The 287,196-nt window shown below is 48.5% G+C and overlaps 2 protein-coding genes across 4 annotated transcripts; both read left to right on the top strand.

Annotated features, from left to right (window-relative positions):
- The first annotated feature begins 49,415 nt into the window (after positions 1-49,415).
- NCK2 (NCK adaptor protein 2) lies at positions 49,416-187,671 on the top strand. Of its 3 annotated transcripts, none has more exons than XM_059942876.1 (5): positions 49,416-49,461; positions 115,113-115,295; positions 145,777-146,018; positions 165,070-165,779; positions 186,374-187,671. In XM_059942876.1, exons 3-5 carry the CDS (start codon positions 145,793-145,795, stop codon positions 186,566-186,568), a joined length of 1,131 nt encoding a protein of 376 aa, XP_059798859.1. In that variant the 5' UTR covers positions 49,416-49,461; positions 115,113-115,295; positions 145,777-145,792; the 3' UTR covers positions 186,569-187,671. The 3 variants fall into 3 exon arrangements, with proteins under 3 accessions (XP_059798859.1, XP_059798858.1, XP_059798860.1); XM_059942875.1 differs by lacking the exon at positions 49,416-49,461 and adding an exon at positions 49,621-49,794; XM_059942877.1 differs by lacking the exon at positions 49,416-49,461 and adding an exon at positions 50,680-50,760.
- Positions 187,672-273,555: 85,884 nt separating this feature from the next.
- On the top strand, positions 273,556-281,183 carry ECRG4 (ECRG4 augurin precursor). The gene is made up of 4 exons (XM_059942841.1): positions 273,556-274,071; positions 275,961-276,008; positions 278,068-278,225; positions 280,816-281,183. Exons 1-4 carry the CDS (start codon positions 273,630-273,632, stop codon positions 280,972-280,974), a joined length of 807 nt encoding a protein of 268 aa, XP_059798824.1. The 5' UTR covers positions 273,556-273,629; the 3' UTR covers positions 280,975-281,183.
- Positions 281,184-287,196: the final 6,013 nt, after the last annotated feature.

Below are 287,196 nucleotides of genomic sequence, written 5' to 3'. Positions count from 1 at the left end.
TAGTGGCTGTATCAATTTACATTCCCACCAACAGTGCAAGAGGGTTCCCTTTTCTCCACACCCTCTCCAGCGTTTGTTGTTTGTAGATTTTCTGATGATGCCCATTCTACCTGGTGTGAGGTGATACCTCATTGTAGTTTTGATTTGCATTTCTCTAATAATTAGTGACGTTGAGCAGCTTTTCATGTGCTTCTTGGCCATCTGTATGTCTTCTTTGGAGAAATGTCTATTTAGGTCTTCTACCCATTTTTTGATTGGGTTGTTTGTTTTTTTAACATTGAGCTGCACGAGCTGTTTATATATTTTGGAGATTAATCCTTTGTCCATTCATTCATTTGCAAATATTTTCTCCCATTCTGAGGGTTGTCTTTTCATCTCGTTTGTAGTTTCTGTTGCTTTGCAAAAGCTTTTAAGTTTCATTAGGTCCCATTTGTTTATTTTTGTTTTTATTTCCATTACTCTAGGAGGTGGATCAAAAAAGATCTTGCTGTGATTTATGTCCAAGAGTGTTCTTCCTATGTTTTCCTCCAAGAGTTTTATAGTGTCCGGTCTTACATTTAGGTCTCTAATCCATTTGGAGTTTATTTTTGTGTATGGTGTTAGGGAGTGTTCTAATTTCATTCTTTTACATGTAGCTGTCAGTTTTTCCAGCACTACTTCTTGAAGAGACTGTCTTTTCTCCATTGTATATCCTTGCCTCCTTTGACATAGATTAGTTGACCATAGGTGCATGGGTTTATCTCTGGGTTTTCTATCCTGTTCCATTGATCTATATTTCTGTTTTTGTGCCAGTACCATATTGTCCTGATTACTGTAGCTTTGTAGTATAGTCTGAAGTCAGGGAGTCTGATTCCTCCAGCTCCGTTTTTTTCCCTCAAGACTGTTTTGGCTATTTGGGGTCTTCTATGTCTCCGTACAAATTTTAAGATTTTTTGTTCTAGTTCTGTAAAAAATGCCATTGGTAATTTGATAGGGATTGCATTGAATCTGTAGATTGCTTTGGGAAGTATAGTCATTTTCACAATATTCATTCTTCCAATCCAAGAACATGGTATATCTCTCTATCTGTTTGTATCATCTTTAATTTCTTTCATCAGTGTCTTATAGTTTTCTGCATACAGGTCTTTTGTCTCTCTAGGTAGGTTTATTCCTAGGTATTTTATTCTTTTTGTTGCAATGGTAAATGGGAGTGTTTCCTTAATTTCTCTTTCTGATTTTTCATTGTTGGTGTATAGGAATGCCAGAGATTTCTGTGCCTTAATTTTCTATCCTGCAACCTTACCAAATACATTGATTACTTCTAGTAGTTTTCTGGTGGCATCTTTAGGATTTTCTATGTATAGTATCATGTCATTGGCAAACGGTGACAGTTTTACTTCTTCTTTTCCAATTTGTATTCCTTTTATTTCTTTTTCTTCTCTGATTGCTGTAGCTAGGGCTTCCAAAACTATGTTGAATAAGAGTGATGAGAGTGGACATCCTTGTCTTGTTCCTGATCTTAGTGGAAATGCTTTCAGTTTTTCACCATTGAGTATGATGCTTGCTGTGCGTTTGTCATATGTGGCCTTTATTATGTTGAGGTAGGTTCCCTCTATGCCCATTTTCTGGAGAGTTTTTATCATAAGTGGGTGTTGAATTTTGTCAAAAGCTTTTTCTGCATCTATTGAGATGATCATATGGTTTTTATTCTTCAATTTGTTAATATGGTTTATCACATTGATTGATTTGCATATATTGAAGAATCCTTGCATCCTTGGGGTAAACCCCACTTGATCATGGTGTATGATCCTTTTAATGTGTTGTTGGATTCTGTTTGCCAGCATTTTGTTGAGGATTTTTGCATCTATATTCATCAGTGATATTGGTCTGTCATTTTCTTTTTTTGTAGTATCTTTGTCTGGTTTTGGTATCAGGGTGATGGTGGCCTCATAGAATGAGTTTGGGGGTGTTCCTTCCTCTGCAATTTTTTGGAAGAGTTTGAGAAGGATGGGTGTTAGCTCTTCTCTAAATGTTTGATAGAATTCACCTGTGAAGCCATCTGGTCCTGGACTTTTGTTTGTTGGAAGATTTTTAATCACAGTTTCAATTTCATCACTTGTGATTGGTCTGTTCATATTTTCTATTTCTTTTTGGTTCAGTCTTGGAAGGTTATGCCTTTGTAAGAATTTGTCCATTTCTCCCAGGTTGTCCATGTTATTGGCATAGAGTTGCTTGGAGTAGTCTCTTAGGATGCTTTGTATTTCTGTGGTGTCTGTTGTAACTTCTCCTTTTTTATTTCTAATTTTATTGATTTGAGTCCTCTCCCTCTTTTTCTTGATGAGTTGGCTGATGGTTTATCAATTTTGTTTATCTTCTTAAAGAACCAGCTTTTAGTTTTATTGATCTTTGCTCTTGTTTTCTTTGTTTCTATATCACTTATTTCTGCTCTGATCTTTATGATTTCTTTCTTTCTACTAACTTTGGGTTTTGTTTGTTCTTCTTTCTCTAGTTCCTTTAGGTGTAAGGTTAGATTGTTTATTTGAGATTTTTCTTGTTTCTCAAGGTCGGCTTTTATTGCTATAAACTTCCCTCTTAGAACTGCTTAGAACTGCTGTATCCCACAGGTTTGGGATCTTCCTATTTTCATTGCCATTTGTCTCTAGGTATTTTTTTGATTTCCTCTTTGATTTCTTCAGTGATCTCTTGGTTATTTAGTAACATATTGTTTAACCTCCATGTGTTTGTGTTTTTTTACCTTTTTTTCCCTGTAATTGATTTCTAATCTCATAGCGTTGCAGTCAGAAAAGGTGCTTGATATGATTTCAATTTTCTTAAATTTACTGAGGCTTGATTTGTGACCCAAGATGTGATCTATCCTGGAGAATGTTCCATGCGCACTTGAGAAGAAAGTGTAATCTGCTGTTTTTGGATGGAAGGTCCTATAAATATCAATTAAATCTATCTGGTCTATTGTGTCATTTAAAGCTTGTGTTTCCTTATTAATTTTCTGTTTGGATGATCTGTCCATTGGTGTAAGTGAGGTGTTAAAGTCCCCCACTATTATTGTGCTACTGTCGATTTCCTCTTTTATAGCGACCCAACACTGGAGCCTACCCGGGCTCTTTGGTGGGGCTAATGACAGACTCTGGGAGGGCTCACACCAAGGAGTACTTCCCAGAACTTCTGCTGCCAGTGTCCTTGTCCCCACGGTGAGCCACAGCCACCCCCCGCCTCTGCAGGAGACCCTCCAACACTAGCAGGTAGGTCTGGTTCAGTGTCCTATGGCGTCACTGCTCCTTCCCCCTGGGTCCCGATGTGCACACTACTTTGTTTGTGCCCTCCAAGAGTGGAGTCTCCCCCAGTCTCATCGAAGTCCTGCAATCAAATCCCGCTAGCCTTCAAAGTCTGATTCTCTAGGAATTCCTCCTCCCATTGCTGGACCCCCAGGTTGGGAAGCCTGACGTGGGGCTCAGAACCTTCTCTCCCATGGGTGGACTTCTGTGGTATAAGTGTTCTCCAGTTTGTGAGTCACCCACCCAGCAGTTATGGGATTTGATTTTATTGTGATTGTGCCCCTCCTACCGTCTCACTGTGGCCTCTCCTTTGTCTTTGGATGTGGGGTATCTTTTTTGGTGAGTTCCGGTGTCTTCCTGTCAATGATTGTTCAGCAGTTAGTTGTGATTCCGGTTCTCTCGCAAGAGGGAGTGAGAGCACGTCCTTCTACTCCACCATCTTGAACCAATCTCCTGCTTTGTCTTTTTTAATTCACATTTTTCTACTGAGATTCTCCATCGTTCACTCATTAAGACCATCTCCTCCTTTGAGTTCCTGGAACATCTTTAGATGAACAGTTTTAAAGTTCCACTCCAGTGTCTGAGCCGTCTCAGTTTCTCTTTCTGTTGACTACTTTTGTTCTTGATTATGGTTCACATCTTTCTATTTCTTCATATGTTGAGTAATTAAAAATTTTTTTGCACTAAACATTTGTGGAGGATACATTGTAGGGATTCTGTATGCTCTTGCTCCAAGGAGTGTTGGTTTTGTTCTAACAGGCAATAAATTAATGGCTGACCACCTTGAATTGTTAAGACTTGGTTTTGTGTTCTATTGGGGGAAATCTATTCTGGTTTCTCCTTCGTACTAGGGTGAATCCTCCAGCTCTAGGACACAGAACTTACTGCTGAGGCATGGCCTTCCTGGGGCTTCAATGGAAAGCTTAGGGTGCTCATCGAACCAGCATGTGTCAGTCCTGTGGTTTGCGGTTGTGCTCAGGATGTTGTAGGAAGACACACAGAGGACATTCAGTCTGGAAGGATGAGCAGAGGGGCCCCGGGGGCAGGTGAGGAAGACCTCCTGATTCTGGACAGATAGAGCAGTGAGTTCACAGGCAGGGAGGCCTAAGAAACTTTTTTCTTCAACAGCTGCAAATTGTTCATCATGATCAGGATGAAAAATTAATGTAGGGAGGTGGCAGGAAATCATTTCAGAAAGCCAGGAGTCAGTCCAGCTGGCTCTTTCCAGGCGAAAAATATTTTGCCCTTGAGCCACGGTGGTGGACGTGAGGAGAGAGGGACTCAGGGGACCCAGAAGGACCGGTGTGCGTGGGGTAGGGGTGGGGGCAGCGGGGGTGACTGCATCTGAACATATTTCCAGGTTTCTAACACAGGTGACTGAGAGAATGGAAACGTCTCTAAGTAACCGGAGGGGAGGTAGCTGTCATGTTGGAGAGAAGGTAAGGAAATCCATTTTCACACTTGGGTTTGGTTGCCCTGAGGAGCCAGGCGCCCTTGAGGGTGTGAGGGACCCTGGGCCCAGTTTGCATGTGTGTGTAGCATCGATCTCTTCACGTCCTTCACTGTCACGCGGCCACTGCTGCCTAGTTTCACGTCTCCCTGAGGCCACGCCCTCCAGGGCCTGTTGGATGGAAACTCGCGCAGCCTCTCGCCACCCCCAGCTCCCTCACACCGTTTATGTAAGGCTGGTTCCTGGTGACCAAGAGGCTGCACGCCCACCTGCTGACCGCCCAGGGCGCTGGCTCCTCCCGGGACCTCCCACAGGTTTCACTGCCCTTCACTGACAGTGCCGCAGGGGTTTGCAGGAAAGCGTGAGCCATCCTGCCTTTTCTGGTCACTCGGTATTTTATGGCACAAATGTGGAGCGGCACAGCCCTGCCAGGTCTCCTCTGGAACTTTCCAGGCCGCTGTAGCTGCGCCCCTGGAGCAGGGTCCCCTCGGGGTGGACGGTGTGGACGGCACCCCTGCCTGCCACGTGGCAGGCTCCGGTGCAGGGGGTGAGATGCTGCCCTAGACCTCCGGGCACGGCTTCCCCCGCAGAAGCATTTAGAGCCATCGCAGGGAACTTTATTCAATATCTTGTAATAACCTATAATGGAAAATAATCTGGAAAAGAATATATATATATATATATGTATAAAACTGAATCACTTTGCTGTACACCTGAAACTAACACAACATTGTAAATCAACTATATTTCCATCAAAAAGTTTTTTTAAAAAAAGAAGCATTTGGAGTCAAATGGTTCTCATTCCTGCCAGAGAAGAGAGATGTTTTTAAACTGTTTATTCTAGAATAGGAATAAACAGTAATAGTCTGTTCAGTCCTAGGATTTTTCCCTCACTCCGCCGAGGCATTTTCAAAAACACATTTCCATTTAACTTTAGCTGCCTCTTGAATATTCAACTAATCATGTTCTAAATGCCAGGAAGAGGAGTATAAATCAGTCTTGCTTCTCATCACCGACATCAATAAATTTAGAACCCAGTTAACCGTTTCTATCCTGCCCACTTTTCCTTTCAGAGGCTGTAAGGAGACAATCAACTCCAGGTGCTGCCCAAGGGGGCTCCTGGGAGCATCCTGGGGACGTTACAACCCTCCGATGATCTGCCTTTGTTTTATAGGCTAGCGTCCAGCGTGCTGACCTGGGCCTTCAGCGTGAGGCGCTGACCCCACAGTGGAGCCCCAGCACCACTGCAGTGAATCAGTGCTTTGTGGGCACAGATGCCAATGTTCCCCCTTCTTTTTATGAAGAACGCTGTCTTTCAGGGATTGTACTTACGTGCTGTAGTCAGGGGAATCTTCCACCCGTCTCCAATCATTGAAGGATAAATATGCAGCAGTGTTTCAGCACTGTTGCTTCTTTTGTTTGTTATAAACCAAAATACAGCGGGCTAGTTTTCCAGCCGGTGGAAAAATGCCTGTGTCTTGATGGAAGTAGGCTGCGGTTTCATACGAAGGAAATTTGAGCGAGGACAGGGCGTCTGTTCTGTAGATGCTCTTTCCACGGTGCTGTGATCACTCTATCAGGCATGGTCCCGGGGGCTCTGAACACAGGCTCCTGCAGTTTCTTGAATCAGAAATTGGGAAAACCGACGGGGGCTTCTGTACGCTGACACCAGAAGCGGTTCCTGAGCCCGGCATGCCCTCTGGGCGGTTTGTGGGCGCACGTGGCTGCCATTGATGGGCAGGCCCTCAGCACCCCAGGGGCCAGCCTGGCCTCACGGCTTCGCCACCCTGCACCCTCAGGTGCACAACCGGTCCAGATGTGCAGACTTCACCTTGAACAGAAAATTCAAACAACTCTTGAGCACTTTCCTTTGTAAACGTTCTCCAGTAACTACCCTGCAAACTTGATTCGTAGGCAATTGGCCATACGCCATTCATTTCTGTGAATCTTGCTTTATCACTATTGACGAGGAAAGCATCTAACTAAAACATGGCCTTTCACATTTGAACATTAGAGTCCTTGATCTCGGAGAACGGAACCCTAGACGTCATTCATGCCACACTGTCTTCTTGGGGTTTTTCCGGAGTAGATTCGGAGAAGAAGTCTAGGACAAGTAGTTTACCCGCAAGACGGTCCCAGGGCAATGAAGGCAAGGCAGGCAGCAGAGGGCAGAGCTTTGGGCTGAACCTGTGTCCCCCAAGGTCATCTGTGGAAGCCCTGACCCCCTGTGTGATGGTGTGAGAAGGTGTGACCTGTGGGGGGTGGTCGGGGCACCAGGGTGGAGCCCTCAGGCACGGGACTAGCGCCCTAGAAGAAGCATCGCGAGATGACCTCTCTCCAACATGCAGCAAGAAGGCATCCACCTGGGAGCCTCGAAGAAGGTTCTCCCCAGGACGAGCCACGCTGGCTGGTGCCTTTATCTTGGACGTCCAGCCTCCAGAACTGTGAGACAAATGCCTGTCCTTTAAGCCCCAAGTCTTTTTTGTCACAAGAGCCGGAGCTGATGGAGACAGGAGGTTGTTCTTAAGCAAGTTACCGACGAGGGCAGCTGGTGTTCCATCCATCTGGGGACCCTGAACAGCACCCTGGAGCTCCAGCCTCCCCTGGGCGAGAGGGAGCTGGGGTATTTGTCCACCGATTCGCTCAGTGGGTGAAAGCACGGGGTGCTGGGTGCTCCTTCTCTGGCTCTTCCAGCTGCTGGGGCTCTGAGCTCGGAGAGGGTCCTCAGGCTCAGAGACGCGGGTGGTGAGGTTGGCATTCAAGGCCCCCCACTGCGCGGCCTGAGGGGAGGGCGGTGTAAGCCGGCGGCTCAGGGACAACGAGGCCATCAGTGCAGGTGGGGGCTGGTGACAAGGCTGAGAGCCCTGGGAAGTGAGGTCGAGCGGGGTCAGGCAGGGCGCAGAGGGGACGCAGGCTCTGACCTCTGAGCGAGGAGAAGGCCGGCGGCGCTCTGAGCACGGCAGGGACGCGCTCGGACACACGGTGTAAAGGCACCACCTGCACTGAAGCTTCGGGCGGGAGCGTAGAAGCGAGGAGACCGCTTAGACAGCTGTGGAAATAAGTCCCCTGCAAACGAGGACAGGGCTTGCACCCGAGCGTGGCTGGAAAGGCCATTAAGAGTGACCTATTGTGGTTATATTTTGAATACATCAGGAAAGGCATCACAGGACACACAATATCCTCCCCAGGCAAACAAGCGTTGTTCTCGCCGGTGGGGAGGGTCAGGGTGGGCCTGGAGTGTATTACACCTGAACTTTAGGAGACGTAGTGTCCAGCCCAGGTCAGCTCTTACCAAAGCTTCGCGGTTACAAGACTCGGGTCAAATCAATGCCTTACCTTGAACTTCAGTTTTCTCATCTACAGGACCGAGCGGTCACTTCTGCTTCAGAACCCATGCTGTTCTGTCTCATTAGCAGGTTCACCCGTAAGGTGAAACACAGCTTCTGAGTCTGTCACTGCCACTGGGGTCCCCTCCGGGGGCCGAGCACCACGTCCCCCAGCCCTTCCTCATGTTTCCTGGTTCTTCCGCGGGCATCCCAGCCTTATTGTGACACAGGTCCAGTTAAAATTAAATTGATACGGCTAGGTTGACAGTAAAACATCAGCTAGTCATACGAAGCCCATGTTTAGCCTTTAAAGACCCCCTCCCCACTTTGGGGAAGTTAAAGAACCGGAGAAGAGATGCAGGGTCACCGATTCCAGAGCTGACATGATAGACAGGAGGCAGTGTCTGTGGTGGATGCGATGAGAAACACACCAGCAGAGGAAAGGAAACAGGGAGGGAGCCCTCCTAGGGAGGGGAGGGGGCCACATGCATCACCGACAGTGAAGGCTCAAGGTGTCGGGGGGAAGTGAATAAAGAAATCCAAGCCACGATGTGGAGGTGCCTTGGTGCCCACGTGAATAACAGAAAGCAGACTAGTTACAGCGGGGAGCGGGGCTGAGGGGAGAAGGGCTGGGTTCAGGCTCAGGGCTCTTAGGAGGCATACAGGACGCTCTGAGACCTGGGAAGAACGAGAAGAGAGGTCATCACGTGTGCTGCCCACGAGCTCTCACCGTGCACCAGGCTGGTGCTAATCACCCGCCATCCAGCTCACCTCCTGCCAGCCCTGCAGGGAGGGCTGCAGGCCCACGACCCCTCCCCGGAAACGCTCTGGGGAGACGGTTCAGAATTCAGAGTTTTTCTGATTGCAGAACAGAAACAGGGTGCCCATATCATATATCACCCAAGCCACCCCCCCGCAGAATCAAACACGCAGCGTGTACAGTCACTGGCATGAATGCAGAAAGTACAGAGCCTCACGCTGACGCAGGCCAGATTTTGCATGAAAACTCTCAGTTTTCGAACTCTCTGGATTTCAAAATCATAGATGAGGGATTAAAGGAGCCCCATTTTACAAATTATATAATAGAGGGACAGGAAGGGGATATAAAGAGCCTGGGTCACAGTCTCAGGAAGAATAGGAGGGGGAGGAAATCAGGCTCTCAGACCCCAGGCTATGCTTTCACACAAAACAAACAAAACTCAAAAAGAAAGCAGCTAAATTAACCTTTACAGACGACTCACTAAATGTCTACAAAACATATCATATATCAACTTGGCTAATTATTAAACTCAATATACAGGGACATTTTAATGCACTTGAAAACAGTTTGTAGATTTTTCATTTTGCAAAAATCCTCCAGCAGTTTCCATGGTTGCTGAGTCACTTGAAGATAAGTAATTTCAAAAGTAGAATGATAAAAATTCTTTTAATTTCTAGAGCCAAAAATTACATTTAATAAGGCAGTGGATGCATTTTAATATTTAAAAAATTTTTATTAGGGTATAATTGACATTTAACAATATATCAGTTTCAAGTGTACAACGTAATGAGGCGATATTTGTGTATTTGCAGAATGATCACCACAAGAAATCTAGTTACCACACACAGTTACATGTTTTTTCCTTGTGATGAGAGCCTTTAAGATCTATTCTCTTAGCAACTTTCAAATATACAATACAGAATTGCTAATTATAGTCACCATGCTGTACATTACATCCTCAGGAATTGTTTTATTCATATTTTTATGTATGTTAGGAATTCCAAAAACAGTTGTACCTAAAATCTATACTATAAAGGTCTTAAAACTTCTTTTGGAAGAAATGGGGTAGAAAAACTTTTATTTTAAGCTCATTATTCTATTTTATTTTGAAAGCATGTACTATATTGAGGGGTTTTTTTTAATGAAAAAACTCTAACCTTCATATATTCCATGATGATTCAAAGATACAACTGTGTAGTTGGTATAAATATTTTATGATATATTTTGATAAAATATGCCTTAACTGCCTTATTGAATAATTCACTCTGAATCTGAATGAAGTCACATGGCAGTTGATCTGTTTTTTGTCTGCAGAGAAAGGATTTCTGGATTTTTTCTCTAGAGACATCCTGGGATTCGCAGTCACTTTACATCACTGGCTGCTCAGGTCGGAGCCCACAGGGCCACATTCTGGACCACGTCCTGCCCTGAGGAGAGGGCAGCAATCTGCCGCCTGAGGCCCTGACTCTGTCTGTGGCCGCGCAGCTTCGAGGACCAGCTCACCTGGGCCAAGATGCCAGGTGCACTTGAAACCAGACTCATCCCTGGAGGCTTGGAGTTTCAGGATTGCCCTCAGCATCTTCTTTCCTTGCTGCCCAAAGCAGAACAAGCAAACGCTGCCGAAGTGTGAGTAGGAGTAAGAGAAAGAGAAACTAATACCTACCCACTCATCAGGTCAACTTCTAAATAAGCGCACGACCTCCTGGCATTTTTCTTGTCCTTCCAGATCCTGGTAGAGCACGTCTGTGGATGCTGTTTCCATCACTACTTGTGTTCCTACAAGCCGTCTCCCTAAAAGTGCTGCAGGCCCTGCCCCAGGTGAGAAAGAGTTACCTGCAATTATTTCATGTTATTATTATACAATCAACCATCCTTCAAAAGACCACTTAACCATGACATCTTTTAATGACTCGACGTAGCCTTGGTCTTAGCTGTTCACTTGAAATAACGAAAAGAGGCCGCTTTGCTGGACTTGAAAAGCCTTCACGCTCCCTTCACGCCATTAACCCACGTCACCTGGCTGGGTGAGTCCTGGGTTGTGGTGTGTGCGGGTTCGTGGTGTTTTTTTCCCTTCCAGGCTGATGAGACATCACTCCTGCTGGAGGGGTGTTTGTCTTCACATGACCAGGACAAGAGACGGGGCCAGAGAAGATCTAAATTCCATGGAATTTTTTTCTAACTAGATACTGCAGATCTGGGGGGGGGGGGGGGCAATTTTTATTCTTATTTCAAATTCTCTGAGCCATGGATTTCTCACAATTTAAGAATCTGCTTAGGGACTTCCCTGGAGGTCCAGTGGTTAAGACTTCACCTTCCAATGCAGGGGGTGCGGGTTCGATCCCTGGTCGGGGAGCTAAGATCCCACATGCCTCAGGGCCAAAAAAACAAAACATCAGGCAGAAGCAATATTGTAACAAATTCAATAAACACTTTAAAAATGGTCCACATCAAAAAAAAAAAATCAAAAAAGAAAAAAACCAATCTACTTAGTATTTTAACAGCCGTTTTAGGAGAAACTTCTGAATTTTCTGGCCTCTAGTTTAGATACGGGCTTCTGATCCTGGAAAACAGAAAACGTAAGTTTGCGGGTCAGCATATCAGCTCCTGGGATGACACGGTTTCCCAGGAAAGATTCCTGGGAGAAAGAAGATGAAATAGCCTTTATCTTTTTGACAATCCCACCTGGTATGTGGGTTTTTTTTTTTTAACCTTTAAAGAGAACATCCAGACTTGAGGATTCTGAGTTTTGACCTTCACAGTTTTAGATCAGATCTGCCCGGCACAGAATTGGGACTTTTCCATTGTCCGTGGAACTGCCAAAGCGTGGAAGGTAATCTTTCTCACTTATCTCGGCTAAAATACCACCAATTAAAAAGTTGCTTCTAATACAAAAAGCAACTCAAAACTACACAATAGGTTTCGTTAGAAAAAATTTTAAAAATTTTTTTAAGTTTTAGAGTTTGTTTATGAAAACCAGCCATCTGTCTCCATTTTTTATTTTACGAAATAAAAGTAAGGGAAAGATTTCTGAGTATGTGAAGAACTCTATTAATTTTTTCTGGGCAATTAGTGCAGAGAGAAGAATTGGTGTTTGATGGATGAACAGATATAAAATCATAGAGCATTAGGGACAGAAGGAATGACAGAATCGTTTAGACCAAGTCCTTCTCTTGGGTAGAGGGACGGAAGCCCAGTGAGGCGCAGCGAGCCCCGCCCCCGCCGTCCTACGGCCCCTCATCTGTGGACCCAGCCATGCATTCACGCTCGGATCCATCTGGGAATCCAGCCCACGAGGATCCCACTTGTGAAGGCCTCTCTCTGCTGCCTCTGGCTCAATTTGCTAAACTAAGCTTTCCGCAGATCAAAGACCCCGCCCTCCCTGTGGCCCCGCCCCTCCAAACCACGTGGATTCTGCTGCAGCGATTGTGCCTTTAGCATTGTACTCAGGGCTGGTGGCGCCCAGTGGGACTTGCACCCAGCTCTCCTGAGGCCCAGTCAATGCTCTTTCCGAACCACCTTCTGCTGGGAAAAAAGTAGTGACCAGACACAACAGCCTGGGATGAGTGGCACTTCTTACTGAAGAGCCGCCCTGGGGTCCCCAGCCCGGAAACTGCGCGGAGGACTCAGTGTCTGCTGCTGCGGCCCTTCGGGTGCACCTCCTTCCACCCCGTGGTCTGGTGCTTTGCAAACCGGAAACATTTATTTTTTCTAGAAGCCAGAAATATCCTTTTGAACCAAACAGTTCCAAATACTCCACGATTCTTGACATGGCCCTGAAATGACTGGCCCTCTGCCTTTCCAGTTAGTTTTCGCTTCTGTTCTGGGGGTCTTCGTTGAGTGCAGGTGTTTCTGACGCCCTGCTGACAGCCCACTGCCCTGGGAGGGAGACCGCGGTCCCCCCCAGACGTCTAGAGTGCGGTGCTGCCCCTGTCTCTTCCCAAGGGGGCCCGGTTTGTCCTGATGTTCACGTTTTATGCAGAGCCGTCTTTATAACAAGTATTTGCTACCAGCCTCTTGCAGCTCTGAGAAGAGCCGGCTTTCTCTCTCAGGGCAACTTTATGAGGACGTCGGCAGAGCCCACTTCCCCGCCCTCTCACCCACTTCCTCCTCCCATCTCAGCCCTAAGAAGTGGTGATTTGGCAAATATCCAACTGATTTGATTAATATAGACAGGCTACCTGAATAATTTAGACTGCAAAGTGGATTTTTTTAGTCACTAAGCCACTCCACCTTGCCAGTGGTGTGCATCTATCAAATTAGATGGAAAAATGCCAAGACTCCATTTGCTGTCGTCCTGCGAAGTTACAGCCTGGGCAACGGACGAGGTCCTGGGTTGTCTGAGGTCTGTGGCAAGGGTTGGACAAAGAACTTCGATTCTCCATCCATCCTTTAAATTCAGGCATTGTTTTCTTTTCCCCAGAGGTTTTCAAACTGTGTCTCAGTTGTGAAATCCTTTATACGCGTAAAATTTTAGGGAGAAGCCCAAGAGGTAAATGGAGAAGACCTGGTTGGCCACACACAGACACTGTCCCCCCAGCGTGAAGTGCATGTGGAAATACACGGATTTACAGAAAAGTTATCCTCGACCAAATTCAGCTATGCAATTTGTGTGGGTGAGGGGAAAGAAGAAAGAAAATAGATGACACACTCAGATTAGGATAATCCGAGGAGATTTGCTTAAAAAAGTGTGGCCCAGTGCAGGGAACCGAAGTGCAGGAACTCAGGCCAGGAGCAGAGGATCTGCGGCCGTCCTGAGATCCAGAGGGAGACGGGCAGGGAGAGGGCGTCAGAGCCTGGAGGCAGAGGGGGGGCCGTACAGGGGAGGCTCCACGTCCAGCTCTTCATTCTGCTGGCAGGGCCTCACAAAGATCTACAGCCTCTCAGAACTGAATGATTCCAAAGTCTCCCTAACAGGCTTTCCCACTGTGGAGCTAACTGTCCTGAAACCTGGTGGGAGGTCAAGGCTGGGAAGCTCCCACAATGTTCTAGTCTAGCTCACTTGTGGTTCTTGAGCCCTGCTGGACCATCCGTGCCTGGGATTATAAAGCCAATGCTTTTATCCCCTTTCCTCCCCCTGGAAACCCATCTCAGCTCCATGGAACTTTGGGAGTTTGCTAGGTCTTCTAATGATGCACTAAAGTCTACTTCTCAGAAACTTCCACTGTTTGCTCTTAGTTGTAGGAGTGCAGAGAAAGCCAATTCTCTCTTTCGTACAACAGCCATTTGTTCCTACATTCTAACACCCAGGTACCCAGTGCCCACCTAGCTGGATGCCTTCCACCTGCCCAACTGCTGGCGAGCCCTGCTTGCCTCCTGCCAACCGGGCCAGCTGATTGCTTGGTACACAGAGAGCCCTCAACAGATATTCATTAATGAGTGAATACCTCCTCCGTGTGATTTCTCCTCTGTGATACTCTCCCGTTTCAATTATTTAAGGGAAGTAATGTGTGACTGCAGCTTGAGGCTCCTGCTGGTTTACTAACCGCCAAGGCTTGTTATCCTGAGGTTATTCTAACTCCAGTGAATGTTTTTTTTAAATTTTCAAATCAAATAGTAGAATCTTATAAAGATTAAGGATGTGTTAGTCTTCCAGGGCTGCCATAACCCACTACCACAGACTGAGTGGCTTAAACAACAGAAATGTATTCTTTCACAGTCCTGGAGGCTGGAAGGCCAAGATCAAGGTTCAGCAGGGTTGGTTTCTCCTGAGGCCTCTCTCCTTGGCTTGTAGATGACCACCTTCTCCCTGTGTCCTCATGGGTCCTTTTTCCTCTATGCATGGGTGTCTGTGTCCAAAGCTCCTCTTCTTATAAGGACTCCATTCATTTTGCCTTAGGACCCACCCTAAAGGCCTCATTTTAACTTGATCACCTCTTTAAAGACCTTCTCTCCCAATACAGTCACATCCTGAGGTACTGGGGGTTAGGACTTCAACATGTGAATTTTGGGAGCACACAATTCTGCCCATGACAGAAGGTCACCCAATTCAACCTTCATTCTGGTCCCTTTGCAGAAATGTCTTCCAAAACATCAGTCGTACACGTCCCCGCCAGGCACCTGCTGGGGTCCCTGTGAGGATGGACAGCTCACGTTTCACAAGTCAGAATATTCCTTTTTTTTTTTTTTTCTTTTAATGTTTATTGGAGTAGAGTTGATTTACAATGTTGCGTTAGTTTCAGGCGTACAGCAACGTGAGTCTGTTATACATACACATATACCCACTCCTTTTTAGCTTCTTTTCCCATAGAGGTCATTACAGAGTATTGAGCAGCGTTCCCCGTGCTGGGCAGTAGCTCCTTGTTAGTTACCTGTTTTATACATAGTAATGCGTGTGCGTCAAGTTTGAGCGCTCGAGTTTCTGCACACATTGGACCCCGGTGATCATCCTTGAACATTCTCCTCTGCCCTCTTGCTTTAGAAACGGCAAGGGGGAGGGGACCTTTCCTTCTGCCAAGGGGGAGCTGCACTTACAGACAGACTCCGCTTCACCGCTGACCCACAGCAAAGGAGGTACCTCGACTGGGCCCCGGCTGAGAGCGCTCGGGTCAGAACCACTGGCGAGTGACAGCCTCCGAGGTCCTTTTCCCACGCGAAAGTGGAGCCAGCTCCCCGGGCCAGGATTTTCCCAGAGCGGCTGCAGCCAGAAAGCCCTCCCTCCCTCTCACACCTCTTCACGGAAGTATCCGTCCCCGAGTCCCACGCAGGGGCTCAGAATCTACATGCTCCTATGCGTCGCCAGCATTTGCATAGTTCCTTAGTGTTGACACGGGATGAAGCCATCCCGTAAATGTGGTTTAGTAACAGACAGGCCTTTGTTCTTCAGAAGGGAGCCTCGCAGCAAGAGAAAGCCGCGCAGGCAGGCCAAGGTCAGGGCGGCTGCCGTGGATCACCCACTGCTCTTGGCGACGTCTCCGGCCCCAGGAGGCCCTCTGACCCCGCAGGGCAGCGTGCAGGCCGGAAATCGCCTGCTTCCTTCTGGCCTTGATCAAACTACATGTCCATATTTCCCACTCACATTAATGTTTAATAGCATGGAGCCAAAACCTTTAAAGGCATGCTTCTAATCACGACTCCAAGTTCAGGCAAATCTTCCACGGGTGCCTTTCACGCTGCGCGATTATACTCCATCTGCCGCCTCCCTCCCCACACCCCCCCAGCCCTGTCGGGCTCTGCCTTTGGGAGGCCAGCCCAGGGGCTGCTGGTTGGGTTTGGTCAAGAAGCTGCAGGAAACTGCAGGACGGGAAGAGAGGGGTTGCGTTCCCCCCGCCCGCCCCCACCCTGCTCAGGGCCACGCCAGGACGACGGCCTCCTCCTCCAGGAAGCCTCCTCCTTCCCCAGGTCTAGGGTTGATGGGCTGCTGTCCGTGCCACCATCTGGATGCCCTCGTGTCTCTCCTTGAGGCCCCTACCCCTGCCCACAGCCTCTTGACCCGGCTGACTTGGATTCCGTTTCCTGCCAGGACCGTCACGATACAAACCCTCTGGAGAAGTTCCCGAAGGAAAGAGAAAAATCTAGTTCTCATTCCCTCTGACTGTCCCAACTCGTACCCTGAACGTCAGTGAAACTCTTCTACCTGGGGTACCAAAAATCAGAGGACTTCAACCCAGCTGCACATCAGAATTACTCAAAAAAAAAATTTTTTTTTTTGAAGCATCAGTATCTGGGCTTCACCCTCAGAGAGTCTGGCTCCTTTGACCTGGGGGGCAGGGGGGGTCCACCCAGCCCGATGCAGGCGGGTCAGACCGTAAACATCGGGCTGGGTGGGGCGGCACCGGGCCCAGGCATCGCCTATTTAAAGCTTTCCAGGTGATGTTGACACGCGGGCAGGCCGAGAGCCGCCGTCCTGAACACGGCTCTTCCTGCCACTATGCTTAGCAGGTGCTTTCCCTTCTCTATGGAACAGGCCCACCTGCCCCCTTCTCATCACAGAGTCATCATGGAACCCCCCTTGGGAGCCCATCTCCTGTGGGCTTTTCCACGAAGCCATTTCTCTCCTCCATCCCAAGCAGGGCTTGGTCATTCGAACACTCATGGCATTTATCCCCCCTTGTGTCACTCCTCTTCTCAGGCCTCATGTGACAGCAGCTGGCAGGTGGCCTGGTCGCACGATGACCGTGTGTGTTTGGAAAGGACCTCGCGGATATCTCCCCCAACTTCCTGTTCAGTGAGGGAGCGAGGCTCAGGCAGTACTGGGTCTGGGGTCTCTGGGGTCACGGCTTGGTGTCCTGTTAGTACTTTTCCAAATTAAAAAGGCTGGAATTGATTCCAGTTCAAATTCTAAGGCTCCTCCCCTTACACCTCCCTAGCCGTGTAACTCCACATCGCTTTAAAATGTTTTGTAGAAAATCAATTCTATAATCACGTTTTAGAACAGAAGTGTTTTGTTTAGATGTTACATCTGAGTATTAATTAATTGTTACAAATCACAACCCATAGTTACAAACACTGTGTTCAAAACAATCCAATACTTTCAATAAAAACCCTGATTCACTTGGATTTCAGTCTCTAATGCTACTACATGAAATGCACTTAAAAACAAATAAACTGCTTATTTGCTTCTGGGAGGTGAAGTCGTGTGGCGGTTTCCCAGGCTGGGCTCAGGCTGTGGTCTTAGTTGAACAGTGAATGAGCAGCTCCATCATCCTTTTTCACCTTCCTGTCCTCCCCAAATGCTTCAGTCCCCTTTAGCCTTGCTCTGAAGTCTCGTGTGCCGGCCCCTGATACTGTAATTACACTTAACCGATAACTGTGGGTGTGAGTGATGGCCACCTGCTCCTTTAAAATGTTCCCCACTCCTTGCTCGTCTGTACGTCAGTATTTCTGCTTCCACGAATTTAGGGTGCCAGTGGTTGGAAGATGCACGATTATCTTCCGTACCACTAAGGACAAAAAATCTGAGACAAATAAACAGGCAAGCTGTCCATTGTAAGATGCCATTGACCTGCCACATGCGCCACAACAAAGAGTAGCCCCCGCTCGCTGCAGCTAGAGAAAGCCGGCACGCAGCAACAAAGACCCAGTGCAGCCAAAAATAAATAAATAAATAAATTTATTTTAAAAAAAATAATAATACTGAGGACGTAGGAATGTGTTTTCTGTGATTTGACATGAAGGGCTGTCCCTTGTGAGGACAGAACCAGATGTCTGTTCTCAGCAACGTCAGGCATTCGATGCTGGAGGAGGCCACAGCACTGAGACCATCACGTGGCAGACAATTTAGATTCCCCTTTCCTAACTGAGGTCATGTTCTCTTTTGATGTTTAAAATAAACTGTTTCATTTGGTCTCTATGATCCTAATTTCTGGTAGAGGAAACGTTTGGGAACTTGAAAATCAAGTCCTTTTTTTTCCCCTTTTAGAATGAACCAGAGACAGTGCATACAGGGGTGAGAGGCAGAGAGGCCTGGCCTCCAATCTGGGCCCTTCAGTTTCTAGCTGGGTGCCTCAGAGCAGGTTGCCACCAGCGCCTCAATCATAATAACAATCTCAGAGGGTTGCTGTGCCCATCAAAAGAGCTGGGTAATTAGGAACAGCCATCACTGTTTTATTTTATGTTTATTTTATTTTATTTTGCTATCAACATTTTAAATGCACCTACTGGGCTTCCCTGGTGGCGCAGTGGTTAGGAATCCACCTGCCAATGCAGGGGACACGGGTTCGAGCCCTGGTCTGGGAAGATCCCACATGCCGCGGAGCAACAAAGCCCGTGCGCCACAACTACTGAGCCTGCACTCTAGAGCTCGCGAGCCACAACTACTGAGCCCGTTGTGCCACAACTACTGAAGCCCATGCACCTAGAGCCTGCGCTCCACAACGAAGAGTAGCCCCCGCTTGCCGCAACTAGAGAAAGCCCACGTGCAGCGACAAAGACCCAATGCAGCCAAAAATAAATAAATAAATAAATTTATAATAAGTAAGTAAATAAATAAATGCACGTACTCTTCAACCCAGTAATTCCATTTGCGTTTATATTATAGGAATTTACATTACAGATATACTGACACAATTGCACCAATGTGTATATGTATACACACCTACTAATATGGAAATATTCATGTACTTGTGTATGTAAAAAAAAAAAAACACCAGAAAGAAAAGTAAAAGGCCAACTATAATGTGCTGAAAAGAACGAATATTCTTAATACATGAGAGGCCCTCAAACTTAATCAAGAAAAGAACACCACATTATAAAAATGGGCAAAGAATGTAGTATTCAATTAATGAAAGAAGAAATTTAAGTAACTGCTAAACATGTGAGTATATGTCAACATTCACCAGAAATAAAACACACAATATAAAATAAAATAAGTATATCCTATGTGTCCATTATAAAATTGGCAAACTTTTTAGAGATAGTAATAGTTATCAGACATCTGAAAATGAATTTCCCATGCCCTGTTGACGGAGGTGTAAGCTGTACACACTTTCTGGAGCATATTTTAACAATATGTATCAAACATCCGAACCTTTGTATCCCCTCTGACAAAAGAGTTCCTCTTCTAGAAATTTATCCTGAGGAAATAAATATACTTGTACTCAGAGATTCACCTATCTTGGAACAGTGTTGATAGTAGGAGGGGGAAAAGACATGATTTAAATTTGCAACAATAAGAAATTGGTTCAATAAATTATAGAGAAATACTATTCAGTCACTTAAAATCATGCGACAGAAAGTATTCATTGACCAGAAATTCTTTCCTTGCCCTTCTCTCCATCCTAACTCTGATTCTTCTCTGAGATCTGGGTTCAACACCCAAACGTCCAGAAAAAAATCCAGAAAATCTGGGAAAGCCTCTCCTCCCCACAATGTAACACACTTGCTGCATTCCATAAGTCTTCTTTGAAACATGTTTCATAATTCTCATTAAATAATTATTTCATTAATTGGCTTTTGGTCTGTGGGTTCCACTGGAACGTAAGTTCCAGAAGGACAGGCACAGAAGCTGGGTCTGGTTCATGCCCCTCAGGCAGCCCGGTGCTAGAACCGTGTAGGCAGGAGAAGACAAACTTTAACATGATTCATTCGGGGGAGAAAAAAATATCTTGCTATGTGTGTAGGAAGATAATACTTTGGAATATTAATATTTGGGTTTTTCTTTCTTAAAGTTCTTTATATGCACATTTCTCCAAGTGTCATTTAGAGGTATTCAAATTGCCAAGAGGAAAGTTAGAATTTAAGATGGTTGTAGCAGAAATGGAAAGAGAAACAGCCAATGTGATTTTTTGATCTCTAAAATAGGTTCTGGAAGCTGCCATCAGAAGCAATGGTTTTGAAAGCCAGAGCTTTTGATTTGCAAGTATTGGCTTTTGTTTGAGAAAAGATTCTTGAGACTCCAAAGGGAAGGCCCAGGAAGATTAAGGCCTTGAGTTTGCCTCAATAAACTGGATGGAAAAAAGGAGGGCCCAGATAAGGGTCACCCGCAGAGGCATGGGGGCTGGGTGAAGCCGGCCTGTGTGGCCACGTGGAGGAAAGGCCAAGCCACAGTAGGAGGTGGCCGGAGCTTCTGGTCACCTGCACTGGGGACCCTGTGGGTGATGAGCCCACACACCACCCACCTCAGGACACCTATGTCAAGGGGCCCTGAGAACTGAAATTTCTTTGAGGTCTGCTAGGTGTGACTTTGTTAAGTCTTAGTTTTCTAATATATAAAATGTGGTAAAAATGCCTAACTTCTGGGGCCATTGTGAAGAGTCAATCTGTGATAGTATTTGACAAAATAGATGGTTGATACAATGAATGTTATGATAGCCTGTATCCCTTTGACATTTAGTTTTTATTAGTTTTGTATTTTACATGTAGCGTTCTGATTCAGTGGATTTCCTATGCAATGATGTTTGAGCACAAGCTCCCTGAGGGCTAGAATCTTTTTCCTCTCAACAATCACTAGGTCTTAAGTGCCTTTAAACTGAATAAACCAAGGCAATTGACCTTTAGACATTTCTCTTGTAGGAAAACACTAAAAGATCTCAAGTATGGTAGTTTCTTGTTATTTTTCTTATTGCACTGACTGGGACTTAGAAAAAGTGTTAGTAAACATTCTTGATTCTTCCTGATTTTAAAGGAATATTTATATCAGAGATTATAAACGGAAACAGAAAATCAGTGGTTTGTTTGTTTTTTCATTAGTGGGAATAAAAATGCAAATGATCTGACTGCAAATTTTACTTTGTCTACTTACTAGCTGTGGGATCTGATTTAGATTTTTAAAACTTTTCTGAGCCTTCATTTACTCAGCTGTAAAATAAGGGTAACACCAATACGGGATGTTGTGAGGAACACAAGAGAAAAACCCGGGAACAGCCCCGGGCACCTACATACTCATAATGGTTCCCCCTCCTGTGGCTTGTCCCACCTCTGCAATTCTCTAAGGGCTTAAGGCCATCCTTGAATGAGCTATGGAGTTGGGCGTCTCCATGTGCTTTCATTTGTGCCTAGATTTGTATAAGTTAGTAATAGCACTTGTGAGGGAAGGAGAGCCTCGCCGACAGGGCTGTGCTGAAGGGGAAGTGTGGCTGAAAGATATGGGAGGGGTTCTGAGGTTCCCCCGTCCCTCTGCCCTAAAGCTCCTTCTGCCTTTCAAAGGCGCACAGGGTAAAGCTGGGGGTGGACCCTTCTTCCATTGCTTTTGCAAAATGAATTTGTCAGTAAAAGTCATTTTCTAGAATGTCCAGAGGCTCCCCCAGAGATTCAATTACAGGGAATAGAATCGGCTGGCGGATGTGAGAAAAGTGTAGCCGGGGGAAATAAATGATTTAATCCCCACCGCCTGGCAATGGTTTTCTTCTGTTTCAGTGAACTGCAGGAAATGCTGGGCTCTTACTTGACATCCCTTTGTTATAAGCCTATTGGTTTCATCAGAACCTTACTGTTTCCTCGTGTAAGTTCTTTCCTCCTGCTATTTGCTGGTGGGATGGATTTAAAGGGGGTCTAGGGAGCCTCCAGACACCGCGATGGATTAACCCTCATGTTGGAGAAGTAATGTAGAAGCCAGAGGACCCAGACTTTATTCATTCTCCAAATTTATCTAGTGACAGCCCTGGCCCTGAGCTGAACTCATGGAGTTTTGTTGCTGTTGTTGAATTTCTTTTTGTTATTGTGGTAAAATATGCATAACGTGAAATTTACCATTTTAACCATTTTTGAGGGTACGGTTTAGTGTCAATAAGCACATTCACTTTTTTTTTTTTTTTTTTTTTTTTTGCCGCACCGCATGGCACGTGGGATCTTAGTTCCCTGACCAGGGATCGAACCTGCGCCCCCTGAATTGGGAGTACGGAGTCTTAACCACTGGACCGCCAGGGAAGTCCCAGCACCTTCACGTTGCCACTGCACAGCCATCCCCACCTTCCGTCTCCAGAACTTTCTCATTTTCCCAACCTGAAACTCTGTCCATTAAACACTAACTCCCCGCCTCCTCCCCAGCCCCTGGCCCCCACCATCTACTTTCTGTCTCTATGAGTTGGACTTCTCTAAGTACCTAGTATAAGGGGAATCATATGGTATTTGTCTTTTTGTGACTGGCTTCTCTCACTGAGCACAGGTTCATCCGTGTTGTAGCGTGTGACAGAATGTCCTTCCTTTTTAAGGCAAATAACATTTTGTTTATCCATTCACCTGTTGTGGGACAGTGGCTTTTGTGAATAATGTTGCTATGAATGTGTCGCCTGAGTTTTCAGTGAAGATAGGTAAGAATTTGAATAATATTTTTAAAAAATCTCATTTGAGTGATTAGTGTTTAACCAAATGGGACACGGAGTGACTGAGGTCACAGGACCCGGGAGGGGCTTAGTCACCTTCCTGAACCTCTGTTCTTGGTCACTGTAGTGGAATCATCACTGGCCTGGCCCCCATTCTCTCTTGGGAATGATCATAGGAGGGAATTGTCTGGGGGAGACTTCATCTAAGGTCTGCTCACCAAGCTCGCATGTAGCTTTGTGCAACACCAGCAAATACCAGAGTCAACTGGACACACTGTAGAGATGTGGTTACACTTGCCAGCCATGAGCTACTAAGAACTGCGGGCCAAACTTTTAACAGGTGACATTTTTTTTTTTTTTTAAACATCTTTATTGAAGTATAATTGCCTCACAATGGTGTGTTAGCTTCCGCTCTACAACAAAGTGAATCAGCTACACACATACAATATGTTCCCATTTCTCTTCCCTCTCGCATCTCCCTCCCTCCCACCCTCCCCATCCCACCCCTCTAGGTGGTCACAAAGCACCGAGCTGACCTCCCCGTGCTATGCGGCTGCCTCCCATTAGCTATCTATTTTACATTTGGTAGTGTATATATGTCCATGACACTCTCTTACCCTGTCACATCTCACCCCACCCCCTCCCCATATCCTCAAGTCCATTCTCTAGTAGGTCTGTGTCTTTATTCCCTTCTTGCCACTAGGTTCTTCATGGCCTTTTTTTTTTTTTTTTTCCTTAGATTCCGTATATATGTGTTAGCATACTGTATTTGTTTTTCTCTTTCTGACTTACTTCACTCTGTATGACAGACTCTAACTCCATCCACCTCATTACAAATACCTCCATTTCATTTCTTTTTATGGCTGAGTAATATTCCATTGTATATATGTGCCACATCTTCTTTACCCATTCATCTGTCGATGGACATTTAGGTTGCTTCCATGTCCTGGCTATTGTAAATAGAGCTGCAATGAACATTTTGGTACATGACTCTTTTTGAATTATGGTTTTCTCAGGGTATATGCCCAGTAGTGGGATTGCTGGGTTGTATGGTAGTTCTGTTTGTAGTTTTTTAAGGAACCTCCATACTGTTCTCCATAGTGGCTGTATCAATTTACATTCCCACCAACAGTGCAAGAGTGTTCCCTTTTCTCCACACCCTCTCCAGCATTTATTGTTTCTAGATTTTTTGATGATGGCCATTCTGACCGGTGTGAGATGATATCTCATTGTAGTTTTGATTTGCATTTCTCTAATGATTAATGATGTTGAGCATTCTTTCATGTGTCTGTAGGCCGTCTGTATATCTTCTTTGGAGAAATGTCTATTTAGGTCTTCTGCCCATTTTTGGATTGGGTTGTTCGTTTTTTTGTTATTGAGCTGCATGAGCTGCTTGTAAATCTTGGAGATTAATCCTTTGTCAGTTGCTTCATTTGCAAATATTTTCTCCCATTCTGAGGGTTGTCTTTTGGTCTTGTTTATGGTTTCCTTTGCTGTGCAAAAGCTTTTAAGTTTCATTAGGTCCCATTTGTTTATTTGTGTTCTTATTTCCATTTCTCTGGGAGCTGGGTCAAAAAGAATCTTGCTGTGATGTATGTCATAGAGTGTTCTGCCTATGTTTTCCTCTAAGAGTTTGATAGTGTCTGCCCTTACACTTAGGTCTTTAATCCATTTTGAGTTTATTTTTGAAACAGGTGACATTCTGATGCAAAATTCTCCATGTGTCTATGCTGTGATCCCGGGACACGTACCAGTCAGTTTGGATAGATAGTCTCTCTCTCTCTCTCAGGACAAAATCAGTACAGAGCTGTAGCTGCCCATGTGGTCAGGTGAAATAGGAACCAAAGCAAAAAGGCAATATTAATATAAATAAGAGGCCAAAATGTCCCAGAAAGAGATGCCTGTTTGTTGGGTCAGGGTTAAGGCTTAGGAGTGAGCATTTTGGAAGACTCTGTTACCCGCAGTCAAGGCTTACGTGGAGACGAAGGTCCGGGGTGGAGAGAGCCTTTGAGCTGATGTCTGCGGGCCCCTGCAGCCTGTGTGTCCTCACAGCCACTCTGCAGGGAGCTTTATTGTTCACGTCCTGCAGGTAAGGGTGCTGGACCTCCTGGAGGTTAAGGGATTTCTCCAGGTTCACGCAGCTGGTAATTGGCAGTGCTGGGACTCTGTTTAATCCCAGACCAATTCCTTTCCCATCCTTAACCCAGCTCCACTGGACGTATAGAAATTAGGAAGGATTCCTAGTCCCTGTTACGTACACCAGTGGTTCTCAAAGTGTGGTCCGTGGACCAGCACAGTCACATCAGCATCACCTGGAAATGTCAGAGATGTTGATCCCCAGGCCCACCCTCGAGTTTTGACTCCAGGGCTCTGAGGGTGGGCTGGACAGTCTGTGCTTTAGGAAGCATCCCACCCCGCCCGGGATTCCCCTGTCCCTCACGTGGGGGAGCGCTGAGTGATGAGGTCCCGTCGGAGGCGCTATGGAAGGTCGGTCCTTCCACGCCATCCAGGTAAGAGAGGCGGCGGGCCGGGAAACGGCCAGGAATGGGGATGGGTGGTGAAATTCAAATGCAGCCCAGACAGTACTGTGATCCCAAAGAGCGTTAGCTGACTTAACATCACACTGTGAGGTTCACACATGGGACTGTTAACTCTGACCTAAATTTTAATTTAGCCAATTACCCTCCTCCTCCTTCCACAGCCCAGCTGTCACTTCCTGCAGCGACTGACCTCAGGTGTCCGGCATGTATCGAGTAGACAGTGCCTCCTGTCTCTGAGGAATGTCGATTTCATCATCAACAAACACCTCCCCCCACCCCCAACCCCTGCCCGCCACCTTTTCCTGCGCTCACACACAGTGGAATTTTTGGACAAAGATTTTGGTTCTCTCTAGGCATGGAGCTTGAGGCGGATTCCTAGCAAAGGAGAGGACAGATGCTCAGGAATTTACCATCCAGTCATCGGATTTGCGCAGTTTCCTGAGGGTCTCTTGGGGACCGGGAACAATGAGATGCAGGTTTCAGATGTTTGAACAAGAGTCAAAGGCAGTTTTCAGTCAGTCAGTTGTCAACAGAAGTAAAATAGATGAATACGGGGACTTGACATTGCAAAGCCCTAAAGATCTGACGGTGGTCCTTACAGGATGGCACAGAGATGGAACAACCTCCCACGTGAAGTGACCCACTGTGACATCCTGATATCCCCCCGTCCCGAGGAAGGACTCAGTGAGTGAGTGGCAGGGGCGGGACGTGTACTGGCGAGATGGTTGGCAGAGAGTGTCAGGGTGGAAATTTGTAGGAGGGTGTTTTCTGGCTTCCCTCCCTTGGGCGGGGGGCTTCCTGGGGTGAGAGGAGAGGAAGCTGGCAGACAGTGACAGCCCTGTTGCAAATCCAGCTTCCAGGAATGCTTTGTTTCATTCCACATCACATGTTTGCCAATGTCATTGTAGCCTCGTAACCACACAGGAAAGGTGAAAATAGCCGTGCTGGAGTCACAGTGAATTAGGGTGTCTGAACCTGATCAACAAGACTGACTCAGCAGGAGCTGCCTGCGCATTTAGGATGCAGGAGCCCTTGACAGGGATGTTCACACCCTGCACGGACCAGTTAAACCTGCAGAGCCGGGGAGGCTGGGGTGGGGGCTTGGGGGGGTGGTTAGAACCTGGTGGCTGTCAGAACCTCCCTCTCCTGTTAACTGACCAGACCTGGGGGGCGGGGGCGTGGCTTCCCGCTCCTGAGGCTTGTATCTCCCCGAAAGGCTGATTTGTAAAATACAGGTCAAGTGCCTGCAGCCCTGGCTGGTGCTTTAAAACTGTCAGCCTCAGCTATTGTTGTATAAGTATGCAGCCTGATTATTTGAGAACCAGGGTAAGTGTTAAGGCATCTCAGATATCCGCAAAATCTTTAGGAGCCATCTCAGCGTATGGATTTATTAGATCAATAACACTTCGAATGTTATAATATCCCAGCAAAAAGAAGGGAAATTAACATCTACTGAGCGCACAGCCCTGCAGGCACGTGTGTGTCCCAAACTTTCACAGTCCTTACACACACACTGAACCTTACGACACAGTTTTATTGTCCTTGGTTATAAATAAAGAAACAGAGTTGTTGAGGGGTATGTCTGGGTTCCCAGAGGCAAGAATTTGAGCCGGGATGCCTGCCCTCCCTGCCTCACGCCGGACGCCTCGAAGTTCTGTCCATTTCCTTCTCACGCTCACCTTGCCCCAGACCCTGCCCTGCCAGCCACCTGAACTCAGAGCTGCTCTTTTCACCACGTGCCCAGAACCCAGTGCGGCCGTGCCCTCCGGAGCTTGGCTGGGAACCTAGTTTCCTGTCTCGGACGGAGTTCTTGCCTGGCAGAAAAGGCACGGCTGTCATTTTGGATTAATTTGTGAACTGGCTCATTTCAAAAGTCGTAAGAAATTAAATCACAAGCATGTAAGTAAAGGTAGGAAGACAATCACAGCTGGACTTTTATGACAAAGCATCACTAGAAGTTGCGTGTAAACGGAAAAGCCGACATCCATGTGATACTTTTAGAGTCAATGTTTCCACAGTTCATTTTGAAAAAAAAATAATGGACTTTCAAAATTTTTGAGTTTTTCCAACAGTATAACTACAGAATTCTCAAAAATGCAGAGAAAATGATCAGAAGCTCCTATCATTTGGGGATATTTGTCTTCTTAGGACTTAAGTAATTCAATCAACTAACATGTCATGAGAAGAGGGAGGAGGGACTGACTCTGCATTAGGCGCAGCGTGATCAAAGGTACAAGGTGTGGGGACTTCCCTGGTGGCGCAGTGGTTACGAATCCGCCTGCCAACGCAGGGGACACGGGTTCGAGCCCTGGTCCGGGAAGATCCCACATGCCGCGGAACAGCTAAGCCCGTGCGCCACAACTACTGAGCCTGTGCTCTAGAGCCCGCGAGCCACAACTACTGGGCCCACGCGACGCAACTACTGAAGCCCGCGCGCCTAGAGCCCGTGCTCCACAACAAGAGAAGCCACCGCAATGAGAAGCCCGCTCAGCACAACGAAGAGTAGCCCCCGCTCGCCGCAGCTAGAGAAAGCCAGCGCACGGCAACAAAGACCCAATGCAGCCAAAAATAAAAATAAATAAATTTTAAAAAAAAGAAGAAAATAAACTTTTAAAAAAAGGTATAAGGTGTGAGGCTGTGTAGAGGGGACACAGGGAGATGAGTGTGGATGAGCTGCAGAGGATCTGATGGCAGAAACTGGGCCGGGAAGTTAGCTCGGGGCTCATGGCCAAGGGGCACTGTCCACTCTGCCAGCCCATTTAATGCATCAGGGCCACAGACCCAGTGCCCAAGGCCTGCAGACTTTACAGGGCCTTTGGGGACTGAGAGAAAATGATGAGCCCTACACTAGACTCTGCAGTGGAAGTGGGTGACATAACACCCTGCTAACCAGGCAATGGGAACTCCACCCAAGCCCTCAGCAGGTAAATGTCCGAATTACTGTACCTGAAACGCAGTCTGATGTATCTTCATGCTGCAGACCCCTCCATCCCCGGCTACTCAACACCAGCACCTGGAGGCCTGGCAGCCCTCACAAACCCCCGTATCCACCGCGCTAGGCGGCAATGACATCCCCCCGGTTCCTGCAGCCAAAAGGCTCGGAATCATCCCTGGTTTTCTCTTCCACTCGCATGTCTCACCAGGAAATTCTGTAGCTCTAGCTCCAAAAGATATTTGGAATCTGATCAACTCTCACCCTCTCATCTTTCCCCCATGCCTGGGAGTGTCCCTGTCGCCCCCTCATTCCATCCTCAGCCCAGGGGAGGAACTCCTCTTCCACAGCCATCAGAGCTGCCCCTCCCTGCCCAGCCCTGCAGTGCGGGGCCATCCCCCTGGGGTCGGAGCTACACTCCTCACGGGGGCTCCGTCTCTCACCACGCTCCCCTCACCCCCTGACCCGCTCCCCTCACCCCCTGCCGCTGAGAGCCTCCCACCTCGGAGCTCTGGCTGCACCTGCTGCCTCTGCCTGACGAGCCGCTGCCCTGCATAACCCCCCCCCCCCGGCTAACTCCCCTCCCTTCCCGCGTATCCCTTCTGACCGGTTCCTATGCTGAGTGCTCCGCTGAATTCTGCATCCCCCTCCCACCTCACAACCACCCGGCACTCAGCGCTCCAGCCTCTCCTCAGCACTCACCACCTTCTAACACACGGAGTAGTTTGCTGACCTGCGCTTACCGTGTGTCTCCCCGGCCAGAACGCAGGCTCTGGGCGATCAGAGCCCTTCGCTGCGTTGACTGGAGCATCCTTACTTCTGCGGTTCTTCCTGGCCAGAGACTAGCCCTCAACAAATACTTGTTGAATAAACAGTGGATGAATTAATTTGGCAGAAGTGCGGAAGATTTGTTGGAGAAGGACAAGGCGTATGCAGGTAGAAATATCCATCTGAAATTCAGGATTCTGCTGAAAAGACGGATCTGGCCTGAAGATACAGAGTCTGACGATGTAGGCCTAGAAAGTGAAACAGCAAAATTAATGTATATAAGTTCCGAATCTTCCTTTTCCCGTTTAAAAAAGCATATCAATCTTCGTGTCATTGGCTGCAGCTTTCGTAAGTGGTATATTAAAGGATTGTACTATTCCAGTGGGTGGTTACACAATAGCCATCTCATATTATTTGGGCATCTTGATTCTAATTTTTGGCTGTTACTAATGACTGCTATGAATATCTTTATGTTTATAGCCTTTGCTGTATTTTGAATCATTTCATTAGAATAGATTGTCAAAGGCTAACAAAAAACCAATTTTATGGTTCTCCATAAGGGTTGCACCAATTTCACCATCTCAACATTGTTGGAATGTACACAATTCACCCTGTTATTGGCGACACTGCCAATTAATATACGGAAATGTTGGCTTGTTTTCAATATGTATTTCGTTTTCTGGATGATTTTTATTTGCATCCTTTCCTTGATTATTTACTTGAAGCACACTTTTTGTTTTATCAATTTGTATTAATCATTTGCCAATCTGAGAGGTTAAAAGTGCTATTTTAATTGGCTTTTTCGTATTAGGAGTAAAGTGGACATTCTTTCTCATGTTCAGGAGCTATCATATTTCCTCTCCCATGAACTTCTTCTATCTTTTGTCTTTGGCCTCCAGTTTTAATATTTAGTTAGTCATTCAATTTTTCATTCAGTAATTATTTAGGAAGCTATATGGTGGCCAAGGTTGTTGAGGGCTCAGAGCAGATGAGGATAGGAGGCTCTGCTCCACAGGGCCACCCAGGGACCCAGGCTCCTTCCATGTGTTCACCCTCTAGGCTGTTGTCCTCTCCACATGGCCACTCTGTTTGCCACCAGCAAGGCTGAGTTCTGGTCTGCGGGCAGGAGAGAGAATAAAGAGCCTGCAGTTCTCTTTGTAAAGGCAGTGCCTGGAAGGTGCATGATTCACCCACCTGCCAGGGAGACGGGAGCACAGCTGGGCATCAACCGAACTGTTCTGCTACAGCTCAGAGGTTTTATTGAAGAGGCAGGGGAGAATGGACCTAGAGGAAAATTACAGCCTTTGCTACAAGATCTAAGTAGATTTTCCCCAGAACTGCCAAACACTTGTCCAGACACCATTTGTTAAATAAGACACACCTTTCCCTTTGTTCACTGTGATCCTCTCCTGACATAATGCTTGTTCCAATAAAAGTGTTGTTTCCTTGGCTACTGCCCTCATCCCACTGCTGTGATTATTTAATATGCAGAAACATGTCACTATTAAGCACCTAAAATAAATTATTAGGTTTTCAAGGAGAGAGCATTTACTTCTTTTGACAGATGCATTGACAAAATGAACATTATTTTAATCTCCGTCGTTGACAATACAGTCAAAAGACATTTGAAGATTCCAAATCTGTCTTGCCAAGAAAAGAATAACATTAATAAAGTAAATGTAGGAGCACATTTAGGGTCGGTACTAGATACCCTACTCAAGTCTTGATGGAAAGCTTCATATATTAGAATCTAAGCAAACACAGACCTGATGACACGATACAAACAAGCTGGATGAACCCTCAAAACCTGAAGAACACAGGTATCACTTCTTCTGCACTGAAAATGGCGCTGAGTGTGAAGGGTTGGGAAGATTAGACATTTCTGTAGCAAAGGTGGAAAGGATGGTGAAAAAAAAAAAAATTGAAAGAGAATGAAGTTGTGTTTCTCCTGAGCTGCCATGTCGTTTCCTTTTTTTAAAATTTTCATTATTTTTTCCAGCTCAATTATTCCTGCTTGCTAATGTCATTTATTTATTTATTTATGGCTCTGTTGGGTCTTTGCTGCTGCACGTGGACTTCCTCTTGTTGTGGAGCACGGGTTCTAGGCACGCGGGCTTCAGTAGTTGTGGCTCGTGGGCTTAGTAGTTGTGGCTCGCGGGCTCTAGAGCGCAGGCTCAGTAGTTGTGGCTCACGGGCCTAGTTGCTCCGCAGCATGTGGGATCTTCCCAGACCAGGGCTCGAACCCGTGTCCCCTGCATTGGCAGGCGGATTCTTAACCACTGCGCCACCAGGGAAGCCTGATATGTTCTTTTTTTTTTTTAATGGTGGTGATGGTTTCTTGGGTGTATCAAATCATACAGTTGAAACAGGGGCAATTTAGAAAATGTCAATTCTACCTCACTAAAGCTGTTAAAAAATGAAGTACTATTTCATAGCACATGGTAAACATTCCCTGAGAAAATATGAACATGTCCCTTTGGAATTCATTTTGTATTATTTTAGAAAGTCGGGGACCTTGTAAATACAGCCATGTGTAGGAGTCCACTGGAACAACGGGTTAAAACCTGCATCCAGAAACCCCAGGTGGTCTTCATTCGTCTATAACTGAACTGAATTCTCTTTGGAGGGTACAGTCCACACAGGTGATATAAACTTAACTTTTATGACTGCAGTGTCCCCTCAGACACACACACACACACACACGCTGTTCATAAGGTTGGTCTGCATATTTAGTGTCAGGGCACTGGGGCCTCCCTGAGTGGTGACACCCATCCTGCTGGCCCTCAGGGATGTCCCTCTTCCCATGGAGTCCTGCTCGAGCCCCTTGGGCCTCCTGGGTCTGGCCATCTGTTTGTGGCACCTGCTCCACCCTCTGTTGCGGGAGCTAATCTGTGGGTCCTTCCCAGTTCTGGGTTCCAGGGAGAATCTAGAAGCATCTGAAGCTCCATTCGATGGGCCCCGGATGGAGGAGGGTCTTGGCGCCTCCTGGGGCTCTTCCCAAGAAAAGGGGCTCACGACCTCTTTAATCTCTGAATCCTCTAACTTCTGCAGGGTCTTTTCCTCCCCCCCGGGCCAAGCTCAGGACCACAGGAGTCTCCGTCTCACTCTTTTCTTTCCCCACTCCTTGGCTGGGAACCAAAGCCGCCAGATAGACGTCCAAATCTATTGGGTTTGTCCAAAGTGGCCTCAGATTTTGACACTTTGCCCTGAGTTCTGTCCTCTGATCTGCCCCAGAGGCCATGGATGGGGGGGCACCCTACATCACAGAGTGGGGAGCACAAGAAAATAGGGGGAATGCAGGGGAACCCCTGGCTGGCGCTTCACAACAGTGACGTGTGATAAACGGTTGTGTGCATGTGTTTATCCGTGCCTCCTTTTACACCAGGGAACAGATAATTGAACCTCGGTCGCTTGTACAGCAAGTGTCCATTAACTGTCAATTATTCATCCATTGATCTCCGTCGAAAAGCCAGAGCTATGTTTCCATGGAAAGAAAAATCTTCAGAAAGAGAGTGGAAGACATTTGATGGGGAGGAGTACAACACATGTAGGCACGTAATAGACGACACCCTAAAAATTATTCAAGTCGGCAACGTCAGTTTAAAAAAAATTAATTCCTTATTTTGTCAATCCTGAAAATCTGAAGTTTGGCACCTCACATTCACTGTAAGAGGAGTATAGTTGTATTAAATGAAAAAATTCTGTGCTTTTACTATTTATTTATTACTAATATTTCGCAATATGAAGATGGGAAATGGAGATACCCAGGAATCTGTTGGGGCATAAAGGAAGCAACCCAGATGCCATTAGCCTGTCCACACTCTACGTCTACCTCCAGGACCATCTGGCTCCTTCTGTCCCAGCTTTGTCTTCTCTAATGTGATCTAGTTGCATTTTTTAGTCACTCTCTAAATCAGACCTGCTGACTTTTCTGATTATTCAGTTTATAAGTCCGTGTTTCTCTTCCCTCAAGCTGCTTTTGCTCTAGTTCTCTGATCATCTATACTTCCGCTGAGGGGTGGATGGAATAATTTATGAATAACAACAACAACAACAAAGGAAAGCAGGTCATTTGGGGGTAGTTTGTTAACTCTAATAAAAAGCTTTTAGTAGAGTAAAGAGTTAGAATTATTAACTGGGACAATAGTTTAGTCTTTCATGCTGCCCTATGAAATATGTGTAGGATGAAAGATTCTGGGGAAACCTCATATCACACAACTGAAACGCTCTGGATCTCTGATCAGGGTGTTGTGTCCCAGGCTATGTATTAGCTATCTCTTATTGTGTAACAAATTACCCCAAAATGTAACACTTAGAGCCATATGCACATAAGATCTCACAGTTTCTGTGGGTCAGAACCTGGCGCAGTTTCCTGGGCGCGTCTGAGTCAAGGTCTCCCGTGAGGTTACTGTCATGCTGTTGTCCAGGGCTGTGGTCGCATCTGAAGGCTCTTCTGGGGATGAGGCTCTGCCTCCGAGTTTCCAGGTTGACCCACGAGGTTGTTGGCGGGATTCAGTCACAGAGGCTGTTGGGTTGAGAGCCCAAGTTCCTCACTGGCTATTGGCTGGAAGCCTCCTTCGATTCCTTCCCACATGGACCTCTCCTCGTTCAGCTCACAACACGGCAGCTGACTCCCCTGAGCATGAACAGGAGAAGGACCTCACACGAGCTGGTGCCCAAGACAGAGGCTGCAGGCTTTTTGTAACCTAATCTTGAACTTGACATCCAATCGTTTTTTCCGATTTTAATTCTCTCCTTAGTTTACCTTTAAGCTTCTTCCTTGAGCTTGTGTCAGCCAGGCTTCATTCAAAGCGGAAGATACATCCCCTGATCTTACAGCATGGGAGTAGCAGCGTTGGGTGTGTCCAAAGAACTGGCAAAGTTTACAAGTCAAAACTAATGCATGTTTGAAGAGCTGCTTGGAGAAGAATTCGAATACCTCTGATGCTTCCCCTTGAGAATCTGATGAGGATTTGCTGGGGAGAGAAGGAACCGCCAACTGGCTCTCATCGTCCCTCTTGGGTTTCAGGTAATAAACATTTATAAATTTGGGCTAAAAATACATCCGCCTCTTTAGTTAATGTACAAGCCTTAAAATAGCTGCTGGCCTAGCGCCTGCCCCCCTCACCCCCACCCTGCACTCTGCACTGGGAGGTGGAGCAGCTGAAGCCTCAGGGAATCCAGTTGCTCCGGCCACTGCGATCACCAGCGCTCCTGCAGCATCCCAACACCCCAGCAGTCGGGTTCAGACAGGCTGCTAAAGACTGCAGTTTTTTGTTTTTTTTTTTTATTGGCCGTGCCTCGTAGCACGAGGGATCTTAGTTCCCTGACCAGGGATCGAACCCGTGCTCCCTGCAGTGGAAGCGTGGAGTCTTCACCACTGGACCGCCAGGGAAGTCCCCAAGACTGCAATGCTAACATAACTTTGAGCAAAAACCGATCTGCACTTGGACTGTCTGGAACCATATATGCTTTGAGGTTTACTGCGAACTGATGAAAGCCAGAGCTTTCCTTGCCCATTTTGATGTCACCCTCCGTGGGTGTTCCAGGGAGGGATACTCTACTTCATCCCCAAACTGACACTATCACCTCCTCTTGTCTACTCTGCATTTCAGGATATGAATGAACTCATCATGCAGGTTTTTCCGTGTAGATCCACGTTTTCCACACATATGTCCAGCGCTTTATTTAATCGCGTCATGCAGATGCTATTTTTATTAGCAGTGGCAGCTGACAGGTAACCAAGCTTCACCCAGGTGGCTCTCAGTGCAGCTACTGCTGATGGGTGAGCAGGGGCTGGGCCACGCAGAGATCTTGGCACGTCAGCTGCTGCTTTCCGTAGCTGCTGAAGCAAGCACAGTCCTGAAACCTGGGCACACACCAATTAGCAAGCCCCGGAAACTGCCAGTCGGAGCAGCGAAGGCTTGGCTGCAGCAGACCTGCTGTATGTCAACCCCGATTAGGGGCAAGAATTACTTTAACCTTAAAAAGTCACTTTGTATGCAGTGAGGCATGGTAACAGTCTGACAGGTAGGGACAAGGTGTGATTACAGAGCAGGAGAGGCCCTCTGGTGTGGTGTGCCCTGCCGTTTCCAAGGGGCAGAGTTGGGCTTGCCATCTCCAGCTCTGGGGGGGTGGGGGTCCCCGCTGAAAGGCTCTCAGTGTCTGTGATGAGGGGAGAGGCTGTCCACCACCATCCCTCCGTTCTGACTCGGATGGTTACAAAACGCTGGCATGATGAGGACAGGGAAGCCTTTGTTTCCTTTGCATTCCTGAAGAGAGTGGTGCCAGCCAAACAGACGACCTACGGTGTGACGTGGGCTCACTCAGGCTGCCATCCGCACTTAGGAGCTGGGCTTGCTGGGAGAGTGGGCACTGCGGAGTCTGCATCACACCCTGTGGTGGGCACGTCTCTGATGGACTTCTGTGATCTGCACTTCCTGGTGTTAAAGCCCTTGTGTAATTCCCTCCCCTTGAGCGGGCACCGGACCTAGTCTCTTGCTCCTAGTAAAGAGATTATGGAAAAACCGATTGGATGTCAAGTTCAAGATTAGGTTACAAAAAGCCTGCAGCCTCTGTCTTGGGCACCGGCTCGTGTGAGGTCCTTCTCCTGTTCATGCTCAGGGGAGTCAGCTGCCGTGTTGTGAGCTGAACGAGGAGAGGTCCATGTGGGAAGGAATCGAAGGAGGCTTCCAGCCAATAGCCAGTGAGGAACTTGGGCTCTCAACCCAACAGCCTCTGTGACTGAATCCCGCCAACAACCTCGTGGGTCAACCTGGAAACTCGGAGGCAGAGCCTCATCCCCAGAAGAGCCTTCAGATGCGACCACAGCCCTGGACAACAGCATGACAGTAACCTCACGGGAGACCTTGACTCAGACGCGCCCAGGAAACTGCGCCAGGTTCTGACCCACAGAAACTGTGAGATCACATGTGCATATGGCTCTAAGTGTTACATTTTGGGGTAATTTGTTACACAATAAGAGATAGCTAATACATAGCCTGGGACACAACACCCTGATCAGAGATCCAGAGCGTTTCAGTTGTGTGATATGAGGTTTCCCCAGAATCTTTCATCCTACACATATTTCATAGGGCAGCATGAAAGACTAAACTATTGTCCCAGTTAATAATTCTAACTCTTTACTCCACTAAAAGCTTTGTATTAGAGTTAACAAACTACCCCCAAATGACCTGCTTTCCTTTGTTGTTGTTATTCATAAATTATTCCATCCACCCCTCAGCAGAAGTATAGATGATCAGAGAACTAGAGCAAAAGCAGCTTGAGGGAAGAGAAACACGGACTTACAAACTGAATAATCAGAAAAGCCAGCAGGTCTGATTTAGAGAGTGACTAAAAAAATGCAACTAGATCACATTAGAGAAAGCAAAGCTGGGACAGAAAGACAAGAATGTGCATGTGTGTGTGTATCTTTTGGATATATGTCCATTTGGGTAATATTTCAGTCTTCTGGTTCAATAATTTTGGAAAATTGAGAAGTTAAAGTTCAAATTAGAGGAACAGAGTCTTTAGAAATGAAAAAAAAAAACACCTTAAAAATCAATTTGTCTAGGGATTTTCAAAATATCTTCCCCCAAGAAGCTTCTTATAAAAGTAAAATCTTAGGTAGAACTCTAACATGTAAAACAAAAAATATGGTATTTTGTTAGCATATATTTATTTACACATTCAAATCTATAACATTGACTCATAAAATAAATCACTGAGAACTATAGTACGAATACAAAGTTTAAGAATCAGGACTTATGGGTCTCAGATGCAGTCTTATGCACCCTTCAGTGTAGCTGAACAGAATTAAAACAATTATAATTCACAAAGACAGGTAGTTCCAAATTGTAAAAGTTTTAAAAACAGCTTTTTAGCAACCTAGGATACACATCAATTAAGGTAATTCAGAAGCTCGATAGAGAAAGAGTAAGGCAATTTTTATCTAACAATATCAAAGAAGCGCTGTTAGATCTTAATTAATAGTTGTTAAATTTGGTGATGGTTGATCAAATACCTCAGCCCATTTTAATTATCACTGGGAAGGAAATACTTTTTAAATGTAATCTTGAACAATATATAACTATATTAATTTTAAAAAAATCAGATACAGTAGTGCAGAATTCTTTGTCAGATAGTACTTTGAAGTTTCTAAATGTCTAATCTACTTTGTTTTTCTCCCTGAGTCCAAACTTTAGTTCTCAGTTTCAATCCTGACACCGTAACTGTAATTTAAGACATGCTAACATAGGGGCCCGATGTTGCCAGGCGGAAAACCTAAATAGACATTTCACCAAGGAAGACATACAGATGGCCAAGAGGCACATGAAAAGATGCTAAACATCACTAATTATTAGAGAGGTGCAAATCAAAACTACAATGAGGTATCACCTCATGCTGGTCAGAATGTCCGTTATCAAAAAATCTACAAACAATAAATGCTGGAGAGGGTGTGGAGAAAAGGGAACCCTCTTGCACTGTTGGTAGGAATGTAAATTGATACAGCCACTATGGAAAACAGTACGGAGCTTCCTTAAAAAACTGAAAATAGAACTACCATATGACCCAGCAATCCCACTACTGGGCATATACCCTGAGAAAACCATAATTCAAAAAGAGACATGCACCACAATGTTCATTGCAGCTCTATTTACAATAGCCAGGACGTGGAAGCAACCTAAGTGTCCATCGACAGATGAATGGATAAAGAAGATGTGGCACATATATACAATGGGATATTATTCAACCATAAAAAGAAACGAAATTGAGTTATATGTAGTTAGGTGGATGGGCCTGGAGTCTGTCATACAGAGTGAAGTAAGTCAGAAAGAGAAAAACAAATACCATATGCTAACACATATATATGGAATCTAAAAAAAAAAAAAAATGGTACTGATGAATGTAGTTGCAGGGCAGGAATAAAGAGGTAGACGTAGAGAATGGACTTGAGGACACAGGGAGGGGAGGGCAAAGCTGGGGTGAAGTGAGAGTAGAATCGACATATATACACTACCGAATGTAAAATAGATAGCTAGTGGGAAGCAGCCGCATAGCACAGGGAGATCAGCTCAGTGCTTTGTGACCAGCTAGAGGGGTGGGATAGGGAGGGTGGGAGGGAGACACAAGAGGGAGGGGATATGGGGATATATGTATGCATATGGCTGATTCACTTTGGTGTACAACAGAAACTAACACAGTATTGTGAAGCAATTATACTCCAATAAAGATCTATTAAAAAAAATATATCAGCAAGATGTGCAAACAGCACAGCCCTGCTGTGATTGAGGGTTTTAGGTAAAGATGCTTCTGTTATGCGATAGTAATGGTCTCAGTGTAAGAAGTGAACTTCAGTATGAAAAGTAAATTTTGGAATTTACCACATTCATCACTGTAAATATCTGAAAAGCTTACAATGGGAAGACAATCCTTTAATAAAAGTTGTTAATTTGTATGACATTATCCAACACCTAAAAAACAATGTTGCTTCTTTGTAACAGCCAGGGCTTGTTATGCAAACACACTTGCACACATATTGGCAGTCATGTTTATGTGAGTAGTTTTTCTACTCATTACACAGACACTGTCACTCATTACACAGACACTGCTACATATTTATAAGGTTATGTGTGGTGTGTTCGTTGTGTTCTAAGCAGTTAAATTTTCCCTTTCCTAAAATGTCTGTGGTGAGAGTTTTATAAAGTGATAAATAACCCTCTTGTCTGCCTGCAGGAACACATGTAAAACCATCAAAACGGGGAAATCACCAACACCCATATACCTGCCTATTTGCAATATGAAGGTTTTGCTCATCTCGGTCTTCAAGCCAGTTGTTTCAGAACTTGGGTCTGTGCTCTTAGGTTCTATTTTAGACCATGTCATTGGACACTGGCAATCGTCGTATGATACGAACCTTCACCAGCCCGCATCTCACTGGCAGCACCAATAGCACAGGATTCAGGAGCATTCTCCAAAAGCTAAGTACTGTGAAGGGTCTGAGACTTTACCTAAATAAAAAGTTAGCTTGTTTATTTTTGTTTTTATTTCCATTACTCTAGGAGGTGGGTCAAAAAAGATCTTTCTGTGGTTTATGTCAAAGAGTGTTTTTCTTGTGTTTTCCTCTAAGAGTTTTATATCAGCCATAAAAAGGAATGAAACTGAATTATTTGTAATGAGGTAGATGGACCTAGAATCTGTCATACAGAGTGAAGTACGTCGGAAAGAGAAAAATACCGTATTCTAATGCATATATATGGAACCCAAAAAAAAAAAGTACTGATGAACCTAGCTGCAGGGCAGGAATAACTATGCAGACGTAGAGAATGGACTTGAGGACATGGGGAGGGGGAAGGGTAAGTTGTGACAAAGTGAGAGAGTGGCATGGACATATATACACTACCGAATGTAAAATAGATAGCTAGTGGGAAGCAGCTGCATAGCACAGGGAGATCAGCTCGGTGCTTTGCGATGACCTAGAAGGGTGGGATAGGAAGGGTGGGAGGGAGGCTCAAGAGGGAGGGTATATGGGGACGTATGTATGCATATGGCTGATTCACTTTGGTGTACAACAGAAACTAACACAGTATTGTGAAGCAATTATACTCCAATAAAGACTTATTAAAAAAAAGAAAAGTTAGCTTGCATAGCCTCATGAACGCCACCAGAAGACACGAGATGCTTGGGTCAGAGACAAAGGGCTTAGTGTTCCCAGACAGCAAGTGGCATGAGCTTCGTGTCTGCCTTGGTTCCCCCAGCCTCCAGTCTCAAGGGGGTGACACAGAGTGGCCCAGTAGACGCTGTGCATGTGGTGGGTTTACATCAGTGCTGAAAAACCTAGAGCTCAGGGAACCTGAGCTTCTTATAATGGGCAGTAAGCAATCAAATTTGCTCAACCACTGCACTGGGGGGAATCATGATCTTTATTATACTGGACAGTAAATAAGCCCGCCCTGGCCCATTGGAAGATACTACCTATATTTCCCAAGGCTCTTTGCTGTGCAACATCTTTGAAAAGATGGTCTGGAATGAAGATTGTTAGTGCCTCTGTTTGCAGGATGAGCACAAACATGAAAGACCTATAATCATCTCCTGATACCCAATAGCACGTTCTTCCCCTTGCCCTGAAATGTTGCAATTTAATTCGAATAACTCTATGGGATCCTTTCATTTTCAGATTTTACTGTTGTCTGGAGCTCTGGAGAATCTTTAAAATCCTTCAGGGGAATTCCACACTTTGAAAATCACTTCTCCAGTGCAGACCCTTATTCTACCATATGGAAACCGAGGCATGAAGAAGTTAAGTGTCTTACCTGGGTCACAACTATTTAAGTGCCCATCCAGGTAATGGAATTATAAATCCAAGCAGTACTAGACCACCGCCAAATACCCTTTTCTTTCACCTAGAAATAGGTCGTTCAAAAGGTATCAGGCCAAAGAACTTCCCAGGGCATCTTAATTTGGAGTTCCCCATAAGCAATCTCTAGGACTAGAGCACAAGGTTATTTGGGAGGGGAGCCCAGGAAACATCATCGGGGGGAGCAGGAGAAGGACGGAGGGTGACGTAAGGTTTTTTACGAAGCAAGTTACTCCTGCAGACACCTGGACGATCATCGCACGGGGAACTCTGCAAGCCAGTGGGGCACACACCCCAGCGATGCCACCCGAGGGAGGAGGGAGCTGGCATGTTTGCCAAGCAGTTCCCAGCAGTCAGTGGCTGGGAGGACTCTGGGAGGTGCTCCTGCCCTCACACCTCTGCCCCGCGCTTGAGGGGAACAGACACTGAGCCAGAGAGAGCCTGGGGCACTGTATCCCTGGCGGCGGAAGCTGGGCCCACGGGCGGGGAAAGGGTGGGTTCCAGGGGCGCGGCTGGACGCCAGCTGTGTCTGCTACACCGGGCGCAGCCGACCTTCGAGGATGGATGTATACCCGAGTTCACCTTCTCTAGTCTAATTCTCTGTCTCTGCATTTGCGCAAGTTCTTCAAACCTGATGGGGATACTGGCGGATGGTGACTCAAAGAAGGAATTGAAGAACACAGAGAGCGCTGATCAAGGTGCGGAGGGAACGCCTACCTGAAGAGAATTAAAAATACAGGTAGCGGAAGAGAGCAAGAGACAGGAAGCAGAGGATGAGGGTGGCTAGAGCAAAGAAGTGCGGGCCTGGCAATCCAGAGGAAACTATTCAGGGGCCGAGGGGCTGTGGATAGGAAGCCGATTACAGACTCTCTCCTTAGACCCTGTCCACGGAGCTTCGGCTGAGTCAGAAACGTCTCTCTGTTACAGATTAGAACAGTGACTCCAAAATTTTGAGCAGGATGATCCCTTTTTACACAAACACATGTTTTTTTCAAATATCTTCTCGTGTTAGTGATAGTAGTTTAAATATCCTTTGGTTAGACAGTCACAGGACTAAAAGCTACAGTGAATTCAGTAATATCACAACACGAATTCGTGTTTTAGTCCTCACCATGGCATCTGCATGGACTTGAAAAATAGCAGTTAACGCACGTGAGTGCACGAGGTGAGGTTTGCTCAGACCGCAGGTGGGGAGAGCGCACTGGTCAGGGACCCACCGCAGTGACTCTCGGCTGAAGGTGGGCCTCGGTCTCAAAGGGGGTCATGTCAGGAGGACCCTGAAAGGTCTACCACGGAACTGCTTTAGACATGTGTTCCTGTGCCCAGAAAACACATCACATGACACCTTCCTGACATGGAAGTCCCCTGGGAAATCTGTCTCCTGAATCTCCTCCCATCCATCAGGGTAGCTGTGCGTCCAACCTGCCTTTGTGCGGAACAATGGTAAACGGAAAGTAACTGGTGCAGAAAAAGCAAAATCCTATGAACCCATAGGCTCATCTTTTTAAGGAGAACCACCCACCCCAACTTTTATTCTTGGATTACGCAATCCAAGCCTGCCAGGAAACTGCTTGTGATGGTCAGTGCATTCTCTGATGTCAAGAACCCACGCTTTGTCGAACCAGGTGTGCGTGTGTGTGTCTGTCCTTTATAACAGCTTTTTTCAAGGTCTGAGGCAAGTTGGTATATGGCTGTTTTAATTTGGGGTCACATCCTGAGATAATGATTTGAGTGCAAGTGATTTATTTGGTAGGTGTTATAGACTAAATTGCATCCCCCCCCTCAATTTATATGTTGACGTCCTATGCCCCAATGTGCCTGTATTTGGAGATAGGGTCTTTAAAGTAATAATTAAGGTTAAATGAGGTTGTAAGAGTGGAGTCCTAATCCTACATGACTGGTGTCCTTAACAGAAGAGGCAGAGACACCAGGGATGCACACACAGAGAAAAGGCCAGGTGAGGATACAGCGAGAAGGTGGTTATCTGCAAGCCAAGGACAGAAGACTTGGATGTAAGACCTGAAACCATAAAACTCCTAGAAGAAAACATAGGCCATAAGCTCCTTGACATAGGTCTTGAAGACTTTTTGATTTTGACACCAAAAGCAAAGGCAACAAAAGCAAAAGTAAACAAGTGGGGCTACATCAAACTAAAAAGCTTCTGCACATCAAAGGAAACCATCAACAAAATGAAAAGGCAACGTACAAAGTGGGAGAAAATATTTGCAAATCGTATATCTGATAAGAGATTAATATCCAAAATATATAAAGAACTCATACAACTCAATAGCAAAAAACCAATCTAATTTAAAAATGGTCAGAAGAACCGAATAGACATTTTTCCAAAGAAAACATACAGATGGCCAACAAGCACATGAGAAAGTGCTCAACATCGCTAATCATCAGGGAAATGCAAATCAAAATGAGATATCACCTCACACCTGTCAGAATGGCTATATCAAAAAGGCAAGAAATAACCAGTGTTGGCAAGGATGTGGATAAAAGGGAACCTTTGTGCACTGCTGGTGGGAATGCAAATTGTTACAGCTACTATGGAGAACAGAATGGAGGGTCCTCAAAAATTAAAAAAATAGAACTACCATGTGATCTGGCAATCCCACCTCTGGGTACATACCTGAAGGAGATGAAATCACTATCTCAAAGAGATATCTGCACCCCCATGTTCATTACAGCATTATTCATAGAAGCCAAGACATGGAAACGACCTGAGCGTCCATGGATGGATGAATGGATAAAGAATTGGATAAAGAAAACACACACACAATGGAATATTATAGTTAATAGTCAGGGGAAAGAAGTAAATATTGTCATTTGCAACAACATGGATGGACCCTGAGACACTATTTTTAGTGAAATAAATTAGACAGGGAAAGACAAATACTATATGATCTCATTTATATGTGGAATCTAAAAACAAAACAAAACAAAAAAAACCCTGAAAAACCACCCCTGCCCCCTGCAAGCTCATAGATGCAGAGAACAGATTGGTGGTTGCCAGAAGTAAGGGTGAGGGTGGACAAAACAGGTGAAGAGGGTCACAAAACATAAAAGTATAAATATAAAATAAATAAGTCATGGAGAAAAAAAGAATATAGCATGAAAGTGATATAATGGGTAATTAAAATAAGTGCTCTTTATTTATCTTAGTTGTATTTCTCAGGCACCTTGTGAACCAATATTTGTATGAGAGACCATGAAAAAAAAACTCACAACCACCTGTTAGCTTTGTGAACTTAGACAAGGTTTTGAAGCTTTTTAAGCCTCATCTCTAAAATGGGGACCACTGGGCTTCCCTCGGTGTGCTGTGAGGAGCAGACAAAGCACTTGGCAAGTGGTAAGAACACAGTGAATGAGTAACTATAGCATTAATAATAACTTACAATATAAATAGCCGCACATATATTGCATTTAAAAAACACTATTTCCAAAGAGTTTAATTTAATCCCACAGCATCCCTTCAAAAAACCTTTATTAACTCCCAACTTTGTATGAGGTACTCTGGAGAATTCAAAGAAATCATTCCTGCTCTGAGTCAGCTTGTGGTCTTTCAGTATCACTTAGACGTAAATGACTAAATCGAGGCATTTGGGGCTAAGTACCCCAGCAGGAGTGTGGGGAGTGAGAGGGATTCCAAGGAGAGAGAGGGTTTACTGACTAATGAGTGGAAGACACTGTTTGGAAGGGAGGGTGTCCCAGACCACCAGGTGTAAACCGCTCAGGATTATTCCTCACCCACAGCCAGTTTCCAGTTTAAAATTTCCCACCAAATTCACTGAATAGAGAGAGCTGTTCCGAGCAGCACACCACAAACAGCGAAGTGAAAAAGGTATCAGATCACGGTGTTTCTAGAACATACTGTTGCATTAACTTCTTTGTGCTTTAGCGAAGAGTGTGATTAATGAAAGCAACATTCTATCCACCAGTCCTCTACTTGAGAATTGCTTTATATTCTAGAAATCTTCCCTTTTAAAATATGCCTGTAAGACATTGAATTAACTAGACTTTACATAACGGGAACCTTCACTAACTGTACGTCTCCCTGCTCAGTACTCCACTTTTAGGGAAAAAACAAGTAGTAAATTCAGAAAAACAGATATGCTTTATTAACTTTTTATTATTTTATTTATTTATTAAAAACATTTTTTTTGGCTGCGTTGGGTCTTCGTTGCTGCGTGTGGGCTTTCTCTAGTTGCAGCGAGCAGGGGCCACTCTTCGTTGTGGTGCGCCGGCTTCTCATTGCGGTGGCTTCTCTTGTTGCTGAGCACAGGCTCTAGGCATGCGAGCTTCAGTAGTTGTGGCACGTGGGCTCAGTAGTTGTGGCATGTGGGTTCAGTAGTTGTGGCACGTGGGCTCAGTAGTTGTGGCTGTGGGCTCTAAAGCACAGGCTCGGTAGTTGTGGCACACGGGCTTTGTTGCTCTGTGGCGTGTGGGATCTTCCCGGACCAGGGCTCGAACCCGTGTCTGGCAGGTGGATTCTCAACCACTGTGCCACCAGGGAAGTATTATTAACTGTTTAAAAAGCAATTTTAGCGCATGGCCTTGACTTAGTGCACACTCCACCCAATCTTATACACACTTAGCACCATAAAATGAGGATTTGTGTTCAGAATGGTGACTCTGAGGCATTATGGGTACCCCAACATCAAAAAGGTTCATTTCACTTACTATATTGCATTTTTTAAGGTAAGATAGCAATTTGCAATATATATTTTTAAGATTTTAACTTATGTTCCAGCTAAAGGGGCTTTCTAGTTAATCCTTACCCAAAATGAAAATTTAATTTAGCAGAATAGCCCATTCCTGAGGCAGCCTGATTAACTGAGGGTTTATTGTATCTCGCAGAAATGTTTCATTGGTGATGTTCACCTAAAGGCAGATTTCAAAATGGAAATGTGAGTAAAATCCTCTTAGCTTTTCTAAAGTTTTGGAGCTCCTCTTAAGATTTTTCCTATCTGAAATTAATTCACCCTGCTGCTAATAATCAAAAACAATTTAAAGTTTGATCATTTTTCTATTTCAGAGCAAGCAGGCTTCAAGTTTTAAAGTTCTGACGTGTGTATCTATAACCACAGGAAGTATTCCTTGACAAAACACATACTAAAGATTGCATAGCACGCTAACTTTCCTCCAATTTTCCTTTTACGCTAAATTGCACTTGACTTTATGGTGTTACCTCATCTGTTTTTCTTTAAACAATTAGGTAACACATAGCTGTTTCCTGAAATCCAGATCATTATTCAGAGCTAGAAGCAGGAGAATTGTATTGATCAGATGTGGACAGTATCTTACTTTTTTTATTTTGTATGAACTTTTACTCTTTGTATGGGTGGCTTTAAAAAAAAAAAAAAATCCTGTCAGTCCCTGAGAGATGGATGAAGAGGTAATGGGGAGGTACTTTGGAGTTTTGGTAAGAAATTATCATGCCATCTTTCTGTCCCTTCTCCTTGTAGGCAGAATGTGGATAAAATGAAACGCTGAAATCTGCAAGTCCACCAGCATTTGCTTTGAAATTCTTACAGTGAGTTCATAAAGGCCTCTTTCAAGGCCTCCTTGCTAACACAGTCCTCTGTTCTCTTTGGCGAACTCATAAAGGTTTGGCGTTTCCGTCCATCATCTGGGGACAGAGGAAAAGGCACTGGAGTCACAGAGGAAAATCAGACGTGGTCCTGCCCTCAGGCTGTTTACATCCGAGCTGAGACATGACACAAAGAGCAATAAAGCTCATTATGCCAGTGGAATACGTACAGCACTAATAGCTAGTTTTCTAGCAAAAAGTCACTTGAGGGCAGGAACCGTGACTTGCTCATTTCTGGCTTCCTGTAGAGCACTCTCTGTGTAGTTCGTCAGCAATAAAGATTCATTCAATGTAACTGAACATACAAAAACAGAACTGTTGGGGGCTTCCCTGGTGGCGCAGTGGTTGAGAATCTGCCTGCCAATGCAGGGGACACGGGTTCAAGCCCTGGTCTGGGAAGATCCCACATGCCGCGGAGCAGCTGGGCCCGTGAGCCACAACTACTGAGCCTGTGCGTCTGGAGCCTGTGCTCCGCAACAAGAGAGGCCACGACAGTGAGAGGCCCGCGCACCGTGATGAAGAGTGGCTCCCGCTTGCCGCAGCTAGGGAAAGCCCTCACACAGAAACGAAGACCCAACACAGCCAAAAATAAAATAAAAATAAATAAAGATACCAATCGTAGCAAAAATGGCAGTAAATAGAGAATTAGTTAAAAAAAAAAAAACAAAAAACAGAACTGTTTATCTCTCACAAACCAATTTACCCAACTTTTCTATTTCTGATATGGGCACCATCCTCTTTGAAGCTACCCATATCCAAACCTGTAGGTGACACTGGATTCCCGTTCTCCTCCGCCGCCATATCCAGGAATGCCCATTCCTTTTGGGCTTTTCCTCTCAACTTGTCCTAGACTGGTTCACTCCACCCCAGTTTGAGTTATTACCTTTCTAAGTGTCGCAAACTTTTTAAAAAAAATTTTTATTTTATATTGGAGTATAGTTGATTTACAGCGTTGTGTTAGTTTCAGGTGTACAGCAAAGTGATACAGTCATACAAATACCTATATCCATTCCTTTTCAGATTCTATTCCCATATAGGTCATCACAGTATACTGAGTAGAGTGCCCTGTGCTCTGCAGGAGGTCCCTGTCAGTTATCTATTTTATATATAGTGATGTGTATATGTTAATCCCAATCTCCCAGTTTATCCCTCCTCCAACCAGTCACTCCACCCAAGTTTGAGTTATTACCTTTCTAAGTGTTGCAGACTTTTTTAAAATTTATTTTTACATTTTTATCTTTTATTTTTTTAAGTGTTGCAAACGTCTGACCGCTCTTTCTTCCTTACCCCTCGGCGTTCTTTGGTACGGGCACCAAATGAGTCATCCCGCCACCATGATGACGTCCACACTTAATTCCTGTATCTCCTGGTCTTACCTCCTCAGGATCCTCTGCAGGCATCCTTTGCTCCCTTCTAAATGTAGTATCTTCTGTCCTCCTGGAGTCCTCCCACTTTCCCCCTCTCTGTCCTCAGGATTCTAAGCTCCCTCCCCATCTGTTTCCAAAATCCTAGCGTTTGCATCATTCGGGGGTTTCGGTTGCAAGAAGGGAGAGTACCTCTGGCTATCTTAAGCAGAACAGGGACTTACTGAAGGAAATCAGGTAGTTCGCAGAGGGCGGGGCTGGAGGAGCTGGGAGAAGGGGGGACACCAGGAGGGTTAATGGCCTCTGTAGGGAAGTTCTGGGATCCTTTGGGCAAAAGCAAACTCCATCTCTTCCTCCCTGGCCTTTGGTACCCTCTCCAGTTCCAGAGTCCTGAGTGGGAGGGGCCTATTGGCCCATCCCAGGCCATTTGTTCTCATGGGGCGTCTGGGAGTGGAAAGGCTGAGGAGGCCACTCTGCCTCCTGCCAAGGCCAAGCCTGGAGAGAAGGAAGGAAGAAGTCGAATTGCAATGACTTTCTCCCAGGAGCTGAGATGCCTGGTGGCCTCTTGGCCAAGCCTGAGGTCATTGGAGGAAGAGCTCCCTTGGGAAGGAGATAAGTTTCCTTCTGAACCTGGTGATGTTGAAGAGCTGAGAAGCCGCCCAGAGGGGCTGCAGATGAGCAGGAAGCTCTCTAAGGCTGCAGATCTGGGAGTTCATCACTGAACGTCAGACTGGAAACGTACAAAACATGATCAACTCTCTTTTAAAAAAAGGCACTTATCAGAAGAAAAACAAAGGGCCAAAGTGTGCTTTGGGAATATGACTTTTAGAGTTTGGGAGGACAGCATGCCCGACGAGGACAGACGTGGGCAGGTCAGAAAGGTAGCTGTGTTACATAATCGAACAGACAACCGCATTTCAGGAAATAGCACAAATGCCATGTGCTTCGGAAAACTGCATGGGATAAAGACCGGGAAAGAGACATTGGGTTTTAGATAACGTCCCTGGTGACTTTACAAAGAATCAGAGAAGGATGAGGAGTTCAACTCCTGATTCAGCGAAGGTTACAAAACAGACAAGCAGTAAGAAATTGGGTCAATGTTGTTATACCCATTTTGAGTAAACTAATTTAAAATTGGGCCAGACCATTTACTATAATTCTGCTTTCCTTATTAGGAAGACAACGTTTTCACGAAACAATGGACTGAGGGAGCTTCTTTCTCAACACCGTAGAGCAGGTGGCTGTCCAGCTCCCTGACTTTGGACCCATCCTGGCTCAGTGCACTGTATCCCCTCCAGCCACTGACCACTGAGTGCTTCCTACTGCCAGGGACTTAACAGGGGAGCGAGGTAAATATTATCTCCCCATGTGATAGATTTTAGATAGGTTCAGAAACACTTGTTCTGGAGTTGAAGAAGCAGAGACTCAACCACTCAACTGCGACTTCAAAGTTATACTGGCTCCAAGGACCCTCCTTGGGTACTTCTGCTGGGGAACAAGGCAGGGGATGAGCCATTCATTCAGTGACAACGCCTTGTCACCTTGGGTAAACTATTATTGCTTTAATATAATAAGAAGCCTGGAGCCTAAGAAAGAATTTCATTAACATGGATCCGGGCTATTCCACCAGGAAATCAGAATCATTTGAGTACTAGGATTTCCTTTTGGGAAGCCATATGGGGAGGGGATTGATGACAGACATCTGGATACATGTGCCTGTTTAAGGAAACTTGCGTCTTTCCCCCTTCTCTGGGGTTACAGGTAAGCATGTGGCCAGGTGACCGGAGGGTTCCACTACCAGTGACAACTCCCTCTGGGGCCCACATTCCTACAACTCCTTCCAGGATTCTGCCCGGTGGGCGGGCTCGAGCTGGACACGAGGGAACTCAGGCACACACTTTGGGTTTCCTCCCCTGCTTTTAAGAAGTGCTTCCGACGATAACAGAGTCAAAAAGTGTCTGGCTGGGAAAGTAAATAGATACAAGGCAAATAAATAAAAATGCCCAGAAGCAATTACAGAGAGGAAGTGACATTTTTCTAAGTCACTTTTCTGATGGACCGCAGGCCTGCCTCGCCGAGGGTGCCAGGCGAAGGCTTCCGGGAGGGGGGCGGTGGCCGAGCCCCAGGGCGTCCTGATAAGAAAATCAAACAAAAAGAGGATGGAAAGACCACCCGCCGGTCCTTCGATGCCGAAGTTGCTGCCTTGCTCGCCTCTCCCGTCCTCCTATTCGCTCCCCCAGCGCGCAGGGTCGGAGCGGGGCCTCCCCTCCCCTCTCCTCGGCGCCCGGCCCGGCCCCGCGCAGGGTCCCCCGGGCCGGGCTGCGCACCCGGCCGAGCCGCGAGCCCCGCGCCCCGCGCCGGTTCCGGCGCCGCCCGAGCCCGGCCGCCGTGCGCGCCCAGGTGGGTCCCGGGCGGTGGGCGCGCGGGCCTGGGCGGCCCCGGCGGCGTCACGGGGCGGAGCGGAGGAGGCGGAGGAGGAAGGGCGCGCGGCGGGCGCTGCCGGGAGGGGCGGGGGCGCCGCGGCGGGAGCGGAGGCCGGAGCAGAGCGGGCCGGCGGGCGCGGGGCTCGGCGGCTGGGGTCGGCCGGGCCCGCGGGGTCCGCCCGGGCCTGAGCGTCCGCCGAGCGGCGGGAGGAGCGAGGGGCGCAGACAAAGAGCGGCGCCTGGGCGGGCGCTGGGCGGCCGCCGCCCGGGACCCGCGCCGCTTCCCCGGCCTCGGCGGGCGGCGCGCGAGGTAAGCGGGGCCGGGGAGGGGACCGGGGGCCGGAGACCGGGGACCGGGGACCGGGACCGGGGCGGGGGCCGCCAACTTGGGCCGCTCTCGGAGTTGCGGCGCCGCGGGGCTGGCGGGGCGGGGCGCGCCGGGGCCGGGAGCCGGGTCCCCTCGCGGCCTGGCCCCGCGGCCGCCGGCACCTCCGGCTCGTCCCCTCCCCAGGCCGGGCGGGCTAGGCGGGCCTGCGCGGCGGTCCTGGGACTGGGCCCGCGCGGGGGCGCGGAGCGGGGGCCGGGCGCGCCCCCGGGGAGGACCGCGCGGATCGCAGGCTCCGCTCAGGACGCGGGAGGCGAGCGCGGCCCGTGGAACTTCTGTGGGTCGCGACTGTTTGCGAACCCGCGTGGAGCTGCTGTCACTTGGCGTCAGGGAGGCTCTCCGGGCCCGGCGCTTTGTGCCGGGGCCGGGCTCCGCATCCTGCCCGAGATCACCGGCCCCGGAAACAAAGTTTCTCACGATCGCGCTGCCCAGGGCTTATTCTGGGCGATCGAACCACCCATTGGTTCTGGAAGAATTCGGTGTGTGACTTGAGGGCGTAGACGGTAACTCCCTGGTGAGCGCAGTCGGCGTGCAGTGTGCGGGGGGTGTGATCGCAAAACGCTTTCGTTTGTGGACCGTGGAGATCGCCCTGGAAGGGCTGCGCGGGTGCCCGGGGGTTCCGGACTCACTGGCGTCTCTACAGCGCGGGGGACAAAGCAGGAGCGGGCGCGGGTCGGCCTCTGGCACCCAGGACAGGTCAGGTCGGCAGTGTCCCCTGTATCTGGCTTTGTTTATTTTGCCAACAGGTTTAGGGCTGAACCTGGCAAGTTTGCGTCTGCACAACGGGATGAGCAGGCCGCAGCGCTGGGCCCGCGCAGGCCCACCCCTTCCTTTGACCCCAAAGAAACTGCACCCTGCGAGGCCGCCCGGTGTGGCTTGCGGGACCCACAGGTAGGGGAGTCCTTGCCTGGCCCCGGCCCAGTGCGGCTTTCTCCTGGGCTTCGCCAAAGGGATTTTGGTAGGAATGAGAGTTATTCAGGGTGTGTTTCATCCACTGCATTTGATATCGTAAGCAGCAGGGCTTTGCAAGGCTTAAAACGGCTGAAAATGAAATTAATCTGGGTTGCTTTAACTTATCAAAGCAGATCAAAACTTTGCTTCTGAACACTCCCTTAATTCACTTACCCAGTGGCCCTAGATAAACGGGTAAATTAATGACAGGATTCAGGCATGGGTGGTGGGGTTGTATAAAGAGGGTGGCAGCCAGTGAACATGAGCAGATCGAGTGGGCCTAACCAGGAGACTGAGCTGTCAATGTAGGTTTTTAGGTGTTTGGAACAGGGGTTTCCCCAGACGTGGGTGTTAACCATGTTTCTGAATTAGTGACCACGAGGGAAAATCCTACTTTGATGTTTCTCTCCTCCAGGTTGGTTAGATGTAGTTTTTTTTTTTTTAATTTATTATTATTATTTTTTAATTTATTTATTTTTGGCTGCGTTGGATCTTCGTTGCTGTGCGTGGGCTTCCTCTAGTTGCGGTGAGTGGGGGCTTCTCTTGTTGCGGAGCACAGGCTCGGTAGTTGTGGCTCACGAGCTCTAGAGCGCAGGCTCAGTAGTTGTGGCACACGGGCTCAGTAGTTGTGGCACACGGGCTTAGTTGCTCCGTGGCATGTGGGATCCTCCCGGGCCAGGGCTCGAACCCGTGTCCCCTGCGTTGGCAGGTGGCTTCTTAACCACTGCGCCACCAGGGAAGCCCTAGAAGTAGTTTTGAAGAAAGTGGCCGGATCTTAGTGGTCCTCTGGCTGCAGCTAGTTGAGGCTGAAATTGGGAACTTAAAGCAGCTGTAAGCTGGTAGTAACCTAGAGGCCTCACCTGGGCCCCGGGCTTCTCAGCTGCTACCTAAATATTCAGCAGGATTGATCCCGGGCCACGGGATGAAATTGGGTGGTAAATTGCCATCCGGAGGATAGGCTGACCCATCGCCTTCGCTCCCCATTTAAGATGGGGCCTGATTAAGGTGATTGCAAGTAGCTGTGCTCATTTGTCAGGCTTTGAGGTTTTCTTTACTACATGCCCTATACTTCAGTTCTCTTCATCCCTCATCTCTTTGAAGCTGCCATTTTTCCCAGCCTCTGTTAAAATATTTGCATTGGGGGATTATTGAGGTTTTCCAACAAACAGATCATATGTACACAGAATTTGAGAAATGCGTTATCGTCCACTGTAAACACACCCGAAATCTTTCTTGTGTGTATACAAACTGGATAACCTTTTAAAATACCCTGAAGTCTTCTCCATTGCCCAGAATGACCTGGAGCTTTTTCCTTGGTCACTTCATTAGCATTGGCTGGATGAGGCCGTGTTACCATGTTTCTCCGGGATACTCATGCTTGTAACTGCCCAGAATGGCCTGCAGTGAACCAGGGGAGAGGGCCGGGGACATGCTTCTCCTATATGAAGAATCAAGGGGAAGATTGTTCGCTAGAACTGCAGGGTAGGGTGGTGGACCATGTTTGGAAATCTAGTAAGCTAACTTTTTTCACAGATGAACTGGAAACTCCCCACAACTCAAACCTGAGGCTTATGAGATGAGTTTTCCCATCCAGATGAGTTGCAAATGTCCCTTCCAAAATGTTTCTCTTTCCTAAAATGAGTGATGGAAACCCTTTGTGGCGTGTTTTCAAAGGCTAAAAATGACATCGTGATGATACTGTTAAATGCTTGAGTTAAGGCAGTTTAGAAGGAGGTCAAGAGAGCCATTTAACGGTTTCAAAAGTATGGAGCTAAAGTAAAGATAGTTTCTTGTTTCTTTAGGCCATTTTAGTAACACGGTTTTAAAAATTAGACTGTTTTTCTCTTTTCCTGCATTTCACTTTGAATGGTTCCCAAAGTGTGTCAATTTCTGAAGGTATAATCAACATTAACCAGTTATAACTCCCTCCCCCAACACACACACACACACATTTGTCACAGTTGGCCCCGTGGTTTGTGTTCATCCCTTGTACACACGGATGCCCAGAAAATACTGATCGAACACGTGAATATTGAGTTCTGAGCCTGTCAGTCATTAAGGCTCTAGGTTCATAAGGTTTTGTTTCCAGCATGTCCAGGTCCAGACAATGGGAGGATTTGGTCTGGTGGCCTCTCTATTTGGTAAATTCTCTGTCAAAGGAATCATTTATAGTCCTGAAGCTAAAATTAATTAAAAAAAAAAAAAAACGAGACGAAAAGCAAACCCAGCTATATAAACCCCTGGTGGGTTGCCTAAATATTTTACTTTTCAATAGGTTGTCTGTCCAGGTTAACCTGAACTGGAAACTCTGGGCAGAGCATTTGTTATCCTGGCCTGGTAAGCTAGCCATTTAGTTTCCTCTTACCTCTTTTTATACCATTTTTTAATGTTTTTAAGAAAAGAAGCTTCAAGTGCGCTCAGAATCGAAATACTGCAATTTCCCCTTTTGAGAGTTTTGGAAAGTGGGATTGTTTTGCTGGTTGGTAGTTAAATGAAGATCTGAAACGCTCAAGTCAGATAAAAACAACAGGTACTAGTGTTCAAATGGAAAATTATGGTTTACCAATTAGCTTTCCCATCCGCCACCATACTTAGTATCGAAATAACTTGGTGACGTGGGCTCTGGCCCTGAGGTCTGTGTGAGGACCCCGGAGCCCAGAGACAGTGGCGGGGTGACAGAGCCCCCTGCCTGCTCAGCAGGAGGAGACGACCCCCAGAGGTGCTGGGCGTGGTAGTCCGTGGGAGGCTGCGGGTCTGCCGCAGGTCCTGATGGGCGGAGTGTGTGGACCCAGTGGGCCTCTGCCCGGCTGCAGGTGGGAGCGGGGCGGGCAGGTGAGTTCACTCTGGAGGTGACCTCCTGTCCTGATTTCGGTGTCTGAGCCCGTCGGCCTGGACAGTCTCTGCGAGTTGAAGGGCGCTTGTCCCCATTCAGTGTGTGCACGCCTGCTGAGGCTGCCCTCACAGATCCCACAGGCTGAGCGTGAAAAGGTAGCTTATTTCTCGCCCTTCTGGAGGCTGTAAAGTGAGGATCCAGGTGCTGGCAGACTCGGTTCTCGGTTCTCGGTGAGCCTCTCTTCCTGCTGTGCCCTCACACGCCCTGCATGTGGGGAGTTCTGGTGTCTGTTCCTCTTCCTAGGAGGACACCAGTCCTGTTGGGTTAGGGCCCCACCCTTCTGACCTCATTGAACTTTAGTTGCTGCCAAGGCTCCTTCTACAGACGCAGGCACGTCGGGGGTGAGGGCTTCAACATGTGAATTTTGGGGGCAGTTCAGTTCATAACAGTGCGTCACTCTGTTCAAAACCAGGCTGCTGATTTTAGGGCTTCCTGTGGCTTCTGTCACCCCGATCTGGAATCTGGTGCTTGAGGACATCTGCGGTGGGGAGGGGAGGGGATGGCAGCTCAGTGTTCGTCACGCAGCCTCCACACGCGGGGAAGGCGGCCGCCGGGATCCAGATGCTTCAGGCTTTGAGGAGAACCATTAGGAGAGAGAACTATCCCTGACCAGCTCCATTTGTGGGCGCTTGCCCTCAGCCGGTGTTGGCTCAGCTGCAGCACGGTTTTTGGATCAGGATCATGATCAACTACGAGATGTACGGAAAGTGCTGGATTTGGTATGGAAACGAGAGCGTTTCCTGGCCGTGGATGGAGCCTGGGGCCAGGAGCATTGCTGGGGCTGCTGCTGAGACCGTGGATCTGCTGGGAGCCAGCGTCCCCTTGGCGGGTGCGGGCGGGTTTGGTGACGTCCACCCCGATCGCTGCCTGCGTTGCTGGCCTGGGCCAGCGTGAGCTGTTCCAGGTGATCACCTGTGTGACCGCAGCTCTCCAGTTGCAAACCTGTTCGTTCATGACTCAGTCGGGCATTCAAGTGAATCACCCGACTTCTCTCCGGTCATTTCCACTGAAAACTCTGAACGTCACAGCTGTCGGCACCACCTCCTGACCTGCCTGCCTTCTCGTTAATGTCCCCAGCATTGACTCACTGCGTCATCCTGGACTCTCCCTTGCCTCCCAAATCCCAATCTTACTAATTCTACCTCCAAAAGATCTCTTACATCTGAGCCCTGCGGTACTTACTTCCCCTCTCGCACTGGCGGAACACCTGTCTCACCACGCCTACCACCCTGCTCACTGCGCCCGGGTACTCGAGCCTGGCCGTGGTCCCATCGCTGGCTCTCCACTGCCCTCGGGTCAGTGTCCCCAGTCCTCAGCGTGGCCACTGTGGGCCTGCACCATGGGCTCCTCGCTGCCTTCCCAGCCTCTAAATATGCTTCCCCACCCCCCAGTACACACTGGATGGCTGCCTGCTAGTTGTGATAACGTTTATTGTCAGTTTATTTTTAAAGACTTCTGTACTTTGGGGCCGATTCAGTGTTACCCTTGTAATAACAGCATCACGGCGCAACTGCAGTTTCGTGCCCCGCAACTGTACCTGACCCTTAAGGAAGGAGGAGAGGCTGGTGCCGAAAACGCTGCCTGTGTCTGTTTTAATGCGGGGTGTTTCCTGCAAACGCCCCTTGAAGAGATTGTCAGGAGCCGTGCTGTCCCATTGAAATATAATGCGAGCCACAGATGGGGTTTTAACTGTCTAGTAGCCACATTAAAGATGTAAAAAGAAACAAGTGAAACTAATTTTCACAATCTATTCTTCTACCTGGTAGAGCCAAAGTATTTTTATTCCCACGTGTTCAACATAAAACATTATTAATGTGATGATTCACATTCTTCTATTTTTGTGAAGTCTTTGAAAGCCAGCACGTGTTCTCCGTTCATGGCATACCTCTTCCCTCGCAACATTTGGGTGTTCAGTGGCCCCTTGAGGCTGGTGGTTGCATGCTGGAGAGCACAGGTCTGTACACTTTGATGATGCAAGCTTCACTTAGTCTGTGTTTTCCTAAGTTGAGATAGCTGAAAAGACACAGAGGAAGCAACCTGGGATCATAATAATGGTAATTATTATTCTTTAGTGGGAAAGGTGTAATCTGTAGTTCTAAGGAATACTGTGATATTTCAGGTACTCAAGCAATTTTAGAGTACTCAAACCAGATGTGGTTACCTAGAATCAGGATACTTGTATATTTTACAAACGTTTTAAAATGTGTGTAGAATTCTAGAGGTTAAGTTACCAATGCAAAATAACTTTTGGGGGATTGTAGTGTTGAGTGTATTTCCGATATATTTAAGTACTTAATTTCTAAGTATAGAACCTAAAAATCATATTTCTTTAGTGATCACTGGCTTCCTCCCTAACGCACACACACCACACGTTGTAGTGACTGTGCTGACCACGTTACACAAAATACTAGCTCACTGAATGCCTTCAAAAATTGAGTGTGGGGCTTTCCTGGTGGCGCAGTGGTTAAGAATCCGCCTGCCAATGCAGGGGACACGGGTTCGAGCCCTGGTCCGGGAAGATCCCACACGCCGCGGAGCAACTAAGCCCGTGCGCCACAACTACTGAGCCTGCGCTCTAGAGCCCGCGAGCCACAACTACTGAGCCTGCGTGCCACAACTACGGAAGCCCGCGCACCTAGAGCCCGTGCTCCGCAACAAGAGAAGCCACTGCAATGAGAAGCCCGCGCACCGCAACAGAGAGTAGCCCCCGCTCGCCGCAACTAGAGAAAAGCCCGTGCACAGCAGTGAAGACCCAATGCAGCCAAAAATAATAAGTAAAAATAAATAAATTTATAAAAAAAAAAAACCTGAGTGTGATTTCTTGCGTTTCTCTTTATAGTCGAGGATATGGAGACATAGCAGGTCAGGCTGCCGAAGGTTCCAGAGCTGGTCAGTGGCAGGTCTGGAATTCACACTCAGGCTGTCTGACTTCTGAGGCTCTGCTCTCATCCACTAAGCTAGGCCACCATCTCTTCATTAAGGTGTATCTGAAAATGCATAAACAGAGCTGTAAACTTTTATGATGGTGTAAGATTGGAGAAGCATAATGGCAAACCATTGATAGGGAGTAGAGCTTGGAGGTCGTTCATTCTGGGAACCTCTTACCAGCCAAGTTATGCTGGCGTCGCTGGACTCTGGAAGGGCACCACGAATAATCACCAGCTGCTCCAGTGGTGCTGGCGCGTGTGCCGCAGAGGGTCACAGAGGCGCAGCGGCGAGCACCGCCGCCCTTGCTGCTCCTGCCTGCCGGCCCTCCTTTCTGAGTGCCACGGGCCACGGGGCCCCCAAACAGACACACTGTCCAGCTCAGAGCAGGCCCTCAGCATCCCCTGGAGGGTTCCTTCAAGCTCCCATGGCTGGACGCACACCAGAGCGTCTGCAGGGGGGCCTGAGAGTTTGCTTTCCTGATGAGTTCTCAGGTGATTTGGAATTTTGGAAGACTGCTGTTCTAACTTTGTGGGAACTTTGACATCGGCTGGCGTCCTAGGCGAGGCTTCTAGTGCCGGACCATCCTAAACTCGCCCTTCCGTTGTTGGAGGGCCCTGGAAGCACTGGGTAGCCTCCCCTCGGGGCAGATGGAACTGACATACAGTCGAGAGCGTGGTGCTGTTGGGGGGACTTCTGTGTGTTTCCAGGTCGGGAAGGCGGTGGTCTCCGATGGGCTATCACGCGGGCAGGCTCTCTGAATTCACAGGCTTAGATTTGCCGTCCAGCTGCTTCTCTCCGTGCAGCCTGTCCCAGGAGGAGGAGCAGCAAAGATTTATTTACTTAAACAAGCTTAATAATTCTCCCAGCGGTGGTGAGGGCGGCCAGCTCGGGAGGAATCTTAGAAGAGGGAGAGGTGGGCGTGAGATGCTTAGAGAAGGTGCCAGTGGCTGTCTCATTGGACGAAGCCCATCAGTGTCTGCATCGATCTTCCTTAAAGGATGTGCCTCAGTTTCGTATCCTATGAGTTTTGGCTGAGCATTTAAGGATGTCTGCGAGTCAACAGATATTTTAATTATGTCACTTGCAAGCCTGGCTACAGAAGAGCAGTTCTGTCTCTTTCCCCCTTTCCAGCTGTGTTCGTTTTAAGGACAGTCCCTTTAAAAGCTTGTGTCCCTGTTTTCAAGTCCATGTGTGTTGTGGGCAGGGGTGGTGGGGAGATGTCGGGATTGGGGATAAACAGCTCTCTTGTTGCTCTGAGTGATGGGAACCAGCTTGGGGACATGGACGTAAAAACTGCAAGCTGCTGGAGTATTTTTAAGAGACCATGAAATAACGAGGGATTCAGGGAGTTACTTTAGAATCAGTTTCAGGACATTTGATATAGGTGAATAGTGAATTTTCACCAAACTGCTTTCTTTTTTAAGGAACAGATTTAGGAGCAGAATCTGGCAAGACGGATATAAAAGCAGATTTTTCCTTTCTTTTGGTTCTTCCCTCTGTATTTCACATTTGTGTGTGATTCCCCGACCCTGACCATGCAGCTGAAGTCATCTGCTTGCTTACCTGCACTCGGATGGTTTTCCTTTACGTGTTCAGTTACTGCCTTCTTCGGACTGGCCTGGCTCGTATGTACAAGCTCCCCTCCCTTTATTAAGACGTCTGTGCTGCTTCATTTCCCTTCTTAGCGTCTCCGTCGTAGGTCTCTTTCATGTGGTTCAGGAGATAAGACCCAGCGGTGACTATAAAGAAACTGTCCTCTTAAAAATGGGGGGAGGACAACAGACCCTCTGCTGTTGTCATTTTCATTTTCAAGGGTGCCTGGGTGGAACTGAGGCTCCGTTGAGGGTCGTAGATGAGGGCTCCGGTGTGTAATTGTTGCTGCTTGAACTTGACTGTGCCTTACACCAGGCGAGCTCAGCCCCGGGAGGGAAGGCTGCGCTGCCTTCTGGAAGAAGGAGATCCTCTTTTCCTTAATGTCTCAGGTCGGAGAGGGTTGTTACAGTCAAAGGCAGAAAATGTTTTCAACATACTGCATACCTGAAAATTCCCATTCGTTTTTGAATTTTCCTAGCTGGTAGATTTGGGTTAAGAAATAAAAGCAATTCACTTTTGCAAATACAAGAGGATACCTTTTCAGGGGTTAATATTAAAAAAAGAAACTTGATGGGACTTCCCTGGCGGTCCAGTGGTTAAGACTGCGCTCCCAATGCAGGGGGCATGGGTTCGATCCCTGGTTGGGGAACTAAGATCCTGCATGCTGCAGAGCGCGGCCAAAATAAATAAGTAAACAAATAATTAAGAAAAAAAAAAAAAGGAACTTGAGACTTGATCCTCTACTCTTGTATGTAAATTAGTGGTTCTCAGCCAGGGGTGGCTCTGCCCTTCTGGACAACTGGTGGTGTCTGAGGACATTTTCCAGTTGTCAAGACTGGAGAGTGGTCCTGGTGTCCAGTGGGCAAAGACCAGGGATGCTAGCCTGCATCCCACAATGCACCAGACTGTCCCCACATCAGAGAGTCAACTGGCCTGAAAAGTCAGTGTTTCAGCAGCCTTGTTACGAGCGACTGCTCTTATACTTTGCTTAAACCTTTCAATTAATGGCCCACGTATTCTTTCACACAGTTGCCCTCTTGGAGATCATTTTTTCCCTGCAGTTTTGTAAACATGAAAAATAGTACCTATTTAGAAAGCTAAACAGTATTTATACACCTCTACAGTTAAGTATATAAAGGAGAAACTTTAATATAACTGAGTTAACCATGGTTTATCTGTAATATTGTTGGTGGTAAAGTATGGCATGCATTGTTTTTTAAATTTTCTACTTCTGCCTCTTTGGACCATATAAATACGAAATGCTGATTTTGTAGGAAGCATTATGAAATCTGGCTGAACCGGGGTGACAACACATTCCCTTTAGAATGTCCACAAACAGGGAAGTAATGGGGTCCCTTATCAATGGCTTTTAATAGGTAGTTGATTTTCAGAGTTTGGTTTAATCAAAGACCTCTGTTTACTTAGCTCAGAACCCTTACAATTGGTGATTGTTTATAGAAAAAAAAAAAGTTTTTGTTGTTACTGAAGTTTATAAGATCCTAGGTTCAGCCTGCTAATCTTTGAGCTGGTCACATCTGTTAGCTTTTGAATGTTTTATTTCCTTTTTTTTTTTTAATGATGATGAAAGCTTGATGGTATTCACATTGCTTAATTTGTGTCATGCTTTATTTATTTATTTATTTATTTATGGCTGTGTTGGGTCTTTGTTTCTGTGCGAGGGCTTTCTCTAGTTGTGGCGAGCGGGGGCCACTCTTCATGGCGGTGCGCGGGCCTCTCACTATCGCGGCCTCTCTTGTTGAGGAGCACAGGCTCCAGACGTGCAGGCTCAGTAGTTGTGGCTCACGGGCTTAGTTACTCCGCGGCATGTGGGATCTTCCCAGACCAGGGCTCGAACCCATGTCCCCTGCATTGGCAGGCAGATTCTCAACCACTGCGCCACCAGGGAAGCCCTCCTTTTTTTATATAGTTCTAAAATAAACTCTTCAGGGGAGAGAGAACCAAAATATCACAAATTAGACCTTATCCAGGGAAGAGGAAAGGGAAGATGATAATTGGGTTGTTAGTCTCTTTCAGCGTCTGGCTCAGTGGCAGAGCTGCCTGTTAGCTGGCCTTGATTGTCATGTTCTTTCTGCACTTCTTTTTCTTTATAAGCAGGCTCTGACTTGATAAAGTCAGAGAAGCCTAGAAATTGAGAGGGCTGCCGGTTAGAAGTTTCCTTGGCTTAATCTAGATCTGTTTTCTGTAAATCATTTCCTGTTGTATTGCTCTTCCCTTTTACTTGGTCACTTCTTGTATCTCCTCTCTTCCTGTTCTGTTGCTAGGATAAACACAGAATCAGCGCTCTGGACATTTTTGAACTTTTCTCGGTGGAGATGGTTAAAAGTACAGTCAGTCTTTTTCTTTCCTTAACCTCCCATCCTCGTGGGCACTGAGAAAGACCTAGGAAAGATGAATAGTAACTCCCTGGACAGACTTGGAGATCCTGCAGTTGTGTGCTGCATAACATTGTGTGTGTCTAATTGTTCTGCGTGTGTCATTGTATCATTTGATCCTGACACATCGGTGGAGGAGCAAGTACTGTGACCTGGCCACTGCGGAGAGAAGGAAAGTGAGGGTCACAGGGGCAGGGACTGGCCGCAGGGGTCCTGCTGTCAGGTCATGCCCCGGATCTGGAGCTGCGGGACGCAGGGCTTCCTCAGGGCTTTGTGTTTACGGTATTGAAACCCCCTCTTCCCTCAAAATAAAACGTTTGCCGGCATGCAGTAACTTCCTGCCTTTTCATTATGATAGGGGCTGGCTTCAAGCAGCCTCATCCTGAACTTCAGTAATAGCTGGTCTAAATGTGAACTCGAGACGTCTGGTTTCCTGTGAGCAGCGAGGGTACGCGTGCTCCTTTCCCCCTGCTGCTAGTTTGGCCCAAGCTGCCCGGCTCGCTTCTAACGCCTCTCCACCTCCGTCTCATCTTCTGAGAAGCAGGGGCTTAACGCTGATGTTTTCAAAGACCTTTTGTGGCTCTGCCTTCCCTGTTTAGAAATTGCAGCTGTGCAGTTCCTTATTCGAGCAGGGTCTTCAAAGCAGAGTGGGCTGAACCGGCCTGCGTATGGTAAACTGAGGCTGCTTGGTCCCTTTTTGTGAATCTGGCTGGAGGACCGAAGGGCACGTGTGCGGGGACAAAGCACAAGCTGCCTTCTCCATCCCGATCTGACCCACAGATCAGACTGCTGGACTAGTTTGCTGTCCCTGAATTGTCACCCAGTGAATACTTTAGAGTGTCGGCTACAGCAGAAGCACCGTGCTAGGAGCCATGGACATACGAAGGTGGACCACACAAAGCCCTGCCCTCAGGGAGCTTGTGAACCAGCCCAGAGTGATTTTGCAGGCTCACAATCGACTCTCATCTCAGTGTACAAAATGAGTGCCCATGCATCTCTGTGGGGTCCTGTGGGTGGTGCAGGGAGGACCCATGGAAAGTCCTCAAGGCCAGGGAGAATTCATTTCAGATATTCTCGGGAGAGTCAGGCAGCCCTGAGACCGTGGAGTGTCCGCTGAGCAGGGATGGTCCCAGTTGCCGCTGGTAAAGCTCTGTGGCCACTGCAGCTGGGGCCGGCACCCTGTCCTCCCCCGACACCATCCTCCCTTCCCGGGACGGCGCTGTCTTCCAGGGCCTGCGTGAGGCCACGCTGTCAGTTTGCTTAGGATGAACATGTGGTTTTGGGGTCAACTACTCCGTAATTTTCAGATTATATAAACTCTGCTTACATGTGATTTATTTGCCTACGACTTTTAGCTCTTAAAAAGAAAAAGAACAAAACTACTTACTGCTGCTTTTAATGGAATGCCGGTGTCAGGAAGCCCACTGATACTTCTAATTCCTTTTTTTTTTCTAATTGATGACGGTATAAGTGCATTATGCCGTTACATTTTAATCTAGAAAAGGTTTATTTAGTCAGATTACTGCTTCGCCTGGATTGGTGATGAATATTGTAAATCTGTCCTGTTCAGGCATTTTGCAGGTTTGTTTTTTATCCTGATTGTCGAGTTCGAAGTGTTTCCTTTGAAATGTGAACTATTTGTTCGCTCCATTATAGATGTTATTTTTTGTATTTTTTCAAATGCAGTGTTTCAGGTCGTTGACCTCGGCTTCATCTAGTTCCCAAATCATTGTGTCCTTTTAACAGCAAGTCGGTGGACCAGATTCTGTGTTTCTGTTTAGCATCCGGAAATAATTTAATCCTGGCATTCAAAACAATTCAAATCATAATTAGTGATTTGTCCTCTGTTTCACACTGAACTAGTTTACAGTTCCTCCTTTAACTTTTGATGACATGGGTTAGTGTAAAATAGTTTTTGTGATACATTGTAATTGATTTGTGATACACTGTAATTAATGCTTAGTGTTTAAGTGAAACTTAATTTGAGAATAATGAGAATTTAATTTGAAGTATGAGTTTTGTGTTGGCCGTTTTAAAGATTGATTGGAATACATTGATTCCTGGCTCTCAGGGACCTTAATAGGAGAGAATTTAACTCATGCTAAATAAGTCTTTTTTGGGTCTCATTCAAGGAAGCAAGATTTTTGTTGTCGTTTACAGACTCGTGTAGAGTATTATTTTATGTATGTAAGTACAGGTCATGTGTTCTCTGAAGAACAGCAAAAATTGTTCTGTTTCAACCAAGTAAATAACCTTATACTGTTGTGTTGAGCTAATCAATAAATGTGTTTATCTCCTTTTGTTGAGTACAGTTTTTACTAATTTTTCCAGAGTACACTGTGTAATTGTTGAAAGGCGTTCATGTTATGCTTTGCATATATGGATTTATGTGTAGTGTGTACAGTACATATATATTTTAAAATGAACCTTTAATTTTAGAAAAGTCTTAGATTTATAGAAAAATTCCAAAGAGAGTACAGAGAGTTGCCATACCCAGCATCTGGTTTCCACTGTTGTTAACATCTTCCGTTACTCTGGTACACTGGTCACAGCTCATGAACCAAGACTGGTACTTTATTGTTAACTGAGGTCCGTACTTTTTTGGATTTTCTTACTTTTTCCCTAATGGTCTTTTCTGCCCCAGGATCCCATCCTGGAGACCGCATTCCATTTACTCACGGTGTCTCTTGAGGCTCCTCTTGGTTGTGACAGTTTCTAGACTCTCCTCCTCCTGACGATATTTTCAGCGTTGAGGAGGACCAGTCAGGTGTTTTGTGGAATGTTCCCCTGTTGGGATCTGTCTGGTGTTTCTCTCGTGATTAGGCTGGATCACAGGTTTGGGGGAGAAGACCACAGAGGGAGAGCGTCATTTTCATCGCATCCTGTCAAGGGTGCATGATATCAACGTGGCTTGTCCCCGCTAACCTTGACTTCCTGGCCGAGGTCGGCTCTGCCAGGCTGTCCGCTGCGGGCCCACTGGGGAGTGACCCAGGGCTCCTCTGTTTGCGCTGCAGTCTTGGAAGGAAGCCCAACGCCCTCAGAGGTCCGGTGGAGGGAAATGGAGTCACAGCCGTGAACCCTGCCCTGCAAAGGTCAGTCTGGGCCAGAGGAGGACGGTCCTCAGTGCCAGGCTTGTCTGAAATGGTTCTGTCATGTGTGTGTGTGAGTGAGAGCAGGTGAGTGTGTGCACGTGTGACGATGGGAGTGTCCGTGGACTTCGTCCAATTTGGGCAAATAAAAACCAGAAGCAGATCTTCCTGGTTTCGGCACAGGCCCGACGCTTCACGCTCTGAGATGGCCATCCTGTGCTCAGGCAGACCCGGTGAAGGGCGGGTGGAGGTCCTGCTGCAGTCCCAGCCCAGGGAAGGTGCGCTGCATCTGTGGACACAGCCGCTCTGGCGGCCCTTACCAGCTGCCCAGGTGCCCTGACGTGGCTCCAGGTGTGCGTGCTAGCAGATTTGGGCTGCGGGGAGTGGGCTCAGGAGCTGGCCTGGGGAGGGGATGGCATGGGGCTTTCCTCCAGTGGCTGATCAGGCCGAAGAGTGGTTGGCCTTTCTCTGGGGTGCAGAGAGGGTCGGGGTTAATAGGGCCGGTAGCCTATTTCGCTTTCCTGTTTGTACCTCCCTGCGCCCTGCCACTGACGGTATGCTTTGAGGGTGGAGGTGGAAGGCCCCCTGTTGGGATACTACTTACCGTTCCGCCCTCCCCAGAGCTACGTACATTAGAGAGAATCAGTTACGTTCATTCGCGTTCATATAGCTTGTATTAGTGCATTTTGTTTATTAAAATTGACTGCATATAAACATCTGCAGTGACTTTTTTGAACATTATTTTCTTTAAATCCATGCCTCCGTGTTAAAGTATAATTTATGACTTCTATTTTGACCTGTAGTTTCTGATAATTGTTAAAAAAATCTTTCACTGAATTTTTTGTTTTGACTGGGGTTGCTTATGTGAGTTTTGGCGTCTATGTGTAGAAGAATCATGACATGAAAATGAGAACTCCCACTTTGCTGGGAAACGTTTAAGGACAGCATTTTTGGAATTGGCTGGGCTTGGGTTTTCTTTATAGCAAGTCAGCGTTCCATATGTAGAAGCAGGGCTGAACAAGGTGGTCTCTTCAGCTTCCTTCCAGCTTCAAGTTGGAAGAGGGCTTGCTGGAGGCAACGGTAGTGAGTAGGTGGCAGAGCGTCGAACCAGGGGTGTGGGAAGGAGTGAGGGACTGGTCCAGCCCTGGGCTCCCGGGTCGGGCTGTCTCCGCACATCCGCACGCGTTCCTGTTACAACAGCACAGGAGCCTCTGCTCTGACGGGTCCTCCCTGGGGCCCCGCCCGAGTCTGGAATCTAGGGATTTGTTGAATCTGCCCTGGTCCATGACATCATGGGAAGTTCTGAGTGGTTCCCCAAAGGCGGTTCTTATTCCGGGGGCCCTGTGGGGAGAGGATGGACTTCAGGGGGTCCGTGGCCTTGGGGTGAAAAACTTACATTTTTATCTTCACTAGCTATTAACTAGTGTTTCCTTACGTTGTGAAAGTAGGGAGCACAACGCGTGACGTTCACGGCCATCAGAGAAATGAGCCGGGCTTTTGTATCAGACCATCGTGGTGGTTGCAGATGGTTGGGATTTGGGCTACTCTCATCTTCCTTTGAAATTACGGGGGTTATTAGACCTGCCATACCCTCTTGGTTAGCGTATTCCTAAAGAAGCACATGTCCATCTCAAATTCTTTTTTATTTTTTTTCCAGTTTTAAATTTTTATTTATTTATTTATTTATTTATTTTTGGCTGTGTTGGGTCTTCGTTTCTGTGCGAGGGCTTTCTCCAGTTGCGGCGAGCGGGGGCCACTCTTCTTCGCGGTGCGCGGGCCTCTCACTGTCGCGGCCTCTCTTGTTGCGGAGCACAGGCTCCAGACGCGCAGGCTCAGTAGTTGTGGCTCACGGGCCTAGTTGCTCCGCGGTATGTGGGATCTTCCCAGACCAGGGCTCGAACCCGTGTTCCCTGCATTGGCAGGCAGATTCTCAACCACTGCGCCACCAGGGAATCCCTCAAATTCTTTTTTTAAATCATACTTTAGTAACTGTCTTCTCATGCAACTGCATAAAATGAAAACCATTTAAAAGCATCCTGAGCGGGAGGCCCTGGGCCTCCCCTTCTGACATGGGGAGGGCCTGCACGGCACAGGGCGTGGGCCTGGCAGGTCCGGGTGCTGTCTTATCTGATGACGGAGCTGCTGGGCACCCAAGCCTCGGGCCAGAGATGGTCCACATGGGTGTCGCGGAAAGTAATATAATTTTGTTGCCTCACAGAAGTCTCTCCAGTCGTGCGGTGATGATAAAACATCCCCCAAGCGCATAACATAAAATCCTTTGTATGTAAGAAAAACCTAAGAATAATTAATTGTACTTAAATCAGATAGAAGACCTAGTCAGTTTTTGTAAATTTAATTATTTAAATTGTCATAGTGGGAAATTACATATCTGTTTATTATCTGAAAAAAAAGAATGTAAATAGTGTTTTGGGATTTGTGATGATTTAATAGTCTAGTGATTGGGTTGGGTTGTGGATTCGGGACTTAGGGGTTTAGAGTAACTTCCAGCGTCAGGAAACTGTCAGGGACTTTTAAAAATCTCTCGCATTAAAGAGTCTGACTTTCTGGTTCTCGGGTGTTAACGGCAGAAGGGTCCCTGGAGTTTTTGACCCCGTATTTCACAGAAATACGTTATAAAATAAGAAGTAGCTTGGAAGAAGAGTTGGTGCACGGAGCTGTGATATCAGCTGCGGGGCTGTGTGGAGGACCCTTCCTCAAGAATAAGCTCGGCGGTAACGACCGCCGACATTTACCTAACGTTTCGTCTGCCCTCCTCTGATAACGCTCTTCACTGTGTCCCTGCAGGCTGCCTCCTCCCCGTGTAAATAGGGAATTTATCTGAGTGCGGTCCTGGCGGCCTTTCTGGAGCGTTTTCACGTGGGTGTGTTGTATTTGCACACGTGTGCGGTGACCCTTGGTGGCGGCTGGCTGGGCGTCTTCACCAGGCAGGTGGGGGGGGTGCAGCAGACGCCCGCATCCCTAGTGCACCGCATCCCTAGTGCACCCGCATCCCTAGTGCACCGCATCCCTAGTGCACCCGCATCCCTAGTGCACCCGCATCCCTCGTGCACCCGCCTCCCTAATGCACCCGCATGCCTCGTGCACCCGCATCCCTCGTGCACCCGCATCCCTCGTGCACCTGCATCCCTCGTGCACCCGCATCCCTAATGCACCCGCATCCGTAGTGCACCCGCATCCCTAATGCACCCGCATGCCTTGTGCACCCGCATCCCTGGTGCACCCGCATCCCTGGTGCACCCGCATCCCTAGTGCACCCGCATCCCTAAGGCACCCGCATCCCTAGTACACCCGCATCCCTAATGCACCCGCATCCCTAGTGCACCCGCATCCCTCGTGCACCCGCATCCCTCGTGCACCCGCATCCCTCGTGCACCCGCATCCCTAATGCACCGCATCCCTAAGGCACCCGCATCCCTAGTGCACCCGCATTCCTCGTGCACCCGCATCCCTCGTGCACCCGCATCCCTAATGCACCGCATCCCTCGTGCACCCGCATCCCTCGTGCACCCGCATCCCTAGTGCACCCGCATCCCTCGTGCACCCGCATCCCTCGTGCACCCGCATCCCTAATGCACCGCATCCCTAGTGCACGTGCATCCCTAATGCACCGCATCCCTCGTGCACCCGCATCCCTAGTGCACGTGCATCCCTAATGCACCGCATCCCTAGTGCACCCGCATCCCTAGTGCACCCGCATCCCTAGTGCACGTGCATCCCTAATGCACCGCATCCCTAGTGCACGTGCATCCCTAATGCACCGCATCCCTCGTGCACCCGCATCCCTAGTGCACGTGCATCCCTAATGCACCGCATCCCTAGTGCACCCGCATCCCTCGTGCACGTGCATCCCTAATGCACCGCATCCCTCGTGCACCCGCATCCCTCGTGCACCCGCATCCCTCGTGCACCCGCATCCCTCGTGCACCCGCCTGGGCTTGGCGAGCTGTGTGCTCTCGGCTGCATCCCCGCGGGAGCTGCCCCGCTGTGCCTGCTGACTCTCCAGGCTGCCCCTTCCCTGGCAGCAGCATGATCCCGGTCACTTGCTCTGGTCTCCGCAGGTAGGTTTGCAGCACTGCCAGCTACGAATGTGAACGTGCAGGCTGAACACACACCTTCCCATATGAGACCTGGCTTTCCGAGACATCTTTTCTGGCACTGCTCTTTTTGTCTTTTTTTGGTGGAGTTTCTTTTAACGATAAAAGCAACCTACTAACTAACTCTTAAAGACCGTATTTAGAAAGGAAAATGCTTCCTGTCACCTTAACATCCTAAAAGAGAAACTTTTCACGTTTGTCATTAGTCCTTGGAAGTGTATGTGTGACCATTTGTACAGTTTCATATTCTTCTTAATATGAGCATTTCCCCACCTTATTAGTAATCTTGGTGATGTTTTCTTGTTGTTGCCCGATATCCCATAGAGGGACAGCGCCCTCAGTAGTGTAAGCTGCTCCCCGCTGACTTGGTCATTTAAATTCCTGCTCCAGTAGACGAGGTGCCTGTGTGCTCCTTTATATTTCTTTTCTTCCACTGAGCTGTTCCTTGACATAAGTTCCTCGGCGAGGGGGCTGCAGAGTTAAGTGGTATGGATGTCTTTATGGTTCTTGATACGTGTTTCCAAAACCCCCCCTTCTAAAGCGGCCGCACCGATTCTCGGTCATGTGCAAGCATCAGTTTCCCCCAGGGTGGGAGGGCCCCTCTGGACAGGCACCTGGAGTCGACGGGTTCCAGAAGGCCTCACCTCAGAGTGACCATGAAACAGGGCCAGTGCCCTCTGCCATCAGAGCTCCCTCCCGGCCATCCCAAGGCCAAGCTTGGAGCTTACCTCCTAGCTGGTGGCTGTTCTTGAAAGGACTCTGTGACAGCATCTGGAGTGTCCCCAGCATGTCTTGTCCCTCTGAGGGTGAATTTAGTTTTTGTTAGTAACAGATCATTGTTTGGAGCCTTGTTTGGGGTGTAAAGGGGGTGATGGCGTAGGATTAGCTTGGGTTTGGTCACTGACCAGGTGAGGCAGAGGTAACGGGACCACTCTTGTTTAAACAGTGATCTGATCTCGAAGGACCATGTCAGAGAGAGCGTTGCAAGACGTTTCCAGTACGTTTGCCACGCCTGGAAGGGGTACGTGGGAAGAGTCTCTAGCCGGGTGTGTGCTGTCTGTTGTCCGGTAACAAGCGAAGCGCCCAGGAGAGCCGTGCAAGCTCCAGAGGTGACACAGCCGCACGGTTTGGAGCCGCCGTGTGTGGCAGGCGGTGTGTGTTTCGCAGCGGAGGGTGACTGATGGCATCCAGGCCTGACGGTCCTCCCTGCCTCTCAGCCGGCTGTGCTCCCTGCCAGGCAGGACTCCCTGAAACGACAGCCCTGCTTCTGTGTCGGGTTTCTGTGACCAACCCTAGTCGGCTCAAGGCAGAGTAGAGATCACTTTATCGTGTACCCTTTAAAAAGATTTTCAAAGAAAGTGAAGGAATGAAAGGGGGGTAGTTGGGGGGGGGAAGGGGAGCACGATACAGGCAGGGATGGGCAGGGGGCCCGTTCCAGCTGCGGGGTGCGGGGGGCCACAGCGAGGGGGCAGACTCCCCGGGTTTCTGTCTCCCTCACCTTCTGGTTTCGATGCTCTTTAGCACTTGCGCTGCGTCCCCTGGGGGTTTATCCACTAGGCCCCCTTCAGGGTGGTCCGTGCAGAGAAGCCAGGAGTGAGGGTCCCCAGGTGCACAGCCTGGCCGCCTCGCTGGGTCCCCACACCTCCTTTCCTTGGCCTTCCCTCTGCCTGGAGGGCGTGTGGGTTTTTCCCCCAAGCCATTTCCATCTGTAGTGAGTTTTAGATTCATGAGCCAGTATTTTTAAAAGTGTTCAAGTTAGTTTGATAACTGACTGGAGGCTTCCTGCTGCGTTTTCCTGCTGTGCCGAGAGTGTCGGTCAGAGTTGCGAGTGGAGAGAAGGCTGGCGTGGGTACCTCATCCAAGAGGACCTGGCACCTCGAGCACAGCGGCGCTCGCCCGCCCAGGTGCGTGGCATCTGTGCAGGAAGCCCCCCAGGTCAGGACACACGTGGGCCCTGGTGTTCCCCTCTCTCTGCAGAGGCAGGACCTACGCTGACCAGGAGGCCTCTTTATCCCTCCATCTGTTCCCTTGGGTGAACATTTTAATTTCATTTTTGTCACATGCGTCATCCACGTTGAACTTACTACCTCTAGGGATGATGCCTAAATGGCCTGCTGTGATGTCCAGTAAAAGTAACAGTAAGTTACCTTGCAGGCTTTCACTTCCCTGGGTCAGCCTTGTTTCAACAGTACCCTATTTTGTGAAAGGTATCCTTTATAAATGTTGTATTTTGGTGTACCGATGTTAGATAGAATCACGTATTTAGGATGTCTATTTCTGTTCATGGTGTTGTTAAAAAATAAAATTCGGGGCTTCCCTGGTGGCGCAGTGGTTGAGAATCTGCCTGCCAATGCAGGGGACACGGATTTGAGCCCTGGTCTGGGAAGATCCCACATGCCGTGGAGCAACTAGGCCCATGAGCCACAACTACTGAGCCTGCGCATCTGGAGCCTGTGCTCCGCAACAAGAGAGGCCACGATAGTGAGAGGCCTGCGCACCGCGATGAAGAGTGACCCCCGCTTGCCGCAACTAGAGAAAGCCCTCGCACAGAAATGGAAGACCCAACACAGTCATAAATCAATTAATCAATAAATAAAATAAATAAATAGTCAGTGGTGGAAGATGGGCTCGCCTATGTGCCCTGCTGCCGCTATTAAAAAAAATAAATAAATAAAATTCAACTGAGTAAGTGTAGAGATCTTACTGGCTTTATTCAGCGTTCATGAAAAGGGCAGCGTCCCATCTGCAGGTAGAGAGGCGCCTCGAGGAGCTGGACAGATGCAGGACTTTCATCGTCAGAAGGGAGCAGGGACAAGGAAGTGACGCTGGCCAGAGTGGGTTGGTGATTGCAGGGTCACTTTCCCGTAGGGGGCGGGTGGCAGGTGTCTACCAGGCAGCTGACCGGTGCTGGTCAGGCGGTTCCTGACCCACTGGGTTAAGATTCCGCTTCTGGGAGAGCGGAAACTGTAATGAGGTCTCAGTTTGGTGACGTGGGGTTACGGCAGGTGACTCCACTTGGGGGCCGTGGTCTTGCTTGTAGCAGCGTGGAGCAGGGGTTGGCACACTCTGGCCTGGGGGCCAGACCCGCTCCCAGGCTGGTCTCGTGAGTAGTCGTATTAGAACGCGGCCTGTGTTTGTCTTCCCGGTACGGGGGCAGAGCTGAGTCATGGCAGCAGAAACTGGCTCGCAAAGCCTGAGATATTTATCTGGCCCTTTTCCGGGAGAAGTCCGCCCACCCTGGAGTGCAGGGACGCTCGGGGGTCCTCGCTCTGTCACTCTGCTGGCGGGAGCTCGGCGCCGTTTTCTGTGCTAAGAGGCTGGGATGCTCGCCACTAGGGGGCGTTAGGGCGAACCCACCCCGCAGACCCAGCGCAGCGTACACACTGCGTGCGCATCAGCGCCTTCTCCGCGTCGTCGTCACGCACACCCTCCCATCCTGGGAGCCGCTCTCTTTCTACCTGTAAAAACCTGAGATGCAAACAGGGTTTCAGTCCCTGAATTTTCAGAAGTGAAGGCATTTAAAACAGCGCTACTCACTACAACTGTAATATAAGCCACAAATGCGAGCTAAATAGGGAACTTTAAATTTCCTCGTAATCCCATTAAGAAAGCAGAAAGAGAGATGAAATTAATTTTAGTAATGTGTGTATACAGCCCAATATCATTCCAACTTACAAAAAATAACCAGTGGGATATGTGATTTTTGTTTTTTATTTTTAGTCCTTTTCTTATTTATTTATTTTATTTATTTATTTTTGGCTGCGTTGGGTCTTCGTTGCTGCGCGCGGGCTTTCTCTAGTTGCGGCGAGCGGGGGCTACTCTTCGTTGTGGTGCGCAGGCTTCTCATTGTGGTGGCTTCTCTTGTTGCGGAGCACGGGCTCTAGGCACGTGGGCTTCAGTAGTTGTGGCACGCGGGCTTCAGTAGTTGTGGCACGTGGGCTCAGTAGTTGTGGCTTGCGGGCCCTAGAGTGCAGGCTCAGTAGTTGTGGCTCGTGGGCTCTAGAGCGCAGGCTCGGTAGTTGTGGCTTATGGGCTTAGTTGCTCCGCGGCATGGGGGATCTTCCCGAACCAGGGCTTGAACCTGCGTCCCCTGCACCGGCAGGCGGATTCTCAACCACTGTGCCACCAGGGAAGTCTGGGATATGTGATTTTTAAACGTTTGTGCTTTTTTCTTGCATGCCCATCTCTAGACCCGGTGTGTCCTTAGAGCAGGACACAGCCAGACTGGCTGCATCTTGAGCGCTCAGTAGCCGTGGGACCAGAGGCTTGTGAATTGGACGGGTCTTGGATTCTCTGGCACCAACCGTGTGTCCTGTACTTCAGTTGCATTCTGACACCAGCTACTGAGAGTCGGTGCAGACCCCGTAGGTGAAGAGCTCAGTCCCACAAGACCGCCCCTTCGGATGCCAGGTGTAAGTCCTGAGCCTCCTGTGCCTCTGACCCACTGGCCATGAGCTGGGGGTTCCCATGACACCCCCCTGCCCCCTTCAGGTTTGATGATTTGCTGTAATGACTCAGAATCAGGAAAGCACTTTACTATCAATGGTTTATTACAGAGGATACAGCTCAGGGACAGCCCGAGGGAGGAGAGGCGTAGGGCCAGGTGTTCAGGGGGACGAGGGGCGCAGAGTCTGAGTGCCCTCTCCTCCCAGCACATCGGGGTGTTGAGCAGCCCGCGGACTCCCTGCATCTTGTTCCTCCAGCCCCCTCCTCGCCCTGGTGGGGCCGGCAGTTCTCACTCTCTGATCTCAAGGCCGGTCTTTCCTGGCCCCATCCCGAAGCCACGCGGGGAGGCCAGCGCTGGGCCACTTCATTAGCCTCAGCTTGCGCGTGGGGTAAGGGGCTGGTTATCAATAACCAGGGACGTTCCTATCGCTCCGGACATTCCCGGGCCTTAGGAGCTCTGTACCGGGAACTGGGGACCAGGACCACGCGTATTTGAGCCGCATGAGGTCGCCTGACTGCTTCCCCACCCTTCCTCCTCCCCAGCGGGCTGTGCCCCCTTGGAGAACATTCCTCCTCTGTGAAACAGCTGATGCGGTCTCGTTTCACATTCTTCTCTACCCTCTGGGCTAATCACGGCTCTCACTGTGCAGCTAACTCCCCCAGTTCCTGGTTCTCAGGAAAAATATAGTAACATTTCTAGGGAAGCTCAGAGATACAGACGGTGTAAGTGTGGCACAAAAATTGCGACTCTGCTTCTAATAACTTCAAGAAGAATAATGAAACTGTGGAAGATAGGCATCTGTGGCTGCAGGTTTTCTGAGAAATGGGCTGTGTGGAGAAGCCGTCCCGCCGCCTGCTGCGGGTGGAACCACAGGGTCAATTAGATCTGGGTCCTGGCAGCTCCCGCTGCCGGGAGCCGGCTGTCAGGCTCCTCCCCGGCGTGGACCGTGCGCACTGAGGATAACCAGTAAGGCTGGTTTAGGAGGAAAGCCAGGGAAGAACTGGGATTTTCATTCCTCACATAGGCTTTGGTCTCCCTTCCTTGCGTGATGTTTCTGTGTTCTTTTTTTAAAAATTTTTATTTATTTTCCTTATTTTTGGCTGCGTTGGGTCTTCGTTGCTGCGCGCGGGCTTTTCTCTAGTTGTGGCGAGCGGGGGCTACTCTTCGTTGTGGTGCGCGGGCTTCTCATTGCAGTGGCTTCTCTTGTTGCGGGGCACGGGCTCTAGGCGCACGGGCTTCAGTGGTTGTGGCATGCGGGCTCAGTAGTTGTGGCTCGTGGGCTCTAGAGCAAAGGCTCAGTAGTTGTGGCACACGGTCTCAGTAGTTGTGGCTCGCGGGCTCTAGAGCGCAGGCTCAGTAGTTGTGGCGCACGGGCTTAGTTGCTCCGCGGCATGTGGGATCTTCTCGGACCAGGGCTTGAACCCGTGTCCCCTGCATTGGCAGGTGGATTCCCAACCACTGCGCCACCAGGGAAGCCCATCTGCATTCTTAGTGTTGAGTTCTTAGCTTTTCCTTGTAGTTTGAAATCCAGGATTCTGGAAACAGTTTAGATCTTGGCCAACCAGGAGGACTCTGTGTCAGGCCTGTTGTCTCACCCCTGGAGGCCTCAGTGGCCTTCACTGGAAAATGGGTTGTCGTGAGGACGCAAATGAGGAGAAATGAGTGAAAGCAAAGTCCGGGAACTGTGTGAGTGGGGCATGGTTGCTAAAGAAATTTCTAAGAATCAGAATTTTAAAAAATGCAAAAATATCATCAGAATTTTGGACATGGCCTACGCGAAATTCTTCAAACCTTGAGGGCATGATTAAAGTTTCTGTTACTGTGACTTGAGTTAGAAGTAGACTTAGTGCTAAACTGTGTCTAATGTTGAAGATCTTTAAAGGGTGGTGTTTGTATCTGGCTTTTATCTTTCTAAGAGTTATAGCTACATCAGTGATAAAATACAGTGTTTTTCTACAGCTAAGAAGTGCTGAAACTTACTGTAAAATGCATGTGTGTGATCAAAATGATCCCGTTTAAAATAATTTTATTATTTTAAAATTATAAAATTAATAATAATTTTATTATTTTAAACCTATCGTTTCCGAAGGGTGTGCTCCAGAAACATGGGCCTCTGATCTGTAAAATGAGGGCGTCCCACTTTAGAGTCTGAATCACGTGTCACGTCACACAGGGCTGCCTGCCTGTATGGACGCGGATACTCAAGTGTTCTGAGTTAATTTTTGTTGTTTTACATTCAGACATCTTGATTGTAACAGGTCAAGAAAAGTATGCTTGAAAAAGTATTTTTAGCCTTTTTATTCTTTCAGATATTCAAGAAAGTCATTTTAGGGAAGTAAGCTATAGTGCATTAGACAGATTTTTAGATTGCTTACAATTTCAGTTTTCCATGTTGACAATCCTGCTGTTAATATCACTGTTTCTGTCCTCTTTCATAGCTTTCATTCTGACTGTATAGTGAGAAGCATGAAACTAAGTTATGGTTTGGACAGATATTTTAAGAATATTTTCTTTCTCATCACATGGCTTAGGTGATGTATTTTAAATGTTATTTTCTTGTGACTAAAGGATAATTTTTTAAAAGCTAATGTTTCTTAGGTAGAGGCTGTCTTAGCTCGAGCTGCTGTAACTAAATACCACAGACTGGGGGCCTTAAACGGCAGACCTTTATTTCTCACCGTTCTGGAGGCTGGAAGCCTGAGATCAAGGGAACAGCTGATTCAGTTTCTGCTGGGACCTACTTCCTGGCTTGCAGACGCTGCCTTCTTGCTGAGCCCTCACGGGGTGGAGGGAGGGGCTCTGGCCTTTTCTTCTAAGAACATTTATCCCGTCGGAGCCTCTCTCTCTTGACCTCATCTGGACCTGTAATCACCTCCAAATGCCATCACCCTGGGGATTAGGTCTTCAGTGTATGAATCTGGGGGAGACACAAACGTTCAGTCATAACAGAAGCTACTGAGACTCGCTGTGACTTCGTAAACCTTTCTAGGAAAAGCATGTGCCTTGGTTTAACACAGCTTGCCGCTGCCCCTACCTGACTTTCTTCCGTCTGAAGTGGAAAACCCTGCTGGTGTCCAGGGCTCCCTTCCGTGGACAAGCCCGCCCACCGCTCAGCTCTGTGCTTCTCCTGCAGCTGTTCCCAGGGCTTCTGGCTGACTCGCTCCCTCCCAGGGCAGTTGGAGGGCCTAATTTTCCATCCCCTCCCTGCCACCGTCTAGAAATTTGCTGCTGCGGAAGCGTCCAGGACTTCAGCTTGAAGCCTCGGGGAGCTAGAGCAGGCGCGCTGTCCCCTGTCTGCGGCCGTGCCCCGGAGCCCTGCTCACCTGCGACAGGTGTCTCGGCGGGGAGGGCGCCCCGTGAGGGATGCTGACGGTGTCGGAGAGCAGTTTCTTCTCGGCTGCTTCCCAGCCGCCTCTCAGAGCCTCTCGGGGATGCTTGACCTTTCTGGCCCCAAGCTGGAGAGCCACGAGTTAGACTGTTGATTTTAACTTTCTCAAGGCCCAGCTCATACACTCCGCTTGCTTTCTTAGTCCCCAGGAGAACCTTCCAGATAGAACCGTGTCCCACCCACCTGCCCATGGCTAGTGGGCGTGATGCCTGGAGAAAGGAAAGCGTGTCCTGGTCCCTCCTGTGAGTGTGGGCCGCGTCCTGCTCTCATTCGTATCCATCGTGCGGACGGCCCGGCCCGTCTCAGACTCTCCGGAAGGGGCTGATCCCCGGGCCTGGACCCCCTGCCCCCGTGCGGGGCAGCCTCGCGTTTGCACGTCTGGCCGCACCGAGCCTGGATGTGTGACTGCGGGTCAGCTCGGGACCCTCCCTGCAGGGGACACGGCAGGAGACGGCACACCTTTGGGGCCTCTGAGTTTTGTTTCCTGAGCGCTTTCTGGAATTGGCTTCTCGGCCAGGGAGGGCACCTCGGAGGGCAGCCACGTCTCCCGAGCTCTGCTTGTGACCCCCCGCGATGTGTGCGTGTGGCCTGCAGAGCAGGGGGCTCTAGTCTCAGTGGGAAGCCTCCTGTGTCGTCCGCGCCCCTCACACCTACCCCCCAGTCCTGTAAGAGCGCCCGCACTGTAGTGACTGGCCCGGTTCGTGCAGGCAGATATCGTGAAGTGCCCCAGACTGGGCACTTATAGACACGGACGTTTATTTCTGTCAGTCCTGGGGACCGCACGTGCGAGATCCAGGGCGGCGGTCAGTGAGGGCCTCGCCTGTGTCCTTACTTGGTGGCAGGGGCCGGCAGCTCTGTGAGGTCCCATTCAGGGGGTGTCGCCCTCACGACCTGATCCCCTCCCAAAGGCCCCACCTTCAGGCCCATCACTTCGGGGGTTAGGATTTCAGCGTGTGAACTTGGGGGGGATACAGACACTCAGACCGTAGCAGCGACCCCTGAGCACATGATAGTGCGTTACTTAGATGCTGTAGCTTCTTGGTCTGTGGTTATCTTTTCCTTGAAAGGTTTCAAGCTTCAGTCTCCTGTTTAACAAGTACTTGAGTGTCTGCTCTGTGCTGAACGCTGTGGGAGGCCCTGCTCCCCCAGCCTGCGGCCCCGGCGGCTTCTCGGAGAGCGCGCAGTGGTGTGGACTCCTTTGGGTAGTTGGAGGATGATTTGTTTACCTGATTTAGTTTGTTTAAAAAAAAAAACACGCCTATTTGTATCATAGGAAAATGCCAGAGCCCCCAAGTGAACCACACGTCTAGGAATCCTAACAGGTGTCTCCGTGAAGCAGGTTTTGGGTACAGGGTCCTCTGCCCAGCAGCTCTTCCTCTGCCCTGTGTGATGATGGTCTGGTCGACGCTCAGTGTTTTCTATACGAGCAAAAATAAAGCTGATGTATTGGTCGGAATCTGGTGGCCCGTCTGGGGAGGGTAGAGGGGTGCCTTTGGTGCCAAGTCCCTGGAGTGGTGTATCCGGGCCCCAGAGCCCCTTCCTTTGTCTGTTAGGGCAGCGGTCCACGGCCGGTCTGGTCAGCTGTGGCCAGAGGACTCACAGACCCCACCATGGGGGACACTGGCGGGGGTGGGTGGGTCTCAAGTCGTGTGGTGCCCCATCACAGAAATCTGTGTCCACGAGCAGATCCAGGTTTAACTCACGTTTATTTAGCAACTTGTATGCGGTATCTGTGGGACTGCGATTGAGTAATACCTAGTATCTCATCGATAAAGCAACTTTTTCTTTGAGTTATGTGTTCATCTAATGAAATACAGTTACCAACTTTTATATGACGTGTAATTGAAAAAAGACTTTCTAAAATGGGTACCAGATTGAATCGTTTAGAAATTGAGTAATGTCCCATCGTCTGAATACCCTGTGATCTGATTTTGACTTAACTGTATTTCGTGAAAAACAATAATCAGTGATGTTCACGGGCGAGGGTGGTGTTTATGTGCCCGTTCCGCGCTAAGTAATTTGCACTGTGTGTGGTGCACGGGTACCTAGTTGGTGAGAATTTGGTTGTTTTGATGTGGATTTTAAATTCTTAACAGTTTTGAAATATAGAGAGTGGTAACCCCAGCAAGCATGTCACCCAGCCCCAGCGGTCAGCAGCTGGGGGCCAGTCTTGTCCCATCTTCGCCCCTCCCTCCACCCCCTGCCGTGCTCCCACTACTTTATTGTAAAGCAAATTCCAGGTATATATCATTTCTTGGTATTATTTTTAACCAGAATGTAATTTTTAACTTTAACTTCAAATTGGTTTGTTTGAAATTGTGTTTCCTCCCATTTGTTTATTTTTCTCACATGTCATGATAGCCCCTTGGTATGTTCTTTATTGTCTCCTTTGGGTTTTAAACATTATGTATGAGTTTGCGGCTTAATTTAAATAGCTTCTGCTGTAGACAGAGGAGCTGTCTGTCTCAGGCTACCTTTCAAGTGAAGAATAATCAGCTAATTATACCCTGTTGAAAATTAGGTTTCTTCCCTTCTTGACCCCCGTGCCTGGGTGGCATAACTAGAGTACCCCCACTTCCCAGTGTGTAAGCTTCCCAAGAGCTGCGCTGACTCACTGGGATTCTTCTGATGTGAATTTTTTTTCTTTATGCACTAGTCATGCTCCTAATCTCCTCATCTGTGAACAAGCTGGTTGTTAAAGTTCCCTTTGGTTTTGCGGTTGCAAAAAAAAAAACAAAAAAAAAACCAGTATGAGGCATGATTGCTGACCCCCAGTTGCTTAGGGAGTTCATGACTCCCACCCAGGACATGGCTTGAAGAAAATGAAGGCCTGGCGTTTTGCTGTGGCACAGCACCGCGGATGTCCCTGGCTGCAGGCCACCTCCGGGGAGAGGTGGGTGTGGAGGAGGCCACGTGTGGCCCTCGGCCGTCCCCAGGGAGTCCCGGCGGTGTCTGCGCTGCTGTCCGGTGTCACCGGCAGCTCTCGCTTCCCTTTCCTGTCCTGGGTGGGGTGGGAGGCCCCCAACTTTTGTCCCACCTATGGTGGTCACATCCTGGATTTCCTGTAACACACTCGGTTCCTATCGTTCTCCCTTATTTCCATAAAGCATTCCAAATATCTTGAAATTTCAACGTCGTCTGGAAGTAGCCAAAGAAAGTTTGGGGGCGGGGTCAGGACCCACTGTCACCAGGCGTGTGACAGGTGGGCCATCTGTGTGGCCGGTGCAGGGCCACCCAGCTGTGGACGCCGGCTGCTTCCTGCGCCTCCCCTCCCCTCCCGTGGAGGGCTGCGTGTGAGTATCCTGGTTGTCCCCTGGCCCAGAGAAGGACCTTTGACGTTTGGAACATGACTAGGGAAAGGAACTTGAGAATTTCCTCATAGGTTTGGTTGCTGAGTGGCTGTTGAGGGCTGGCTGCCTCCCTCCCTCCCTCCCTCCTGTGGCCTCCTCCTGCGGCCTCCTCCTGCGGCCTCCCTCCTGCGGCCCCCCTCCTGTGGCCTCTCTCCTGCAGCCCCCCTCCTGCGGCCTCCTCCTGTGGCCTCCGTCCTGCGGCCCCCCCCTCCTGCGGCCTCCTCCTGTGGCCTCCCTCTTGTGGCCTCCTCCTGTGGCCTCCTCCTGTGGCCTCCCTCCTGCAGCCTCCTCCTGCGGCCTCCTCCTGTGGCCTCCCTCCTGTGGCCTCCCTCCTGTGGCCTCCTTCTGTGGCCTCCCTCCTGTGGCCTCCTCCTACGGCCCCCCTCCTGCAGCCTCCTCCTGTGGCCTCCCTCCTGTGGCCTCCCTCCTGCGACCTCCTCCTGTGGTCTCCTTCTGCAGCTCCCCTCCTGTGGCCTTCCATTGCAGCCTCCCTCCTGCGGCCTCCTCCTGTGGCCTCCCTCCTGCGGCCTCCCTCCTGCGGCCCCCCTCCTGTGGTCTCCTTCTGCAGCTCCCCTCCTGTGGCCTTCTATTGCAGCCTCCCTCCTGCGGCCTCCTCCTGTGGCCTCCCTCCTGCGGCCTCCCTCCTGCAGACTCCCTCCTGCAGCCTCCCTCCTGTGGCCTTCCTCCTGCGGCCCCCCTCCTGTGGCCTTCTATTGCAGCCTCCCTCCTGTGGCCTTCTCCTATGGCCTCCCTCCCGCAACCTCCTTCTGTGGCCTCCTCCTGCAGGCTGCCTGCCCAGCTGGTTCTAGTGCTACTGTCCTGCAGGGCGATGTGGTCTCTGCCCAGGCCCAGGGATCGTTAGCCATCAGACCCCAGGTGACAGGTGAGGAGTGACACAGCCCTCTGGTCTCTTTCTGTTTCGACTCGACTGGGAGTCACCACTGCCGACCTCCTTTTCCAGGTGACTTCTGCTTTACTTGGGCCGTGGGTTCTTCCTTGGGGCCTCTCTCTTAGGAAATGGGAACCTCTCAGGAATTTCGGCCAGGCCGGATCGGACAGGGGGTGCGTATGAAGTGTGAGAAGGGCTGCAGCAGCCACGGGAGAAGGTGAGTCACCCAAAGATGGGAACTAAGAAGCTGCCGCTGTCCTAGGTCTGGGGAGCAAATCCAGGACCCCTGCACTGCGCCCCCCGAGCAGGAAGCGGAGCTGTGGGCTCACGCGGGCCCCCAGCCCCGGGAAGCAGCTGGAGCCTCCCGGCGGGGACCGCAAGTCTCTGCCCTTCGGCCTGCCTTTTAATGTCGCACCAGGGCCACTCTCCGGCAGAACTAACAAGAATCCGGCTGGCACGGGCCTGGGAAACAGAGCTTTCCAGTTTTCCTCCCCGGCGGCACGAGAGCGGTACTGATGCCCATACCAGCAGCCACATGTGGCGCGGGGACACTCGAGGTGTGGGCAGAGCGCGTGACCCAGTGCGCTGGCTCGTGGTGGGCAACGGTGGTGTCTGCCGGGCGTCTTCCCTGAGGGGTCGGAGGTGGACCAGCCGCGGGGGAGGGTCCACTCGTCCCGCAGACCTGCTCACCCGCTGGTGTGGACGCGCGCACCGAGGCAGGCTTGGCACGGCCGGCCCAGGCTAACAGAGGTGACCGGCACTGCTGGACTTGGGTAACGGGTCCTGGGCGCCTGCGTGTCCGTTCCTCATCCGGCTGCTGAGTGTGAGGACCCGGGGGCCTGCGGTTCCCCTGGCAGGTCACGTGGTGGGTGGAGGGACAGGCCTCTCTTTGAAGCCCTGGTGCAGGCAGTTCACCAGCGACACGCAGGAAGCAGCCCCAGGCATCTAGAGGATGCTGTGTCCTCCTGGCTCTCACCGAAGAGAAGATTGCTGGGTGACGGCTCAGGAGGGTCGAGCCAGGGCAGAGGGCTTTCCTTGTCCACCCGCCTAGCTTCCCCGCTGACCTGGGAGGTTGTCTCGTCTCAGGCTAGACTTTGTGTGGCTCCCAGCTTCTGTCGCCCTATGTGCCTCTCTCTTCTCCAGTGGGCCTGGGGAGGCGACAGACGCCCTCTCCAGCTCCCTGAGCAAGAGAGGAAGTTGTCACTAGGGAGGATGTCTTGTCAGGGGATGTTGGCAGGGGACCCGGTGCTGGGTGGGGCGTGTAGGGGGCCTGGGAAGCCCCTCCCTCTGTCCCCCTTCCAGCGCGCATGGTGGGAAGTGGCCTCCGCCGACCGCGAGGGGAGGGGTGTGTGTCTGCCACTGGCTCTGCTCTGAAGCCCACCTCCCGGGTGGGGTGCTCAGCCAGTCGGGACCATCCCCCACGGGGTAGAGGGTGCTGTCCTGCAGGGCAGGCGCCCTCATAATAACCACACGCTGGGAGTAGGGAAAAGGGCCCCAGGGCAGGGGGCAGCGTGGGGTTTGCACGCCCAGCTGGCGTCCCCGTGCACTGCGCCTGGACGGGAGGAAAGAATGCCCTTGTCACCGTGCTGGTTGTGCACATAAATTGGAATAAAGATTATTTTAAAAAGAGCTTTGCGAATATGCTCCAAGAATATATAGTTTTCTAAATGCAGAAATCTGGTTTTAAAAGATTTAAATTGAGAAATTACTGAGAGAAATTTTATTAGCAATGATTAGTGTGTATCAGAATCACTCAAAAGTCCAGCATTCAGGGCTTTTAATCTCTTTGCATTAATTTAATTAGGCGGCTGCTTTAGGTCAATTGCCATCTAATCATTATAGTGTCTTTTGCGTATCAGAGTGTGGCCGTGTCCCCCTCTACCCCCTGCCAGGGGGAGGGTGCAGCATTGCAGCTCACCTTGGTTTCCTGGGACCGACTTTGGCCCCAGAGTCCAGACTCTGTGGAGGACCAGCTGGCGCGCTGTGTGCTGTGCCTCGGCTCGCGGTGCGGGAGGGAGGGGGGGACTTCCCCCCACTCTGGGGCTGGGGGAAGGGGTGCACAGGAGAAGGAAGGGGGGCAGAACTCTGATTTTATTCCACGAATCAGCTTTGGCGTTGGACTTCTTGGTGAGTCCGTGGTGTATAGCACACCCTTGTATACACACATACATCCCGGGCAGAATGTTTATTTCGGGGAGCTCCTAAATCTGTATGATGGGCTTAATTTTCTTCGCTGTAGAAAAGGAGGAACTGACGCGAGAAGAGCAGTTTGGGGGACCAGCGCCCACGGGAACCGGGTGTGATCAGACTTCCTTTCTCCTGCCTGCTCACGTAACATCGCATGCGCACCCTCACGCTTTACCGCTGAGAATTCTCTGGCGTTTACCTGTTTGCTGTCCCTCTATCGTTAAATTCAGTTCTACTCTGATTTTCATAAGCCACTCCTCCTTCTGTTTGTGTACTTTTGCCTTTTCCTTATGATATGACGTTATTTTAACCAAGCATATTTTGGATGCATGAGAAACTAGGCATATGTTTTTGAATTGAAAAACATTTTCTAATTGCGTGATTAATCAAGAGTAATGAGTTTTATTGTAGAACATTTGAAAGGACTTAAACGTGATATTTTCAGTATTAAAACCTTTGCTTCTCAGCATCTGGGATGAGTTGGGGGCTGATAGTCATAAACACGTAGATGTCCATCACCAAGTTTTCATACTTTGGCATTATATGTGTGAATTTATCTAAAGGACACACACCCACACACACACACACACACACACACACACGTGTTTTTATTTGGTCTCTGGGTTAAAATTCTTATGTCCACCTGCACATTTTGCTTCTCCCTCATGCCCTACAACCTGTCCAAATGGAATGGAGTAAGGTGATCGTATTTTTGTCTACACCAGGACCCCTTTGCGAGTGGAAAGTGGTGCTGAGCCTGCAGCCACAGGGCTAGGGTAGCGTGTGGTCCCCGGAGCCTTGAGAACCCGGCCCCTCCCTTCTCATTGCCCACGCGGGGCCTTCGTCTCTCGCCGGCTGTGGTCCTGTGTCTTTTGCTCCAGATTTTTCTCCCTCTCGTCAGCCTCTTTATTGCATTCGACTTTGTAATACATACACTGCACTGTTTCACTTCTCTCCTATGAGCCTCTGGGTCCCCACGTCCTGCTAAAGTCTGGGCTCCTTACGCATCTGACTTCTGCCTCGATGTCCAGCGTGTGGCACTTGTAAATTCCACACTGGCCATTGCCAGCCAGGACATGCACTTTCCACCCCTGACCTCTGCACGTGCCGTTCCCGGTGCCTGGCCCACCTCCCCCCACCCGCCTCCTTGCGGGCCTGAAATGGCATCTCCCCTTTGAAGGCTCTGCGTTACCCCCCCGGACCTTCTCCAGTTAATACGTGTCGCCTCCTCATCCCCCGAATTGTCTCCTGGGAGGCAGGGCGCCGTCGTGCTGAGGATCTGGTGATTCTGATACTTTCTGAGAGTCCAAGGATCCCGCCCGTTGAAATCATTTGGCCGGAGCTGTCCGTGGAGAAGCGGCAGCTGCGGGCGGTTCGGGGGAGCGGTGGCAGTTATGTTTCTTTCCAGCACTGGCAGCAATGAGCACGTGTCCCCAGAACTGACCTCAGGTCACATGGGCTGACGCAGCGTCGCTGACGTTCCCGATTGTGAGGCTGGCTGTTTTTGGTGGGTGAAGGGGCAGTGACTGCTGACTGCTGCAATGTGCCCGTGGGTGAGATGGGCGCTGCCCCTTTATTTCAGGTCATCACAAGCACCGCTTGCAGCTGATCTGTCGGCGAGGGCGGCTGTCCCGCCAGCATGCAGGCAGCGAGCTGCTCTGGGGCCAGGCCAGGTCGTGGGCACCTCGGATTGATGGACGGGAAGCTACCTTGCTGGAGCTTGTCGGCCAGTGAGGGTTAGGGGAAGGCAGAGCTCTGAGAGTTGGTTGTCACCCCTCCTGGGATCTGCTGTGCTTTCCCCTGACGCGGGCCAGGAAGGAGAGAGCCTGGCTCTTGGCTGCTGCTGGCCTTGCACCAACACGGCGGCAGCGAGCCTTCACGTCGGGCTCTCCTTGAGCTACGTAAGGATCTAGAAGGGGCAAGCAGTGGCGGTGAGAGTGTGCTGCTGACTGCTGTTTAGGAGTGTCCAGGGCCCTCTGTAAGCTGCCTGAGCCTGGCTGGCCCCCAGCCCCACTCCCCGGGGGGCCTGCACTCTGTCACTCACCGGAGGCAGCTTCCCTAACTCCCTTCTTGCGGGCGGGTTTGCTCGGAACGGCCGAGGCTGTGCCGAATCCAGGAGGATGGACGGCATCGCCCGTAGCATCTGCAGCTCCTGGTGAGCCCCTGCCCCGGGTACGCTGTGCTCAGAAATGCCGATGGTCGTGTCAGGGGTCAACCGCCCGGGCACGGTGATAGATCCTTTCGAAACTGAGAGCCTGGGTTTGTGCTTTACGTGAACATCTTATTGCAATTTGATGAGCAGGCATGTGCGGGTACTTTTCTATCTACCGAGGACGGGGGTGGAGGGCAGATGGTAAAATAAGATCCACATCGTCCTGGGACATCTACCTCCCCATGGGGGTCTCTTCCACCACAGGTGGGTGGAGATTGCTCGGGTGGGAAGGGGCAGAACGCAGAGTCCCGTGTGATGCTGTTGGCTGATGACAGATTAGGACCGATTGTGGGCACGGAGTTGGCCTCAACCCCTGATCACTTCTGAAGAGCGCTGGGCAATTTGTGAACTGTTCTGTGTGTTACGTGCCTTATGTCTGCCGTGTGTATTAGATGATGTAGGTGAGTAATTGTTGGTGCTGATAACGTTACTGATTTGTCAGTGTTGATATTTGATTTTTTTTTTTTTTTTAGAGAGTGTCTTTATAGCTACTTTATTTATTTATTTATTTATTTATTGGCTGTGTTGGGTCTTCGGTTCGTGCGAGGGCTTTCTCTAGTTACGGCAAGTGGGGGCCACTCTTCATCGCGGTGCGGGGACCACTCTTCATCGCGGTGCGGGGACCGCTCTTCATCGCGGTGCGCGGGCCTTTCACTATCGCGGCCCCTCCCGTTGCGGGGCACAGGCTCCAGACGCGCAGGCTCAGTAGTTGTGGCTCACGGGCCCAGCTGCTCCGTGGCATGTGGGATCTTCCCAGACCAGGGCTCGAACCCGTGTCCCCTGCATTAGCAGGCAGATTCTCAACCACTGCGCCACCAGGGAAGCCCGATATTTGATTTTTAATACGTATCCCCTGGAGGTGACTTTCTTGACTCTCCCCTATTAAAGCTTTTATTTTGTGTAAATGATTAAGTCACTTCTTTTGGTGTTTCTTCAGAGCATTATAAATTTCAAAGAGCATTGTTTTGTGGTCAGTGAGTTGAGTGATTATTGCAGTGTATTTCTTTCCCCAGAGATGTGAGAGCGCGTGTCTGATCCCAGGTGTTTTTAATTTCTTTGATCCAGCTCTAAAAGAGAATCCTTCGCGTTTTGTGTATGGCTCTACAGCCATTTTAAAAAGCCCCCCAGTTATTAAAGTCGAAGAGGAAATCATTTGGTTCTTTATCAGGTTTGGCTCCTTGGTGCCACTTAGTTGCCGCTGAACTGTAGGACGTCGGCCGTTGAGGCTGGAGCCTTTCGGAAGAACGGCCACGGTCTGGCCTTGGAGGCCTCCCCGAGTTCCCAGAAACTAACTCTATCGGTTTCCTAGGGCTGTGGCAACAAACTGGGTGTCTTAAGACAACAGAAATCTGTTGTCTCACGATTCTGAAGGCTGAAAGTCGGAGGTCAGGGCGCTGACACTCCCTCTGTAACCTGCAGGGGGAGTCGGTCCCTCCTGGCCCATTCCAGCTTCAGGTTCCCAGGTCGTGGGCACCCATCCTTGCCTCCCCAGTCCCTCACATGGCAGCCCCTGTGTGTCTGCATCTTCTTACCAGGACACCAGTCACATAGGGCCAGGCCCCCTTCACTGTGCTCCGGTTGTGATGGGTGCAGTTGGGAGGGGAAAAAAGAACATCCGTCCAACCTTCTACCATGGCCATCTCGGCCTGACCCCGGCTCAGCTGTTGGGTGCTGGCCTGTCCCTCGAATGGGCTCGTACAGCTGCTGTGTCACAGGTAAATTCAGAGACGTCACTGCTCTGAGCGTTGCAGGTGGAAGACCAGCCTTGTATCTGTTAGAAGAGGACACGCTTAGCAATTCGCAACCCTAGTGCCAAGTTGCTGTAGATAAATCCCTTTTCTGTAAATAAAAATACTGCAGCACGGAACAGCCGACATGGGTCCTGGAGCGGTGGGAAGCAGGCCCTGCCACTCCCTCCCTCGGCCGTGTGTGACCTCCCGCAGGTCCCCGTCGGCCGCTGTGACCCCCTGCAGGTCCCCCGTCGGGCACTGGGGGGCTGCGGAGGGACGCGTGCATGTTCGCAGGTGCTCCTGGCACAGAGGTCGGCCCACAGGGCAGGCTCCTGGCCTCTCGGGGCTCCTCTGAGGCTCAGGCCTGGCAGCAGGCAGTGTATGCGGGTTCCTGGGTTTGTCTGGGCTCAGCCAGTCCGGCCCCTGCCCATGCTCCCTGGGAGGCATCAGGGCACCCCTTTAGCTCTTGAGGCGGAGCCCAGAAATGCACGGGGTGTGGCTGCCATCTCAACTGGACCTTCCCATCGCGGCGGCAGGGACGGTGGATGCAGCCTTAACGGCCTCGCTGTGCTTTGTGTGTTTCCTTCTCGTCCCCCCTTTCCACTGACGGCCCCGCCGGCAGTGAGCGCTGAAATGTTGGCTGCTCTTCTTGTTCTTGGAGGGATGGGCTCAGCTGCTGTGAGATTTTTGTCGACAAGGTTGACACCAGGGATGAGGGAAGAGGGTAAATCACCCAAAGATATTTTGAAAGAAGAACCCAGTAAGCTAATGAGGAAGTAAATAGGTGGGCCGAGGGAGGAGGAAAAAAGTCTTAAAAGACCTTAGAGCCTAGCCCGGAAGATGGGAAGGATGGAGGCACGGTTAGCAGTCTCTGCATTAATTTGTTCCTGATTAGATGTTACTGAGATGTTAACCGGTCTACAGCTGGATAGGAGTTGCCTCCGATAGAATTTTCCGTCAGAGGCAGAGCTAGTGAGTGTTTCAGGGCGCCCATGTTCTGGGACTCTGCATGGAGCTCACATATACCATGCTTTCTCTTCAGGGTAAAATAGCTTCATGCAGACGTGACTCTGCCCTGGCCCTTCTTGCTGGCTGTCAGCTTTGCACCTGAATTGGCGTGTGCTGATCTGTGGTAGTTCCCACAGTGGGCGGGTTCCTAGGGAGGCAACCCTTACTTAGAAGAAGGGTGTAGTTTTTCCACTTTGCCTCCCTTGGGGATTGTAAATCAGGTTGGCATGAGGAAACCCAATGAACATTCCAAGTAATAGTCCTGTATAAATATGTCCAGGTTGCATTTTCCTCCGATAAGAGATTAAAAATGGAAAACTTCAGCTCTTGGAGAGTGGAAGAGAAAGGCAGCCGGGTCCCTGAGTGTGCGGTGGGGATTCATGCAGAGGCCCCGGGGACGGGCGACAAGGACTTTCCTTCCCCGAAGTAGGAGTCATTTCTGTTCTTTATGTTATTGCCTGGGACAGTCAGAAATCTGAATGAATTCGGGATTTGCAGGACAAAGTGAAATGCTCTTTCCCTGCGGATGCCTTTTAGGGTTACCGTGTAATTATCTGGACCCCCTTCCGCTAAGGGGCAGGTCCCTTCTGTAGGATGTTGCCTCCACACCACAGTCTAGTGTATGGCATTTGGCAGTGATGTAATCCATTTTTATTCAGGAAAGTGTTTACTACGTTATTTTTAACAGAAATTTGCCACCTTTCTTCCCACTCCAGTGGTGTACCCAGGGAGAAGCATTGCCACCTGCTGGTTGAGCTGGGGGGTAGGGGAAAGGGGGAGGAGGGGTTAGGGGTTAATTTGCTGTCGTAGCAAGGTGTTTAAAACAGCCTGTTCAGGCCCGTAAGTGTTGGTGCTGCTTTTACTGAGGCGAAGGGACATGTTAAATCCAAGAAACACTTGGTGTTTCTACTGTGAACCGACACGGTGCTGAGAGGGCAAAGGAATATATGTCGTTCTCCCCGCGTCCCAGTGGGGAAGGGTCCAGGGCTATGCAGTGTGAAGAGGTTTGTGGGTTTTTACAACATAGGTGAGCATAAATGCACTGACTCATTCCTATAATAAAAATAATCATCACTCACATTTAACTTGAGCACATCTGTGGTTCAGGCTGTAATAAACACTTCCTTTTTTTTATTTTTTATTGAAGTAGAGTTGATTTACAGTGCTGTGTTAATTTCTGCTGTACAGCAAAGTGATCCACTTATACACATGTATTCTTTTTTCATATTGTTTTCCATTATGATTTATCCCAGGATATTGAATAGAGTTCCCTGTGCTCTACAGTAGGACCTTGTTTATCCATCCTATATGTGATAGATAGCATCTACTAACCACAAACCCCCAGTCCGTCCCTCCACACCCCTCCTCCCCCTTGGCAGCCACAAGTCTGTTCTCTGTGTCTGTGAGTCTGTTTCTGTAACTTTCCATTGAAAGTTTCTCGCTTCACCTCGTGGAAACTGTAGCGCCATCACAATTGGGAACAAAGGGCATGAAAGGCTTGGCCTGGGGAGGGCACGCCTGCTCCCTGCTCCGGGCCTGAGGTCCAGCCACCGGTCCATGCCCCGAGGAGCCAGCGGGGGAGTGACCTCAGGCCACTAGCCTTGCTGACATTTCCCATTTCAGTGTTCCTACGATACACACAAGTCGTTCGTCCTGTGATGCTGGTTGCGTGGAGATGTGGGTGAAGTTAGGAAACCGTGGGTGCACTTGGGCAGCTGGAGCCCGAGGCGGCCGTAGTGTCTATAGACAGATGGGAGAAGAACTGGGACCATCCTTTCCCCCCGCCACCGAGGAGCCTGGTGGGAAGGTTCCTTTCCTTGAGATGCCCTAGGAGAGAGGAGTCGAGGTATGGCCGTGGGGGTGTAATTCCTATTATCCAAAAAGATAAAAGGGACTCAATCAAAAGACAGCCGGTGGAGAACTGTACTATGGTTATTCTCACACTCTGCATGGACCCAGTGGGTTTTTCTGCCCTGGGCATACGGGAAATGTCAGATCTACAACAGCTCCGGTGGCCTGGAAGCCGCCTGAGCTCCTCTGACACTCATTCCAGTGTCCCCAGCCTGCAACCCTCCCCTCCCCTCCCCTGCCCCGCGGTGCCGTTTGCCTTGGGACTTGGCGGGAGGTCGGGGTAGGGGGCTTACTTCCCAGGACCTGCTGTGTCTGTCTGTTCTCGCTGGTGTGCTCCGGCGAGCCAGTGCTCGTAGCTGCTGGTGGTGAGAGAGGTCCATTCCCGAAAGATGCCCCAGGGAGAGGCCAACGATTCAACCCAGACCGCCTTCCCCGGCACTGAGCATCTTTCACCTCTTTTTTCTTCGCGTCTTTTCATCTACGTACGTGTGGCCGTGGCATTTCTCCTTTACCTCCTGCCTCACCAGCCTTATTCTCACGTCCCTTCCACCGTCCGTTTCTCTACCAGTTAATTAATCCACTCATCCGGCCTTTTATTGATCCACTCTTCCGTGGAGGGCAGCGTGACCAGGGTGCTGGACGGACCAGTAAATTGCAGACCTCTCAGCACCCGCTGTGAGGGAGGAGGAGGCGTGTAGACAGATGCCTGTGACACCGAACACAGAGAACAGAGCGCTTATCCTGAGTCCGTAACAGCACAGTCATGGCTACCCGAGCGCGAGCCGGGCGCAGGGCCTGGCACCCGGCACCCCCTCATCCCAGCCGCCCCGGCGCAGGCAGTGGGCTGGCCCAGGAAGGCCTGTGACTGGGGACCTGGCCTCCCCACCTAGGGGTTGGCCTTCGCCTCCCCTCGGTGCTCTGCCTGCCCCTCTCTGGGCACGAGATGCCTGGGGGTTCCTTCCATTCAGGGCCGTGAAAGTTAACCCTGTGAAGGACCTGGCACCTGCCGGCCCCCAGCGGCCCCGTGAGTGCTGTCTGTCTACCCAGATTAACTTTTCTTCCTAACAGGGCTAGATGGTCTGAAACTACTGTTGCTTGTACCTCATCTCTTGTCCGATGTTGGGCTGGCCAAAAAGTTCGTTTAGTTAGCGAATACATTGTTCAATAAAATTCTTGGTGAAGATGAAAAATGTGTTTTTTAGGCACTTAAAACCGAACAAACTTTGTGGCCAACCCAATAATAGAAATAACTATATATTTAAACATTTGCATATGTATATGTAGCTGTACCATCTATCACAGTTTGTATAGGGCATGTAAGACTCCTCTGTTTACCATTGCAGAACTGACTAACCTTCCCCCAGTGTCCCTTCTCCTAGGGCTTTCTGATGTTTGTTTGTTTTCTGTCAGTGTTCTTTATCCATAAAATGCATATTTCCCCCCCCCTTGTTTTCTTCTTTCCTTTTCTTCATTCTAGGATAGCTTAAATCAGTTCTAAACCATTGCCATTCAGTTCCCTGTGCTTTAAGACAAAAGCCATCTGTATTAATTCTGTGTGTTTTTGACAGAGGACGACTAGAGAGGACCATGGAGCTCTTATTTACTGGTTTGAGTTCTTAAAAATGTATTGGAGTTGCATTTCATCTTTCCAGAATTCTAAATGGATATAGACAGATTCCTATTTAAAATGTATGATGACCGCGATCTGTTTAATGCACGTTCTCCGCCAGTCTCCCCTCCCCCCAGGCCTCCAGTCTCCCCTCCCCCAGGCCGCCAGTCTCCCCTCCCCCAGGCCGCCAATCTGCAGTGCTTGGGCCAGTCCAGGGCCCGAACTTGTTCTCCTTCCTCAGCTGATTGACCGGGACCCTCCCATGGGGTGATGACCAGGCTGAGGGTGAACTTGAACCCAGGTGTTTAATAACTTCTTTCAGTGAGAAAAAAATTAACTGACTTCTTTTGATCCAAATAAGAGAGTTCTTTCCCAATGAAGAAGTTTCTCTGAGTCTTTCTGATGAAGCTGATTCTCTTGCCAGGTACCATCCTAATAATATGGCCAATATAAAGGTCTGGAAAACACCCGGTAAAGCATTATTGCCCATCACGGTCTCTTGTGAGGATCCGGCCCTGTGGTTCCTGGTTCTCAAACTTGAACTTGTTCCAAATTAACCAGAGGGCTTTTTAAGACACAGAATGCTGCCCGCACCCCACCCATGCCCAGTTCCTGCCTCAGGAGTCTGGAGTGGGCCCCAATAATTTGCATTTCTAAGAAGCTCCCAGGTGGTGCTCCCGCTGGTCCGGGCGCAGGTGGAGCCACCGGATAAGGAAGAACAGCCTGGGCGTCGGTACCATTAGCTGACTTTGTACACGTGGATGTCGGCTCTGCCTTCTCCCTGCTTTGATGGGGGGTGTCTGCGTTGGAGTCTAGCATCCTGGTGTCCTCAGGCATCCGTTGAACGCAAAAGAACAGAACTGGCCCATCTTCAAATACCTCAGTGTTTATTGCTTTTGCCGTGTGAAATGTTATCCCCTGTTTGTACGACAGGAGGGATTCAGAGTTGATTTGTGAGCTAAATATGCGGTACCCCCGTTTCTCCTTCCTCGGAGCCCCCAGGAGGGCCTGCACGTGTTTTACATGTAAAAGTAGCCATTAGGAAACGGCGCTTTTGTCATCAGAATCGGTTGTTGCGATTATGATTGCAGACTCTCGTCTCCTCCCTTCCTGCAGCCTGTTTAATCACTTACCTCCTATTTTTAGTGGCTCCCGCACTGTTGACTGAAGGTGGTAACCAATGCCGGGCTCTGCCTCTCAGGCCCCTTGGCTGGCACGGGGTGAGGCTCTGGGCCTGGCGCGGGCGACGTGGCCTGCTGGAAAGTGGATCCCTGGGCAGGGGGCCCGGGAGCCCTCCTGAACCTCCACCGGCCCCTTCTTGCGAGCCGCCCCCCATCCCAGAGGAGGCCGGTGGAGCCTCCGGTTCCAGGCGAGGCTGCATGGACTGTCTCACCACTCGGGGGGCGGTCTCGCTGCCCCCAGCGTGTCCTCACTTTCAGGCGAACAGCTGGGCGCCAGGTGGGCTGCAGGTGCCCCTGTTCTCTGAGCCCCTGGGGGAGGGAGGCCCCGTCCAGGTGGGCCTGTCACCGCCAGCTGGTGTGCGCAGCCAGGACGTGGGTGGAGCGTTCGCCTCTTGAGCTTTGGCCTCTGAGTTGTGCCCCAGGAGGGGTCTGGCTGGCTAGTCCACGCCCGTGTGGCCAGCGAGGAGAGCTGTCACCCACAGGGGTTCATAAGGAATCAGCCGGAACCCGACGATCCCCCTTTCACATCAGCACACAGATCCAAACCCCGAGGACAGTTCTCTTGTCGTTGGAACTTGACAGGAGTTGGAGGACACTGCTGGGGTGCGGCCTCTCCAGCTCAGGACGCTTTGGGGTTCTGGAAATACCCTGGACCAGCGTAACCGAAGGCGCCTGATACTATGATCCACCCTGAAACCCTGTGGCCTGGGGCTCACCCGTCCTGCACCTGCCTTTTTTCCTTTGTTAAGTGAAGTGCTTAGAGCTGAAGAGCTTTAATCCTTCCCTTTAGGGTTTAATTTCTCGTAATTTGTAAGAGAATGTGGATTTCTTCTGGAGGAGCCTGGGTAGGGATGTCAATTACAGCCGCATTGTAAGGACTTGGCCATTTTTCCTCTGCCCCCCCCCGCCCCCCCCCCCCCCCCCCCCCCGTTAACCTCTCGTGCTCCCATCTCTGCCTCTTCACCCCAGAAGGCTAGTGAGCTGTGTGGATTTCAGGATGACTGTCCTTTGGGGCCGGCAGGGGCCGAGGGTGTATGGGGTGTGGGTTTTAGGGAATGCATGTTCTCCCTCTCACTGTCCTCACCAGCCAGCGCTTCCAGCGGTGGTCTCGTGATTCGATTCACCGTCCCTGGGATGTCCTTACTCTTGTATGTTTATGTGTGTAGTTTACTGTATGTTGATACAGCGCTCCGATGTGTTCCTTTGTTTTATATGGTCAACTTTTCTAGAGGAAGGAGTATTTCTAATTGGCTCACTTTATACTAGAACTGATCACCGTGACCTCTATAAGGAAGGGCTTGATGCAGTTTTTCATTTCTATAATTTTATAATTCAGACACATCAGGGCCTCACACTCTTCCTGTCGCCCGTGAGCCGGGAGGAGTGTGCAGAGTCTGATCGGTGTGAAAAAGACACAGCTGCTGTTATTCATTGTGTTTTCGTAGGACACTACGTTTTTTTTTTTTTTTTGGCCGCGTTGGGTCTTTGTTGCTGCACACAGGCTTTCTCTAGTTGCGGCGAGTGGGGGCTACTCTTGGTTGCCATGCGCGGGCTTCTCATTGCGGTGGCTTCTCTTATTGCGGAACACGGGCTCTAGGTGCGCGGGCTTCAGTAGTTGTGGCGCGCGGGCTTCAGTAGTTGTGGCACACGGGCTCAGTAGTTGTGGCACTCGGGCTTCGTTGCTCCGCGGCCTGTGGGATCTTCCTGGACCAGGGCTTGAACCCGTGTCCCCTGCATTGGCAGGCGGATTCTTAACCACTGCGCCACCAGGGAATCCCGACTCTAAATGTTTTAATATCTGTTGTATATGCAGCCTTTGCATAGGTAAGACTATCGAATGAACGGATTTCATTTTGGGCGGGTAGCGGGGGGGAGTTCAACCTACTAAAAACCTTTTTTGATTTTTTTTTTGGAAGTATGTTCAGAAGCAGCAGGAAGGGCCTTAGTGTCTTAGCAGTTGATTGTAAACCGCAGGCTCGTGCAGTGTGCATGAGGCTCTGTAGCGATTCCTCTGTGGCCTCCCCCATCTCCTCTACCCGGTCAGGCCTTGATAACTGGGGAGACAGGAGGTGCCCGTCGTGGCCTCGCGGGTAACAGCTCTCTGCCCTGGAGCTGCTTCGCTGGCCTTCGTGCGTAGAAAGCAGTCTGGAGCCTAGAGTTTTCTAAAGGCCCTTCAAGCTCTTATATCTTCTGATGCTGTCCTGTTGTAAGATGGGACTTCTTAGTTAACAGCGTAATCAATTCAGTGTCGTTTTCTTAAGGTAGAATCAAAGAATGAATCATGCATATGTCAGCTTCAGGACTTACCAGTTAATGGCCAGTCTTGTTTATCTAAACTGCCACCCTCTCCAACGATTTATTTTTAAAGCAAATCCCAGATATCCTTTCATCTGAAAATATCATAGGAAATATTCCAGTAACAAAAATTCCTTATTAATTTTTGTTAATTAATAAACTGAACCAAATAGGCAGCCAGTGTTCAAATTTCCCAGCTATCTCAAACATTTTATTGAAAAATTACTTGTTCAAAGCAAGATCCAAATAAGGTCCATACATTGCAGTGGAATCATATTTTCCTCCACTGTGGATTGACTGGTTGCAGGAACCGGGTCTTTTGTCCCCAGTTTGGGTTTCCCACTGCTGCGGTTTGCTAACTAGACCCCCGTTAAGCCTTCTTCTGTGTCCTCGTGTGTCCTGTAAACTGCCGGCCAGATGGAAAGCTGATTCTGGTCTGATTTTCTGGCTAGATGACTCCACGGTGCCATGCATGCTTCTGTCAGGGTGAAGCCGAATCCGGCCTCTGGACCCTGACACAGAATTAAATCTCGGAGACAGAGTTTTGGGTGAAGTAGAAAAGAAGAGCTTTATTGCTTTGCCAGGCAGAGGGGGCCATAGCGGGCTAATGCCCTCAAGACTGTGTGTCCCAACCCGGAGGGGGTCGTGAGGAGGTTCATAGTAATGGTTCAAAGAGGGCGTGGTCAGCTCGTGGACACTCTTCTGATTGGCTGGTGGTGAGGTAATCGGGAGTGGGCATCAACAACCCTCTGGTTCCAACTGGTCTGGGGTCTCCGTGCTTGTGAGCAGCAGACAGTTAACGTCTCCCACCTGGATTGGGTTTCAGTGTCTGCAAAACAGCTCAAAGATATTGTTGTGTGCATCCCTTGAGGGGAACCAGGACCCTGGCCCAAGGCTGCACTATTGTTTCCTGGCTGCTCCTCTATTGTCTCTGCGTCCCCTCCCTTCCCTGATTAGCAACTGTTCGAACCTGCTCCTTGGAACTCAGGGAAGGTCCTGGAGGCTGAATGAAGCCTATTTCCTGTAATCAAGAATTGGGGAACGCAGAAAGGTTTCTGTGCCCAGGAGTCCCACAGGGTCCTGCTTGGTATCAGGGGGACATGGGAGGCGTGGAGGTCGTGGCCATGGTCCGTGATTCATCATTCCAGAGGCATGCTGGCCCTCGGCCCTGGCTGCCCTTCCACACCTGCCAGCCCAGCGAGGAGAACACACAGCTGTGCCCAAGGCCCAGTTGTGCTGGGAGGTCAGTGCTTTATTTGGCAGTTTTCAGAGGAAGTAGTGCTGGTTCCCCCGCGTCCTCATAAGCCACCAGTGAGGTGTTTGTCTGGTTTTAGAGAAATCAGGAGCTCGTGATTTCAGGTGTTTCTCAGGTGTTTCCGTCGCTTGCAGCTGACATCCTTGCTGCTGTGGGGAGGCCCAGCTGCGGCCAGTGCCGGCTCCCTGGGGGTGCTTGGTGAGCACCTGTGGGGCTTCAGGCTCCTTAGGCCAGTGTCTGCCTCTGGCCCGGCTCCCTTCAGCAGGAGATGGAATTTGGGGACCACAGTTTGGGAGTCAGGGATGCTCAGTGCCCCCCGGTTGGCCATTGTGTTTGGGGCTTTTCAGTGCACAAAGGTGGTATTGTTTTGATCCATTTTTTTTTTAACATAATCTAGTGTAAATTTACACGATTATTAATTCAAAATTAGAATTACAAGGCATTTTACTTCTTTGATTTTATATTTGTATCTCTTTTCTCTTAGGCCGAAAATTTTTGTCCCTGAGAACATGAATGTAATCACTTATTCGCTTGATTATCCTACTTTATTTATACACAAACCATAGAAAGGTTTAGGATATCTCCACCAATATTTTTGGCAACACCATGAGTACTGAAAACAGCTGAAGATGTTCTGTCCTCACCATTTATCCCACTAGGAAAATGCAGTCAAATGACTGTGCTTCAAAGTCTTTCAGAGTATTTTCCCTCTGTGTTAATGCCACCACCTCAGTATATAATTTGGTTAATTTGTTTCCATTCTGCTTTTGATTTTTAGGACTTAAAAAATTAATATTGGTTTATAATTATGTAAACCGTTTACATGGGCCAGAGCCAAAAGAATGTCCTCAGAGAGGTTCACTTTGTGTTTCTGTCTTCTCTCCTTCCATCACTATTTTTAAACGGATTATTTTTGTTTTCCCCCTTGTATTTATTGCTTTCTAATGCAAGCACGTACATGTCTTCATAAGTTAGATATTTGTTTTTAATACTTGATGTTTTCTTAGATAAACAATAGCATAGTCTATACACTTAGCCCAAACTAGAGTTTGAAGGGTTGTCTTCTAATGATGGGGCAAGTTGTATCTTAGTTAATCAATGACATTGAGTTAAACCATGTGTGCCTACTTACTCGGTTATTTTGGAAGGGATAATTAAGGCGACTGCCGCCTAAATAGTCTAATCCTATTCCAAAATAGTTAGAAAATGCGTGACTATTTCTGCCTTATTTTTGCTGTTTTAAAAAAAACCCAAACCTGGCCTGTTTAATTTACATGTATTCTAGTTCAGTGGTTCTCTGCCCGGTGATTTCATCCCCAGGGGACGTGTGGCATCGCCTCAGATGTCTGGGGATGTTTTTGATCATCACAACTCGAGGGAGGGTTGGGCAGCCGCTCAGCGTCTGCAGCGCGTGGGACAGCTTTCCAGCCAAGAAGCATCAGGCCTCGTGTCCGTGTCCGTGTCCGTGTGTCTGGTCAGAAACCCTGCCTGATACCAAGGGGCCTTGAGAGCTTGGGTCACCTCCTTCCCTCTCTCCTTCCCTCCCTCCCTCTCTTCTTTTTCCTCCCTTTTCTCCCTTCTTTTCCAGTAAAACTAGATTTTTACCTCTAGGGCTTTAGGAAAACGTAAACCATTTACAATGAAAAGACAGGAGAACATCAGTGACTTGTGCTTTACCGGCTTGCGTGGAGGGAAAATCCAGCACCAGAAAGCACGATTTCCTTTTACTCTGGCATAAATCCTGAGTGCGCCCAAGTATTTTGGAGGAAGCAGATTCTGCTTTATGACGGGTCTCAGGAAGATGGGATTTCTTGTTCGGTGCAGGCACGTGCAACACCCACCAGCAGGACGGTTTAAAGTGCTTGAAGTTGAAATTGTGATTCTGGTGACACTGCGGCTTCACGGTGGATCCTGACGTGCTACCCGCTTATGAAAGAAGTTCATTCACAGGCACATGTGAGTGTAGGTGACCAGTGGGCAGTGGGCAGCTTTGCTGCTCTCAGGAAGTCCTCTTGTCATTGATGACATTCCCCCTTCCTCTGGGGGAACTTTTCCCATCTCTGTACTTCCCATGCCGCCCTTCAGTGTCTTATGAGATACTCAGTTTCAGCTAAGAAGAGGGGTGAGTGATTCCATCTCATTGTGGTTTAAGGTGACATGGTTGTGGAGCTCACTCCTTTTCTCATGTCGGGACACCTGAGGGGTATCGGCGAGGGCCCTGGTTGCCCTCGAGCATTAACAGAGGGGGGGCCTAGAGTGTGATCGCGGGGCGTCGGAAGCAGGTGTTGGAGGTGGTCGTGTCTGGAGCTGTGATGGGCTTGCTGGCCTTGGATCTCAGCATCCCTCCTGCCTGTGGTGATGCAGGAGACAGGTGATGTGGTGTCCTTCCCTAAGGTCCTGTGTCACCACTCTTCCCCACCCCGGTACTGCCCAGCCTTCTCCAGGTCAGTTCAGCCAGCTGGACAGACACTGATCATGTCTCTGTGACACAAGTGAACGCAGTACAGGTTGATTCCGTGGAAAGGAAGAGGTGTCATGGGAAAGTCAGACCCTAAGGTGACGGCTCACAGGTCGTCAGCCCTGGGGAGCTGGGTTTATAGGATCATTTTGTTCAACGTTTTCCTGTGAACTTTGACTCTTGGGGCTGCTTGGATGGCACTCATGGGGGTGAAAGTGTCCTGTGATGGTTACAAGGGTGGTCCTGCAGAAATAGATCAAGTCACCAAAATCCCTTTTGATTTTAGATTCATGGCGCCAAGAGATAACATTTATTATCCTTTTTAGACCCTTGACTGGCATCTTATACCACCAACCCTTTTCGTTCAGTGTTTCCCCTGCCTCCCCCCATCCCCTCTCAAGAAGGGTTGACATTGACTTACAGGCCTCTTCCCTTGGACATTGAGAACCTTTGGAAGGACTCACCGCTATTTCAGCATTTATACTAGCTTTGGGGGCAGCCCCTAAATATTGACAGGGGTCTGAAGGCTTGGTTGATTTTTTAATTTATTCAGCACAGAAATAAACGGTTTGTGTTGTTTTTGGGTGGTGGGTGTTGAACTCAGGGTCTAGGGCAGGGAGTAGTGCCCTGTGAGGGCAAAGTGGTTTCCACGTCTTTCCAAGGAGGAGAAGAGGGCACCCCTAGCGGCTGGTGGCCTTCTGATGGGGGCAGGTGGGATGAAGTTCTTAAGCACTCCTGCGCAGGTATGGGGGGACCACGTTCCAGACAGCCCCTCGGGCTTCAGGATTGATGGGGGTCACGGTCCTGGCCTTGTGGGATCCCTGCCCAGCGGTGGACGAAGCTCCTTGTAACAGTAAAGAAAGACGTCATGGATTCATTGTGAGTCTCCCGTGGTCAGGCTTAGGGGTAGGTACCAAGCCTTTGGTAACCGTAATCAGTTAAAACAAAGCAAAAGGCCTTAAACTGGGAAATCCTATTGGTGTCTGCCTTCCCATAGAAACTGGATGCTTCTAGAAAAGAAAACCAGCTCAGAAGTCTGGCACTGAAGAACTCTGTCAGTGATGTAGTGTGGACTCATTAGTTTATGGTTTCATAACTTGTTAAAGGTTCTGACACTGACTGCAGATATCTAAGCCGTTTCATCACCTTAAGTAAGGCCTGACTGCAGGATGACTAGCTGTATTAATCTGATTCAAGTCATTTCCTAGGAGAACAAAATTACAACTCCATTTTCATTAATTTACCGTTGTGATCCATCTATTTCAGCGCCAGGATTCAATTATCTCCTACTTCCCAAAGATGCGTGTTTGAACATAACTTCTGTGGGATTTTGATATTCTGTGAAAGGCGTAGGAGTTAAAGTTAGCTTGTTGTTAAGTTTTGTTTTCTTCTATCTACTATTATCATTTTGTCGAAAAAAATTTTAAAAAAATTTTAACGCACGTTTTTTTTTTAAAAAGGCAGCTGAAACCTAACATCAAGGGAAGCCTCCCTTCTGTCTCAGGCATCCAGATGGTGCCTCAGCAGGGTCAAGGCCACGGTTTCTTGTGTGTACATCCAAAATGTTCTGGAAATAGCTAAGTACTAGGTTACTCAAGCTGTTTGTTTTCTTCTGGCTTTCTGCCTCTTTCTTCTTATAATATGAAGGCACCTCTCCTTTACTTATTTTTAAAAATAAGTAAAACCACTGAATCGTACACTTTAGTTGGTGAATTTTGATGGTCTGTGAATTGCATTTCGATTTAATAAAGAGTAGCCTTAGAGTTTGGGGACTGATTTGGAGAGAAGAAATGAATGAAGCGTGGAACGCTTTCCTCTTTATGTTGTCACAAGGGACTAGTGAGGTTCCCCAAAGATCTGCGTAGCTTGGGTTAAAAACATGTTTTTATGTATTGTTTAGATGGAGAAGCCTGTGGGGAACCCACCAAGGTTCCTGGTACATAGTTTAGTTCACTCGGGTGAGGCATCTCAAAATACATTTGCGGAGAAGAACCCAACATGTCCTTACCTTACTTTTCTGAGTTCAGAATGTATGTTTGAAGTCTTGCCTATTTAGAACTTAAGAGACATTCATCCTGTTTTGCAGGTGGGTGGTACTTCAGTATGGTGCTGTTTATTAAACTGTTTGCCTACTGATGGCATTTCGACTGTGTCCTTTTGGTCCATTTTGATACGTCCTACCCGCATTCCCCGTGGCGCCGTGTGGTTCTGTACTTTCCTCACCAGTCTGTGAGCACCTGTGTCCACTGCCACCCATCGCAGTATGCTATTTCATCACACTTAAAATTAATTTTTCTTACTTTTACTTTTGAAGTACATTTTGGCTTACAAAAAGTTGCAAAAATAGTACAAAGAATTCCTGTATACCCTTTATCCAGCTCCCTCACATCTTAACCAAATTGCACAAAGTAGGAAGTTGACACAGATGCCCTGCTACTATTATCCTATTGGGTGGGCCAAAAAGTGCCTCCGGTTTTTTAGGTAAAAATAAAAGACACATTTTTCATTTCCACCAAGAACTTTATTGAACAAAGTATTCCCTCTTTTGTTGTTCCACTACCTTCTGCCATTTTTCAGGCAACTTCGTAATTCCATCTTCCCAAAACTTTTTATCTCTTTGAGCAAAGAACTGTTCCAGGTGCCTTTTACAGTCTTCCAGGGAATTGAATTTTTTTTCCATTAAGAGAATTTTGTAAAGACTTCAATAAATGGAAATCCGAAGGTGCCATGTCTGGTGAATACGGTGGATGAAACAGAACTTCCCAGCCATGCTGTAACAGTTTTTGCCTGGTCATCAAAGAAACATGCGGTCTTGCATTATCCTGATGGAAGATTATGTATGCATCTTCTGTTGACTAATTCTGGATGCTTTTCGTCGAGTGCTGCTTTCAGTTGGTCTAATTGGGAGCAGTACTTGTTGGAATGAATCGTTTGGCTTTCTGGAAGGAGCTCATAATAGAGGACTCCCTTCCAGTGCCACCACAGACACAACACCACCTTCTTTGGAGGAAGACTGGCCTTTGGTGTGGTTGGTGGTTCATTTCGCTTGCCCCACGATCTCTTCCGTTCCACATTGTTGTACAGTATCCACTTTTCATTGCCCGTCACAATTTGTTCTAAAAACAGAACGTTTAAGTAGAGAATCGCATGCGGAAATACGGTCAAGAAGGTTTTTTTCCGCTTAACTTACGTGGAACCCAAACATTAAAGTGATTCACATAACCAAACCTGGTGCAAATGATTTTCAGTGCTTGATTTGGATATTTTGAGTATGTCGACTATCTCCCCCGTGGTATAACATTGATTGTTCTCAATTAATGTCTCGATTTGATAGCTATCAACCTCAATTGGTCTCCCTGACCATGGAGCATTGTCCAGCAAGAAATCTCCAGCACGAAACTTCGCACACCATTTTTGACACGTTCGATCAGTTACAGCACCTTCTCCACACACTGCACAAATCTTTTTGTGCATTTCAGTTGTATTTTTGCCTTTCTTGAAATAATAAAGCATAATATGCTGAAAATGTTGCTTTTTTTCTTCCATCTTTAATATTAAAATGGCTACACAAAAATTCACCAATTTTGATAAGTCTTTTTAAATGCACGCTGATATGACAGTTGTCACGTACGGTCTAACAAAATTGTTTCGAATGAAGTTAAAGACAACTAAGTGCTACTAGAACCATCTTACGGAAAAAAAACCAGATGAACCTTTTGGCCCACCCAGTACTTTCTGATCTCACAACCTGATGGGTGAGAGGTGATACCTTGGTGTGATTTTAGTTTACGTTTATTTTATTATGAGTGAAGTGCAGTACCTTTTCTTCTGTTTGAGAGCCAGGTATCTTCTTTCCTGGTTTTCCTGTGTCCATTGTTCTTTTGATTTGTTTTTCTTCTTTCAAATTAACCAATTTTTCTTTTCCTCTAATCATTTTTTTTTAACATCTTTATTGGAGTATAATTGCTTTACAGTGGTGTGTCAGTTTCTGCTTTATAACAAAGCGAATCAGTTATACATATACATATGTCCCCATATCTCCTCCCTCTTGCATCTCCCTCCCTCCCACCCTTCTCTAATCAATTTTAAGGAGCGCTCACTGTGCCAGGACAAGTAGCCCTTTGTGTCATGAATTGCAAATATTATTTTCCCTAACTTTTTGTGTTTTGAGTTTGCCTGGAGTATATTTTGACGTGTACAAAAGTTTTTATATTTATATATATTGAATTCATCCATCTTTTGTGGTTTCTGGATTTTTAATCTTAGATTTAAAAAAAGTTCTTCCTTCAAGGTTATAAAGTATTTCTTCCATATGTCCTCCTATGCTTCTGTTTTTCACTGTAAATCTTCAATGCATTTGGAGTTTGTCCTGTCATAGGATGTGAAGGTTCCAGACGGTTACCAAGGTATCCTGTGGCCTTGTTTTGAGAAGTCTTAGCTTTTCCCCAGTGCTTGAGCTGGCACCCTGTATCATGCACCAAATTCCCAGGTGCTTTGGGTCTGTGTTCCTATTTCCTCATGTGTCATTAGTCTGTCCCTTATAGCCCACACCAAACATGAACAGGTGAGTTCTTTGAAATCTTCCCATTACTTTAAATAAACAAAACAAAGTGGCATTATATCAGAGTCTAAGAAAAGCTAATTCCTGTGCTTACATGTAGGTAAATGAGACAGCACAGGCCGGAAGGTCACTGAGTGTTTGGCACGGGGTAGAAGGCAGATGGCCCCCTCCATTGTGCACCCAAAAGTGGGTAAAAAAATGAATATCCATTCAAGAAGTCATTACGGTGGCCTCGCCTGGACCCCCCTCCGCATCCTGCCAGCTGTGTTCTTGGGTGCAGGAGGAGGGAAGGATGCCTGGTGGGAAATTTGAATGAAAATAGTGACATTTTTTTTTTTTAAAGATTTTTTTGATGTGGACCGTTTTTAAAGTCTTTACTGCATTTGTTACAATATTGCTTCTGTTTTATGTTTTGGTTGCTTTGGCAGAGAGGCATGTGAGATCTTAGCTCCCCGACCAGGGAGCGAACCCGCACCCCCTGCATCGGAAGGCAAAGCCTTAACCACTGGACCGCCAGGGAAGTCCCAGTGACAACATTTTTTTAATGGGGGCGGGGAGGGAACATTTTGGAAAGTATGTAAGAGTTCCCTGAAGAACTTTCTTTAGTAAGTTTAGCTTCTGGTCTTTAGGAAATCTGTATCATTTAGGAATCTTGTCTGTGTTCAGATGACACAGTGAAACCTCAGTGTTTGACAGAGACCGTTACTGGTTTCCGCCTAAGCACTTGCTCCTCTGGAAGAAAGGGTCAGTGCAGCATCTGGCTCGGTCACCCTGCACCGTCTGGCTCTCCTTGGTCTCCGCGTGAGGGGAAGCATGCCCAGGGTCAAGGCTAGGGACTCCCAGGTCAGGGGGCTTGCAATTCCCACTGCACTTGTGCACTGGGCACACCTGTGCGCATGGCACACCTGTGTACATCCCCTGACTTCTCTGGTGTGACTGGGGACAGTGAAGTGTCGTCCTGGTGTTAGGACGGAAGGTGACGATGCAGGAGGAGCCTTAGCCTTGTCTGTATCCCCAGTAAGTGCTGAGTAAGTGACAGCCAGTTCCTCGGTCTGTTTCCTTTCCTCGGTGTGTGAAGCTCCGCGGCACAGAATTCCTGGACTCGCGGGCTGAAGGTGAAGGTAGGCAGGGCAGGGCTTAGGGTGGATAAGAGAGGGGCAGGTACGTGTGAGGAGCATGCAGAAAGCTGGTCCCGGTGAGGGAGGTTCGCCCACGCGTTCCAGGGTCTGACTTTGGTCTCTTTGAGAGGATGGCGGGACGTCTGGGCTCGGCACTCGTGAAGGTGCCACCGGGAGCAGGAGCCCGCGTGATCAAGTGTCACGTGTGTCTGGGTGTTTTGGTTGCTGTCTTTTGTCCACAAGAATGATCTTCAAGACAGAGCGTATTGAACACGCATCGTTAAGAAGGACTTGCACTGAGACGGGAGGCAATCCGTGGGAGAGCACCTCGCGGCTGCACACGCAGGAATCGAGTTGGGATGTTTATGTGTGTTCACGGCTGGTTGGCGTAAGTCCTGCCGGGATTCTCTGGTGGCCTCGAAGGAGAGGAGGGCTGGAAGATTGGAGCCGGCAGATGTTCTGATTTTCTAAGTGGAGGGAAAAGCAAGATCAGGAGAGAGACTACTGCACAGATTACGGAGTGGGCGTGAAGCCGGGAGGCCTGCGGGCGTCTCTGCCAGCCCCCGATGCCCTGTGGCTTGATTCCGCAGGCGGCTGGGTCAGCTTGGACCCCCTTGTGAACGCAGCCCTCAGGTCTAGATGTCACCCTACCTTCTCGCCTTGGACCCTCCCTGCTGCCCTGGGCCGCCGGCTCCTTGGGGATGGCCGGTGGTCGTCCGCCCTCGCCGTGCTCTGTGGGACCCCGGCCCCATCCGCTGACCATCTCCCTTGCCTCCCTGCATGGTCTTGTGACACGGCGCATGGTTGAGGGACAGTTCCGTTTTTACTTTCATAGTCTGTTTACATACACAAAGGGTGTAGGACGTTCACAGAAAGAAAAGGAGAAGGTCCGAGGGACAGAGTGGTGAGAGGCCCTAGTCCAGGGCTGGCTCCAGCCAGTCTGGTGACGAGTGTGGTCCAGGGCACAAAGGAAACACGGCGAGTGCCCCTCATCCCCCCACGTCCTCTCACCCCCGCAGTGGCTTCTCTCTTTTTTTGTCTTTTTTCCTTCTTATTTATTTATTTTTTTAAATACAAATTGACTTTTTAAAAAATTAATTAATTTATTTATTTATTTATTTTTGGTTGTGTTGGGTCTTCGTTTCTGTGCGAGGGCTTTCTTCTATTTGTGGCAAGCGGGGGCCACTCTTCATCGCGGTGCGCGGGCCTCTCACTGTCGCGGCCTCTCTTGTTGCGGAGCACAGGCTCCAGACGCGCAGGCTCAGTAATTGTGGCTCACGGGCTTAGTTGCTCCGCGGCATGTGGGATCCTCCCAGACCAGGGCTCGAACCCGTGTCCCCTGCATTGGCAGGCAGATTCTCAACCGCTGCGCCACCAGGGAAGCCCTTTCCTTCTTATTTTTTTAAACCGTTGAATTGCCCACTTTTTAAAAAACTTTTTAATTTTTTATTTTCTTTTTGCCCGCACCACATGGCTCGTGGAGCTTCCCTGACCAGGGATCGAACCCGAGCCCCCTGCAGTGGAAGCGAGCTACTGGACCGCCAGGGAAGTACCCCCCAGCGGCTTCTTATCTCCACAGCGATGGCAGCTGCCGGGGTTGTTTGGGTCGTCTCCGGAGGCCCAGTTCAGAGGTGGGGTGTTTGGGGCAGGGTGGCCCTCTGTTCACCCCCCCTTCGCCCCCCCCCCCCCCCCCCCCGCCGGCCCTTTATATTAAGATGCTAGTACAGGGGACAAAGTAGCCTTTTCTCTGAGCACCTACTATGGACCTGGAACTTTGCCAGGTGCTTTGTATGCTATTTAGTATCTACAGTAGGTATGCAAGGTAATACTTTTCTCCTTGTCCTCCATCTTATAGGTGAGAAAACTGAGCTTTAGAGACAGGCATTTTGTCGAAAGACAGGCCAGTCGGGGATGGAGCTGGCATCTCACGCACCCAGGTGACACGCCCGTCTCCCTACGCGGAGGACTGTCGTGTGCAGTGGTGGCTGATGGGATGGCCGTCCTCAGAGTGCGGTCTGCTAGTTTGCTCCCTCCCAAGGAAGGTCTCAGGTGTGTCCTGCCCTTGACCATGATCTGAACAGCAGCGTGGACGCAGAGACCTGGAAACGGGCGTGTGGGGTTTGCAGGTGAGGCATGGATGGAGGGATGGGGTCATCCGGGGCTGAAGCAGAACGAAAACTCTCGAGAAGCTGGAGCGCTGGACTGAAAGTGGAGGGAAGACGTGGACCAGGAGGGTCAGGGAAGTGCACGTGTCCTCTGCTTCCTCTCAGAAAACACCTGCCAGGTGCGGTGTGAGAGGCCGTGCAGGTGTGGTGCTGCCTACGCGACACGTCCCGGGCAGCAATGACGTGCATTTCGCATCGTCGGCGTCTCCACTCTCTGCAAGGATGTCCCCACCGAGGCCGCGTGTCACATACAGAGGTGATGGAGGGTGACCCGCAGGGGCCTGAGATCCCGTTTGGGCTCTTACCGTCCACCCGTCTGTGTGTCTGCTTTGTGGAGGCAAAGCCTACGTCTGTGTTGCCTGTTGTGTGTCCGGCACCCAGCACAGTGCTCGGAGGGCTTCAGAAATGCTTGTGGGGTGACTTATCTTGACGTCCATCCAGAAGAGAGAACATTTAGGAAACCTGTCATTTTTCAACTTAGGAAGGTTTTGCTTGCAGAAGAGGCCCCAAGGGACACTGCAGTTCCTCTCACTGTTGGAAGGTTAGTCTCGGGAAGGAGAGATCAGACCTGCTTTCTAGTCCATCATGAATTACTTTTTATGTAAAACTATTATGTTCATGTATACACTGTTTGCTTGTCTCCTTAGAGTTTTCTTTTTTAATTCTAAGGCAGATGTTAGCAGGTATTTTGGATAGCACACATCTGCTTTAGAAGTTATCTAGAAAAGTTTAACTGAATTTTTTATAGGTGAGTTTTCTTGCAGCAGATACAATAAAGAAGCACCACTGTGTCATCCCACGTTTGACTTTGGCCCCTCGCTGGACCGAGTCCCTTAAGAAGGACGGCATCTGTGCTGTGCCTTATTTACATACAGTGTTTGCACGGAGCAGATGTGCATCACATTTCCATTGAACAAGTGTGACTTTATTTTTATCAACGAGGTGACTGATACTGTCTCCAAGGAAACCCAGCGTCCGAGGCCAAGTGACAGCCTCCACAGCACGCAGCTGGTAAGAGGCAGACTGGGCTGTGCGGCCACTAGAAGAGGTTCCTTGTGTCCTTTGTCACATGCGGAGGCGTGGCTGGCCTCGTCACCTGGGTGACTCTTCTTTCAGACAAGCCTGGTGTTCGATATGGAGGGTTTGGAGATAAATGTTTTTGACTCGACCCTTCTCACTTGCTCTCCTTTTCTCTGCAACAGTGGTTCTTACCTGGGGCTGGTGTCATAACCAACTCCAGAAGGTCCGATACAGCAGGTGTCAGTGAGATCTGCGTGCAGTGAACAGGCAGGGGGGACCCTTTCCGTCTCTGGAATGTGTGGTTGGAACACGCCGGTTTCAGCTCTTGCACGTCACCTGAAGATACCTTGTGTTTTGCTGAGTTGTAAATCTGAGTAATGGATCACAAGGTACAGGGGAGATTTATCGTATTCCCTGACTGTCCTGTCTCTGCTTGCACATTCTCACGGAACAAGTTACATGCACGGAGACGGTGGTGGATTTCAGGGTTTACTGATTTCAGGGTGTCCTGCCTAAGGGGTCGGTCAGGGAACTGATGACTTCAGGGAAGGCTTGAAATCTCGTCTTGATTCTGTTTCCTCCGTGCACAGAATGGCATGGTGGAGCCCAAGTTTGTCATTTCACTGCGCGCGTAAATGAATGGATCGCAGCTTTTCTTTGACGCGTGCAGGGCGTGAGGATTATCTAAGGAGACCTGGCTGCACGAGGGCGTGGGCTTTCTTTCTGCCAGACGATCGTTGAAATGTTTCCTTTGTGCCCAGTTGAAAAGCTGGGCATGTAGATTTTCATGCTCTTGTTGGGTTTCAGCTCTGGAAGTGCTTACACAGCTAATCTGGCATTTGCAATTATTTCCACTTCAAACTCAGCAGGAGGCTCTTTGGGGATATTCGGACAGAAATGACTTAATTGGATTTCAGCCCAGACACAGTATTTAAATGGCTTTATGGATGACATCAATTGGGCAGCTGCCATGGGAAGTCATCTATACATTTTCGAGCTTTAGAGTTTAGAAGTCCTCTTTGATTCATTCAGTCTGTCTCATTGGCTTCTTGCTAATTTATATAGTAAATGAAATACTCAAGAAAAATAAATTTGTAGCAATAAAATGAAGACGTATGGCTCGTAAGCAGAACCATCATTTGGTTTTGGCAGAGATGTGCTGCTTTCTGTGTTGAAGGCTCCGTGTTGATACTGAAGGGCTGGTTCAGGTAGTTGTGTAAGGGATTTGTGGTCTCTTGGTTTGAAGTTTGGGAGAAGAGGCTTCTGGACTCTGGGGCGCTGAGTGGGCCAGGCATTGCACAGTAGTTGCATCAGATCTTACAGATATCACTGAGGAAGTGGAAGTTTATTGGATGATGAATGTCTGATAAGAGTCATTTTGCCGAGAGCCTGCCATGTTGCCGAGAGCCATATGGACACCAGCATGTGGACGTCCCTTCCTAGAGGCACTTCAGTCTGCACAGCCTTTAAAAGGGGAGTTTGGTTATAAAAGAGCGATGGCTGCAGGAATGGAGGACATTCCTGTAGAACGTTCCAGAAGATGGGGCCGTTGAGTTCATTCCTGGGCAATGAGTTGGATTTGGCTGGACAGTGGTTTTGGGAGACTGGAGGTAGGAAGGCTGTTCCCCGGGTGGCGGAAGAAATAGCAGACATAAAGGCACAGAATTGTGAAAGCAGCTGGCATTTGGGGAAAATGTGGGTGAATACACTTTGACCATTTTCAGAATATTCAAAAGCCCCCTAAATATACTTTAAAAACACAGTGACATTAAAATTTCTATTCAGTTGGAATAATCGTAAATTTGTTCTCTGAAAATTACATTTTTATAACTATTAGCCTTTTTTTTTTTAATGGGAAAATTTAATTTATTCAACTCCCTTTTCATTCTATACATTGTGGAATTTTTATGGAATACATTTATGGGATACTGTAATCTACATGAGCATCAACCCTACACAAAAATGGGGGAAACACATCACGTTGACTCATTACCCATCAGAAGTGAAGTAGGGCAATGTGAAGTGAGGTGTTTTTTCACCATTTCTTAGACCCAAATCCATTCTGCAGGAGGCTTCTCAGTTACCAGTAATTTATAAAATTTTAAAAAAAAGCCAACCTTCCCACGAAATCTTTCCCGACCTTTTGCTGCAGAGCTTAATAGTTCTGCCCTCCCAGGGGCTGCTCAGATGCCAAAGGTCATGCATGGGCCATTCCCGGTCTTTTTTTCCCATCACCTTCATCTAATTGCTGTAAAAACCCGTCCTCCACACTCATGGTGAGAGGCCTGTTCTGTTTCTTAAAAGGTCGGCGATGTGATGTGACCTGGGACACAGGTGGGTGTGTGACACGCCAGATCCCTGGAGCCCTGTAATCCACGTTGTCCTCGCAGCCTGCTCGGCGATGGGAGGGAGGGAGGTGCTCCCCGTGTCCGGCCGGGCTTCTGGCAGAGGACGGAGTGGAGGAGGGAAGGAAAGGGAGGACGGAGTTGATCTCACAGCTTCCATCTTCATTACCCGAGTGAGACACAGTGTGAACGTGTTCCAGAAAAGAATCCAGTTAAAAGTAAAATTATACCTCCCCCCCGATTCCACCCCACAAGTTTATTAGTTGTAACCCCTCTTGGCACACCCTGGTCTGGGCCTCCTGCCTGCTTTCCAAGATTCTATCTTTAAAAAGTGTGTGTGTGTGTGTGTGTATGTGTGTATGGCCTTTCTTGCAGTTTCCCTCATTCTTTCAGTCCTTCATCCCCCAAAGGTAAGGGACGTGAACTTCAGCAAAATCATCAAAATAGTGCTTCCAGAGACTCACAGTAGGACGGGCCCTTTGGATCACCTGGTGTCTAAGTTATCTCGGATGAGAATTCAGTGTCTGTGTGTGTGTCTTTCTTCCTTTCTGTCTGTCTTTCCTTCTGTCTGTCGTTTTCAACAAAAGGGGTTTTATTCTAGTGTGTTTTTGTGTTGAAGGTTTATTTTGGTCAGCATGCTTTTTATTAGTGGTGTAGTTACCTGGGCAACAGTGAAATCCTGCAGACACTTCATAAAGAACGCGGGTGACCCTTTTAAAATGTCTTATGTAATTAGACTGTCTAGTGATGGCGTTCAGATGTATACACACACACACACATATGTATATATGCTGATTCTGAAAACTACGGTTTGGGTTAGTGGAAAGAGCTTAAGACAAAGGCCTATCAGGACTTTTGGAGGATGGGGGACTATTGTATTTAAGAGGCTAACATCAACTATATACACAAAAGCTTACAAACCATCAGAACTGGTGTTACTGATGTCATTCCTCTCTGCTAGAATTCTGAGGTGGCAACTATAAAATTTAAGTCCATATTAAGATTTGCGTTATGACTTCCTTGTCATGGTATTTCAGATAAGCTTTAATACATTTTTGGTACCACACCATTGATTTTGGATAATTCTCATGTCCACTCCCATGTGCTGATCTCACAGCTACAGGTTGGAGCAGGGGACCCTCGTCACGGAAGAGGACACAGAGGCGCAGGACCACCGGGACGTGTGGGGGCTGAGCCGGGCCTGGGACCCACGGCCTTGTGCCACTCTGGTCCCGGTGCGCGTGGCTGACCCACTGTGGGCAGTTTTGTTCTCAGTCCTGGAAGGCTTGTCTCTCTCAGGCTGTCCACAGAGTTAGAAACTCGTGCTTTTTCTGCCCCGTTTTCTTTCTTTCTTTTTTTTTTTTAAAGAGGAACTTAATTAATTAATTACTTAATTTGTTTTTGGCTGTGTTGGGTCTTCGCTTCTGCGCGAGGGCTTTCTCTAGTTGCGGAGAGCGGGGGCCACTCTTCATCGCGGTGCACGGGCCTCTCACCATCGCGGCCTCTTTTGTTGCGGAGCACAGGCTCCAGACGCGCAGGCTCAGTAGTTGTGGCTCACGGGCTTAGTTGCTCCGCGGCATGTGGGATCTTCCCAGACCAGGGCTCGAACCCGTGTCCCCTGCATTGGCAGGCAGATTCTCAATCACTACGCCACCAGGGAAGCCCCTGCCCCGTTTTCATTAATCAACGTCTGATCCACAGCTACAATCAACTGATAACCAGTGTTATCGTTTAAAATCGATTCCAGCCCATTGCGGAAAAATTTGATGGCTTCCTTTTCAGGACAGCTTTATCTTGAGTAAGAGTCCTAATTTCGGCGGGACCTCCTGACATGTGGAACCCCGCTTCTGGCCGTCAGCACTGAGGCCTGGCGGGGCCGCTGCGCGAGGGGTGATGAGAGGTGGGTGTGTCCTCTCCCTGGAAGCCCGGGTGTCAGATCCAGAAGCGTTTTCTAAGCGGCCTGGTGTCCGTCCACACGAGGCAGGAACCAGGGTTCATCTTCAGCCAGGTCATTCACGGAGACTTTTGTGTAGCTCTGTTGCGTGTCTGAAACCAGCATTCTCCCACTCGAATCAAGTTTTCCACCAAGTCGTTGAGTAGATGTGAAATACAGCCAGTTCTGCGGGAGGTCAGCGAGGCCATGCTGGCCCAGGTGGGCCTGCTCAGGGGGCCATCCTGGTGTTCATTCTGAGCTGGGCGACCACCTGGGCCACCGAGGGGTCTGGTCTGGAGAGTGGTGTCCCATTGGGATGGGGAAGAGGCAGAAGAAAGGGCCTATAATAATCATGGCTTGTTTTTTCTTTTTAATAAAAGAAAAAAGACATTTGCCTTTAGCTCTGTCTGCAGATCAGGGGTCTGGGTGGTTCCCTGGGTGTGTTTTGCATAAAGTATGAGGTTCAGTCATGATGGTCACCTGCTGTAACCTGGGAGTCTTCAGCTTGTGTGCAGTGTTCAACAGTCAGATAATGTTACTCAGTCATTTTTTTTTCTGCATTGACATCTAAGAGAAACAGTACCTTTGTTTTTATTTATTTATATAATTTATTAAAAAAAATTTTTGTTGAGGTATAGTTGATTCACAATGTTGTGTTAATTTCTGCTGTACAGCAAAGTGACACAGTTATACACATACATATGTTCTTTTTTTATGTTTTTTTCCATTATGCTTTACCCCAGGACATTGAATATCGTTCCCCGTGCTGTACAGTAGGACCTTGTTGTTTATCCATCCTATGGAGAATAGTTTACGTCTAGTAACCCCAAACTCCCTGTCCCATCCCTCCCCCACCTCCCCTCCCCCTTTCTCAAATGAAGGTGGTGTGTGTGGTCATGGGCTTGAGTCTTGGAAGCCGTGTGATGCTGTCCCTCCCTGATTTGGAGGGCTGAAGCAGGGCCCCCCAGCGTGGCAGACACTCCAGACAGGTGGTGGCGACGGATGACCTTTGCCCGAGTCTCCAGGTTCTGGCCCTTTAGTGGTGATCTTCGTGGGGAGAAAGAGGGCTTTGCAGTCAGACAGGCCTGGGCTCGAATCCTGGCTGTGGCCTGAGGGTCTGGTGCTTTCGTTCCTGAGCTGATGGTCAGGTGTGTCTCCCAGGGTTGCCGTGAAGGTGGACGACGCTTTGGTGAAGGTGGAGCCGCCAGGGCTGTGTCCTCTGGGACGTGTCCAGGCGCTTCTCCCCAGCCTGCTCCTCTGTTTCTGCGAGTCAGGAGGAGGGAGGCTGGTCTCTGCAGGGAGCCTTTTGGGGGTTCTAGTCCCCTGGGCAGTTCGGCCAGTTGGGAAGTGGGCAGGGCAGCGTGTCCAGTGACCTTGGGCCTCAGCAGAAGGGCACGGGCCTCTCATTAACCCTGAAGACTCCAGTGCAGGGAAGCCCGTTAGTGATGGACGCCAACACTGGACGGCCACACGCACGGAGGTTCGGAGGAGACCGCCCAGACTCTCCAGAAGACCAGCTGGGGCAGGCACCCTGTGGCACTGGGAGTTCAGGCTGGGCTGGGACGGCTGGCTCGGGCGTCCAGAAGCCAGGCCCGCGGGGGCAGACGGTGCTCCTGGGGGGACAGCCACCCCGGGCACCCTCCCCGGTGTGGGCGCTCAGCCGAACGCCCCCCGAGGCTGTGGAGAGCCCCAGGTCGGGCCTGGGCTTTCCAAAACATAGTTGAGAAAAAGAAAACCTCATTGTTGCAGGGAATTCAGATAATCGCGTGGATTTTGCATTGGTAAAGTGATTGGGGTCCAGATCAATGTGGAGAACGAGGTGCGTTTGGTATTCGTGTTAATTCCTTTCCACTCCTTCCTCCTCCTCTCTTATTTCTGTGGGGAGCTGCAGGTGATGCTCGTGGAGAAATGTCTTTGAAGACGAGCGTGCACCGTTCCATGTGTCCCCTCCCGCCTGAGCGGGCTGTGCGACGTCCTTGAGTGACCTCTTGGGTGAGGGCCTCCAGGGTCCCAGTGACCTTGAACCTGGCAGCGTTCGCAGTCGGAGGTGGCTTTCTGCACAAAAGTGTACGCTTTCCTGATGGATTTGATCACAGGTTGTAACGAAGACCTGATCTGAAATGCTCATCCTTAACAGAGGTTTTGAATGAGCCCGTAACCCACGTTAAGCACGGTAGTGGGAACACTGCATGTAGACCCAGCAAGAGAGCGGTTTTGGCCTCTGTGTTCATTTCTGTCCAAGGCGTGTGCTTCGTTCATTGACGCTTCGTCAGTGAAACGCTTTTCTCTAGGAAAACGCTGCCCCTTCACCTCCCACAGTCAGTCCCCAGGTGGCCAGGGCATCTTTACGTGAACTTGAAGCAGAGCCTCTGGTTGGGGCTTCTCCGTTCGCTCAGATCCTGCACCTTGGTCTGGCTTTTCCGCCACACCGAGTGTCAGAGGACGGGGCTCCCAGAGCCAGGCCATCGTGCTTTTGCACTGGGCGGGTAAATTCTCCGGCACTAAGTTTGCTACTGGTGCGGTGGGTTTAGAGCTTTGGAGGCCTGCATTCCTCACTCTAAAGCCTACTAAGGAGAGCCTTTCAGCTCTCTGAGATCGTTAAGCCCCGTGTAATTAAAGTGGGTGTTAATATCTAAGCCGGGTGGTTATTGGGAGGGTTAAATAACACCCCCCGTGAGAGCATTGTGCACGCGGAGAGCAACCCAGACAGCCCTCAGAGGCCCACGGGCATTGGCTTGGGGAGATCTGACTCAGGCATGTTCACTTTTCAATGAAGAATTTAAAACTACAACTTAAGTCCAGAAGGACCCATGAAAATACGAATACAGCGCTGGTGCTTGCGGGCGCAACTGTGTTTAGCTGGTGACTTTCTCCAGTAAACGGCACGTGTAAGGCCCACGGTGAGAAACCAGAATCCTTGGTCAGGACCCCCAAGTCCAGATACCAGAACGTCTATTTCTGCAGAACCTGTCGTGTTACTGTAAACGCTTGGCAGGGAGAAGGGCGCCGTCATCCTGTTGTATGTCTAACATCTTGTCCCGATCTCGTATCCCCGCTGTGTTTGCCCAGTGCCTTGTCCTGTGTTAAATCGTACGTTTGAAAAGAATCATGCAAGCCCTTAAAATAATGCCAGAGAATGCATAAAGAGGAATTCATTTTTTAATCAAAATTTATGAACTTGCCTTATAACATTTTTATGAGAGCCCTACTTGAATTATCCTTTTCTATTTGACTAAAATAGAATTCGACTTTTCTGTGGGGTATTTAACGTTTTGGGTCATCATCATGCTGGGGATGAATTAATAGATCTTGTCTGAGTGAACTGTCAGGACGGATCCCTTCTGGGTCTGAAGCGTAATTAAAGATGACAGTGAACCCCTTCGGAGGTCCACAGAGCCTCAGGGTCCCCTGAAATGATAGGTTGGGACTGAAAATAGTTACCCAGTTGTGGTGGTCATGAGGTGACAGCAAGCTCCACGGCCAGGAGGGAGGGGACTGCGGGTCCCCTCTGTCAGCTCCTCGGCTTGACTTCCTTGTAGTTTCGGGATGCTGTCCTCAGATTCCTGCAGGGATTTTTAAAAATTTTATTGGAGTAGAGTTGATTTACAATGTTGTGTTAGTTTCAGGTGTACAGCAAAGTGAATCAGTTATACACATACAATATATCTATTCTTTTTCAGATTCTTTTCCCATAGAGGTCATAACAGAGTATTGAACAGAGTTCCCTGTGCTATACAGTAGGTCCTTGTTAGGTATCTATTTTATACAGAGTAGTGTGTGTACGTTCACCCCAATAAGCACAAAGCTGTGGGTTGGGGGGAAGGGGTGCATCTCTCTCAGTGAACGGCCAGTGCAGGAGATGGAGTCTCTAAATGATAGCCACGCTCTGTAATTCTTCTCCCTAATTAGGCTCCCAGACAGGCTTTTTGAATTTCTACTTGGCAACCGCTCTTTTCTTTTCGGCAGTCTCTGAGGCCATGGGCAGGGGCATTGGGGCGAGGGGGCTGGAAGACACCTGGGAGCTTAGGTCCCTCGGCTATGGCCAGGGGTCCCCAACCCTCCCAGCCTCTGCCTCCGAGCCGGCCCGGGGCCTGGAAGGTGGAGCAGGGTGAGGGCGTTTCTGATTGGGTTGAGGTCAGTAAATATAAAGCACCTGTTTTCTGGGGTCTATTAAAAATAATGGTTTCAGGCAAATAAGTAATCAGTTATTTCTCAAGCAGTGACTTAAAATCAAACAAGCAAGCGGTCCTAATAGACGGTTCTTTCTGTTTCTTTTCAGATTTCCTATGTTCCTTTTCTACGAGTGATTTCCCGGATCACCATTCTCCGCTGAGGTTTGAGTTGGATTTGAGAATTTGGAGAATTCCTGCAGCTTGCTGACTTCGGGGGCGCTGGTAGTTGAAGAATTCACTCGTTGAGGAGCTCCGTGTCGTGCGTCCTCTCTCCTAACTGAGTGCCGAAGGTGAGTGCGGCTTCCTGCCTAAAACAGACGGGAGGACTTGCTGCTTTTGCCTCAGATGCTCGCTCTGCATTAGTAGAATGGCAATAAAGGTAGCTCTGATTTGTTGAGCCTTGTAAAATGTAAGTTTGCAACGGATCTGGTTCAGAAATCAGACTCACCATTCCTTCTTTGGCATGTGGTGGCATCAGGTAGCTAGGAAGCAGGACAGTGGGCACATCCAACCTGTGAGCCACCCCAGCGCCTCTGCTTCTGGGCCAGACAGGTAGTCTTGGGTCTGGAGGAGCTGGGCCTCCTGTGTGCCGCCTGGGCCAGTGGCGGGTCGGGGGGAGGTCCAGGATATATAGGAGCTGTCTTCAGGGTGAGCTCCGTCTAGTGAAGGCTTCTTTCCAATTTGGATGCTGGGAAGATAAGTCTGCATCAAAACATGCAAATAGATAAGGATTCTGAGGAAGGGTTTGTATGAGAAATCCGCTCGTGCGTTAAAATAAGATCGTGCCTGTGATACAGCATGTGGATTGAGATCATAGCAGACACTGGACAAAAGCACGTGTTGTAACAGACATTTCTCAGCCCTAACAAAGGGTTTGGGACATTTGATTTAGATTATAAGAGATGCTGTCTAATGGTTCAGTTCATCTGGGGTCCCAGCTCTGTCTGGGCAGTAGAAGTGCTTTATGAGAAGGTCCAATTTCACCTCCAGAGTGTTGCCCCGAAGTGTAGGGGTAACACCCAATTTATGAGCTTTCCTTCAAAACCTTATTTTGCTTCTATTATTCACAAATTGCTTTGAACTATCCTTTTTCTTTTTTAAAATTTTTATTTTACATTGGAGTGTAATTGATTTACAATGTTGTGTTAGTTTGAGGTGTACAGCAAAGTGATTCAGTCATATATATATGACTGAATATGTACACACACACACTCACACATACATATACCCACCTTTCCCCTTTGGTAACCATAAGTTTGGCTCTAAACTATTCTTGAACGTATAACTTTGGACCATAAAATCTCTTGGTTTGATTGCTGTAGATTTATTAGTTTAATATAAGTTAGAATTTTCCTTCATTTGGTCTAAAACTACTACTAAAATTTTTTTAAGTCAGGTTTTTCTCCTCAACCACTTTTTTTTTTTTTTTGGATCCAGCTTGATTTCAATTACGTTCCCCTTTGATGTGTGGTGAGCACAGGGCATGGAATCAATATGTAGTGTTTCATAGGGTAAGATGATGAATTCTCCTTTATGATTTCCTTGGAGCAAACGACAGTCTCCCACCTGTTTAAAGAGGGGAGGCGTCCATTATGATTTCCAGGTCTGGGTCCTGGTTTGGAATTGAGAGCCTAGAGCTCATCTCAGCAGCTGATCCAAGCCCTCCCCCTTACTGTGTCCCCGTAAGTGACCCTGAGGTCCCCCTTCCCCCAGGACATTGCTGGTTTTCAGTGGCTTTACATCCCCCCAGGCGCTGGTCGGACCCTCCAAGGTTTCTCTTCCAGACCTTATACGGGTAGAACGCCTTTGGGTGTTTCATGTCTAATCCTGGGAGGTTTCTATTACATAAAAAAGTCTTGGCTATGACCATTCAACGTTTTCAATAGCCATTGAAGTGGAACCTTTTAAAACTTGGTCATTTATAAATGCAGTCATGTATTAATCAGTTTGTCAGATTTCATGGGAATATAAGCTAGGAATTAGCGCAGATCCTGGAATCTGGTCATCAGAATTCTTTAGTGATTCATCAGTCACGGAGTCTTACACGACTTCTTTAGAAGGTCTTGGTCATGGGTGACATTAATAGACTCTCAGTGACTGTCAGGGTCCTCTTCCAGAAAGTGGTGAGTCGGGGAAGTCACACACTTAATTGGGGCAGTATATTCTGCACAGGTGCCCAGGAGAAGTCTGTTACCATCACACAAACAAGAGTCGATGCCTGGGTACCACTAGATGGACAGTCATACATAGATTATCACGTGGATATACTTACAAAAATATTTATATGCACGTAATTTTAAATAATTACTCCTATAAGTTTATGAGAGCCACACCAAAGCCCTGATTTACTTATTAAAAATTACTTTCGTGGTTTTGAAAACTGTCCAGTGGGAAAACCACTAGGGCTGTCCATTCGTGTAATAAATATTGACTGTGAGCACAGCTGGATTCTGGGCTGTTTTTCCTGCAGTGACTGTTTTAGCAGCTACAAAAATAGATGAAATACAGTTCCGGACTCTCTTTCTCGTGGCCTTGTGGGATGGGGTGCGACCCTGACAGCTCTGGGGCTCTGGTGACAGCTGCAGTCAGGCTCTTAGAGCAAGTTTCAGGTGCCCGAGGCAGGGTAAACTGAGTGAGTTTTAAAGAAGGGGGGAGTGGAACTGAGGCGTCATGGATCCCGTGGCACAGGGCAGGCTGGGTGGCTTAGCGGGTAAGCGGTCTCCACGTCGTTTAAGCAGTAACGGGTGGGAACCCGCATGTGCTGCTGGGTCAGGGGTCTTGGATGTGCCCGCAGGAAAAGTGACGGCTTGGTCAGCCTGTCACTTGCCCTGTCCTGGAAAGAAAGGAGAGCAGTGCCGACCTGGTAGAGTGCTACGTGAGGGGTCAGCCTCGGAAGCGTTTCCCCGCTGCCGGGCACCCCAAGTTGGTGCCGTCTCAGCCCACCTACCCCTGGGGCTGGGCCGAGGGGAGCGGTCTTGGGGAGGGATGTCTGAGCTGCATCTCAGGGTGAGCTGAGGGGGTCCCTGAGGCCTCTGTGTCCAGGGGCTGCATTTCCCTGCCCTGTATTCTTGTCTCCCAGCTCACTCCTCCCTGCCCTCCCCAACGTCCCACTACACACACACACACACACACACACACACACACACACACACACACACACACACACACACACACTGAAGTTACGGACTTCAGAACTCCCTGGCTTGACTTTGCCTGATGCAGGGGGAGTGGAGCTCATGGGAGGAGCGTGGCCACACACCCCTTCCTTTTCCACTGGAATGAACTTGACAATGTATAGTCTGCGCCCAATTCTTCCCTGGATAACTGAACACTGAGTGTGATTCACTGTTGTGGGAAGCTGGCTGGTGTTTCCTGGGGATGGAGGATGTGAACAGCATCATATGCTGTACAGAAGATTGTTTATCTTTTGAAAATCTACTTGGAGGCTTTTTCGGAAGAGAAGCCTGGTGAGTGGAAGGACGTGGGCGTTATGGGGGGAAGACGGTGCGTAGGGGACAAGACTTACGGGTAGAGGAAAGTAATCGAGACCTGGATTTCAGACTGTGTCGGATGCTGATGTGAATACCCAAAACGTAAATGTGAGCGTAGGCATCATTTTCTCTTTTTTTGAGCTTTATTGAGGGATAATTGACAAATAAAATTGTAAGATATTTAAAGCGTACATTGTGCTGATTTGATACACGTATGCATTGTGAAAGGGTCCCCCCATCTAGTTAATTAGCACACCCATCGCTTCACATATTTATCCTTTTCTAAAAATGAGAACAGTTCGGTTCTCCTCTCTTAGCAAATCTGAATTATTTAGTAGTGTTATCAACTGTAGTCACCACGTTTTACATTAGATCCTCAGACCTTATTCGTCTTAGAGCTGAAATCTTTTTACCAGCCTCTCCCTGTTTCCTCCACCCCCCAGCCCGTAGCAGCCACTTTTTTACTCCCTGTTTCTGGGACTTAGACTTCTAAAAAAATTCCAGATGTAAATGCTACTGTGCATTGTCTGTCTCTCTCTGTCTGGTTTATTTCACTTAGCCTAATGCCCTCAAGGTCTGTCCATGTTGTCACAATGGCAGAATTTCCTTCCTTTTTCTGGTTGAACAGTATTCCTGCGCGTATGTATGTGTGTTTACATGCATATACGTACCTATGTATCGCATCTTCTTTTTTTTTTTTTTTTAAAGAAATTCACGTTCTTTTATTTATTTATTTATTTATTTATTTATGACTGTGTTGAGTCTTCGTTTCCGTGCGAGGGCTTTCTCTAGTTGCGGCAAGTGGGGACCACTCTTCATCGCGGTGCGCGGGCCTCTCACCATCGCGGCCTCTCTTGTTGCGGAGCACAGGCTCCAGACGTATCGCATCTTCTTTATCCATGCATCCATTGATGGACACTTAGGTTGTTTCCATATCTTGGCTTTCATGGCTAATGCTGTAGTGAACATGGGGGTACAGATACCGCTTCCAGATCCTGTTTTCATTTCCTTTTTATAGATACCCAGAAGTAGGATTATTGGATCACATGAGAGTTCTGTTTTTAATTTTTTTGAGGAACCTCCGTACTGTTCTCCATAGTGGCTGCACCAATTTGCATTCCCACCAACAGTGCGAGAGTGTTCTCTTTTCTCCACACCCTCATCAGACACTTGTTATCTCCTGTCCCTTTGATGATGGCCACTCTGACAGGTGTGAGATGATATATGATTGTGGTTTTGATTTGCATTTCCCTGATGATTAGTGATGTTGAGCACCTTTTCATGTGCCTGTTGGCCATCTGCACATCTCTGCAAAAATGTCCTCTACGTATTTTTTTTTGAAATTCACGTTCTTTTATTTATTTATTTATGACTGTGTTGAGTCTTCGTTTCTGTGCGAGGGCTTTCTCTAGTTGCGGCAAGTGGGGACCACTCTTCATCGCAGTGCGCGGGCCTCTCACCATCGCGGCCTCTCTTGTTGCGGAGCACAGGCTCCAGACGCGCAGGCTCAGTAATTGTGGCTCACGGGCCCAGTTGCTCCGTGGCATGTGGGATCTTCCCAGACCAGGGCTCGAACCCGTGTCCCCTGCATTGGCAGGCAGATTCTCAACCACTGCGCCACCAGGGAAGCCCTCCTCTACGTATTTTTTAATCTGATTGTCTTTTTGCTGTTGAGTTGTATGAGTTCTTTATATATTTTGGATATTAACCTCTTATCAAGTATATGATTTACAAATATTTTCTCCCAATTCGTTGGTTGCCTTTTCACTCTGTTGATGGTTTCCTTTGCTGTGCAGACGCTTGTTACTTATTTTTGCCTTTGCTTCTGGTGTCAAATCCAAAACATCATCACGAGAGAGTTGTCAAGGAGCTTACCCCCTATGTTTTCTTTTTAGGAGTTTTATGCTTTCAGGTCTTATGTTCAAGTCTTTAATCCATTTTGACTTGATTTTTGTGTATGGTGTAAGATAGTGGTCCAGTTTCCTTCTTTTGCATGTGGCTGTCCAGTTTTTCCAACACCATTTATTGAACAGACTGACCTTCCCCATTGTATGTTCTTGGCACCTATGTCGTAAACTAAGTGCCCACATTAGGCCAATTAAGTGACCTTATTTCTGTGTTCTCTATTCTATTCTATTGATCTCAAGGTCTGTTTTTATGTCAATACCATACTGTTTTGATTACTATAGTTTTGACTATACAGTTGACCCTTGAACAACTTGGGTTTGAACGGTGGGGGTCCACTTTTACTCCAATTTTTTTCAATAGTAAATACGACAATGCTGCACTTTCCATGGTTGGTTGAATGCATGGATGTGGAACTGCAAATACAGCAGAACTGTGGATCCAGAGGGCCAACTATAAGCTCTAAGTGGATTTTTGATTGCCCCTAACCCCTGCATTGTTCAAGGGTCAATGGCAGTTTGAAATCAGGGAGCGTGATGTCTCCAGCTTTGTTCTTCTTTCTCAAGATTACTTTGACTATTCAGGGTCTTTTGTGGTTCCATACAAATTTTGAGATAGTTTTTTCTATTTCTGAGACAAATGCCATTGGAATTTTGACAGGGATTGCATTGAGTCTGTAGATTTCTTTGGATAGAATGGACATTTTAACAATGTTAATTCTTCCAATCCACGAGCATGGAAAATCTTTCCATTTATTTGTGTTTTCTTCAGCTTCTTTTTATCAGTGTCTTATCGTTTTCAGTATACAAGTCTTTCACCCTCTTGGTTAAATTTATTTCTAGGTATTTTATTCTTTTTGATACAGTTGTAAATGGGATTGTTTTCTTAGTTTCTCTTTCTGATAGTTCATTGTTAGTGTATAGACACAACTGATTTTTGTATCTTTCAACTTTACTTAATTCATTTGTTCTCACAGTTTTTTGGTGGAGTCTTTAGGGTTTTCTTTAGGGTTTTTGATATTATGATGCATAATATCATGTCATCTGCAAATATAGACTGTTTTACTTCTTCCTTTTTGATTTGGGTTCCTGTTACTTGTTTTTCTTGTCTGATTGCTGTGGCTAGAACTTCCAATACTGTGTTCAATAAGTGACAAGAGTGGGGATCCTTGTCTTGTTCCTGCTCTTAGAAGAAATGCTTTCAGCTTTTCACTGTTGAATATGTTGTTCACTGTGGGCTTGTCATATATGACCTTTATTATGGTGAGGTATGTTCCCTCTATACCCACTTTGTTGAGTTTTTATCATAAATGAGTATTTGTCAAATGCTTTTTATGCACCTATTGAGATAATCATATGTTTTTTGTCCTTCGTTGTGTTAATGTGCTGTATCATGTAGATTGATCTGCAGGTATTGAACTATCCTTGCGTCCCTGGGGTAAATCCCTCTTGATCATGGTATATGATCTTTTAATGTGCTGTTAAATTCAGATTCCTAGTATTTTGTTCAGAATTTTTTGCATCTATGATCATCAGGGGTATTGGGCTGTAGTTTTCTTTTCTTGTAGTGTTCTTGGTTTTGGTATCAGGGTGATGCTGACCTCTTTTTTTTTTTAATTATTTATTTATTTTTGGCTGCGTTGGATCTTCGTTGCTGTGCGTGGGCTTTCTCTAGTTCTGGCGAGTGAGGGCTACTCTTCATTGCAGTGCATGGGCTTCTCATTTAGGTGGCTTCTCTTTGTGGTGGAGCACGGGCTCTAAGCATGCGGCTTCAGTAGTTGTGGCACACGGGCTCAGTAGTTGTGGCTTGCAGGCTCTAGAGCACAGGCTCAGTAGTTGTGGCACACGGGCATGGTTGCTCTGTGGCATGTGGGATATTCCCGGACCAGGGCTCAAACCCATGTCCCCTGCATTGGCAGGCGGATTCTTAACCACTGTGCCACCAGGGAAGCTGATGCTGACCTCTTAAAATGAGTTTGGAAGTGTTCTCTCCTCATTTTTTGGGAATAGTTTGAGAAGGATTGGTATTAATTCTTCAATTGTTTGATAGAATTCACCAGTGAAGCCATATGGTCCTGAACTTTTGTTTGTTGGGAGGTTTTTGATTATTGAGTCAACCTGCTAATAACTGGTATGTTCAGATTTTTTATTTCTTCATTATTCAGTCTTGATAGGTTTGATGTTTCTAGGAATTTATCCGCTTCTGGTATGTCCAATTTGTTGGCGTATAATCGTTCATAGTAATCTCTCACGATCCTTTTTATGTCTGTGGTATCAGACGTAATGTCTCCTCTTTTTTTTTTTTTCCTGATTTTGTTTGTTTGAGTCCTCTCTTTTTTCCTAGGTGAGTCTCGCTAAAGGTTTGTCTATTTTCTTTATCTTTTGAAAAAAAACAGCTCATAGTTTTATCAATCTTTTCTATGATCTTTTTAGAGTCTATTTCATTTATTTCTATACTTCCTTCTACTAACTTTGGGCTTCATTTGTTCTTTTTCTAGTTCCTTGAGGTGTAAAGTTGGTTGTTTATTTGGGATCTTTGTTTTTTCTTAATGTGGGTTTTTATCACTCTGAACTTCTCTCTCTTAGAACTGCTTTTAATGCATCCCATGAGGTTTGGTCTATTGTATTTCCATTTTCACTTGTCTCAAGGTTTTTTTTTTTAATTGAAGTATAGTTGATTTACAATATTATATTAGTTTCAGGTATACAACATAGTGAGTCAATATTTTTATACATTATACTCCATTTAAATTTATTACAAAATAATGGCTATGTTTTCCTGTGCTGTGCAATATATCCTTGTTGCTTAAACGTAGTTGTTTGTACCTCTTAATGTCTCAAGATGTTTTTTGATTTCTTCTTTGACCCATTGGTTGTTCAGTAACATGCTATTTAATTTCCACATATTTGTGAATTTTCCAGTTTTCTTCTTGTAACTGATTTCTAGTTTTACACCATTGTGATGGGAAAAGATGCTTGATGTGATTTCAGTCTTCTTAAATTTATTAATACTTGTTTGTGGCCTAACATGTGATATCCTGGAGAATGTTCCATGTGTGCCTTAGAAAAAATATGTATTCCGCTGCTGTTGGATGGACTGTTTTGTCAATGTCTGTTAAGTCCATCTGGTCTAGTGTGTAGTTTAAGTACAAATTTCCTCATTGATTTCTGTCTGGATGATCTATCCATTGTTGAAAGTGGTATATTGAAGTGCCCTACTATTATTGTATTGCTGTCTATTTCTCCCTTTAGGTCTGTTGATATTTGCTTTATATATTTAGGTGCTCTTATTTTGGGTGCATAAATATTTATAACTATTATTTCCTCTTGTTGGGTCAACTCCTTTATCATTATATGATTCCCTCCTTTGTCTCAGTACACTCTTTGGCTTAAAGTCTATTTTGTCTGATATAAGAATAAGCTCCCCTGGGTTTCTTTTGGTTTCCATTTGCATGGGCTATCTTTCCATACCCTCACTTTCAGTCTGTGTGTGTCCTTAAAGGTGAAGTGAGTCTCTTGTAGGCAGCATATAGATGGGTCTTGTTTTTTATTCATTCAGCCACTCTGTGTATTTTTTTTAATTAATTAATTTATTTTTGGCTGTGTTGGGTCTTCGTTTCTGTGCGAGGGCTTTCTCTAGTTGCGGCAAGCGGGGGCCACTCTTCATCGCGGTGCGCGGGCCTCTCACTATCGCGGCCTCTCTTGTTGCAGAGCACAGGCTCCAGACGCGCAGGCTCAGTAGTTGTGGCTCACGGGCCTAGTTGCTCCACGGCATGTGGGATCTTCCCAGACCAGGGCTCAAACCCGTGTCCCCTGCATTGGCAGGCAGATTCTCAACGACTGCGCCACCAGGGAAGCCCCACTCTGTGTATTTTGATTGAAGAATTTTGTCTATTTACATTTAAAGTAATTATTGATAGGTATGTACTTCCCTTTTTAAAATTGTTTTCTTACTGTTTTTATATTCTTTTGTTTCTTTTTCACCTCTTTGTCTCTTTTCTTTGTGATTTGCTGATTTTTTTGGAGTGGTATGCTTAAATATCTTTCTCTTTCTCTTTTGTGTCTCTGTTATAGGTTTCTACTTTGTGGTTACCATGAGGCTAACATAAAACATCTTATAATAGTATGTTTTAAGCTGATAACAATTTTAAGTCTGTACGCATCATTTTCCATTCTACTGTAGAAGCAGCAGTGGTTTGTTGAATTGTGCATCCAGCAGGAGAAAATAAGTTAAGCATGTCTGTCACTTTCATGTTTGTAAGAATGCTATCCCGTCATATTTCTTTTAGTAAAGGAAATTTTTATTACTTGCCTTCATATCAGCCTCAATTTTTATAACAACAGTTTCCCAAGGTTCATATACTAAGTAAAGTTGACTTAAATTTACTCCTGTCTTTTACCATATCCCAGCTTTTTGGTATTTTGGACATCGCCGGTCACTCACTTTGCACCCACAGAGATTCTTTAGAAAGACTTTTCACATGCAAGACCCATTTCTCTGTCATTAAGTTTTTAGGGTCACAGCTGTTGCTGGGAGGCTAGATACCTGAAAGTACCTTGTTGAGTTTCTGCCAAAATAGAAGGGACCATCCTATCCCCTTACCACGACTCCCGATTCACTGGGACCCCTGAGGCACCTGGGGTAGGGCCTCTGCAGCTGGACTAGTTGAGTCTTTCTAGGGGCTACTGAATGTCTAGGGATGGCCGTAGACTTTGATGTTGCAGTCGATATAGTGGTTAGATCTGTAATAATTGATTAAATAGTTGACCAATAGGTATTGAGCGTTGCTGAAAAAAAATATTGCTGTGTTGATTCTACCACAGTTAAGCTGCTGGTGAGTCAGTGGGAGCACCTGTAACGTACCGGGCACTTGCCAGGTACTTGGCCTCCCCATGTCTCCTGCAGGATATTATCTGGGGCTGGAATGCAGATCTTTTTACCCCCATTTCATAGGCAGAGACACTGAGCCTCAGGGGAGCGAAGAGGGTTGCCCAGGGTCACAGAGTGGAACCCACAAGCAGCGTTCTGTTCTGGCCCCGAGCTGCTGCTTCCAAGCCCGCGTTCCTTCTGCCCCCCGGCTCTGACCTTCCGCGGCAATGACACGGCAGCGACCTGTTATCTGCGTGCTTACCTTGAACCTGGGACCCCTTGATGCTCTGAGAGATGAAACAACCTGGCCAAAACCCTGTGCTCGTAGGGCAGAGTGGGCTGTGAACCCACATCTTCCTGACCCAAAGCCTTTTTCATTCTTACTTGACCGTGAATTTTATTTATTTATTTTCCCTAGCAAAATCTCGAGCAACCGAGGAGGGTTTGGAAGCGAGCCCCTTTTGGAAACCTAAAGATGGGAGGAGGGAGGAAGGCTTTGGGAGGGGTTGGGGGGTAGGAGACAGGACCTGAATCTTCCAAAGGCCTCGGTACCTCCTGAAGACCCCAGGGCCAGCTCAGCAGCTCAAGGCCCAGCTGAGGCCAGCTCGGCAGGCCTGGGACCTGCACCTGTGATCTTCCCAGATGTTGCCGTGTATTTGTGACTCCCAACTGACCTCTGAGAGGGAAGTCATCTGTGGAGGCTGAAGGACCTCCTACACTTCCTGTGTGTGGGATCATCCCTGGGGTCCCCTGCTCTTCCCACGGCACCTGTGTCCAGAGCGAAGCTGCATAAAGTCGAGATTTACCGTTTCTTTACGTGGCAGTGAAATCATCCTTTTCTGATGGTTGAGGTTACGGTCAAAGTTTAGCCAAGCATTTCTCTTTTCTGTCACAGCCGACATGCCCCAACGGTGTGGCTTCCTCGAAGGCTGGACACAAATTAAAAACACAAAAAGCGAATCCTTCCCCCCACCCCAGTTCTTTTGCTTAGGACAGATTGTAGAACTGAATTCATTAACTTTGCAGTCATTTCTCCACTATTCTCTGAATTGTACCTTACAGTTTACAAAGGCATTTTCATATAGATTCTTTCTGAGATCAGGTGATGTGGCTATGTCCCCCCAACCCCCATTTTATAAAAATTGGAAAAGAGCCAGGAGAGATTGCTTTACTTGCCAAGACGGCCCGGCAGATGGTGACCCGTGACTCGCGGCTGCACCGGGGCTGCAGGGTGCTGACCGCACACGCGCTGTTTGCTCTCAGAGTCCCTGGACCAGGCGTGTAGACGATGCAGATGTGAGAGAGCGATTCTTAAAAACAAGCCACACCGGCCACACGGAGCTTTAAATAAAGCACTGCTGCGCTTGAGGTTCCCAAAGTAGGAGAGGTGAAGTGTTTTCCTTGGCCTCCTTCCTCCAGAAAAGCAAAACATATTCCTGCTGTGTGTTTGTGTGTATTGCCGGGTAGGGGGGTGTAGGCTTTTGGAAAGCAAACTAGACCTTGAACGGGTACATCTTTTGGAGGTGATGGATGTGTTTATTACCTTGTTTGTGGTGATGGTACCAGGTGTGTTTGCATATGTCCAAACTCACCCAGTTGTACACATTTAATACGTGCAACTCCTTGCATAGTTAAGTGTACCTCGATAAAGCTGAAAAGCGCTAAACTGCCACGGCAGAATGAGACTCCCTCTACGGACCCACCTGCAGGGCATGCTGACCTGAAGGGGCTGGGTGGCAAAGTGCAGTGCAGCCTGCTGGTCCCGGAACACCGTGGAGGGTTGGTGGTGGCCCCAGGGACCCCCCCCCCCGCTTCCCCTGTCGCTGGCGTGTCTCAGCGCACAGAGCACCTTGAGCTTCAGATTTCTGCTGATCAGGGTCGACTCTCCTGTTGGCCTTTGTTATAACACCACAAGTGCGTTCTTTGGAAACCGTCTGGCTCCAAGATGTTAAGATGGTTATAAAACAGGATGAATAACTCAAGACCGTGAAAGATCACCGTTGAAGGAGAGCGACTTTTGGTGCTGTGTTAATGAACAGGATAGTAACAGAAGCAGGTTCTGGATGGAGGCCAGTACCCCTCAGTGCTTGGTGAGTGGGGAAACCGTGTCCACCTGCTGGGCCCTGACTGGGGGCCAACCCCACATCTCCCTGTGAGATGACATTTGCTTTCTGAGCCTCTCGGAGTCGACCTCGTCCCACAGTCACGTTGACACGTGAATTGGTGGGATTGGTGGAGGCTCCCTGGCCCGCCCCTGGCTCTCCCACCTTTCTGTGTGCAGACCCCCCTGGGCACACAGGGGCAAGCCGCGGTCAAGGACGGCCCAGGGCAGCCCCCCGGCCCATTGGGGAAGCAGAATGCTTCATCCACAGGTGGGGTGTTTCCGCAGAACGCTGCTTTCTGCTTGGGTCCCCCAGCTCTCAGGGAATGAGTGGGAAATGGAGGGGATGCGAGACCCCCTTGCCCAGTCAGACTGGCTTTGGTTGGAGGCATTGGGGGTTTGTAGCCTGTGCTCTGAACCTGAGTTCTTGAGGTAGAGTCTGTGGCACTTACAAAGGCTAAGAGGGACATGCCGTGCCCAGACGGCAAGAGCTGGGAAAGCCATCGACATCTTCCCTGTCGGTAGCCTGGGTCTGTGGGGGCCTGTTTTGTGGGAGGAGCTGCATGCTTACAGGCCACCTTCAAATGACCACATCTTATCACCCGGAAGCTCCTAATGAAGACAGTTTTGCAGAACGTTGGTCATGTTTTCCCAGGGGGTAGATCCCAACTTGTGCTCGGAACAGAAGTTCCTGGAGGAAGCGTCAGGTGCGCGGTGGAGGGGCTGAGAGTCCCATCGTGTGTGTTGCCCTCTGGGCCTTAGTTTCCGGGACAGTCGCGCGGAGGCACTGGGTGAGCGCTGGGTCTGTGATCCGGGCATCTAGGGACAGGACTGCAGCCAACCCCGCAGATTCTGGGCAAAGGTCAGGGTGTGCGACAGCTTAGGTCCCTCCCCAGGCGCAGCAACCTCGTGGCGCCCGTCCGCCACCTGAGTCCCACCTCCAGGAAAGGGCTCCGGGGCCTCCCTGAGCTTCAGCGGCGGAGGCTGCCGGCCCTCGTTCTCCCATTGGCCGCGTGGGGCGGGTGCAGGGGGAGACGGATGCTGGATTAGGGGCTGGGGGCGGCGTGGAGAGGGACACACCACGGCCCACCTCCCTCCTCTTTCCAGAAGAGGCACACAGGCCTCAGCTGCCCCGTGCCTGCCGGCTGCACTCTGGGCTGGGCGGGCAGGTCCGGGTCTCCGGGGCTGAAAGCTCCCCGGGATTCCGAGGAGCTGGCGGAGGAGAGAACCGAGGTGTCAGTGCTTCATCAGAGACATCCCCATACCTGGTTCCTTCTGAGGGTTGTGGAGGACCTCTGAAAACACGCACCCCGGGCCCCAGCTCCAGGGACTCGAATTTGGGGAAGCCTAGACGTTCGTGCTTTCTCTCTGGAGCTTCCCAAGTCCTTCTGATCACCAGTTTGGAAACTGCTGACCCGGACCCTGGGTTTTGCATCCCCTGCCAGCTGGGGCGCCGTGGGGCTCGTTTGGGGCTGAGGCCTAGTGAGGTCAGAGGGAGGCGGGGGATCGGCCCCCTGGCCCTGCCGGCTCCCCTTGTGCACGTTCACCCCCGCTGGGCCCTGGGCCACCTTGAAATGTGCACTGTCCTCGCGGGGCCGCCTGGGACACTCGGACCCCACTCCAGACCAACCTGGAGCGGGCCGAAGGGGCCTGAGCGTCTGTATGTTGCCACCCGTCTCCCCTAAAGGGACCTTCTGAGGTCCTCCACTGGAGGATTTTCATATATTCACACTTCAGATAATTCCTGAGCCTTTAAAAAATTCCGTTCCAGGCCTAATTACAGTGTGTGTTGGCAGTTGTGGTTTTTGATCCTTGCAGGGAGCTGACCCTCGAGGGAGACTGCTCTCAGGCACAGAAATCGAACAGACATGACAGAGAAGCAGGCAGTAGCGCCGGGCACCGTGGTGCTGAGATCACAGCCGGCCCGGGAGCCGATACCTGCCCTCCACGCCTTGTGTTCTGTGCTTGGAGATTCCAGCCGGGGCGGGGGGGCGGAGGTCCTTGGTGGAGAAATCACATGGCAGAGTCTGTATTATTTGTGTGAGAGGGAAATGATCATTTCTCTTCTTTTAGGGATTTCTTGCCCAGTGGGGCCAGTATCTGGGTCACCTGCAGAGAAGGGATGGGAACTGGTTCCACTTTCATAGAAGGCAGTGCACGTGGTCAGTCCCGCTCTGTCACTTGTGTCATACCCTGCAAACCCTGAAGACCTTCGCGATGCCTTCCCTTCCAGAACTGGACCCTGCAGCCCTCAGGGTCCGAGCCCCTCCCGTCGACGCGTCCTGACCGTCAGGATCGGAGCTCCTGGCCCTGTAGGATCCCAGCGGATCTTCTGATAACCAGAAGATGATTACGCTGTGTCCTTCCTGACTCAAGGGCTGGGCCTCGGATGTTCCCTGTCCCTGGGAGGCTGACCCCGGGAGACCCAGTTCTGTCCCCACAGGTGTTTTGCTTGCAGTGTGGATGACATTTGCGGGGGGCTGGGGAGGCTGTCACTTTGACTGTCTCAGGGATGGAAAACTTGAGGGGGCCGGTGTTCAGAACACCTGGTCACTCAGGGCTTGTCCTGCAAAAATGTAACTAACATGCCGGACAATTCTTATTCCCAAATGAGAGCCAGGTTCCAGATGGGTTCCCGGGTAAAGGGCCCTGAACTCCTCTGACCAGCGCCAGCCCCGGGGCGGGGGCCGTTCCTGACTGCTCCCCACGGCACCCCTCCCTGTCAGCGTGAAATACCAGCCAAGTCGGTGTCCTTTACTCTCCTGGCATGCTGTATAGACGTTTTATATGTGTGTGTATATGTTGACAATAAAAGGATGGAAAAAGGTAGACCATGGAAACATTAATCACAGTGGAAACTTCGAAGGCAGGAATGTCTGTGCTAACATCAGATAAAGTGTCTTTCAGAGTGAGGACGACCCGCGGGTGTGGACGGTCCCACCAGGACCCGCATCACGCACGTCACAGGTAGTTGCCGTGTGTCCTCAGGCTGTGGGTTCCTCAGGCTCGCCCTGTTTTTATGACCTGACCGTGGCAGTTTTGAGGAGGACGTGTTGGGTGCCCCTCGGGTGGGATTTGTCCGCTCTTTTTCTCCTCGTTGGACTGGGGTAGTGTGTCTTTGGCGGGCGGACCACGGAGGTAAAGTGCCATCTTCACCGCAGGGCATCGGGGCTCACACGTGCATCTGACCTGTCGATGAGCGGGCGCGGCTGCCAGCTGTCTCCTGCCCGCTCTTAGCTTGTCCTCTCTGGGAGGGCGTCTCCAGGTGCAGCCCACCCTGAGGGTGGGAGTTACGCTCTACCTCCTCCAGCGGGGAGGATCCGTGTCACTTCCTTGAATTCTCCTGGGGAAGTTGGTCTTCTCCCCCAATGGTTGACTTACTCGGCCATCCATTGCCTTGCTCCTTTCTCATTTATTCTCATTTACGGCCCCTCTTTAACCGACGTAAGCAGGGCTGCTCTGCCTGCAGCTTGCAGGCCCCCTGACCCAGCGCAGAGTTTCTCTGCATGGAGGTGCTTCCCGTGTGCTGTGTCAGCGCCCAGCTTTACCAGATGACCCCACGTTGTCTCCCCGGGCAGGGCTGCCGTGTTCCTGTCTTGGCAGAATATGAGGACTCCCACTGCCCCCCAGTCCCCCTGACACTCACGCCATCCATCACCTGGTCCATTTCTGTCCATCTAGCATAAAAAGGCATCTCACTGTCATCTCAGATCATGGACGAGGTGGAACTTTTTCTGTGTCGATTCATCCTCTGTGCTGTCCTTGTGGGCAATGACTTTGTCCTCACTTGCTTTCAATTGAGCTGTTGGTCTGTTTCTTCATGAATTGCAGGACTCTATATATTCTAGGTACCAGTCCTTTGTTATTATATGTACTGTTTTCGTTACAAGTATACCTCATCATATTTTGATCTATGAAGATCGATAATTCTCACTTGAGAATCCAGACTTTCTTTGAACAGAGTCTTTTACTGTGCCAGCAGTGGCACAAATGGCATACCACTATTTATAAACGTTAATGCTTTCTTATAAAAGGGAGTCTTGTATTCTTATAACTCTGCTGGAAGGGTTTTATATGTATTTTGTGTTGTTTCAGTGTTCAACAACCTATTTTTAAATTTGGGGGCTGATAAAGGTAAATGCAAGGTTTTGAAATGCGGGAATTTTATTGACAGTACTTAACTGATTTTTGCCAGGTATATCGTAGAGTCTGAGACGGTGCCTTCTCAGTAGTTTAATGAGCTTTGCTAAACTTTCATCTTTCCTTTTCTGCTCCTGGCTCTCACCAGTTGTCAGAAAAAGTTGGAAGATTCACCCTTCCTTATTGATCTGTATTTCATGAATATTTATGTATATTCCATGTACTTCCCCCGTTTTATTCAAAGTAGCTGCACGACATGAAATTTAAATTTTCAATTGGAATTCTTCCATGGCTTCCCTCATGAGTGAAGAGCCCTTATTACGTAGAGTAACAATGACGGTATCCAGAGGTGAGATTGTTCTAAATGAAGTTGCTTAAATTTGAATCCAACCGCAAACCAGGGCTTCAGCGTCGGAGGCAGCATCTCAGTGTCTTGTGTCCACGCTGGTGGCGGGGCTGGCACAGCAGCAGAGCGTCCACGCACGCCTTCAAGTGCTTGCTGGGTACACGGGCTCAGGCGCTTCTGAGGTCTCGGTTTGCGCGGAGACAGAATCCTTGTCTGCATGGAGTCCCACTCAGCGAGAAGACAGCCAGAAATAATGCGCGAAGTCCCCGTAAGTGCCAGGAAGAGAGAAAGCAGAGCAGGGAACTTGTCGGGCGGGGGCGGCAGGGGGAACGCAGCAGCTCTTCTAGATGAGCTGGGGCCGTGGGGCTGGGCGGAGGCTTGGGTTTCATCAGGGCTGGGATGTGGACGTGAGAGGGAGAGGAGGGCAAGGCAGGTGCCAGGGAGCGGGGGCTGCGGGCTTGGCGGAAGAGCTGGCGCTGGCAGTGGCTTCGGGTTGTGTTCTAGCGTGATGGGAAGGGATGGCGGGGCTTGAGCGGAGGAGGCCCAGCCCGCTGTCCGTTCGCAGGTACCACAGGCTGCTGCTGGGAGTCAGACCAGAGGGTGGGCACGGACCGGGGAGGAGGAGGCCTCCTTGTCCGGGCCCTGCTGCTGCTGGCTCGGAGCTGGGCGGCGGCAGGGCCGGCGCTGGTCCCATCTGAGGCGGATCTTGAAGGCGAGCCTGCGGGCTTTGCTGATGAAACGGATGGGGACGCCGCGTGCTGTGGGATGTGCTAGGATTCTTGCCCCGACAGGCACCTGGGTGAATGGTCGTCTCCTGTTCGTGTACTCAGAGGGGACCTGGGGAGATGGGGGGTGGGATTTTGTGGTTGCCGTTCGTGTGATTGGTTTTCTTTTGGTTTTGGTTCGGTGTGGGTGGCGACGAGCTCTGTCTGGATGGGTCTGGAGGGCGGTGGGGCATCCACGTGGAGGTGTCGCCGCGACGGGGTAGCAGGCGGCATCTGGAGGGGAGCAGGGCTGGAGGCTGCGTTTGGGAGCAGCCTGGGGAGAGACGGGGGTGAGAGGGTCGAGGCCTGGCCGCCGCATCTCTGGGTACGAGGAGGGGCCAGTAAGAGACAAGGCAGGAGGCAGAGCAGGGCTGCGTGACCCCAGGGAGCCGAGTGAGGGGCGGCTGCCCCCGACGGGCTCACGGGCCGTGTCCGCCGTCAGCGGGCAGGAAGGATGACCCAGAAGAGAGCAGAGTACTCGTGCCACGGTGGAGAGAAGGGGGGGATGACCAGAGGAGCAGATCCTTCGGGAAGAGGGGGTGGGTGGGGTCCGACATGCAGGAGGTGGCCCCCGACGGTCAGCCGGGGACCGGAGGGACAGAGGCGCCTGCAGCCCTGGGACCCCCGATGGCTTCTGCTTCCTCAGTGAAGGAAGAGGCAAGGTCATTCACCAGCTCCACGCGGGAGTGGGAGGCGGTGCTCAAGGGCAGAGAGGGAAGATCTGGAACAGCCCTCACCGGGGAGGGCGTTCACGGAGGACGTGGGCGTGGCTTGCCAGGGGAGCCGGGGTCAGAGACAGGACGACAGGACGTGGGCCGGGGGGCGGGTGCGTCTCTCGCACGATCGGTTGCCCTGGGGCAGGTGGGGAGCGGGTGCCGCCAGAGTTCTCTACACGTGCGCTTGGGGCTCTGACTTAGAGCACGGACACCGCTGCAAGTGCTCCTGACGTGTTACCGCGTCCTGGCTCCGCTAAGTGGAGGGTGAAGAATTACGCTTGGAGGAGCTGAAGTGCGTACAGCCAAGACCGCAGGTGGGACTAGGGCAGCCTGGCCGGTTCGGGGCAGGTCAGCGAGGGGATGATGGCGCCGAACCTGGAGAAGCCGGTGACGGTGGACATGGAGGGGACGGATGGCCACAGGGCAGACGCTGTGAGCAGCAGGTTAGGGACCCAGCGGAAGGCGTCACCTAAAAGCATTGTGTGGTGGGAGGGAAGGTGCGTGGAAGACACATCAAGTCCCATCACTCACAAGAGCTTCTTTGCTCTCAACAACACCCAGGAGCCGGACTGGTGTCACCGCAGGAGGGCTCTGCGTGTTACACACACCAGAAGTGGGACGTAGGTCCCGCCGGTGCCAGTACAATCCGCCGCAGTGGTCCCGAGACTGGGGCGGCAGGTACACACGGTGAGCCGGAGTAGCTCGCGGCGCCAGAAAGTCAGGATGTGCTCTGAGCGCATGCGCATGCACGTGTGCACACACACAGACACAGACACACATGCAAAAACACAGACACACAAACTCACACAGACACACATATAAAAACACACACAAACTCACACACACACACACACATACAAAAACACAGACACAAACTCACATACACTTACACACATACAAAAACACACACACAAACTCACATACACACACACACATAAACACACACACACAAACTCACATACGTACACAGACACACATACAAAAACACGGACACACACACACATACAAAAACACACACACACAAACTCACACACAGACACACATACAAAAACACAGACACACAAACTCACACAAATTCACACACACATACACAGACATACAAACTCACACAAATTCACACAGACACACAAACTCACACACACAGACTCACACAAATTCACACACACAGACACACACTTGCAATGACAGGGTATGTCAGAGGGACACAGGAGCCAACGAAAAGAGCTCCCAACAGCCGAAGTTAGCACAATTTGAGCAACAAAATAAATAAGAAGTATTGGTTGTAGCTCAAAGTATAAAATAAATATGTTTATACTAATATGAATAAATGATTGAATAGATCTAAAAATGGGGAGGAAGAGGCAAATCTCCCAGGCAGAATCCCAGATAATTTCTGCAGATCCTGTCCGTCAAGGAGGTGGCGCATCACCCCCACGGCAACTGTGGGCTGTGCTCAGAGCCTCCTTCCCCAAAGCCCGGTGGGGAGGAGGAGAGAAGGACTTTGCAGGGGGGAAACCGGACAGTCAGGACTCAGCCAGGTGACGGGGTCAGCCCAGGGGGCAGTCACAGTGACAGCAGGCACCCTGAGACAACGCAGGGACTGTGGGCTTTCACCTCTCTGGTCTCCTCCCCAAAGCCCAGAGCCCAGCCCTTGTGGGGAGAAAGACATCAGACAGATTCCACCTGGGGGACATCGTGCAGCACACCTGCCCGGTCCTCCTCAAAAATGGGAGGGTCATCAGAACGAGGGAAGTCTGCGAAACTGTCAGCAAAGAGGAGGGTCGGGAGACGTGACGAGTCAAGGCAAGGTGGTGTCCTGGATGGGATCCTGGGACAGAAGAAGACATTAGGGAAAAACCTTAGGAGGCCTGAGTGAAATGTGGACTCTAGTTAGTGTATCGATATTGGTTTATTAATTGTAACAAATGTATCATAGTAATGGAAGATGTTAATAATAGGGGAAACTAAACAGTTCTAAAAAATAAAATTTATTTTAAAAAATCGCGTACAGATGCTAGAAATCTTTATTTCCTCATTGTTTTCTTGAATGATAGGGAAGATTTCCTTAAGAGAAGCGTACATTTGGGATAAACGTTAGCATTTATCTTTCTAGAATTTGTAGAGGTGTCTGTTTAGTAATTAAACCAGAGTAGCTCAGGTCCCTTCTCAGGAACTGGGTTCCTGCCCTGCTGAGCATGATGGGTGCGGGTCCTTGTCCCCAGAGTGAGGAACAGAGGGGCTTTCTGTAATTACCTTTCCCATTAAATAGGAAAATCTAAACCAGAATGTGTAGGAATGTGGGCATAAACCACATACATCTGAAGAACTAAAATGGTTGTGACAGCTTAGTCATATTTGGATGCTAGGAGACCCAGATCACAGGGAGTGTGTTTTGTAAATCACTCTGCTTCTTTTACCCTTGTATGTTTTGGAATTAGGCAGAGAATCCTGAATAATAAGGTAGCCAGGAAAAAGGTCAGGTATCCAATAGTGTAGCTGAATTCATTAGCTGATTCAAGGAAGCTCATGACATTTATACTTTGATATGTTTATGAACCAGGTGTTTAAGTTATAGAAGTTGCAACTACTTTCATGGTTGTGGAAAAAAATAGCAAGGCTTAATAAACCCCTAAATACAGTGACAGAGGGCTGTTTGTTTACTTTGGGAGCAGTGGTAGGCATTGTCTGAAAATACTTCATGCTCTCTTGACGTTTTAGAGGAAGGTCAAGTTTCACCAAAGATATCAATGTCCATTTTCAAAAATGGGTATTTTTCCTTTTATTTTCTTTTTTAAATTTCAGCCTTATCAAGGTGTAATTGACAAAATTGTAAGATATTTAAAGTGTACATGGTGGTGATTTGATATAGGTATACATTGGGAAAGTATTCTCCCCATCTAGTTAATTAGCACATCTGTCACCTCACATGTTTATCTTTTTTTGGTGAGAACATTTAAGTTCTGCTCTCTCAGCAAATTTCTATCATACAATACAGCGTTATCAACTGTAGTCATCATGTTTTACGTTAGAGCCTCAGAGCTTATTCATTTATAGCTGAAAGCTTCTACTGTACCCTTTTACCAACCTCTCCCTGTTTCCCCCTCCCCCCAGCCCCTGGCAGCCACTCTTCTGCTCTGTCGCTGTGAATATGACTTTTGGGGACATTTTCCCACTGCTGGCATTTCTCCCATCACTCCATTAACTGTGATGTCTTCCAGGTTGGCATAAGGCAGTGTTGATTCCAAGTCCAGTGCAGTTTTATGGACTTTCATCTGTTTTACAATTAATACCATATAATAAAATTGGCTTATTAAATTGACTGTGATTCTCCAAAATGATGGTGCTTGGCTGTTACCTAATGTTCATGACCTTCTTCCCAGTGTGATGAATGTCTAAGACACCCAGGAGGAAACTGAGAGAGGTTAGCAAAAGTTAGCAGAATGGGAACTCCAGGGCTTGAGCAGTAAATTATGTGCGAAAAATAGTATTTCCCAGATTATAGCTGAAACAACAGAGTCTCCAGTCCTATTTCTTCTGTAAAATTTCCTAGGTGCTAGTGAGTTGTATTGACTTATAGGCTAGTCTTTGGAATACTGGTTTTGTCCAGGCATTTCACATAGTAAAATGAGTTGCTGGGTGATTATCTCTTGAAAACTGACTCACATTTTAAGGTATTTTTCTAATGTGGTTTAATTTGGGGGAGAGAAGTGCTGATCCTGGCAGGAAGGATGAATTAATAGTAGAAATTCACTTTAAAGAAGACGGGGAGAGGGTGCAGCAGAAACCCTAGATTTATTAAAAAAGTATAAAAATTGGTCTTTATTGAGAATTGCCATCCACTAACAAAACCTTTTCAAGAAAGTTCATTTAGGAAATTTTGTGTACCTCACACCCAGTAAGTAGAATGTCTGCTACCAAAAAGCAGAACGACAAGTGTTGGTGAGGGTGTGGAGAAATTGGAAACCTTGTGCACTGCTGGTGGGAGTGTAAACTGGTGCAGGTGATATGGTGCTTCCTCAAAAAATCAGAAATAGAATTATGGTCCAGTGAGACCTGCCACTGGGCGTCACACAGACACAGGTAGAGTGGGGATGTCTAACATTTACCCAGCACTGACCAGGTATCGGGTACTTCCTGTGATTGTCTCGTTTCATCCTGATGTCTGCAAACAAAAACGGAGGTCAGAAGTTAAGCAACTTCCCCCCAGGGTCGCTCACTGGTAGGTACTGAGCCTGGATCTCCCATCCCCGGCCTCCTCCGACCAGAGAGGAACATTCCTGGGAATGGCTCCCATCGGTGCCCACAGAGGAGACCTTTCCAGACTCAAAGACAGAGACTGTACAGGCCACAGGCTTTGACTGTGATCCAACAAAATTAGAAAAATCATAAAAAGACATTCTCCAGAATAACCCACGGAGCAAAGGTCACTAGGGTCTTAGAGACTCAGAAGCCTCTGCCCTGTACCGTTCAGCCACGCCCAGCAGGAGCAGCTGCAGGAAAGAGGCCTCTGCTCAGGGTGACAGCGGGACAGGAGACAGCAGGAAAGATGGGCTTCCCTGCCCCCCCTCCCCCTCCCCCCCCCCCGCACCCCCAGAGGGAAGGGCGTGAGGAATGGAGCTCTTTGACCCTGTGTTTTGAAATTGGGAAAGTTTATCCTTCAACTTGGTCTGGCCTTCCTTGGCCTCTCCTCAAGCCTCACCAGCGAGGCTCTTCCCAGATCAGACCTGGAAGATAGGAGCTACTTCTCTTTCCCCCAGGTGTTTTCACGGATGAAATTTATCAAAATGAAATTGAAATTCAGTTTTTGTTTATTGGCACCCGCCTTACCCTTGGGATTTCTTTTTTTGGCCATGCTGCAAAATTCTGCTATCCAGGACTCCACCAGCTGCAAGAGGAAGGAAGCTCAGGCTTTGGGATAAGACCGTTCTCATGGGTTTGAATCCCAGCCCAGGCACTTTCTAGCCTGTGGATTTGGACGAGTTATTTGATATCTCGAAGCCCCCGTTTCATCATTCACTCAGGCTGTGTGTAGATCCTCTCTGTTTCAGAGGGTGGCTGTAGACCTCGGATGAGCTCACTTAGGAAACAGCCCCGCGGGCACGAGGGGAGTTGGCGGCTCCTCCTGTGACTGAGTGCCAAGCCTGCTCTCTTTATTTTCTCTTTTACACATAGTGTATTTTTGTGCCTCAGGGAAGTGGTAAGACCTTGACCCCTGTCACAGGTTAATTAACTTGCTGAGAGTTGAAACAGCCATGAGATTCCATATTGTGTCCCACTTAAAGCTGAAGCGCATCAGCTGTAATCAGCGATACTGCTTGTACAAAGCCACCAACCGACCTTTCCACCCAGGACACCACAGGTTCCTGCCAACTCCTGTCAGATTCGTTGGCCTCTGGGAAGTCTTTTATCTACAACACGACCTGAAACTTAAAGAATTTATAAGGTCTTTTAAAGCTGCTTCTGAGACTGTTTCTTTGAGTGGGTCTCCTTAATGCAAATGTACTGTTTTGAAGTGTTTGCAAATAAGAACCAAGGGAGGAAAACATGGTGATAAATGAGGGAAAACATAGAAAGTGTTCCTTGTTTGGACTGACCTTGGCATGATTGCTCACTGCGTTGGTTTTCTGCGGCTGTTGTATTCTCTTCCCGTTCTGGAGGTCACGAGTCCCACCCAGGTCTCACAGGGCTAAGTCAAGGTTGCACAGGGCCTGGTACCTTCTGGAGGCTCCAGGCGAGAACCTGTTCCTTGCTTCTTCCAGCTGCTAGGGGCTGCCCTCGTCCTGGCAGGTCCCTCCTTGACTCTTCTGTCTCCTTTCCGGCTCATGGGGGCTCTGTGGTCACACCGGGCCCCCCGGGATACTCCCTCAAGATGAGCTGACCTTAATTCCCTTTGCCATGTAGCCTGACATACTCACAGGTTCCAGGTAGGAGGATGTGGACCTCTTTGGGGCGCTGGGCTATTATTCTTCCAACTGCATCTACAGAAAACCTCTGTTTGAGTGAGTTTCCATAATAATCGGTTGACTGCCTCGAAGGCATGAGATGGTACAAAGAAAAATCCTCAAGACGCATCTTGAAGTAGATTATATTATTGGAGTAATTCAGACTGTATGTTGAAAATCACGGCAAGTGTGACTTTTTTTTTTTTCATGTAGTCAGTCTCTTTTCTTACCTGGTTCCTCTCTAAACCAGTTATTTGCTCATAGCTCTATACTTTGATATGTCTGTATCCATGTGTGCACACAGGTATTTTTCTGAAATTCCAAGTTAATATCCTAGAGGTAAAATGTTACACCTGTTTTGTCTCTCTGTCTCTGTTTTGAATTGAATTCAATAAATCGTATTCCATCCATGTAAGGTTTCTACTACACAGTGGGATTGGCAGTTTTTTTAAAGCCATATGACCCTGGTCTTCTCCGAGGCCAGCTAGATTGGTCAGTCCGTAGAAGGATGAATGAGGCAGACGTATTGAATACGTTAACTTTGAGTCATCAGTCTGCCTTTCCTTGACCTTCCCATTAAACAGGGCGGCTGAAGCCTCAGCAGCCACTGTCAGCACATAACAGGGTGTCCCACACAGTGAACAGGTAACCTCAGGTGATGCAAGTGCTCTCGGGGAAGGACAGCCGTAGGTCGTACGCTAATGACCTCTGGGGAGGAGACCCTGGACGGTGACGCTTAGATGGGGAGGGAAGGGGAGGGGTCTCTGCAGAGGTGCTTCTGTGCCTGGGGCTTGAATCACAAGAGAGCGGACCCTGGGTCTGCACACTCTCCAGGGAACCCTGGTGCCCTGGAAGCATATCTGCTGCTCAGGAGAGCCTGACGGAAAGAAGGGAGGAAGGGAGGGAGGGAGGGGTCACTAGGACTGGACCGACCCCCCCCCGCCCTGCCCCCTACACGGACCACGTGTGCTGCAGTGCACATAGCGCGTTCATTCTGACTGTGGTTCCCGTTCTGGGTCTCTCTGTGTGGGCAGGGTGCTCGGAACTGTCTTCACAAGCTCCCGGGTGAGGTGCTCTTCTTACCCCGTGTGACAGAAGGGCAGCTGGGCTAAGGTGCACAGAGGACTCCAAGCCCGGCCCGTATGACACAAAACCCCGACCCCTTAAACACGACATTATCAGGCTGCTTCCCGAGCATCCGAAGTATCTTCTGAGGCGAGGCAAATACTGCTGCTCCCATTTTACAGAATAAGCCGAAGGCCAAGGAGGACGCGCAAATGGCTCAGCTAAGCGTCGAATCCCAGATCCTTGACTCATGTTTTCTGTTTGCGGTTATGACCGAGTGCTTCGACGTGGTCCCCGTGACCCCTCTGGAAGTACCTGTGAGCGTTTTGGGGTGTTGGCTATCAGGAGGATTATGTAACCCAGTCATAAACTGGCCAAGACGCAGTTCAGGGGATCCTTTTTAGAAAGAGAGTCCCAGAATAGGATTGATATTATTTTAGGAGTTAGTGACAACTACTGGGCCAAGAAAGTTTTTATAGCTATTCTAGTCTGTTTGGGTTTTTTAAAAAAATCTTCTTCCATCCAAGACTTGAAAAAGCAGCTTATCATGTTAGGTTTTCTGAGAATTTCTTTTATTTAGTATAGCATGGGGTTCTTGCTAAGCTCTATTCCAGACTGGTCACATGACATGAGACGTGATCTGGCTATAAAATATTAAATTCGTGGCTCTTCTTTCTGTTGTCTTTCGGTGGGTGATAACTAGCTTAGTTAATGAAGGCAAAAAATTAGATTCTCTTGAACTGCCCAAGCTGGAGGGATAAACGTGCATTATGCTTTGCATCTGACCTCTGTGATTCTTAGACTAAATCAGAATCCCATTTCTGACTTAAAGTTGCAGTAGTCAGAATGTACTTTTTCAGACTTTCCTCTGTTACAGCTTTTCCATATTAGGAATTTAAGTCAGTTGTACTCTCCTTTCTATTGGGGAATAATCTTGTTTCAGCTCCAGCCTCTTGCTATTGAAGTCTGTCCGACGCTCATAGCAAAGCGCTCACGACTGAAAGGAACCGCTCCGGCTGGGCTCCTGGAGCAGTTTCCCGGGGCCTCGGGTGGAGCCCCCAACTCTCGCCCCCCGCACGGCTCCCTCCAGGCTGGGCGTCCGAGGGGAGGCCGTGGGGTCTGTGGCCCGGGTGCTGGGGGGCGGGGCGGGGCGGGGCGGGGGTCTTGCTGCACCTGCGCGCTGACTGACCGCAAGCAGGAGAGGAAGCATCTGGGGTTTTATTCTAAGGCGCTGTCCGGGGTCACTTACGCCGCCTCCTCCTGCTTAGCCCTGGGTTCCTGCCCCGTCCTGAGCGTGGCCCTCACGTCCTGTCCCTCCCTCGCCCACCGGGTCGTGCAGCCCCCAGTCCGTGTCCCCGTCCACGCGACTCTCCTCCCCCGGTCCACAGCGGGGCCCTAAGGGACCCTGACCGCATCCGCCTTCACCCAGGGCGCTGGCCGCCCGCTCGGCCCCCACTCCGCTCCGCTCAGGAAGCTTTCCGCACCACCAGGTCGGTATCTGCCGAGTATCTGAGGCGGAAGTTCTCACGGATTGGTTGACCCTTAACAGCGGATGCTGCTTAGGACAACGGGACAGCTGTTGATTGGCTGACATGCGAAGCGCTGAAGTGAGCAGGTTGTTGATTGGTGGACTGTACTCGAGTGAGGCGTCCTCATTGGCTGGCCTTCAGAGGCGCTGGGATAGAACTTGTTGGTTGGCAGCCTTCGCTGGGGTGACGTGGTTGTTGATGGGAGGCTGTGATGCCTGGGTGGGGTGGTTGTTGACAGGAGGCTGTGATCCCTGGGTGGGGTGGTGTTGACAGGAGGCTGTGATCCCTGGGGAGGTGGTTGTTGACAGGAGGCTGTGATCCCTGTGGGAGGTGGTTGTTGACGGGGGGCTGTGATCCCTGGGGGAGGTGGTTGTTGACCGGGGGCTGTGATCCCTGGGTGGGGCTGTGATCCCTGGGTGGGGTGGTTGTTGATGGGAGGCTGTGATCCTTGGCTGGGGTGGTTGTTGATGGGAGACTGTGACCCCTGGGTGGGGTGGTTGTTGACGGGGGGCTGTGATCCCTGGGTGGGGTGGTTGTTGATTTGATGGACTCCTGAAGCTTTTATACTGATGGGAAGCTTTCATAAGTCAATTACAACAGGTTTAAAGGCCTTTGTTATGTCCAAGGAACAGCTGCTCATTTTTTAGGTGCTTGGAAACTTATTTTTCTTCTGTCCCAGAGTTACAGATGTCCTGGGTGGAATAAGCCTGTCAAAGACCCCACATTAGTTCTCACCCCCTCCCCAGCTCACCCCAGAAGTGAGCACAGGAGCACAGCCCTGCGCTCAAACCCTGGCTCTGTTGTTCAGGAAGGCACTGAATCTCTGATCCTCCGTCTCCTGAAAGCTCACACTTCCCTGAAAGGCGGGTGTTTGCCGAGTGAATGAGTGCCCCCATGCACTCCAGTGTCCTCCCCCAGACTGAGCAGTGCGCTTAGGCCACGCCCCGGACCCTTGAAGAGCACCTGTGAGGAGGGCTGTCAGAGTCACCTGGGGCCTGTGGCACACTGTGGATGCTCAGGCCCAGCTCATAGAGGGTCCCATGGGGGTGAAGCCGGGCACGGCATTTTCTAGGTTCCCTCCCATGTGGTGTTCGATGTGCACTGAGACCTACCAGGCCCAGCCAGTGCCTTACTTACCTGCTTTTCATGTAGCTAAGTCGTGCAGAAAATTTATAAATTGTTTTGACTGGTCTTAAGTGATGGTCTGTTCTTGTTAAAATCTCTTTTTGAAACTGTAATGAAGACACAAACCCGGTATTCAAATAAAATATTCTCTGAAGCCCATTCCTATTACTGCTCTGGTCCCTCCCATTATTACTGAAAAAAGAGAAACGACCTTCATGACCTTCAGAAGTCTAACCTGACAGTGAGTTCAGTATAGAGGGAGACACGGCGTAGACTTGAGATTTTCTGAAAGTAGATAACAATATTGTCTACAATTTGGAAATGAGATTTGTGTAAACACTATCTTCTTGGATGTTGTGTACATTATGCATAAGGTTTATGAAACATCTCCTCCTTCCCCAAAGGTTTGTTATTTCTAAATTTGGAAGTTAATTCATGAAAGAGGAGAACATGTATTATTTATAAGTGTCTTTAGCATCTAGCAGAAAGTGTCATGTTATTTAAAAATGGGATGCATGCTTTTGTGTAGTCAGTGCGCTAGGTCCCCTCTGTCATCCTGAAGCCATCCCTATAAATAATGAGAACTCCTCTCTGTCAGAAAAGAAGGGGATTTGAGTCAATAGTCTTTCCATTATTCATTTCTTCCTAGTTTTGAGTAAACGTCTAGTCATTTAAAGGACTGAATGTTGAATTTTTCTGCTGCAAAAATGCCCACCTTCTACCCGAGAAGTTACGAAATAGCTCATAACTGTATTCATTACAGTCATTCAGGTATACCTTTGCTATTTATTACTTCCAGGATTGACTTAACTAGGTATGCGATGTACTGTCTTTTTTTGTTTGTTTTAATAAACTTTTAATTTTGGAGTAATTTTGTATTCCGGTTCACTCTTGGTATTGAATGTTTTATGGGTCTTGACAAATGTGTCACGACATGTGTCTGCTATTATAGTATTGTGCAGAATTGTCTCACTGCCCTAAAAACCCTGTGCTCCACCTAATCACCCCTCTCTCCCCTGTGCCCTTGGCCACTACTGACCTTTGTAATGTCTCTGTAGTTTTGCCATTTCCAGAATGTTACATTCTTGGAATTATTAAAGAAAAACTGACACTTGTTAAAGAACGGTTAAGCAGACTTTACTTAGGGGAGGACTCCGAGGGATTTTTGCCATAGGGGAGAGAGATTGGGCTCAAGCCCACATACAAGAAGGAAGAGTAGGAATGTATAGCCCAGGAGCTGGGTGGGGAGTAGATGGATGGAAAACTACTAAGAGGAAACGTCAGAGGTAAGAGGGGATTCTGGCTGCCCTGACCTAACAGGGTCCTTCCTGAAAACAGGCCAGGATGGTCAGACATCACCTGGGTGAGGGATGGAGGATTCTGGCTGAACCAACTCAGCAGGATTCTTGCTGAAATTGGGCAATGGACATGGAAGTACAGACACAGAAATACAGTAGTCAAGGCCTAGTCTGGGAAGAGGATTCAGAGGAGCCTGACTAAAGTTTGGTCAAGGAGAGAGTCTTTGACAGAATCATACAGTCTTACCCTTTTCAGATGGGCTTCTTCCACTTAGTCGTGTGCATTTGAAGTTCCTTCATGTCTTTTCATGGCTTCACAGCTCATTTGTTTTTTTTTTTAATTTTTTAAATTTTAGGCTGCATTGGGTCTTTGTTGCTGCGCACGGGCTTTCTCTAGTTGTGGCGAGCGGGGGCTACTCTCTTGCAGTGCGCAGGCTTCTCATTGCGGTGGCTCCTCTTTTTGTGGAGCATGGGCTCTAGGTGCGTGGGCTTCAGTAGTTGTGGCACGAGGGCTTCAGTAGCTGTGGCACGCGGGCTCAGTAGTTGTGGCTCGTGGGCTCTAGAGCACAGGCTCAGTAGCTGTGGCGCACAGGCTTAGTTGCTCCACGGCATGTGGGATCTTCCAAGACCAGGGCTCAAACCCGTGTCCCCTGCATTGGCAGGTGGATTCTTATCCACTGCACCACCAGGGAAGCCCAGCTCATTTGTTTTTATCACTGAGTAATATTCCATTATCTGGATGGACCACAGTTTATTTATCTATCACCAACTGAAGGACATCTTGATGGCTTCCAAATTTTGGCAATTATGAATGAAGCTGCTATAACCATCTGTGTTTCAAGTTCCAGGAATAATTTTATATTTATGAAAAAGCTGCAAAGATAGTGCAAAGCATTCCCAACACCCCTCACTCAGTGTCCCTTAGTGCTAACATCTTACCTGACCAGGGACATTTGTCAAAAGTGAGAGATTAACGCTGGTTAGTGGTAGACTATTGACTGGCTTCACTTGGATTTCACTAATTTTCATGTTTTAGGATCCAATCCAGGATACCACATTGCGGTTTGGGTGTGTCACGGTCATTAAATATGGTCATAAAATTCAGCTTATCCTGAGAAAATGGATGTAAAGATATCAGCTCTGAGGATCTGGTGTTCACTTAATCCAGTGAACACGTTTAATCGTGATACGGTTATTTAGAATTTTTTGGCAAGTTTTCTGTTGTTCTTTGTTTTTAGCAGAGAAGCAGAATTCCCCACGTGCAAAATTAAGATTCGTTTTTATAAGGTCACCGTTTCTCAACAGCGCACTAAAGCTTGTTGAAAGGAGGTCATCTTAAGGTTGAGTGTTTGAGACCCTGGAGACAGCTGGTTGCCAAGCTGTAACGAAAAGCTGTCCGGGTGCAGTTTTCCGAGTGGATGCAGTAGCCATGGCGCTTGGCCGGGTGTCTAATGAGCCTCTCCGAATGTTTCGCTGGCAGAAGGACTCCATGAAAGATGACAGAGGAGGTCATCGTCATAGCCAAGTGGGACTACACAGCCCAGCAAGGCCAGGAGCTGGACATCAAGAAGAACGAGCGCCTGTGGCTGCTGGACGACTCCAGGACCTGGTGGCGGGTGCGGAACGCGGCCAACAGGACGGGCTACGTGCCGTCCAACTACGTGGAGAGGAAGAACAGCCTGAAGAAGGGCTCCCTCGTGAAGAACCTCAAGGACACGCTCGGTGAGTGGCGGGCGCGGCAGGACCCCGGGCCCGGCCTGGAGGGCGGGGGGGGGCCTGGTGCTTTCTCAGCGGGATTCGGGGTGGAGGGCATCTCTTTCATTTGCGTTTGAGGGGAAAAAAAAAAAAGGGGGGGTATGTTTTAAATATTGACATCTTTCTACTTGTTTTTTTAAAAAATCTCTGGACATTGAGAGATCCAGTGCAGAAATATCCGGCTGGTCATTTCCTAGAGGTTCTCGAGTTTGGAGGTTTATGTAAGCTGGCCTTTCTCTGTCTTTCGGAGCCCCCTTCATGTCTCTGTCTCCTGCCATCAACTTTCTGGAGGGTCCTGAAATGGAATGACCACCTCCGGGCATGTTCCCCAGGTCCGCCCAGGTCATCCCATCAAATCTTTTTCTCTCTCACGAAGTCCTGTGTGTGTGGTGTTTGCACATAGAGGAAGAGATGGCAAAAAAGCACTTTGAACCCGGGGAATTTTTTCCCTCTGTTAAATTGGTGGTGTTTCATGCCGCAGTCCTGGACGGTGGCAGCTAAGGCGGGGGGACTCGAGCGGCGGGGTGATACGAGGCCGCCAGGGTGACCCGCAGGGGGCCTGCTGGGTGCCCAGCTTTCTTCCCACGTGCCTGTTCCCTTCCCTGGTGTCCGGATGTGGGAAAGACCCCAAGTCCCCTGAAGTTGATGGTGTCCGATCTCGCCTTTGCGTGGACGTCCTGCAGAGGATGCGAGAGGGTGACTTCCTGAAAGTCAGCAATGCCTACTTCTGTGAGCACCATGTGGGTGGCCCCCGGGACCGATGGTTATCACGGAAGAGTTTACTCTTGAAACAGGTCAATGTTATCACCCATGTTACATTTCCTTGAGGTTTTCCTTTTTATGCTAACAAGAGAATTAGTTTCACTTGAGGGAGGGGAACAGGCAGGAAACCTGAAAAGAAAATTAAACTCTGAATGTGATGAGTGTTGCAAAATATTCATCTTTCATTTTCTGCAATCTTGAAGGGTCCACTAACTCTTTTCAAAACCAAGTAAAGCCTTCATTCATTGGGTAGTAATTTTGTGTTGTGGGTTAGGTTATTTTCACGGCTTGGAGAGAGAAATGAGACACTGGCCTGCGTGAGAATCACACCAGCTACCGTAGATTCTGCCTGATGGAGAAATTCCGTTTTTCATGAGCAATCTGATTCTTTTTCACAAAAGTGACCCTCTTTATCGTTTTTTCCAAGCATGTCACTTGAAAGAAACGTTGTTGTCCTGTGCTTATAACTCTCTATTAACTGTGACTAAGACATGCGGGGAGCATGAGTAGGTAAATACTTTAGGAGTGCCCTGCGCTTAATTTTATCTATTTTTTCCAATTTCAGCTTCTCACCCACTAAAGTACCTTTTTTTGGAGATGCTCAACATTGTTGACTTGTTTTGTCTTCTTATCCTTTTTCAAAACTACATTCTCAAGATTCTAGTAAAGAATGAAACACCCAGAAATGGAACGGAACGCTGGGGAGTGAAATAAGGCGAAGCAAGCCCTCTGAGTTACCTACAAATTCCCTTGAACAGCTTGTCATCCCTCCCTTCAGTTTTTAGCACGAGAAGACAGCTGAGCTCCGAAGCACATCTGGCGCTGGGGTTCGGTTTTTCACGAGCGGCAGTCAGTCCCCGGGGCTCCTCTCAGAACTCGGGGGGCCTGGCTCAGACAGCCTGTCCTCGTGTGGGTGCCGGGCTGGCTCCCCCACCCCGACAGATGGCCCCCCAGCTCTGCGGGCACACGTCTCCTTCCCCAGAGCCAGCCAAGTTCCATTTTGGGAGAACACAGATTGTTAGAAAGCTCTTCCTTAAATAGAGTCAAAGTTGGCTTCTCTTTAACTCTCTCCCCTCGGCTCTGCTTGGCCCTCGAGAGCTGTGCTGGGGAGATCTGCTTCTCCTCTGTGGACTGACCACCCTTTTCCAGGCCTCCTCCCCCGCCAGGCACATTACTGCCTTGGAAACGTTTGTACCTAGCATTATTTAATGTAAAAACACCAGCAAAGCTGTGTTCTGAACGTCCATGTCTATTCGTGGCAGTTAATATTTGTAGTCTAGAGACTGTTGGAGGTCAGTATGCCCATCGCCGGGGAGAAATGCCCCCATTCATTGTCTGTCTTTTTTGCTTCTATGTGTTTGTCGTGGTCACCCAAAGCCTTGCTTTTGTTGGACAAAGAGAGACCTTGTTGTCTCGGCGTGAGTTTTCCATTGCCCCCTTGAACGGTGTCACAGAGAAGGGAGGTACCCCGACAAGAACCACCGTGGCGGTGTGACTTATTTCTCCATCGTCAGACCTGACGAGGCATCAGCGTCGAGAAGGAAGGTGGGAAAACTTTCCGCAGCCTCTCCTGCCGCCCGCTGGTCTCCGTTACAGAGAAGACTGGCGCTAAAGCATCCGTGGCTTCCTGTGTAAACTACCGTGACGGGTGTGCTGTTGGAATTATAGCGTGATCGTAGACTGATTATGCACCCAGCAGAAATTCTCTCTACTGCGTATTAGAAGGCGTGAAAACAACGTCAAAAACACCACCACACATGTTGACCTTCTAATAGCGGCTCATGACATCATCCACATTTGTAATTCTACTGCCATGGAAATCCACCCAGTTTCTAAAGCCGTGGTTGAGATTTCCCCGGCAGGCACCTGGTGTGAAACACAATAGCACCGGACTCCCCCTCAAAGTCCCTGTGTTCTCCTTGCGTGTGGGCATCTCTAACTGCAGGTAACCGTGACTCGGCAGAGCTCTCTCCTGCTTTCCTGTATCCCTGTGCTGTGCGGAGGTCGGTCGCCAATTTAATTTAATCACATGTAATAGTTTGTTACAGTAACCTCCAGAAAGCAGTACCTTTCCAGAAAAGGTCTCTCCGTTAGGAAAGGACTAGTGCTCTTCCTTTTCCCTTAATAATTTATAATTAAATAAAACAATATGAGCTCATATTTGTAGACGGGTAGCACGTTGATACACTAGGTCTCCTCTCACGTTCAACTTACGATCACGATTAGTCCAAGAGAACTTTTCCACAGATAACAAGGAGCCATCCTCAAGAACTGTTCCTGCCGGCAGAGCCCAGGCGATGTTTTTGAAAGGCTCGGTGCGTTCCTGGGCTCCGGCCTGGCCTTGGTGTTTTACACAACCCGACTCATAAAACCATGCAGGTTAGGTGTTGGAAAGCGTTGTGCTAAATCTTGTGAGATGGGGAAGCTGCTCCCAGGGAGGGATTTTACTGAAGAACGGTTTTTGTCACCACTTGACGACAGCAGCTGGAACCCGCCGAAGCCCCGAAGGTTACCTGTCTTCGCGATGGTTGCCTTGGGCCCAGGTGCTGACTTGGGCTACCCAGGAAGCTATGGTTCCATTTATAACCTGTCAGCATCCGCCCGTGGAGGGTTTGTTCCAAGGCACACACATCCTTCGCTGACCACCTCCTGCGGCACGTGGAACCAGAAGTGAGCTGCCCCCAGGGCTGCTGCTTTAGCCTTGGCCCCAGTGCGACCCTGCCTGAGGTCAGTTAGTCACCTGCCGGTGAGGAGCTCCGGGACCGGCCCCCCGCCTCTGCGACTCCAAGCCAGACCTGGGAGCAGAGAGCGGCTACCGGAGGCGACCAGCGCTCACTAACGAAAAGAGTCCTTGCGCTGTCTGGGTTGATGCTTGTGGTCGGGGAGGGGCGGTTCCTGGGGGTGAAGTTCCCAGGGTTCCTCGAGGCCTATCCGTGTACGGTTGACTGAGCATCTTCCCCGAGAGAAGGCCTGTGACAGAGACAGGTCACATGCCTTTAGCTTGAACTTGGGTTTTTTTCACCAAGTTGAATATCAGGGCTTACTGGGTGGGCGTTTGATGGGGCTGCGTCACAGAGTTAAGCAGCTAGGATGTTAGAGGGAATCCTAGTGATACTGGGTTCCCTGTTTTACAGATGAAAACCAGGACCTTACTAGCAAAACCGGAGTGGGGTCTGAGTGTGACAGTAATCGTGTATCGGTGTTAACGTCCCGGTTTTGTGTGGAGGAGGAAGGACGCCCTTGTGTGTGGAGACGCACGCCAGGTGTTGAGGTGATGGGACAGGACGCTGGCGGCTTACTCTCAGATAGTTCAGGGAAAATAACGTCCTTTGTGCTGTTCTTACAGCTTCTCTGTACATTGAACCAAACGGGCAGACATAGAGTGGTTTAGGGACTACCCCAGGCCTCGGTGCTGGATCATAGCAGGGGAGAGCTTGTACCTCGGGCTTCCTGCTCTATCCGGGCATCTGCGGTGCCGCAGGGCCTTGCATTTGTCATCAGTCTTTCAGAGGTCAGAGGATCACCGAGGACCTGCCGAGATTGGACCTAACACACGAGGTTGCCACCCGGTGTGAATGTGCCAACCGATTCTTCCTCAGAACGGTTCCCCGGGACTTGGTTCAGAACTTCCCATAATCATCCAGCAGGTTCCCTCCGTATCACTGGCAGGCAGGTGAGGGAACCCCGCTTCCTGCTGGACCGGCCCAGGCTGCTCTGTGCCAGTTCAATGTAGGCATTTTTGTTGCAACAGAGATGGGGCGAGAGATGGGCTCCAGCCTCCGTGCTGGTGAGGCTGTGGGGGGATTTTCTTTCCGGCACCGCAGGACTGTGGGTCTTTGCTGTGATCAGAAGCGTTCCCAGTAGGGCTGAAGCAGGGCAGGCCATCTGTCCCGATGAGCCATGGGTGACGGATGCTGTAGTCGCTGGTTGTCGCAGGCTGAGTTGGAGGCGTCCCTCCCTCGCTCCGTCCCTTGGAAGTCCTTCTAAGCCACCTGGTTCCCCGCTGAGCGACCTTTGGGAACAGTAACCAAAGGCTTTGAAACAGGGATGCAGACGTGCTGTCGAGATCAGCACCGTGTCACAGGGCGTGTGTGGATCAGACGGGGGAGGCCGGCTGCACGTTCTTTCGTCCGGCGGGCAGAGTTCAGCCCCTGACTCTCTGGAGCCTGTGATGTAACCGGAAGAGTAACACTGGCCCGGGTGCGCGGGGGTCATTAGGACAGTGGCGCTGCCCCTCCTGGCCCACCAGAAACGGCTGGATGGGGCCACTCGGGCCTGTCTTATCCTTGCGGAAGCAGCATACAGAGGAGGGTGAGGCTGGGGTCTTTTCAAATCCAGGCTCGGCACACGCCCACACGCCGGTTGAGCGATTCGGGGCGAGCTGTGGACGCCGCAGAGCCTCAGCTGCGGCGTCCGTAGGGCGGGATAAGGGACCGCTTGTCTCATCAGATGGTTGAGACTGAAATCCTTCACGTGAAGGATACTCGGGGCTGGTCCTCGGTGGAGGGAGAGGCAGAGGCTCGGAGCAGGGGGCGTGTGGGAGGACAGTAAGTGAGCCGGCGGCACTGAGGGCCCTGGGTGACCCGCACTGGGGAGGCCCCCGTCATTAGGCCTGATGCTTTTGAAAAGGGGAGCCCCAGCGGTTGCCCCGTGGTGGACGGAGGGGTGGCCGTCGGGGTGTATGGCAGGCATCTTGATCCTGGTCCTCGGGGTGGGAGTGGAGGTGCCAGTGTGTCAGCAGGAGGCTGGGGACGAGACCTCAGGGTGGCCCGGGGGATGTCACCGGCCCTGGGCTTCACAGGGAAGGCCCAGAACTCTGTGCCAACTGGGTGTGAAGCAGCAGGTGAGTCACAGGTGACTCAAGGGTTTCCAGCCTGAATGAACAACCAGCAGAAAGACCAGAGGGTTAGGGAAGTAGGAAGAGAACCTGGGCCGTGATGACGAGACGCGTTGGAGTTGACGGCAGGCCCTTCGCTGGGAATGTTTCAGGCTTCAGGCCTGAGTCTCAACTTCAGGAGACAGAATTCAGATTTCTGCTGTCGCATACGGGCTGTGCTGACGGGAAGCTGAGTTTTTGACCAGTAGAAACAGTTCTGTCTCGGCCTGCAGGGGGGCCCTGGTGTTTGAGGCATTGCGCGAGGTTCCTCCACCAAGGTTCCGCTCCGCTGTGGTCTCGGGGGCTGGTCCCAGGCCTCCGTCTACTTTCTACAGCCGCCCCCAAGCCCTCACCTGGCAGGAAGGCCCTGGGCCAGCCGTTGCCTGGGACCCGCGGCTTCCGTAACCACCACCCCTGTACTCCCGACACCCACGTCGCACCCGAAGCCAAACGGAAAGCTTAATGCAGCAGAAAAATTCAACCCGGGACCCGGGACTGATGTTGGGTGCGTTTTCCAGCGTGTAGGCAGTAATAATGATTTCTGTGTGCCTCGTTGGTGCTGCCTACCTGTACACCTTTTTGTTTAATCTTCCCAGTAACCCTCAGAGGAATGTAATAACATCCTTATATTTCACGTGAAAAAAATGCGACTCGGAGGTTAAGGGATGTGTGTGCCCAAGAACACACAGTAAGCGATGGGTTGAAATTCAAAGCAGGTCTGCCCGACTCCTCAAGCTCTGCTATTGTTGGTCAGCCTCGGGGGTTGGGGATTCAGATTGCGGGGAGCCCTGGGGGGTGGGGGGAATGCTGCCTGCTTGGCATCGGTATTGGTGCATCCAGTCGCTCCCTGGTCCCACCTGCAGGGCTGGGTAGGTTTTCTCCCACCCTTGCTGCAGCCCCTGGGACTCGAGGGGACCAGCTACTTCATGAGCATCGTTTTCTCCCGGCCCTGGGGGATTCACTTATCAATAACTGCCTGTTTCCTTCATACTGAGGGGAGCAGGAGCCATTAATTAAAATGATTCGGAAGCCAAATGTCCCAGGAACACACCTGCTTTTCCTTAAATCGATGCTTATCTTGGCAGCAGTTGTGTCGGCAGCAGGCATGTTCAGGGGGTCTGCGCGTGTGAGATTTCAGCCGTCTTTGCCATTCACAGGCTCTTTGTGTGACACGGGTTTCTGCACTCAGGTAGTCCTCAGAATTGTCATGTCTGAAATGCCTGTCTTTTATAAAACTATTCATTGAAGACTGGCATACTTATTAAAAAAAAATTGGAAAATAGAAAAAACCATAAATCACCTGTGATCTTGTCACCCAGAAATAATCACTGTTGGCATTTGCATCTGTGTGCTAAGTATTTCTACACACGTAGCATCAAAATCAGGTTGCACAGGTGACTTCCTGGCGTCAATACCACTGTCACCAGGCAGTCAGTCCTGAAACGTCTACCCTCTCCACGGAAGCCTGATCGCGACACGTGCTGGAAGGGATCTTTGCCAAGTGAGTTTGGTCCATGCCTCCCAGTTCCTTAGTGGTCATGATGCTCTGTATAAACCCGAAGAGGAGAAGCTGATTCTTTATAGTGCATTTGTCTTAGAAGTAGTGTGGTTTTCTAGGTTGAATGTCCGTAAAGAATAAGAAAATTACCGTTAGTCTTTTTACATGTCACTTAAACATACTTCCTAAACTCAGTCACCTTCTAAGCAATCAGTACAAAAAGTACAAAGTACATTTTTCTCACTTAAAGTGCAGAGCCAGACCACGCCCCTTGAAAAGTTTGTACGTAACGTGAAGAAGATTGACAGATCTCAATTTGATTTTAAAGGTCCAGCTTCTCTAAACTATCATCTCTTCCCCGTATTAAAGCAGGGACTCTGGGTTTTCAGAGCTGCATTTAACACTTGAGGTTGACCTTTTCGGTCTCTGTTGTATAATCTACCGTTGTACGAACCCGAATTACGTATTATGTGGCATAACTTAGAACGCTTTAGAATTCTGTCTTGCGAGATCGTTCACGGTACAAATGACCCGCCAAATGTAATGCCCACAGACTATGGAAACGTCTACAGCGATTGTGGTGCCAGCGCCCAAAATAAACTTGGATTTGTTTGCATATATCGTAAGTGTCCAAGTATTTTGAACAAGAAACGTAAAACAACTCACAACAGATTAGTGGGAGGATAATTAGAGACAAAATAGAGACAGATTGTTCAAAAGAATGCTAATGGGAGAAAAGCCAGGAGAGGGGATGGGGAAGGAGGAGGGGTCTACACTCGGGAGATGGAGGAGAAGCAGGTGTGCGGTAACACGGGGTCTTGAAGCCAGACACGCCGGCCCCCGGGCCCCTCGTGCCCTGAGGAAGGACAAGGACACCATGTAAAGCATTTCCCAGTTTCTTTCCCAGCGACTGGCACCCGGGTTGCTTCTTCTTAAAATTATCGTTTTTCTAAAGAACATCGATACCAGCCTTTCTTGACTCAGAGTTACTCAAGTGGGAGCCTTCGGTTTTAGAATAGAGAAAACGTGGACTACAGACGCTGAGAATTAAGTAAAATCTTCTCTCCGTGTTTCCAACTGCGCTTCCCCATATGGCCCGCACTCATTTTTAGATCTCATCCATATGTCTCAAACGTTCCTTTTCCCTGTTACACGCTCATGTCTGTCCCCGGGGGCCGGTGTGGGGCGCAGGGGGGTTTGTTCAGGACGGGTGCCGTGGTGCTGACTGCAGAGCCTCTGGGGCTCCTGGCAGGCCAACCAGGCCCCTCCTCCCCCGAGCACCCACCGCTGCTCTCTGTACGGGAGGGCCCCTGCTCACCTGACCCAGGTGAGGCGGGGCTCTACTTGTCGAGCATCAGTGACTTCGAGTGGGCAGAGTGTTTCTCTCCTCGCTGAGCCCCTGCTCACATCATCTTTGTCCACAAGCCGCTGCCCTGATCAGCCCCCGCAGGCTGCCGTCCCTCTCTCTCAGCTCTTAACTTCCTTCCTCTGCTTCCAAACTCACGGATTCTGCGAGCATCCAGATTGTCCCCCGTGCTTCTCAGGGCTGGGAAGCCACCTGGAGGGCAGCTCTTGGTCAGTTTTCAGGCTGGGGGTCTGCCCGTGTTTCCTCCTGGAAGCCAGCCATCCTGGGGTGGCTGTTTGCAGGGAACCTCCATTGATTTTGTAGCTTTGGCTCTTTTCAGGGAGCAAAGCAGTTGCGTGTCTAACTTGGAAAATTTACAAGCGGGTGTTCATAGTGGAGCGTGAATTGGTAGTGAAATGGTTGGGGTCCTTAGGCACTGCTCTAAAGTGACCCGTCCTGAAATATTTAGCCCAACATGCTCAGCCAAACACTGGTGACAGGAGTTGGCTGTAGGATCCAAAAGGGCCACTTACGGTTCTTCGGTGGTTGTTTTTGTGTAGCCTAGTATGTACGGTTAAGTTTAAAAAGTGAAGTTCACTCGACACTTTGGGCTCTCTGTGTAGAATTCTTGAATCCTGGAAAGGGCTCTGGAGATAACCTGGTCCACAGCTTTTCTGTGAAAATCAGGCACGTTGAGTTACTTGTCCAGGGTAACAAGGTGCTTCACAGCAGAGCCAGGAGCAGGCCTTGGGCCCAGGCAGGGCGCTGCCACAAAAGCCATCTGGGAACGAGGGCCTGGAGGCCGAGCCCAGCTACATCAGGACCCCTTCCTGGAACCGGCGGGGGCCTGGCCTCTTAGTAACCGGCGTTCGCCTTGTCCAGAGCAGCGTGTGGTTGTGGAAGCCCTTCTGTCCAGCCTGGGAAGATGGGGTGCCTCTTCCACTTCCTAACTGAAGGCCAGCTTTGCACTGAGGGGGATCCTCTCCTGAGATGCTTCAGAGCGGCCCTCGTGTCTTAGCTGCTCCTGACCCAGAGAGCAGGACTGAGGTCAGGCTGTCCCGCAGGAGCGTTTTAGGGAGAAAACAGACACGTGCGCATCTCCGTGGAGAAAGCACCACCTGTTCTTTTCTCCAGCGGACCTTGGCCCTCAGCCAGAGAGGAAAACAATTTATGGAGCGATGAGAGCAGTAAACACCACAGCCACAGTCGCGCGGCTCCTGCTGTGTACGGGACGCTGCGTTCGGCCCCTTCCTCAGGCTTTGGACCCTCACAGCCGCCCCGCCAGTGCCACTGACGTCCTCGTGTTACGGATGCAGAAACGGGAGAAGAGAGTGCAGAACTGCCAAGGCCACAAGCCAGTGGGGCAGGAGCCGGGCCTGGAGCGGGGTCAGAACTGGGGTCCAGTTGTCTGCCAGCCACTCGCACCCACCAGTGTGTCGTCCCTTTACTCGCTGTCTCTCTTTTGTTACCATATTTCATTTTGCTGAGCAGGCGTGGGCTCAGAAAGTTGCGCTTGTGAGCTCCTGCCAGGGGCTGACACTGCGTGGTGCTTCAGAAGGTCATGTTGAATCCCTGCGCGTCCGCGGCCCACTCCCACCCCCGTTCTGCACGTTCAGAGATGCTTGTGCTGATGCAGCAGGTATGTGTGTTGAGAGGTACTGAATATGTATTTTTCATTACAATTTATAATTACGGTTTTTTAAAAAATTCTTTTCACTAGCATCCATGTTAGCATTTGACATAAGCATTTGGTAGACCATCCTATGCTTCTAAACCAGTTTTCTTCAGGCTTACACATTCAGTCATGTTATTTGCCTGCCTGCTCACAAGGGAATGGGTCCTCTTAGGGGCAGGGATGGAAGTTCCGGTTCTGGGCCCTGGACCCGTGGACCTGTGCGATGGTAGCCTTTGCCCCCGACGCCTCTCCGTCTTGCGCTGGCTGCTGGCACTTCTGCCCGCTGGAAAGGGGACCATCTGGGCACGTGGATGGTGAATGGCTCCTTTGTCCCTCGGTCAGCTGGCGGCCCGACGCGGGCCGTGTGGATCTGCCACAGGGGTGGCGGCTCCCATCCATCTGAGGAAGGCTCCTTCCTCCCCCTGCCCCGTCCTGGACCACCCCTCCCTGAACTTGGGGGTTCCGTACGGCACATAAGGGCACGTTTCATCGTAGGGTGAGGGGTACACACCTAAGGTGCACATGCCTAGGAATAAAGAAGTAAACCCCCTGGGTTCATGGCAGTTTCGGGGGGGGGGGACCATGGAGCCCCCGGTGTTTCCCACAGGCCGTACAGCAGGCTGATTCCGCTTTAGGAAAGGACAGTGGTTTTCATCTTCAAAAGCTCGATTTAAGCTGCTAGCGGGAGAAAGGCTCCTGGCCCGACTTTATCCTCAGCCCTTCACCTCCCTGGGGTCTGGCACATCCCGCCCGTCAGGAGAAAGCATTCCCCGCACTTGCTGTCAGGACCTTACACGGCAAGTGTCTGCTTTGCTGGCACTGATGTGGCCCTGGCAGCGGCAGCAGCAGGGCTGCGGTTTCATGCGGGTGAAATCCGTCCCCGGGGACCAGCTGGATGGTACCGAGCGTCTCAGACCTGGGCACGAGAGCCTTCACCCGGCTGCTCCAGGTGGCGCCGGCCCCTCCTGCCACTCACTCAGAGGCGTGACCGAGGTGCGACCCGCTGGGCGTGCAAGCCCAGGGAAGACGACGAAGCTGGACGCCTAGGGCTGCATTTGGTCCTCCGTCTTGGACGCGGCTGGGAAGTGGGGTGTCCTCCTCTTCGAGTGGACCCGGTCCCTGTCAGTGAGGCAGGCGCGGTGCCACGTGCAGTATCTTCCACCGGTGACGCGGGGACGAGGGTGAGATGGGCCAGCTCTGCGCCCTGCCCGCCACAGTCATGCTGCCTCCGCCGGACGCGTCTGCTCCTCCCTCCCCTCCCGTCCCCTCCCTGGGCCCCTGCCCGGTTCCCCCCCCCGCTCTCCACACGTTCTTCACCCTCCCCAGGCTCGCACGTCCAGCAGGCAGCAGCGGTTGCGCCTCTGAGTGACGGGAGGGGCAGGTGCCACCTGGGGCAGCCACGCCCCAGTCTGCTTGGCCTGAGCCCCGGCTGGGTGTGAGATGTTCTGCACTGACCAGCCCGTCGCTCTCCGGGCTGCCCGGGGTGGGGGGTCCTCCGAGACCCACCTCGGATGGGGCCGGTGGCCCTGGGTCCCCGTGCAGAGCAGAGCAGAAGTCGAAGTCGGGGGGCTTCGGTCAGTTAGGCCTAACATCCATGCCTCCCAGAGTCACAGACCTCGAGTGCGGGCTCTTGGGGTAAATATTCAACCCCAGGCTACCCTGGGATTAGGAAGCACGGCCTGTGTCTGCTCACCCCCACGCACAAGCCTGGGGGCTCCCCAACTTTCGCTCTGTTTTCTGCGGCGTACTCACCCAAGCATACCTCTTTTCTGAGTGGCGTATTTCAGGAGGTGAGGTGGGAGCAGAGGAGCGAGAGTGGGGGAGGGTCATTTTATTTTTTCCAGAGCCCTTAATCGAAGTGACAGAGATCAACTCAAAAGCAGCTAAAGAAAACAAACAAGCAACAGGGAGAAGAGGACAATTTAAAGAGGGATTAGCTCACATCATTGGGAAGTGTGGTTGGATTCCCGGGCTCAGTTCACGTCATCCAGGTGCTCTCTCTGTGTCTCTAGGCCTCTCCTTCACACAGGCGCCTGCGGGTGTGACTGACTCCGAGAGCCGGTTCCCCCCGCCCCAGACTGCAGGGGGAGCTCTGCTCCGAGTCCTGGGGATGGGCCCTGCTGAGACCACGAGAAGAGAGGAACTCTGTTGAAGAGGGATGGCGTAGAGGGTGTGGAACAGATTAAAGCAAGAGAGAACTACTGCATTGATCCTAAACGGTGGCCCTTCAAAAAATCCTTAAGATTAGTAAATGTGAGGTTTTTTCAAAGCATAGTTTACCTTTAAATCCAACTCAGCTGTTTACCACTTAAAATGACGCTGTCTGCTCAGAATCAAATGCCTATTCCTGATGGTGCACGCGTATTTTTTTTTTAATTTATTTATTTTATTTTTGGCTGCGTTGAGTCTTTGTTGCTGTGTGCGGGCTTTCTCTAGTTGCGGTGAGCGGGGGCTACTCTTCGTTGCGGTGCACGGGCTTCACATTGCGGTGGCTTCTCTTGTTGTGGAGCACAGGCTCTAGGCATGCGGGCTTCAGTAGTTGTGGCACACGGGCTCAGTAGTTGTGGCTCACGGGCTCAGTAGTTGTGGCTCACGGGCTCAGTAGTTGTGGCACGCGGTCTCAGTAGTTGTAGCACATGGGCTCAGTAGTTGTGGCTCGCGGGCTCTAGGGCGCAGGCTCAGTAGTTGTGGTGCACGGGCTTAGTTGCTCCGCGGCATGTGGGATCTTCCCAGACCAGGGCTCGAACCCGTGTCCCCTGCATTGGCAGGCGAATGCTTAACCACTGCGCCCCAGGGAAGCCCGGCACACGTTATATTTTATACGGTTGTTAAATGCAGATAAAGTGTGTTGCACAGCGCGTGGCTGGTCTTCCATGTGGTGACTGTGGACGTGGCCCCGTTGAGGAGCTCGGCTGCCACCTCCCTCGGCCGACTGTCTGGGGGCAGCTGCGGAGGGGCTCCTGCCTGGGACCCCAGGGTGGGGGCACAGCTCACTAGAGCCGCTGGGGGCGGGGAGAGTAGGCTCGGTGCCCCTCCCAAGCCGCCTGCTCCCGCAGCCGGAACCAGAACACAGCTGAGCAAGCCCGTCTCTGAGATTTCCTCTCCATCTTAAATAGCACAACCTTATGATCGTAGATTCAAGGAGACTGAGGTGGTCTCAGAGCCTGGTCTTCACGGAGGACATTAGAATCCTGAGCACCCCTGAGCACCTGCCACGTCAGACAGCATCTTGCTTTTTCTTTTTTTTCAACAGTGATTTCCATTCCTTCTTTGTTCTTCCCTCGTGGAAGGTATGGCAGTTTATACATTATTGAACGGGTTTAGAGAAAGTCATAACTTTGCGGGAAAAAAGCTGCCTCACATCACCGAATGCAACGTGCTGGCAGTAGGAAAGGTTTCCTGGTGGCCGCGTTCTCCGTATCCTCATCCACGATGTGATGGGCCCAGTGCGGGCCGCATCAACACCTGCAGCAAGACGTCCAAACACCACATTCTGTACAGTGGAGGACTTTACGATGAACTTGGGAACTAAAAGACAAGCACAGCATTTGAATTCGTCCTAGATCTTGTGAACACGTGCTAGTGCTCCCCGGGCCTCGGTCCGTCCGTCGTGGCCTGGCCGGAGCCGCCTGGGTGTCCCGCACCACATGGTCGGTACCCGAGGCCCGGGTGTGGTGAGGAGTGTGGCCAGCTGCTCTGGGAGGTGCTTCCGTCTGCGGCCCAGGCTGCCCCGGAATCCACGCTCTGGCCCTGGGGAGCAGGCCTTGGAAAGGGCCGGGAAGCACGTTCTCCCAAACGTGATCCAGAGCGGGGGCGAGCGGAAGCCCCCGTTAGCGAGGGCATCTGGTGGGCCAGGTCCTGCTTAGTTACTGTTCGGTAGGTGAAGATGGGCTGGGACTTGGCAGGAGGGGTGTGAGGCTCTTGCCTCTCCTGTCGGGAAAAATGTGAAATCATAGAAGGAAATTAATCACATTATCCTTGTTAAAATCAAAACACACACTGGAGTCAGGTTGCGTTTTTGCTACAACTGGAAGAAGGAGGTGGTCTGACTTGAATGAACGAAGGAAAAAAAAAAGCAGAACATGTGGGGAAATACACAGGCAGGGAAAGTGGGGAGCAGGGGAGTTCCCACACTGCCTCCTTCCCTAAAAGATAACGGATTTGCCTTTGAATTAGCACCTGGACGCCAAGGCTGTCCAGAGCTTTGGGCTCACACACGGGTCTCTGTCCCCTCCGACCTGGCATCTCGTAACTGGCACGCGGTGGCAGTCACGTGGCCTCGGGTGAGGTCCAGGCAGGGGGAGATGACGGGGTCCTGAACCTCCAGAGCCGGCTCGTTTGACGTCCTTGTGATCCCGGCCGCCTGACTCTCTGGAGCCCTTCACCTGGTTTTCCTTATTCAGAAAGGCCGCCCTGGCTGCTGGTGGGTGGGTCCCCTTCCCTCTGACGCCTTCCTGCTCCCTCCTGCTGCTTCCCGGGGCTCCCAGCCCTTCGGCCCCGTCCACCCGGGCTCTGGCCTCGGGCAGAATCAGGGTCAGGGAAGAACTGGGGAAGAAGAGGAAACGGGGAGAGCCTTTGTCAACAACCCAGGTGACTCTGTTCTATTCACACATTTCCACCCAACGCCCCCTCCAGCCTGCCCCAGCCGTCCCAAAACTTGTCCTGGGGCCCTGGCCTGTTGCTCCTGATGCATTTCTTATCCCAAACCTTCTTTCCCTAACCTCAGCCCCACTTCCACCCAGACACACAGGGCCCATTTCATTCCCTAGAATCAGAGGAAGGGTTCATCACAGTTTGGGAGGGTGCGTGAGGGGATCTTGAAACCCCATTTCAGAGCCCTGAATGCATTTGCCCATGGAAATCATGACACAAGTAATGAGCATCTGCCATCACGCTTCACACTAGCCTCTAACGGAACTGTGCTTCTTGATGTTTCTGGATTAAATAGGCTTTCATTGGATCACGGTCTGTCTGTGCCACTCCGCTGGCTGCGTGTGTTGGGCCAGTTCCCTGGTCTCTTTCTGCCTCGGTTTCCCCATCTGCAGAAATGGGGGGAGCCTGGTCTGTCACAGGACCGTTGTGAGGTTCAGATCATGTAGATGTCAGTGAGGTCGGGCTCCTCCCTACCCGCCCCCGACACACACCTGCCTCTTGCATTTCACTGCGCCGGCCGCCATGTATCTCTGCTCCCATAAGATAATGTTTCCCAGGTGCCAAACGCCTGACGGGCAAAGTTTCTGTTTGGGTGGCCATTTGGCACGTAGGGCCACGGCCAAGAGTGTTCAGAGAGGACTTAGACCCTCTCCTGGTAAAACATCTGAGAAAAAAGAAATTCAACACCCAGCTCAACACCAGTTAGTAAGAGTAATAATTGTCATTCATAAAGCACATTCTGTACTTTATATGTGTAATCTGAATTTAGGTACCTGTTTTAGGCTGATTTGTCCACCCTCAAAATTCATATGTTGATGTCCCATCCCCCAGAATCTCAAAGTGTGACTGTATTTGTATAGGGCCTTTAAACAGGTTATTAAGTTTAAATGAGGTTTCTGAGGGTGGCCCTAATTCAGCATGACTGGTGTCCTGTAAGGAGAGGAAATTAGGACACAGAATGCACACGCAGTGAGAAGGCAGCCGTCTGTAAGCCAGGGAGAGAGGCCTCCGAAGGAACCAGCCCTGCTGACCCTTCATCTGTGACTTCCAGCCCCCAGAACCATGAGAAAACACGTTTCTGTTGTCAAAGCCCCCCAGTCTGTTATGGCCCCCCCTTGCAGACTATCCAGTGCCATCGTTGTCCACATTTTAGGGTAAGAAAACTAAGACCCAGAGAGACTAAGTAACTTGCCCAGGAGCACACAGCTAATTAGTGACTGACTCGGGATTCCTGCTGGGGCTGTGCTCTCAGTCACTCTGCTGTGCTGCCCCCAAGACCCCAGCCCAGAGTTGCCTCAAAGACTGTTTAGGTCATATTAGAGCAAAACAGGTTAATTTTCCAGGGGTGTTTGTATGTAGAAAGTTCCAGTCTTGATAGAGACATATAAGCTTCTCTTATGGGCAGGGAGTGTGCCTGTCTTATCTCACTCTCCCCAGAGTCTAGGAAGGTTCCTGGAAGGAGCTCAAGGCTGAAGTAATTAAATTGTTTTGTGTTTGAAAAAAAGCAGACAAAGTAGCATGTTCGTAAGTCAGCGGTATGACTGACTTACGTAAGTGTCTTCCACCACGTATTACGAGGCGTAAGGTCTGCTGTTGTCTTTTCTGTTGATCTTGACACCTTTCCGCCTTTTTTTAATATATATTTTAATTTTATTGGATTATATAGTTGACTTACAATGTTGTGTTAGTTTCAGGTGTACAGCAAAGTGATTCAGTTATACATATACGTATGTTTCATTCTTAGATTCTTTTCTCATATAGGCTATCCCAGAATATTGGGTAGAATTCCCTGTGCTATACAGTAGGTCCCTGTTGGTTATCTATCATATATATAGTAGTGTGCGATGACACCTTTACGTCTTCATGAATATTCTAAAAGCTGCTCTTCCCTGGCTCTTCAAGTAGGCTTCCTTGCTCACAAATTTGGAAAGGTCTCCTAGAGAGTTATTTTTAAATGTTATTTCTTGAAATCTTTGTTACCCATAAAAATTGCACTCTGCCTGGCCATTCCTGCTCGGCGTGCCGACTGCCCCGGGAGGTTTGAAGGCCTTCGTGCCCAAGACTTCTGGATGGAAGTTTACTTCCATGAACTGTCCTGTGTGCCTTCTGGATTAGGACGCCATTGAATCATCACAATGCCGTGTCATTGCAGAGTTGAACTCACCTAGCTTTGAGATCAAAGGTTGAGAGGTTCTCACGGTTTCAGGCGTAAAGCAAATTAACTCTTACGTGGAAATCTAAGTGTTTAACTTGGTCCAGTGTCCCGGCTTACTCTTTATTTCCCGTGCACTTGAGTAAGACGCTGAAGAACAAAAAGAAACGGCAGAAGCCATTAGCTTAAAGAATTGGTGTCTCGGAGCTTCCCTGGTGGCGCAGTGGTTAAGAATCCGCCTGCCAGTGCAGGGGAGATGGGTTCGGGCCCTGGTCTGGGAAGATTCCACATGCTGCGGAGCAACTAAGCCCGTGCGCCACAACTACTGAGCCTGCGCCTTAGAGCCCGCGAGCCACAACTACTGAGCCCACATGCCACAACTACTGAGCCCACATGCTACAACTACTGAAGCCCAGGCACTCTAGGGCCTGTGCTCCACAACAAGAGAAGCCACGACAATGAGAAGCCCACGTGCCGCAACGAAGAGTAGCCCCCGCTCGCCGCAACTAGAGAAAGCCCGCACACAGCAACGAAGACGCAACACAGCCAAAAATAAACAAATAAAATAAATATATTTTTTAAAAAAAGAAAAAGGGTGTCTCCACTTGAAGACCCAAGTGAATGAACGCTTATCACGGGAGTGCTGTCACCTCACACTCCTTGCTCTGCTGGTGGCACTGAGCAGAGCACGTGTCCCGGGGCAGAGAACGCAGCCTGAGGCAGGTCTGCTCTGGAAGCCAGCGCCCAACTCTCCGTGGTCGGACACGATCATTATGCCTCCTTTTATTCCTCTGACCTCCCCACGTGGCAGGGGAGTAGAAGCAAAGGTAATTCTCAGGACCAAGCTGTCTGTACTGCAGGGAATTAAGGGAGAAGGAGGTACAAGCTACCCATAAAAGCGCTTTGGTGTCCTTTCAGGAAGAAACAAACACTTGCCAGTGGCCACAGTTTCCATGCCACGAAAACCTCCACACTGACTTAGCTGGCAGACATGGCGGGTGAGCGGCACGGCGGGCCCCTGGTCCAGGGGCACGTCCCCATCTCTGGGGCCGACGTGCCTTCCTCCCCTCGGCTCGCTTTCTACAAGGTCCCGGAATTCTGTGCATTTTAACCAGGTTAAAGCATTTTTACCTTAGGGCTTTTCCAGCTGTGTTCCTCAGGCACAGGAAGGGATAATTTTCACATTATAGCTCAGCACTGACTCACATATGTGACTGAAGCAGCAATTCTATGTTTGATGCACTCTGAGATTTTCTATTTTGTTCCCTTTTAAAAAGAAGACAGCACCTACATACAGGCTGGTCGCAACCCCGTTAAACCGATTTTCTGATCCATTAGTGGTTTTTCAATCAGAATGTGAAAAATTCTGCCTTAGATTTAATGTATCGGCTATTTTTTTTTTCTTCTAATTCACTCATCACAACTTGTGGGAAGTCTCTGCAGTGTTGAAAGAAAAGAACAGGAGGAAGGAGGGCTATGGGTCTCTGCCCAGTGGGGCCGCTCCACTGCCAGGTGGCCCTGGGAGGGCACTGAGTGTCCTCGGAATGGAGGAGAGGGTGCTGGCCTGAGCACAGGCCAGCCCTGAGGGGTGCTGAGAGCTGGGGCGGCTCTGCAAGCTCATTTTGTCCAACTTCCCATCCAAAACGCATAAGACGTTTTCTGTCCTGATGCCTTGTTTTTTTTTGTTGTTTTTGTTTTGTCTTTTGTAGTAGTGGCACGGGGATGCTCTCTAATCATTTTCAGGCTTTACACTGTTTTATCCTCTTGGTTTGCTGGTGCTCTAGCAGTTTTTTGAGGAAAGCAGAGAGATCAGTTTTGGTAATTCCCAGCTTTCAGGCATTTAGCCACTGTCACCTTCTCTGCTGGTGACTGGCTGGTCACCAGCCACGGGACCCAGTCCGTCCTATATCAGGTGCAGCTGCTGCCCCTTGGACCAGGCCCCGCCCTGAGCCCTTGCCGGGTCGCCGCACGCTGAGCCCCGTGCCCGCGTGGAGCCCATGCCGGGTCCCCGCGCGCTGAGCCCCGTCCCCGCACTGAGCTTTGCCGTGTCTCCGCAGGCCTCGGCAGGACCCGCAGGAAGACAAGCGCACGCGATGCATCGCCCACACCCAGCATGGACGCGGAGTTCCCCGCCAACGGGGGCGGCGCCGACCGCATCTACGACCTCAGCATCCCGGCCGTGGTCAAGTTCGCGTACGCGGCCGAGCGCGAGGACGAGCTGTCGCTGGTGAAGGGCTCGCGCGTCACCGTCATGGAGAAGTGCAGCGACGGCTGGTGGCGGGGCAGCTACAACGGGCAGGTGGGCTGGTTCCCGTCCAACTACGTGCTGGAGGAGCTGGACGAGGCGGCCGCCGACGCGCCCGGGGGCCCGAGCCTGCGGCCCAGCGCCGCGCTCAGCAACGGCCAGGGCGCGCGGGTCCTGCACGTGGTGCAGACGCTGTATCCCTTCAGCTCGGTCACCGAGGAGGAGCTCAACTTCGACAAGGGCGAGACCATGGAGGTGATCGAGAAGCCCGAGAACGACCCCGAGTGGTGGCGCTGCCGCAACGCGCGCGGCCAGGTCGGCCTGGTGCCCAAGAACTACGTGGTGGTGCTGAGCGAGGGCCCGGCCCCGCACGCCGGCTCTGGCCCCGCGGGGCCTGCGCGCGCCGGCCGGTTCGCGGGCCGCGAGTGGTACTACGGCAACGTGACGCGCCACCAGGCCGAGTGTGCGCTCAACGCGCGGGGCGTGCAGGGCGACTTCCTCGTCCGCGACAGCGAGTCCTCGGTGAGTGCGGGGTTGGGGGGGCAGAGGGGTGTGCCCGTGTGTGTGCACGCGTGTGCGCGTCTGTGTGTGTGATGTGTACACGTGTGCGTGTGTGCACGGGGCGCGCAGGGCGGCTTGCTCATCAGGGACAGAGAGTCCTCGGGGAGTGGAACGCTCGAAGGAAGCGGAGAGTATGTATGTGTGTGCGTGCGTGTGCCATTCCCTTCTCAGGTGTGTGAATGGCCTCAAACGGCGAGGGTACGTGGGGCTCGTGTTAAGAGGGATGAACACACTCGGTCTGTGTCCTGAGACGCCCCGCTCTGCTTGGGCTGAAATCCGCCTGGACTGCCCGGCCTTAGCTGCCCCTCTTCTCCGGGAAGTGCCTTCTTGCAGATGGCACGGTAAGTACAGTGTGTTGTTAGGCTTCTGAAGGTTTGCTGCCTCTTGACTCAGATCACCCCTGTTCTGTCGTGCAGACTCAAATGTCATTTTCTCCCCTGGTTTCTCCCAGTTAATGACGCCGTCTCAGCCCTGGTGGTTGACCTTGTTTCCTCTCTGGGTCTGAGACACATCAGATGTTCTCAGCAAGGCGGGCACCCGGTTTCTGACACCGCCTTTTGTTGGTTGGTCGGTTTTGCTTTTTAAGCCGTGTAATCCTCAGTACATCTCTGCCTCAGGCACCACTGAGTTTATTTCTGAAAAGCTTTTAAAGCACTTAGGAAGAGAACGGAAAGGGAAAAGACAGTTGTTGAGAGAGAGGAGTTTGTGTGTGTGACCAGAGTCGGCGGCATGAGGCCTCTCGACTTGGAGCAGATTGGTTTCCAGCACAGATTCGGAGGTCTGTGTTTCAGGTGTGTGGCCGAGCCCGTCTTGGGGAACTGGGCTGTGTCACAGGAATTAGCCTTTTTGTGTTTTCATCGTGGAGGTACTACTAAACCGGTTTTGTCGATCCCTACAAATACACCTTCCAGAGTGAGTCCCCCCAGAAGGAGAGTTTTGAAGACAGAGTCCAGTGTAATTACTTTGTATTGGTTCCTGCAGACTTCAGTTTAATTTTAATTTTTTTTATTTTTTATTTTTTTGGCTGCATTGGGTCTTCGTTGCTGCGCACAGGCTTTCTCTAGTTGCGGCGAGCGGGGGCTACTCTTCGTTGCAGTGCATGGGTTCTCATTGCGGTGGCTTCTCTTGTTGCGGAGCACGGGCTCTAGGCGTGCAGGCTTCAGTAGTTGTGGCACGCAGGCTCAGTAGTTGTGGCACACGGGCTTAGTTGCTCCACGGCATGTGGGATCTTCCTGGATCAGGGAACGAACCTGTGTCCCTTGCATTAGCAGGCGTATTCTTAACCACTGTGCCACCAGGTAAGTCCCAGTTTAATTTTTTAAACGCAACCTGTAAGGCTAGTAAGCTCGTGCTATGTACTGTAATTGTTGTCTTCTGAAAAGGTTGATACCACAATAAGTAAGTGCGTAGTCAAGGTTCCCTGTTGACTGATCTGGGAGGAGTTCAAGGCCCCAGAAGTGATTTTCCCCTTAAGAGAGGGGGGCAGATGTGATGGTGGTGGAAACTGGCCCCCCTGATGGTGGCGGCAGGTCGTGGAGACGGCGGCGCCTGCCCTGTGCTTGGGCAAGCGCACAGGGCCTGAATGTTAACTGCATCTGAAGTCTGAATGCTGAGCTTTTCTTTTCTTTCTTTTTTTAAAAAATTTTTAATGAAGTATAGTTGATTTACAATGTTGTGTTAGTTTCAGGTCTACAGCAAAGTGAATCAGCTGTGCATATACATATATTCCCTCTGTTTTAGATTCTTTTCCCATATAGGCCATTACAGAGTATTGAGTAGAGTTCCCTGTGCTATACAGTAGGTCCTTATTCGTTATCTATTTTATATATAGTAGTGTGTGTATGTCAATCCCATTCTCTCAATTTAGCCCTCCCCCCTTTATCCCCTGGTAACCATAAGTTTGTTTTCTATATCCGTGACTCTACTTCTCTTTTGTAAATAAGTTCATTTGTACCTTTCTTTTAGATTCCACATATAAGCGATACCATAAAGACAAATATCATATGATATCCCTGAGCTTTTCTTATCCAGAGTTGGTGGTTTCTGGCAGGACATCACGTTAAGTTGTTCTAACGTGAGGTCAGCTCTGTGCACAGATCAGGGCGGAGGCTTCAGAGATCGGGTCTGGAGCACTTCCAACCCTCCTGAGAGAAACTCAGAGGAAGCACTGGTAACCCGATCACAGTAGGAGGTGATCAAGGGACAGGTATGATCCAGAGTTGAGGAGTATCGTCTTGATTTAGGAATGTTGGGTTTGAAGAGACGTCTTAGAAGGAAGAGGGGCGAAAGCGGCCCCTCAGTGTGGAGACAGCGCCCCATGTCCTTCTTTCCGGGTCTGGGGTAGGGGACCGTCCTTGGCAGAAGGTGGAGAGGCGTCGCTGGCTTAGGGAGGACCTGTCACTTTTCCGTGGGACAAACACATGCAGGCAGCGGTCACTGTCTGATCTCGGGACCGAGTCCTTTTGGAGGTGGAGGGGTACTTGCTTTATCTGGCCTCCATCCCAGAACTTGAAGAAGCTCCAGTGTCGCATTTGTCTCGTGTTATTAGAGAAAAAGCTAACTTTTTCTAAATCATTGAGACATTAATTGTTTATATTTTATTTTAACCATTTTTTATGGGAGCCTTTCCAGATTTTTTTCCTTCTGTTTTAACTTAGAAAACCAAGCTACGACATCTCATCGTGCGCTGGGGCCATTGATTCCCAGGGCAGAGGAAGGGGTTTGTTTGCTGGGACTTGGTCAGCTCTGCACCCACGGTGGCACTGGCTTGGGCTGAAGGCTGCCAGGTGGCCCAAGGGTGCGCAGGGCTGCTTGTCCTGATGGAACTCGCCGTGACATGTGGCATTTTCTGCTGTTCGTGCACCTGCCTTGTGCCAAAGGCATGCTCAAGGGGACTCTCAGGTGTGTCGCTGCTCTTCTCCTAAAGGGCCACGACAGAGAGAGGCCAGCTGCGCTGTCTTCCTGCTCATAGCCAGTCTGTCCTCAGCTGTCGTCTGCAGCTGTGAGGAACCGTCCGGACGTACAGATGGACAAGTCCATTGCTTATTCCTTTTCCGCCATCCACTGCCTCTGCTTCCTGCCACTGTCTCCGCATCTCCTTTCCTCCCCTGCTTTGTCTTTTTTTCTGTTCATCTTGGCATCTCTAAGGTGAGAGCCTAGCTTCCAAAGCCACCGCCAGGCCGGTGTGAGCCCTTAGCTTCATAATCTTGCACAGCTCCTGGGTCAGTGTTCCTGCCGGACTCAGAAGCCTCCCCATTTAATTTCCTTTCCTTCCTTGTGGTCTTTGGGCCCAGGGCTCGCCTTTGGTTGAGGTCACTGCAGGACCTGTGATTCCTCTGTAAGTACGGCTTTTTTAGAGTGCATCTTCAAGATGTGTTTCATTTTTAAAATATCCTGAGTGATTCCAAGATAAATAAGCTCGACTCTTGCTTGATATTTTGCATTTAAAAATATTTCATATTTTTCTGTTTTGAAAAGTAAAAATATACCCAGCTCTGAGTCCTGGGAAATCTGTGCTTGCGGGGGATGGATGCGGGGGGGAGGGAGGGATGTGCATATTTCAGAAAAACAAGCAAAACTTTGGCATATCCTGCGGTATCCCAGGTCAGTGATATGCTGGGTGTTTCAGAGATATCTGTTAGACATGTTTTATCAGTCAGTGAATGAACTGGACCACCCTGCTTTGGCTCTCTTTCCTGTCCTGAATCTTAATATCAACTGTTCTTTCTTCATCTTCTCTCTCCCCCTCCCTTTCTCTCCTCCCTCATCTGCAATTGTCGTTTATCCTCAGCAGCTAAAGATGAAACGGTATGGCTTCTTATTCTCCATGTTTAACCATTATACCTCCACCTGCTAATCCAAGCCTCATTAAATCTAGCAAATTCAAAATTCCTACCTGCCTTCTGATGCTTATCGTAAATCCTTATATATTTGTTCAGTCTTATCCTGTGGATATGGTTAGGAAGCTGTACTTACGATGAAGAATAACCAGTAACTAGATTTCTGTGTGCTCTGTAAGTGGTCAGTGTTTTACTTTTTCCATTACTATAGAAAGTGACAGGTTACAACTAGGATGAGGTCTGCAAAGCATCAGCCTGTGGTATAGGAAGGCATTTTTCTCTGTAAGACATTAAGGATCCCAAAGAGAGCATCTGTTTCACCTTATTTATTGTGTCTGACAGTAGTATTTAGATACTAATCTTTTGTCATACAGCACATTCACGTGTGAAAAGACTTGCTAAAGATAACTTACTGTATATATTGGCCACACTAACAGTATATTTGGGTTTCATCTACTCTTTTTAAAAAAATCTATTAAAATTATTTGGCCAGGAAGAAACAGAATAGAAGGATTAGCATAGTTCCTTGCTATATTTTTCAAATTGCATTTCTTATAGTAATTGGAACTTTTAACCAAAACCCTGTTTTCAGGCAGTTTCATCACTCCATCTCTCCAGATCAGTGGTGCTCAAACTGCAGGTGTGTCAGAAGCTTCTGGAGGGCTTGGTCCCAACAACCCACAAAGTGCCCAAGAATTTGCCTTTCTAGCAATTCTTTGGTGATGTGGATGATCTAGGGACCACACTTTGAAAACCCCTGGTTCCTGTTGTGACATCTTCATGGTTTTATACATATTTACAGCAATTATTTAAACTCATTTCTGCTTACTACTACATTTCCAAGAAATATAAAGATGCCTAAAGGTGAAGATTATAATTACCATAAGGCTTAATTTTATGCAGACCGTTAGGTTTTGTTGAGTGGAATTCATCTCCGGAAAGTGTTTTCTGTTCGTTTTTTAGCTGCTTAGAGTTTTGTGACAAGCCAGCTGTGTTTGCAGTGCGTTTCTGGCAGAGGATGGGAAAGGCTTCAGAGCCGGAGCGGAGTGAGGTTTGCTCCCTGCACAGCTCAGAAGATGAGCAGCATGGCCTGAATTCCCTCCTGCAGAGACTTGCTGACAAGCTTCCTAAGTCCATGGTCTGGCACCACGATCCCTAGGTGTTTCCTCATAAATTCGTTAATGTTAAGAAAAAGCCTGTTGTACGCATCTTTCCGGTTGCAAACATAATGTTGTTTTTAATTGTCAGGCTTTTGGCCCAGGACCTGATGGAAGTTTTAAGCCTAGATATTTAAAAATATTTCTCACCTCAAGCATATTTAATTCTTAAACCTGGAAGGGCCACAAAGATCATTTCGTTTGGGCACTTTTCTAAGAAGAGCTCACTCCTCGTCACCTGATTCTCAGACCCCAGCCTCGTCGGCCCTGACTGTCTCTTCAATACTGGACGTTAAAAAACCAAACAAGATGCAAAGCCCCGTACCCTATACTGGGGTCAGTGAAGAAGACACGAGTCCTATCTAAAGCTAGTCCCTAAAGTATAATCAATAGTGGCCCCCGCTCAGTGTGTCCTCTTTTCTCTCGGGGCCCCTGGAGGACCCCTAAGCTGCCCGAGGCCTCGTTTAAAGGTGTGGCTCCCAGTTCTTCCCAAAGGTGGGGCCTTGCTGGTTCCGTTCTGTGTGAGCTCCACCTCGAGCTCCACCTTGGGGCTCCTGTGTTGGCACAGAGCTTGTTAACAGAGCATGGAACTAGCAGGCAAAGAATAACCGGCCTTTCAGTAATACAGAAGGCACTTGAGAATCGTGGAATTTCAGCCTCAAAGCTATCATTTATTATGAAGGGATTTAGATGGAGTTTTGTTTTGTTTTGTTTTTAACTTTTAAAAAATTTTTATTGGGGTGTCGTCGATTTACAACGTTGTGTTAGTTTCAGGTGTACAGGAGAGTGAGTCAGTTATACATATACATGTATCCCCTCTTTTTTAGATTCTTTTCCCATATAAGCCATTACAGAGTACTGAGTACAGGTCCTTGTTAGTTATCTGTTTTATATGTAGTAGTAGTGTATACGGATGGAGTTTCATCTCTGCTGTATTATGGGTAAAAGAAGGTAAATAGGACCAAATCCCTTTTGTTTGGAGGGAGATGATGTAGAAAGCAGAGCAGAGAGAGGCTTGTTACCTGAAACCCACCTGCCTCACGGCACCTGCAGAGGGAGGCCGTGCAGGCCGGGCTGGGCCAGCGGACGCTCGGGGAGTCACAGTCACATGGCTGATGGCAGCTGGCGGGTCCCCCTTGTCCACACCTGCATCCCTCCAGGCCCCAGAGCCCCGCCAGCCTTTCCCTCCTACACCTGCGCTCCTGCCGTGCTGCGTGGACCCTGCTCTCTCTTCCTCTGGACCTTTGCACACATCTGGAGGACTCCGGGGTACAGTCCCCCCCCCCCTCCGGTGCACACACAGCCTTCACGCCTCGTTCCGCCACCTCGGCTTCTGGGAAACCTCCCTGCGGGCGCGCTCCTGGGTCCCACGGCGGATCCTGTGCTCATAGGCGTAACGGCTGTGCCAGCCCCATCACGGCCAGCTCCGCACGCAGAGTGCATGGTGTGTCGTCCTGCTGGCCCTTGACGCCTTGTGCCACGTGAGACTCCAGGAAGTGTTCTCCACGTTCACGTGTGGAGGTCGATTGTCCAGAACGTGCGTGTGGGTTCAGGGTGACCAGGACCCGGCAGGGGCCGCAGCAGGGGGATGCCCATCCCTTCCTCTGTACCCGCTGCCCCCTGGGCTCCTCCTGCTCATGCACTCGTGAGCTTGGGTCGGACCCGGTGGCCTCTGGCTCATGACTGCTGCCGCCAGAGGGTCCAGACGCCCTCTCCTCAGGCCTGCAAGTGTAATGGGGAGAGAGATGGTCGTCCAGTAAACCACTGGCAACTGAAAAACCACTCTTTCAAGCTAGAAAAGAAAACTGTGTCAAAGTAAATAATTCATCCATGATAGTATTCAGAAGTGTTTCCATAACAGTCCCTCAGATCATTAGCTCCCTTGATGTAAACATTTATATTGCTGTCACGTAAAATCGCTAGTCCCTGTTAGGAATAGGGACTGTCCACACGCACGCTCTGGACAATCGATCTCCACACGTGAATGTGGAGAACATTTCCTGGAGTCCCACGCGGAGCTAGGAGTCAAGGGCCAACAGGATGACACACCATGCACTGCCCCCAAATATTAAAAAGCTGTAGTGGAAATTTTAAAAAAACTGGATCAAATATAATAAGTTTTTGGCACTTAATGTATTAGAAAGGTGTGTATGGATGCAACGTGTAGACCTTTCAGTCTTTACTTTTAGCTACAGCTGGAAAGAAACAACTGTAGAAATAACCCTGAATAGGCTTGTCTTCTAGACCGAGGGCCCCCTTTGGTTTACAGAAGAGGTGAAAGGCTTATAGTCTGATGGTCACTGCGCTCTATTAGCAATGAGAGGAAATGGTTGAAATTGTTAGGGTTTCTTTGAACTGAACCTGTTGTTTTTAACAGCACACACGCACAGACAGACCTGGAGTGAGGGGCGGGGGGCTACCGCCCCAGCAGGCGCACGTGGGCCCTTCCGGCGGGTGTTTTCTGCCCGGGTTGTGGTTTCTTCCCCTGGTGAAGGGGAAGCACCTTGTGAAGCGAGGTGAGAAGCCTGGACAGAGGGAGGAACGTTTGCCTTCGGCTCTGCTCGGCGCTTGCTGAGCATTTCTTTCTTGGAGGCAGGCACGCCCGCCTCTTCTCTCCCTGCTGCCAGGGGTCTTCACCGCGTGTCCTTTGGAAACAGTTCCTTGGCGACTTGCAGAAGAAATTCTACAAGAAGCACTTAGGTTTTGGTCTCAAGATGCGGGCGAGGAACGTACTTGCCCAGCAGAGATGGTGTCTGAGGCATCTCACTAACACTCCCGATATTCAGATACTCAGGAGGCCCGGTGGGTGTGCCAGCCAGAGCCAGGCAGAGTCCCTGTTGCATTTCGAGGAGGTGGAGATAGAAAAACGTCAAGTTCAGGGATGATTGTTGCCTGACCCCAGGCCAGAGGGGGGGCAACCCTTTTTGGTTCAGGAGCCGGGTCTGAGCCGTGTCGAGGGTGATCTGAAGGAAATGATGGGCTCCTTTGTACCCCCGCCGAGGCCCCTCCTCTCAGCATCCCTTCTGCCAGGACCCCCCTGCCAATTCCTGCAGTAACTTCCAAGGCAGGAGAGCACGTGTCCTCACGCATCCTGCTACTTTGGTTTCCTCTGTCCAGATTATAAGGTTTCCACCGGAATTTCACCAGTTTTTAGCACATCAGCTTTTTAAAAAAATGTTTGTTATTGTGGCAAAATATATATAACATAAAAGTTGACCATTTTAATCATTTTCAAGTGCAAGTTCAGCGACGTTAAGCGTATTCACATTGCTGTGCAAGCGTTACCACCATCCTTCCCCAGAGCTTTTCCGTTTCCCTCGCTGGAACTCTGTCCCCATTAAATGATAACTCCCCATCCCCTCCCCGAGCCCCAGGCTGCTTTCTACTCTCTGTCTCTATGAATTTGACTAAGTACCTCGTATAAGTGGAATCATGCAGTATATGTGCTTTTGTGTCTGGCTTACTTCACTCAGCATAATGTCCTCAAGGTTCATCCATGCTGTAGCCTGGGTCAGAATGTCCTTCCTTTTTTAAAGCTGAATGATACTCCATTGTATGGATGGACCACGCTTTGTTTATCCATCATCTGTCAAAGGACACGTGGGTTGCTTCCACCTTTTGGCTACCGTGAATAATGCCGCTGTGAACACGGGTGTGCAAGTGTCTGTTCAAGTCCCGCCTTCAGTTCTTGAAGGTCTATACCCAGCAGAGTTTTTGGAGCAAATGGTGATTCGTTGGTGAATTGTTTGAGGAACCGCAGTATGTTTTCCACTGCGGCTGCACCACTTTACCTTTCACCAGCTGTGCATAAGGTTCCAGTTTTTACACATCCTTGCTAACAATTGTTGTTCTGGTTTTTTGTTTTTTCATAATCACCAGCCTCATAGGTGCAAAGTGGTGCCTTACTGTGGTTCCGGTTTACATCAGCACAGAGCCTTTCAGTCTCAGCTGCGCTTTTGGCCTATTTGTGAGTGTTTCTCACGGCGCTGTTACCAAGCAGTTCCTAAACGTGGCCTCAGTAGCACGGCAAGAGCAGCACAGAGAAATAAAAGAGTCGCCCCACGGAGCTTGTAACACAGAAAGCTGTTTTATCATTCTGTTAGATCACCCTCCCTAGTCGTCCAGTAGAGCCTTCTTTTATTTTTATTTTAGTTTCTTATTTTTTGGCCATGCCACGCAGCATGTGGGATCTTAGTTCCCTGACCAGGGATTGAGCTTGCGCCCCCTGCATTGGAAGCGTGGAGTCTTAACCACTGGACCACCAGGGAAGTCCCGGTATAGCCTTCTTGTAATCAAAATTGATTCCCTGTCTGTACTTATGCCACAAGCTGTCAATTGATATGTGTAAATATATAATACCATTTATTATTGATAAGTCACTCCAGGCATGGCATGGCCAAAAGACAGAGAATGACAAGGGCAGTATTCTAAAAGTCTGTCCTCTGAGGTGTTCCCATTAACTTTAGGAAATGCATCTGGGGACACAGAGAGGGATAATCACACATGCACATACTAACTTACAAATGGACCGTAAACACTTCCGTTGAAAGATTAGGTAGATGGACTTTGAGGGCCGTACTGTGGTTGCTGGTCGATTTCTCTTCACTTGTGTAAACAAGTTTATTTCAGAAGCTAATGAGAGCCATAATATTTGATCATGTCACCTGTGGGATTGGCTTTAGGCCTACAGAGTAAATATTTCAGAGACACGTTTATAGGAGAATAGAAAATGCCAGTTAGAAGGTAAACTGATGTAAACACAAAGAGTAGAGCTCCTGTATAGAGAGGGAGTCAATTTTGATTTAAAAAGGCTCTGCTGGACGGCTGGGGGTGGCGGTGATCTAATGGGTGATGGACCTGGAAGGCCACTTTTCTGAGATTAGAACCGGGAGAGTATTGATCAGCGGAGTACAATCTGCCTTCAGCCCACTGGCTCTCAGGTTTCTTTGGCAAAGGAACTACTTCTCTGGACAAAAGAATACTTTCCTTAAAGAAGCAAAAAAGAGAGAAGAATTTCCATGTACCAGACAAGGGGGAAAGAATGATACAGCTTTTGATAAGAAACCGACAAGGTGACCCCTCTTTGGGGGCAGAGAGAGTGTTAAATATTTGTATCAGTTGTTGGTGCTTGAAGACCAGCATGACCAGAAATCCACCCAGCGCCCACCTGGGAGGCTCAGTAGACCACACCAGGGGCACTTCTATTCTCATCTTGCCCTAAAATCTGAAGTGAAAGATACGTGGACATTTTAAGGTTATTAAAGACTCAGGAGGGGGCTTCCGTGGTGGCACAGTGGTTAAGAATCTGCCTGCCAATGCAGGGACACGGGTTCGAGCCCTGGTCTGGGAAGATCCCACATGCCACAGAGCAGTTGGGCCCGTGAGCCACAACTACTGAGCCTGCGCGTCTGGAGCCTGTGCTCCGCAACAAGAGAGGCCGCGACAGTGAGAGGCCCGTGCACCACAATGAAGAGTGGCCCCTGCTCACCGCAACTGGAGAAAGCCCTCCACAGAGATGAAGACCCAACACAGCCAAAAATAAATAAATAAATTTATTTAAAAAAAAAAAAAAGACTCAGGAGGGCCTGGGAGCAAGGTCCCTGCTTCCTCTATTATTTCTTCACAGCCACATGCTTAGAAAAAAATCATATCAATACCTAGGCTGTTGGGGATGGAGAATGAAGCAAAGGATATTATGGGCTGTTCTCAGTGCTCCTTTTTTTTTTTTTTTTTTAATACTGGTGATGAGAAAATCGTGATTAAATCTTGAGTAAAGGAGAGAAACATTTGACCCGGGCGTCAACTTTATAAAAATGCAAAGGTGCTTTTCAGCAAGTGTTTGAAACAATGGATCAAGCTAGTGAAGCTGTAGAAATAGTATCAAAGAGGGTATAATTTGGTTTTCCTTTCTAAAAGTTGTTGTGAGCAGAAATTGCAAAGAGGTAAGATGTAAGAATTACCTGAAGGAACGAATAGTGGAAGAGATGCTCCAAATTGGAGATTCACCTGTCAGTGCACTTATTGAGCACCTACTGTGATCCCAGTGTGGAGACGTGGAGTTCAATCAGGTTCTAGTACTTAGAGGGATTATATTCAAATAGGGACCTAAAACCTAAAAAAAAATAGTGATAATAATAAAAGCCCTGAGAGAGGGTGATTTTTTGTCAGTCTATCAGCTGTCCTCACATTCCCCTTGGAAAATGACTTCCTAAAATGTCAGGTGAGTGAATGACTTAAACTAACAGATAATTCTTCAGAACCCCAGGTTCAAAAACTGTGAGAATAGAAAAGTCAATCCTTTGAAGAATAGTCGAGGGAAGGAGAGAACAAGAAGTGATGTGATGTTCAAATTGAATTGGAAAAGTTAGCACAGTATTCTGCAAAGAGAAATTATACCAAATAACGAGAAAGGGAACCATGGGGAAGTTTGGGCAGTGGGAAGAAGCAGGAAGATAGGACTGAAGGGAGGACGGAAGCTAGTTCCAAAACTGGAAACAGGTACAGGACCCAGTCTATGTTTTAGTCCAGCCCAAGGCAGCTTTAACAAGTTGCGGTCCCGTGGTGGCTTAAAAAGATGTCCACAAATCATCTGATAACCCTCCCTTCAAAGGGTGGAGGTGACGGCCTCCCCATCAGCAGGGTGTCACTTGATAACTCACATCTGATGAACAGAATGTGGTAGGAGAGGTGGTGGGCGACTCCGGGGACTGGATTGTAAATGCACGTGGCTTTGCTGCGTCTGGGATCGCTTGATATGTGGGGAGCCGGCCGCCGCATTGTGGAGGTGCTGAGGCAGCACTATGGAGGCTGCAAGACCAGGGACGGAGGCCTCTGAGCGGCTCATGTGAGCGGACCACCTTGTATGTGGACCTGCTTCCCCAGCTGGGCCTTCAGATGACCGCAGCCTCAGCCCATGTCTTCACGACAGCCTGATGGAGCTTGGTGGCTCCAGGTCAGTCAAGGTTTAAGGTACTCCCAAATTCCCAATTATAAATTGTTATTTAAGCCACTGGGTTTGGGGGAGATTTGTTACACAGCGGTAGACAAATAGTATGAGTAGCCCAGGTAGAAAACAGGACCATAATAAGATAGGAGACAAAAGGAACTGAAAATTAAAGTTCAGGAGATCGTGCTTTGCCCTTTGTGTTTAAAGAGAGAACAGACAGGTGGCTTTCATGTCAGCGATGTTCCTTTCCTTCTGCTGAAACCCAGGAGGAGACCTCAGAGGTACCAGGTGGCAGACGTAGGGGTCTGTACAGCCTCAGTCACTCCTGGGCCAGTTAGCTCAGCGACCATCTGTTGAGTGCTTATTATGTATCAGGCCCAGTTTTTTCTCCCAAATATATAAAAATAAGAAAGAAGGAGCCTCTCCCTCAGAAAGCTTAGAGCCTCGTAGGAGAGCCATGTAAACAAGCACTGATGACTGATCAAGGTGCAGTGCGGTGTAGTGCTTCTGTGATAGGATGTAGGCCTCTTGTAAGTGGTGTGGAAAGTATGTTCTCTGGAGACTTTAACTGAAAGACGTTTTAAAAAATCGACGAGATGCTGATGGCTTTATTATAAAGCTTCATAGAAGGAACTTAAAGAAGGGGCACTAGGTGACAGTTTTGCTTAATACCTCCCCAAAGACGTTGTGCTTCTGACATTACTATAGTTTATTCAACTGCCCCAGTCTCTTCCCAGTTTCAGGAGTTATCTCTGTTCCGTGGTTACAAAAACTGAAGAACTGTTGGGAAACTTGCCCAAGGTCTCAAAGCCAGTAAGTAAAGGAGCCAAAGGAGAGCAGGCAGCCTGGTAACGGAGCCAGTGACTCAGCTCTCCTGCTTCTCAGCAGCACGATTGTGGTGGAGAACTGGGGCCTGGATGGGTCACCGCCTGCCCATGTCACGTGACCATCTGCTCATGGTGGACTGGTTTCTTGCAGACCGGTGCTTCTGCTGAAGACAGCTAGAAAAGCTGGACGAAACATTGAGACAAACACAAAGCAGCAGAGAAGTAGACCTTCAGTAGTCTATGGTGCTGGGGGGCAGAAATGGGAGGTCAGGCGCACTGAGGGGGCAGGGCCCCCAAAAGTCTATACACTGGGATCAAAGGCAAACTGGGAATAACACCACACTGTAATCAGTTACTTACATCCCTCATTGAACTAAGGTGCCCTGCCCACGCCGGGTGCAGAAGCAAAGCAAACCCTCTCGGAGGGCAGTAATACCATTGAGAACCTAAGGGTGTCTCTTTGATTTTTTTTTGTACACAATATGCAGCATTCAACGAAAAATTACCAGGAGACAAAACTGGATGACCAAAATCAAAGGGGGGAAAAAAAAGAGACATTAGAACAGACCCACAGATTTCGAGTTTTTATTTATTTATAAATTATTTATTTATTTCTATTTTTGGCTGCATTGGGTCTTCATTGCTGCGCACAGGCTTTCTCTAGTTGTGTTGAGCGGGGGCTACTCTTCGTTGCAGTGTGTGGGCTTCTCATTGCAGTGGCTTCTCTTGTTGCAGAGCACAGGCTCTAGATGCGCAGGCTTCAGTAGTTGCAGCATGGAGACTCAATAGTTGAGGCACATGGGTTCAGTTGCTCTGCGGCATGTGGGATCTTCCCGGACCAGGGCTCGAACCCATGTCCCCTGCATTGGCAGGCGGATTCTTAACCACTGCGCCACCAAGGAAGTCCAGATTTTGAGTTTTGAAATGCAGTCTTTCAGGTATATGGATGAATAGGTTCAAGAAACTCAGCAAGATCAATCTGAGCAGAGAATTAGAAGTAATAAGGGAGAATCAAGTGAGAATACTAGGACTAAAAAATACAGTAAATGAAATTAAGGACTTGGTAGGTTTACAGCAGATTAAATGCAGCTGAAGAAAGGATTAGTAAATAGGAAGATAGCTCAGAGGAAGAGAGATGTTAGGATACACATGCAAAAAAATAAAAGGACAGAAAATACAGAAAAGAGCGTAGAGATTTTGCTACAGATCGAATGTTTGCATGTTGTCCTTCCCCCCCAACTTCCCACCTTGTTAAATTCATAGGCTGAAGCCTGATCCCCAATATGATGGGATTGGGAGGGAGCCCTCATGAATGGGATTAGTGCCCTTATAAAAGAGACCCCAGGGAGCTCCCTGGCCCCTCTGCCACATGAGGACACAGTGAGAGGATGGCTGGCTGTGAACCAGGAAGCAGGTCTTCACCAGACACTGAATCTCCTGGCTACTTCACCTTGGACTTCCAGCCTCCCGAACCGTGAGGAATACACTTCTGTCATTTTTAAACCACCCAGTTTACGGTATTCTGTTGTCGTAAACAGAACTAAGATTTACAGGACCAAGTGAGAGGTTTAACATACATGTAATTGGTGTCCCCAAAGAGGGGACGTCGGGGTGGGGGGTGGACAGGAGAGTGGAGCTGTGTTTGAAGAGAGATGTGCCCCTGCCCCGTGACTCACTAGTGGCCGAGCCTGGTCTTCCAGCTTCAAGTTCAGCACCTTTAGAACATCTTTCATTGTGACACATAATACCCAAAAGACTTCATTGAAAAAGTACTTGTTGAACCCAGGTCAGGAAGGTTGAAAAATAGGGCCCAGGTCAAGGTCAAGAGATAGGACGTTGCTGGCCCTCTGGAAGATACTCCCATACCTGTGTGTGTTTCCTGATTGCACCACACCTCCTGCTAGAGATCACTGCTCCCTTTCATTGTGAGCTGGTCGTTTTCTTTACCGTTTTAGACCTATGTTTGTGTGTTTTGGTTCTGCCTGCTTCTGGGTTGTACAGTTGGTATCGCACTGTGGCTGTTCTGTTCTTACTTTCTTCTTTTGTCCACACTTTGTGAGATCGTTCAGTCCGTGCTGACGCATTCATTTTGTTGTGTGATGAAGTGTCCCCTCCTGTGTTTATCGACTCCTACAGTGGACGTGAGGCATGTCGGCACCTGGGGCCAGCATGAGTGGTCCTGCTCAGACATTCATGACCCTGTCCCCTGCTGCGCCTGTACACACGCTTCTCTGAACCCGAGCACGTCCCGGGGTGAAACAGCCGGGTCCTGGAGAAAGCGTGTCTTCAGCTTCTCGATGACGCAGAGACCCTGTATCCAGGCCCGCAGCAGTTCTGGCTCGAGCTCCCACCACCGGGAGGGGTTCCCGGTCCAGCTCTCTCCCTACCTCGGAAATGACCGTGGCTTGTTGGCTCTGGATGAGGGACTCACCCTGTACCCAGCATGGGAAGCGCACAGCGCTCCCTCGTGTGGACCTGCGTCTCCAGATCATTCGCGCCGCAGATGCTGGGCTGGTGGGTCTCGGTCCTCTTGCTCAATGCAGACAGGCCAGCAGACACCTGTCAAGGTTCTGTGACAAGCTTAGCGTTAGAGCATCGCTGAGCCCTCCCGCCGGCACCCCCCGCCAGTGCAGGCGAGTGCGGCTCCGTCCTTCCTCGCTCGACTCCCCTCGACTCCCCGGAGGCTGTTGGGAGCTGAGCCTGGAAGGATCACAGCCCTCGTGTACAAGGCCGACGGGGCCGAGTTCTCAGGGGTCGTGCGGGGCAGGTTCGTTCTGGGTCTGGAGCAGCTGCGTCTCCGTCAGATCCAGGGGACCGGCTCGGGGTGAAGGGAAGAGAGTCCCTGCTGTCCCTTCAGGGTGCTTCCCCACAGGGACTGTCTAGAGCAGGGCCTGACTTCTCAGGACAGAGTCCGAAGGGCATCCGCTGCCTCGGGGTGAGCTTGGCCGCGGAGCCGCCTCCTTCGAGAGGCTACTTAGCCCGTAAATCGCATTCCTGTCGTGTCCTCGTGGCTCTGAGCATTTGAAAACACTTCTGGTGGTTTGGCTCAACATTTCTCAAACTGCATCAGGATCCCCGGGAGGGCTCATGAAACACAGATGGCTGGGCCCCGCCCCAGAGCTGCGGATTCAGGGGTTCCTGAGAATTCAATTTTTCACCTGACAGATTCCCAGGAGATGCTTATGGTGCGGTCTTGGGAGCTCAGTTTGAGAACCACTGGTCCAGTTCATCTTCAGGCTTCGTTTAGAATTCAGTGGTAACACGTAACAGTGCATTTTAGTACATAGATTGGAAAATGTACTCATGCTGAATTGAGATTTCCCCAGAGGTTCAGCAGCCCTGCTTGACATAAATTTAGTTCATTCTACGTCCTTAACTTCAAGGTTTCTACTCAGAGATTAAAAATTACTTTCTCTGCTGCATTGGTTTTACTGCTGTAATGCACATATACACATGACACACCATGATGTTAAATTAAGGAGCTTAAATTAAAAGCAAATTCAGAGTCATCTGTTGATCACGGGGCTTAATTAAAATTGAGCCTATCACATACCGACTCTGACTGACTCACCTACTCCCTCCGTACGATGCCACTTTGTCTATGAATTGATTAAAGTATCTCTAAAACTAGCTCAGTGCCCGGCTTGTGCTAAACTATAAAACTGAAGTCGCCTTCTATCTTTATCTGAAGGCACAGACTTACAGCACAGAATGTATATGCTTATAGAAATTAACAGATGCTTGAAACTAAATATGACTTCACAAAAACCTGAAGCCCCAGGAGAGGGCTGAGCGGTCCCTAGTGTGTATGTGCTGCTGGACCCAGGGGCGTGGTGACTGCCCACGGAGCTTCTCCTTCACCCACCAGGACTGATCACCGTGTGACAGTGGCCCCGGGGCCGATGCTCCGGGCCATCCGGTGCAGAGCACCTGTCGGGCGGTACCTGTTTTAGTTTGTTCTATTTTCAAAACCATATACAACATCCAACTTGGGTGGGAATACTGAAAACACTGAGGCCAGCTCGCATCCATCGTGTTCAGTTTCATGAAAATAGTAGTGATTTGAGAATTGCGCAGATGATCACTTAGAATGTCCTTCTGTGCTGTTTCGCTGGTTGACAGGGTCATCTGTGACATCAGCGTTCGTGATGATTCATTCTTTTTGAGGGGCCATCCAAGGCCCCTTCGCCCCATCCCCAGTCGCCCTCCTGGGCTGGCTCAGAAGATCTTCACCCCATGGTGATTCATTTCTAAGAGATCAAGTTGGGGAAATAATTTTCAAGTTCTGTGTCTCCTTTCCCACCTGCTCTGGGCCCCTAATCCTCTAATGGCCATGATTCTGAAAATAATACATAGCCCAAGGCCTAATCAGAGATAAAACTTCCTGTCTCTTCCTGGGTTTCCTCCAAGTCATCAAGCCCTGGGTTTAGTATGGGGATAAGGTGAGTTTTTTCCCTTAAAGATTTGTTTTTATTTGGTCGGTTTGGGGCAAAGGGACACACAAATACAAACTATAAATCCATCTGTCTCTGAGATGCGTTTCTGCCGACAGCTGTGACAGGTGGCAGCCCGCCCCACAGTTGGATTTTCTCAGACCCCCATTTCCCTGAGTTGTCATTCGTTTATATGGAGTGATCTCTTGTTTTGCAAGATTTGTACACCTTAAATCAAATGTTTGCAAAGTCAGCGTAAAAGCCAGAGGACGGGGGCGGGGTGCTTGCTGGTTTTGCCCTGTTGGGAGGGACGCGAAGCAGGGGCCGGGCTGGTGGGTGGTCACCAGCAGTAAGTTCCTGGGTTTGGAGAAAGGAGGCAGCCTGGTCTAGGAATTCAGTTTAGACCTGGATTATCCTGCTCCCACCATCCATAGGGCTCCCTGCGGAACACAGCCGTGAATTAGACACGGCCCTACAGGGCCTGATGTGTCAGGACGCTTTCTGTTGGACAGTAGCCAAGTGGGGCAGAGCTTATCCGGTTTGCATGGGGAGGCTTCTCCAGGGTGGTCAGCTTGTGAGCTGAGACCTACGGGAATGGTCGACCAAGGAGGGGGACAAAGGCTGGCTCAGAAACCACATGAACAGGAGTGAAAATGGGACTGGGGTTGGGAAGGGCATCCTTCTGTTTCATTGGTCGGATCTGGGGAAGCAGGGACAGGTGACACAGCCCTGGCGGGCCGTGGTGGGTGGTTGGGTTTTATTCTGAGGCCACTGAGGGAGGCCAGTGTCCGTCCTCCTCTCCTTCAGCCGCGCCGGCCACTTAGTGCCTCCGGAGAGGCAGGACCCTCTCCCTTTCTTCACCGACGTCCCCCCTCCCCTCCCCAGCGCTCACCCACCAGCGCGCCTCTCGCGCCCAGGTCCGGTTTCTGTGGAGGCCTTTCCTGACCTCCCGCCCCGAGTTTAAATGCCCTGCGCCACCTCAGTACTCTCTCCTTTCTCTCTGCAGAACTCAGCACAGTTTGCACCTATATACCAGCTCCTTCTTTATCTGTTTTCCCCACTGGATGGCCACTTCCAAGAGAGCAGAAACCCATGTAGAGCGTACATGCTGTGCTCTCATGCGCACGCATCCAGGGCGTGGCCTGTCTCGTGTGAGTCCAGTTGTTTATCCAATTCAGCAATACTTTTTTTCCCCAAAGAATATTCCTCATTCAGTGTCTTACCCTACATATTTTTCAATAAATGAGATGAAAGACTAATTTTAATAAAAGTAATAATATCTTTCTAAAATATAATATATTCACATATACGTAGGGCACTGACATAATCACAAATTTAAACATTTCTCAATAAAATCTGTATGTGAACCATAGTATAGCCGCCTCTGGGATACTATGAACCATGTTAAAATGCAACCAGAATTTTCCACTGCTCTTAAAATATTTATTTTTAAATAGCTTAGAATTAGAAAAATTTAAATTTTTTAAATTGAAATATAGTTGATGTACGATATTCTGTAAGTTACAGGTGTGCAATGTAGTCATTCACCATTTTTAAAGGTTATACTCCATTTACAGTTATTATAAAATACTGGCTATATTCCCCTTGTTGTACAATATATCCTTGTAGCTTATTTTATACCTAAAGTTTATACCTCTTAATCCCCTACCGCTATATTGCCCCTCCCCGCTTCCCTCTCCCCACTGGTAACCACTAGTTTGTTCCCTATATCTGTGAGTCAGCTTCTTTTTTATGTTCGCTAGTTTGTTGTATTTCTTAGATTCCACATGTAAGTGATATCATACAGTAGTTGTCTTTCTCTGCCTGACTTCTTCACTTAGCATAATGCCCTCCAAGTCCATCCATGTTGCTGCAAATGACAAAATTTCATTCTTTTTTATGAATGAGTAGTATTCCATTGTATATGTGTACCACATCTTTTTTATACATTCATCTGTTGACGGACACTTGGGTTGCTTCTGCACCTTGGCAATTGTAAATAATGCTGCTAAGAAACGTTGGGCTGCATGTATCTTTTTGAATTAGCATTTTGGGTTTTTTGTTTTTTTTGGATATATACCCAGCAGTGGAATTACTGGGTCATATGGCAGTTCTATTTTTAGTGTTTTGAGAAACCTCGGTACTGTTCTCCACAGTGGCTGCACCAATTTACATTCCCACCAACAGTGTAAGAGCGTTTCCTTTTCTCCACACTCTCTCCCAACATTTGTTATTTGTGTTCTTCTTGATGACAGTCATTCTGACAGGTGTGAGGTCATATCTCCTTGTGGTTCTGATTTGCATTTCCCTGATGATTAACGATGTTGAGCATCTTCTCATGTGCCTGTTGGCACCTTCATTTCCTCTCTGGAAAATGTCTATTCTGTTCGTCTGCCCATTTTTTTAATTGGGTCGTTTGTTTTTTGATATTGAGTTGTATGAACTGTTTATATATGTTGGATATATATAAATAAACCCTTATTGGTCACATCATTTGCAAATATTTTCTCACAGTAGGTTGTCTTTTCATTTTGTCGATGGTTTCTTTTCCTTTGCTGTGCAAAAGCTTTTAAGTTTAATGAGGTCCCATTTGTTTATTTTTGCTTTTATTTCCTTTGCTTTAGGAGACAGATCCAAAAAAATATTGCTACAATTTATGTCAGAGTGTTCTGCCTATGTTTTCCTCTAGGAGTTTTATGGATTCCAGTCTTACATTTAGGTCTTTAATCCATTTTGAGTTTATTTTTGAATATGATGTTAGAGAATGTTCTAATTTCATTCTTTACAAGTGGCTGTCCAACTTTCCCAGCACCACTTAATGAAGAGACTATCTTTTCTCCATTGTATATTCTTGCTTCCTTTGTTGTAGATTAATTGACCATAGGTGTGTGGGTTTATTTTGGGGCTCTCTATTCTGTTCCATAGACCTATGTGTCTGTTTTTGTGCCAGCACCATGCTGTTGGGTGAACTTCTAATAGTGGTAGAAGTCAGAGAAAGTGAAACTTCTAGCTGCTGCCTGTATAGAAATCACTTTTTACAAATTCAAGAAATAGCTCGGGGAGATGAACATTTAACACCGGTTAACACTGGTGCCGTCCATTCCATAACGAGTCTCCAGTTTTCAAATAACGACATACATTTAGCACCGAAACCCTACTAAGCAAAGCGTCCGTTTTCTTCACTGCAGAACATGGGCATCTCAGCCGGCCTCCGGGTCATCGCGAAGATCAGGGGCCGCCCCCCCCCCCCGCCCCCCCGGGTGTGGATGCAGAGCCCTGTGCCCCGCCCCCAGCCCTGCTCACGGCTCGTGGCCCAGGACCGGGTGGTAACTGGTGTTCTCTCTCCCCTGCAGCCCAGTGACTTCTCCGTGTCTCTCAAAGCATCAGGGAAGAACAAGCATTTCAAGGTGCAGCTGGTGGACGACGTCTACTGCATTGGGCAGCGGCGCTTCCACACCATGGATGAGCTGGTGGCACACTACCACAAGGCCCCCATCTTCACCAGCGAGCGCGGGGAGAAGCTCTACCTCGTCCGGGCGCTGCAGTGAGCCCAGGGGACGCGCCCCGGAAAGGCGCCCCGGCCCGGCCTCTCCTGCACGCCCGCTCCTGGCGGCCGTCCCGTCCTTGCTCTCTCCAGCTGGTTTCCCTTTCTGTCCGGGTCGGGTCGTTTGCCATCCGCCCTCCTTTGCCGTCCCAGGCCCTCCTGGATGGTTTTAGTGACGGGGAGGTGGAAGGGGGCGAGTCGGCTCACTTTATTCCTTCTCCGGGGGAGCCAGCCTTAGTCTGTTCAAATCGCTCGTGCCAGCAAACCCCCCCCTTTAAAGACGTCGGGCGCGGTTTGGATGCACCGGAGCTGCCCTTACTTCCATGAGCCACAGCGCATGTGACAGCGGGGCCGGGCCCTGGGTGGCACCTGCCCAGGGACCACCTGTCCTGGTCCCGGCATCCCTGGATCTGTGTCATTTGCGTTCACACAGCTCCCAGACTCTCCGGGGGTGACCCCGGGCACGCGTAGCAATACTGGAACCACCGGGTGAGACGGGAGGGGAGAAGCTGTCCAGTGCCTTTGGGGCTGCACTTGCAATAAAGAAAAGAAGTCCTGGAAAGTCAGTCCGGAGACTCAGAAAGACAGAGGTTTCGGAAATGTTCCCCCAAGATGTGCCATCTGCATAGTGCTTTTTCCTGTTGCCCTTTGGCTCGTTTCAATTTCACAATGATATATTTAATTCTCAAAGTAATATGTATCTATAGCCATTTGTTGACACTAATACAGATGATTAAGGAAAACAGCTGATCTTTGGGAAAGGGGAGCGACCAACACTTCACACACACACACACACACACACACACACACACACACTATATATATATATATATATATATATATATATATATATATATATATATATATAAAATTTGCTTTACAGGGAAATTTTTCAGGGTTTACAAAAGGATATGTGATTGGTAGTAGGAGACACAGAATGTTTATGAAGAAATTGCATTTTCTTTTTTCTTTACATTTGAACTCCTTTATAGTTTAAATATACACTCTTGAGATGGCACATTCCTACAGCTGAGGAAGGGGTCTTGAGACCTCCTAAACTTGCATACTCAGTTTGTTGGATATTGTAATAAAAGTGTTACGACACGACTCTGTGTGTGTTCATCTGTGGCAAAGCGCGGGCTCAGCGATGGGGCAGGAGCCCCTGCAGCCTTTCCTGAAATGCTCAGTGCCCGAAGGAGAGCATTTCTGGAGAGGTGTTCTAACAAATTTATTACTTGTGTGTTTTCTTTTTCTACCGCCGCATTTTTGTATCTTGAAATAATAAATTTTAATTAGAGCGACTCCAAGAGAAACCAGAATCTCAAGCTTGGTCTTACCTTTACTCTTTGGAAATTATCTGTTAAAAATATTTCACCAAACTGTTGTCAGCTAGCCCTCCCCCCTCCAGCTTTCCTCTCCCCCCTCCAGCTTTCCTCTCCCCTGTCCCGCCTGCCTTCCGTCCCGCCTGCCTTCCGTGCGCTCGGGAAAGCCTTTGTCGAGCCCCCAAGGGCACTGGGCACCGGGAATACAGAGCCACAGGGCACGGCCTTGGTGCCCCCATGGCTGATCACAGCTGACATGTGCTCAGCGCTCCCTCTGGGCCGGACATGGCATCCTCGTCCCAGCTCCTCGAGGCGGTCCTGGGATCGTCCCCATCACACAGATGGAGAAGGTGAGGCACAGGTGATCGCACGGGGCATGGCTGGTGCCTCGTGGGGCATGTGACAAGCCCAGGACTCTGGCTTCAGGGCCACGCCCTCCCAACAGCGGCCGGGGAGGCTTCCAGGAGAAGTAAGGTATGTGGTGAGAGAGTTTGCACTGAATCTACCATTCCTGTTCTCTGTGAGTCCGTTGTATCTTTAGTTGTTGCCTTTGAAATTAGACGTCTGGTGTCTGGGACCTGAGGTTGGGGGCACCTAGTTACATAAGAATAGAGCTCCAGGTTAGTGAGGCAGACCATCACCTTAGCCAAAACAGGTGGGTTCTGGACGTTGTCATGGAAATCCCACTTCCTCCCGACTCTCTGATCTGCCTGCTGTGTGTACCACGTTGACATCACGCGGGAATCCCTCTACACGGTGAGTGCCTGGACAGCAGAAACGCTGATTTACACAGCAGTTCAGGAAGAAACAATTAAAGGGCACGCTACAGACACACGTTTTGGCTTCAGGAACTTCTTTAAGGCTTATAGTTGTCAATGACAGTTATTTTTAATCTCAAACGACCGTGTAGGAGTCTCCAGCTGCGTGGGCTCGATCAGGATTCGTATCTCTGAGGTTCTGCACTCCGGGACGTCCTAGCACCAGGGGGGCCAGCGGAGGGTGAACTGGTCGTCCCAGTATGAGCCTGTCGATAGAGTGGGTGCGGGGGAGGGGGTGCCAGGTAGGGTACCCGTGTGGTTTGGAGTGTGGACCACCGACGCTCTGTCCAGGTGGCACTTGTGCCATCACCTTCCTGCCTGGCCAGAGATTGCCTGGACAAATCTGGTTTTGCTGTTCCCTTGCCTCTTTGCACAGACAGCAGGGGACAATGAGGTCGTCTTTACTCATTTGTTTGCATCAAATGTGCCTTCATTTTCCATTCACAGCCTGTGCATTACAGTCTGGAACTACCAGGCTCTTCACAAGTGGCTTTTGCCAAATGCCATTAAATCCTGTTTCTAGGAGCTAAAACTCCATCTTCTCTTCCAAAGTGCCTCACCAATTAAAGTCTTAAATTGTAAATTAGAATCTTTGTATCTCCTGAAACTCTGACATTTCCAAACAAAGCATTTTTGGTGCCTTACAGTTTTGTCTTTGGTTTCTATGTACTTACTGGTTTATAATCTACTTTTTCTCACCATTTCTACCGCCCAGCGCCAGAATGCCAGAATAATTTCTCAAGACCAAAGTTCAGAACTGAGAGGATAAAAAAGCTTGAAAGTATTCTTTTAAAATGCTACTTTTCAATAAACACAGGTCTAGTTTTGGCCATTTGCTCACTAGAATCCAGCATTATTCATCTGTGAGCGTATGATTCATGTAATTAACATCATTTCCGCTCTAACACCTGGCCCGGGTGCCCTCTGCTGTCCCCAGAAACAGCCTCCCCTGTCCAGACGTGGCCGCTCCGGTGGGAGTGCTGGGTCATCCTTCTTGGCCCCGTGACTTCAAGCAAATTATCCAGCCTTTCTGAGTGTTTGCGCACAAGTCAGTAGGGCTGCTTCCACCTCTGTGTTGAGGGTCGTGCGGGGTCGGCTGGGGTGGCGCCCTGGACAGGATCGTATGATGTGGCCACGACCACAGGGGACGCCAGCCAGGCCTCCGTGTGTCGCGTGACCCGCGTGACGCTGCCCTCACTCCCCGCGGGCTTCCTCAGGGGCCCCACCCAGAGCTCTGGCCCCAGGAGGCCCTCAGGGAGCGTGGTCCTCACCCTGCGGTCTTAGAGCCAACCCGCCGCCTCTCTTAGAGCTCAGCCTCGTCCAGCGTTTGAAGAGGTGCTGCTCCAGCCAACTCCCCCTCCTGGAGCTGCAGCCCCAATGCCACGCTTGACCGCATCCTCACTTGGGTAGCTGACAAGCCCGTATCCCTGGAAGTCACCTCTCTTGAGGGGGACACCCCTTGGTTTTCTCCATGTTACTGGGAAGAAGCCCTCACCTTTCTCAGCCCCAGCTGGCAGCACCGTAGCCATCGAGCGTCAAGCAAAAGCTGAACAAGCCAACAACCAAAGTTCCTGAAGACCTTTGCCCTGTCTCAGCTGCCGTCGCTGGGACAAAATACTGTAACTGAGTGGCGTAGAAACAGCAGATTTACTCCTCACTGTTCTGTAGGCTGGAGGTCTGAGGTGGCGGTGTCAGCGTGGCGGGGCTCTGGCGAGGGCCTCCCAGTTTGCAGACCTCCGACTTGGTCCCTCCAAAGGCGGAGAGAGAGCCAGCGGCCCTCCGGCTGCTCTGATGAGGGCGCCAGCCCCCTTCAGGAGCGCCCCACCCTCACGACCTCATCGCCGCCCGAAGGCCCCACCTCCTGACCCCTCACGGGCCCGCGGGTTGCCTCTTCCGAGCACTTCCCTGGAGGTACCGCGTACCTAGTTAATAAGCACACGTTACTGGTAGGTTCCGAGGGTCGACAAATGTGTTTATGGTTCTCTGGCTGCTCTCGCTATGTGGATGATGCTGGCGACTTGAATGGATTGGAAAAGAAAGTTTTGGTTTTTTAAGGCTCTACCTCTTTCATGGTAGAAAATGCAGTTTTCTATTGCATTACAAATATTACAAAAAACTATTGCAATACAAATATTTTTTAACTTAGAGGCAATGGAAAAAGTTGGACATACTAAAAATATATGCTTGTTCTGAGGAAGGTGCCCAGGAAAATTAAAAGTATAATTCTTCAATCAAGACACTGCCGTATTAAGGAAATGATGGTAGTCTCATAAGTTCTTAAGTAGGATATCATCAGATGACAGGTTTGATAACAGTCTTTTCCATGTACAGCAAACTACCCTAAAGGAAGAAACTGGAGAAGTGGGATCCCTCCACCACCAGATTCTGTTGGGGGGCCGGATGCAAACACGCAGCCCGGAGCACCCTCTTCTCAGCAGGTGGTACCCCACTGCCGGATACAGCGATTCAGACCTGGAGGGTAACAGCTCCACCCGTGAGAAAACGCTCCTCCACGAGCTCCTCAACTGCGCTGATACCCACTGGAGGGCAGGGGCTCCCGGGACCTCCTGTGGGTAGTGGAGCCGGCACGGCAGGTACTATTCTGTCTCCCACTCTGTGTGCACACCTCCTGCAGCCTCACAGCCTGCCCTTTCTGTGCCTTGTCTGGAGAGAAACATCCGGTTGTCAATGACTAGAATGGGCTTTTTTAAAACACAAAAAACCAAACCACTCCTTATTTGCCTGCACCTCCACTTGGATTTCTCCTAGCACAGCTCCCATCCTCACAAGCTAACTGGGAAGACGCGTGATGTTCCATCCTGGGGGCGGGGGGGAGGTCCTGTTGCTTGACTGGAAGTCACTACTGAAGATGGATGAGCCTGACGGCTGGTATAAAAACCCACGGCATGGACACATATACACTACCAAATGCGAAATAGAGAGCTAGTGGGAAGCAGCCGCATAGCACAGGGAGATCAGCTCGGTGCTTTGCGACCACCTAGAGGGGTGGGATAGGGAGGGTGGGAGGGAGACGCAAGAGGGAGGGGATATGGGGATATATGTACATGTATAGCTGATTCACTTTGTTATACAGCAGAAACTAACACACCATTACAAAGCAATTATACTCCAATAAAGATGTTTTAAAAAACCCAAAAAACCCACAGTGACAGTGTCTTAAAATGCATGGCCTCCTCCCCAGGGGACGGGCATTTGGCCAGCTCCTAAGCTGGCTCAGGGACCAGGTTCTGCAGCCAAAGTCAGGAACCAAAGGACCAGAGCCGTGTACTCGAGCTCCCGCTGATGGGTGAGCCCGTGGAAGAATAGGTCACGGCCTGGGGAAACCCCAAGGCCAAGGAAGCGGTGGTCCTCCCTTCCTGGTTGTTGAACTGCAACTTTGGCGTCCACCTTGGATCTAAGCCTGAAATTGGTAAGTACTATGGGGGGCCTGACCTGGGTCACTCCAGCAGCATGACCTCCGCCAAGTCCTGAAACCCCTGTGCCTTCATGGCCTTGGAAGCATGGGTGCAGACCTACTCTCTGCTCAGCCATTTAAGGGTGATATTATAACTGTTAGACATTATCATACGTGTAGATAAGGTGAGCTGCTTTGCATAATAACGTAAAATGCTTAGAACCTTTGCACAGCCTGTTAAATGATCTTAATGAAAAGGGAAAAATAGATTAATATGCTGAGTTATTATCTAAATGAAGCCATTGGTAATCCGAGTTTCCAGACCACATCTGCTGGTGGGACCACGGAGGCCTGGTTCAAACGATTTCAACCTAGAACATGGGTCTAGTCACAGATGGAATTCAGACGCAGAATTCCTTTCTACAAAGACCAGGAGCTCCCTTCCAATGCCATGAATAGTAGAGAATAATAATAAGGCATGACCTTGAAGTAATGAAACCAATTAACATATTTGCCCAACCAGAATGCAGATGTCCAAATAGGTGTTAATTCATCACCTGTCACATTCGGTGTTGGAGGTTTAAGGGCAACATCTTTGCTGAAGTGCTTTGGCTCGTTCCTTGGAGAAAGCCCATCTCTACTGTGGTTCAGCCTTTGACTCCCTGTGGTAGATCTTTAGGGTTGTTGTTTTGTATTTTGGGTTTTTTTTTTAGGTGGGAATGGTGGCCTTGGTTATAAAACTATCTAGAAATCATTGTAAGGAATTGGTGGCATTTTATTTTCTTCACACTTTCTAATATTTCCCAGATTTTCTACAGTGGATATGAATGATCTGACCGAAAAGTACATTTTTAAAAATCCTTATGTATTTTAAATGGCATGGGCCAAAATTGGGTGAATAAAAATCAGTGTCCCATCAGTTGCACTGGTTGTAGAAAAATATTTAGGAGAGAGATTTCTGCTGCTGACTTTGCTTGGTTTCTGGTGGTATTAGAAAATAATTTTATCGTTAGTCAATGTTTTCATCAAAAATGCCTGTTAGAAACCCGTTTGTCAAATTTTAAAATGTAACGAAGTCAGTTAACAGCATGGTGGATGGTGCAGAATACTGAATTCGTAATCTAGGTCATGTAGAAAGATTCCTTGAGAACCTTCTCAGTGAAGCTGCCCTGGCCATGCTGATCTCCCTTATCCTGCTCTTATTTTCCCCTCCATAGTACCTACCAATCTCTGACATCCTGGATAATTCCCTGATTGACTCTGGTTATTATTTACTGTCTGTAGACACACACCTCGCAGGGCTGGAGTTAAGTTCCACGAGGGCGGGGATATTGTGTTGCCAGCAGTGTTTAGCACGTAGTAGGGACTCAGTATTTGTCGAATAGCTCTGCGTGAATCAACCTGAGAGAAAGGAGCAGTGGATTCAGTCCTTTCACCCCTGAACGTGCCTTGAGGACGCCCTTGAAAAAGATGCTTGCTTGGCTGGGAACGGTTAGTGCATCCACGTGTTTTCTTTTAATAGTCTAGGTGAAGTTCCATCATCTTTCTGGCTTTTGGTCAGCCCCGCTCTGTCTCCGTCTGTGTTCCCGTCCTCCCCCCGCCCCACCTCATCACCTGCTCCTGCCTTTCTCGGGCAGCTCCCACGGCCACTCCAGCCCCGCGCCACCTCTTCCTCCGTGAGGGGCTCACGGCCCCCGGTTCACAGCGCCCCGTTCCCTGTTCCTCCTGCACCCCGCTGTGCTGAGTAGGAACTGCCAACCGCGCTGCCTTGCCTATTGCCTCCCCTCAACCATCCGTCCTTCCCGGACACGGGCTTCCGTCTCCTCGCTTGGCTGCTAGGAGCCCACCCGCTCCTTCCTGCCCACAGGCACCATGACGTCCAAACGCCGGAAGCTGGCACGATCCCGCTGCCCTTGGCCCCTCAGCTTCTCAGCGTCTCCTGATCAAAACTAGGTTCTCACAACCCCACAGACAGGCTCTGCCAGCCACTCCCGCCTCCCTTCCGCGGCCGATTCTGTAAGAAGCGTGACTTTGCCCATCGGGCCCGCGTCCCAGCCTCACCCCCACCTCCTCCTGGTCACACTGACCCTCTTGGGAGACCTCGGCGTGTGTCTGTGCCTGACGGCCGCTAGCCCGCCTCTCTGTGTGTGTGTGTCTCCTCTCTCCCATCAGACTGTCAGCAACTCTAGATCAGGTTGAACAGCACAGAAGTGCCTTTTTTTTTTTTTCTCCAGGTCAGAATGGTTGAATGTTGGCAATTTCTTAAGGTTCAACCTAAAAACTTTTCTCAAAGTTCTTAACACCGTGCTCCCGGACATTGCAGGAGCTGAGCAAATATTTGCTGGTTAACGAGAGAGAAGAAGGGAAGCTGTAAAATACGAAAATCGCATCCTTCTCTCTGGCTTAACGAGAGAGAAGAAGGGAAGCTGTAAAATACGAAAATCGCATCCTTCTCTCTGGCTTAACGAGAGTTAAACTGAACCCACCTTAAACACTCAGAAGGAGGCCTGGGCATATGATCGCACGTTGGCCGGAAAGTATATTCCAGGTCCCAGTGGTACTTTGATTTATATGCAAACCTTGTGGGAGGACAGACCACCGGCCCCTGGGTCTGCATCTCGGATTAAGATCACGTGTCATCTGGAAAGGAGCCCAGGGTCTCGTTCAGTAGAGCTGTTATTTCTTATCTGTCTAATCTACCACAGCATTTCTGGAAAATCCTTTAAACTAGACACCACGTGTGGCCTGTGACCTATTGTGAGTCTTTTAAAAACTGTGGTAAAATACACATGACAAACTTTACCAGCTTCATCATTTTTAAAGGCGCACTTCGGTGGCACTAAGTACATTCACGTCGCTGTGCAACCATCCCCCCCATCTGTCTCTAGAACTTCTTTATCTTCCCAACCTGCAACTCTGTCCCCGTTAAAAACACTAACTACCCAGTCCATTCCCCCAGTCCCGGGCACCCACCATTTACTTTCTGTCTCTGTGCGTTTGACTCCTCTGGGGACCTCATATGGGTGGAATCATATAGTATTCGTCCTTTTATGAGCTTATCATAATGTCCTAAAAATTCATCCATCTTGTAGCATGTGTCAGAATAGAAAAGATTATCCGAAAGGAAGTTACATGAGTTAAAAAAAAAAATACAGTTACCAAACCCTGGTTCTTCCTTAAATTTTAAAATCCAGCTTACAAATCTTCTTATTCTATTTACAAACCCAGCATTAGACAATTCCTTTTAATTACTTTGATTAATGTCTGTTTTCATTTAAAAATGGAATTAAACTCCTTTATGTATTTTAAATTCATTTATATGTGTATTAATTAAATTTCCTTTTTTAAGTGCTTAAGTTATGTAATTAACAAACCTTTCCAAGTACTTAAGTAATCCTTGGAAATCTAATAAATGAAACGTATAAATATGGTTAAGTCTTAAGCTCTCTTAAATACTCCAGTGCTGTTTATACATTTACTAAGATTCCAACCTAAATTCAAAAGTCTAAATTCAATTATACATTTTAAATTAACAAGCCAAATTCTCTTAAATTTTATAAATACATGAACTACCAAATATACAGTTTCTTATCTCAAAAATATTAATGCTATAATTTAATTCAATTAAACATCTATATATTTAATTCAAAAATCTTCCTAGGATTGAGAAGTACTTATCTACCAAAAAAAAAAAAAAATCATTGTCATCCCCAACAATGTGGCTTAACTTTCCTAAGAGGAATCTGGGTTTGCCTTCTGGGCTACAGGGATTTTTTATGATGGGGGAGGTCCCCGGCCCAGACATCCATCGACTGGGTTCCTCTCTTGGGCTTCAGACTTTCAAGCTCCTTTGTCTGCAAACCCGCTTAAAATGCATGGTCAATCCACACCACTTTGATAAGCTTTCCCTGTCACTTTCCGACACCCAGAGTTGGACCGGCTCCTCTTCCTCCTGGGCCAGCCCTGCTCTCCGTGACCCTGGCTCCTTCCTGAGGACAGATTTACACAAAGACCTCTCACAGCCGATTCCCTCTGTCCCTAGAGGTCCCTGGGCTGAGTCCCTGGGTAGCAACGGAAGCCACAGCCAAAGACAGTGACCCGATCGTGCTATTGTGTGAGCTGGAAGTCATCGGGAGGGCAGTGGGGCCCAGGGCTGACTCACCGGGCACACCTGCCCAGCCCCTCCCTCAGGGCTGGGGCGGGCGGAGCTCCCCAGATGCCCTGAGCCTCACTCCACACCCCTGGCCCCTGGCCTGACCACTGGGGGCCCCTGTCCTGCCTCATCCTGGCTTTGCCTTCTCTCCGCCAGTACAGAGGTGCTGAGCGCAGGCCCTGGACACGGCAGCCCCCCAGCCCACCCCAGTTCCTGAGCCAGTCGTGACCAGAACTGCCCATACACGTAGGAGACGCACCCCACCCAGAGTTAGAGGTTGGGCAGAAACTGGTCGCCTGCCAGCTCCAGGGCTCAGGAGCTCAGGGATGAGCCCTGTCCCAGCTTTCCTGAAACCTTCAGGCTGCAGCCTTTCTAGCCGGGTTGAGAGGCTGGTCGGCTGGGCAGTAGGCCAGGGTACGGAGGCTGGGACAGCAGAGCTGGGCTCATACGTGGAGCCCAAGGATGCCAGTCACAGAACCAGACCTGGTGGAGAGACGGGCGGGGCAATCCCTGGGGAACCAGCACTTTCAAAGGGCTTAAACCCGGAGCAAACTCACTAATACAGATGATGTCCAAGGCGGGGGCCGGTGAGGCCCAGCTGACGGGGATCTGGGAAGGAGTGATGGGCCAGGAGGGTGGCCAGAGCTGGGGGTCAGGTTCCAGAAAGACTGGAGGACATTCTTGGGGGAGCCAGGGCAGCTTTGAAATGAGCCTGGAGCTGGCCTGAGCTGTCTAGCGCGTGTAGCACTTGAGCACTTGAAATGTGGCGAGTCCAGATGTGCTGAAGTGTAAATTCCATACCCAGTTGCGAAGATGCACCAAAAAATGTGAGATAACTCATTAATACGTTTTTGTATCAATAATATGTTGAAATGAAAATGTATTGGATCTACTGGGTTAAAGAAAATGCTTTCTTAAAATTCATTCCAACCTCTTTCTTTTCATTTTTTAAGCTGTGTCTATTAGAGAATTTAAAATGACATAATTGGGTCACATTATATTTTATGGGACAGAGTTCCCCTGGGCTGTTTATCCACCTGAATTCCCCGGGTCCCCCAGCTGGGCCCCTTTTTCTCCTTCCAGCCCGTACCTCTCACTGTTGAAGAATTCTGTCCTTGGAGCGCAGTGTGGCCATGAGAGGGAAAGGACGGTGCTACAGAGCAAGAACAGGGAGAAAACAAAGCAGCTCCTGGAAATTAAACATAAGATGCCCTTATTAATAGATTTATCAGAGGGGTTGAGTAGTACTTTTGAGAAAAATCTTCTAAAATAGAGAGAAGAGGTAAGAACAGTATAGGATATACCAGAACTAACAATCAACTATGAGGAATTCTCACCCCCAGAAACTGGGAGAAAATGGCCAGAAGAAAATGATCCCAAGTACCGGGAGACGGAGGAGAGGATGCAGAAGCTAAGTCCTGGTCTGTCACAGCAGGAACGTGATAGAAAGTGCCTAAAACTGAACAACTGGGAAAGGGCAGTTTTACCACATTATGCAGACATTTGGTCCAGACGTAGCTGTTAGGTGGTGGTCTCGAGAGAAGGGGGCAGGGCATCGCAAATCCGCGAGGAGGAGAGACCACCCAGCCCACCGTCGAGGACCCCTCACCCTCTTACTTACAACAGGAGACATGATCCCAGCCAAAATAAAGGCATAAATGTGAAAAGCAAAGCTTTTAGAGGACGCCTTAAACAAGATTTTTGTGAATTTGAAATGGAAAAAAATTTATAAAATGTGTAAATCCTGAAGGAAATAATAGACAAATGCAACCCCATTAAAAAGAAAAATTTCCATTTCTCAAAAGAAGTATGTCAGCATTTTCTGAGCTGGATTTTATAACAGCATTTATGTAGGTTATACAGGTTATTATCTCTGCCTGAGCGAGAACTACTCACGTATTAGTGAGTCATTCATGCATTCACTGAACAAATATTTACTGAAAGCCCACTGTGTGCCAGGTCTCGACATGCAACAGGGGGGAAAACAGTAAACATCACCTTCATGAAGCTTATATTCTGGGGTGGGGGGGGGGGGGAGGGAAGACAAACAATAAATAGTTAACATAAAAATGGGTAAATTACCTTATCTCATTAGAAAGTGATAAGTGCTATGGAAAAAATAGAATAGGGAAAGGGGCCTGAACTTTGGTGGGGTGCTGGTTGGACATGTGATTTTAATAATGTGGTCAGGGTGGGTGTCATTGAGAAGGTGACATTTTAGCAAAGGCTTAAAGGAAGGAGCTTGCCACAGAGATATCCGGGTAACAAATGCCTGATATCTTTGAACAGTTGTGTGAAGAGCACACATGCTGCATCTGGAGCTGAGTGATCAAGGCAGAGAGGAGGGCAGACAGGCCGGGAGAAGCTGGAGGGTATGAGTCCCACTGGGCCAGTGGATGAGCCGGGCTTCCCGTCCAAGTGAAGTAGAGAGTCTGAGTAGAGGGCAGACTTAGTCTGTCCTAGTTGTTTCTTTAACGGCTTCGTTGAGTTATAACTGATATACCACAAACTGCACATATTTAAGTGCACAGTTTGATCATTTTGACCTAGGTATACACTTGCGAAACCATCGCCAAACCAAGATAATGAACAGACCCGTCCTGCCCCCTTTGTACTCCTTCCCCCAGCCCTCCGCCAGCTTTCTGTCACCAATGATGAGTTGCATTTTCTAGACTCACACAGTGTGTACACATTTCATCTGGCTTGTTTGTGACTTATCCTCACTGTTTCATGTTTCCACAATCCATTCCTTTTCTTTGCAGAAGAGTGTCCCGTTGTACGGATGGACCAGAATTTATCCCCCTACCTGCTAGTGGGCATTTGAGTTGCTTCCAGTTTTGACTGTTACAAATAAAGCTGCTGTAAACATCTGAGTCTTGGTCTGGATATGTATTCGTGCCCTCTTTTCTCTTGGGTAAGTGTCTGCAGTGGGAAAGCTGGATCACGTAGTAAGTGTAGGTTTACCTTCACAAGAATCAGCCAAACTCTTTTTCAAAGTAGTTGTGCCATTTTGCAGCCCACCACCAGGGACAGTTCCAGTTGCTCCACACCCTCACCAGCACTTTTAGATTTTAGACAGTGCAACAGGCGTGTCGTGATGTCTCACTGTGGCTTTAATTTGCATTTCTCTGATGACACATGATGTTGGACATCTTTTCTTGTGCTTTTTTGCCATCCAGATATCTTGTTTGGTAAAATATCGGTTCAAACCTTTTGCCCATTTTTAAAACTGGTTGTTTGTTTTCTTATTATTGAGTTATCAAATCTTTATTCTGATATATCTGGCAAATATTTTCTCCCAGCCTATGGCTCATCTTTTTATTCTATTAACTGTGTCATTCAAGGAGCAAAAGTTAATTTTTTTCTTTTATGGATCATTCTTTTTGGTGGTGTAACTAAGAAATCATTGCCTAACCCAAAGTCACACGGATTTTCTTTTATGCTTTCTTCCAGAAGTTTTATTGTCACACATTTAAGACTATGATCCATTTGGGGTTGATTTTTGTATATGATGCAAGTTATGAATCCAAACTTAACTTTTTACATGAATGTAAATTATGAATGTTTGAAACTATGAATATTCAATAGTTCCAGCGCCATTGGTCGAAACGATTATCCTTTCTTCACTGGATTGTCTTTGCCCCTTTGTCAAAATTAAGTTGTTTATATATGGATGGGTCTACTTCTGAACTCTATTCTGTTTGCCAATGTCTATGCCAGGAACACACTGTCTTGATTATTGTAGCTCTACGATAATTGTTGATATCAGGTAGCATTAATCCTCCAACTTTGTTCTAAGTTGTTCTGCTTATTCTAGGTCCTTTGCATTTCCATATAGATTTTAGAATCAGCTGGTTAATTTCTACAAAAAAAAAAGGTCTGCTTGGATTTTGATTGGGTCTGTTTTGAATCTGTGGATTAATTTGAGGAGAATTGAATCTTCCAGCCTATAAGTAAGGTCTATATCTCCATTAGTTTAAATCTTCTTTAATTTCCATCAGCAAGGTTTTGCCGTTTTCAGCGCACGGATCTTTCTCATCTTCGGTCAGATTTATCCGTAAGAACTTAATATGGTTGATGTGATATTAAGTAAAATTGATTTTCATTTCAGTTTCCAATTGTTTGTTCCTAGGATGTAGGTAAGTACTTGATTTTTGTATTTGGATTTTGTGTGCTGCAACCTCGCTAAACTCATTGATTCTAATAGCTTTTTGTGAATTCCGTCAGGTTTTCTACGGAGACAATCATGTTGCCTGGGAACAGAGAGGAGGAGGTGTAACAGACCGTGGGGGGGCTGGGCTCACCTGGCAGGCTTCCAGGAGGCGATGACGCCGCTGCAGGCCAGAGGCTCCCTCCTCAGCCCCCCTTGGTGCAGCTGGAAGCTGGCATCGCTTCGGGTCCACCCCCTGATGCAAACGGGGGAGATTTCATTTGGAAGCAGTCAGGTGGCCAGAAAGGCAGAGCCCGAGACACCTGCGTCGCTGTCTGAGGAGAGCAGAGGTGGGGGACCGGGAGCCAGCAGGTGCGGGCTGGGCGCTGGTGGTGCGGCCCCTGCCTGGTCATCATGGGTACAGCTGGGTCTGCTGGGTGGCTCCTCCTGGGCCCTGCTCCCGCTCTCCAAGCATTCTGGAAGCCACCCAGCCGCCTGGGATAAACCCCTTTCTGCTTCAACTCCCTCACGGTTCTAGGATCCGGGGCGAGCACTCGCCTGCATGTGGCAGCCCAGCAGCCCTAATAATTGGGCAAGAAGGGGTGGATCGGGGCCCCTCTGGGCTGCGTGGGGAGGAATTCTAGGTTGTCAGGCCTGGCAGGAATCTAGCATCCCCACTTTGCAGCGGAAAAAAGTAGATGAAAGAAGACATTTAGAATTATGGGGGCCACATCTTAAACCCCAGGACCAGCTTCTGGTACATACGGGGCACTTGTGCCCAGAATGGTGTTGCAGAGGAACCGAGTGGAATCTATTTGATCCATAATTGGAGACTCCCTTTCAAGCCCATGTGCGTTGGGCCGCCCCCCGGCGTGAGAATCACCGCGAGGCCAGCAACTGGGCCCGTGAGCCACAACTACTGAGCCTGCGCGTCTGAAGCCTGTGCTCCGCAACAAGAGAGGCCGCGACAGTGAGAGGCCCGCGCACCGCGATGAAGAGTGGCCCCCGCCTGCCGCAACTAGAGAAAGCCCTCGCACAGAAACGAAGACCCAACACAGCAAAAAACAAATTTAAAAATAAATAAATAAGTCAGGAGCTCTTTAAAAAAAAAAAAGAAGGAAAAGGCTGGTGACTGTTTTCCCCTGTGTCAAACTAATGTAAAAGCAGTCTTCCCAAGGACCAAATTTATGCTGATCGATGAAGTGCTTCGCCAATTAAGGCAGTGAGAGGCTGTTTAATTATAACAGGGCAGTGGTGTGCGTTACATCAAACATTTGTTTTACATCTGAAAACCCTAGAAGTGGAAATTAATAGCTTCACGCAGGAATGGACTTACTCGTGGGAGACCAGCGGTGCTGAGCACGCCCGCAATGACTCATTTTCCTTCGAATTCACTTCTGTGATGGAAACACAACAAGTGACTTCAAGAAGGAAAAATCGGTTGCACGGAAATCTGGCAAGTTTTCGCAAGAACTGAATTGCTCTTTTGTTTCCTGACCTGCGGTATGAGGTTGTCAGCTGAAACTGGTTCTCTGCTGCGTCAGCACAGCGACAGGCCTGCTGAGAGGCGGAGTCCGGTAGTGGCCCTGCCCTTGGACTGGACACCGAGGAGAAGGGAAGGCAGGCCCCCCAAGGCCGGGGCGCTGCCAGCTCAGCGCGGTGGGAGAGATTCCATGGGGATGGTTCTCGAGGCAGACGCGGTCCAGCACGAATCAGGACCAGACTTTCATTCAGTTGTCATCAAGATGAAAGAAACCAGGAGGAACAATGAGTTCAACCAGTGAGAGCTTTTTAAAAAAAAAAAAACCAACTCAACCGATTTCGTCCATTTGCGCAGAGTCCAGAGGGAGTTTTCTTTGTGACCCACCCTTAGCCCCAGGCCTGGCACGCGTACCTGCTCTGTTTAATAAACCATTGTTGAGTGATGTGAAACCAAGGCAGAGCTAGGAGTAAGAAAATGCCTCGGGTGGCAAGGCCAGCCTACCTGTGGCATTCTGGTTTTTGAGAAAAATGGGCCGGATGTGGGACCCTAATGATAGACGCGGATAGCAGGAGCTGTAAGCTTCTCTGTAGCCTGAGTGGAGTCTTCGGGAGGATCTCAGAGGGGTAGGGGGCAAGGAGGGCGGGCGGCCTGGGGTGGAGTGTCATAGCAGCCACTGTTAGCAAAATGGATGGAAGAAAATGATCTTCTTGGCCCCCTTCCAGCCAGACAGCCCCAGCCTGCTGTTAGCTCCCTGCCACCAGCCACAGAGAGGTTTTATCCTCTGCCACCCCGCACTCTGGGAGGGTTAGAGCCCCTTTATGAAATAATACGGATGATTACTGAGTAAGGTCCTTCAGCCAACACTTTGCAAATCTTAAAGCTGCCTGTTGGAAACCGAATATATTTTCCCCCCGAGTTAAATGAATCAGGCATTGCTGGAAGCCTCCCTCTCTTACCCCCAGTACAGAAATTACACATATTTTTTTGAGCTCTCCTATGATCATGTAAATCAGAGGGCACTTAAGTTGTTCCAAGGGCTAGAGGAGAGAATGTCAAAACCAGGCAGAGGAAAGTGGTTGGTTGAAAATTGGCAAATTCCTCTGGTTGGTAAATCAACTGCCATTTTGCCAAATGCCAGTGAACAAAATATTCTAGAAAGAAGCAGCTCCAGCTCCCGCTCAGATCCAGCCGTGGGTACCTCGTAGCTCTGGCCACTTCCTCCAGGGATGGGGAGGGCCGTGAGCAGGACGGATGTTAGAGAACACACTGCCTTGCCTCGTGGACGCTCAGCCGATGCTCAAAACAGGCGGCAGGGATCCGTCCTCGTCCGATTTGGGGAAAGTCACAGGAAATGTTTGGCCCTCGGGGAGTCACAATACCTATTGATGTATAAAGGCCCTGAGGATTCCTGCACCAGGAAAAGCTCCCTTGGAGCTCGCTAACAGCGTTTTGCGGGTCACACCACAGAGCACACGGAGAAACAGGCACCGGGAGACAGGCTCGGGATGCTGTAGCGGCGTTGGGGGTGCTCTAGACAGAGTCTCCAGGCCGTTGCAGGGTCCCTTTCCCAAGGCCCTTTTAGGAGGGGTCCCTGGGGGAGGCATGTTTTTGACTAGAGGAGCATCTTCTTTGGTGTCTCTGACTCTGGAGAACCAGGAGGGCCTAAAGGTTCAGGTGGGGGAGTTCAAAACAGACAGTTCTGGAAGTCCCACAGAGCCCTTCCTTCCTGGGGTCCTGGAGTCAGAAAACGTGTGAAAGGGAATCTTTGATTTCCTTCTAGATCAGTAGACAAAAACGCAACCCGCAGATGTCATTTTAAATTTCCTAGTAGCCATGTACACTTGAAATTAAGGTTAATAATATATTGTATTTAAAACAATATATTGAAATAATCTTATTTCAACAAGTATTCAATAAAAATTATTAATATTTTCTTTTTTGGGATTTTTAAAATAAGTTTTCTAAATCCAGTGTCTGTTTGACACTTAAATACATCTCAGCTCAGACCTCAGGCACGCTCCAAGGGTCCAGTGGCTGCAGGTGGTGATGCTTCCAGATGGGACAGCCCAGCCCTGGACTGGTACAGCTTCTGCACGAGACAGGAAGCGGGTTCCGGGCTTACCCTGCCCTGTGGAAGTATTTGGGTTAAATTGTGATTTCCCCTCTGAGATGGTAAATTTTGTGTCAACTTGACTGGGCTAGGGGGAGCTTCATTAGCTGGTCAAACATCATTTCTGGGTGTGTCTGTGAGGGTATTTCCAGACTACGTTAAAATCTGAATCTGTGAAATCAAAACTGCAATGGGATGTCATGTCACACCGGTCAGAATGGCCATCATCAAAAAGTCTACAAATAAGAAATACCGGAGAGGGTGTGGAGAAAAGGGAACCCTCCTACGCTGTTGGTGGGAATGTAAATTGGTACAGCCACTATAGAGAACAGTATGGAGGGTCCTTAAAAAATTAAAAATAGAGCTACCATATGATACAGCAATCCTGGGTATATATCTGGAAAAGACAAAAACTCTATAATTTAGAAAGATACATGCACCTCTATGTTCATAGCGGCACTATTCACAATAGCCAAGATGTGGAAACAACCTAAATGTCCATCAACAGATGAATGGATAAAGAAGATGTGGTGTATATATACAATGGAATATTACTCAGCCATAAGAATGAAATATCACTATTTGCAGCAACATGGATGGACCTAGAGATCATCATACTAAGTGAAGTAAGTCAGACAGAGAAAGACAAATACCCTATCACTTATATGTGGAATCTAAAAAATTGATACAAATGAATTTATTTGCAAAACAGAAACAAATAGAAAAAATAGAAAACAAATTTATGATTTCCAAAGGGGAAAGGGGGGAAGGATAAATAGGAGTTTGGGATTAACAGATACACACCACAATATATATGAAATAGATAACAAGGACCTACTGTATAGCACAGGGAACCATACTCAATATTTTGTAATAACCTATAAAAGAATCTGAAAAAGAATAGATATATGTATGTATGTATGTATAAGTGAATCACTTTGCTGTACACCTGAAACATTGTAAATCAACTAGACTTCAATAAAAATAAATCTGAATTGGTGGACTGAGTGAAAGACCGCCCTCCGCAGTGCAGGTGGGCGCTGTCCAATCCCCTGAGGGCCTGGGTGGAGAGGGAAGGTGGGGGGAGGAGACCTTGCCGTCCAAGTGAGCTGGGCCTCCATCTCCTGCCCTCGGTCCTCCAGATTCCGTCCAGAACTTACACCTTCAGACTCGCCTGAGTTACACACCAGCCTCCTGGGTCCCCAGCTCGCAGACGGCAGACCATGGGCCTTCCCAGCCCTGTCACAGTGTGAACCCATCCCTGTGATAAACCCCGTCTGTATGTCTCTGTGTACCCTGTCGGTTCTGTGTCTCTGGAGAACCCCGGCCCACACCCTCTGTCCTGGGAAATCTCGAGGCCGAGAACCCCACCCATCACGGAGTCCTCCAGGAGGCCCCAGCATTTCATCACCGTCTGGTCCCCAGACACACTGGTCCTTTGCTTTCCCGAAAGTCTCCTGTGACCTGTGTCCCCAGCATCCCTGCTTCCTCCTGGCACACGTGTGGTGAGCGGGCTCCCCTCTGACGAGCCACGTCTGTCTGTCTGTCTGTGCATCTGATCCCCACCCCCTCGGCTCCCTGACCTTTGACACCGATGATCTGCATGGAGCAATCACTTTTTCTTCTCAGTTTGATCCAGGAAAGAAAACGTGCTTCAAATTGGACAGACTTGGGTCTAAGCCCCATCAGGGGGTGAGTTTGGATGTGGCCAACTCCTCAGACATCCGTTGAGTGGCCTCCACGTCCCAAGCCCCAGTTCAGGTGTCCTCCTGGGGCAGAGTGAGGGCAGCCGGTTTTCCCCGGGACCCCTCCCTGCCCACCCTCCGCGGAGGCACCTGGAACTCGCAGGCACCGCCCCCCGCTTGGGGGCTGTCAGAGGCGGGGCTCGGCTAAGCGGGTCTGGGGTGGGCTGTTCCGCACCTGCCCCCACCCCCTGAATTTCTGCCCTGTTCCCGCTCGCTGTCTGCTTCGGGGGGCACAGGCCTGCCAGCAGGGCAAGCAGTCACCCAGCCGCACTGCCCGGCCCCCGCCCACCGGTTTCTGCCGCTTTTACCAGGATGCGCCCTCCCCCAGGATCCTACAAGACCAAGTTGCTGACCAGTTTATGTTCTGGTTCTCCTTTTGCAGCGTGAGGCCCCAGCCTTCCAGGGCTGTCTGGAGAGAAACATGCTAACGCTGGGAAGAAGTCACTTCGGGGCAGTGCGGGGATGGGAGCGACCCAGCGATCCAGGACCTGGACAGCAGAGGTCCTGGCCCCAAGACCTCCAACAAGCCCTTCCTGCCCTGCGGTTCCAGAATACAAGTGCCATGGGATGGACTTAAAGGCGTTCCCTTCACAAGGCCAGACGTCTGAGCAGCCAAAGAGGCCCAACCAGGCGCCGACCGTTCTGAGCTCCTGCAGGCCTGACCTCGACTTGCTGCGTGACCATTCCCCTCAGGAGTCTGGTCCAGCTCTGCCCCAGGACCCGCCAGCCTCCTCCAGCTCACATCCTGCCTCGTTTGCCACTTTTCTCTTACTTTTGTTGTTTTTATCAAGTCTCTCCAAAGGAAGCTGGGGAAAGGGAGATACAGGGAAACCCAGTGACACGGCTACCTTCTGACAGGCTTAAAAAGATGGTTGGGTGAAAAGTCTAAAATTAAGGGCTGAAAAAATTTTATTTCAGCGCAAGTGGTCTTCGATGAACCGAGTCGTGACTGGACCCTGGAAAGGGGCTCCGTGCCTTTCTGGGGGCGGCCCCGCCTGGTGACTGGTGACAGGCTGGGGGCTGGGGGGGGAGGGGATGGCAGCCGAGGACCTCCACCCTCCACCGTCTGCCTTATCTGCTTATCAAACGCTCATACTTTCTATATGAAAGGTAGTTATTTCTGTGCAGAGACTGGTTTTTTAAACACGGTATCCAGCGTTTTGTGATTTCCTGTCTTCTGAGAGTGTGGTTTTGGGGAGCTGCCCCCGCTTTCGTGAGCGCTGACTCTGCCGTGTCAGGTCGAGGCCCGGATCCACGGGCTGAGTTCCGGGAAACCTCTGGGGGAGCAGGGCTTCTTCAGGGCCTGCTCCCTGCTCCCGCCTCAAGGGGTCACAGAGGCTCTTGTCTCTGAGGACAGAGCCTTGCTGGGTGGAGGGGAGGCTCCAACGAGAGGCCCCGCCACCTGCTCGCTGCAGGGAGGGAGAGCCTGTGACTGCCCCAAACGTGGGGGCTGGACCGGCACATGCATCCTTTGGACCTCATCCCAGAGCATCTCCTCCCTTCTCTCCCCTGACGTTACATTCTTGAAGAGCATGTGGCCAAGAAAGCGGGTCTTGGCTCTTCCCCTTCGGAAGGAGGAGAAAGGAAAAAGCACACACAGCCAAGCTGGCCGCGTCCGTCCCCCGCCCTCCTTCCTGCTGCCCTGGAGCTGGCGCCGTGCCGGCCGTGGCCCTGATGTTCCCGCAGACCCAGGCAGTCCGCTGATGTCACCAAGGGAGGGTGTGCTCTGAAAGCGGCCATCTCTCAAGTTCCATGGGAATGTCACTGGAAAGCAAGGCCAAGGTCCCGAACCCTTAAAGAAATTGCACAAACAAGGCTGTGGGTTTTGGAAGACAGAATAGAAACACCCAGAGCAGTCAGCGTAAGATACCGTGGGTGACCAGCTCCCCTGCAACCAGGGGCCTGTGCGCAAGGTTGAAGAAGCTGCCGAAGAACAGGAAGGGCTTTTCCGCACCCCGATTTGTTCAGAGGGAAATTAGGAAGCCCCGAGGTGCTGGCTCTGACTGGACCCAGCCTCAGGGAATCTGAGGGGCTCACATTCCGGAGCTGCCAGGGGTGTCTTGTCCTCACATTGAAGAGGGAGGTGACACAGACAGAAGCAGAAGGACAGACAGGATTACTTGGTGACAATGGAAATAATACCAAAGCCATTCTTTATCCCCTGGACTTTGGAGACGTGCTAAGGAGATTAGGAAAGATGCCTGGAGGAGCAGTAACGGTGGGAGGGATGGTCGTCTGTTCATTATTCTAGAATGTTAACTGAATGACTGCCCTGGCCAGGCCAAGTGCTGGGACTCAGGATGCACCGTGGGCAGTGCCAGACCCCAGACCCTCCCTCTGGTGCTTACACTCCAGGAGGGGAGGTCAGGGGTCACATCTGCCTACAGGGATGTGGAGGGCGCAGCTCAGGGACAGAAGCTACCAGCACTTGTGACACTCATAGGACAACTGGGCTCTCCATCACCCCAAGTGGTGGATGATGCAGGACGTAGAGATTCCAGGCCGTGGCCGGTCCTTGGGTTTGGGCGCAGACGTGGGGCGAGCGAGGGGCAGGGGTTGGACACAGGGTAGCCCTGTCTCTCCATCCACACCCGTTGGGCCCGTCTACAAGGTGAGATGTGCTCACGGATCCATCCGCTTCAACAATTCTAGAGAAATTCAGGAGCGATGGACCCGAAGGTAAGTAAGAAGGAACTAAGGGGAAAATGAGAGATTCCAGGATCGTTTTCAAATTGTTTCGTTTGTTGTACAAAGTCATCAACACCCCGCTTAGGATCCCCACTGGGCCCCTGCTTCACCTCGGGGGCCCCCAGCTGGAAGCATGTCTCTGCCTTTCAGGAAAGCGGAGGTCCTGGGTGTCATCAGGCTCAAGAACCTCCCTGGGTGCTGGCCGGGCATTGGGGCAGCCTGTCCCCGCCTCTCGCGGACATCGGGGTGAAGGGCGCCCTGAGGCACAGGGTCAGAGCAGAGAGGCTGCGAGGGCATCTGGCCCTCCTGCTGCCCGGCTGTGTGAGTCTTGCATCTGGACACTGGATCTCCACCACGTGCTGGCTTTCCAAGGCAAGCTTTCAGAAACCAGAGGGTTTTCCCTGATGACCTTAGAGAAACGAAATCAGCCTGGAGGAAAATAATAAAGATCTTTTTAAGATGATGAGAAAGGACAGAATACCTTAAAAATAGTAATATTTTACTTAAAATACGGCTGCGTCAGAAATGTGAGAAGCTACAAAAGCCACTCAAAAATGACAGGGCAGTTAGAAAGTTGTTTAAGTAGTTAGTGACGCAATTGTGGTGTTTAAAATGCCCCTGGGTCTTGGAGGTATGGGAATCAACTTAGATTGAATCTAGCCTGAATCAGATTTTCCTCCTGAGGTCAATCTGCTACATCTCTAACCTAAAAGCAGAGGCTTTCAGAGTTCTCAGGAAATGATGGCTAAGTGATTAAGTGCAACTCTTGGTAACGCATCTGCTCCTCTCAACCAGAGTTTCTTGTACTTGAAAAAAAATTTTTTTTCTCCCTCTGCCCAAAACATGTAGCCAACCTCTTCAAGATTTAATCTGCATTTGTCAAAGCTTTCAAAATTACACCTAAGGCTTCTCTTGCCTGTGTTGAGGGCTCTAGCCAGCACTTTGACCGCCAGTTTCCCGTCTTTTCTGAAGTGGCCTCACCAGCCCCCCTCCAGCCTATGCCTCACCCCACCTCGCCGTGTGCCCACCAGGGCGACAGAGTCGAGGCAGAGAAACGGCCCCACCGTCCTCGTGGCCTCAAAGCACGAGCCGTCTGGGGCGCGAAGTGTGTGGCTGCATGTAGGGTAGATCCCTGCGACAACAGCAGATGCCGGGACTTTCTCTTTCTCGTAGATCGGAAGGTCCAGTATTCAGAGTAGGGGCCCGACTATAGGGCACATCTACCAAGGTAGCTGCATGGAAGGGATGTGCCTGCGATGTTCACTGCCAGATGCAACTGTGTACCTGCGGCTTGAGGTCGGTCCTCTGCTCAGACGCCCCATCCAACATGCACACGTGGACACACACACACTCACTCACACACTCCCACACCTCTACCCAGCACACACTCACATGCACACGCACACGTAACACACTCCCACACCTCTACCCAGCACACACTCACACGCACACGCACACATAACATACTCCCACGCCTCTACCCAGCACACACTCACACGCACACGCACATGTACACACACTCCCACACCTCTACCCAGCACACACGCACACGCACACGTACACACACTCCCACACCTCTACCCAGCACACACACACACGCACACGTACACACACTCCCACACCTCTACCCAGCACACACACACACACACACGTACACACACTCCCACACCTCTACCCAGCACACACACACACGCACACGTACACACACTCCCACACCTCTACCCAGCACACACACACACGCACACGTACACACACTCCCACACCTCTACCCAGCACACACGCACACACACGTACACACACTCCCACACCTCTACCCAGCACACACACACACACGCACACGTACACACACTCCCACACCTCTACCCAGCACACACGCACACACACGTACACACACTCCCACACCTCTACCCAGCACACACGCACACACACGTACACACACTCCCACACCTCTACCCAGCACACACTCACATGCAGACACACTCATACACACGAGCACACATGCACACTCACATGTACACACACACAGACACACACACACTCCTTTCCACTTACAGCCCTCACTTCATCTTCCTGTTACTGTATCTCACCCTCTTCTTTCCCTTGTTGGGTTACTCTTAGGAATAAGACCTGCCTAGTCGTCTTCAAGCCTGGGTGACCCAGCTAATGAGCAGCGGGCTGAGAAGAAGGTGATTCCCAGTTTTATGATCCTCAGACCCTGGGGTCCAGGGTCCCCTCCCCAGTGTTTCCATTATCTTCTGGGGACCGGACAGAAGCTCGGCGTTCCCCCCGGGCCATCACCCTTTCCTATTAAAATAGAATCTTAGCTGGTCTCCTTGCCCCTGGCGTCTGTTCACAGAAATCCCCCTACTCTGTGCCGCCAGATGGGCTTCTAAGTTACCACGTCTCTGGTTGCTTCCTACGCAACTATCCAGGGCTCCCCATCCCCACAGGGGAGAGTCCCTCGGGGGCTTAGTCTGGCTTTCGAGGCCTCTGCCACGCAGGCGTGTCCCCACTGAGGCAGCGCGGTCAGGGAGTAAGACCAAACTTTCTAGATCAAACTGAGCTGGGTTTTCCCCCCGTTCTGCCACCCACTGACTGGGAACTTTGGGTAAGTCTTTTAACTCTCCGAGCCCTGGGTTTCTCATCTATAAAGTAAAAGCAGCCACTATTATCGAGGGCCTCCTGAATGCGAGGCCCCAGGCTGAGCTCTTGTGAAGGGCTGACCCCACCAGTGTGGCCATTGCCAAGGTCAGAGTGTGTTCTTACTGCCCCGGTGTTTTCAGTGGATGTAAGCAGACTCTGGTGGGAGTTTAAAGGTCACCCCATCTCATCCTTTCTGGGTGGGAAGTTATAGTGATAGCAAATGGCAGACTGACCTCTGAGCAGGCCCAGAGCAGGCCCGCCTCTTCCTGAGATGCACCAGGAAAGACAAGCGCCACCCACGAGGAGTTCTTGCCAGAACTGGGTCTGAACCTGGTGGAGCCGACAGCTCCAACTACCCGATCCTGCAAACCTGGGAGAGGGTGTACGAAAGGATCCCGGGAGGATGCAGTCGGCAGGGCCCAGAATAGAGGGAATGTTGCATAAACTGAGCTGAGTCATGCATGGGTTTCCTCTCTGAGCAAAGAACACCTACGTCAAGTTGCCATCACCACCACCTCCATCGCTAAACTTGGGAGAGGCCGGAGAAGCGTCTAAGGCTGACCCCACTAGGAGCTCCCGTCCCTGCAGGCTCGTTCTGTCCTGGCTGTGTCACAAGGCTGCATCCATGCCAAGACGGTGCCTGGACAGCCTCCATGTGCCAGACTCAAGTCAGAGCCCGGGATGCTCCAGCGAGAGGGGTGGCGGGGGGATACCTGCCCTCGAAGAGCTTATGGTCCAGCTTGTTCCAGAAGGAAGGAAGCCCAGAGCTGATGGGGAGGGAAATACGGCCATGATGCGGGGGAGAGCTGTGATGAAGTCTTTGGAGGGACAGTTAGGGGCAAACAGAAATGCTGTGGGTCTGGGTTAGTTTTTGTATTTTAAGAGTTGGGGGAGGGACTTCCCTGGTGGTATAGTGGTTAAGAATCCACCTGCCAACGCAGGGGACACGGGTTCAAGCCCTGGTCTAGGAAGATCCCACATGCCGCAGAGCAACTAAGCCCGTGCGCCACAACTACTGAGCCTGCGCTCTAGAGCCCACGGGCCACAACTACTGAGCCTGTGCGCCACAACTACTGAAGCCCATGCGCCTAGATCCCGTGCTCTGCAACAAGAGAAGCGACCGCAATGAGAAGCCCGCGCACCACAACGAAGAGTAGCCCCCGCTCACTGCAACTAGAGAAAGCCCGCGCACAACAACAAAGACCCAACGCAGCCAAAAATAAATAAAATAAATAAATAAATAAGATAAATAACTAAAAAAAAAAAGAGTTTGGGGGACAGATTTGTCAACATCTGTCCGTCCTCAGTAATGCACTTTGGTAAAATGGAAAAAAGTCTGTCATGTCCACCACGGATTAGCAATACAAATACACTTAGTTTTATTGTCTCTCTAACCATGTCTAGACCCATCCACAGAGAGGTCTCTCTCCTGTTCTCCCTGATGTCCATTTTCATCACGTCACCTCCAACCTCGATTGTCTTTTTTGCATAAACTCTGCTTCCCAGAGCCCCGCCTCCCCAAGACATGGTCTCAGTAAAAGGGGTCATTCAGATCCTTGTGACCGAGGAAGAGCTCTGGGGAGAGCTTTCAGGGCGGAGGAGTGCCCACGGCCGGGCCCTTCCAAGGTGAGCAGCTGTGCAGGTGAGCCCCCGGCAACTCCTCCCTCCTGTATCTCTGACACTCCCTCTTGTGACCAGACCCAGACAGCAGGGGACTTGGGGCCACCCAGCCCTCCCACGGCCGCATCCCTGATGTGGGCCACGATGTGGCCGGAATGTTCATGAGAACTTGGCATCTGAAAGGAGCCCAGCCTGGCTGGGACTCTGTTCCCGTGTGTCCCGCCTTGCCACAGTGAGACGAGCCACAGGCATGTCGCTCTAATTACCTGGCCCCGCACCTGGATCCCGAGTGGCAGCAGAAGGGGCCGAGCTGTTTGCTTCTGAGCTCGTCCCAGGTGCTCACCTCCAGCTGCTGGAGAGCAAAGCCATCACAACAGCCTCTGATGCCAACGGCCCTTGCATCCTGGAGGGACTGTGCGCAAGGTGGAAGGTATACCTTTTCTTCTTTCTCTTGTAGGAAAGAGCAGGGTTTACTCTAGCAAAATAGTCAGAAGACTATTTTTGCCATTTAATGAGATTCTGTGAAGAGAATCTGAGGCAAAGGGGCAATTTCCACCCGCGTGGGGAAGGCAAGTGCCTCATTCTCTCGGCTGCTGCTATGCTGGTGACCCCAGGTAGCGCCCTGGGAGGGGCAGGTGTGTGGTTCTTTCTCTCACACCCTCCCCCCCGGGTTCTGGCTGCGTCCTGCTGGGGTCCTCAGTCCGGTGCTGAAGGAGCACATCTGGATGCCGCCGGGTTGCCACTGCCTCTCTGGAGAGGATGGGTTGTGCTCGGTTATTTTCCCACAGCTGGATTTGGAGGGTGCACTGCTGACCCCAGTTCTTCAGCACCCCCTCTGTACCTGGATCTTTGCTGTGTGAACTTACGGTTTTTCCCCAAGAGGAAGAACACATCTCCCTCCCTAAACTTTGGCCACGTGACTTGTTTTGGCCAGTGAATTGAAACAGAAGGGACGCTGTGCCGATTCTGTGCCCAGGCCTCGGGGTGCCTGTCTGTTTCCGTTCGCTCTCTGGCACCTCTGCCTGAGCTAGACACATAAAATAATTAAAATGCTAAATTTCACCTTCTGTATATTACGTATATCTTACCACAATTTTTTAAGTATCTAAAATTTCTAAACGTAAATAAGAAATAAGAAAAATGTTTTAAAATGAATTTTAAACATTTAAAAATAACACACGATGAAATCAAAAGTTATCTGTGTAGTGGTTAGAAAACCTTGATGTTCAACCAATTTTCTTTCAAACAATACAGTTGGCTCTGAAATCAAAAAGTTTAGACTCATGAAGACATTGCCAAATAAGCAATATAGGCATAATTGGCCGAAAATAGTAGTGAGGGAGGGGAACAAAAACGGAAGTCTGGGTGACAGAGGCTCTGTGTGCTGTTGGGTGAGGCACTTGACCTCTCTGGTCCTCGGTGGCAATCCTCCACAAAGCAAGGGGTCAGCGCCAAGAACCAGGACTCTGTCCTCTTTGTTCAAGTGAGTCGGGTGTGGTCCTTCCAAGCTTTACTGCAAGGTCAGCAGCAGTCCTGCCCCGAAGGCAGCAGGACTCCTTTCCTGCAGCGTGAGGTCCCCTTGCAGACGGAGAGCATCAAGACCCATTTCCTTTCCTCTCGCGCCATCACTTTGGGCTTCACAATTAACCTGCTGTTCGTCGTCTTCCCTCGACTCTGACCTGCCTGCCCCCATCAATAAATGATGTGGTTTTGGAAAAGGAAGGGCAACACTAAAGCCATGCTGATCAGTACGTGCTTCATGGAGACGGACAATCGCTTAGGAATCTCTTTCTTGAGAAAAAGGAAGAAAGAATATCTGTTAAGTTTGGTGCCAAGATATCGAGCGAGCCTGGACTTTCTCCCCTGTTGGGAAAAGATGTGACACTGAGCAGGAGGACACACCCACCTCCTCCTTCCGAGCTGCAGGCAGCGGCCCCTGTGCGGCTCTGTCAGGACCGTCTCCGCTCCATGGACGGGCGAGCGCTGGATGGCGCAGAGAGCCTCAGTTCCCGGACGGACAGCTTAACAGAGGGAGTGGGAACACTTGTGCTGTCCTGCCCAAGCCTGTGCGGAAGCTGAAATGATGCAAGGGCTTGGCATTCAGAAACCGAACACACACTTACCCGGGCCCAGGGAAGGCTTTCAAGGAAAACCAGGGACTTCCCTGGTAGTGCAGTGGTTAAGAATCCGCCTGCCAACTCAGGGGTTCAAGCCCTGGCCCGGGGAGATCCCACATGCCACGGAGCAACCAAGCCCGTGCGCCACAACTTCTGAGCCTGCACTCTAGGGCCCGCGAGCCACAACTACAGAGGCCGCGAGCCACAACTACAGAGCCCACGTGCCACAACTACTGAGGCTGCACTCTAGAGCCCGCGAGCCACAACTACTGAGCCCGCGTGCCACAACTACTGAAGCCCACATGCCTAGAGCCCGTGCTCCGCAACAAGAGAAGCCACCGCAATGAGAAGCCCGTGCACCACAATGAAGAGTAGCCCTCACTCGCTGCAACTAGAGAAAGCCCGTGCGCAGCAATGAAGACCCAACGCAGCCAAACATAAATAAAAATTTTAAGAAAAGGGGAAACCAAACACTTGGGGTGCCGAGAGGATGTGCAATGGGCAACCTGAAAACAGGTTCAGGATACACGATCGTCCCTCAGTATCTGCGGATGCTCCAGTCCCTTATATGAAACAGCGTGGTGTTTGCATACAACATAGGCACTTCTCAGTATGCAATCCTGCTAGTTGAACGGAAAGGCAGGCTAAACAACGCATCAGGGATGTGCTCCTTGCTGCTCACATTTTAGAAAGGAGAGATGGCTGTGAGCAGCTGTCACTAGAAACACGGGGATTGCTGTAGGAAGCAGATGGGAGGCGGGATGATTCTGGTCTGGAGGGAAGCCCAGAACCGGGATACTGTCGTGATCCCGAGCATTCTGACGTTCTAGTCTAATCAACAAAGAAATGATCTCAGGCCAGATAGGCAGCTGGTTGGCAGCCCCGAGGACCAGCCTTTGCCTCTGGCGGCCCTTCTTCTGATGTCTGATCCTGCTTTCAACCCACCCTTCCTCTTCTGACCCCCTCTCCTGAAGTTTCTCCCTCCCTTTTTTGTGTCCTTGCTTTTTCTCTACAATTAGCCTCATTTTGAGTCTTCAACCGTCTAAAGGCCTCTTCGACTGCCCCGTGGTTCCTTGGCAGTATTTTTCTCAGACAAAAGACTGAGTCCCTTGCCCTGGGGTCAGTAACAGTGAAAGTCCCTCACCTGCAGCATTGCCTGGTACTCCTATAATCCAGCCCCCAATTCTACAAGACTCCGCACAGTTTCCAGTGGTGCAGATTCCAAGTAGGTCAGGAGCCGGTGTTCGGCTGATCAGAGGCCCCCAGGGATCTGCAGATCAGAGGCAGTGGGGTGTCTTGTAACCTTGGAGGTGACAACTTTCAGAATCAACACAGGCTAATCTTGGTGGCGCTGGAAGCGATGTGGAGATAATGAGCCTCTGTCAACTTGAGAGGAAGACGTTGTTTACATCACCACCCCCTCTGCTGAGCCATTTTTGGACACAGTTGGGCTTTCAGTCTCTCTATAAAAAGAAATTTTAACAAAAGTCGTTTCCAAGTGGGAAAGTGCCGCTGTTTCTTCCACGGGAAAGTAGAGTTGTTTAGCAAAAGCCTCTTGTCCAGGTCCACACGTGGGGACCCAGGGGAGCCTGCAGCCTCTGTTCCGGCCCCAGGAGTTGCCGCATGTGTGGAGTGTGAGCCGGGGTGAGGCTGGGGTCCAAGTTCTCGTTGCTGTCATTTGTTTCTGGATCCACTCACTTAGCAAGATGGCTTGGGTCTGTAAGAGGAAAGTAATCGTCTTCGCGCCTTCCTTTTGGCCCAGCTAAGATGGGATCAGATAAACCGCTGAGGACAGCAGTCTCGGCCTCTGTGCCTCGACTGATGGATTGATTGGGATCCTGGCTGATCGGAGGGATGAGGGGCCTGAAAGCCTCGGCGGCCGGCGTCGGCAGGGGACCGCGCTCTCCTGGAGGGCTGTCGGGACCACTGAGCACAGATCCTCTTTCCGGGCTGCAAATGGCCCCCCTCGTCCCTGGAAGAGTGATTTCAGCTCCAGGGAGAAATTTGCTCTGCTCCCCCGAAGGCTTAGACCACTGGTGTCTATATAATCCTCAGTGCCTCAGGATGGAGGGGTTGGCGGTATTACTCCCAGCTGTATAAACGCCACATAAATGTTGATATTGTTTTAAGTGGCCTATTAAAGGGAACAGCCAACTCCATGAAACCATTTTATTTATTTATTTCATTTTTGGCTGTGTTGGGTCTTCGTTGCTGCACACAGGCTTTCTCCAGTTGCAGCGAACGGGGGCTACTCTACGTTGCGGTGCGCAGGCTTCTCATTGCGGTGGCTTCTCTTGTTGCGGAGCACGGGCTCTAGGCGCGTGGGCTTCAGTAGTTGTGGCATGTGGGCTCAGTAGTTGTGGCTCACAGGCTCTAGAGCACAGGCTCAGTAGTTGTGGCACATGGGCTTAGTTGCTCCGCGGCATGTGGGATCTTCCTGGACCAGGGCTCGAACCCGTGTCCCCTGCATTGGCAGGCGGATTCTTAACCACTGCGCCACCAGGGAAGTCCCCATGAAACCATTTTAAATAAATGTAGATTGCCCAGCTCCGTGGCCTCTGTTTTCATCCTCTGTTACCTCAAGGCTTTTTGTCTTAGAATGAGCTCCAACCCACTGCACAAAACTGGCAACTTGGCTGAAAGCCGAGCTCAGCTCCGTGTCTATGGGAGGGAGGCACCACTGCCCGATTCCTCTAAGGATGGTTCTTCCAAAGGAAGGGGTTGGGGGCAAAGGGAGACAGGAGCAGAAGAGGAAAGGTGAGCATGAGGAAGGAGGAGAGGGTCTGGGGGTTTAAAAAGTGAAGGAAAATAAAGACAAGGGGATAAAAGTAAGAGGGAATGAAATTAAATTTCCCAAAGCACAGGGAGGTCATGGCCCACGCCTTACCCACTGCCAGACTCTTGCAGACATCCCTGCTTTCTTAAAGATTTCCCTAACTTTCTGGCTCTAAATCATTACTCTTTTGATTTCCTGCTGTGCTTCCTCTAGCCTTCCCCTGTGGACAGGGCAGGAGTTGTCACTGATATTCCTGCATACCTTTCACAGCTCAGAGTGCAACTTCCAACAAGTCAAAACTGTGGTGTCATCCTAAGCTTGAATAAATATGTCAAAGACCTATTAGATTATTAATAAGGGAACACATATAATAATAACGGTGATTCAGAAAGCAGTTGAAGGAATGGGGTAGTTATAGGCATCTTGAGAAACAGAATGCAGAATAAGATTGTCAGTTCTATCTGTAAACAGTGGTTTAATGTTCTACAGGACGATGGAGCCACAGCTTCTCCAGTGGGTAGAAATCCACCAGCGACTGCACAGCCTGGGATCTAACCAGTGACCAGCAACATGGAACAGGTACATTCTCCTAGAGATTTAAACACCCCTTGGGCAGGCTTGTTAATGCCACAGTGTGACACTGACAGAACAAGCCGTGCCCCACTCCTTATTTCGAAGTTTTAGATAATTCCTCTTAAGATAGGGGTTCACTAAATATTTAGGGAATGACCACAAGAACAACATATAAATGTCACCTTATGTCCTATAAGTAAACAATTCTTTTCTAATTCCCATGACCTGTTTAGTGTAGCTCTGGGACCCCTCACTTGACTGTGGAAATCTGAAGGACGCAGGCCTGTTGACTTGGGAATGCCCTTTCATACTGTACGGTTAACATACTTTAATAAAGTCCTGGGTCACACGTGCACCCTGAAGACACACAGCGTTCGATGAAGCTACGTGTAACACACTTGCTGTGCTAGTAAAAGTCGGTTATTTCATGTCACCTCAAGCAGGCCTAGGCTTTCCTCCCCACTGGATCTCATTTTTTATTGAAAATTTTTCATATAACTAAGATATTAAGTGGTACTTAGAATATTAGCTTTTATTCAACTCTAAGTTGACTCTGAATCATTTCATATGGTTAACAGCTGACAAAAAGCAATGTACTTACATCCAGGTCTCATATAAATAGTAAGGTCCAGTTTAATGGAAGCAAATGAGGAGAGTTTTGGAAGGACCATTGTTTGAAACATTTTGCTAAGTTCCTATGTTTCTCCTCTGCCCCAGCTCTACGCTAAGAGGCCAGAGCTCAGCTCAGCTAAGGGCAGAGTGAAAACCCTCAAAACCCACCCTCATTCAGCAGCGCAGAATTCTGTGCACCCGCCTTCCTGGTGACACATGTGCTGGTGGTGGCCCTACTGTGTCCCCGCTGCGTCGCTCTCCACCCAGAAATCCGCCGCTGGCTGCGGTCCGAGAGGGACACGGAGCAAGCCTGTGGGGACCTGCTGGTGCCTGGTCACGTCTCCCAGACGTGGATCTTTAGTCGCCCAGAACTGCTGTCAGGCTGGAGGGTTCAACTAGTGCTGATAAACTAAATAAATCCTTTGGGGGCTAAGGATTCTGCACCCAGTTCCAACATGGGTTTTTTCCCCCACACCCAGCCATTCCCTGTGACCCCAGCTGGGTGTCGTCCAATTCAACTCAATTCCGACCCAGTCTCCCTGGAGATGGCATCAGATCCCACAAGCTACGGGCTGTGTGCACCTACTGTGCTTCCAGCCCACTGGCTCTTCATCCCGTTTCTAATCTGTGCACAGGGGGCTCTCCTTCCTGGGGGAGTCATTGACTCGTGTGTGCTTGTGTGTCTGTGCATGTGTGTGTCCACGAGCTTCCCTCCCAGAGGCTGCTCTTGCTTTGCCCACTTAGTTTAACACAGTGGTTTTAGCACGGCCCCTCGTGTATGAATTGAGCTTCAAGCTGGGGTGAAGCGAGCAGAGGCTCAGAACTCAGAGGTCCCTCGTGTAGCAGAAGCGCAGGGCTGCCTGGGGTGTGACGAGGAGGTAAGTGTGGAGGGAGGGGAGGAGGAGGGACTGTTAGGAAGGTTCTCGGATGCTGAGCTGCGGGGCACGGCTCTTGCTACGGAGGGAAAACAAAATGTCACATGTAGAGCGAATCATCACCTCTCTTACGTGTTTTGTGTATCCCGAGTTTTATATATTACCCTCTGTAGAGGCAGACAGAAATAGCCATTCTTCCCTTCTCTCAAAATAACAAAATCCGCATTCCTGCCCAACCAAAAGGCATTCCGGCTTCTCTTGCAGCTACAGAGGTCACATACAGATGTTCTAGGTAATGAGATGCAATCAGACCTGCCCAAGGCACTCGCAGGAAATCGCTTTCCTTGAAGCCAGAGTTCTCTCTTCCTAGATGTCAGCTGAAGTGGCTCAAGCTTCACTCCCTCCTGGACCAGGAGGATGGGACAGGCCTGGGAATGACAGAGCAGATCCGGACAAATTCATGGAGCCACCAAATAGCCCTGCACAGGCTCTCCTGCACCTGACTTCTTTATGCTTCTGGTGTCCTTGGGACTGCACTCACTCAGTGGTCTTAGTTCTGTGCGGCTTCTCTGCCTGTCAGCTCCTACTTAGTTTGAATTCATCTCTTAAAACAATTTCTTAGGTTTTAGAATTGTCAACTCTACCTTTAAACATTTTCAGCTTCCTTTATTCACTTTTAACTTTTCCTCTACATGGACAGTCCTCAGTGAATTGGATGAGTGAAGGATGAGTTATCCTTCGGAACTTTTGGTTATATTTTCCCTTATTTAGAAACAGAGGCTACAAACAGGGGATGTTAGACTTGGAAGACATTGCAGAGCTCCTGACTTCACTCTCCACCTCGTTGACAAACACCTCCTGTCCCGTGAGAGCCCTGCCCTTTGTTTCCACTCGCAGCTCCAATAAATGCTTCTTTCACACCACCTGGAAAAATTTGCTCCAAACGACTTAAGCTGCATCCTCCCAAAGAGTGAAGACTTCCAGACAATCTGCCCTTAGGCTATAAAGCAGAGCAAGGCTTGTCTCTGCTGCCACCACTTCCCAGCCAGGGGGACGCCTTCTGAATATGGACAGTTATGCAAGGCCCCAGTCCTTCAGAACATCACCTGCAGAGCTCAGGTGTGGAACTGTGCCCTTGAGCGGCTGCTATGACAGGTGGGTGGGAGAGGGTGGGAAGATGCAGGGAAACAGCAGGGAGGGCCTCCAGCCTCCGAGGGGTCAGGAGGAACCCACACAGGTCCCCAAGGCAGCCGCCATCCTCCCTAGCAAAACCGACAGTGTCCAGATAAAACCTGCCAGCAAGCTCCAGCTTTCCTTTCACTCCGAGGGATGTTAATCAAAACTCACATGGGCCAAATTCTCACCAGACGGACAGCAGCTCTCCCCTCTGTGCCGTCAGGCCCGCCCCTGGCCCTGCCCAGCTAGGCTCAGATGTTTGAGGCCTGAAAGAATAAAAGCAGGAGAATGATCCCCACTTCCATGGACTGAGGAGCAGTGAGCAAAGGGACAGATTCTTGGTCTCCTGTGGGCAGACAGGCTGGGGACGGCACAGATGTGCCCTCAGCAGAGGACCCGGCATCCCCCCAACCCAGGTCGGTCAGGGCCAGGCAGCATCTTCCATCACCCCAGGGGGAGGCGAGCGGGGTACGGCTCTGGGCCACAGTCAGAAGCCAGGATGAAGCAGCCCAATGGTCAGTGTTTTAAGAGGTGAAACAGCTGGTCTGCCATCCTGGAGATTCAAGAAAGGGCTCCACTGGGTTTACAAGTCCCCACTGAGTCCCCAGGGAGTAAGCTGGCGGCTCTTGGGTCCGTGAGGTCAGAGGGCTTCGCGTGGCAGGGGTGTGAGGGCTGCAGAGGCAGAGGTAACTCTACCGCCCTTCAATTCTCAGTGCCAACAACAGGCTTTTAAAACTTCTTCAGTGAAATAGAATACACAGAAACGTGCACTCAGGGGAAGCGTGCAGCTCAAAGGTTTTCCAGAATACCCCAGTGTTTCTCCAGATCAAGAAGCAAGATGTGCCACCCTATATTTAGAGAGAGCTGCCACCTTCCCAAAGAGAAAACCCCACAGAAAAGTGGATGGCCCACCTGAATATGTGAATTTCTAGCAACACGGGTGACATAATCGGGAGTCTTATAATACGTGCCAGTTAACCTGATAATGAGAAATATTGAAAAATCACATTTTAATTAAGAAATATTGTCTCTTTTCTCTCCCATATCATGAAACAATATTACTCAGAGTCTTTACATTTCTCCTTGGTCTCAAAGTCTTTTGTCAAGTGATCTGAACAAAGGCACCAAGAATACACAATGGGGAAAAGATAGTCTCTTCAATAAATGGTGTTGGGAAAACTGCATGTCAACATAAAAAAGAATGAAATTGGGGCTTCCCTGGTGGCGCAGTGGTTGGGAGTCTGCCTGCCAATGCAGGGGACACGGGTTCGAGCCCTGGTCTGGGAGGATCCCACGTGCCGCGGAGCAACTGGGCCCGTGAGCCACAACTGCTGAGCCTGAGCGTCTGGAGCCTCTGCTCCGCAACGAGAGAGGCCGCGATGGTGAGAGGCCCGCGCACCGCGATGAAGAGTGGCCCCCACTCGCCGCAACTGGAGAGGGCCCTCGCACAGAAGCGAAGACCCAACACAGCCAAAAATAAAAAACATAATAAATAAATAAAAAATAAAAAAAAAAGAATGAAATTGCAATCTTATCTTACACCAGGCACAAAAATTAACTCAAAATGGATTAACAACTTAAATGTAAGACCTGAAACCATAAAACTCTAATAAGAAACATAAGGGGAAAGCACCTCAACATCAGTCTTGGCAATGATTTCTTTGATATGACACCCAAAGCACAGGCAACAAAAGCAAAAATAGACAAGTGGGAAACAACAAACTGAAAAGCTGCTGCAAAGGGGAAAAAAATCAACAAAATGAAAGGCAACTGACAGAATGGGAGAAAATATTTGCACACCATATATTTGACAAAGGGTTAATATCCAATGTATATAGGGAACTCCCCAAACTCAACAACATAAAATCCACAAATAACCAGATTTTTTTAAAGCCCAGGGTGTGGAACTGTGCCCTTGAGCATACAGATGGCCAACAGGTAAATGAAAAGATGCTCAACATCACTAATCACCAGGGAAACACAAATCAAAACCATGGTAAGGTATCACGTCACACCTGTCAGAATGGCTATTATCAAAAAGACAAGAATAGCAAGTGCTGCTGAGGGGGGGACTTGCGGGGAAGGGAACCCTCGTGCACTATCGGTGGGAATGTAAATTGGTGCAGACACTGTGGAAAACAGCATGGAGAGTCCTCAAAAAAAACTTAAAATAGAGCCACCATACAATCAGCAATCCCACTTCTGGGTATGTATCCAAAAAATTGAAATTAGGATCTCAGGTATCTCTGCTCCCATGTTTACGGCAGCGTTATTCACAATATCCAAGGCATGGAAGCAACCTAAGTGTCTATTGATGAATAAATGGATTAAGAAAAATGTACGGTTGCATATATATACATTTAGTTGAATATTATTCAACCTTAAAAAGGAAAAAGATCCTGCCACATGTGACAGCATGGATGAACCTGGAGAACATGATACTAAGTGAAATAAGTTGAACACAGAAGGACAGACACTCCGTGATCATGGAATCTAAAAAAGTCAGACTCACAGAAGCAGAGAGTAGAATGGTGATTGCCAGGGGCTGGGGGGACGGGAGGACGAGGAGGTATTATCACAGGGTACAAAGTTTCAGTTATACAAAATGAGTAAATTCTAGAGATATATTGTCCAGCCCAGTGCCCCTAGTTTGTAATACTGTATCGTATACTTAAACATTTGCTAAGAGGGTAGGTCTTATGTTAAGTGCTCTTAGCATATATATACACACACAAAGAATAATAATAAAGAGGGCAGCAGGAAGCTTTTGTAGGTGATGTATGTGTTTACGGGATAGATAGAGGTGATAGTTTCATAGGTGCATACTTATGTCCAAACTCACCAAGTTTTATACGTTAAATACAAATAGATTTTTGTGTGTCAATCATAACTCAATTAAGTGTTTTTTTAAAAGTCTGTTTTCTACAGCAACAACAACAACAGCAAAATGTTACCAGTGCTTCCAGAATCCTGTCCCCTGCCACTTCCAGTCACCACGCTCCCAGTGGGAACCCTCTCCTGACCTCTGACACCATGGATTCCATTCCTTTTGTCTGTGTTTGCACTTTATATAAATGTCACCATGCAAGGTGTATTCTTTTGTGCATAGCTTCTTTCACTGCACATTATGTTTACAGATGCATTCATTCATACTGTTGCATGTGGTTGGAGAGCATTTGTTCTCCTTAGACTATAGAACTCCGCTGTGTACAAAGACCACAATCTGTTTATTAGAGACTTGGTTTTAATACACTTCTGATTAGTGTCATTATCTAGGCTGGGTGTGTAATAGGGAAGAACCTTTGTATCCTATTAACCAGTTAATCACTAAAGGAATGCTGCCTATAAGCTTAAACTCTACATAACGGCCCATCTCTGGGAGCCCTGCCTCCCGGGTAATGAGCATTCAGCTCAAACACCTGTGTTTAGCTCCCAGGGAACCTCCTGACCCCGCCCACCTGTGAATGACTGCACGAGGGAGAAATTAACACCTCCCCTCCGGAGGCTGCCGGGAACCAGGAAGTGCTTGGCTTTAGTCCCGCCCCTTGGAGTATAAAAGGAGCCTGAGTTCGAACTCGGCGAGAGGATTCTTTGGGTTTCCGGTCTGCCGTCTTGCTCTGCTGGCTTCCCAGATAAAGTCACTCTTCTTTGCCCCAGCAACTCGCCTCTCGATTTATGCGCTTGTCGTGTGGCGAGCAGTACAAGCTTGGACTTAGTAACCGATTTTGATGAAGCCACCCAGGAGCCTTGCTGCTCGTGGCCTGCCCGCCCTGGTTGGGGAATTCTGGGGTGAGACCCTAGCAGCTGCCGGGACCCCCTGTCCTGAGGACCTGCCCTTCAAAGTTCTCTGAAGCAGCACCGGCCGCCCCAGCGCTTGGCAGTGGAAGGAAGGAATCGACATTTGGGAGCCGACGGGCTGCGTACGCTAGGGTAAGTGGCTCTGGCGTGTACAGCCGGCAACTTTATTCCTCTCCGTTTGGGGCTTTTTCTCTGGAATAAGCCAGTTTGTTTCGTATTGGAGTGGGGTATACCCTGTTGGAGAGAGGAAGGAGTTGTTGGACTTTTACCCGACTTGTGAACTGGTTCGTTTGCTTCTCTGAAGGCTAGCACTTGTAAGTGCTGTTTGTGTTTTATCTTGAATTTCTGTCTTCAAAAACGGGGAATGTTTACTACCAACTAAAGATTCTAAAGAACATTCATCGCCCCCGTTCAGTAGGAAATAGCCAGGGCAGTCTTTGTGCCTTTTCCCACAAGACTGTGGAATGGACGTTGACAGGGGTTAATTGGCATCGAGAAGAACCTCTGTGTCCTATTACCAGTTAATCACTAAAGGGGTGCTGCCTATAAGCTTGAACTCTACATAACAGCCCATCTCTGGGAGCCCTGCCTCCCAGGTAATGAGCATTCAGCTCAAACACCTGTGTTTAGCCCCCAGGGACCCTCCTGAGCAGGCCCACCTGTGAATGCCTGCACGAGGGAGAAATTAACACGTCCCCTCCGGAGGCTGACGGGAACCAGGAAGTGCTGGGCTTTAGTCCCGCCCCTTTTGGTAGAAAAGGAGCCTGACCGCTGACGCAGGCGAGACGGCTCCTTGGGGCGCGAGCCCACCCTCTTCTTGGTCTGCTGACTTTGCGAATAAAGTTGCTGTTCTTTGCCCCAGCAACTGGTCTCTCAATTTACTGGCCTGTCGTGTGGTGAGCAGGACGAGCTTGGACTGGGTAACAGATGGAAACAATGTGGTTCACTGCAGACACCTCTTCCAAGATGGCAGTTCTCCATAAATTCCATTTCATCCAACGAATATTTAGGAGTAACTTTCCCTTTCTCCGAGTCTATTTCATCGATATATTTGTGGAGCAGTTTGGGCTGTGAGTGGCCTTCAGGCAGTGTCCCCGTAGAGGTGCCAGACCAGGTCCTAGAAGGAGCAGTCTCGACAGCTCTGGGAACCGCTGTGGAATAACCACTGCGGTGAGCCAATCCAGTGACCTGGAATTAGGAACATCTGCCCTGCTTCCTCCCAGGGCTACTCTGAGGATGAAGTAAGATAACGCAGATATTACAAGACTGTTAATACAGTATGATAGCAACTTCATAAAGAGGTGTGCATGTTATATCCAGGCTAAACCAAAGCAAAGCAAAAAACACCCTCGTGTAAGCTTAGGGAGTTTATTTTCCGATTACATTTTTTAAAGTCCATATATTCTGCACAGAACATGCATGTGTTTTAATAAGAATATGTCATAAAGGTCAAATCTATTCATAGAAGAGCCCTGGAATCTATGAATGACAAAATAAATAAAAGGCATCATATATTGCTTTATTGACTCCCAAGAAAGACTCCGCGGTGTTTTAAAAATAGAAAGTTTTGCACCGTAATCTAATTTGGCAACCAAAGAACAGAAACAGCCCCTGCTGAAAGATTAAAAGAAAAATAAAGTGCTTCATGGTTCAGGCCGCCAAGAGATAAGGGGCGTCTGGGTTCCTCAAGTTACTTTTCTTGAACAAACAGGTAGTTGTCAGGTCCGAGAGCGCTGCTCTCCTGCCTTCTGTGTGGTCCTAGGTTCTTAGGCATCATGATAAGGGGACAAAATAAGGTCTCCCCGGGAAGCAGTGTGTCAGCAAGACTCAAGCTTTGGATTGAAGCAAGTACAGCTAAGAGTTTGTAGAAAACTATGCTCCCACCTTCAGTAAAATCAGGTAACTCAGGGGGCTTCCCTGGCGGTCCAGTAGTTAAGACTCTGTGTTTCCAATGCAGGGTGCGCCGGTTCGATCCCTGGTCGGGGAACTAAGATCCTGCATGCTGCGTGACGTGGCCAAAAAAAAAAAAAAAAATCAGGTAACTCAGAGCAAAGGAATAATCTCACCATCTAGGGCTGGATGAGGCCAGGTCTGCACTTCTGTTACTTGAAATCCAAGTGGAATCTGGAGATTTTGATGGACTTTTTTTTTTTTTTTTGGTATGCTTTGGCATTTGAGGCCAGTTTTAAACATAAGAAGTACTTTATTTCTAAAAGGTCCGTTTTCTTATAATCCATTGTTTGAATAGGGTGGCTTATGGAGTAACAGTATCGATATCACCTGGGAGCTTGTTAGAAACATATCTTAGGCCCCTACTTGCTGCTTGGACCCCTGCCCACTGAATCAGAATCTGTATTCTAATAAGGTCACCAGTGATGCACATTAAAATTTGAAAGTCCTTCTCAAGAAGGGAATTTTGGAAAATCTAGGAAAAGTGGAGAAGAATGGTTTCAGTATGTCTGCCTCCCGTTCCCCCACCATGTGTGTTGACCTCTTTCCACAGTCATCTTCCAGTTGAACAGTTCTGTAGCTTGTTTCCACTTAACCACATCATGACACCTACCTGTTATTACATCCTTTTCCGTAAACAGTTCATACGGCTGCACAACATCCAGTAAGCGAATGTACTCCAGTTAATTCCATTCAATTACATCAAGTTGGACACTTAAGTGGTTTAAATTTGTTTATAAGTAATTTAACGAGAAATATTTTTGAGCCTAGCAATGTACATATTTAGAGTTTTTATTTTTTTTTCTGGGACAGATTCCCACAAAAGAATCTAAAAGTAAAGCTTTTCTCTTTATAATAAGACAAGAACATTTTCATTATAAAAAGTTTTAAAAACATGAGAACACAAATCTACATATGTGATAAATTTGCATAGAAACACACACACACACAAGGGCATGTAGAAACTGGTGAAATCTGAATAAGGTCTGTAGTCAGATTAATAGTTAACTTTCTGGTTTTGGTGATTGTATTATAGTTATTATGTAAGATGTAAGCATTGGGGGAAGCTGGGTGAAGGAAACACAGGATCTTTCTGTACTATTCTTCTAACTTTCTGTGAATCTAATTTAAAATAAAAAGTTAAAAATGAGAGAAGAAAAACCATAAAACAATCCCATCCCTCGAGCACAAATCTGGTTAACATTTTGGTATATTTCTTTTCAATCTTCCTCTAAGCAGTGATTAAAAATAGTAATGCAAGATAGATCAAGGGCTTTTAAAACATTTTTATGCCGTACTTCGCTGGGCATAGATTTGGTGAGAAACCATAATAACTAGCCAACAGTAATGGGCTCAGAAAGGCTGCTTCAAGCTGTGTTGATTGCAGTGTTGAGAAGGACATCCCCACCAAGGAAAACATATATTGTCATCAACGGTTCAGCTTTACTTCCCCACAGTCCTTTCCTTCACTTTCTGGGCTATATTTCCATCTCTGTCTTACCTATGCACCAATCCCAATTTTTAATTTGATGGCTGTGAGGAAACTGTACGAATGCAGGTTTGGCGGACGATAATTGTATTTACTTTCAGGGGGTGTACACAGAAGGCACAAAGAATTCCTCCAGCTAAGCACTCAGCTCCGCTGCTTGGCTGCCTTTGCAAGAAAGGGCACCAAGAAAATGACTCAGGTGTTTGCAGTTAATTAATGCCCTGACTCCTAATGGGAAACACTTAAGTCAGTGGCACTGGAGGACACTCGAACTCCCCTCCAATTCCACGCTTTGTGCCTTCTCAGCCCCCAAACTCATCTCCATGGCAACCCAGGAACCTTTGTTAAAACTCGGCTCAAATGGCATCTGTGAGATGCCAGGTCCAGTAAGCTTCTGGGCACAATGATGGGCCCTGCTCCGTCCTGCCCCACACCTGGCCTGCAGCTCACGTGCTGCCCTTTGGGGCCTGCAGTGAAATGTGGAGGCGTGTTCTGTCTCCAGCCCCTCTCCATGACCTTGGCCCAGGCAGTTCCGCGACAGGGCTGTTTCTGATGTAGAAACGAGATGGGTGTACAGGTCTTCCTGTTTCTTCCACTCTAAGATTCAAGGCTGTCTTATCAGGCAGGTGAGGGTCAGAATCCCAGAGGCATGATGATGATGGAATTAGTGTTGCTTTGTCCTGCCAGAATTTCAGGCTGACCTTGGCTGTGTGTGGTCTGTTGGGACCAGAGGAAGGTGACCTCTCTGGTCTCTTTTTCACCATCCGGCGAGTAGGCATTCCTTCCTGGATGGTTGGCGTGAGCGTCTATTCCATCCTGGAATGGCAGGGGATGTTAGGAAAAACAGTGAAGCCTTAGTTCCACCCAAAAAAGTCTGCTTTCGCCCTTCCTGGCAGGGCCAACTCACCCACCAGGCGCAGCTGGCATGGTGCCTGCGGCCCACAAAACTTCTACGGGCCCACAGAGTGTTTGTATTTTGTCTAAAATCAGAAGAAAAAGAACTTTTAGATGAAAGGTTTTATATGCAACATTAAGATATTTGTCTTTCTACCAACACAGCCGTAAAATATGATTTTCAGTACTTTCTACAGAGGAGGGGCCCGCAAAGATCATAACATGGCCCTGGGCTGGGGTCCCCTGCGGCATCAGGACTTTAGAAGTCTTCCCAGGTGATTTTGTGCAGCCAGGGTGGAAAACCAATGGCTTTAAGGGAACCCGAGTGCCCTCTACTGTTAAATATCCCCACCTGGCCTCCCCGATGCCTGGCCAGATATTTCAGTTTTAGAGAAATTGAAATTGATAAAAGGTTTTCAATTTGATGGAAAATTCGTTTCTAGGAGTCTTCATTCAAATACTTTGCAGTTACCGGAGACAAATGGGCCATGGAAAGGTACATTTTGGTGTGTGACAAGAGGAAGGAGAGATTCTAGTGGTGGCACCGCAGCGGGGAGTGTCTCTGGGTACCTGGGGGTCTGGGTGGGCTGGGAAGGGGGTCTGCTGACAGGATGGATCCCAGGGGCCATCTGGACAGCCAGTGCCCCCCGTGGACCGTTTACCAGGTCCTCACGACAGGTGCAGCTCCAGGGAACCGTCACCAGCGCTGGGGCCGCCCACCGTGGCCGGCCGTGTCCTGCAGCCTTGGGAACTTTGATGATTTCCAACCCTGAATTCCAGCCAGAAAGAAAGCTGCTGTCAAATTGCGTTTGGGGGAAAATGGAAGCGTTTCCTCAGTCTCCGCCAGCTTTCAGGGCTGCCTTTGAGAATTGCCATTATTTCCACAATCGTACGGTGAAGCAGAGCGTCCTTACCTGACACGCGCAGGTCGGTGACAGGTGCCTTCTGTCCTCCCTTTGGGAACAAGCTCTCTGACTGCGTCCCCGGCTCCACCCGGAGCACAGGACCACAGCGCCACCTGTCGGCTTCCTGAGGGCAGCTCTGTGATTCCCTCAGGTGTCCAGAGGGCGTAGACGCTGACTGCCGCCCGCAGTACAAGAGAAAGAGAGGAAAGGGAGGTGCTCTGTAGCCTAGGCCAGCAATCTTGGTCCTCCCTCCCGGAAAGATTAGGTGGTTTGACTGCATTTGCCAGCATGGAAGCTGTTACAGCAGAGTGGAGAGAAAAACAATTTGTTTTCAAATTTAGAGAACTAACATTGAACACCAAGAGATCAGTGCAAAGCGTGATATTACTCCCAAGGTCTGAGGGCCTCATTAAAACAAAACAAAACAAAACAAAAATGTGTATTGGGGTAAATCTATCAAGAGAGGGGAATACATCATGGTCTGTTAGAAGGACCCAAATGTAGGATTTTAGCCTGGAGAGACGTTACCTCCTCAATCTCTAAAACATGCTCTCCATCTGATTTAGAGCACAGTTCTTATCGTTACAAATGTCTGAGCATATCTCCCCATTATATGTCTACGCATGTACTTCTACACTAATGTCTTCTGCACACCGTAAAACCTACCAAACAAATGAAAAATCGATATAGATATAACTCGATGTTCTGATGTTCTTTCCCACGGCCCAGTGGGGTGTCTGGCATGTTCCCCAGGGTGTACCCCTCACATGGAAGCCACAGTCCAGACAAGGAGGCACTGAGTATGGCCAGTCGTTTAATCAACTATCTACTTAATAAAATCAGAACAGAAACTCAGGACACTAAATCTCCATTAAGCTTCCTGGTTGGTAACCGTATATCGATGTGCCAGGAGGGTAGTGCACATTAATTCTACGAGGCTCCGTGACTGGAACCTTCCCAGACCTCACCCCAGGGGTCTCTTCTTTTGGCTGGTCCTGACTTGTATCCCTTATAATAAACTGTAATCATAGGTGTAGTGTTTTCCTCAATTCTGTGAGTCGTTCCAGGGAATTATTGAGCCTGAGAGGGTTGTGAGGCCCCTCTGGATTTGTAGCCTGGTGGTCAGCAGTGTGGGTGCCTTGGGAACCCTGGAACTTGTGGCTGGTGCCTGAAGTGAGGGCAGTCTTCTTTGGGACCAAGTCCTTAACTCTGTGAAGTGTGTGCTAACTTTGCCTGGCTAGTGTCAGAACTGCACTGTGGTATTGCACGCCTCCTAAGCTTGGCTCTGTCCATCAGACTTCCCTTAGGGAGGTGTATATAAGCTATTTTTAAAAAATAAGCGTGTGTAAGCTGTTTTTAGATATGCATATAAGCTATTTTTTAAATGGAATATTTGAAAGAAAAAGGTGCTAATAGTAAATTTATCAGTGAATCCCAGGTTTCCAAAATGAAGGGCTATAGAAATTCAGCCAGTGTAACATAATACATAAAGATGTGGACAGACCAAAATGAATAATACATGATTATATATACATACTGGGGTATTAAAAATTCTAGCTAATTTAGAATTCTAGTAAGTTGGTTTGTGCTTAATTAAAATTTCACAGTATTGGAATCCCTAAGCCAAAAAGATTTTTTTTTCCAGTTTATGTGCCTATTTATTTACTTGCTTTTATATCATTTCAACCTATTTAAATAAAAACAAATCCAAGAGGTTATCAAGGTTAAAGGAGGTTTAAAAATCACACCAAAAAAAGGATGAATTAGTCCTGATCCCTGATGAGATGTTATCCTTGGAGATTTGGAAATCCTTCACCCTGTGTTATTAGTGCCATAGTCTTTTAGTGTTTGGTTTGATTTTCCCAGACTTGACAGGGCAGGGGACCCCTACAGGAAAGGCTGGTCTAAGGGCAGGGACCTCCCCGTTAGCCAGGGACAGCCTGGGCCCAGCAGGCGGCGGGGTCTTCTCAAGGGTCCTTGGCTCCCAGCTGGTTGACCCCTCCTCCCTCGCAGGGAAGACGTAGGAGGAGTTCAGTCTCAGGGGGCCTAGTTCCTTGTGATTTATGGTGTTGCCAGACCAAATCCCAAGCCCATAATTCATCTGGCCCTGTTAGCCAGGATCAGTGTCACATGGAAAGGGCCCAGATGACTGAATTACCGAGCATTATCTGACCCACGTGGTATACGGCAGAGTTATTTCTGCAGTGTGGATTTGCTCTTGCTTTTCAGTCATATGGCAAAGAACAAAAGGGACCTCTTCAAAGGCCCAGGAAAAAGCCTTTTTAGCTTTGTAAATAATTTGTCAATGGAACCACAGGTGGGAAAGATATATTTTGCCTTGCGAAATTGAGAATGTGTGTGTATAGGGGCTTTGAACGCTCCAGGAGACTGAAGGATTTAGGTGAAAACCCCTGCTTCCATAAACAGCTCTCTACCCACCCAAGGAGCCCATCGTGGCAAAGCCCTTGGGAAAGAATACCTTTCTCAAATTCAGTGGTTTATTTACTCAGAGAAATACTGATTCATGGCTGTATTTTTGTAAACATAACACTGTAAACTAGTCACTTCATTTGTCAAGAAATTTGTTTTTGTTATTATTATTTTTTGAGGGTCTCCTCTGCTGGGCGCAGGAGCTGTACAAGGTGAATAGCACCACTTAGTCTCCAGGCCGTTATGGTCTGACGTGGGGAGGGGTCACCGGAGAAGCACAAGCAGCCGGGGCGGCGGGGTCCTGAGCGAAGCCGGGCACTCGGGAGGCTTCTCTACAGCCCGAGCGGGGAGTCAGGAAGGAAGTTCTCACGTGTAAGTAGGGCCTGGTGAGGAGAAAGCGTGGGAAAGCTGGAGGACCCTTCAGGCCGAGTTCAAGGACCCTGTCACAGCTTTGAGAAGCAGCCTCTCAGAGTGACAGGGCCACGGTGAGCTGGGATCCGGCACCTCGCGACAGCTTTGACTGCCGTACCAGCCAGCTCCGCAACGGAGCATCGCACGGAGAGCTCAGAACTCCAGTGGCCCCAGGCATCTGCGCGTGGGTTCTGGGGTGGGTGCGTCTGCTCCTTCCTTCCGGCAGCCTCTCCCCCCCTTCTCCTCGCGTTGCCCCCTCTCCTGAGAGGCACCTTGTATCCTCCAACTGGGTGCCGGCACTGCCAGCTCACCGGCGGACTCCGCACCTGCACCATCACTGCTCGGCTGGATCTGCCCACCCGCCTCCCTAATAAACTTGGGGGCCGTGTCTTTGTATCTCTTTCAAAAACAAGTCCTCAGGAGTTGTGAGCTGTCACCTGAGACACCAATCAACTAATTCACACTACAACAGTAAAAACCACGTGACTTTAATATATTACCTATCTTTCGAGAATTTACGTTTACACAGTAGGAAAAGGGTTGGAACTAAAAGATGAATCTCTAGGGGTGACATTTCAAGCCAATGTGGCAAGCATCCACTCGACTCCAGAAGAAACTGTAAAGGTAAAGATCACGTCTGTCTGTTTATCCCGGATACATCCCAGAAGGTTTTTACAAAATCTTTTTGTTTTTTAAATTCCTGGCACAATCCTTTGTGTTTTACAAATCTACTTTCTTTTACCAGAAATAGATGGCAGGAAAAATCTGTTTTCAGAGTCCCAGCTAGTCTCTGGCTAATTGGTATCTGAACCAAAAGTTACCTTGCCTGTGCGCATTTTATAGAAAGTGCTGTGTGAGTCTCAGTACAGGAACTCACAAGGAAGCCGTTATAAAGAGAGACATCCCTTCCTAAAGAAGCTTGTGGTTGAATGAGGGGAAGGCAGGTGTGCAGGAGTTTTTGTTGAAGACCTAGCTGGGGCTCCTGGAGATGAGAAGGGAGGGGATCAGGTTACCAGGGAACAGATCAGAGGGAACCATCTTCCAGACTGAGATGGAAAGAGCAACTGGTGGAGACAAGACCTGTGGTTTGGTCCCAGCCTGTTGGCGTGTCTGTGAGCGGATGTACTTTCAGTGGCTGGTGAGTGCGGGAGAGGCTGGCCCGTTTACGACATAGATCAGCGGCCTGCTGAGAAGAATGGGAACCCCTACAAGCTGATGGAAATTTATGGTCAATGCAATCAGGAAAATACATAAAGCAAACCCAGCAACACCACGCCAGAATACTCCCTGGGGGCTTGAAACAAATCTCCCGCACCTGGACACAAAGGTCTAGCTTATTACAAGTTCCGTCTGGTATGTGGATCCCAGCACCTGGAAACCTCGGTTTCATGCAGTTCGTACGGTTAACTTCAGAGGTCGGAAGGATTCTGAAATGTCTTCCCAGTCGGTGGACGGACGGAGACAGAATATAGCACAAGGAAAGCATGGAATTTGTTCTGTTTTACATTCTCTATTTTGAGACTTGTCAGTGTTGAACTTGACTGCCTGATATGTGCTAAGCCGGGCTCCGGGCTCTGTGAAGGATAAGTGTGTCTATCTTCATCACCCAGCGCAGTGGTGGACACCCTGGGGGCTCAGTATTTCGACCCTACAACACCAGCTAGCTCACGTGTGAAATACATACTGCATCTGCATGCTCACTGGGCTTTTCTAACAATTCAGTGGTTTTTAGTATATTCGGAGAGTTGTACAACCATTATCACAAACAATTTTAGAATATTTTCATCACCCCCAAAAGAAACTGCAGCGGTACTAGGAATCACTCCCCATTTCACCCCAGTTCCCCCGCCCCAGCCTGAGGCGTTACTAGATGCTCTGTCTCTGGATTTGCCTGTTCTGGACATTTCGTACAAATGAAATAATACCACATGTGGTCTTTTGTAACTGGCTTCATTCACTGAGCATAATGTTTTCAAATTTCACCCACACTGTAGCGTGTGTCAATGCTTCACTTCTTTTTATTGCTGAATAACATTCCACTTTGTGGATGTACTTAACGATTCATCCGTTTTGGTTGTTTCCACTGTTTGTTATTGATTAATGTTGCTATGAATATTCATGTACACGTTTTTATGTGGACGTATGTTTTCATTTCTTTTGGGTGTAGAATTGCTGGGCCGTGTAGTAATTCTATGTTTAACCTTTAGAGGAACTACCAGACTGTTTTCCAAAGTGGCTGCACCATTTTACATTCTCATCGACCGTGTATGAGGGTTCCTATCTCCCCACATCCTTCTCAACGCTTGGTATAATTGTCTTTTTCATTGTGCCATCCTAACAGGTATAAAATGGTGACTCAATATGATTTTGATTTGAGTTTCCGTGATGGCAAATGGTGTTGAGTGTCTTTTCTTGTGCTTATTGGCCATTTCTATATCTTCTTTGGAGAAATGTTTATTAAGATCTTTTGTCAATTTTTAGAGTTGGGTTAATTTTTTTCTATTTTCTATTTTTCTCCTATTTCTGTGTTTTTCACTTTTTTGATGGTATTCATTGAAGCAGAAAATTTTTTAAATTTGAGAAAGTCCAATTTATCTATTTTTTCTTTTGTCACTCATTTTTTTGGTGTCATATCTAAGAAAGCTTTGCCTAACACAAGATCATGGATATCTGCTCCTGTGTTTTCTTCTAAAAGATTTATAGTTTTAGCTTTTCTATTTATATTAATGATTCATTCTGTGTCAGTTTTTGTGTATGAAATGAGGAAGGGGCACGATTCCATTTGTTTGAGTGTCAATATCCATTTGTCCCTGTATCATTTGTTGAAAATACTGTGCTTTCCCCATCAAATTGTCTTGGCACCTTTGTTGAAAATCAACTGATTATAAGTTGATTATAACTGATTATAAATGTACTGGCTTATTTTTGGACTCCAGATTCTATTCCATTGCTCTATATGTCTGCCAGTACCACACAGTATTGATTACTGTAGTTTTGTAGTAAGTTTCATTAACTGTTAAGAATCTTCCAACTTCTTTCTTCTTTCTCAAGATTGTTTTAGTTATATAGGATCTCTTGAATTTTCATACGAATTTTAGGATAAGCTTGCCAATTTCTACAAATAAGACAGCTAGGATTTTGATAGAGACTGCATTGAATCTGTAAATCAATATGGGGAGTATTGCTATCTTCAGATTAAATCTTCTAATCCATGAACATGGGATCATTCCATTTATTTAGATCTTATTTAATTTTTTCAATAATGTTTTGTAGTTTGCAGTGTTGCCCCCTTTATCTAAATTTATTCCTATTTTTTGATGCTATTGAAGATGGAATTATTTTCTTGTACCCTGCAACCTTCCGAATTATTAGTTCTAATAGTTTATTAGTCATATACATCAATATTTCTGTATACAAGATCACATCCTCTGAAAATAGAGATTGTTTTACTTCTTTCTTTCCAATCTGAGTAACTTTTATTTCTTCTTCTTGATAAATGGCCTTGGATTGAAATTCTAGTACAATGCTGATTAGAAGTGGTGAGAGTGAACATCCCTTGCCCAGTTCCCAGTCTTAGGGAACAAGTGTGCCTTTCACCTTTAAGTATGATGTTAGCTGTGGCTTTTTGTAGATACTCTGTATTAGGTCAAAGACATTCCTTTCTATTCTGATTTGGTGAGAGGATTTTTTTATCATAAATGAATGTAGAATTTTGTCAAATGTTTTTTCTTCTGCATCTATTATGTTTGTTCTTTATTCTATTAATATGGTGTCTTACATTAATTGATTTTCAAATGTTACACTAATCTTGCATTCCTGGGATAAATGCCACTTGGTCATAGTGTATAATCTTTTTCATATGTTGCTGGATTCAGTTTGCTAAGTTTTTAGAAGAATTTTGCATCTATATCTGTAAGGAATAGGATCTTGTGGTTTGTCATATCATTGTCTGCCTTTGGTACCAAGTAATACTGGAGTCATAAAGTGAGTTGGGAAATGTTCCATTATTCTCTATTTTTGAAAGAGTTTGTGTAGGATTGGTATTATTTCTTTCTTAAATGTTTGATAGAGTTCACTAGCGGAGCCCCCTGGATCAGGGATTTTCTTTATGGGAAGATTTTAAATGACTAATTCAATTCATTTTACTTGATAGGAGTCTAATTCACTTTAAAACTTTTTTCTTTAGTCAGTTTTTGTAATTTGTATCCTTCAAGGAATTTTTCCTTTTCCTCAAAGTTGTCTAAAATGTTAGCATAAAACTGTTCATAATAATCTGTTATAATTCTTTTAATTACAGTAAAGTCTGTAATGATGTCTCCTCTATCATTCTTGATTTTGTCAGTTTGTGTCTTTTTTCCTGCTCAGTATAGCTCAGGGGTTAGCCATGGCACATGGGCCAAATCTGGCCTATAGCCTGTTTTTGTATAACTCAGGAATAAAGAATGGTTTTTACATTTTTAAGGAGTTGTAAAACAACAAAAACGAAGAAGAAGAATATGCAACAGAGACCAAACATAATCTGCAGAGCTTTTAATATTTACTTTTTGAACCTTTACTAAAAGTCTTCCAACCTCTGATTGGTCCCATTTTTTTTTTTTTTTTTTTTTTTTTAAATATTTATTTATTTATTTATTTATGGCTGTGTTGGGTCTTCGTTTCTGTGCGAGGGCTTTCTCTAGTTGTGGCAAGCAGGGGCCACTCTTCATCGCGGTGCGCGGGCCTCTCACTATCGTGGCCTCTCTTGTTGCGGAGCACAGGCTCCAGAATGCGCAGGCTCAGTAATTGTGGCTCACGGGCCTAGTTGCTCCGTGGCATGTGGGATCTTCCCAGACCAGGGCTCGAACCCATGTCCCCTGCATTGGCAGGCGGATTCTCAACCACTGCGCCACCAGGGAAGCCCTGGTCCCATTTTTAATCTTTACAAAGAACTCATTTTTAGTTTCATCAATTCTCTCTATTCTTTCTCTGCTTTCTATTTCATTGAATTCTGCTTTGATATTTCCTCCATTCTACTTATTTTATGATTGATTTTTCTCTTCTTTTTTTTTTTTTTTTTTTTTGGTTTTAGAGTTCCAGCAGGGATACGGTGCTTTTTTTTTTTTTTCCCCCAAAGGAATTCCTTTATTTTTATTATTTATTTATTTATTTTTGGCTGTGTTGGGTCTTCGTTTCTGTGCGAGGGCTTTCTCTAGTTGCGGCAAGTGGGGGCCACTCTTCATCGCGGTGCGCGGGCCTCTCACTATCGCGGCCTCTCTTGTTGCAGAGCACAGGCTCCAGACGCGCAGGCTCAGTAGTTGTGGCTCACAGGCCTAGTTGCTCTGCGGCATGTGGGATCTTCCCAGACCAGGGCTCGAACCCGTGTCCCCTGCATTGGCAGGCAGATTCTCAACCACTGCGCCACCAGGGAAGCCCTTTTCTATCTTCTTGAATCCAAAGCTTAGCTTATTGATTTTAGATATTACTTCTTTGTGAATATAAGCACTTAAGTATAAAACTTTAACCAATAAAAGTTGATACATTGTATTTTCATTTTTTTCAGTTCAAGAAATTTTCTAATATCCCTGGTAATTTACTCTGGCCCATGGATTATTAAAATATGTTGTTTAGCTTTCTAATATTTGTGGGTTAGGTTACAGAAGTTCCTTTCTATTGCTGGTTTGATGAGTTTTTTTCTATTATTGATTTCTAATTTAATTTTCTTTTAGTTGGAGAACATACTTTGTATGATTTCAGTCCTTTTTCCTTGAGACTTCTTTGTGATTTAACATATGGTCTATCCTATAGAATGTTTCATGTGCATTTGAGAAGAAGATGTATTCTTCTGTTTAGTGGAGTATTATAGACATGCCAGTAGAGAATATATATAAATTAGGTCAGTTTGATTTACAGGGTGGTCAAATCTTCTATATCCTTACTGCTTTTTCCATTTAACTGTTCTATCAATCACTGAGAGAAGAATATTGGAATCTCCAACTATAAATGTTGAATTGATTTCTTTTTTCAATTCATTCAAATTTTGTTTCATATAACTTCAGGCTCTTCTGTTAGGTGCACATACATTTATCATTGCTATTTCTTCTTGATGTATTGACTCTATCATTAGGAAATGTTCCTCTTTGTCTCTAGTAATATTACTTTTCTTGATTCGATTTTGTCTGATATTAGTATGGCCTCCCCAGCTCTCTTATGGTTAATGTTTCCTTGTATACCTTTTTCTATCCTTTTATTTCAGTCTAATTGAGTGTTTAAGTATAAAATATGTCTCTTGAAGACAACCTATCATTGAGTCTTCCATTTTTTATCCATTCTGATAATCTGTCTTTTGACTAGACTGTTTTGTCCATGCCTATTGAATGTTTTAATGATGAAGCTGGACTTATACCTACTGTTTTGTCTTTTACTTTCTATATATCTCATGTTAGTTGTTCTCCTCTGCTTATCTTTTTTTTTTTTAACATCTTTATTGGAGTATAATTGCTTTACAATGGTGTGTTAGTTTCTGCTTTATAACAAAGTGAATCAGTTATACATATACATACGTCCCCATATCTCTTCCCTCTTGCATCTCCCTCCCACCCTCCCTATCCCACCCCTCTAGGTGGTCACAAAGCACCGAGCTGATCTCCCTGTGCTATGCGGTTGCTTCCCACTAGCTATCTATTTTACGTTTGGTAGTGTATATATGTCCATGCCACTGTCTCACTTTGTCCCAGCTTACCCTTCACCCTCCCCGTATCCTCAAGTCCATTCTCTAGTAGGTCTGCATCTTTATTCCCATCTTGCCCCTAGGTTCTTCTGACTATTTTTTTCCTTTTTTTTTTAGATTCCATATATATGTGTTAGCATACAGTATTTGTTTTTCTCTTTCTGACTTACTTCACTCTGTATGACAGTCTCTAGGTCCATCCACCTCACTACAAAAAACTCAGTTTCGTTCCTTTTCATGGCTGAGTAATATTCCATTGTATATATGTGCCACATCTTCTTTATCCATTCATCTGTCGATGGACACTTAGGTTGCTTCCATGTCCTGGTTATTGTAAATAGAGCTGCAATGAACATTTTGGCACATGACTCTTTTTGAATTTGGTTTTCTCAGGGTATATGCCCAGTAGTGGGATTGCTGGGTCGTATGGTAGTTCTATTTTTTGTTTTTTAAGGAACCTCCATACTGTTCTCCATAGTGGCTGTATCAAATTACATTCCCACCAACAGTGCAAGAGGGTTCTCTTTCCTCCACACCCTCTCCAGCATTTGTTGTTTGTAGGTTTGATGATGGCCATTCTGACCAGTGTGAGATGATATCTCATTGTAGTTTTGATTTGCATTTCTCTAATGATTAATGATGTTGAGCATTCTTTCATGTGTTCGTTGGCAATCTGTATATCTTCTTTGGAGAAATGTCTATTTAGGTCTTCTGCCCTCTGCTTATCTTTTGATATAAAAATTTTATGTTAGAATAGTTTCAGATTTACAGAAAAGTTACAAAGATAGTACAAAGCATCTGTTCCCTTTTACTTTCTTCTTTTGTGTTAAACAAATATTTTTAGGTGTACCGTTTTATTTTATTTTTAGCTATATTTTTGGTTACTTATTTATTCTTAGTGGTAGTTCTTGGAATTGCAGTATGCATCTTCGGTGTATCACAGTATTCTTCAGGTTACTACTGATTTAATTCCAGTAAAATGTAGTAACTGCGCTCCAGAATAACTTCATTCTACCTGCCCCCACTTCTTTTTGGCTATTATCATCATATATAGTGTATCTATGTATGGTATAAACTCAACAATACAATGTCACAATTACTGCTTTAAACAATCTTACATTTATTAAAGAAATTAAGAAATAAAGTCTTATATTTGCCCACATATTTAACATTTCTGGTGTTCTCTGTGTGTTCCTATGAATCAATTTCCTTTTATCCTGAAGGACTTTTTTAAAATGTTCTTGTAGATCAGGGCTCAGCTTTTGTTTATTTGGGAATGTCTTAATTTCACCTTTATTTGTGAAGAAGGATTTCACTGCATATAGAACTCTTGGTCTGCAGCTGACTTCTGGCACTTTGGATATGCAATTCCATGGCCTTCTGGCTTGCACTGTTTCTGATGGGAAGACAGATGTTAATCTTATCAATGGTTCATTATACGTTGTTTTCTTTGGCTGTTTTCAAAATTTCTCATATTCTTTTGCTTACAACACTATGTCTGTAGGTCTAGCTGGGGATCTCTTTGTGTTTTTCCTATTTGAGGGTTGCTGAGCATCTTGAGTCTACAGATTAATGGTTTTGATTAAGTTGTGAAGTTTTCAGCAATTATTTTTTCTCCCTCTTCTCTCCTAGTACACTTGATTTTGCTTTATATATTGCTAAGACTGTTCATTTTTTTTTCAATCTTTTTTCTCTCTGTTCTTCAGATTGGATAGTTTCTATTGCTCAATCTTTGAATTCACTAATTCACCTTTCTGCCATCTGAAACCTGCTGCTAAGCCCAGCTGGTGATTTTTTTTTCATTTTTAAATTATTTACAACTTTATAATTAATTTTTAATTTGTTAATAATTTTTATTTCACTATTGAGATTGTCTATTTGTTGAGTCATTGTTATATTTTCTTTTAACTTTTTGAACATATTTATAATAGGTGCTTTGGAGTCTTTGTCTACTAAATCCAAAATATGGGCCCGTTCAGTCTGTTTATATTGCCTTTTTTTTTTTCCCCTGAGTATGAGTCATACTTTCCTATTCTCTTTTCAGTCTAGTAAAATTTTAAACGGAAACTGGATATTTTAGTTCATGTATTATAGCAATTCTAGATTCTGTTCTATTTTTCTTTAGATTGTGATTCTTGTTTATCATTTCCTGGACTTAAACCCTGGAATCTGTCACCCCTGTGGTGTACAGGCGATGTCTCTACTACATGTTTGTTCTTATATTTTTTTGCCTGCCTTTCCTAAGCGTTGCTCTTGTGCCTACATAGCTCTGTAGTCAACAATGCTTCAGGCCTCGAGCCTGTAAGACTCACACCCTCTCTGAGGGACCCATGTGTGGGTTGGAGAATGCTTTGTAAGTTGCAGCTATACCTCCGGTTTCACTTTTTGTCAGGCTCTCTTGGGTCTTTTCCACGCTGAATAGTTTTCCAGTCACTCAGGGATGTGGAGAGGGCTCATCTCAGTCCTTCTATAGCTCTCTCATTTCTGGAATTTCTTTGTTAAATTTCTCATGGGTCTGCTGCTTGCCCTAATTGGGTCTCCAATCTCAGGCTATTAAAGCTGCAGGTTTTCCTTTGCTAAGAAACCAGAGCTGGAGAGTAGTCCAAGTGGTAAAAATAGATGTTATTGAGGAACTGCCGCAATGGGGGAAAAGAGCCCTCGGTATAGAACCGGGCTCGATTCCAAACACAGCAAGGACAAGAGGAGATTTATGACCAAGGGGCAGGTGACGCAGCTCGGTGGCTGGAAAATTACTAAGAGGAGACATCAAGGGTGGGGGAAGCTTTTGCTAAACTGACTTAACACAGTTCTTTCTGAGGGCAGGCCAGTGTGGTCAGATGTCACCCGAGAGATGGTAGCAAATAGAAACTTGATCAGATGTTGAGGGTGATTAGAAATGGGAGGCAGGGGATTCGTGCTAACCTGACTTCGAAGGATTCTGGCGAAAATAGGGCTGTGCAGGCCTGAGGACAAGACCCAAGGATGAGGCCTAGTCACGAGAAGAGCTTGGGGGAGCTGCGTGAAGTTTGGACATGGACGGTCTCCGCCGCCCTCCTTCATCCCCCACTGAGCCCACCACTTTCCACCAGCAATCACAGGGGCTTTTCCCCCAGCTCCCCCAAACCCCAAGAGTGTACATTCTGACAACAAAGCTGCTGTTCTGAGAGTCTGAGAGCAGCCCTGGGCAGCAAGGCCAGACTACTACTCAGAAGTCTAGCACTTTTTCCAAGAATGCTTCTAAGTTTGTTGTCTGCCTTTGGTTTCCGGTACCCTGAAATGGATATTTCAGACAATTCTGTCCAGTTTTACATGTGTTTTTCCAGAGAGGAACTGTGGACATCTTCGTGCCCCCATAACTGGAAGTCCCTCTAAAGGCTTTTGGTCATCATTTTATACATCAAAGTGTTTTGTGAATAACCAAGTGTGCAAGGCAGAATTCAGTGCTCTTCAACCTCTTTGGCATGGAACCCCCTCTTTTTTTTCCAGAGCACCCTGAAATATATATTTCATATTATATATTCTGTTGTTATAGATAATTATATCATATATATATATATATATAATTTGTCAAGGTCTCAGACCTTCTCAACAAAAGGCATTTACTTCTCCTCACAATGTTTAAAGAGACTGATTCGGAAGAGATGGTACCCCAAGTCTGCTTCCACATCCTTCCTGATGATAACACAGAAAAGTACGCCTCTCAGCATCTTGTAGTTGGGTGGGCCACGGATTTATACACAGAGTTGATGGTGGTGAGTAACTCACTTCCCAGCCCACAGCAGTGAAAAGCCCACATGCTGTTCTTCAATCTCTTGTCTCCCTGTCGGTGGCGCGACAGGTGGGGGGACCCTGTATGAAGATGGCAGGGCTGCGAGTCCGACAAAGTCTTTTGATCCCTAAGCCTCACCTGCCTTTGGACAGTAAAAGACTTTGGATGAACAAGAAATGAGCTCTGAAGTGCTAAGCCACAGAGATTTAGCGCTGTTTGTTTCCACATCATGAACCTGGCCTAGGCTGACTTAGGGTTATAGGAAGGGCAACAGTGAAATTATCTTCTGAAGCAGCTGAAAGGTCTGAGGAAAGAATATGCTATTAGCAGTAAACCTACGCTCTCGAAAACGAGTGACTGGCAAACCCGAGTGTCATTTGATCTAGCTCCTTGGACAGTGAGGTAATATTCAAAATCCACCTGCCTTTCCTGCAGTTGTTAAGGTCTGATCTTTTAAGTGGAAAACCGTGTCTTGGACCTAATCTAAAGGACAGATATAATGTCAATTAACTAGACCCATCTATCCAGAACCTTCACTTGTAAAAATAGTTTCAGCCCACAAGGTGAAAACAAGAGTCTTTTGATTTTAATCTTCAGTTAACCAGCAGATCTTTTTAAACTGGAATCCACAGCCTAAACCTTGAGCCTTTTCATTGTTTGAGGTTTTACCTTATATGCAATGATTTTAACAATATGTAAACACTGTGGAGGAAGAAAATAGATGGCGTGCTTCATAATAGAAAAAGAACAAACAAAATTAGTAAAATTGCTTTCAACAGGGAAATACTTAAAGCTTCCATGTCTAGGAAAAACACTAGCTAAATTAAATATTGCAGGTTACATTTTATCTTTAAACACTGACTCTCAGCCTTAAAGATCCACAGTTTCCTCAAGCTTGTGTACCACCACTCGCCTCACCCACCCTGATTTAGTACCATCTGCCCTTCGCCCACCCTCGCCTCTACTGCTCCCACCGGAAAGGAGATTGTGGTGCCTGTGTGCTCCATCACTGCCTTAATGATTGGAGAGCATGTTGGTTTCAGGTTGGAGGAAACAGAAAGGCAGCTGCAGCTCATGGAAAACAGTGTGAGCCCGTGCGGTGAGGATCACAGACATACCATGAAAGTGAAATTGTCACCCTCTCCTGCTTTCCCTGTATTAACTTTGACATGTGCATGAAAATTAAATCCTGGTTTCCTGGGGGTTCATCGGCTCCTGCAGCTTCCTCCTTACCCGCAGGGTTCATCCTCTGTTGGTGACGTGATAATCAGGTCTCCAGCAAGCAATTATGATGTCACAAAGAGGCAATTATCACTTCAGGTGAGAAAATAAATGGCCCACACAGAAGATCACTTGAAATCTTCAGTATTATCTTAATGCAATTTTTCCTCGTAAAGACTTAACTTCAGGGCTTCCCTGGTGGCGCAGTGGTTGAGAGTCTGCCTGCCAACGCAGGGGACATGGGTTCGAGCCCTGGTCTGGGAGGATCCCACGTGCCGCGGAGCAACTAGGCCCGTGAGCCACAACTACTGAGCCTGCGCGTCTGGAGCCTGTGCTCCGCAGCAGGGGAGGCCGCGATGGTGAGAGGCCCACGCACCGCGATGAGGAGTGGCCCCCGCTCGCCGCAACTAGAGAAGGCCCTCGCACAGAAACGAAGACCCAACACAGCCAAAAAAAAAAAAAGACTTAACTTCATAGGAGAAAATGACTATAAACCTAGAAAACGAACCCACAAGGCAATGGTAAAAGTGTGCATTCTAGGCTCTGAGCCAAATATTAGTGTGGGTCCCTTAAATCCTTCTTGAACAATCCTCGGGCTAACTTCCCTTCTCCTCTGATGCCTGCTGCAAGGGATGGTTTACTAACCCCGTGGAGATCCATCTGTTGGACCTTAATGCTTCTCTTTAAAGCAAAGTGAACGTAAGTTCTCCAAAGGGAATAACGTCATGGAATGATACCATTAATTGGGAAGAAATTTCATTGCACAAAAATTAGACCATGCATATTAAGAAAAAGAAGGCAATAAAAACCATCTAGGGTCCCACTGCCCAGTGAAAACTCCACTATTTTGGTTCCAGTCCTTTTTCCTTCAGTGGGGGGGGGGCAGGGGTGGGGGGAAGCAGTGACTGCGTGTGTGGTTTGTTTTGCAGGAATTAAATCGCAAAGTACACGCTGGCTTGCAATTGGCTCCTTCGTTTGAGCGTGTGTGAATGCCTTTGTAGTGCAGTCTTACATTTAAATAAGGGAAACCAAGAGTCTGATTCTAGGAAGTAGACAAATCAGTGTCCAGTGTGGCTAAAGAGACAACGTTTGATTCTGGCCAACCAGAGAGTTACATGTACTCGGTGGTCACTTGGCTGATGACGGGGCCCTTGATCAAGACCGTGTCCAACAGTGACCACCCATCAAGTGAGACAGACAAACGTAATGAGAGCCATGCAGGCTGAGGGCATCTAGAGTGTGGTGTGGCTTAGACCACTGAGGCCCAAGTAAGTCTGTTCACCACATCCCACGAACCTGATCCTTCAGGACATGATCATGATGTTTTAATCGTCAACACAAACATAAGATGATTTTGAATTTTCCAATCACCCCCCGCCTCAAATATGTGATATCAAATCTCTTTCTCCATCTGGGTCACGCCGCTTAATGACATCTTAAGAAAAGTCACTTTCTGTTATAAACATTTAGTTTAGTCTCCAGGGAACACTTTAGTCCTTTTTTTTTTTTTTTTAGGGTATAATTGCTTTACACTGCTGTGCTTGCTTCTGCTGTACAATGAAGTGACTCAGCCATACGCATACCTATATCCCCTCCCTCTTGGACCTCCCCCCCCACCATCCCGCCCATCTAGGTCATCACAGAGCACCGAGCTGAGCTCCCTGTGCTTTACAGCATGTTCCCACTAGCTATCTATTTTACGCATGGTAGTGTATATATGTCAATCCTAATCTCCCAATTCATCCCACCCTCCCCTTCCCCGCCGTGTCCACATGTCCCTTCTCTATGTCTGCGTCTCTATTCCTGCCCTGCAAATAGGTTCATATGTATCATTTTTCTAGATTCCACATATATGCGTTAATATACGATATTTGTTTTTCTCTTTCTGGCTTACTTCACTCTGTATGACAGACTCTAGGTCCAGCCACATCTCTGCAGATGATCCAGTTTTGTTCCTTTTTATGGCTGAGTAATATTCCATTGTATATATGTACCACATCTTCTTTATTCATTCATCTGTCATTGGACATTCAGGTTTTTTCCATGTCCTGCCTATTGTAAATAGTGCTGCAATGAACACTGGGGTACATGTGTCCTTTTGAATTATGGTTTTCTCTGGATATATGTCCAGCAGTGGGATTGCTGGGTCATATGGTAGTTCTATTTTTAGTTTTTTAAGGAACCTCCATACTGTTCTCCATAGTGACTGTATCAATTTACATTCCCACCAACAGTGCAAGAGGGTTCCCTTTTCTCCTCACCCTCTCAAGCATTTATTGTTTGTAGATTTTTTGATGACGGCCATTCTGACCAGTGTAAGGTGATACCTCATTGTAGTTTTGATTTCCATTTCTCTAATGATTAGTGATGTTGAGCATCCTTTCATGTGTTTGTTGGCCATCTGTATGTCTTCTTTGGTGAAATGTCTATTTAGGTCTTCAGCCCATTTTTTAATTGTGTTGTTTGTTTTTTTGATATGGAGCTCCATGAGCTGTTGGTATATTTTGGAGGTTAATCCTTTGTCTGTTGCTTCATTTGCAAGTATTTTCTCCCATTCTGAGGGTTGTCTTTTCATCTTGTTTATGGTTTCCTTTGCTGTGCAAAAGCTTTTAAGTTTCATTAGGTCCTATTTGTTTATTTTTGTTTCTGCTTTCATTACTTTAGGAGGTGGGTCAAAAAAGATCTTGCTGTGGTTTATGTCAGTGTTTTTCCTATGTTTTCCTCTAAGAGTTTTATAGTGTCCAGTCTTATATTTAGGTCTTTAATCCATTTTGAGTTTATTTTTGTGTATGGTGTTAGGAAGTGTTCTAATTTCATTCTTTTACATGGAGCTGTCCAGTTTTGCCAGCACCACTTATTGAAGAGGCTGTCTTTTCTCCATTGTATATTCTTACCTCCTTTATCAAAGATAAGGTGACCATATGTGTGTGGGTTTATCTCTGGGCTTTCTATCCTGTTCTATTGATCTATATTTCTGTTTTTGTGGCAGTACCATACTGTCTTGATTACTGTAGCTTTGGAGTATAGTCTGAAGTCAGGGAGCCTGGTTCCTCCAACTCCATTTTTCTTTCTCAGGATTGCTTTGTCTATTCAGGGTCTTTTGTGTTTCCATACCAACTGTGAAATTTTTTGTTCTAATTCTGTGAAGAATGCCATTGGTTATTTGATAGGGATCTCATTGAACCTGTAGATTGCTTTGGGTAGTAGAGTCATTTTCACAATATTGATTCATCCAATCCAAGAACATGCTATATTTCTCCATCTATTATATCTGATTCAAAATGCTCCTCCCCCAGGAATTCCCTTGTGGTCCAGTGGTTAGGACTCAGTGCTTTCACTGCCCGGGCCTGGGTTCGATCCCTGGTCAGGGAAATAAGATCCCGAATGCCACGAGATGCAGCAGCCAAATAAAAAAAAATAAAATAAAAAACAAACAGAAAACAAGAAGAACTACAGTCCTGCAGCCTGTGGAACAAAAAACACATTCACAGAAAGATAGACAAGATGAAAAGGCAGAGGGCTATGTACCAGATGAAGGAACAAGATAAAACCCCAGAAAAACAACTAAATGAAGTGGAGATAGGCAACCCTCCAGAAAAAGAATTCAGAATAATGATAGTGAAGATGATCCAGGACCTCGGAATAAGAATGGAGGCAAAGATCGAGAAGATGCAAGAAATGTTTAACAAAGACCTAGAAGAATTAAAGAACAAACAAACAGAGATGAACAAAACAATAACTGAAATGAAAACTACAGTAGAAGGAATCAGTAGCAGAATAACTGAGGCAGAAGAACGGATAAGTGACCTGGAAGACAGAAAGGTGGAATTCACTGCTGCGGAACAGACTAAAGAAAAAAGAATGAAAAGAAATGAAGACAGCCTAAGAGACCACTGGGACAACATTAAATGCAACAACATTTGCATTATAGGGATCCCAGAAGGAGAAGAGAGATAGAAAGGACCCGATAAAATATTTGAAGAGATTATAGTCAAAAACTTCCCTAACATTGGAAAGGAAATAGCCACCCAAGTCCAGGAAGCACAGAGAGTCCCATACAGGATAAACCCAAGGAGAAACACACCGAGACACATAGTAATCAAACTGGCAAAAATTAAAGACAAAGAAAAATTATTGAAAGCAACAAGGGAAAAATGACAAATAACATACAAGGGAACTCCCATAAGGTTAACAGCTGATTTCTCAACAGAAACTCTACAAGCCAGAAGGGAGTGGCATGATATACTTAAAGTGATGAAAGGGAAGAAACTACAACCAAGATTACTCTACCCAGCAAGGATCTCATTCAGATTCGATGGAGAAATCAAAAGCTTTACAGACAGGCAAAAGCTAAGAGAATTCAGTACCACGAAACCAGCTCTACAACAAATGCTAAAGGAAGTTCTCTAAGTGGGAAACATAAGAGAAGAAAAGGACCTACAAAAACAAACCCAAAACAATTAGGAAATGGTAACAGAAACATACATGTCGATAATTACCTTAAACATGAATGGATTAAATGCTCCAACCAAAAGACACAGGCTGGCTGAATGTATACAAAAACTAAGACCCATCTATATGCTGTCTACAAGAGACCCACTTCAGACCTAGGGACACATACAGACTGAAAGTGAGGGGATGGAAAAAGATATTCCATGCAAATGGAAATCAAAAGAAAGCTGGAGTAGCAATACTCATATCAGATAAAATAAACTTTAAAATAAAGAATGTTACAAGAGACAAGGAAGGACACTACATAATGATCAAGGGATCAATCCAAGAAGAAGATATAACAATTATAAATATATATGCACCCAACATAGGAGCACCGCAATACATAAGGCAACTGCTAACAGCTATAGAAGAGGAAATCGACAGTAACACAATCATAGTGGGGGACTTTAACACCTCACTTACACCAATGGACAGATCATCCGAAATGAAAATAAGGAAACAGAAGCTTTAAATGACACAAGAGACCAGATAGATTTAATTGATATATATAGGACATTCCATCCAAAAACAGCAGATTACACTTTCTTCTCAAGTGCGCACGGAACATTCTCCAGGATAGATCACATCTTAGGTCACAAATCAAGCCTCAGTAAATTTAAGAAAATTGAAATCATATCAAGCATCTTTTCTGACCACAACGCTATGAGATTAGAAATGAATTACAGGGAAAAAAACACAAACACATGGAGGCTAAACAATACATTACTAAATAACCAAGAGATCATTGAGGAAATCAAAAAATACCTAGAGACAAATGACAATGAAAACACGACAATCCAAAACCTATCAGATGCAGCGAAAGCAGTTCTAAGAGGGAAGTTGATAGCTATACAAGACTACCTCAAGAAACAAGAAAAATCTCAAATAAACAATCTAACCTTACACCTAAAGGAACTAGAGAAAGAAGAACAAACAAAACCCAAAGTTAGCAGGAGGAAAGAAATCATAAAGATCAGAGCAGAAATAAATGAAATAGAAACAAAGAAAACAATAGCAAAGATCAATAAAACTAAAAGCTGGTTCTTTGAGAAGATAAACAAAGTTGATAAACCATTAGCCAGACTCATCAAGAAAAAGAGGAAGAGGACTCAAATCAATAAAATTAGAAATAAAAAAGGAGAAGTTACAACAGACACCACAGAAATACAAAGCATCCTAAGAGACTACTCCAAGCAACTCTATGCCAATAACATGGACAACCTGGAAGAAATGGACAAATTCTTAGAAAGGTATAACCTTCCAAGACTGAACCAGGAAGAAATAGAAAATATGAACAGACCAATCACAAGTAATGAAATTGAAACTGTGATTAAAAATCTTCCAACAAACAAAAGTCCAGGACCAGATGGCTTCACAGGTGAATTCTATCAAACATTTAGAGACGAGCTAACACCCATCCTTCTCAAACTCTTCCAAAAAATTGCAGAGGAAGGAACACTCCCAAACTCATTCTACGAGGCCACCATCACCCTGATACCAAAACCAGACAAAGATACTACAAAAAAAGAAAATGACAGACCAATATCACTGATGAATATAGATGCAAAAATCCTCAACAAAATACTGGCAAACAGAATCCAACAACACATTAAAAGGATCATACACCATGATCAAGTGGGATTTATCCCAGGGATGCAAGGATTCTTCAATATACATAAATCAATCAATGTGATAAACCATATTAACAAATTGAAGAATAAAAACCATATGATCATCTCAATAGATGCAGAAAAAGCTTTTGACAAAATTCAATACCCATTTATGATAAAAACTCTCCAGAAAGTGGGCATAGAGGGAACCTACCTCAACATAATAAAGGCCATATATGACAAACCCACAGCAAACATTCTCAATGGTGAAAAATTGAAAACATTTCCTCTAAGATCAGGAACAAGACAAGGATGTCCACTCTCACCACTATTATTAAACATAGTTTTGGAAGTCCTAGCCATGGCAATCAGAGAAGAAAAAGAAATAAAAGAAATACAAATTGGAAAAGAAGAAGTAAAACTGTCACTGTTTGCAGATGACAGGATACTATACATAGAGAATCCTAAAGATGCCACCAGAAAACTACTAGAGCTAATCAATGATTTTGGTAAAGTTGCAGGATACAAAATTAATGCACAGAAATCTCTTGCATTCCTATACACTAATGATGAAAAATCTGAAAGAGAAATTAAGGAAACACTCCCATTTACCATTGCAAGAAGAAGAATAAAATACCTAGGAATAAACCTACCTAGGGAGACAAAAGACCTGTATGCAGAAAACTATAAGACACTGATGAAAGAAATTAAAGATGATACCAACAGATGGAGAGATATACCATGTTCTTGGATTGGAAGAATCAATATTGTGAAAATGGCTATACTACCCAAAGCAATCTACAGATTCAATGCAATCCCTATCAAATTACCAATGGCATTTTTTACAGAATTAGAAAAAAAATCTTAAAATTTGTATGGAGACACAGAAGACCCCAAATAGCTAAAGCAGTCTTGAGGGAAAAAAACGGAGCTGGAGGAATCAGACTCCCTGACTTCAGACTATACTACAAAGCTACAGTAATCAAGACAATATGGTACTGGCACAAAAACAGAAACATAGATCAATGGAACAAGATAGAAAGCCCAGAGATAAACCCATGCACCTATGGTCAACTAATCTATCACAAAGGAGGCAAGGATGTACAACAGAGAAAAGACAGTCTCTTCAATAAGTGGTGCTGGGAAAACTGGACAGCTACATGTAAAAGAATGAAATTCGAACACTCCCTAACACCATACACAAAAATAAACTCCAGATGGATTCGAGACCTAAATATAAGACCGGACACTATAAAACTCTTAGAGGAAAACATAGGAAGAACACTCTTTGACATAAATCATAGCAAAATCTTTTTTGATCCACCTCCTAGAGTAATGGAAATAAAAACAAAAATAAACAAATGGGACCTAATGAAACTTAAAAGCTTTTGCACAGCAAAGGAAACCATAAACAAGACGAAAAGACAACCCTCAGAATAGGAGCAAATATTTGCAAACGAATCAATGGACAAAGGATTAATCTCCAAAATATATAAACAGCTCATGCAGCTCAATATTAAAAAAACAAACAACCCAATCCAAAAATGGGCAGAAGACCTAAATAGACATTTCTCCAAGGAAAACATACAGATGGCCCAGAAGCACATGAAAAGCTGCTCAACGTCACTAATTATTAGAGAAATGCAAATCAAAACTGCAATGAAGTATCACCTCACACCAGTTAGAATGGGCATCATCAGAAAATCTACAAACAACAAATGCTGGAGAGGGTGTGTAGAAAAGGGAACCCTCTTGCACTGTTGGTGGGAATGTAAATTGATACAGCCACTATGGAGAGCAGTATGGAGGTTCCTTAAAAAACTAAAAATAGAATTACCATATGATCCAGCAATCCCACTCCTGGGCATATACCCAGAGAAAACCATAATTCAAAAAGACACATGCACCCCAATGTTCATTGCAGCACTATTGACAATAGCCAGGTCATGGAAGCAACCTAAATGCCCATCGACAGACGAATGGATAAAGAAGATGTGGTACATATATACAATGGAATATTACTCAGCCATAAAAAGGAACGAAATTGGGTCATTTGTAGAGATGTGGATGGATGTAGAGACTGTCATACAGAGTGAAGTAAGTCAGAAAGAGAAAGACAAATATCGTATATTAATGCATATATGTGGAACCTAGAAAAATGGGACAGATGAACCGGTTTGCAGGGCAGAAATTGAGACACAGATTTAGAGAGCAAATGTATGGACACCAAGTGGGGAAAGTGGCTGGCGGGGTGGTGGTGGTGGTGTGATGAATTGGGCTACTGGGATTGACTTGTATACACTGATGTGTATAAAATGGATGACTAATGAGGACCTGCTGTATAAAAATATAAATAAAATTTTTAAAAAAAAACCCAACTTGAAACTTACGTTAAAAAAAAAAAAAAAGAGAGAGAGAGAAAAAAAAAAAACAGAAAACAAAATGCTCTTCTCCCAGCCCAGATCTGACCTGTGTCTCCAGGACTCAGCAAGGGAAGAGGCTGGGCTTTGTCTTCTCACTTTCGGGTCTGGAAGCGGGTGCAGGCAGCCTGGCTCTGCTCTGGGTGGTCTGGTGTGTATGACGTGGAGGTGCCCCCAGGACACCCCAGGGCTCTCTTTGCCACCTGCCCTGGCTCTTTGATCTCCGACACAGCAATGCATGTGGCCCGGCCTCCTGTGATTACTCCTATGACCCTGGGGGAGCTTCACCCCCCTCCCGTCTCTGAAAAACCCAGAGGACCCTTCCAGACTCAGCGGATGGTTGTGAGGATGGAAGACTAGCTGGGCAACAGGGGTTCAGTGAGATACTGTTACACCCAGAAGCTGGGCCACGAGGCAGAGTGAGAAGGTAAAAGTGTGAATTGTTTCAGCTCCTCAAGGAACAAGTCTAAAAATAAGGATGAGATCCATTCCCCAACTGCCAGGGCTGCAGGCGCGTCCTAAATTACACCAGTTGTGCAGACAGAACTCTTTGCAATGCTCATTTGCAATGAAAGGACGTTGCATGAAATGAAATGTCATTTTTTTGTGCAGTGGTGTTCAAAGAGGATCCTTTGAGCTGGATTCTCGACTGTGCACGATTTTCCACCTTTAAAATGGCCTGTGCATTTCTCACATTTGAGAAGCGCTGGCTGGAAGACTCAGAGCAGCCTGGCAGGCATGATTTCCACAGGGGTGTCTCAGGCCTCCCAGCCTCAGAGATGGGAAACTGCCTTTTGGGATCCCTGCCAGACCCTCAGGGGACGGGAACAGCCGTCCTCAGTGTCGATTTGGCTGCTGAGTGACCCAGAGTACCCGGAAAAAGCAGGGAGAAAGTCAGCAGCCTTACTTCACTTCTAAGTAAGCATGTTGTTTGCACAGACTTGGTAAATTAGGAGCTACTGGCGAGATGCTTCTTGGCAGACACTGAGCCCTGGTGATCCTGAATCACAGCTGACTGGAAATTAAAGCTATAAGTGGTGCCAGAAAGCCCAGGGGGCAGTCGAGGGCCCCCGAATGCTTACAGGACTTGACAACACTTGTAGCATGAAGATGGACAATAAAATGTGAATTAGGGACTTGTGGCACAGTGGTTAAGAATCCACCTGCCAATGCAGGGGACATGGGTTCGAGCCCTGGTCCGGGAAGATCCCACATGCCGTGGAGCAACTAAGCCCATGCACCACAACTACTGAGCCCACACACCCTAGAGCCTGTGAGCCACAACTACTGAAGCCCGCATGCTCTAGGACCCGTGTGCTGCAACTACTGAGCCCGTGAGCCACAGCTACTGGGCCTGCGTTCTAGAGCCCGCGAGTCACAACTACTGAAGCCCTCATGCCTAGAACCCGTGCTCCACAACAAGAGAAGCCACCGCAGTGAGAAGCCCCTGCTCGCCGCAACTAGAGAAAGCCCACGTGCAGCAACAAAAGACCCAATGCAGCCAAAAAAAAAAATGTGAATTAGATGGAGATGAACATACCATGGAGGCAGGAAGAACTCCTCGAGCAGATGCGTGTGGAAATTAATGGTCTGGAGATAAATTTTGATGCCCACACAGCACCTATACTGAGGAGAGGGCCCCAACATCCCTTTATTTTACAGGGGAGGAGCCTCCTGAGAACATTCTGGAAAATCTGGGGGGAAATGCTTTTGGATTCCGTGCACTTGATACGTATAAGGTGCCTTCAGCTCGTGTCAGGAATGCAATTTAATTTGTGCTGCCGAAAGCTTTTCTACCAAAAAAAAAAAAAAAAGGTTCAATATTCATTGGAAAAAAGTGTATTTTCTATTTCTTCTGCTTTTGCCACTCTTACCCCTGCCCTCATTCCTCATCTGCTTCTTCCCAGGAGAAGAGGGAGGAAGTGGCCACACAGGGCAGGAAGGACAGCCTGAAGAAGGACGCACTTCCCCAGGTCAGCTCTGGTCTGGACATTCACGCAGGGCTTTTAACAGGGAAGCTTTGCAGACTTCACAACATAAAAGAAGCTCAGAGCCTAAGCCTGGATCGTGGCAGGCTGTGACTGGCTTTTGAAAAGCCTAATTTATCGGGGAATTCCCTGGTGGTCCAGTGGTTAGAACTTGGCGCTCTCACTGCCAGGGGCCTGGGTTTGATCCCTGGGCGGGGAACTAAGATTCTGCAAGTCACACGGCATGGCCAAAAAAAAAAAAAAAAAAAGCCTTATTTATTGCAAAGGAGGAGAAGACAAGGTGAGGAAGGCACTGCTCTGATGACTGGGACAAAACTCTAAAATTAAAAAGTGACACCAAGATACAGCTTCTGTAGAGTGCAGATTTCACAGTGGAGAACACAGCCCAGTGACCTGGAAAGGATGGCTGGCTTTGGCGTTTGAGGAGCTGGGGTCGGTTCCTGGCCGGGCCCCATGGTAGCTGAGAAGCTTCTACAAGTCGCCACTGGTCTGGGAGCACTTCCAGGCTCACCTCATGCTTTCTCTACTCCAGACCCAAATCAGCCATTTTGCCCAGGAATCCTTGTTTTAATGGTGAGGGATTCTAAGAAACTAAAATCTGGGGACTATAGGTGCTTGTCACTCCTAGGGCATCATTACTTCTCGTCCCTTTCCGTGGAGAGAGAGAAGTAATACATTTTTCTAAATCATGGCTGCATCCTGGTACCTTAAGTTCAAATAAATCCAACACCACAGAGTCACAGTAAAGCTAATCTACTGACACCAGGTCATGGTGAAGGAAAGTGCAGTGTTTATTGCAGGCGCCAAGCAAGGAGTCCAGGGCAGCTAGTGCTTAAAAGGCTGGGAAAGGGACTTCCCTGGTGGCGCAGTGGTTAAGAATCCGCCTGCCAATGCAGGGGACACGGGTTCGAGCCCTGGTCTAGGAAGATCCCACATGCCATGGAGCAACTAAGCCTGTGCGCCACAACTACTGAGCCTGTGCTCTAGAGCCCACGAGCCACAACTACTGAAGCCCGCAAGCCACAACTACTGAGCCCACATGCCACAACTACTGAAGCCCTCATGCCTAGAACCGGTACTCCACAACAAGAGAAGCCACTGCAATGAGAAGCCCGCACACGACAACGAAGAGTAGCCCCCGCTCGCCGCAACTAGAGAAAGCCCGTGCACAGCAACGAAGACTCAATGCAGCCAAAAATAAATAAAATAAATAAAAAAATTTTTTAAATGGCCGGGAAAGGTTTTTAAAGACAGGGTAGGGGGGAGTTGCAAGGGTGTGTGGTCAGCTCGTGGACACTCTTCTGATTGGCTGGTGGTGAGGTAATCGGGAGTCGGCATCATCAACCTTCTGGTTCCAACCGGTCTGGGGTCTCCGTGCTTGTGGGCAGCAGACAGTTAACTTCTCCCCCCTGGAGGGGGTTTCAGTATCTGCAAAACAGCTCAAAGGACATGGCTCAGAATATTCTCTATAGCCCTTGAGGAAGAACTAAAAGTCCTTGACTGTGTTTAATGGCTAAAGTATTATTATTTTGTCTTGCTAGACTGTTTTCCTTTCTTTTTGCATTTTCTCACTTCTCTGATTAGATGTATTCTTTGGCTAAAAGTTTTCTATAGAGGAAATGCAGGCAGAGGACACGGGGTGCGGGGGTCTGCTCTGGGAAGGCCCCATAGGGTCCTGCTCGGTTACAACATGGTATTTTGAGAATTATCTAGACCATTTTTGGTGAACTTTAAAAACTGGAATTGATCATTTAGGAACAGAAAAATATTTTTGTTTTTTAAAATAGATACGTGGTGTAGACCAGAGAACAGGGAGATTGTCTAGGTCAGAGGGTCCAGCAATATCTCGGTGTACGTAAGCTGCGGGATGTGATGCCAGTGTGATCCCAGACTTCCAAGGATTCTATCAAGGATCAGAGTGAGGAAAGGAGGGGGGGGGGGGGGGGGAGGAAAGGCTGAAGGAGCGCGGCAGGCCGGCTCGAGGCGGAAGTCTGATCTTCCTTCATTTTCTAGCGTGCAGTGTTCCCTCCGAGACAAAGCACAGTTGCATAAACAGATCTGTGCTGGTTGCGAGACAGATGCGGCCGGAAAACAGGAAGATCTTGCCTGAAACAGAAGAGCACACGCCCCCAGTGGGGGGGTTCCTGGAGAGCTCGTCAGGAGTAAGTGAGAGTCAGACCCCGTGCAAAGGAAAGTGTGGCCAGGCTGCATGCCGGTTGCACACCAACCGGTCAGGGGCGCTTCTCCTGGTCCTGCATGCAAGCAGTTGTGGGCAGTGGGGACACTGAAAATTCCACTCTCAACCGCCACCTCCTAAGGTAAAAAATTTTTGCGTCTTTGTAAATATTTTAATGAGGTATTTAAAACTGTTCTTTTGCCCTGACCAAAGCTGCCTGTGTTCCACCCCACTCTCCGGTAACTTTATTTCCCCCTGCTGTCTATCCAGATGCCCCTTAACCAGGCTGAGGCTTCTGTTTACACACTAACGAGTGTCACCGGTTCAGGGGCAGCTGAAGAGCTGGGCGCTACTGCTTCCCATTAAGCCCTTTGGTCTTGATGAAATCATATATTTAAAAAATAAAACGCAGAATCCAGGGCCAGGGAAAATTTGTTCCATGCTCCAAACTGGCCATGCTCCAGCATGGGTTGGGAAAAAAAAAAGAAATGAACAATGAGATACCAGTACACACTTTTTTAAAGGATGGCGAAAATTCAGAACACTGACAATAGCAGTTTCTGGCGAAGATGTGGGGCAGCAGGAACTCTCACTCGTGGCAGGTGGGAAAGCAAAGTGGTGCAGCCACATTGGAAGACAGTCTGACAGTTTCTACAGAGCTAAGCAAACTCTTACCACACGATCCCGCAATCACACTCCTAGGTGTTTACCCTACTGATTTGAAAACTTATGTGCACTCAAAACCTGCACACACATGTTTATAGCAGCTTTATTCATAATTGCCAAAACCTGGACACAAGCAAGATGTTCTTCAATAGGTGATGGATAAACAAACTGTGGTCCATCCAGACAATGGAATAGCATTCAGAGATTAAAAGGGAATAGGACTTCCCTGGTGGCGCAGTGGTTGAGAGTCTGCCTGCCAATGCAGGGGACACGGGTTCGAGCCCTGGTCTGGGAAGATCCCACATGCTGCGGAGCACCTGGGCCCGTGAGCCACAACTACTGAGCCTGCGCGTCTGGAGCCTGTGCTCCGCAACAAGAGAGGCCGCGACAGTGAGAGGCCCACACACCGTGATGAAGAGTGGCCCCCGCTTGCCACAACTAGAGAAAGCCCTCGCACAGAAACGAAGACCCAAACACAGCCATAAATAAATAAATAAATAAATAAAATTTTAAAATATTTGATATATGAATCAATATTTTTTTAAAAAAAGGAATAGACATTCAAACCACACCATGTGGATGAATCTTAAATGCATTATGCTCAGTGAAAGAAGCCAGTCTACAAAGGCTGTGTGCCCCCATGACTCCATTTATATGACACTCTGGTAAAGGAACAACCACAGAGATGGGAAACAGATCAGTGATTGCCAGGAGCTTGGCTGGGGGAGGAGGGTTGAAGAGGGGGAGTACATAGGGCTAAGAATCTCTTTTGGATGACACTGTAGTGGTGGAGACATGACATTCTGCATTTACCAAAACCCATGGACTCTTACAGCACAGAGTAAACCTTAATGTGTGCAGATTATAAAAATCAGTTATGAGGTCAGGGATTGCAGGATGTAATGCAGACTGACAAGAGAATCTGTGTCACAAAGTATGACACAAACTCACTGAAGATGGTAGGGCAGTGTTGTCCTGAGTACCTCTGGGCACAAGAGGAGCCTGGAAGGCTGAAGATAAGAGACACTGTCCTTGCACACTGTACTCAGGTGATAGTTGTTTCTTAGAGGTGTGTGGAGTGGGAGGTCACAGGTGACCAAGGGGAAAGCCTAGGATGAACAGTGTGGAATTCTATGAGAGTCCATATAAGACATCAGTATGGATTCATGTTTAGCTTAATCTAGACACAGATGGACAAATGCAGAAATAACAGTGGGTAGTACACACACAGGTGAATACACACTCACGTATTTCCAAGTTCTGTGTGCTCAGAGGGTTTAGGAGCAATGACACCCCAGTGGCAATGAGCACAGCTGGTGCTCAGATCTTGGTTTCTAATACTGTTCTTCAATAAAAGGGACCAAGGCTCCTTGGACAGATGGCTGAGTCTAGGGATGAGGGAGGGACTATACCTGGAGATGAACCTGGAGCGTCTTGTAGTGCCAGAAAGTAAAGAAGAGCTCAAAAACCAAAATGATGGGCTTATGTCAAAAGGACACAGGTGCCAACTGAAAGAATGGCCAAAGCTAGAACAATTTGAGCAAGAAAACTATGTAACATTGTTATAATCCAAAGTTTAAATAATATCTGTGTGTCTATACTTGCAAAAATACATGATTGTAAATAAATAAATGGGGGCGGGGGTAGCTCTTATGTTCAGAATTCCAAATAACTTCTGTAGCTACTCCCTTCTCAAGGAGCTGGGGCATAACTCCCACCTTAAATGTGGGCTGTGCTTAGCGACTCCTTCCACAGAGGACAGTGTGGACAAAGGTGGGTTTGGCTGGGGAGAGTAACCTTACAGTGGGGAGGCCTGACCAACATGACCTCCACCAGGTGGCCAAGGTCAGTGTCATCAGTGATAACTCATTGATGACATGATGTGACACGAAGGACACGGCACCTCTGTCATCTTCCCAAATCCCCTAAGCCCAGTCTAATCATGAGAAAAACACCAGAGAAACCTAAATTGAAGGGCCTTCTACAAAGTACCTCAAAATGGAAAAAGTCATTAAGAACAGGGCAAGTCTGAGAAACTGTCACTTTTCAGAGGAGCTTAGGGAGACACACTCAACATAATGATGACCCGATGTGACCTGGTGTCCTGGATGGGATCCTGGGACAGAAAAGGACTTTAGGGAAGAACTAAGGACATCTGAACAAAGCATGGACATAGTAATAATAATGCATCGCTGTTGGTTCGCTGATTGTGAAAAATATACCCCAGTAGCGTAAGATGTTAACAAGGGGAATCGGGTGTGAGGCATACAGCAATTCTCCACGCTAGCGTTCCACTTACTTTACATCTAAAGTGATTCTAAAATGTAAAGTTTATTGCAAACGGAATGGATGGATATAGCTAATATTCCTACTAAAGCAGAGAACATTACTGTTCACCAGAATTCCTCAAAATTTGATCAGAAATCTAATGATTTGTTTGAAAGAGGTGTTTCGATGATGGCTTTTGTAATCGAGGGTAGGTCTCTCTGCTCCAGAGGACCGCAGCTGAATCCTCAGGTGTGAGAGGGGAAGGGGGATGTGTTTGCACAAGGATGTATTCTGCTCATGAGACGATCAAGGCAAGAGGTAGGAGAGAAGGCAGGTGAAGCGGTCTGGGGCAGGGGAGTGTGGGGAATTGCGATGAGGCACAAGGAAGCTTCCTTGGCCCCCGAATCTTCCACAAAAAGTCTTGGTGGGAGTGAATTTTTACATTTTTAATGGAACACTGGTGAAAGGGCTAAGTTTCCCCTCGGGGTGAAAAAAGAGGAATGAAGGAAGTCAAAGGTTTTCAGCCCTTTTCAGGGTCTACAGTGACTCAAGTTCCCTGGAGACTAACAGGAATCTTCCGGAGGGGCCTGAACTACCAAGGCCTGGAACTGAGGGTTTCGGGGTGATGGACGGAGATGTCAGGGGAGCAGGCAGGACCCCCAGATGGTGTCTGGACAGATACTGTCTTACGTTGTTGACCCAAACTGAAAATTATCCCTTCATAATTAGAAGTCGAGAGCTGTCTCTGAACGCTGGAGGATTTATTCACTACATCAGTGCTCTGGCACCGACACACAGACGCGCACAGACACACACGCTCACATACCGCCGTCAGGTGCTGGCCATTCGAAAAGCCGGTTAGTGTCATTTTGAACATTCTTCCTCCATCCCACCTGTTTTTAATGTCCTTCTCCCCTCACTTTCCCCTTAAACTCCATTTCCACCCTATTTCGTTCCCCTTCTTTAAGTCACAAACACCATAATTTCGACAGTTAAGTTCCAGTGCCGTCTGCCCTAAAGAAAAAACAGGGAAAAGTATCTCATAAATTGATTTCTAAGGCTTTTAGGCTCAGGGGTCTTAGCTTGGTCTGGGAGACGTGTTTGGGGCGGGCTGCTGGTATTAAAATCACACATTAGTGCATAGATTCTCCACGTGAGGTTCCGGACCAGTGCTGTCGGGGGCTGCTGGTATTAAAATCACACATTAGTGCATAGATTCTCCACGTGAGGTCCTGGACCAGTGCTGTCGGGGGCTGCTGGTATTAAAATCACACATTAGTGCATAGATTCTCCACGTGAGGTCCTGGACCAGTGCTGTCGACATCACCTGGAAACTCGTCAGAAATGCCCAATCTCGGGCCCCACCCAGACCTGCTGACTCCGCTCTCTCGGGGTGCGGAGGGGCGGGAATCTGAGTCTGAGCAAGGCCTCCAGAGATTCTGACCCCCCTCAAGTTTGAGAAGTGCTGATTTAGGAACCCCGATTTCTCCCCACAAGGCCAGGTTGTGCGACGGGGCCCCTGCCCTAGGAGGGGGGCACTTTAGCATCACCTGGGAACTTAACCCACTGCCAGGGCCTCCCCCCTCAGGTTCTGATTCGAATGTCATTTTTTTAAAGCTCTGCATGGTTTTGCTGAGCTGAGCACAGCGCTGAGAAGCTGGCCTCACCCCTCCTTCCGGGCCCTGCTCAGACCTGAGCCACCGAGAGCCAGCATCTGAATCCTCGGCAGGACTCACTCAGCACCTCAGAGTTTCTGTCTCAGGGGGTCCGGGGTGTGGTCCGAATTGTGCATTCCCAAGTTCCCGGGACCACACTCGGAGAACCGCCGGTCTCGGGTTCAGACCCGAGCGTGTGACTCTCGCCCCCCCTCCATCCTTGCCGACCCCCCATGTAGACATAGCGGGACCTGCGACCATCAAGCTGGATTTGCCTTGAGATGTGGCTGGCCCCCTCCCCATCCCAGCACCGCCCCTCCTCCCCCGCCTGCATCCCACAGAGCACACACGGTGTGGTCGGCTGAATAATGGTTCCCAAACACGTCCTTGCCCTAAGCTCTGGATCCTGTGAATGTTCTCTTATCTGGCAAAAGAGACTTTGCAGTGTGATTAAGTCAGGGATCTTGAGATGGGAGATTGTCCTGGATCCCTGGGGTGGGCCCGGTGTGATTTCAAGGGTCCTTATAAGAGAGACTCAGAGGGAGGTTTGACACAGAAGAGCATAGATGCTATGTTGCTGGATTGGATGATGGAAAATTGAGCCGGGAGCCGATGAACTCAAGGAACGCAGCTCTAGATGCTGTGAAAGGCAAGGAAACGGATCCTCCCCTGAGCCTCTGGAGGGAGCGTGGCCCTGCCCACACTTTGATTTTGAACCAGTGAAATGAATTGCAGACTTCTGGCCTCCAGAACTGTAAAAGAATAAATGTGTGTTGAATTAAGCCACCAAGTTTGCGGTAATTTATTACAGCAGCGCTAGGACACACACACACACACACACACACACACACACACACACACAGAGCAATGAGAGGATCAGAGATCATGGGTAGAGTTTTCCTATAACCCCCTTTCTCTCCACAGCCCTGGGGGTAAGCAGGCTTAGGAGGGTTCCCACTTTACAGATGAGCAAAGTTTTGGCCGCTGTCCCATTACGAGTAGGCAGGAGATCCAGCACTCAGACTTTGTCTCTGGGGACCTCTCTGTTTTAGTAATTGAGGTGTTCATGCATTTTCCTCTCAGGAAAAAGTTGATACACTACTTTATACTGAAGGGTTAGGAATTTAATAATTTGTCCTTTCCAGGAGTACCTAAATTTTAAAAAGCAGCCAAACCCTCTCCACCTCCATCTCATTTCTACGTTTCTCTTTGGATGTGCCCTTAAATGTCGGTTTCCCTGTAGGTTCCCCTAGGCACTCACCTTTCCACTTCAGCCCATTTTCCTGAGTGAATCTCTCCACTTCTGTGGAATCAGAGACCCCCATACGCTGACACTCCCAAACCATCTCCAGCCCGGTCTCTCACATGAGCTCCAGACCTGCCCTGGATGTTCAGTTGCCCGCTGGGCGCTCCCGCTGGGCGCGTCGTGGGTCTTTCAAATTCAACAGATCTGCCAGGTCGCTGAGTCAGAAATGCAGAGCCCCTCTTGCCCCTCTCGCCATCCCATCCTCCACAACCCATCACCCAGTCCTGTCCATTCTCCACCCTGAATGTCTTCTGAATTCTGCGCACAGCTCTCTGCCCCTTCCAACACCACTTTCATCCATCCACCTCCATCATCTCTCACCTGGAACAGCTCAGGGCCTCCTGCTCGGCCTCCTGTGTCCTCGCCAGGCGATTCAAAACACGAAATCCGCAATGATTCTTAAAATTTACCTTCTGTTTCTTTATCCCTTTGTACAGCAGTGGATAAGTTGTGATGTGCACAACCAAACTCAAAAAATGTGCAAACTGACATCTTTGCACGTGACGATTGCTTTAAACTCCTTAAAAGACTTACGGGAAGAGCATCCCTCTCTAACAGGCAGCATCCGCTTCCCAGCACGAGTCTGTAGTGTTTATTTTCATCCCGTAAAAAGTGTTCCCGTTAAGGTTGTTGTTGTGGGGTTTTTGGGGTGTGTGTGTGTGTGGAGTGGAGTTTTCACCGTGGCAGGCACTACAGTTCCTACACTAAGTCCCCGTAGTAACAAGAGTCAGGCTGAAGCCCACCCCTACCCCTGACCCTCACCACTTTTGGGCTTTGCCCGCAGCAGTGAAGGTCACCGTGTGTTTTGGTTCACGCCCCAACTGAGGTTTTGACGACACGCATCCTACCATCCAGTGTTTATTTACTGATTATATTCCTGTCCCCATTTTCCTCCCCTTGAGTCTCTGCTTTGGTTGTTTTTGTGGTTTTTTGTCTCTTGGCTCCAGATACTACCTTGTTGACAAGGTTTGAGTTTGGCTGGATTTATTTATTCACCGATCTTCATCACAGGTCCTCTGCGTCTATCTCCCCTGAGCTGGTCCTGGAGAAGGGTATGTGGGGCCACCCTACCCACACATCCAAGCTCTCCTCCACCCATGACACCCTTGTTTCTTGACCCTCCAGATACAGAATCAGCTCCCCAGTGCAGCTCCTAACCGGGCCTGGGCAAGGTCCTTTCTGGGCAAACCGCCCCAGCCCCTGGCAGCCAAGATGAGCTAGTCTCCGGCCAGTTATTCCAAGATCTGATTGCACCTTGGACAACCAGTGGTCTTAAAGGGGGATGACCTACAGTGACGGGGCCTGTGGCCCTCCAGCTACCCTGTCATGTGGGAGAGGAAGGGTCAGCGGACAAGAAGCCCAAGGAAACGACCCCGGTGGGCGTTTCAGCACCGGGAGGGGAAGGGTCACGGGGGGACCGCTGTTCCCTGGACCTTCTCCATCTTCTCCTTCATCTTTGCCACTTCCGTCCTGATAGTGGATTCAGAGGACAGTCAGACCCACAGCATTTACCAAAACACAAGCGACTTCTGTGAATGAGCGTGGTCCCTCTAACAGTATATTTGAGAGCTTAAGAGAGTAGTCCTGGAAAGTGGCTGTTTTACATTCGAAAGATTCTGCCATTCTTGTTTGATCTGGAGTTGATTCTATCAATGAACAAACTTTAAGTTCTCCCATTCCTGCAGGCAGGGAGATGGGTTATCTGTAAAGCATAGCTGGGATAACTTTAATCGTTGATGTTTAAGTCATCTCCCAACTCTTTCAACATCAAATGTGTTTGGAGGAAGTGAAAGGCATTGTCTTGTTGGTAGTAGAATTGGACGTACAGGTCAGATTATGAACAACTGAATCTTCTTTATCAGGCTCCTCACATGTTTGCCATCATCAGGAATTTTGATGAAGAAACAAAAGCTGACCCAGAAAAAAAAAAGTGCATCTAAGCTTTGTAAAAATAGTTTCACTTGCATCCATAGTCAGTAGTACTTAATTGAAGTTCTTTTCACCAAAATGTTTGACAATTAATCTTGGGCCAACTAAATATTCAGTTAATTATGTAGTAGACTTCCATGGCATTGAAGCAGATTCTTTTAAACAGAGATGCTTTTAAATTCCACCAAAGGTATTTATTTTAAGTCTCCCTCCAACACCAGAGGCAGGCATGTCCCCCACCCTTAAGGATCTTCAAAACTGTGAACTGGAAAAATTTTACCAATATATTCTTTGAGCCACTTTGGATTGTAAGGAAACATTTAACCTCTGGAATTTTATTTTCTTGCAGAGTATCTGAATGCTTCTGGCCCTTTTTCATGCTGTGCAAAACGGGACTTGATCAGTATAAGAAGCGACTATTATAAGAAACCAAAATGCTTGGTATAATCACCATGGGCTGCGTATACATGGGGCCTTAGAGGAGTTGGAACTGCTAATTACATCCAAGTCCAATCTTGACAACCCGGGGCTGGGTGTATGCGAGGGGCAGGAGGACAGATGCTAGAAAGACGCCCCCCTCCCATGGGCACAAAGTGCTTTAATGTTAAATCACACGAATGCCCCACCATTCAGGTGGGAGCCTTGTTGCTTCTTCTTCTTCTTTTTTTTTTTTTTTAACATCTTTATTGGAGTATAATTGCTTTACAGTGTTGTGTTAGTTGCTGCTGTATAACAAAGTGAATCAGCTCTATGTATACATATATCCCCATATCTCCTCCCTCTTGCGTCTCCCTCCCACCCTCCCTATCCCATCCCTCTAGGTGGTCACACAGCACGGAACTTGTTGTTTCTTTTTAATGCTCTGGGCTCCCTTCCCTGCCCGGCAGCTTCCAGCACTGCCTGCGGGTCAGAGCATACGAACCCCCTCAGCTGCCAGCCTGGTGGGTGTAAGAAGGGAGTGCACAGCGGTTTTGGCCCAAGTGCAACAACATGAACCCTAACAGAGAACTCTCTGTGGGGCAGGCACTGTCGCTTTCACACCATTTCAGGGTCCGTGTTGAGCCAGGAGCCGCCTGTCTCTGGAAATTTCTGTGTATCAGGCCACTTTGGGTCTAACGTGACAAAGTCCTATTGAGCTCACTAAAGCCAGGACTTGGATTCGTTGGGAAGATTGCGGGGCATCACGGAGGCCTGGGCAGGTGGTGGACCCGGCGGAGCTCTGGGTGCCCATGTCTCATCCCCGTCCTCCCTCCACGGCTGTGGACACGCTCTGCACGTGGCGGGCACGGGCCCAGCTGTTGCTCCCCATATCCCCCAGCAGAGCCTGGGCCACACTGAGCTGTGCTGCCCCTGACACACGTCCAAGTGTCCCAGGGAAGGGACTGGAATCCACTGTCCACGCCTGGGGTCACCAACCGACACGTGGAGAGCGGGTCACCTCGGAGGAGGGCACACCTGTTTGGAGCGCGGCAGGGAGTTGTTGGTAGAGGCAGGTAGAAAGAGGAGCGTCAGTGTCAGACAGGGCAACGCTTCCCTGCACGTGGCGAGATGGGGCTTCGTCCTGGTCTGGGCTGCAGAGCCAGTTCTGGTTGGTCCAGGCTTTCTACGGTCTTTTATCCAATATCCCACTGACATGGTCATCATTTCATTGGTTGAAAACCAAAAACAGCAAGGACTATTCCAACCCACACATATATAAATCTCACAAATGCGAAGGAACACAGTCCTGACACACAAAACGACACGGACAAGTTAAAAACACGACGCTTCCTGAAAGGAGCCCGATGCAGTGTGTACTGCAGGCTTCCATTCGAGTGGATTCTAGAAAAGTCAGATCCACGTGTTTTGTGATGCAAAGCAGGTCAGTAGTGGCCAGAGGGCAGGGGAGGGGGAGGCTGGGGGCGGCACAGGGACCACACTGGGGTGAGGGGAACATTCTTTACCGTGACTGTGTGCTGCCTACACAGCTGTATACTTTCGTCAGAACTCTTTGAACTGCACACTTGAACTATGTGCTGTTGCTTCTGCTTCAGTTGCACCCCTGTGCAGTCATGAGAGAACGCAGGTGTTATTAGCCTCCGTTTTTAGGCTTGGGATAGCTGGGGAAAGTTATATGTAAGTAACTCAGCAGGTATTTGTCTTTGTCTGACTTAGTTCACTTAAGATGATCACCTCTAGGTCCACGCATGTTGCTGCAGCAGATACAAACTATTGTATATAAAATAGATAAACAACAAGGACCCACTGTAGAGCACAGGGAACTCTACTCAAAATCCTATAATAAACCATAATGAAAAAGAATATGAAAAAGAATATATATATATATATGTGTGTGTGTGTGTATATAACTGAATCACTTTGCTGTACACCAGAAACTAACACCACGTGGTAAATCAACTGTACTTCGACACAAAAATTAAAATAAAGGTAACTCAGAGGTTGCATGATAGGGAGTGGGGCTCCGATAAATTCTTTACTTCACTGACTGGTGCCCTGGGGCTACCAGATGGAGGGAAGGTCACTGCGCTCACCCACCGTCGTCTGGGATGGGGGTGGGTGTCATCGTGCGGCCACGCCTTGTGACTGCTGTCACCCCTGCCTGGGGCAGAGCTCCCCTGCTCCCAGGACCTTTCAAGTAGAGACAAGACTAGTGGAAAAGGGCCACTGGGGTCCCTCTCTGTGACAAAACCCTCCACCCGAGTCCTGGAGCCACCCCAGCGCCCAGGGCCTCCCCACCCCTTTCCTGCAACCGCAGGCAGTCCTCCACGGATGAGGTCCTGAGGAGGCTTAAACAGTGACTCAGGGGCACACATCCCGAGCTGGAGGGTCTGACTGATGCAACACGAAAAATGACTTAAAAATACCTCCCTCCCCGCGTAACACACGCACGCACGCACGCACACACATGCACACACGTGGGAGAAAAAATAGAGCAAAGACTAAATGTCACAACGGAAATACCTAAACGATTGGAAACTAGCATGCTAAGATGATCTAAATAAGCATTATACCCATCAAAGATAAAAGGAAATTTCCTGCCTAAATATCTCAGGTGAGACAAGATTCTTGAGCAGAATCTTAAGATGAAGAGACAGGTTTTGGCAGAAAAGAATGACCTCACCTCTGAACCACGAGTTTGAAATAATGAACTGTATGTGAAGGTGTTTATAAACCATCAATCACTTATATAAAGCTGTATCATTCTTGTTTCTAATGATAGTAATCTTGACTGTTTGGGGCCCTTAAAATGCCAGTTCTGAGACAGCTTTCAAACAGCTGCAAAATCTAACTACGGTCTGTTGCTCCTGACACTTTGCTATGTATGTCCTGCTTCCCCCACCAGATGGACAGCACCCTGAGGACCAGAATCGGACTTCACACTTGCCCGCGGACGGCACGCAGCACGGCGTCTTGCCTCTGGGCCACCTGAGGATGCCAACAGACCAAAAGAATGGAAGAGCACCGGGCTGGATCAGCAAACTGCTGACGGGCAAGTCACAACCTCTGACGCCCCGGGTTCCTAATCTGTAAAGTAGGGGGGCCGCTCCTGCCCGCCCTGCAGGACCTGGGGAGGACTTGGAAATCTGAAAGCACCATTTAGCTGTAGGCTTTGCATCCCTGGGCCACCCTTTGTACCTAACAGGTGCCCGCATCCTCGGAGTGGACAGAATGCGTGCCCGTGATGGTACCGTTGCAGCTCTCCATCTCCGTGAAGGGAGGATATTTCACTGTTATCACCCCCTCAAACATGTTTGTATTTGAGTGGAGAGTCTTGGAAGTACACTGCCTTAGCAGAAGGAGTGAATCTTGGATGCTCATGTCGGGGCTGGAGGGAGCTAGTTTGAATCACACTTTCACTCTACCCATACCGCTGTCTTAAAATTCTGCACTCAGTAATTCACAACATCAATGTACGATGAAACGAAACAACACCAGAAACAAAAGGCAATTACAACAGCCCCAGCAATCTGGGGGAGCTCCGTGGACCAAGTGGGTGCTGGTGCTCTAATCGGGCAGCCCTGAAGAGACCCCAGCTGGGCTCCGTCCCTGATGGCCCATGACTGCAGGAGCGGGGCCACGGCAAGACCCCCTCCCACCTCTTTGGGATTCAAGGTCTCTGTCAAAGTTGAAAGGGCTACTTTGAGTCATTCGTTAGGGAAGAATCACGGTGGTGCTTGTGGCCCTGTCAGTACTGTGGCCCCATCTGTGCCAGGCGACGGCAGGCCTCATCCGGTTCCTGGCCGCCCAGCGTGGAGCCAGGACCTGGCTCTGACAGCAGCCCTCTGGCCTTGGCCTTGGTGCCCGAGGCTGGGACCCCCCAGGCCTGGAGCAGCAGAGCCCCAACTATTATACCATCCTTTGCGTCCAGGTGGTGGAGCCGCTGCCCTGGGTTTTATGCTGAGAATCTGCGTGCTCCCTGCCCCACAGGGCAAAGGACTTCAGGCAGAGTTCACAGGGGCTTGTTCTACTGCGGGCAGCTACGCTACCTTCAACTGCAGCAGTCTACTCTGAGTCTCTGGGGTCTCCTCAGCTTTCAGGATAGTTTTGGTTAAAATGCTGGAAATTTTACGGTATGGAGGGACTGGAAACTGGCCCCATTTAATGTCCGAGTCTGTTTTAGTAGAATCATCTCTTTTCACCAGAGGCCCCTTAGGGATCCGAAGACCATTGCTTCAAGACGTTGACTGTCTCTATACCCGGGGCTAGGGATCTACGCTCACCTGCACTAAGGACAGCGTCTGCCTGCAGGACCCCATCACTAAGGGCCATGTCTGCCTTCAGGGTCACATCACTAAGACCTCGTTTGTCTGTGGGTCCCTGGCCCCTCCCAGAGCCCTGCTCACCGAGCCTTCCATGAGCAGGGCTGTGCATAAAAAGGACTTTGTGCCTCTCATTATTTTTTTAGGCTGAACGGAAACTCTCCTGCTTTCCCTGCCTTTGGCTTCAGTTAGTTATTTGAAATGGCAAAAGTTATTAAAATTCCAACGTGGGAATTTGCTTAATAAACAGGAAAGGAGTTTTGAGGACCCGCTGCTGAGCATGAAGATGAAGCCTGCAGTTGCCAGTCCTGCAATGTCAGCAGTTTCTACGCTGGCCTTCGGGGAGGGTCTCTACTCAGGGGTCCTCCCTTATTACTATTCCTGGGCTGCTATGAGTTTTCGTTAGCTATAACACGTACTTTTCTAATATCAAACTTAAAAATGACATATGAAATGATCTCATTTATACAAGATCTGTGTAACTACAGAGTCACTTTTAGATGGCAACATTTATTCATTCACGCCATATTTATTGGGTGTCAGTTTTATGGGGTCATAAAAAAGGGAACAAACAATTGGAGGAGCTCAAAGAAAAATAAGGTAGAATGGGGAAACCTTCAGGGGGAACATAGGCCTGGAGGAATTCAGAGGAAAATATGCTCCCGGCCCAAAGTGGGAAGCAAGAAAGACTTCCTGGAGCAGGCAGCATCTAAGCTTGACCTTGAAAGGTGACTGAGTGCAGTGGGTTGAAGACAGCCACACAACCTTTGACGTCCCCTCCCCCCACTCAGAAATGGGACCTTTGGCCCTCCCCCTGAAGGCCCCCTGGATGGTGGGCTCTGTGACTGCTTCCATCAAGCGAATATGGTGGCATTAACTCAGGTCAGCTTCCAGGCCAAGACCTTAAGGTGCTGGCAGCTTCCTCTTCTTATCTTTTGGAACAGCTGATCTTGGGATACTCTCTCTGGGAGCCCCGAGCCTCGCTGCAGGACCTACGCCGGGCCCCTCCTGCCGGACAGGCCACATGTGGGCGTGTCAGTGGACAGCCTCGGTGGAGTGGGCGCTGAGGGCAGCAGGTGAGTGTTGGTGGAGAGCCGGGGAGCTCCCTGGGCACCGCTCGCATCAGCATCCCCCCGAAAACGCAGCGCCCCGAGCTTCACTCAAGACCAAGTGGATCGCAATTCCAGGGAATGTGGCCCAGGAACCTGCCTGAACAAGCGCCTTGGGATTTTTAGACCGAGTCTGAGAAACGGTGGAAGAAGGAGTAAGGACTAGACCAGCATTAGTAGAGGGAGAAAGGGGATGGCAAATTTAAGTAAATAGGAAGAAAAGGACTTTTCACAGTGCCTCCTTTTATAAGTAAATACAGGTGAACAAGTAAACAAATGGAAAGGAAGCTGGACATCGGAACTGGCACAGCATCTCCAGCCGGTCACCTGAGCTTGGCAGCCCCCAGGAAGGCAGGGGGTTGGCCCTGCTACTGACCCAGGGCTGTTTTCCTGTGAATAAACATGGGGGGGTTTCATCACACCTCGAACCTCTCACTGAAGCGGCAGTAATGGCCCTGGGCCCCATCATGGTCACCTTCCCTCCCACGCCCTCCTTACAAGTGAACCCTCCCATGTTTGTGCAGGAGAGAGGGAGACAGAGAGAAACCCCAGTGAGTAGGACCCAAGCAACCAGAGACCTGGCATGGATGGAAACGGACAAAAGGCTGGGACAGGTGGACGCAATGCTCTGTGTGCCTTTATTCGCGGCAATAAACATTACTAACAGTGTGCAAGGCACACGAACACGGGAACCAAAGACATTTCACTCTGGAAGGTTGTCTACAGGGATGTCCACTGAGTATTTGAGAAACAGATATTGATACTGAATCAAATTGGATTCAATTGATAGTCATGAATCTGATCCCTTTAATCCTTCTTTTTATCATTAGTATCTTCCTACCGGTAATCAAAAGTATGTTGAGTTTTGTTCGTTTTAAGGAAATGAAAATAAAATACCAACGAAGTGCTTTTAAAAGAGGATTGCCTCAAACTAAACTTATATGTGGGGTGAGGGGGGACTGGGAGGGACACAGGGGCTCCCAGAGGGCTAGTAACATGGTTTCTCCATCACTATGTTGTATATTTGATCTCCGCACTTTTCTATATTATGTTACATTTCAATAAAAAGTTGACATGAAGGGACTGTCTCTATTAATGGCAGAGATGGAGAATTCAGCCCTTATTTAGGGTGTGTAATGTTCCACTTACCCGGGAACTGTGAAATCTCCTGGAAACCATTCTCGTTTCGTAAAGAGTGTAAACAGACAAGTGGACGTCAAAGCCTTATGTGGTTACCAGATGGGTCCTTTACGTCGAACGGTCACCAGTTTTGTCTTCTTGTTGGACGTGTAAGCTTAGCTCAGGAAGAAGACTCAGCAACAGTATCCACTTCTGGCAACTTCACCGTTGCCCTGCTGGGGCCCAGGCTGCCACTCCGGGCCCCAAGGATGTCATCTGAGCAGTTCCGAGGGCGCTGGTGAATGACCTCACCTCCATCCCCTCCCTGTGGACAGGAAGCAGGGCCAGGTCCTCAGGATGTGTTCTTCTCACCTTATTGACAATTCTTGTGAAATAATTTCCTGTGGGATCCTTGATCTGTCTAACCAATTCTACATTAAAACAGCAATTGAGGGTTTTTTTTTAATATAGGCTAATAAAAAATTAGGATTCAATATTTACTTTACCTTCAAATCCTACAACTGTATGAGCTGATTAAAGCAGACTTTTTTTTTTCCCTCTTGGAATCTTGGAATTAACAAAAAGTAAAATCGCCACGTGCGTTTTAACTGTCAGTGGGAGGGTGTGAAATGAAGGCCCGTTTCCACGAGAGGGAAAAAGAAAACTCCTCAAGGAGATGGCTACTGTCCTTAGAGGCAACACGACTGGGTTCTGATCGGACCCTGGTTAAGTGGAGAATTTCAGTGTTACAGGAGAAGCAAATGCTGTTGGAGATTGGATTGAGCCGGGAGACCTCCACAGATAAGGGAGAGATTACAGTTAATATCTTCCACGCCTGTTCTAAGCCAGTCCTTTGCTTGGGTCTTCCTCCTCACGATAAACGTCTTGTCCTTGGGCAGAAGGACAGGTATGGCTTTGCTTTTTCTCATCCTGCCCCAGCTCCCCAGCTCCCCAGCTCCCCGGGGTTTATAAGCAGTTTCCTGCCAGCATTGCAAGTATGAGGTTATCTTCCGGATTCTCTCTGGCGCCTCAGGAAGCCTGTGAGCCCAAGGCTTGGGGTTCTCTTAGAGCCCCTTCTCGCCTTCCCTTTGGTCCTTTGGCCTTTGCTGGCTCAACGTACACGCGCTTCTTTCCGCCTGCAGAGCGCCAACTGCATCACGCGGAGAGCTGGGCCAGGGTGCAAAGGTTTAAAAAGGGAAGCGGCCGCGGTGTAGACAGGCCTAGAGAGGTCACTTCTCAGCAGCCGCCCTGCCTGCGAAGAGTCCTCGTGTGCGAACAGGCCCGCGGCCGGGGAAGGCACACTCGGTTCTCGCCGGGCCTCACGGCGGTACCGCTTCAGTGTGCGTGGATCCGGGGCGCACGAGGGGGAAATACGTCCTGAGAATACCAAATGGGCTCACCGGCTCCTGGTTACTAAAAGCCTCGTCTATCGGGGTCGTCTGGAGTGAGATATTTTCCTGGAACGCAGCTCTGAACCCAGAGTGTGGAGACGTTCAAAACAGCACGAAGCACAGAACTGCCACAGGCATCCGTAATCCAGGACATTGCAAAGGCCTGCGCGGGAGGGAGCGGGCTGGGGAGGCCGGGGCGCACGGCGCGGAGGGGAGCGGCGCCGCCAACCGGAGGCGGGGCAGGCAGGCGCGAGACCCGGCGGCCTGAGCGGGGATCCGGCACACCATCCTCAGTCCTTCCCGGGCGGAGGCCTCCCCTCTCTGGATGCCGCGGCCCCTCCCGGGGCGGCTGGACCTCGCTTGCCCCTCGCCCGCGGTCCTTGGCGGCCCCCGCACCCGGACCCCCCGTGGGCTTGGAGGAGCCGCGGCCGGAGAGAGGGGCGCGGTGGCTTGGCACGGACGCTCGGCCCGGGACCTGAAGGCACAGCGCCCGCCCGGCGGGTCCCGCCCCGGCAGGGACGCAGGGACGCAGGGACGCAGGGACCGCCCGCCCGCCCGCCCAGTTTCCCCATGCGCGGTCCTCCCGTGCGCAGTGCCCCCGCGCCTGGTGCCTCCGCGCCTGGTCGACACTCCCCGCGCGGCGGCAGCCGAGACGCCGGCATCTCCGTCCTGCGCACTCCGTGCACCCATGGCCGCCTCCTCCGCGCGGCCCGCCGCCCTGGTCATGCCAGCGCTGGCGCTGCTCCTGCTGCTGTGCGTGGGCCCAGGTAAGGGGGCGATGCCAGGGCGCCGGGGAGAGGCTCGGTGAGGGCGTGGGGGCCTAGGCGCCCACCGTGAGCCCGGTCAAGGGCCAAGGTTTGACAGGGGGTCCTGGGTTCTGCCCTTGCGCGGTGGGAAGTGGCGTGCTTGGGTCAAGGGCAGGGTCTCCGATGTGCGCGGCAAGCTTGGAAAAGGAGGCGGAGAAGCCTCGGGCTGAACGCGAAGGGCCGGGCGCGGTGGGCGCTGTAGGCGGGTGGTGCGCCCAGGGCAGAGCGGAGCCGAAGGGGCATCCCCACAGGGCCTACCAGGCGTCCCCTTCCCGGCGCCTTGGCTCGGTCAAGTTCCAGGTCTGCAGAGCTGCGAGCAGGCCTCACCTCCCAGCTGGGGGAAAGTTCTCCAGCGAGAAAGGCTTAACTTTCTCGACTTCTTGGAGCCCTCCGTGAATGGGTTGAAAATCCCGGTTCCGTTCCCTACAGAATGCGCGCATTCACACGCACGCCGGAAATGCGGCGGGTTCGGGGTGTGGACTTTTGAACCCTGGGAGCCCACATCCCCACCGCAGAAGGGCGACCTGAAATCAGAGGGTTTGCCCTGACACTGCTACCTCCCCTCCTACCGTCCTTCCCGGCTCAGGCCGGCAAGGGGCGCCCTTGAGGCTCGGGGCTCTGAGAGGCAGGGGTCATGACCCAGGTCTACGGCGAAGATGCTGAGGCTGGAAGACGGGAGGTGACTCGCCCAACACCCTGAGGCTGGTGCATCTTCCACCGCAAAGCAGCCGCACGGTGCGGTGGAAAGGCAGGACCCCCCTTGGTGCTCAGCTTCTGCGTTTTGGGTGTTCAGCACAAGTAGGGAACGCCCAACACCGGGCAGGGGGGGGGGCAGCAGGAGCCCTGGGAGGGGGGTGGGGGGAGGGTGACGGCTGTTCTAGTTTAGGACCACATGGGGGGCCAGTCCATCACTCCCCGTCAAGTGCTTTATCACTTCCCTCTTTGTTCCTCCCATTTTAAGAAGCACATCTGAACACAGCAAGTGGGCATCGGCTATAAGCCAGTCCTTTTCAGAACTTATATTTTATTTCGTTTATACCGAGAATGCAGTGATAGGAATCAGTTAAAATATTATCATCATTGAGCTGGAATGTGAAAGTTCTTAGGACACCAAATGAAAATCGTTTTGTAGAGTGTAGAAACACTTTTAGATCTGAATAAAAACAATAAATGGTACAAATAATGCCTGATTTTAGGACAATCAGGGCAAGTTACAAAACGGGGCTGAGCTTTTAGAGCACTAAGGCCCATTCCTTGGCTTGTGGTGGAGAACCTCCACTTCTGCCTCCGTCTTCCCACGGCTGCCTTCCCTGTGGCCTCACCTCCTCTTATAAGGACACCACCGGTCACTGGATTTAGAGCCCACCCTAAACCCGACATCATATCACCTCGAGGTCCTTAACTCATTACGTCTGCAAAGACGCTGTTTCCAGATAAGTTCACATTCGGAAGTTCTGGGTGGGTATGAATTTGGGGGGACACTAGTTGATCGACTGTACCATGAAAAGTTAAGTCTGCAGGCAGGTGCATATGACAGGTGGCTGCCCAAATATTATGACAGAAAGGCTCAAAGGACAACGTCACTTTTCCTAGAGAACAGCTCAGATGGTCTCAAGTAGCTCAAAGTGCCCTGCTCGGCCATGGTCCTTGTCACTAGTTTGAGCCACAGGCAGCCTGAATTGCTTTTTCTACACAACAGGAAATGCAACAAGCATTAAATAATGTAATACTACCAAGTTGCTAAAGCAACATAGGGGTATGAAGTGATTTTTTCCAGTGTGGATTTTTACATGTGAGAAATTTAAGGGCGCAGTGCAACCCTGAAATAATTTCCATTTTCATTCCTTTAGGTGGCATAAGTGGAAACAAACTCAAGCTGATGCTTCAGAAAGGGGAAGGTAAATATAGCGCACACAGATAAGGGTTGCATTCTTAACCAGGTTGCAATGAAACAGCGATGTTGATGTGCTCACCTGAGGCTTGTATTTGGAAAATCAAAAGTGTTTACTCCTTAGAAGGTTAGCAGATCTGAAGGGCTCGTCCTGTGGGGATGTGGTGCGGTATTTCATCAGGTAAATATTATTGCCAGTTAATGCTTTTCTGACAGCTGTCAGTGTGGACTCAGAAATAAAAGGAACAGAGCTGTAGTGTTAATTGAAGGCTGTTTATTTTAGAATCGTGATACCCCTTACAGCACGTACCTGAATTGAGAGCACACACAGCCTCTGTTCTGGGGCAGCACAGAGCGGTATTGTGGGTGTCCTCCGTATCCAACTAGCTCTTGTGGGAGGGTTGAACAGAAAGACCGTTTTGTTACTGACACCTGTTGTGAAGAACACACCTCAGATAGATATGGTAATGCAGCAAAATGTCGTAGAAACAGAACTGTCTGGGAGCCACACAGGTGAGTTCTGGGCCCACTGTAATCAGTTCGATCATTGTGTGGGCTTTCACAATGGCTTGTGAAAGCCATTCTCCCGCAGAACTTTCGTCTTCACCTGGAAATTAGCAAGTTATCGATCTCTTAGAATGAAGACTACATTTCTTTTTTTTTTTTTTCACATCTTTATTGGAATATAATTTCTTTACAATGGTGTGTTAGTTTCTGCTGTACAACAAAGTGAATCAGCTCTACATATACATACATCCCCATATCTCCTCCCAAGACTACACTTCTGAGGTGAACTTTTAACTACTTATTCTTTCCCCTGGATTAACGGGTGCTCCAGGAGGCTGAAGTCTGCTGCCCCCGCCACACACACACCTGTTGAGCACACATGGCCCCTCTCGGGGGAGGGGCTCCTGGGGGAGCTCCCAGCATCTTCTGCAGCTCTTTCAGCTGCTCCCAAGGCCCTGGTCCACCCCCGACCTCCCAGGGCCCTCAGATGGCCCCTCCCTGTGCTGGACAGCCATCTCCCGGGGACACCAGGGGTGACGGGGGCCCTGGCTGGGCCACCTGTCTAAGGGGGACTGGAGAGCTAACGGCCGAGATGATCATGACTCCTCCGTGTACATCCTCAGCTTTTATTCAGCTCAAGCCAAGAAACACATTTTGAGCACCTACTGTGTACAGATCAGTGTAACAGGCCCTGAGGGAAAGGCACAGGTGGACAGGAGGTGAAAACACAAATGTGCTGATATTTATCCACGTGACCAAGGGACACAAGGGCATTTGACTTCCTTTGCCTGCGCAGCCTCCATAACGGGAGGCGGGCCCTTCAGTCCCGTGTTGCAGATGAGGGCACAGAGGCTCCGAGCCGGGCAGCAGGGCCGGCCCAGCGGCACAGCACTTCCCCGAGCACATCTGCAGAAGCGGGGCCTTTTCTGCAGCTGAGCCCACGATGGAAAGGCGTCCGGGGAAGCCGTGGGAAAGCGAGGGTCACCCCCATCAAGAGACAGTCGAAGCGTTCATGGTCACACTGTGAGGCCCAGAGACGGTGGCCGAGGGGGTGCCTCGTGTCCCTGCGGCCTGACTTGAGGACTTGCTGTACCGCTGGGCTCGCTGGCCGGCCTGCTCAGACCCCTGCTCCGGCTCTTTCTCCCCTGGCCCCCTAAGCAATCCCAGCGCGCTCGTGTGTGTGCGGACAAGGCATACACACCCAGCGGCACTGGACACCCGATGGTTTCCCCACGGCAGAGCCCAGGGGGAGCACCAGCCCCTGCCCAGGGCCTGGGGCCTGGGGTCTGGGCCTGGCGAGGGGCTGCAGAGGAGGAGCTGAGTTCGGTTCCAGCCCCGGGCCTGTTACGTGGCTGTGCCTGGACAGCAGGGCTCGCTACCCCGGAGCCCGGGACGGACGGTGGGAGCCCACACAGCACCCGCGCCCTGCAGGAAGGATGTGCCAGTGAACGCCACCTCCTGCCAGGTGGGGACGGGGAGGGGGATGGAGAAGAGCAATTCACCCCAATGAGGAAAGGAATCATTCTCTGTACTCGGGGGTGGGGAACCCCTCGTTTCAGCCCCTGCTCCCCCTACGACCCCGGTGGCCGTCCCGGAGAGCAGAGCCAAGGAGTTCCTGAGCGGCCTGAGGCGGCTCAAGCGGCAGCTGTGGGACCGCACGCGGCCCGAGGTGCAGCAGTGGTACCAGCACTTCCTGTACTTGGGCTTCGACGAAGCGGTGGGTGTTCTGGCTGGAGCCTGGCTTCCTGCCCGGCAGGACGGGGGTGGGGAGGCCTGCTTTGGGGAAACGGGCACAGAGAATGAAGTTCTGTTATTTGCCCTGAAGTCAGAGCCCCCGTTCTATGCCAAGAGCTGCCAGGCATTGGACCACATGACCGTCAGGCATAAGGGTATTAGCTGGAATTTTCTATCCCACTGTGCCCAGATGGGAATCTCTCCCATCAGATTTTGGAAGCAGACTTCCAGAGACGTCCCCGCCCAAAGTGGCTGGGACTTAAATTCATCGAGAATCTGGTTTTCTTAGGGACTCTTTTAATGTATCTGGTCAGTTTTGCCTGGGTGTCCTTAAAAATAACTCACCACCTCCCAAAACATTTTCAACTTTGCCTCCAAAAAAATGTCAGAAACAGCAAGATCGATGCAAAGCCCCATGAGGATAATGGAAAGCGATGCAAAGCGACTTTTAAAGAGAGACGGGCCTTTGCAGATGTTTCTGGGAAAATTTGTCAATGCATTTGCAGGAAGTACGGTTCGGTTCATGTGTCCAGGTAGCGTGAATGGACATATTCACCAAATTAAGGAAAAAGACTGCTTCTCATCACCGACTCCCAGCCGGGGACCAGGTTCAGGTCAGCCAGTGGCGGAGTTAAGGGGTGAGGTTCCGCTGGCCCGGAGCGAGTCTGCAGGGTGATGGGCAGGGCTGTGCTGAGTGAGGCCTGATGTGGAGAGCACAGCTCACTGCCCCAGCCAGGGAGTGGACGGAGGGTGGCATCTTCCAGGGGGGAACTGGAAGGGTTTTTCCAAACGGGCTCATGGCTCATACTGTGAATGGAGGGTGTATACAAAATACTGCAAGAGGCGAACAAAAGTAAACTCTTCAGAAACATCATTTTTCATGGTTGCGTAGCATGCAATCCTGTAGCTGTATAATGTCCTTCCCAGTCCTAACCGTTGGATATACCAGTTGTTCCCTAATTATCTTTTGGCTACTCAAATATAATTTTCTTGCTGTGCAAATCACTAAGCACCTATAGCCAAACTGTGCCAGGCACGGGTCTCATACTTATATGAATTCCCTAACCTTCACAACAACCCAAAAGGCAGGTACTGTTACTTGCATCTTCGTGTGTAGTTTTCTCCTTACTTAGTATCACTTTGTCCAGTGGAGTTACTGGGCCAAAAGATAGAATCACACGTCAGGGTCGTTAAGTACCAGCAAATTTCATCTTCCCATAAGTCATGCGTGAGAGCCCCACTATTCTCAAATCTTCAGCAGCATCTAGTATTGACATTGAAGAAATTTTAAAACAAATCAATTTACTTCTTTGATAGATGAAAATGCCATATCATAATTTAGTAATTTGCATTTCCTTGATTACCTGTATTTGCAGTTCAAGAAAATGGGTGTTAAGAGTTTGACATGGGGAAATGGCTAAAATAATGACCGGTGACAAAACCAGAATAAAAATGGGGATCAAGTAAGAGTATAATAACTAAATATGATGCGTAGAAGAGACTAGAAGGAAATGCATCCAAATGTCAGTAGTGGTTGCCTTTGGCAATGGAAATATCTCCCTTTTTGTTTGGCTCCCTCTCACATACACACTTGTTAAATGTGTCTGCATTATTTCTGTATTCATAAAGTATTTTGCAAATTGTTTGGGAAAAAAATATGTTAAGCCAAAACCTCAAACCAGATTATAAAATGAGAAAAACCAAGGAACGAGACTACTTCACTATGGGAAAAACTGCAGTATTGTGAGACAAGCAAGCTGTTTCCTTTTCAAGGCAGGGACTGGGGGAGGGTCAGAGGAGGCTGGAGCCCCAGGCCCAGTGAGTAGACGGGGATGAGGGTTGAATCGTGCCCACGTAGTAAGCGTTTGTGGCCTGGATCACTGCATCCAGACCTGTCTGAGCAACACGACAGGAGTGAGAGTGTCACCACCAGATGTGTCCAAATGCCCTGCCCCGAGGCTGCAATGTGGTTTCATGCAGCACGTTTACGAAGTCTGGGCGGGATGGGGAAGGGGTCAGTGTCTGCCACATCAGATTCCCAGCGCCTGGGGACAGGCCCAGCTGTTACTGTATTGGGCAGATGTCCATTTTCTTTACTGAAAAAGAGAAAACTGTTGAAGTCTGGGGTATATTTAGAACTCACAGACAGACGTGTTCAAGGGTAGGGGTGTGTACTCCTTCGGGGGAAAAAGTTTCAGCAGTGTTCTCCAGCTGGTTAGTACTGACCTCTGGCCCAGGGATGCTGTAGCCAGAAGCTATTCTTTTTAAAAAACGATTATTTATTGTTTTCTATTGAAGTAGAGTTGATTTACAATGTGGTGTTAGTTTCAGGTATACAGCAAAGTGATTCGGTTCTACATATATTCTTTTTCAGCTTCTTTTCCATTATAAGTTATTACAAGATATGGAATATAATTCCTCCCTGTGCTGTACAGTAGGTCCTCGTGGCAGGAGTTATTCTTAGGAGGGGTTGTTCCTCGTTGAAGAAAAATCCCAGAGAAACAGCGTCAGTAAGATGTTCTCTGGGAAACGGTGTCCTTACGTTCATCCCCTCTCATCCTCTTTTCCTGCAGAAATTTGAGGATGACATCACCTATTGGCTAAACAGAGGTCGGAATGGGCACGACTACTATGATTACCACCAGCGCCACCACGATGAGGATGCTGAGATCGGTCCCTGGAGCCCCTATGGCTTCAGGCACGGAGCCAGCGTCAACTACGACGACTACTGACCGTCACTCAGGCGGCCTCGGGGCCGCAGGCTCCGCACGATGCCCGGGCTGTGTCTGCTGCGCCTGGTCTCGGTTCACCTTTCCTACCCGCTTTCTGTGGCCACAAAGGAAGAGTTAAAGCAAAGAACGTAAATGCCTTTCGAGGTTTCATGCAAGTACCTAACAATGCATTTCATTTAAAAATAGAAATAAAAGCATTTTGTTAAAAAGTCTCAGAGTTCATTTGGATGAAACTTGAGCTGGCGAGAGTTTTCCTTCCCTGCATGTTCCTGAGGTTGAAGCAACTTCTCAGAGGCACCTCCCCTCTGCTATCTGAAGTGTTACCCCTCCAAGAATTCCCACCACCCCAGGCCATGGGACCGAGCAGGGGTCTTCAATGTATTAGAATTCAGTCCACACTAAATCCCAAATTAAGAATAAAAAAGCAAGAAAATTTAGCTGGAAATTAATTTAAGGTCACAGAACACGGTTTGGGGGATTAAGTGTCCACATGGGTTTGCAAATTTGCTGTTCCACATCCCGAGCCAGAGGTGGACCTGTTTAATATTGTCAGGCAGGAGAAAAAGGGTAATAGAAAAAACACTGAAGTTTGGTTGATTTCAGAGCCTCACTTGTCTTAAAAAATTAAACCTTGTCTAATGAGTTCAAGAAAGATGTACGAATATACATTGCATCATGTTTAAACAATCTGAGTGAATGAAAGAGCAAAGTGTCCTGGGGGTGGGTAGAGGGAGGGGAGGAAAGTGGGGAGGTGACACCTGCAGAGGGGAGGGGCCCTCAGAATGGCTCTTGAAGTCGTGTGGGTCACAGACCCTCTGACAGCCTGATGGAAGCTTTCTCAGAAAAATGGTATGTGATTTTGCATATAGTCTCTGAAACACATCCTCATTCACAAGCTGCAGATGATAAACCCCTGGGTTTGGTGGGAAGTACCTACCAGCATCAGGAGACCAGTGTTTGTGGACAATCCTTTGGAATCCTTACAACTTTTAAAACTTTGTGGTAAAATGTACACAACATAAAATCCATCATTTTAAGCAGTTTTAGATGTATAGGTCAGTGGCATTAAGTACATTCACCTTGTCGTACAACCATCCCACCCTCTACGTCCAGAATCATTGAATCTTCCCCAAACTGAAACTCTGTCTCCATTAAACACTCACTCCTCATCCCCTCCCCCAGCCCCTGGTATGCACCATCCACTTCCTGTCTCGGTGAATTTGACTCCTCTGGGGATCTCACATAAGTGGAATCAGACATACAGTATTTGTCCTTTGGTGACTGGCTTATGTCACTGAGCATAATGTCCTCAAGGTTCATCCATGTTCTAGCAGGTGTCAGAAGTTCCTCCCTTCTTAAGGCTGAATAATATTCTATTTTGTGTGTAGCCCACATTTTGTTTATCCATCATCCATCAGCGGACACTGGGTTGCTTCCACCTCCTGGCTGTTGTGAGTAATGCTGTGGACACGGGTCTGTAAACATCTCTTCATGTCCCCACGTTCAATTCTTTTGGGGATATACCCAGAAGTGGAATTATTAGATCATATGGTAACTCTGTTTAACTTTTCGAGGAATCACCACACATGTTTTCCACATCAGTTGTACTACTCTACATTTTAATATAACATAGAGTTGTAATAGGGAAGGACATCTTGTATTCTCTTACAAGTTAATCACTAAAGGGATGTTGCCGATAAGCTTAAATTCCACACAATGGCCCATCTCGGACCCTTGCCTCCGAGAGATGAAGGTAAATGAGCATTCAGCTCAAACACCTGTGTTTAGCCCCCAGGGCCCCTCCTGAGCAGGCCCACCTGTGAATGCCTGCACGAGGGAGAAATTAACACCTCCCCTCCGGAGGCCGACAGGAAGTGCTTGGCTTTAGTCTCGCCCCTTTTGGTAGAAAAGGAGCCTGAATTCGAACTCAGCAAGACGGTTTTTTGGGCTTCTGGCCCGCCGTCTTGCTCTGCTGGCTTCCCAGATAAAGTCACTCTTCTTTGCCCCAGCAACTCGCCTCTCAATTTATTCGCTTGTCGTGTGGCGAGCAGTACAAGCTTGGACTTAGTAACAGATTTTGATGAAGCCACCCAGGAGCCTTGCTGCTCGTGCGTGGCCTGCCCGCCCTGGTTGGGGAATTCTGGGGTGAGACCCTAGCAGCTGCCGGGACCCCCTGTCCTGAGGACCTGCCCTTCAAAGTTCTCTGAAGCAGCACCGGCCGCCCCAGCGCTTGGCAGTGGAAGGAAGGAATCGACATTTGGGAGCCGACGGGCTGCGTACGCTAGGGTAAGTGGCTCCGGCGCGTACAGCCGGGAACTTTATTCCTCTCCGTTTGGGGCTTTTTCTCTGGAATAAGCCAGTTTGTTTCGTATTGGAGTGGGGTATACCCTGTTGGAGAGAGGATTCGTTTGCTTCTCTGAAGGCTAGCACTTGTAAGTGCTGTTTGTGTTTTATCTTGAATTTCTGTCTTCAAAAACGGGGAATGTTTACTACCAACTAAAGATTCTAAAGAATACTCATCGCCCCCGTTCAGTAGGAGATAGCCAGGGCAGTCTTTGTGCCTTTTCCCACAAGACTGTGGAATGGACGTTGACAGGGGTTAATTGGCATCGAGAAGAACCTCTGTATCCTATTACCAGTTAATCACTAAAGGGGTGCTGCCTATAAGCTTGAACTCTACATAACAGCCCATCTCTGGGAGCCCTGCCTCCCAGGTAATGAGCATTCAGCTCAAACACCTGTGTTTAGCCCCCACGGACCCTCCTGAGCAGGCCCACCTGTGAATGCCTGCACGAGGGAGAAATTAACACGTCCCCTCCGGAGGCTGACGGGAACCAGGAAGTGCTGGGCTTTAGTCCCGCCCCTTTTGGTATAAAAGGAGCCTGACCGCTGACGCAGGCGAGACGGCTCCTTGGGGCGCGAGCTCACCGTCTTCTGGGGTTGGGGGCTCTCCGAAGGAAGTCGTTATTCTTTGCCCAACAACTCGTCTCCTGATTATTGGCTTGTCCTGTGGCGAGCAGTGAGAGCTTGGGTAACAGAGTCCATGAAAACTTTCGTTTCTTTTTCTTCACTCCTCTGGGGCAGCCGCAAACCCCAGTGCAGCGCTGAGGGGGAGGCGGGGTGGGCGTGGTGGAAAGGACGTCTGCACTCTATTCCTCACCTTAAATGTTGCCGTGCTTCCCCATAAAGTATGTTTGCTGGGTGTGCTTGCTTGGTCGATGTCTTTTGTCAGGTTAAGGAAATTACTATTCTTTTCAAAATATGCTAAGAAAAAATTTAAATGTCATATATGGATGCTGAATTCTAGTTTCTTTATCTGTTGAGATAACATATCCTTTTAAATCTTAACAGCAATTCTATAATACATTTTCATATGAATCAGTCTCATTCCTGGAATAAAAACTAACTTGATCATGATTTTTTTTTTCATTGTTGGATCTGGTTGGATAATATTTGTTGAGAATTTTTGCATCCGTGTCCATGAGGAAGATTGGGCTGTAGTTTTCTTTCCCGTTCCGTTTTTGTCAGTTTGGGTGTCCAGCTTATGCTGGCTTCTTAAAATGAATTGTTTATTATTTCTTCATGTAAGAATGGAATTATCTGTTTCCTGAATGTTTGGGAGCATTCTGATAAAGCCATTTGCATGTGGTGTTTTCTTCATGGTAAAATCTTTGACCATTGAATGCATTTCTTTTACAGGTAAAGGATTATTCTGGCTTCGTTTGTCTCCTTGAATCTGTTTTGCTAAATTCTGTCTTTCTCAATAGTCATCGATTATATGAAAATTTGAAGTGTTTTGAGAGTTGGTCTTAGTATATTATCCTTTTTTCTCTGTAACATCTGTGGTTATGGTTTTTTTCACTCCATTTCATTTGTGCCTTTAAAAAAAATGAATCTTGTGTTTTCAAACATGTAGTTTTTGCCTTGTTGATGTGCTTCTCTATTTCATAAATTTCTGTTCTCTTAATTTCCTTCCTTCTGCACCTGTGGGTCTTTGATTTCTGTTAGATCTTAGCTCAATTTTGAGCCTTATTTTTTTCAAAGGCCAATTCTTACTATTCTAAGTTTCCTTTCAAGAATTGTATCCCATGAGTTTGAGGTGAAAAGTTAGATGATGATTTTGTCTAATTTCAGTTATAATTTCTCCTTTGACCCATGAGTCGATTACAAGTGTTATGAAATTTCCAAGTGAATGAATTTTTCTAATGATCTTATTGGCTTTGTTTTCTAACTTAATTGCATTGCGGTTTTAAAAAAATGTAGTCTGATCATAATTCTTTGAAGTATACCAAGGCCAGCTTTACATCTGAGCGTGTGCCAAACCAGCACGTGTTCATGTGTGCCTGAAAGGAATGTGTCTTTTCCAGACGTCAGATGCAGTCAAGTGCTTTAGCTCAAGCCCGATTGTGACACTGTTCACATATTGTATTTTCTTACTAATTTTCTTGGTTCATTTGATCTACCGATTACTGATAAGTGTGTTAAAATCTACTATGACAATGGATTTGACAAGTTTTCCCTTTAATTCTGTCAGTCTGGCTTCACATGAGGCTATACACAAATTCACATGGGACACACATCTAGCATTGATACATTTTCCCAGTGAATGGAATCACTTATTGTTCTGCAGCAAATTTCCTTATTTCTAATGATGCTTTTTGCCTGAATTCTCCTTTGCTATTAATATGACTATATTTTGCCTCCTGTTGGTTACTCATTGCCTGGTCTGTCTTTTCCATAGTTGGGCCTTTTATCTTTCTGCGTGCTTTAGGTGTGTTTTTTGCAAAGAGTACATAGCTGAAATTTGTTTTGTTTTTAAAATAGGGTATAACTCTCAAGGTCTGAACAGGAGAATTTAGTCCACTTACATGTATTGTGACCCATGATTTGGTTTCTTTTTTTTTTTAAGATTTTTTTTTTTTGACGTGGCCCATTTTTAAAGTGTTTATTGAATTTGCTACAATATTGCTTATGTTTTATGTTTTGGTTTTTTGGCCATGCCAAAAGATCCCATGCGGGATCTTAGTTTCCTGGCCAGGGATTGAACCTGCACCCACTGCATTGGAAGGCGAAGTCTCAACCACTGGACCTCCAGGGAAGTCCTTTGTGATTTGGTTTTATCTCTAACATCACATTTTGAATTTTGACTTGTCCCATTTTACGTGTTCCTCTCCCTCTTTTCCTCTTCTCTTGCCTTCATTTGGACTGTTTGTTTTCCTTCACTTATTCTTTTCCCTTCACTTCTTTTGAAGGTTACACTGGGTCTGTTCTATTAGTGTTTGCCCATTTAATCCATATTTAACAAGTTACCAGTAATCAATAGCCATAGTCTTCTCCTGGACAATACAAGGACCCCAAAATACTTTATTCTGCAACCTCCCCTCCCAATTTATAACCTACAGTAACTTGGCATTGTAAATCTAGTCTGCTTTATTTCCCCATACGTTACCGTTGTTTCATTTATAGTTGCTGGTTTGATTAGATGTCACAAAGCCGCTTGGTTCACTATTTCTCCTTCAGACTCAGACCACACATCTGAGCTCATTTTCCTTTGGCTTTAATTCCATCCTCCAGAATCCATTTAGTGAGGGTCCTTTGATGGTAAACTCCAAAGTTTCACACTTTCCCTTGTTTTACTCGCTATAGAATTCTTGCTTGAGTTAATCAGCACTTTGAAGATACTGTCATATAGCCTTGTGGTTTCCACTGTGGATGTGAAGGCTTTCATTATAACCTGTCTTTCCTGTGGGGAGGGGACACCGTCCTCTCCAACTGTCTTTTATAACAGACCCACCTTTGTTCCTTATATCTGTGTCTATATATTTATACTGCTTGGGGTTTTTTGAGCTTCTTAATCTGAGGGTTGGTGTCTTTCAACAAATTTGGAAAATTCTATTTCTTTGAATGTTACTTCTTCCCCGTCCTATTATTTCTTGAACTTTATTCAGGTGTATAAATTTCACTATTTTCCCTTTTTCAAATGTGCTTAGTTATGTCTTGTTATCTGTTCAGATTTTCAAGTTTCCCTTTCATTTCCTTAAAGGTATTAAACTTTATTTCCACCATCTGAAGTCTTTGCGGCTCTATTTCTAGCTGCCACCCGTTGCTTCTCACTCATGGTGTCTCGCCTCCTTGATGTCATGTAATTTCTAACCATGATGTACTCATTTTCTTTGGAGCTGTTTTTTGGTTTTTTAAAACTTATTTATTTATTTTTATTTT

The sequence above is a fragment of the Balaenoptera ricei genome, chromosome 13 (genome assembly GCF_028023285.1).
Source record: "Balaenoptera ricei isolate mBalRic1 chromosome 13, mBalRic1.hap2, whole genome shotgun sequence".
NCBI classification, from domain to species: domain Eukaryota; kingdom Metazoa; phylum Chordata; class Mammalia; order Artiodactyla; family Balaenopteridae; genus Balaenoptera; species Balaenoptera ricei.
This window is presented reverse-complemented; position numbering and strand designations above follow the sequence as displayed.

What these genes read in the sequence shown, in the direction of transcription:
- NCK2 (XM_059942876.1), top strand. Translation starts at nt 145,793, where the DNA reads ATGACAGAGGAGGTCATCGTCATAGCCAAGTGGGACTACACAGCCCAG. An exon ending in GAACCTCAAGGACACGCTCG is followed by an intron (nt 146,019 to 165,069) that starts GTGAGTGGCGGG and finishes GTGTCTCCGCAG; the next exon opens with GCCTCGGCAGGACCCGCAGG. An exon ending in TCCGCGACAGCGAGTCCTCG is followed by an intron (nt 165,780 to 186,373) that starts GTGAGTGCGGGG and finishes TCTCCCCTGCAG; the next exon opens with CCCAGTGACTTCTCCGTGTC.
- ECRG4 (XM_059942841.1), top strand. Translation starts at nt 273,630, where the DNA reads ATGCCGCGGCCCCTCCCGGGGCGGCTGGACCTCGCTTGCCCCTCGCCC. An exon ending in GATGCTTCAGAAAGGGGAAG is followed by an intron (nt 276,009 to 278,067) that starts GTAAATATAGCG and finishes CCCTCGTTTCAG; the next exon opens with CCCCTGCTCCCCCTACGACC. An exon ending in ACTTGGGCTTCGACGAAGCG is followed by an intron (nt 278,226 to 280,815) that starts GTGGGTGTTCTG and finishes CTTTTCCTGCAG; the next exon opens with AAATTTGAGGATGACATCAC.